The sequence below is a fragment of the Mustelus asterias genome, unplaced genomic scaffold (genome assembly GCF_964213995.1).
Source record: "Mustelus asterias unplaced genomic scaffold, sMusAst1.hap1.1 HAP1_SCAFFOLD_77, whole genome shotgun sequence".
Classification (NCBI taxonomy): Eukaryota; Metazoa; Chordata; class Chondrichthyes; order Carcharhiniformes; family Triakidae; genus Mustelus; species Mustelus asterias.
Window position 1 is genome coordinate 449709 of NW_027590136.1, and position 221556 is coordinate 671264.

General features: G+C 46.6%; 9 protein-coding genes, 1 non-coding gene and 1 pseudogene across 15 annotated transcripts; 6 read left to right on the plus strand and 5 right to left on the minus strand.

Moving 5' to 3' along the window:
• Positions 1-1786: 1786 nt before the first annotated feature.
• LOC144483747 (uncharacterized) lies at positions 1787-46816 on the minus strand. The gene is made up of 6 exons (XM_078202284.1): positions 46336-46816; positions 37281-37284; positions 34889-34982; positions 27085-27231; positions 25257-25610; positions 1787-2224 (listed from the first exon to the last, which is right to left on the minus strand). The coding sequence occupies exons 1-6, from the start codon at positions 46814-46816 to the stop codon at positions 1865-1867; spliced, it is 1440 nt and encodes a 479-aa protein (XP_078058410.1). The 3' UTR covers positions 1787-1864.
• A 3046-nt stretch (positions 46817-49862) lies between these two features.
• On the plus strand, positions 49863-55903 carry LOC144483776 (uncharacterized). Its single transcript, XM_078202325.1, has 2 exons — positions 49863-50358; positions 51218-55903. Exon 2 carries the CDS (start codon positions 51567-51569, stop codon positions 51954-51956), a length of 390 nt encoding a protein of 129 aa, XP_078058451.1. The 5' UTR covers positions 49863-50358; positions 51218-51566; the 3' UTR covers positions 51957-55903.
• A 10850-nt stretch (positions 55904-66753) lies between these two features.
• Positions 66754-116188, minus strand: LOC144483729 (uncharacterized). The gene is given in 7 exon segments (XM_078202268.1): positions 66754-66902; positions 66905-67936; positions 69957-70197; positions 80493-80810; positions 81907-81928; positions 113543-114795; positions 116091-116188. Coding segments are annotated over 6 exon segments (2553 nt in total). The 5' UTR covers positions 114382-114795; positions 116091-116188; the 3' UTR covers positions 66754-66801.
• Positions 71888-75805, plus strand: LOC144483748 (uncharacterized). Its single transcript, XM_078202285.1, has 2 exons — positions 71888-71947; positions 73481-75805. Exon 2 carries the CDS (start codon positions 73721-73723, stop codon positions 74978-74980), a length of 1260 nt encoding a protein of 419 aa, XP_078058411.1. The 5' UTR covers positions 71888-71947; positions 73481-73720; the 3' UTR covers positions 74981-75805.
• LOC144483771 (uncharacterized) lies at positions 89874-93238 on the minus strand. Of its 2 annotated transcripts, none has more exons than XM_078202322.1 (2): positions 93134-93238; positions 89874-91634 (listed from the first exon to the last, which is right to left on the minus strand). In XM_078202322.1, the coding sequence occupies exon 2, from the start codon at positions 90589-90591 to the stop codon at positions 89950-89952; it is 642 nt and encodes a 213-aa protein (XP_078058448.1). In that variant the 5' UTR covers positions 90592-91634; positions 93134-93238; the 3' UTR covers positions 89874-89949. The 2 variants fall into 2 exon arrangements, with proteins under 2 accessions (XP_078058448.1, XP_078058447.1); XM_078202321.1 differs by lacking the exon at positions 93134-93238 and adding an exon at positions 91946-92381.
• A 3846-nt stretch (positions 116189-120034) lies between the features above and the next one.
• On the minus strand, positions 120035-205515 carry LOC144483765 (uncharacterized). Of its 4 annotated transcripts, XR_013496037.1 has the most exons (3): positions 140728-141210; positions 134024-134249; positions 133463-133724 (listed from the first exon to the last, which is right to left on the minus strand). XR_013496037.1 is itself a non-coding variant. In XM_078202312.1 (2 exons), the coding sequence occupies exon 2, from the start codon at positions 121097-121099 to the stop codon at positions 120320-120322; it is 780 nt and encodes a 259-aa protein (XP_078058438.1). In that variant the 5' UTR covers positions 121100-121459; positions 205481-205515; the 3' UTR covers positions 120035-120319. The 4 variants fall into 4 exon arrangements, 3 of the variants coding, with proteins under 3 accessions (XP_078058438.1, XP_078058436.1, XP_078058437.1); XM_078202312.1 differs by lacking the exons at positions 133463-133724; positions 134024-134249; positions 140728-141210 and adding exons at positions 120035-121459; positions 205481-205515; XM_078202310.1 differs by lacking the exons at positions 133463-133724; positions 134024-134249 and adding an exon at positions 120035-121459 and having other exon boundaries at positions 140728-141129.
• Positions 122552-127935, plus strand: LOC144483746 (uncharacterized). 2 transcript variants are annotated; one of them, XM_078202282.1, is made up of 2 exons: positions 122552-122608; positions 126410-127935. In XM_078202282.1, exons 1-2 carry the CDS (start codon positions 122562-122564, stop codon positions 127812-127814), a joined length of 1452 nt encoding a protein of 483 aa, XP_078058408.1. In that variant the 5' UTR covers positions 122552-122561; the 3' UTR covers positions 127815-127935. The 2 variants fall into 2 exon arrangements, with proteins under 2 accessions (XP_078058408.1, XP_078058409.1); XM_078202283.1 differs by lacking the exon at positions 122552-122608 and adding an exon at positions 122719-122841.
• Positions 142952-211470, plus strand: LOC144483730 (uncharacterized; annotated as a pseudogene).
• Positions 162740-168999, plus strand: LOC144483717 (uncharacterized). Its single transcript, XM_078202259.1, has 3 exons — positions 162740-162875; positions 167128-167939; positions 168444-168999. Exons 2-3 carry the CDS (start codon positions 167473-167475, stop codon positions 168997-168999), a joined length of 1023 nt encoding a protein of 340 aa, XP_078058385.1. The 5' UTR covers positions 162740-162875; positions 167128-167472.
• trnar-acg (transfer RNA arginine (anticodon ACG)) lies at positions 162746-162818 on the plus strand. Its single transcript has one exon. It is a non-coding gene; the product is annotated as a tRNA-Arg (tRNA).
• On the minus strand, positions 177196-205094 carry LOC144483744 (uncharacterized). The gene is made up of 4 exons (XM_078202279.1): positions 203834-205094; positions 192358-192376; positions 191238-192180; positions 177196-178062 (listed from the first exon to the last, which is right to left on the minus strand). The coding sequence occupies exons 1-4, from the start codon at positions 204800-204802 to the stop codon at positions 177225-177227; spliced, it is 2769 nt and encodes a 922-aa protein (XP_078058405.1). The 5' UTR covers positions 204803-205094; the 3' UTR covers positions 177196-177224.
• Positions 211471-221556: the final 10086 nt, after the last annotated feature.

Consider the following 221556-nt stretch of genomic DNA (forward strand, 5'->3'; position numbering starts at 1 on the left):
CCAGATTGATATATTCCATTCAACCACACCCAAGGTGAGTTATTCCAATTCCTTTATTGTCCAGGACAATATATTCACAATATCTTTAAAACAGAAATTAAAATTCCCATTTCATTTCAGACAGTAACATATTCTGTTGGTTTGTTCTTTATTGTCGATGTCAGGCTGGGGTTGTTCTCCTTGGAGCAAAGGAGGTTGAGGGGAGATTTGATAGAGGTGGACAAGATTCTGACAGGTTTAGATAAGGCGGACAAAGAAAAGCTGTTCCCATGAGCTGAAGGGACAAGGACGAGGGGGACACAGATTTCTTGTTTTGGGCCAGAGGTGCGTGGGGGGGAGGCGGGGAGGGGGGGGGAGTGGGCGGGGAGGGGGGGCTAGTGGCAGGGAGAGGGGGGGTTGGGGGGGGGTGGGGTTGCGGGGAGGGGAGATGTGAGGAAGAATATTCTGATGCAGCGAATGGTAATGACCTGAAACTCGCTGCCTACGAGGGTGGAGGAAGTGGAGACAATAAACAATTAAAAGGGAAATTGGATGGGCATTTGGGATGTTCCAAACAGAACGAAGAACAAAGAAAATTACAGCACAGAAACAAGCCCTTTGGCCCTCCAAGCCTGTAGCAACCATGCTGCCCGTCTGAACTAAAACCCCCTACCTTTCCGGGGACCATATCTCTCTATTCCTATGCTATTCATATATTTGTCAAGACACATCTTAAAAGTCACTATCGTATCAGCTTCCACTACCTTCCCCGGCAACGAGTTCCAGGCACCCACCACCCTCTGTGTAAAAAATCTGCCTTGTACATCTCCTTTAAACCTTGCCCCTCACACCTTAAACCTATGCCCCTCATAATTGACTCTTCCACCCTGGGAAAAAGCTTCTGACTATCCACTCTGTCCATGCCCCTCATAATCTTGTAGACTTCTATCAGGTCGCCCCCCTCAACCTCTGTCGTTCCAGTGAGCACAAACCAAGTTTCCCCAACCTCTCCTCATAGCTAATGCCCTCCACACCAGGCAACATCCTGATAAATATTTTCCGTACCCTCTCCAAAGCCTCCACATCCTTCTGGTAGTGTGGTGACCAGAATTGAACACCAGATTCCAAGTGCGGTCTAACTAAGGCTCTATAAAGCTGCAACATGACTTGCCAATTTTGAAACTCAATGCCCCGGCCGATGAAGGCAAGCATGCCGTATGCCTTCTTGATTATCTTCTCCACCTGCATTGCCACTTTCAATGACCTGTGTACCTGTACACCCAGATCCCTCTGCCTATCAATACTCTTAAGGGTTCTGCCATTTACTGTATATTTCCCATCTGTATTAGACATCCCAAAATGCATTACCTCACATTTGTCCGGATTAAACTTCATCTGCCATCTCTCCTTCAAGTCTCCAACTGATCTATATCCTGCTGTATCCTCTGCCGGTCCCCATCGCTATCCGCAATTCCACCAACCTTTGTGTCAGCCACAAACTTACCAATCAAACCAGTTACATTTTCCTCCAAATCATTTATATATATTACAAACAGCAAAAGTCCCAGCACTGATCGCTGAGGAATGTCACTTGTCACAGCCCTCCATTCAGAAATGTACCTTTGCACTGCCAACCTCTGTTTTCTTCTGACTAAATATCTCTAAGCTTCCTAACACCCTGTCACTCTGTGATCCTTGTGACATTTGAAACCAGGTATTTTCAAAAAGACTCAAAGAGCATCAGCCCACTGGAGGCTGAGACTGGCCAGTTCAGCAGAAAGAAACCCTCTGACCCTTCCCATTGACCAACTGTGAGAATGAACAAAATGCAGTCCTGGATGCAACTGAGAGCAGAAACAATAACAGCAGAATCCAACCCCTGGAATCACTCGTGAACTTGCTGGTGTCTCAGCAGCTGGGATGAAACTGTGAATCCCTTCCCACACTGAGGGCAGGTGAATGGTTTCTCCCCAGTGTGAACTCGCTGGTGTGTCTGCAGATTGGATAAATATGTGAATCCCTTCCCACACTGAGAACAGGTGAACGGTCTCTCCCCAGTGTGAACTCGTTCGTGTATCCGCAGGTTGGATGACTGAGTGAATCCCTTCCCACATTGAGAGCAGGTGAATGGCCTCTCCCCAGTGTGAATGCGTTGGTGTCTCTGCAGGTGGGATAACCGAGTGAATCCCTCCCCACACTGAGAGCAGGTAAATGGCCTCTCTCCAGTGTGAACTCGCTGGTGTGTCTGCAGATTGGATAAACCAGTGAATCCCTTCCCACATTGAGAGCAGGTGAATGGCCTCTCCCCAGTGTGAACTCGTTCGTGTGTCCGCAGGTGGGATAACTGAGTGAATCCCTTCCCACATTGAGAGCAGGTGAACGGCCTCTCCCCAGTGTGGCTGCGCCGATGAGCTTCCAGCTCAGATGGGGTTCTGCATCTCTTCCCACAGTCCGCACATTTCCATGGTTTCTCCATGGTGCAGGTGTCCTTACCTCTCTCTTGGGTGGACAATTCGTTGAAACTTCGTCCACACACAGAACAAGATTACAGTCTCTCCCCGCTGTGAATGGTGTGATATTTATTCAGACTGTGTAACTGGTTAAAGCTCTTTAGTCAGTGCATTGGAACACTCTCACTCAAGTGTGGCAGTGTGTTGATGCTTTTTCACTCACACTGACATTACAAACCTTTTCAAATCGACAGACTGGGACAATCATTTCTCCTTCTGGATTCAAAGTCCGATGATATTGAGGTCCCAAGGAATATGACTCTGTCAGATCTAGACGTGACGTTTGAGATTTCGGCCTGTGATTCCTCTTTCAATATCCTGTAAAATGAGTTTCCAAAAGTCATCAGTGTCAGTACAGGATAGAAATTCAGAACAGACAATTTCTATGGAACATTCTTTCTTCTCTCATTCCCCAAAAGCTGTAAATCTCCATCCCACACACTCTCTCCCCATTCTCAGCAGGTGTGGCAGCATCTGTATGGAGAGAAAAGAACTGATGTTTCAGAGCTTTGACAAAGGGTCATCGAGACAAGAAACATCAGCTCTTTTCTCTCCTTACAGATGCTGCCAGACCTGCTCAGATTTTCCAGCAGTTTCTCTCTTGGTTTCAGATTCCAGCATCCGCAGTAATTTGCTTTCATAAGGCTGCAGATACCTCCTCCCAAGTAACATGTGTGTGCCCAAGACATCACCACTTGTTTCCCTTATTTCTTTAGCACCCATGGTGCTCTCCGCAGTAAACACAGAGGAGAAGTATTCATTAAAAATCTCACCCATCTCCTGTGGCTCCACACACAGATGGCCATACTGATTTTTAAGGGGATCTATTCTCTCTCGAGCCACCCTTTTACTCTTGATATAGCGATAGAACCTCTTGGAATTTTCTTTAATCTTACCTGCTAGATCCATATCATACCCTCTTTTTGTCCTCCTGATTTCCCTCTTCAGTATTTTCTTACACTTTTTATAGTCAGAGTGATTCACTTGTCCCCGATTGCCTAAACCCAATGTCTGCTTCCTTCTTTTACCTGACCAGAGCCTCAATGTCCCTTGTCTGCCAGATATCCCTAAATTTACCATTCTTTCCCTGCATCTGAACAGGAATATACTGCCCCTGGACTCTTGATATCACACTTTTAAAACCTCCCATTTGCCAGTCATTCCTTTCCCTTCAAACAAACTCATCTAATCGACATCTCCTCGATCCTGCCTAATGCCCACAAAAGTGGCCCTGCTCCAGTTTAGGGCCCTGACCTGTGGACCTGTCCTATCTTTTTCCAGAACTATTTTGAAACTATTGGTGCTCCCAATAGTGCTCCCTGACTGACACTTCAGACACTTGCTCAACCTCATTTCTTAACTGTCTAATAGAAAGTGAGTCCAGGAATTGATAATGAAAAATAAGGAGCTGGGAGATGAATTGAACAAGTATTTTGCTTTGGTGTTCACAATAGAGGATACAGTTAAAACTCAGAAACAGCTGGAAATCAGAATAGTAATTAATTAATAAGGAATAATAAAGTACAGTGTAGGAGGAGGCCATTCAGCCCATCGAGCCTGCACCGACAACAATCCCATCCAGGCCCTATCCACATATTTCCCTGTTAATCCCCCTGATACCAAGTGACAACTTATCATGGCCAATCCGTCTAACCAGCACATCTTTGGACTGTGGAAGGAAACCGGAGCACCCGGAGGAAACCCACACAGACACGGGGAGAATGTAGAAACTCTGCACAGACAGCGACCCGAGGCTGGAATTGAACCCGGGTCCCTGGCGCTGTTAGGCAGCTGCACTAACCACTGTGCCACCGGGCCACATGTCAGTGCCATCGCCCAACTCCAGCCCAGTGTCAGCTCATCTGGAACACTCACCCATTCCATTGTGACGTCACACTCTGACCCATTCCATTGTGACGTCACACCCTCACCCATTCCATTGTGACGTCACATTATCACCCATTCCATTGTGACGTCACACCCTCACCCATTCCATTGTGACATCAGGGCTTCACTCTCCGATTACTCTCCCTGCCGACCTCCCACATGCAGCCTCAATGGCGGCAGTCAGCCCGGGTCTAACACTACAAGCTGCCGCTCCATTTGGTACAAAGGGGGGGAACCGGGAAGTTCATTTCCGGGGTTTGGGTTTGAACAACATGTTTACAAAGCCTCTCCACCCACCCGCCACATTTATCATTCCCCGCACGCCGCCCTCTACCTCGTATTGATCTCGCTTCCAAATTAAAACCGTCCGTCCGTCGCCATTACCCACAGTGCGCATGCTTCAGGTCCCGCCCCTCATTCACTCCGATTGGCTGGAGGACCAGCCGCTCCTGCTCGGTCCTCCAGTCCCGCCCCCTCTTCCTATTGGGCCGGAGCTGCCGTCAATCAGTGCCCGGGCATTGTGATGTGGAGCATGCGCTGTGTCATTGCTGTCCTTGGCGCTTGTTTGTCCCGGAGAAGCGGAGTCAGCGTTAGGCGGTGGCTGGGAGGATTTGGAAACACTTTGTGGATCCGCAAACCCTTCAGAATCATTGTCAGCTCCCTGGTTTGCAGCTGCGGGGCTTCTCCCTCCCTCCCTCCCTCCCGGGAACAGGCCCAGGTTAACGGCCCCATCCTGGCTCAGCCACTGGAGGATGGTTCACATCAGAGGATGGGGGAGGGGGACAATAAATAAGAGGTTACACTTTGGCCTCAAATCAATGAGGACTCTGATCTCTGGGAAGGAAGGAAACCCTGGGAGGTGGGCGGGGAGGATTCACAAACACCCGCTGGAGGCCTCAACACCCCCAGTAAGAAGCTGCAGCTCCCTGCAGTGACCAGGACAGAAAATAATTGATTTTATTTTCACTCTGTACAAAATAACTGAACCCAGCCAGACTAGAGGGTGGGAGAAAAGATTTGTGAAGATATTTCACACTGGGTTTGCCAGGCTGACCAACTCTCTCTGAGAAAATGAAAAGACATCCTTCATGAGTCTGTCGGAGCAGGTGAGCAGTATTGTGTGCGGTGCTGCTGGAACTGTGGGTGGGCACGGGCTGGTTGGCAGCCAGAACAGTTGGAAGAGGGTGCTGCACACATCCATCTTATGGGTGAAACAGCGCCCATACACCATGCAGCCTGGCACACTGGACTCAAACACGGGACAATCCATTGAAATATGAAATGGTTAATTTGGGAGTTGGTTGCAGGACAGGGAGGAGGGAAAGTGTTCAGGATGAGGATTTACTGCTTTACAGGAACAAGTGAGGAAACGATGTTCCACAGAAAATAGTTTCAAATTCCAGCATCCGCAGTAATTTGCTTTGATTCCAAATAAACTTTTTGGACTTTAACCTGGTGTTCTGAGACTTCTTACTGCGCAAACTCCACAGAGACAGTCACCCACCGCTGGAATCGAACCCAGACTCAGTGAGGCAGCAGTGCTAACCACTGTGCCACAGTGAAGGTAGTTTGCCGCAAATTTCGGGTGATAACAATGGGCTGGGTGTTGCTCAGAATGTGGAGCACTGCAGCAAAGTACACAGAGACAGAGCAGCAAACTGGACTGAGAAATGGAGTCTGCAGACTGGAACTGGCAGCATGAGGAGAGGTTATTTAGTCTAACACTCACAGCAATCTACAACCCACCCCCATTACCGAGACAGTGAGACAGAGATTACAAACACTCACCAACACAGCTCCATTGAAACGTCCCAGGAAAAAGAGGGAATCTGTGGCACTTCCTGTCCTGAAATAGCCCCAGGACTGTCACTCAAACCCCCAACCCGGCCCAGCTCACAGCTCAGCCTCTCAGCTTGCAGCTTCCTGCACCTTGAGCCAACCCTGCCCAGGTGTGGGAGGTCTGTGGAACCACAGAGTGGGGGGAGGGGTGACCTCCTGCTGTGCCCCAAATAGTTTCTCCTTCCCCTCCCCCTTGGCTCTCTCAGGTCTGAATGGGGATGTGTTGATGGACATTGCAGAGCCGCACTGAGCTTATCCTGGGTCACCCCCTCCCCCTGGGTTCAGTGTGTTCGGTTCGTTGCTTGTTTCCCTGCTGAACCTTCAGTTAATCAAAAACAGAAAGTGCTGGAAAACCTCAGCAGGTCTGATCGCATCTGTGATCATCCAGACTGGAAGCATTAACTCCATTCTCTCTCCACAGATGCTGTCAGACCTGCTGAGATTTCCAGCATTTTCTGTTTCAGATTCCAGCATCCGCAGTATTTTGCTTTTATCTTCATTTAAACAAGCATTCTTTCATGGCCTTTACCCCCATTGCTCCTTTCCAGAGCTTCCCACCTTCTGCTATTGTCCCTGACTCCCACATTAACTCTGTCATTCCTTCCCTTTATCCCGCTCACATCCCGCTCGAAACTCAGGCTCAGAGTTTTAGCGCCATCTCCCCCTCCCCCAGCTCCCACATCCCAACACCCGGAATCTCTCACCCAGCGGTTCCAGTTTGTCTGGTTTGAGTTCAGATTTGCCGCAGCACCGACAGGATTTCACTTCAAACCCGCCGAAACTGACTGCTCACAAATCCCCAAATGTTTCTCCAGCAGCCCGGGCTGGTTAACGTTGTTTAAAGTCAGCGCCCAAATGCAGTTACTCTCCTCAGTTTAAAAAACTTCTCCGTTTCATCTAAAGTATTATTCGCAGCAGACATAAACACAAAATTGTGAACGTTACCCACCGCCCCCCCCCCCCCCCCCCCCCCCCCCCCCCCCCGCCAACGAGACCCGAGCTGGGGTGTCCTGAGTAAGAGACATCTGTTTCGGGTGTGACAATTCTTACACATTCTCTGGTTGACATCAAACGGAAAACGCTGGAAATTGCCCCCATTACCGAGATAGTGAGACAGAGATTACAAACACTCACCAACGCAGCTCCAGTGAAATGTCCCAGGGAAAAGGGGGAATCTGTGGCTGTTCCTGTCCTGATATCGCCCCAGGACTGTCACTCAAAACCTCAACCCGGCCCAGTTCACAGCAAATTGCTGCTTTTGTCAAAAGGGTCACTTGGACTCGAAACGTCAGCTCTTTTTGTCTCCTTACAGATGCTGCCAGACCTGCTGAGATTTTCCAGCGTTTTCTCTTTTGGCTGGAAATACTCAACAAGTCAGGCAGCCTCTGTGGAGAGAGAAACAGACTGAGTGTGACCTGTCATCAGAACTGGGAAATATAATATTATTTCTCGCAACTGAAAGAGACACTTTACAGCCTTCAGAACAAAACTGAGCTCAACAATTTTACACCACAATCTCTGCCCCCATTGTGTTCTGTGTTTCGTTGCTGCTTTTTTCACCTCATTTCCCTCTTGTTTACTTTACATTCAGACTATCGCTCACCGGCTATTCACACCTTATCCAGAACATCTTTTGTGTCTTTACTTGTCCCATTACCACTCGTTTTGGTCTTGGGCCGTGAAACATTTTATCAGTTTGCAGATCTTTCATTTTGTTCTTCTCCACCTCCCTCTCTCAATTCTTCAGAGGTCAGTCTTTGACAAAGGGTCATCTGGACTCGAAACGTCAGCATTTTTCTCTCCTGACAAATGCCCGTGACCGCTGAAGTGCATCATGGGCATTCAGCCTCTGATCTTTGGGTAAGCATTCTCCAAGGCGGCCTTCACGACACACGACAGCGCAGAGTCGCTGAGCAGAAACTGATAGCCAAGTTTCGCACACATGAGGACGGCCTAAGCCGGGATGTTGGCTTTATGTCACACTATCAGTAACCCCCACAGCTTGCCTCCTGGACTTGCTGGCTGTCCTGTCTGGAGACAATACACATCCCTTTAACCTGTGCTTAATGCTCCCTCCACTCACATTGTCTGTATCTTTAAGAACTGGTTGGCTGTAGAGATTTGCATTCTAATCAGTATTCTGTAACTTGATTTTGTGTCTCTGTGCCCTGTTTGAGAGCAGATTTCCACTCCATCTGACGAAGGAGCAGCGCTCCAAAAGCTAATGGTATTTGCTATCAAATAAACCTGTTGGAATTTAACCTGGTGTTGTTAAAACTGTTACTCTAAATATATCCCCATCGCTCCGGGTGGGAGTGGAATTGATGATTTCTTGACTGTCTGTCTGCACTGCTGCCTCACAGTGCCAGGGACCCAGGTTCAATTCCCAGCTTGGGTCACTGTCAGTGCGGAGTCTGCACGTTCTCCCCGTGTCTGTGTGGGTTCCCTCCAGGTGCTCCGGTTTCCTCCCACCATCTGAAAGATGCGCTGTTTAGGTGCATTGACCCAAACAGGTGCTGGAGTGTGGCGACGAGGGGAATTTCACAGTAACTTCATTGCAGTGTTAATGAAAGCCTTACTTGTGACTAATAAATAAATTTAACTTTTAACTTTAATTTTGTGAACTCATAGAATCGTAGAATCTTACAGTGCAGAAGGAGGCCATTCAGCCCATCGAGTCTGCACCAACCACAATCCCACCCAGGCCCTATCCCCGTAACTCCACATATTTAACCTGTTAATCCTCCTGACACTAGGGTCAATTTTGCATGGCCAGTCAGCCTAAGCAGCACATCTTTGGACTGTGGGAGGAAACCGGAGCACGCGGAGGAAACCCACGCAGACACAGGGAGAATATGCAGACTCTGCACAGACAATGACCCAAGCCAGGAATTGAACTCAGGTCCCTGGTGCTGTGAGGCAGTCGTGCTAACCACTGTGCCACCATGCCGCCCTCATCTCCTTGAACAAATAGTAAATTGTAGAGATTATAAAGTTTGAATTGTAATATCTAATGGTGTAAAATATCTTGGAGCAGAGTGGATGTGATAAAGGCTGGAATACAGACTGTGGGAATGAGGGTGAAACTGCTGTGCTCAGTGAATGGTTCTTATTGGAGGGAGGGATGTAGCGGGATCTTCCTTGTTACTCCACTTACAGGCCGATGTTTGAGGGTCTGCCGATAGCTGTGAGTGTCTCTCTCTTACAGGCCTTGAAATTTCAAAGGCCGGGGAATGCTGCACTGGGGCAACTCCACAGGAGAGAGCGCTGAACCAGGCTCACCGTTTATACCTGACCAGTAACCTGATACTTATATCACACAGCCATCCCAAAACCGCCACCAAGGCCTCAGTGGTTCTCTCCATTGTCAGTGGGACAACGGCCACCCTGCACCCACTCCACTCGTGTAGGTCTCCAAGAGAGAGAACAGAGAGACTCTGTTCTTTATCTCCTGACCAGCAGTCTCCCTTGAGTGAGTGGGTTCAAATCGCTCAGATCACCCTCGGTTCTAGACTCCGGATTTATGGTAAGGGATATTGAAACTGTGACCTCGTCAGAGTGCGCTGGTGAGAGAACAAGAGGCAAGACGGACTCCAAATGAGTTTCAAAACTTACAGTGATTTATTTAACAATAAAATCAACCTCTTCAATACCCCACCACACATGAATAAAACTTATACTTTATACTACACTATGGGAGAAATGCTAATGGGTACAATGTATTACTGAACTTTAAAATTACAATACACCACCCCTCCCCTTGCCTCAACCTCTATCCTATCCTCAGGAGCTTCGCAAGGTTGGCTGGGATACTCACAATTCTAAAAGGGGTTCCTTTGTGGTCGGCTCAAATGTCTTAGTGCAGGGTCGAAACTGAAGAGAGCTTGGTCCTGCTTGTCTGCTTCTCAGCTTGCGATTCTGGAAGAGAGCTTGGTTCTGCTTGTCTGTGTCACTGCTTGCGATTCTGGAAGAGAGCTTGGTCCTGCTTGTCTGTGTCACTGCTTGCGATTCTGGAAGAGAGCTTGGTTCTGCTTGTCTGTGTCCCTGCTTGCGATTCTGGAAGAGAGCTTGGTCCTGCTTGTCTGTGTCCCTGCTTGCGATTCTGGAAGAGAGCTTGGTTCTGCTTGTCTGTGTCCCTGCTTGTGATTCTGGAAGAGAGCTTGGTCCTGCTTGTTTGACTCTCAGCTCAATTTATCAAAAACACCTTCCCTGCCCCCGTAGGTGATTTTCAAGGACAATGGGGCTTTCGATCACCGGCAGTTTCAGTTTAATTTCGTCAAGTCCACACAAAAGGCTGGAACTGCCTTGACCCCCTGTGGGTCGTTATTTCAATGTCTTCTGTGGATGGGCCGATTTCTGTGGCCATGGACTCCCTGCTGGTCTGTTTACTGTCCTTTGTCCTTCTGATGATTCGATCACTGGTGGATCTGCCTTTTTGGCCACTTACATATTCAGGGACCTCACACCTTTTTTTCTCTTAGCACAGTCCACAGGCAGGTTATGTTTGTCCTGCCGAGCCTTCTGGGAGGTTTTTATCAGCCAGCAGCCAGAGTTGGCCACTTTTAAACTGGCAGGTTTCTCCTGAGTCCTTTTAAAATATGGAGGATTGCCCTGAAACTTACAGGGATGGGAGGAAGGAGAAAGGGATGGATGGTGAGAGGGAGGGATGAGTGAGGTGGATGGAGGGAGAGAGGGGTGAATGGGGGTGAATGTGAGAAGCTAAAGTTTACATTTGGAGAGGTTCCCAGTCTCTCTGATCAGCTGAACTGGGGAAGCTTTTGCGCAGACTGCACTGCTGCTGTTTCCCCTCCTGTCCACCAGAGGTCGCTGTAGGCCTCCCAGCTGCTGCTCCTCCCAGTGTCACCTCTTGCCCACTCCAGTGCCTCCAGTACACCTCACTGGAGCCCCAGGCCATTCTTGCCATCCTGCCAGGTCTCGGGTACTGAGGCCAGTAGTAAAGTTTATTTATGAGTCACAAGTAGGTTTACATTCGCACTGTAATGAAGTTTCTGTGAAAATCCCCTAGTCGCCACACTCCGGCACCTGTTCGGGTAACACTGAGGGAGAATTCAGCTTGGCCAATGCACCCTAACCAGCACATCTTTCAGACTGTGGGAGGAAACCGGAGCACCCAGAGGAAATCCACAGACACGGGGAAAATGTGCAAACTCCACACAGTGACCCAAGCTGGGAATCAAATCCAAATCCCTGGCGCTGTGAGGCAGCAGTGCTAACCACTGTGCCACTGTACCACCCAGAGCTCTGAGGTTAAGTTTCTTCTTCAAACCTAAGACGATACAGTGTCACATCAGGGCGGGGAAAAGGAGTCCATTGGCTTCAGATGGATAATGGTAAAAGTTAATATCCCAATTTATTCACTTTATTCCTTCAAGCTGAGGTTTACAAAGTGAAAATTCCACTGTTTATAGCAGTGACTAAATAAGCAATGACACTCATCCTATATTTAAATTAGTCTGGAATACACCTCAATTTCACACAGGTTAACATTTTTCAAGCATTTGGAACCCCAAATGTCTGCTGATGTGTCATCCAGAGCTGTTTTCCTGGCAGTTTGTGTCAGTAGCAGGCTGCTGTTACCATCCACTCTTGGGCAGGGTGAGGAGACAGCTCCGACACCGACCTCAGCTGGAATGGGAATTGAACCATACATTAGTCCGCAGGCCAGCAATGCTGCAGGAATTGCAAAGGGGCTGCACAGAGGTCCAGAATTAGAAGAGGGGGTTGTGGAGATGGAGGAAGCGTCTGCAAGACATGGGGACATTTTGGATTATCTCAAAATTACAGAATGCGGGAGACCAGTCAGGAATGTGTTGAAATTGTCAAGTCTGGCAGTAATGTGTGGATGTGGGATTCAGCAGCAGATGAAGGGCTGCACGGTGGAACAGTGGTTAGCACTGCTGCCTGACAGCAGTGGGTTTCTGTGTACGTTCTCCCTGTGTCTGAGTTTCCTCTGGGTGCTTCCGTTTCCTCCTACATTCCAAAGATGTGCAGGTTAGGTGGATTGGCCATGTTAAATTATCCGTTAGCGTCCAAAGATGTGTAGGTTAGGGGGGGTTAGCAGGGTAAATGCACAAGGGTACAGGGCCCATCGAGTCTGCACCGACTCTCCAACAGAGCATCTTACCTAGGCCCTATCCCCGTAACCCCACATATTTACCCCACTGTTCCACTGTGTTACTTATTCATAGTAAGAAGTCTCACAACACCAGGTTAAAGTCCAACAGGTTTATTTGGTCGCAAATACCATAAGCTTTCGGAGCACTGCTCCTTTGTCAGATGGAGTGGATATCTGCTCTCAAACAGTGCACAGACACAGAAATCAAGTTACAGAATACTAATTAGAATGCGAATCTCTACAGCCAGCCAGGTCTTAAAGGTACAGACAATGTGGGTGGAGGGAGCATTCAACACAGGTCAAAGAGATGTGTATTGTTTCCAGACAGAACAGCTAGTGAGATTCTACAAGCCCAGGAGGCAAGCTGTGGGGGTTACTGATAATGTGACATAAATCCAACATCCCGGTTTAGGCCGTCCTCATGTGTGCGGAACTTGGCTATCAGTTTCTGCTCAGCGACTCTGCGCTGCCGTGTGTCGTGAATGCCGCCTTGGAGAACGCTTACCTGAAGATCCAAGGCTGAATGCCCGTGACTGCTGAAGTGATCCCCCACAGGAAGAGAACAGTCTTGCCAGGTGATTGTCGAGCGGTGTTCATTCATCCGTTGTCGTAGGGTCTGCATGGTTTCCCCAATGTACCATGCCTCGGGACATCCTTTCCTGCAGCGTATCAGGTAGACAACGTTGGCCGAGTTGCAAGAGTAGGTACCGTGTACCTGGTAGATGGTGTTCTCACGTGAGATGATGGCATCCGTGTCGATGATCCGGCACGTCTTGCAGAGGTTGCTGTGGCAGGGTTGTGTGGTGTCGTGGTCTAAATCATTTATTGTATTCTATTATTCTAGCCCTCTCGACATGAATGCTAGCATTGCATTTGCCTTCCTAACTGCCGACTGAATCTGCATGTTACCCTTGAGAACAAGCACTCCCAAGCCCCTTTGTGTTTCTGATTTCCTAAGCATTTCCCCATTTCGAAAATAGTCTGTGCCTCCATTCCTCCTTCCAAAGTGCATAACCTCACACTTTTCCACATTGTATTCCATCTGCCACTTCTTTGCCCACTCTCCTAACCTGTTCAGGTACTTCTGCAGCCTGCTGCTTCCTCAATATTACCTGTCCCTCTACATATCTTTGTATCATCTGCAAACTTAGCAACAGTGCCTTCAGTTCCTTCTTCCAAAACATTAATGTATATTGTGAAAAGTTGTGGTCCCAGCACCGACGCCTGAAGCACACCTCTAGTCACTGGCTGCCATCCTGAAAAGGACCCCTTTATCCCCACACTCTGCCTCCTGCCAATCAGCCAATCCTCTATCCATGCCAGGATCTTAAGCTTAGCACCATGTGCTCTTAACAGAATGAACAGTCTCCTATGCGCTACATTGCCAAAGGCCTTCTTGGGATCAAAATAAATCACGTCCACTGGTTCTCCTTTATCTAACTTCCTTGTTATCTCCTCAAAGAATTCTAAGAGATTTGTCAGACATGATCACCCCTTGACCAAGCCATGCTGACTCAGTCCTATTTTATCACGCACTTCCAAGTATTCTGCAACCTCATCTTTCATAATTGACTCTATAATCTTGCCAATGACTGAAGTCAGGCTCACTGGCCTCTAATTTCACATTTCCTGCCTCCCTCCCTTCTTAAACAGCGGTGTTACATTCGCTACTTTCCAGTCCTCTGTCATTCCTGAAAGATCACTGCCAATGCCTCCACAATTTCCTCAGTTATCATTTTTAGAATCCTGGCGTGTAGTCCATCCAGTCCAGGTGATTTATCCACCTTTAGACCTTTCAGTTTCCCCAGAACCTTCTCCGTAGTGATGGCCACTGCAGTCACCTGTTCCCCCTGATTCTCCTGGAGCTCTGGCATCCCCCTGGTGTCTCCCACCGTGAGGACCATGCAAAGTAACGATTCAGTCCATCTGCCATTTCTTTGTTTCCTATTGTTACTTCTCCCGCCTCATTTTGTCGTGATCCAATGTCTATTTTTGCCTCTCTCTTATCATTTATGGATTGAAAAAAACTCTTCCTGTCTTCTTTTATATTACTGGCTACCTTGCAATCATATTTCATCTCCCCCCCCCCCCGCCCCCCACCCCCTCCACCCGCCCCGCCCTATTGCTTTCAGAGTTGTCCTCTGCTCGCATTTAAAAAAAATCCCAATCCTCCAGCTTCCCACTAATCCTCGCCACTTTGTATTCTTTTTCTTTTGCTTTTATCTTGTCCTTGACTTCCCTCGTCAGCCGTGGAGGCCTCGTCCTCCGCTTGGCATGTTTCCTCCTCCTTGGGATAGACTCGGTAGAGGGGACATTGAACAATGAAGGTCGGTGAATTGCCAAAGTGGGTTAGCGATCAACGCTGAAATTGAAATTATAATGAACATTTTGCTGTCTTTCTCTCTCTCTTTCTTTCTCTCCCACTCTCTCATTTACAGTATTAGATTAAGTCATAAGCGTCTAGGCTTTCGACATTGACAGTGGAGAAATTGTCAGGAGGGAATGAATAAAGGAGAAGGAGATATGAGAGCCGAGAGGCAGCTGTTCTGGGATCCTTGCTGTTTGTCATTTTCATAAATGACCTGGATGAGGAAGTGGAGGGATGGGTTGGTAAGTTTGCTGACGACACCAAGGTAGGTGGTGTTGTGGATAGTTTGGAGGGATGTCAGAAGTTGCAGCGAGACATAGATAGAATGCAAGACTGGGCGGAGAAGTGGCAGATGGACTTCAACCCGGATAAGTGTGTAGTGATCCATTTTGGCAGATCCAATGGGATGAAGCAGCAGTATAATATGAAGGGTACCATTCTTAGCAGTGTAGAGGATCAGAAGGACCTTGGGGTCCGGGTCCATAGGACTCTTAAATCGGCCTCGCAGGTGGAGGATGCGGTCAAGAAGGCGTACGGCGTACTAGCCTTCATTAATCGAGGGATTGAGTTTAGGAGTCGGGAGATAATGCTGCAGCTTTATAGGACCCTGGTTAGACCCCACTTGGAGTACTGCGCGCAGTTCTGGTCACCTCATTACAGGAAAGATGTTGAAGCCATTGAAAGGGTGCAGAGGAGATTTACAAGGATGTTGCCTGGATTGGGGGGCATGCCTTATGAGGATAGGTTGAGGGAGCTTGATCTCTTCTCCCTGGAGAGACGAAGGATGAGAGGTGACCTGATAGAGGTTTACAAGATGTTGAGAGGTCTGGATAGGGTAGACTCTCAGAGGCTATTTCCAAGGGCTGAAATGGTTGCTACGAGAGGACACAGGTTTAAGGTGCTGGGGGGTAGGTACAGAGGAGATGTCAGGGGTAAGTTTTTCACTCAGAGGGTGGTGGGTGAGTGGAATCGGCTGACGTCGGTGGTGGTGGAGGCAAACTCGTTGGGGTCTTTTAAGAGACTTCTGGATGAGTACATGGGATTTAATGGGATTGAGGGCTATAGATAGGCCTAGAGGTAGGGATATGATCAGCGCAACTTGTGGGCCGAAGGGCCTGTTTGTGCTGTGGCTTTCTATGTTCTATGTTCTATGAATGCTTGTTGGATGTGCTGGGAAGTATGTGCGCGATATGAGATGTGGGGAAGAGGTGAAGAGGTTCGCGCTCTCTTGTGGCCGTGGCTGACATGATTGTGCATGTTGAAGATTTTAAAAGTGCAGTTCCAGCCGTGAGCAGCAGGGAGCAGTAAAAGTGAGGTGGATATTGAGGAGGCAAAGAATGGGGAGAGTGAGGAAAGTGGGAATTGCAGAATGGTGCGTGTGAGCGTGTAGGGCTGGTGGAGAGTTGGTTGGTCAAAGGTGTGTGTCCATGTTTTGGTTTACTTGCGTAGTTTGCTGTGGTGATGGCATTGGATGTGAGAGTGAATGAAAGGGGCAGCAGAGGGAGTGAGTGTGGAGGCAGGCAGAGAGGCATCGGGTTTGTCTATATTGAGGGGAACGGCAAAATATTTTGTTTGCTGCGATTGAAGGTGTGGAGAAAAGGAAGCGTCTCGCTGTATTGGTCAGGCGGCACTGCTGTTTCTATTCACAGGTGCTATCCCACTACTGAAGAGCACAGGGGATTTGACCTGCTCCGTTCCCGACCTGGGCCGGTTCACCCCTCCTTAGCACACCTGGTGCTCCCAGAGTCCTCTCGGAACACCATGCGGATACTGATCTTAGTGTGGACACCCGATCCGCACGGAGAACAACAGCCCAGAACTCCCGACCTCAAGCAATCCAGCAGCCTCAGCCTCCCAGCAGCGGGATTACAGGTGCGCGCCACAGCACCCGGCAAACGCAACCTTTGATTCAGCCGCCTTCAGTTCAAACAGCAGCAAGAGCTCGAATGCAGACATCACTGCAAATATAATAGGCTGCTTCACTGACTCAACTGACCAGAATTTGAGGAAGCTTCAACTTTGTGTGCTCAAGTTAGTCTAATTGACCTCTTAAAATTTATTTGTGCGAATTTTTGTTTGTATTCATGGAACCTGTGTGAATATGTTTACTCAGTCCCGCCCTCAGCCCAGGTATCAGTGCCGTTGAAAATAAGGAGCCGTTTTCTCTGTTGGAATGGCACGCAGCAGCTCGGCTGTCTGCCCCTGAAATACACGCGTTTACTGCGCGCATCACAGCAGAGTGGAACAGAGACCTTTCCTTTTCCAGATCTCTGAATGTGACGCAGTTCTTTGCCAAGTGGAAGCTATGATACCAGAAGACCATGAGACATAGGAGCAGAATTTTGCCACTCGGCCCATCGAGTCTGCTCCGCCATTTAATCATGGCTGATATTTTTCTCATCCTCATTCTCCTGCCTTTTCCCCATAACCCCTGATCCTCTTATTAATCAAGAACATATCTATTCCTGCCTTAATGACACTCAATGATCTGGCCTCCACACCTTTCTGCGGCCAAGAGTTCCACACATTCACCACTCTCTGGCTGAAGAAATTCCTCCTCATATCTGTTTCAAATGATTGTCCCTTTAGCCTGAGGTTGTGCCCTCTGGTCCTAGTCTTTCCTACTAGTGGAAACATCAACGCTGCACTCAGCGCTGGAACACGTAGATAACAAGGACATCTATGTCAGATTCCTATTTATTGACTACAGCTCAGCCTTCAACACTATTATTCCCACGAAGTACATCCCCAAACTCCATGGCCTGGGTCTCGGCACCTCGCTCTGTGATTGGATCCTGCACTTCCTAACTCACAGACCATAATCTGTAAAGATAGGCAACAACACCTCCTCCACGATCATCCTCAACACCGGTGCCCCACAAGGCTGTGTTGTCAGCCCCTTACTATACTCCTTATGATACCTATGACTGTGTGGCCAAATTCCCCTCCAATTTGATTTTCAAGTTTGCTGACGACAGCACCGTAGTGGGTTGGATCTCAAACAATGATGAGACAGAGTACAGGAATGAGATAGAGAATCTGGTGAAATGGTGCGGCAACAATAATCTCTCCCTCCATGTCAACAAAACGAAGGAGATTGTCATCAACTTCAGGAAGTGTAAAGGAGAACATGCCCCTGCCTACATCATGATGTGGAGATGCCGGCGTTGGACTGGGGTGAACACAGTAAGAAGCCTCACAACACCAGGTTAAAGTCCAACAGGTTTATTTGGTATTTGCTTATGGTATTTGCTACCAAATAAACCTGTTGGAATTTAACCTGGCTTTGTGAGACTTTTTACTGCCTACATCAACAGGAATGAAATAGAAAAGGTCGTGAGCTTCAAGTTTTTAGGTGTCCAGACCACCAACAACCTGTCCTGGTCCCCCCCATGCCGACACTATTGTTCAGAAAGAGCACCAATGCCTCTACTTTCTCAGAAGACTAAGGAAATTTGGATGTCAGCTATGCCTCTCACCAGCTTTTACAGGTGCACCATAGCAAGCATTCTTTCTGGTTGTATCACAGCTTGGTATGGCTCCTGCTCTGCCCAAGACCGCAAGAAACTACAAAAAATCGTGAATGTAACCCAATCCATCACGCAAACCAGCCTCCCATCATTGACTCTGTCTGCACTTCCCACTGCCTCGGCAAAGCAGCCAGCATAACTAAGGACCCCATGTACCCCGGACATTCTCTCTTCCACCTTCTTCCTTCAGGAAAAAGTGTCAAACATTGAACGTCCTGTTCCAACCGACTCAAGAACAGCTTCTTCCCTGCTGCTGTCAGACTTTTGAATGGACTTACCTTGCATTAAGTTGAACTTTCTCTGCACCCTAGCTATGACTGTAACACTACATTCTGCACTCTCTTGTTTTCCTTCTCCATGAATGGTGTGTTTTGTCTGTATAGCGTGCAAAAAACAATACTTTTCACTGTACGTTAATAGATGTGAGAATAATAAATCAAATCAAATCAAAATCAAAACATCCTCTTCATGTCCACTCTATCCAGGCCTCGCAGTATCCTGCAGGTTTCCCCCTCTTCCTTCTAAACTCCAACGAGTACAGAGCCAGAGTCCTCACCCGTTCCTCATACGACAAGCTCTTCATTCTGGGGATCGTTCTTGTGAACCTCCTCTGGACCCTTTCCAAGGCCAGCACATCCTTCCTTAGATACGGGGCCCAAAACTGCTCACAATACTCCAAATGGGGTATTATGCAGCCTCAGAAATACATCCCTGCTATTGTATTCTAGCCCTCTCGACATGAATGCTAGCATTGCATTTGCCTTCCTGACTGCCGACTAAATCTGCATGTTAACCTTGAGAACAAGCACTCCCAAGCCCCTTTGTGTTTCTGATTTCCTAAGCATTTCCCCAGTTAGAACATAGTCTGTGCCTCCATTCCTCCTTCCAAAGTGCATAACCTCACACTTTTCCACATTATACACCATCTGCCACTTCTTTGCCCACTCTCCTAACCTGTTCAGGTCCTTCTGAAGCCCCCTGCTTCCTCAATACTACCTGTCCCTCTGCATATCTTTGTATCATCTGCAAACTTAGCAACAGTGCCTTCAGTTCCTTCTTCCAAAACGTTAATGTATATTGTGAAAAGTTGTGGTCCCAGCACCGACCCCTGAAGCACACCGCTAGTCAACGGCTGCCATCCTGAAAAGGACCCCTTTATCCCCACACTCTGCCTCCTGCCAATCAGCCAATCCTCTATCCATGCCAGGATCTTAAGCTTAGAACTATGTGCTCCTAACAGATTGAACAGTCTCCTATGCGGCACATTGCCAAAGGCCTTCTGGGAATCGAAATAAATCACGTCCACTGGTTCTCCTTCATCGAACGTCCTTGTCATCTCCTCACAGAATGCTAAGAGATTTGTCAGACATGGCCACCCCTTGACCAAGCCATGCTGACTCAGTCCTATTTTATCGTGCACTTCCAAGTATTCTGCAATCTCATCTTTCATAATTGACTCTATAATCTTGCCAATGACTGAAGTCAGGCTCACTGGCCTCTAATTTCACATTTCCTGCCACCCTCCCTTCTTAAACAGCGGTGTTACATTCGCTACTTTCCAGTCCTCTGTCATTCCTGAAAGATCACTGCCAATGCCTCCACAATTTCCTCAGTTATCTCTCTTAGAATCCTGGTGTGTAGTCCATCCAGTCCAGGTGATTTATCCACCTTTAGACCTTTCAGTTTCCCCAGAACCTTCTCCTTAGTGATGGCCACTGCAGCCACCTGTTCCCCTTGATTCTCCTGGAGCTCCGGCATCCCCCTGGTGTCTTCCACCGTGAGGACTGATGCAAAGTAACGATTCAGTCCATCTGCCATTTCTTTGTTTCCTATTGTTACTTCTCCAGCCTCATTGTATCGTGATCCAATGTCTATTTTTGCCTCTCTGTTATCAATTATATATTGAAAAAAACTCTTCCTGTCTTCTTTTATATTACTGCCTACCTTGCAATCATATTTCATCTTTCCACCCCTTATTGCTTCTATAGTTGTCCTCTGCTCGCATTTTTAAAAATCCCAATCCTCCAGCTTCCCACTAATCCTCGCCACTTTGTATTATTTTTCTTTTGCTTTTATCTTGTCCTTGACTTCCCTCGTCAGCCGTGGATGCCTCGGCCTCCCCTTGACATGTTTCCTCCTCCTTAGGATAGACTCAGTAGAGGGGACATTGAACAATGAAGGTCGGTGAATTGCCAAAGTGGGTTCGCGATCAACGCTGAAATTGAAATTACAATGAACATTTTGCTGTCTTTCTCTCTCTCCCTTTCTTTCTCTCCCACTCTCTCATTTACAGCATTAGATTAAGTCATGAGCGTCGAGGCTTTCGACGTTGACAGTGGAGGAATTGTCAGGAGGGAATGAATAAAGGAGAAGGAGATATGAGAGCCGAGAGGCAGCTTGAATGCTTGGTGGATGTGCTGGGAAGTATGTGCGCGATATGAGATGTGAGGAAGAGGTGAAGAGTTTCGCGCTCTCTTGTGGCCGTGGCTGACATGATTTTGCAAGTTGAACATTTTAAAAGTGTAGTTTCTGCCGTGAGCAGCAGGGAGCGGTAAATGTGAGGTGGATATTGAGGAGGCAAAGAATGGGCAGTGAGTGAGGAAAGTGGGGATTGCAGAATGGTGCGTGTGAGCGTGCAGGGCTGGTGGAGAGTTGGTTGGTCAAAAGTGTGTGTACATGTTTTGGTTTACTTGCGTAGATTGATGTGGTGATAGCATTGGATGTGAGAGTGAATGAAAGGGGCAGCAGAGGGAGTGAGTGTGGAGGCAGCCAGAGAGGCATCGGGTTTGTCTGGGAATGGCAAAGAAGTTTGTTGGCTGTGATTGAAGGTGTGGAGAAAAGGAAGCGTCTCGCTGTATTGGACAGGCTGCACTGCTGTTTCTATTCACAGGTGCTATCCCACAACTGAAAAGCACCGGGGATTTGACCTGCTCCGTTCCCGACCTGGGCCGGTTCACCCCTCCTTAGCACACCTGGTGCTCCCAGAGTCCTCTTGGAAAACAAATGCGGATACTGATCTTAGTGTGGACACCCGATCGGCACAGAGAACAACAGCCCAGAACTCCCGACCTCAAGCAATCCAGCAGCCTCAGTCTCCCAGCAGCGGAATTAAAGGGGTGCGCTACAGCACTCGACCAGCACCATCCTTGATTCCGCTGCCTTCAGTTCAAACAGCAGGAGGGCTCCACTGCAGACATCACTGCAAATATCCTAGGCTGCTTCACTGACTCAACTGGTAATCATTTGAGGACGCTTCAACTTTGAATGCTCAAGTTAGTCGAATTGACAACATAAATTCATTTGTGCGAATTATTCTTTGTATCATGGAACCTGTCTGAATATGTTGACTCAGTCCAGTCCTCAGCCCAGGTATCAGTGCCGTTGAAAATAAGGAGCCGTTTTCTCTGTTGGAATGGCACGCAGCAGCTCGGCTGTCTGCCCCTGAAATACGCACGGTTACTGCGCGCATCACAGCAGAGTGGAACAGAGACCTTTCCTTTTCCAGATCTCTGAATTTGACGCACTTTTTGCGAAGTGAAATCTATTAAGCGCAATGCTTGGTTTCTGCGCGTTCCCTCCGGTGCAGTCACCACCCCGAGTCTTATCTTTGAGAATAGACTCGGTCGAGGGGACATCGAATAATGGGGTGTCTGTGAATTGCCAATGTGGCTTGGCGATTAAACTGGAAATTACAATGAGCATTTTCCTGTCTCTCTTTCTCTCTCTCTCTTTCTTTCTCTCCCACTCTCTTATTTACAGCATTAGATCAAGTCCAAAGCCTCGAGACTTTCGATGTTGACAGTGGAGAATTTGCCAGAAGGGAATAAATAAACGAGAAGGAGTTATGAGAGCCGAGAGACAGATTGAATGTTTGGTGGTTGTGCTGGGAAGTGTGTGCGCGATATGAGTAGTGTGGAGGAGGTGAAGAGGTTCGCGCCCTCTTGTGGCCGTGGCTGACATGATTGTGCAAGTTGAAGATTTTAAAAATGCAGTTCCTGCCGGGAGCAGCAGGGGGCGGTAAATGTGAGGTGGATATTGAGGAGGCAAAGAATGGGGAGAGTGAGGAAAGTGGGAATTGCAGGATGGTGCTTGTGAGCGTGCAGGGCAGGTGGAGAGTTGGTTGGTCAAAAGTGTGTGTACTTGGTTTTGGTTTACTTGCGTAGTTTGCTGTGGTGATGGCATTGGATGTGAGAGTGAATGAAAGGGGCAGCAGAGGGAGTGAGTGTGGAGGCAGGCAGAGAGGCATCGGGTTTGTCTGCATTGATGGGAACGGCAAAACAGTTTGTTTGCTGCGATTGAAGGTGTGGAGAAAAGGATGCGTCTCGCTGTATTGGTCAGGCGGCACTGCTGTTTCTATTCACAGGTGCTATCCCACTACTGAAGAGCACAGGAGATTTGACCTGCTCCGTTCCCGACCGGGGCCGGTTCACCCCTCCTTAGCACACCTGGTGCTCCCAGAGTCCTCTCGGAACACCATGTGGATACTGATCTTAGTGTGGACACCCGATCAGCACAGAGAACAACAGCCCAGAACTCCCGACCTCAAGCAATCCAGCAGCCTCAGCCTCCCAGCAGCGGGATTACAGGTGCGCGCCACAACACCCGGCAAACGGAATCCTTGATTCAGCCGCCTTCAGTTCAAACAGCAGCAAGAGCTCGAATGCAGACATCACTGCAAATATAATAGGCTGCTTCACTGACTCAACTGACCAGAATTTGAGGAAGCTTCAACTTTGCGGGTTCAAGTTAGTCTAATTGACATCTTAAAATTCATTTGTGCAAGTTTTTGTTTGTATTCATGGAACCTGTGTGAATATGTTCACTCAGTCCAGTCCTCAGCCCAGGGATCAGTGCCGTTGAAAATAAGGAGCCGTTTTCTCTGTTGGAATGACACGCAGCAGCTCGGCTGTTTGCCCCTGAAATACACGCGTTTACTGCGCGCATCACAGCAGAGTGGAACAGAGACCTTTCCTTTTCCAGATCTCTGAATGTGACGCAGTGTTTTGCCAAGTGGAAGCTATGATACCAGAAGACCATGAGACATAGAACATAGATAAACTACAGCACAAACAAGCCCTTCGGCCCACAAGTTGCGCCGGTCATGTCCCTACCTACCTACGCATATATATTGGCTTACCTATAACCCTCTTTCCTATTAAGTTCCATGTACTCATCCAGGAGTCTCTTAAAAGACCCTATCGAATTTGCCTCCACCACCACTGACGGCAGCCGATTCCACTCACCCACCACCCTCCGAGTGAAAAACTTACCCCTGACAGCTCCTCTGTACCTACTACCCAGCACCTTAAACCTGTGTCCTCTCGTAGCAGCCATTTCAGCCCTGGGAAAAAGCCTCTGAAAATCCACCCGATCTGTACCTCTCAACATCTTGTACAGCTCTATCACGTCACCTCTCATCCTTCGTCTCTCCGAGGAGAAAAGACCGAGCTCCCTCAACCTATCCTGATAAGGCATGCCACCCAATCCAGGCAACATCCTTGTAAATCTTCTCTGCACTCTTTCAATAATTTCTACATCCTTCCTGTAATGAGGCGACCAGAACGGAGCACAATACTCTACGTGGCGTCTGACGAGCGTCTTATAAAGCTGCATCATTATCTCCCGACTCCTAAACTCAATCCCTCGATTGATGAAGGCCAGCACACCATACGCCTTCTTAACCACCTCCTCTACCTGTGAGGCCGATTTAAGAGTCCTATGCACCTGGACCCCAAGGGCCTTCTGATCCTCTGCACTGCTTACCCTTGATATTATACTCCTTCATCCCATTTGACCTGCCAAAATGTACCACTACACATTTATCCGCGTTCCAAAATGTCCCACTACACATTTATCCGCGTTCCAAAATGTCCCACTACACATTTATCCGGGTTATCTGTGTTGTTTAAGTTTTTATGTAAACTTTTATCGTGCCTGTATAATATTTCACTACTTTGTTTAGGTTCCTTCACAACTGAATTTCATAATGGACACATCACTGTGAAGAGGTCAGTCAGAATTATCAGCAAGGATTAATCAGCACTTTCTCATTGGAGATGTTAATCAGTGGAACCCCTCACACACAGATTTGCAGAAAAGATTAATTAATTTAGGACTGAAGTAAAGTTCGTAATTTTATTGTTAACTTTATGAACAGGTTCTTGTTGAGGATTCTTGAATTAAGGAGAAAGATCACAGAAGGTGCTTTTAAAAAGGAACATTGCAGCTCTGAAAATCAGTGACATCTCCAGAATATTAAACTCCAGCCAGGGGCCGCACGGTGGCATAGTGGTTAGCACTGCTACCTCTTATTACCAGCGACCCGGGTTCGATTCCGGGCTTGGGTCATTGTGTGGAGTTTGCATGTTCTCCCCGTGCTTTGTAGATTTCTTCCAGGTGCCCCTGTTCCCTCCCACAGTCTGAAAGATGTGCTAGTTAGGTGCATTAACCCGAACAGGCACCGGAGTTTGGTGATTAGGGGCATTTCTCAGTAAGTTCATTGCAGTGTTAATGAAGCCTTGCTTGTGACTAATAATTTAAAAAAAAAACTTTAAAGTTATAGGGATGATAACATCAGCAGAAACAAACCAGATATTGCCAGACTATCAATCCAGGCTGTGATTAAAAGCAGAATCCAATCCTTGCAGTCTATTATGAATTTGCTGGTGTCTCAGCAGGCTGGAGGACCTTGTGAATGCCTTTCCACACAAGGAGCAGGTGAAAGGCCTCTCCCCAGAGTGAGTGCGTTGGTGAGTCAGAAGGTTGGATGACTGCTTGAAACTCTTTCCACAGGTACTGCAGCTGAATGGATTCTCCTGAGTGTGAGTGCGGTGGTGGGACTGGAGGGTGAATAACCGAGCGAATCCCTTCCCACACACCGAGCAGGTGAACGGTCTCTCCCCGGTGTGAAGTCGCTGGTGTCTCACCAGATCAAATGACTGGGAGAATTTCTTCCCACACATGGAGCAGGTGAATGGTCTCTCCCCGGTGTGAGTGCATTGGTGAGCAGTCAGGGTGGATGACTGCCCGAAACTCTTTCCACAGGAAGTGCAGCTGAACGGTTTCTCCTCGGTGTGAATTCGCTGATGTGTCCAAAGGCCGGATGACCGAGTGAATCTCTCACCGCACACAGAGCAGGTGAACGGCTTCACCCCAGTGTGAATCCGCTGGTGTGTAGCGAGGCTGGATGTGCTGTTGAACCTCTTCCCACAGTGAGTGCAGCTGAAGGGCCTCTCCTCAGTGTGAATTCTCTGGTGTAACATCAGGTAGGTTGTCTTGGTAAATCCCTTCCCACACACAGAACAGAGGAATGGCTTCTCCCCAGTGTGAATGCGTTGATGGATTTCCAGCCGGAAAGAAGACTTGAATCCTTTACCACAGTCCCCACATTTCCAAGGTTTCTCCATGGTCTGGGTCTCTTCCTGTCTCTCCAGCCTAGAGATCAGTTGAAGCCTCGTCCACATACAGAACACGTGTTTGCTCCCCACTGTGAATGGTGTGATGTTTTTTCAGGATGTAACTGGTTAAAGCTCTTTCCACAATCAGTTCACTGGAACACTCTCACTCGGGTGTGTGTGTGTGTCTCGGTGTTTCTCTAGTTGCACTGATGTTTAAAATATTTTCCACAGATAAATATTTCTCCTTCCACATTGAAAGGTTGATGAATAATTGAGTTAAACCAAAATGTTCGTTTTGAGTTTTGCATCTACAAATCTTTCCCTTGTAAGATCTGTAAAAAGAGTTGACAAAATTAATCACGGGTCAGTCCAGGATAGAAATTCATATCAGACAATTCTAATTTCTCTAGAACATTCTTTCCTCTCTTGTTCTCCCAAATCTGTAAATCCCCGTCTCACACACTCTCCCTCCTCCCTGGGCTGAAATCCAAACCCATCTCACCATCTCCACCATTCCTGTTCTCCACTCCCTGTTTCCTCCTTCCCTCCAGTCTGTCTGGCTTCAGTTCTCTTGCCCCTCTGTGCAAAATCAAGAACATTGTTTTCTCTCCTGGTCACTGGGACCCTCAAGGCCCACCCACTCTCTGGTTCACTGTTACTGTTGGCTGCAGAGACCAATCTGTGAGAGGTGGTTCTGCTTCAAGTGCCACATATGAAGTGGTTCTCAGGTCTGGTTGTGGGTTGTTGTTTTCGATGTTGGCTCTTGTTGCTGAGCCGCTGGAGTGATCATCCTCCATCCTGTGAATGTACCCAAGCTGGCAAAGGCACCTCCACTTGATGAGAACTCACATTCTTGGGAGACAATGGATTGTAGATTTTGCATCAAAGATCAATTTAGGATTGAAGTTAAAAGTTCAGTCTTATTGCAACTAAATTTCTGTTGAGAGTTCTTGAATTCAGCTGAAAGATCACAGATGGTGCCTTTAAAAGGGACACTGTAGCCTTGAAGGTCAGTGACATCTACAGAATATTAAACTTCAGCCAGTTATAGGTTTGTTAATATCAACAGAAACAAACTTAAAATTGTCCAACTATCAATCCTGGATGTAATGAACATTAGCAGAAACAGCTGAATCCCATCTCTCAGTCACATGTGGATTTGCTCATGTGTCACGAGGTTGCGGGACCGAGTGAATCCCTTCCCACACACAGAGCAGGTGAATGGTCTCTCCCCAGTGTGAACTCGCTGGTGTACAAAGAGAGCAGATGAAGTCCTCAAACTCTTCCCACAGTCAGAGCAGCTGAATGGCTTGACCTCAGTGTGAATTTGCTGGTATGCCTTGAGGCTGGATGACACAGTGAATCCCTTCCCACACACCGAGCAGGTGAATGGTATCTCCCCAGTGCGAACTCACTGGTGTTCAATGAGGGCATATGCCTGCTTGAAACTCTTCCCACAGGAGGTGCAGCTGAATGGCCTCTCCCCAGTGTGAACTCGCTGATGACTCACTAGACTGGATGACTGAGTGAATCCCTGTCCACAGACTGAACAGGTGAAAGGCTTCTCCCCAGTGTGAATTCGAGGCTGTGTGAATACCTGAACCTCTTTCCACAGGAAGTGCAGCTGAACGGCTTCTCCTCAGAGTGAATTCGCTGGTGTGTCACCAGGTTGGAGGACTTTGTGAATCCCTTCCCACACATGGAGCAGGTGAATGGTTTCTCCCCAGTGTGAACGTGATGATGTTGACTGAGGTCTGATGAAGACCTGAACCTTTTTCCACAGTGAGTGCAGCTGAACAGCCTCTCCTCAGTGTGAATGCGCTGGTGTAACATGAGGCCGGTTGGCTGAGTAAATCCCTTTCCACACACAGAACAGGTGAATGGCCGCTCCCCAGTGTGAGTGTGCCGGTGGTTGTCCAACAGGGATGGTAATTGAATCCTTTCCCACAATCCTCACATTTCCACGGTTTCTCCAAGGCATCGGCCCCACTGTGACTGTGTCTATGGTATTCCAGCTGGGATCTATAACTGAATTCTTTCCCACAGTCCTCACAGTTCCATGGTGCCGGTGTCCTTGTGTCTCTCCAGGTTGGATGATTAGTTGAAGGCTCGTCCACACTGTGAATGGTGTGATGTTTTATCAGGCTGTGGAACTGGTTAAAGCTCTTTCTGCAATCAGTTCACTGGAACATTCTCACTCAGCTGTGCGTGTGTCTCTTGGTGCTTTTCCAGTAACACTGATGTTTAAAATATTTTCCCTCAGACAGAACAAACGAACAATTATCCTTTCAACCTCAAAGGTGATGATATTCAGGTCATGATGAACCAACTGACTGTCAAACTTAAGTTTGGTTTGAGTTTCCCATCTGCAATCATCGTTTCTAAGATCCCGTAAAAAGAGTTTACAAAAGTCATCACCGTCAGTCCAGGATAGAAATTCTGAACAGACAATTCTAGTTTCTCTGGAACATTTTTTCCTCTCTTGTTCCCCCAAATCTGTAAATCCCCATCCCACACACTCTCCCTCCTCCCTGGGCTGAAATCCAAACCCATCTCTACCATTTCTTTCCTCCACCCCCAGTTTTCTCCCTCCCTCTCCTCTGCCTGTGTTCAGTTCTGATGTGGAGATGCCGGCGTTGGACTGGGGTGAACACTGCTCCTTCGTCAGACTCCATCTGACGAAGGAGCAGCGCTCTGAAAGCTTATGGCATTTGCTACCAAATAAACCTGTTGGTCTTTAACCTGGTGTTGAGACTTCTTATTGTGAACAGTTCTCCAGCTCCTGTCTGCAGACTGACAATAAAACCAATGGGTCTTATTGGGGGTGTTGGGGCCTCCAGCGGGTGTTTGTGAATCCTTCCCGCCCACATCACAATGCCCGGGGTGATTGACAGCAGGTCCGGACCAATAGGACGAGGCGGCGAGGCTGGAGGACCGAGCGGGAGCGGCTGGTCCTCCAACCAATCGGAGTGAATGAGGGGAGGAGCCTCGCTCGAGGCTTCCTCAGTGCGCATGCGTCGAGCCGGAGAGGCTCCCGATAAAGACGGCGGCAGGGATTCTGGGCCTGTTCCGGGGAAAAGCGGGAGCTGATTTCCCCGCTTCACAACCCGCACCCGAGCTTTGTATTCGGTGCTTGGGGCCGACACGGGGTGTTTATGAAGCCTCGAACCCACCCCCCGGCTCCATCCCCCCCTCATTCCCCACCCGCCGGCTCCATCCCTCCCCCATTCCCCACCCGCCGGTGTCGGATCAGCTGAAAATTCCCACCGCCGCAATCCTGAGCTCCCAGCGGCACTGCGCATGCTCCACATCACAATGACCGGACAGTGATTGACAGCGGTTCCGGACCAAGGAAAAGGGGGCGGGGCTGGAGGACCGAGCGGGAGCGGCTGGTCCTTCAACCAATCGGAGTGAATGGGGGCGGGGCTGAGTCCGGATCTCCCTCATTGTCTGAAACTCTGCATCATTGTGAAAGTTGCTCTGTGTCAAACTCCAGGAGAAAACTGGACCTTTCCGTTTGTGGCTTCAAACAGATGGAGCCCTGTGGGTGCGGAGCAAACAGATGGAGCCCTGTGGGTGCGGAGCAAACAGATGGAGCCCTGTGGGTGCGGAGCAAACAGATGGAGCCCTGTGGGTGCGGAGCAAACAGATGGAGCCCTGTGGGTGCGGAGCAAACACATCAACATTTATCACTGAGATAAAGACAGTAAATGTTGGAAAATCTCAGCAGGGCTGACAGCATCTGTGGAGAGAGACTAGAGTAAGAAATCTCACACCACCAGATTAAAGTCCAACAGGTTTATTTGGTAGCAAAAGCCACTAGCTTTCGGAGCGCTGCTCCTTCATCAGGTGACTATAAAGGAATATCAGTTAAATATCAGTGACTACAAAGGAACAACTTGGTGGGAAGTTAAAAAGCAGGACCCCGAGGGTAGTCATCTCAGGATTGCTACCTGTGCCACGTGCCAGTGAGGGTAAGAGTAGGATGCTCAGGCGGATGAACACATGGCTGAGGAACTGGTGTAGGGGGCAGGGTTTCAGATTTCTAGATCATTGGAAACTCTTCTGGGGCAGGTGGGACCTGTACAAGAGAGATGGGTTACACCTGAACTACAAGGGGACCAATATACTTGCAGGAAGGTTTGCTAGTGTTATTGGGAAGGGTTTAAACTAGATTTGCAGGGGGATGGGAACCAGAGTGCCAGAGCAGATAGTGGAGCGGGGGTGAAAATAAATGATGTTAATAGTTCATGCAAAATCACAAATAGAAGGACTGTGTGTGGAGTTGGAATGTTATGGTGAGGTTGTATAAGACATTGGTGAGGCCGAATTTAGAGTATTTTGTGCAGTTTTGGCCACCTAATTACAGGAGGGATATTAATAAGGTTGAAAGAGTGCAGAGAAGGTTTACAAGGATGTTGCCGGGACTTGAGAAACTGAGTTACAGAGAAAGGTTAGGACTTTATTCCCTGGAGCGTAGAAGAATGAGGGGAGATTTGATAGAGGTGTGTAAAATTATGATGGGTATAGATAGAATGAATGCAAGCAGGCTTTTTCCACTGAGGCTAGGGGAGAAAATAACTAGAGGACATGGGTTAAGGGTGAGGGGGGAAAAGTTTAAAGGGAATATTAGCGGGGGGCTTCTTCACACAGAGAGTGATGGGAGTTTGGAATGAGCTGCCAGATGAGGTGATGAATGCGGGCTCACTTTTAACATTTAAGAAAAACTTGGACAGGTACATGGGTGAGAGGGGTGTGGAGGGATATGGTCCAGGTGCAGGTCAGTGGGACTAGACAGAAAAATGGCTCAGAACAGCCAAGAAAGGCCAAATGGCCTGTTCCTGTGCTGTAATGTTCTGTGGTTCTAACTGATCTTAAAGCCAATCTTTTTCATTCTGTGTGGAGGGGGTGCGCTGAATCAGTTTTAATGGGGTTTTATATTTGTTTATACAATGTGGGCATTGCTGGCTCAACCAGCATCAATTGCCCACCCCAAATTATTCTTGAGAAGGTGATTGGGGCTGCCTTCTTGAACTGCAGATTTGAAGTTACTGTCAGATCAGCCGTGATCTAATTAAATGGGTCAAGGGGCTGAATGATCTACTCTCCTATATTTATAAGTTTGCCGCAGTCGAAGATGCTGTGCGGAAGGGATTTCCAGGATTTTTGATCAGCGACAGTGAAAGGACAGCAACATGATTCCAAGTCAGGATTGTTTATGTCTTGGGTGCCATTGTTTTTCGGTAAAGGGTCTGTTCCTCTGCTGTACTGTTCTTCGTTCTTTGATAACGTCAGTTGTCCATGTTGCCAATTATCTGCTGCCCTTGTCTCTCGGTGGTAGAGTTTGTAGGATTGGAAGGTAAAGGTCGCAGTGTTGGAAGGTGCTGTTGAAAGTTAAATTATATTAATTTCTTCAGACGAAAAAGTGGAACTCAGGTGAAGATTTGGTGGGGAGATCTAGATCAGAGAGGCAGTATTTCAGAGTTTATCACTGTGATAGCAGCAATCCCATTGCTATCTGTTGGCAAGACTGATGGAAATATTTAAAATGGAGACCATTGGAGGACGAGGTACAATGGAATTTGTGAACTATCTGAGGATAATGGTGAGGGGAAAGGAAGGGATCAGGAAAGCAGCTGACACTTCATATTGTTCCAGGAGAAGTGGGGTCAGGTTGTGTAGATGTCAGGTTTTACGCAGCACACAGTCAGTCTGGATGGAAAATCTCTGAATCATTCAGTTGGAAACTCAGAGACCTATCATTGCTCGGAGGAAGGTTGTGTTGCAACTGATGAGAAGCAGCTTCACTCAGACACCCACATCCTCATGCACAAAAACTAACACACGCAGCCATCCTCCCACCCACCCACGTGATGTACCAACTGACTCAAGAGCAGCTTCTTCCCTGCTATCCGACTTTTGAATGGACCAACGTATATTAAATTGATCTTATTCTACACCCGCGCTATGACTGTAACACTATATTCTACACCCTCTTTTTTCCTTTTCCCCGATGTACTTTAGAATGTATGTTTTGTCTGTATAGTGCGCAAGAAACAATACCTTTCACTGTATCCCAATACATGTGACAATAGTAAATCAAATCAAATCAAAAACTCTCACATGAAACAGAGCCTGTCCCATTGGGTGGACAACACCAGCTAACATGACTAAAACTGAGGATAAAGTATTGGTGTCTGTAAGGGCTGAAACAATACCCTTATCTCTTGTTGATCTGTGGCACCAAGTTCCAGACTCCTTCATGAATCATCCTCTTGGCCTCTAGCCTGTCAACCCCCCATGAGAATCTTATATGTTTCAGAAAGTTCACTGCTCATTCTTCTAAACCTAATGATTAGAGGTGCAACCTTTCCCCAAAAGACAATGAGTTGGATTCTCCGGCCGCGCTCACCCCAAAACTGGAGAATCCTGCCCGAGGTCAATGGGCCTTTGTGGTCCCGCCCCTCTGCCCGCGACGATACCTGTGGTGGGCAGGATGGGAGAATTCTCACCTACACCTTACAATCTTTCCTCAAAAGACAACACCTTCATCTGAGGAATGGACCTGGTGAACCTTCTCTGAACTCATTCCAATGAAAGCATGTCATTCCATCAGTAGGGAGACCAGAACCGTACACAGTATTCCAGCTGCTCTCTCAGCAATGTCCTGTGTAGGTGCAGCAAGTTCCCTTTTTCAAACTCCACCCCCTTGCAGTAAAGTCCAACACTCCATTTGCCGCCTTCTTTACTTGCTGTACCTTCATCCTATTTTTTCACGATTCATGTACAAGGACACCCAGATTCCTCTCTACGGCAGTATTCTTCAGTTTCTGTATATTTAAACAATTTTTTGCTTCTCTATTCTTCCTGCCAAAGCGGAAAAGCTCCCACTTTCCCGCACTATACTCCATCTGCCACTTTTCTGTCCATTCAGGTAACTTATCTGTGTCCCTTACAGATTTTTTGTAATAACCTCACAGCTTGCTTTTCTACCTATCTTTGTATCATCAATTCTGGCTTCATCCAAGTCATTGATCAAGGTGGCTGTTTTTCTCTCTCTCAGTTGTGGGTGATATTTGTCCCTATTCTCCTGGAAACTGAATGAATCTTGTTCCAAACTGGGTTCAATATCAGATATTTCAGGGAGTCAGGAATCATTCGCCCCTGAACCTACACTGGTAAAATCCCAGGCAGTTCCTCAGTAAGGATTTTTCTGGTTCCTCACCGTATATTAGTCAGGATACTGAAACCTAGCTTTTTTACAGTCCACTCCTGGAGGTCCCACTCCCTGAGCCGACAACATTCAGCAGTGTCAGTGCTGAAGTTTCACAGTGGGAGTGATTCCCAGAGTAACTGTCAATCAGATCACCATTGATGTCCAGGTTTGTGTATTTTTAGTTGTCCTGATGTCTAACACACACACATCAATAAAACAGGGAATTCCTGCAAACAAACTGCAGCTTCTTCTCTATCTGGAGATCCAATGTTTGTTGAATAATTGTCCCAGCGGTTAACAGGCTCCTGTGAACTCATCCAACTCGTATTTTAATACTGACTTTAACAAATATATTTTAAATAGGTTTATTTTAAATGAGTTAAAACTAGCCTTAAAATGGTAGATATAGTATAATAACCAAAGTACTTTTCAGACTGGAAACTTTAACCTGCTGTTTCACTTTGATTTAGGAGCAGATCCCAGTTTTACACCAATCTCTGATTCATGTATCCAGCATTCACCGTCATTCTAAAAGCAGAAGTTGCTGCAAAATCTCAGTAAGTCTGACAGAATCTGTAAATGGTAGTCATGATGTGGAGATGCCGGCGTTGGACTGGGGTAAGCACAGTAAGAAGTCTCACAACACCAGGTTAAAGTCCAACAGGTTTATTTGGTAGCAAATACCTTGGAGATACCACAGATACTTATCTGTTTCAGTATCCTGACTAATATATGGTGAGGAACCAGAAAAATCCTTACTGAGGAACTGTCTGGGGTTTTACCAGTGTAGGTTCAGGGGCGAATGATTCCTGACTCCCTGAAATGTCTGATATTGAACCCAGTTTGGAACAAGATTCATTCAGTTTCCAGGAGAATAGGGACAAATATCACCCACAACTGAGAGAGAGAAAAACAGCCACCTTGATCAATGACTTGGATGAAGCCAGAATTGATGATACAAAGATAGGTAGAAAAGCAATCTGTGTACCAAGTAACAAATACCACAAATACACGTATTTGCTACCAAATAAACCTGTTGGACTTTAACCTGGTGTTGTGAGACTTCTTACAGAATCTGTAAAGACAGGAACAGTTAATGTTTCCAGTTGAATGTGACTCTTCTTCAGTGTCAAAACATTAGCTCTGTTTCTCTCTCCAGAGATGCTGTCAGACCTGCTGAGTTTTTACAGCACTTCTTGTTTTTATTTACGAGTTCAGGACTCAGACAAGACAATCCACAATACAAATCTTACAACTGGGCCAGGGTTTATTAACATCAGCAGAAACAGACACCAATGAAAATGGTTGGGACCTCGATGTGATTAACAGCAAAATTCAGTCCTTGCAGTCACTCGTGAACATGATGGTGTTTCAGCAGGTGAGGTGACTGAGTGAATCCCTTCCCACACACGGAGCAGGTGAATGGCCTGTCCCCAGTGTGAATTCGCTGGTGCTTTACCAGGTTGGATGATTGACTGAATCCCTTGCCACAATCAGTGGAGGTGAATGGTCTCTCCCCAGTGTGAACTCGCTGGTGCCTCCGCAGACTGGATGAATCAATAAATCCCTTCCCACAACTGGAGCAAGTGAATGGCCTCTCTCCAGTGTGACTTGGCTGGTGTTTTAGCAGGTTGAATGACTGAGTAAATCCCTTCCCACACTCGGAGCAGATAAATGGCCTCTCCCTATTATGAATTCTCTGGTGTTTCAGCACGTCGGATGAATCAGTGAATCCCTTCCCACAATCAGAGCATCCTCCCCATTGGCCAACTGTGAGAATGAACAAAATGCAGTCCTGGATGTAACTGAGAGCAGAAATAATAACAGCAGAATCCAACCCCTGGAATCACTCGTGAACTCGTTGGTGTCTCAGCAGGTGGGATGACCGAGTGAATCTCTTCCCACACTGAGAGCAGGTGAATGGCCTCTCCCCAGTGTGAACTCGCTGGTGTATCCGCAGGCTGGATAATCGAGTGAATCTCTTCTCACATTGAGAGCAGGTGAACAGCCTCTCCCCAGTGTGAACTCGCTGGTGGCTCAGCAGGCTCGATGACTGAGTGAATCCCTTCCCACACTGAGAGCAGGTGAACGGCCTCTCCCCAGTGTGAACTCGCTGGTGTCTCAGCAGGCTGGATGAATCACAGAATCCCTTCCCACACTGAGAGCACATGAACAGCCTCTCCCCAGTGTGAACTCGGTGGTGTGACTGCAGATGGGATGACCGAGTGAATCCCTTCCCACACTGAGAACACGTGAACGGTCTCTCCCCAGTGTGAACTCGCTGGTGTGACCGCAGGTGGGATAACTGAGTGAATCCCTCTCCACACTGAGAGCAGGTGAACGGCCTCTCCCCAGTGTGGCTGCGCCGATGAGCTTCCAGCTGTGATGGGGCTCTGTATCTCTTCCCACAGTCCCCACATTTCCATGGTTTCTCCATGGTGCAGGTGTCCTTGCCTCTCTCTTGGGTGGACAATCAGTTGAAGCCTCGTCCACACACAGAACACGGGTACCGTCTCTCCCCACTGTGAATGATGTTATAGTTATTCAGGCTGTGTAACTGGTTAAAGCTCTTTAGTCCGTGCGCTGGAACACTCTCACTCGAGTGTGGCAGTGTGTTGATGCTTTTCCAGTCACACTGATGTTTGAAATCTTTTCAAATCAACAGACTGGACAACCTTTTCTCCTTCTAGATTCAAAGGCCGATGATATTCAGGTCCCAAGGAATATGACTCTGTCAGATCTGACGTGACGTTTGAGATTTCGGCCTGTGATTCCTCTTTCAATATCCTGTAAAACAAGTTTACAAAAGTCATCAGTATCAGTACAGGATAGAAATTCAGAACAGACAATTCTAGTTTCTATGGAACATTCTTTCCTATTTCAGTCCCAAAAAGCTGTGAATCTCCATCCCACACACTCTCCCTCCATTCTCACTCTGCTGTATCTAATATTCACCCTCCCAATTCTCCTGAAGGTGCTGATTGAGGCTGATTGACAGATCCAGGCTCACTGCTTCCTGTCCTGGACACAGGGACCATAACAAATAGGAGCTGCAGTCGGCCATTTGGCCCATCGAGTCTTTTAAACTATTCAATGAGATAATTTGTTCATCTACCTCAGCATCATTCTCCCCACACTAAACCCATATCTCTTGATATCTTCAATATCTAGAAACCAATCAATCTCTCTCTTGAAAATAGTTGATGACTGAGGTTTCACTGTCCTCAGGGGTTGAGAATTCCAAAGCTTTACCACATCCTTGAGTGAAGAAATCCCCCCACATCTTAGCTTTTGCTCCATCTTCTTGTCTGTTCCCCATAACCCTTGACACCCTTGTCATCAAAGATCTGTCTAACTGGAATATATTCAATGATCCTCAGCCTCCACTGGTCCCTGTGGAAGAGAAATCCAAAAGACTAACAACCCCCTGAGGGAAGAGATTTCTGGAAATATATAACGTAGCTACAGTTCCATATTACAAGATATTCAGATCCCAAGGAATATGACTCTGTCCAGACGTGATGGTTGAGATTTTTGCCTGTGATTCCTCGTTCAAAATCCTGTGAAATGAGTTTGCAAAAGTCATCACAGTCAGTATAGGATAGAAATTCAGAGCAGACAATTCTAGTTTCTATGGAACATTCTTTCCTACTTCATTCCCAAAAAGTTGTAAATCTCCATCCATATCTATGGATTCTATTTAAAAATGAAAGTGGATGGGCACTTGAAGGAAATAAACTTTCAGGAGAATGGGGATATAGAGTGGGAATGGGACTGGAATGTAATACAGAGAGTCAGCATGGACTCGAGTTACCAAATGGATTCCTTCTGTGCTGTAATGACTTTATGACTGGAAATGTATAACATCGCTACAGTATTATATTACAATGCAAGAAATAATAAATATATTTTATTACAGAAACATAAATAATATATCTAATCTGGGTTCCATATAATAACACGAGACATATCTCTGTCCTATATTAATTTACTGTCCCCTTAAATGTCAGCCATCTCCTGCCCTTTAATTGTGAACATTAGGAAAGAGACCATCCTTTTAGACAGAAAGAAGATTAATGTTTCAGGGTGGGCAGAATGAATTACAGGGAATAAAAATGTATCAGATTTTGTTGGTCAATATAAGCTCAGAAGTGGAAGGGAAATGATCTCCAGTGGAAGAGGAACAATTCCTGAACATTGTAAGACTAAACTGGTAACTCAGCAGTGAATAGAGTTGTGAAGTGGTAAAAACCTCATGAAGACAGAGCTTGCAGAAATAATAGTTAAAATACACCCATTATTAGAGGTATAGGAAGGTAGACAATGGCAAAGAGTTGGTCAGGGAGGGCAGAGGTGAAACAGAGAAATGGATGGCCGTTTAAAAATTCATAAAAAACATGGTTAGCAAGTTTGCAGACGATACTAAATTAGGAGGTATCGCTGATAACAAAGAGGGTTATGAAAAATTACAGGGGGATCTTGATCAGTTAGGGAAGTGGGTCGATGATTGGCAAATGGATTTCAGTACAGATAATACAGAGTACAGAGGCACAACCTCAGGCTAAAGGGACAATCCTTTAAAACAGAGATAAGGATGCTGCACATTTAGACAGAGTAGCATAAGTTTCAGAGTCCAATATTTTATACTTCATTGTTTCTTTTACTGTGCAATTGTAATGCCACCCTCTTGGAAAACAAAGCCTGACAGGTGTGTCTGAATGCTGGCTGTGTGCCTCAGAAAGTTGTATATTTTAAAGTTCAGCGGGGACCCCCCCAGCAGATGATCGGTCACACCCCCTCTCCTCCCCTCCCCAGGGGATGAGACGTCACACCCCCTCTCCCCCCCCCCCCCCCCCCCAGGGGATGAGACGTCACACCCCCTCTCCTCCCCTCCCCCCAGGGGATGAGACGTCACACTCCCTCTCCTCCCCTCCCCCCAGGGGATGAGACGTCACACCCCCTCTCCTCCCCTCCCCCCAGGGGATGAGACGTCACACCTCCTCTCCTCCCCTCCCCCCAGGGGATGAGACGTCACACTCCCACTCCTCCTCCCACCCCCCTCCCGCCCCGACCAGAGGATGACCTGGGTCAGAGAGCCGTTGCAGTCTCTGACCCCTGCTCTTTGGAGGCTGCTGCGGCGAATGCAGACTTTTATTTTGCAGGTAGGTAAAAGCGTGGACGCGGGTCGGGCCAGAAGAAGGTAAAGTGGGATTTGACGGTAGAGTTGGGCGCGTGGTTCATTAAGTCGATTTAAATGCATGCAAATGCATTTAAATCGGCGGGCTGCCCGATTCAGGCGTGGGCCCGGTAAAGCCGCGATCTGCTCGGAATCGGGCGCAGATCGTGGTATAGGCCCGATGCCCAACTTTACCGCGATTTCGCACTTGAAAACAGGCACGAAGGTTTGGTAAAATCCGGCCCATAGTCTTTTTCCCAGGGTTGGGGAATTGAAAACTGGAGGGCATAGGTTTAAGGTGAGAGGGAAAAGATTAAAAGGGACCTGAGGGGCAACTTCTTCATGCAGAGGGTGGTGTGTACATGGAATGAGCTGCCAGAGAAAGTGGTTGAGGCAGGTTCAATAGCAACATTTAAAAAGCATTTGGATAAGTCCATGGATTGGAAAAGATTAGAGGGATATGAGCCAAACATGGGCAATTGGGACTAGCTGGGAGGGCACCATGGTTGGCATGGATCAGTTGGGCCCAAGGGCCTGTTTCCGTGCTGTAGTGCTCTATGACTCTATGTGCTGGCTGCGTCAGCATCTATCGCCCAGAACTCATTGCCCTTGAACTGAGTGGCTTGCATTGCTGGGGGATGTGGTAATTTCCTTCTTTAAAGGACATTATTAAATCAGATGGATTTTCATGACAATTGTCATCAATGGACTTCTAATTCTAGATTTTTACTGAATACAAATTTCAACATCTGCAGTTGTGGGATTCGATCCCAGGGTTCTCAGTGCATTGCCCTGGATCCCTGTATTACTAATCCAATGACATTATCACTGCACCATTGCCTCCCCATCCATGGCAAAGGAGTCAGCCTGAGATCCATGGAATCAGAGAATGCACTAAATTTAAATTAATGCCCAGTAACACTCACCCCAAAGTAATTTCATTGTTTTCAAATTTTAAATCTCCTGCTGGAGTCTGCAGCTGCAAAGATCTGAGAGATTGATGTCCAGGAAAAATGTTGCAGTCTTCAAATCTTCTCCCTGTAAAGAAGAAGGCCTATAGTGTGTTAGCTTTTATTTACAGGGGGTTGGAGTTTAAGAGCCGTGGGGTTATGCTGCAACTGTACAGGACCTTGGTGAGACCACATTTGGAATATTGTGTGCAGTTCTGGTCACCTCACTATAAGAAGGATGTGGAAGCGCTGGAAAGTGTGCATAGGAGATTTACCAGGATGCTGCCTGGTTTGGAGGGTAGGTCTTATGAGGAAAGGTTGAGGGAGCTAGGGCTGTTCTCTCTGGAGTGGAGGAGGCTGAGCGGAGACTTAATAGAGGTTTATAAAATGATGAAGGGGATAGATAGAGTGAACGTTCAAAGACTATTTCCTCGGGTGGATGGAGCTATTACAAGGGGGCATAACTATAGGGTTCGTGGTGGGAGATATAGAAAGGATATCAGAGGTAGGTTCTTTACGCAGCGAGTGGTTGGGGTGTGGAATGGACTGCCTGCAGTGATAGTGGAGTCAGACACTTTAGGAACATTTAAGCGGTTATTGGAAAGGCACATGGAGCACACCAGGATGATAGGGAGTGGGATAGCTTGATCTTGGTTTCAGATAAAGCTCGGCACAACATCGTGGGCCGAAGGGCCTGTTCTGTGCTGTACTGTTCTATGTTCTAAATGACAAAAGTTATAGGTGTAATTCAAGGTTAGAAATTCAGGACAGAATTTATTTTGGTCTGAGTTTGCTGTGTGTAAATCTTTCCCTTCTAACCCCCTGTAAAAGGAGTTTCCAAAATCCATCAGCATCTGTCCAGGACAGAAATTCAAAACATTCTCTCCTCTTATCTGGCACAGAATTACTTTAGCTGGGACAAAACTGCAGTGGAGGCATTTCGAGGAAGATCCAGTTGGTTGATTCCTGAAATGAGGAGTTTTGTCTTTGAAGATGAGCAGCTTGGGCCTGTACTCTTTGGAGTTTAGTAGAAACATAGAAACCCTACAGTGCAGAAGCAGGCCATTCGGCCCATCGAGTCTGCACCGACCACAATCCCACCCAGCCCCTACCCCCACATATTTACCCGCTAATCCCTCTAACCTACGCATCTCAGAATTCTAAGGGGCAATTTTTAACCTGGCCAATCAACCTAACCCGCACATCTTTGGACTGAGAAGTTATTGCTACATCTGGGAATTTAAGGGCGGCACGGTGGTTAGCACTGCTGCCTCACAGTATCAGGGTCCCAGGTTCAATTCCAGCCTTGGGTCACTGTCTGTGTGGAGTTTGCACATTTTCTCTCCATGTCTGTGTGGGTTTCGTCCAGGTGCTCCCGTTTCCTCCCACAGTCCAAAGATGTGTGGGTCAGGTGGATTGGCCATGATAAATTGACCCTAGTGTCAAATGCGTGGGGATGGGGCCTGGGTGGGATTGTGGTCAGTATGCTCAATGGGCCAAATGGACTCCTTCTGCACTGCAGGGATTCTATGATTCATATGATATAAGGTGCTTGACAAGGTAGATGCTGAGAGGATGTTTCCTCAGGTGTGGAAATCAAGTAAAAATAAAGGATCTCAAATTTAAGATGAAGAGAGATCTTTTCTCTCAGCGGGTTGTTGATCTTTGGAACTCTGACTTCACCAGAGAAGATTGGAGGCAGGTCATTGAATATATTCAAAGCTGAGGTTCTGATCCACAAGAAAGTCAAGGGTATGGACGGGGTGGGGGAGCAAAGTAGACATGATCTTATTGAATGATGCAGCAGGCTCGATGGGCCGAATGACGGGCTCCTGTTCCGAATTCTTATTCTGATGTTGTTGGATAGCTGCGCATGCGCCCTGCTACCTATTGTCCCCCTGAAGATCGAGGTTCTGAACCAGCCCCTGAAACCACGCCCATTGTGACCCGCCACCGACAGTAGCGCATGCGCTCTCCTTCCTCGCTGAAACAAGATGGCGGCAGATAACCGGGACCTGTTCCCGGGATCAACGCTTGGGAGCTGGAAGCCCGGGACCTGCAGGGTCTTATTAGGGCCGTGCGGCCTACAGCGGATGTTTGTGAAACCATAGCTCCCTCCCTCCCCCGACTCCCGGCTCCATTTCTCCCGCAGCCCCACAGACTCACCTGGGGATAAAAGCATCTCCCGCACTCGCACGGATGCGGTCAAAGTGACACTGCGCACGCGCGAGACATAGCACTGCACCTGCGTAATAGGCTCCTGTGGAATGAATAGGACACTTTCACACCCGCAAGGGCACCTGGGAACTAATGCCGTCATTGTCAAAGACAATAATACGAAATTATCTTGTTCTATGAAGATCAATTAATTTTTAAAAATGCATTCCTCGGAATTTGTGCGCTGCCATTCTCTACTTCTAAAATTGATTTAAACCAGTGCTCTCCTGTGGGAATATCCCGAGTTTTTAAAACTTTTCCCACTGGTTTCCCTCTCTCTCTGCTCCCCTGAAGGTGCTCACACAGGTTGGGTAAATCCCACAGAGATTGGTTTCTTTCACTTTCTTTCTCCTAATGCTGAATATTCTGTTTTATGGAATGATACATCACAGATGGAAACCATTTGGCTCATCCTGCCCAGTCGGCCTGTCTTTAAGATCTATCCAATTAATCCCACAGCCCTGCTGGCAGAGTGAGAACAATGTATATATACTGCAGCAATATAGGAGATGAATGGAAAATGTTTTCTAGTTGCATAACTCTCAGACACACTCACCCCTAGAATGATAAATTGGCCTGTGTACTAAGCAGATATCATGGTTCCACTTAAAATTAAAACACAAGGTGCTGGAAAAATGCAGCAGTCACCGGGGCTGAGTTTATGGTCAAAATGATGATGCTGAGCTGCCGTTAGAAAATAACCAGCAATCCGACAAGCCACTCAAAATATTGAATCAAACAAAATTGATCAAAGATTGAGTCAAAGTATTCTGTTTTCCAACATGGTGCTATGATTTTTTGTGATTGTTTTAATGTTCTCACAATTACCTGGTGTAGTCCGGGTTTATTTTATACTCATTCCAACCCATCGCTGTCCATGAAGTACAAAACCCCCACTCTGATTCTCCATCCCATCAGAGACAACTCAGTCACTGACTGGAAATTAGGGCTTTTAATGAGAGCTCTGACAACTGAGAATGCACCGTAGGCAGAATCAACCCGAGCTCACAAACCCCAGACAGTGAACATTATCCCCCAGACCCGAATATAAAACAGTGAACATTATCTCCCAGACCCGAATATAAAACAGTGAACATTATCCCCCAGACCCGAATATAAAACAGTGAACATTATCCCCCCCAGACCCGAATATAAAACAGTGAACATTATCCCCCAGACCCCAATATAAAACAGTGAACATTATCCCCCCAGACCCGAATATAAAACAGTGAACATTATCCCCCCCAGACCCGAATATAAAACAGTGAACATTATCTCCCAGACCCGAATATAAAACAGTGAACATTATCCCCCAGACCCGAATATAAAACAGTGAACATTATCCCCCCCAGACCCGAATATAAAACAGTGAACATTGTCTCCCAGGCCCGAATATAAAACAGAACATTATCCCCCAGACCCGAATATAAAACAGTGAACATTATCCCCCAGACCCAAATATAAAACAACATTATTACCCCAGAGCCAAATATAAAACAGTGAACATTATAGCCCCCAGACCCAAATATAAAACAATGAACATTACCCCCCCCCCAGACCCGAATATAAAACAGTGAACCTTATCCCCCAGAACCAAATAAAGAACAGTGAACATTATCTTCCCCCCCCACTTGAATACAAAATTGTCCTGATGGATTCAGAAAACATTATCACAATATTCCAAATGTGTTTTTTCCAGGAATAGATTCAGCGGCTGCATCACTGGAGGCCAGAGATACTCTCCTCAAACTCGGCTCATGTGAGGAATCCCTCCAATGAGGCTCAGGAATGCTGCAACCAGAGTCACGTGACCACCGAGTGTGTAACTGAGCAAACTACCGCAACGTTGAAGATGTGTTTCAGTGTGAAATGATTTGCTTAACCTGTTGCTTCAGATTAGAGAGAAAATGTCCCTTTCTGGGGTAATTTGACCTTGACCCAGGCACTTTTCAGATCTGAAAGTGATGGCCTTTCCCACAATCACAAGGCTGCACAATACAGAGGGAACACTAATCTGTTTCATTCTGCGACTATGTCGTGGTTACACGAGTGATACTTTCCACTAATTAGCTGCCAGCACCAAAAAGGCATTCAGCCTCCCACACAAATGAGCAAGGCTGGGTATGAATATCTTTAAGAGTTTTAACAACACCAGGTTAGAGTCCAACAGGTTTATTTGGTAGCAAATACCATTAGCTTTCGGAGCGCTGCTCCTTCGTCAGATGGAGTGGAAATGTGCTCTTAAACAGTGCACAGCGACATAAAATCAAGTTACAGAATACTGATTAGAATGCGAATCCCTACAACCAACCAACCACTCATAATCAATTGAAGATAATCAGTCGAGTTCATAGTTATAGTTGTGAGGAGCAACTTACATTTATACGCAGCGATCCTTTCCCTGCAAACAAAAGGAGAATTTTCAAGCCTTGCACCTTTTTTGAATTTCCCAGAAGCTTGAGAAACCTACAGTCTTCTATTGATTTCTCCATGGTGATGCTTCAAGTCAATGAGAGTCCAACAATTGTGATCTTTTGAAATTTGGCATTCTTCTGTTTGTCCTGATGAGTGCATGATGAAGAGATTCAGCAACAGGTCTCTCTTTTCAGCAATATTCAAGTTCAGTTCTAACAAGTATCTGTGCATTGTTTTATGTTCCTTGATAATTAAATGTGATCGTGGAAGTGTCACTGTGAGTAATGTGCAAGTCAGTAAGAATTGTCAGTATTTCGAATTGGAAATATTAAGCAGTGGAACCTTTCAGACACTGAATTGTACAGTTTGCACCAAACATCAATTTAAGATTTCAGGAAAAGTTCATAAACTTATTATAAACAAGTTCCTGTTGAGAGTTCCTGTATTTTAAAAAAAATCACAAATAGTGCTTTTAAAAAGGGACACAGCGGCCCTGAAAATCAGTGACATTTCAGAATATTAAACTTCAGCCAGTTGTAGCGATTGTTAATGTCAGCAGAAACAAACCAAATATTGTCAGACTATCAATCCTGGATGTGATTAACAGCTGCAGTAACTGCAAAATCCAACTCCTGCTGACAATTGTGAACTTGCAGATGTGTCAGCAAGTGGGATGACCGAGTGTATCCCTTCCCACACACAGAGCAGGTGAATGGCCTCTCCCCAGTGTGGATGAGCTCATGTAAATGCAGGCTGCCAGGCTGAGTGAATCCCTTCCAAAAAAGGAGCAAGTGAATGGTCTCTCCCCAGTGTGAGTGCGTTGATGAGCAGTGGGGTACTTTGCGTCAGTCTTCACAGTAGAAGACATGAGTAATATCCCAACAATTCAGGAAAGTCAGGGGGCAGAGTTGAATATGGTTGCCATCACAAAGGAGAAAGTGCTAGAGAAACTAAAAGGTCTGAAAATTGATAAATCTCCGGGCCCAGATGGGCTACATCCTAGAGTTCTAAAGGAGATAGCTGAAGAAATAGTGGAGGCGTTAGTTATGATCTTTCAAAAGTCACTGGAGTCAGGGAAAGTCCCAGAGGATTGGAAAATCGCTGTTGTAACCCCACTGTTCAAGAAGGGAACAAGAAAAAAGATGGAAAATTATAGGCCAATTAGCCTAACCTCAGTTGTTGGCAAAATTCTAGAATCCATCGTTAAGGATGAGATTTCTAAATTCTTGGAAGTGCAGGGTCGGATTAAGACAAGTCAGCATGGATTTAGTAAGGGGAGGTCGTGCCTGACAAACCTGTTAGAGTTCTTTGAAGAGATAACAAATAGGTTAGACCAAGGAGAGCCAATGGATGTTATCTATCTTGACTTCCAAAAGGCCTTTGACAAGGTGCCTCACGGGAGACTGCTGAGTAAAATAAGGGCCCATGGTATTCGAGGCAAGGTACTAACATGGATTGACGATTGGCTGTCAGACAGAAGGCAGAGGGTTGGGATAAAAGGTTCTTTCTCAGAATGGCAACCGGTGACAAGTGGTGTCCCGCAGGGTTCAGTGTTGGGGCCACAGCTGTTCTCTTTATATATTAACGATCTAGATGACGGGACTGGGAGCATTCTGGCCAAGTTTGCCGATGATACAAAGATAGGTGGAGGGGCAGGTAGTATTGAGGAGGTGGGGAGGCTGCAGAAAGATTTAGACAGTTTAGGAGAGTGGTCCAAGAAGTGGCTGATGAAATTCAACGTGGGCAAGTGCGAGGTCGTACACTTTGGAAAAAAGAATAGGGGCATGGACTATTTTCTAAACGGTGACAAAATTCATAATGCTAAAGTGCAAAGGGACTTGGGAGTCCTAGTCCAGGATTCTCTAAAGGTAAACTTGCAGGTTGAGTCCGTAATTAAGAAAGCAAATGTAATGTTGTCATTTATCTCAAGAGGCTTGGAATACAAAAGCAGGGATGTACTTCTGAGGCTTTATAAAGCACTGGTTAGGCCCCATTTGGAGTACTGTGAGCAATTTTGGGCCCCACACCTCAGGAAGGACATACTGGCACTGGAGCGGGTCCAGCGGAGATTCACACGGATGATCCCAGGAATGGTAGGCCTGACATACGATGAATGTCTGAGGATCGTGGGATTATATTCATTGGAGTTTAGGAGGTTGAGGGGAGATCTGATAGAAACTTACAAGATAATGAACGGCTTAGATAGGATGGACGTAGGGAAGTTGTTTCCATTAACAGGGGAGACTAGGACGCGGGGGCACAGCCTTAGAATAAAAGGGAGTCACTTTAGAACAGAGATGAGGAGAAATTTCTTCAGCCAGAGAGTGGTGGGTCTGTGGAATTCATTGCCACAGAGGGCTGTGGAGGCCGAGACGTTGAGCGTCTTCAAGACAGAAATTGATAAATTCTTGATTTCTCGAGGAATTAAGGGCTATGGGGAGAGAGCGGGTAAATGGAGTTGAAATCAACCATGATTGAATGGTGGAGTGGACTCGATGGGCCGAATGGCCTTACTTCCGCTCCTATGTCTTCTGGTCTTATGGTCTTATGGGATTGATAACTGCCTGAAACTCTTTCCACACCATGAGCAAATAAATGGCTTCTCCTCAGTGTGAATTCACTGATGTGGCAGGAGGCCAGATGAATTGGTGAATTCCCCCCCACACGTGGAACAGGTGAATGGCCTTTCCCCAGTGTGAACTTGCTTGTGTGCACTGAGGTTGGATGAAGACCTGAACCTCTTTCCACAGGAAGGGCAGCTGAACGGTCTCTCCTCTGTGTGAACTCGCTGGTGTGACAGCAGGTTAGATGACAGAGTGAATCTCTTACCACACACAGAACAGGTGAATGGCTTCTCTCCTGTGTGAATTCGCTGGTATGACCAAAGACCGGATGGCCCAGCAAACTCCTTCCCACACAAGGAGCAGGTGAACGATCTCTCCCCAGTGTGAACTCGCTGATGTGCACTGAGGTTGGATGAACATGAGAACCCCTTTCCACAGGTGGAGCAGCTGAACGGCCTTTCCTCAGTGTGAGTTCGCTGGTGTAACAGCAGGTGGGATGAGGTAGTGTATCCTTTCCCACACACAGAACAGATGAATGGCCTCTCTCCAGTGAGACTGTGTCTATGGTTTTCCAGCAAGTATGGATAATTGAATCCTTTACCACAATCATCACATTTCCATGGTTTCTCCATTTTCTCAGCCCCAATGTGACCGTATCGATGGGTTTCCAACCGGGATGGATAATTGAACCCTTTACCACAATCCTAACATTTCCACGGTTTGTCCATGGTGCTGGTGTCCTTCTGTCTCGCCAGGTTGGTTGATTAGTTGAAGCCTCATCCACATACAGACCATGTGTATGGTTTCTCCCCACTGTGAATGGTGTGGTGTTTTTCAGGCTGTGTAACTGGTTAAAGCTCTATTCACAGTCAGTTCACTGGAGCACTCTCACTTGGGTGTGTGTGTCTCAGTTCTTTTTCTGTCACATTGAATTTTGAAAATTTCTTCCACTGACAAAACAGGGAACTATTTCTCCCTCCACTGTCAAAAGCAATCATAAGCAATCACTGTCAAAAGCAAGTCATGATGAATCGAATGTCTGTGAATCCTCCTCTTCTAGTTCCCTGCAAAAAGAGTTTTAAAAAACTACTTCAGAACTGACAATTTCAGTTTCCACGAAACATTTCTCTATCTCATTTATCTTGAGCTGTAATCCCCATCCCACACACTCTCTCTTGTCCCTGAGCTGAAATCAAACTCATTGCCCCATCTCCACTTTGAGCTCAGCTCCCTCTCCCTCCAGCTGGATTCAGTCCTCCAGACCATGTACAGACTGAGAGTACAATCAAGGAGTCAATTATTTTCCTTCCAAGTCAGGGGACGTGCAGCCCCACTGACTCTGTTGTTACCACAATGGGCACATGTGCTCTGCTCACGACTGAAACACCACGGTGACCATTAACATGGGCCTGTTCCGAGGAAAGGCTCCATTTTATTTGTGCCACAACAGCAGGGGAATTACCTCCTGCACAGACACAAAGGTATCATCAGTCACAGAAAATAATTGCAGCTGGTGTCTCAAACCTCATTTTACCATTTGCTCCCAGACATTCTCAATTCAATTTTGAAATGCAAACTGAAATCTGGCAAAGTGGGGTAAATTAAAACACATTTTAATGGTCATTTTCAGAATGACTATTCCCAAGAATTAATTCCTAAGTCAGTAAATTAAAATTCTCATCAGCAATGTAGGCAGCACAGTGGTTAGCACTGCTGCCTCACAGCTCCAGGGATTCCCAACTTGGGTCACTGTCCGTGTGGAGTCTGCCCGTTCTCCCCATGCCTGCCTGGGTTTTCTCCAGATGCTCCAGTTTCCTCCCATCGTCCAAAGATATGCCAGTTAGGTGCATTGGCTATGCTAAATTGCCTCTTAGTGTCCTGGGATGAGTAGGTTCGAGGGATTCGCAGGTTACATATGTGGGGTTATGGGAATAGGGCCCAGGTGGGATTGTTGTCGGTGCAGACTCGATGGGTCGAATAACCTCCTTCAGCACTGTAGGGATTCTATGAAATACTTTGGGAGAATTGCTATTTCAATGGGCATTTTCACAAATGCTATAAAATGATTTTTCAAAACAAATTAATATTTTAATGATTAATAAATAAAAAGTATTTTCATAAAACAACCACCCAGTGTGGGGTTCAGGATTCTAACCCAGGGTTTCTGAGCTCCAGGAACCACTAACTGAACCAGCCGGGAATTGTCTCCACAAAACTTCCCCAACTCCCTCCCGGGAAAAAGCTGCAAACCCGGGAGCTGCAGCTTTTTACTGGGGGTGTTGGGGCCTCCAGCGGGTGTTTGTGAATCCTCCCCGCCCACCTCCCAGGGTTTCCTTCCTTCCCAGAGATCAGAGTCCTCATTGATTTGAGGCCAAAGTGTAACCTCTTATTTATTGTCCCCCTCCCCCATCCTCTGATGGGTGGTGGAGGCAGGCACGCTGACATCGTTTAAGACTTACCTGGATAGTCACATGAGCAGCCTGGGAATGGAGGGATACAAACGATTGGTCTAGTTGGACCAAGGAGCGGCACAGGCTTGGAGGGCCGAAGGCCTGTTTCCTGTGCTGTACTGTTCTTTGTTGTTTGTTCTTTGAAGGGGGGGAGGTTTAACACAGATATCAGAAGGACATATTTCACACAGAGGGTCGTGGGGGCCTGGAATGTGTTGCCGGGCAAGGTGGTGGAGGCGGACACACTGGGAACGTTTAAGACTTATCTAGACAGCTATATGACCGGAGTGGGAATGGAGGGATACAAAAGAGTGGTCTAGTTTGGACCAGGGAGCGGCGCGGGCTAATTGTTCCTTGTTTCTCGTTTCAAGGCTTCATTCTATGATCATCTTGCTGGTGCCAGTACAGAGCGAGACTGCGGATAGTTGGGAACCTGTCTCGGGGGCAGGGAATTCATATGGTGTTCATGGAAGTGGAAATGACTAGGGTTGGGAAGCATTTTCCGATCAGGGCCATTGTGATCTCCTGGACTCGTTTCGATCGCCTCAGGGGGTCGGAGAGGAATTTCCCAGATTTTTTTTTTTTTTCCCCATATTGGCCCTGGGGTTTTTCACTCTGGGTTTTCGCCTCTCCCTGGGGATCACATGGTCTGGAATAGGGGGGTGGGGGTGAGTTAATAGGTTGTAATGAACAAAGCATCGTAGCTGTGAGGGACAGCTCGGTGGATAGGATATTGGTATGTAGATAGGCTGGAAAATTGGGCGGGGATCCTGGATTCAGGATTCAATCCTGGACCGGGGAGCAGCGCGGGCTTGGAGGGCCGAAGGGCCTGTTCCTGTGCTGTATTGTTCTTTGTTCTTTGATGTGAATCATCCTCCAGTGGCTGAGCCAGGATGGGGCCGTTAACCTGGGCCTGTTCCCGGGAGGGAGGGAGGGAGGGAGAAGCCCCGCAGCTGCAAACCAGGGAGCTGACAATGATTCTGAAGGGTTTGCGGATCCACAAAGTGTTTCCAAATCCTCCCAGCCACCGCCTAACGCTGACTCCGCTTCTCCGGGACAAACAAGCGCCAAGGACAGCAATGACACTGCGCATGCTCCACATCACAAAGCCCGGGGGCTGATTGACGGCAACTCCGGACCAATAGGAAGAGGGGGCGGGGCTGGAGGACCGAGCTGGAGCGGCTGGTCCTCCAACCAATCGGAGTGAATGAGGGGCGGGACCTGAAGCATGCGCAGTGCGGGGAATGGCGACAGACGGTTTAGAAAATTGAACAACATCAACTATCTCCCTCTGTTCAGACCCGAGAATGAAGCCCAGCAGGACCCGAGGACCCATCAGCCCACAGCTCCAACAGTTTGCTGAGGACCACTTCCCTGGGAATTGTGCTTTTTCAGAGTTCATCCCACACTTCTGTTTTCTGATTTCCAGCTGTTTCTGAGTTTTAACTGTATCCTCTATTGTGAACACCGAGGCAAAATACTTGTTCAATTCATCTCCCAGCTCCTTATTTTTCATTATCAATTCCTGGACTCACTTTCTATTAGACAGTTAAGAAATGAGGTGGAGCAAGTGACTGAAGTGTCAGTCAGGGAGCACTATTGGGAGCACCAATAGTTTCAAAATAGTTCTGGAAAAAGATAGGACAGGTCCACAGGTCAAGGCCCTAAACTGGAGCAGCGCCACTTTTGTGGGCATTAGGCAGGATCGAGCAGATGTCGATGAGGTGAGTTTGTTTGAAGGGAAAGGAATGACTGGCAAATGGGAGGTTTTAAAAGTGTGATATCAAGAATCCAGGGGCAGTATATTCCTGTTAAGATGCAGGGAAAGAATGGTAAATTTAAGGATCTCTGGCAGACAAGGGACATTGAGGCTCTGGTCAGGTAAAAGAAGGAAGCATACATTGGGTTTAGGCAATCGGGGACAAGTGAATCACTCTGACTATAAAAAGTGGAAGAAAATACTGAGGAGGGAAATCAGGAGGACAAAAAGAGGGTCTGATATGGATCTGGCAGGTAAGATTAAAGAAAATTCCAAGAGGTTCTATAGCTATATTAAGAGTAAAAGGGTGGCTAGGGAGAGAATAGATCCCCTTAAAAATCAGTATGGCCATCTGTGTGTGGAGCCACAGGAGATGGGTGAGATTTTTAATGAATACTTCTCCTCTGTGTTTACTGCGGAGAGCACCATGGGTGCGAAAGAAATAAGGGAAACAAGTGGTGATGTCTTGGGCACACGCATGTTACTTGGGAGGAGGTATCTGCAGCCTTATAAAAGCAAATTACTGCGGAAGCTGGAATCTGAAACCAAGAGAGAAAATGCTGGAAAATCTCAGCAGGTCTGGCAGCATCTGTAAGGAGAGAAAAGAGCTGATGTTTCTTGTCTCGATGACCTTTTGTCAAAGCTCTGAAACATCAGTTCTTTTCTCTCCATACAGATGCTGCCAGACCTGCTGAGAATGGGGAGTGTGTGGGATGGAGATTTCCAGCTTTTGGGGAATGAGAGAGGAAAGAATGTTCCATAGAAATTGTTCTGAATTTCTATCCTGTACTGACACTGATGACTTTTGTAAACTCATTTTACAGGATATTGAAAGAGGAATCACAGGCTGAAATCTCAAACGTCACGTCTAGACGTGAGAGTCATATTCCTTGGGAGCTGAATATCATCGGACTTTGAATCCAGAAGGAGAAATGATTGTCCAGTCTGTCGATTTGAAAAGATTTGAAATGTCAGTGTGAGTGAAAAAGCATCAACACACTGCCACACTCGAGTGAGAGTGTTCCAATGCACTGACTAAAGAGCTTTAACCAGTTACACAGTCTGAATAAATATCACCCCATTCACAGCGGGGAGAGACTGTAATCTTGTTCTGTGTGTGGACGAAGTTTCAACTAATTGTCCACCCAAGAGAGAGGTAAGGACACCTGCACCATGGAGAAACCATGGAAATGTGTGGACTGTGGGAAACGATCCAGAGCCCCATCTCTGCTGGAAGCTCATCGGCGCGGCCACACTGGGGAGAGACCATTCACCTGCTCTCAGTGTGAGAAGGGATTCATTCAGTTATCCAGCCTGCAGAGACACCAGCGAGTTCACACTGGGGAGAGGCCATTCACCTGCTCTGTGTGGGAAGGGATTCACTCAGTCATCCCACCTGCAGACACACCAGCGAGTTCACACTGGGGAGAGGCCATTCACCTGCTCTCAGTGTGGGAAGGGATTCATTCAGTTATCCAGCCTGCAGAGACACCAGCGAGTTCACATTGGAGAGAGGCCGTTCACCTGCTCTCAGTGTGGGAAGGGATTCACTTGTTCATCTAACCTGCAGACACACCAGCGAGTTCACACTGGGGAGAGACCGTTCACCTGCTCTCAGTGTGGGAAGGGATTCACTCAGTTATCCACCCTGCAGACACACCAGCGAGTTCACACTGGGGAGAGACCATTCACCTGCTCCCAGTGTGGGAAGCGATTCAGAGTTTCATCCACCCTGCTGAGACACCAGCAAGTTCACGAGTGATTCCAGGGGTTGGATTCTGCTGTTATTGTTTCTGCTCTCAATTACATCCAGGACTGCATTTTGTTCATTCTCACAGTTGGTCAATGGGAAGGGTCAGAGGGTTTCTTTCTGCTGGACTGGCCGGTCTCAGCCTCCAGTGGGCTGATGCTCTTTGAGTCTTGTTGCGAATACCTAGTTTCAAATTTCACAAGGATCACAGAGTGACAGGGTGTTAGGAAGTTCAGAGATATTTAGTCAGCATTTCTGTTTGAAACCCCCCAATGCCCATCCAATTTCCTTTGTAATTGTTTATTGTCTCCACTTCCTCCACCCTCGTAGGCAGCGAGTTCCAGGTCATTACCATTCTTCCTCACATCCGCCCCCCCTCCCCTCCGCGCCTCTGATCCAGAACCTTAAATCTGTGTCCCCCCTCGTCCTTGTCTCATCAACTAATGGGAACAGCTTTTCTTTGTCCACCTTATCTAAACCTGTCAGAAGCTTGTCCACCTCTATCAAATCTCCCCTCAACCTCCTTTGCTCCAAGAGGAACAACCCCAGCCTGACATTGACAATAAAGAACAAACTAACAGAATATGTTAATCCCTGAAATCAAATGGGAATGTTTAATTTCTGTTTTAAAGATATTGTGAATATATTGTCCTGGACAATAAAGGAATTGGAATAACTCACCATGGGTGTGGTTGAATGGAATATATCAATCTGGTATCCACCTACAGTCTAGTGAAAGTCTGGAATGGGATGGGATGAATAAGTTGATCACTTTCTCTGGGAGATATTTACAACTTTGTCCATGAACTTTGTTTGAAAGCCCGGCCACTACATGAAATATCAGCACCATAACAGGGGGAGAAAGAAAGACAGACACTCACTTTGATCTTTTCATCAGCACATAACAAGCCTAAATTCATGGTGAGATGGAGTGAAGAGCGGGTCCCAAACACACACAGCTACTTGAGACACTGCAGGAGATGAAATGGTTAATGTGGCCACGGGATTGAGACAACATTGTGACTCCATCAAGGCATTGACACACACTCCAGAGAGAAACTGAGTTCAAAACAATCAGGATCCAATTAAACACACTGCACATGGACACAAAGTGAGGAAAATTAAAATAAAATGGATAATATTATAGATTGGGACAATTAAGGGCTTGGGGGAAATAACACAGAGTAAGAACTGTCCACAACTTAGATAGGGGTAAAGAGAGAGCTGAAGAATCTTTTACATCCATGCTTGATCTGTTGCTTGAAGCATCTGTCCTTATGTACAAGTAACCTAGAACTCACGGTGCTCCTTCAGGAGTAGGAAAGATCAAGTAGATGTTACCCCAGGCAGGGCCAGAACAGAATTGGAAAATAACGGATTGAAATTGAGTGAGGGGTCAGAGAGAGAGTTCTCCCCCCTCAAGGTGTGGACTGTAAGAATCCTGGGGGACCCCCTACTTTGGGTTTTCTTGCTAATGAGTGAATATTATATTAGATTCTATAACTGGCTGTGCATTGATTTTGAATTTGATTGTTACACTTCTCCTGTTTTTATTCCTGTTGTGATTACGCTCTGAGTAAGGATGGTTGGCAGGTGACAGGATGGGAAATTGTGGTTTGGATCTTCATTAACCAAATGTTTTATTGATCCGAAAGGTGTAAAAGGGGTCAAACTTCAGCAGAAATCCAGCAGAGCTGAGAACAGGCGACTTGCTCTGTGGGAACAGGGAGATAAACAGCTCCCAGAGGACAGAGAATACAGGAGTGCCTTGAATCCTAGATGACACCTGGGTGTCACGACCACCATGTTTTCACTGCTTGGCATGGGAATGCTGACTCCCTGTACCAGGGACGGAGTGTGGGAAGACAATTGTTTGAGAGTTTGACATGGCTTGGGCAGGTACAGATGGTTCAATGACAGGTTTTGTAATTGGTCCGTTCACGTGTTAGCTGAGCAATGATTGGGTTAAATCAGTCTCCATAGACTTTGTGATGTAAAAAAGTATAAGAAGGGATTCCCGAGCACAGAGATTTGTCGAGGTTTTACATATTGCATTGACTGGTGCCATGGCATCTGGGGCAGAGCAGGGAGCATTTCCGTGGAGATGCTGCTTCTACCCAGAGTGTAATGGTAATGCTGCTGCACTTTGATACGACTGCTCAGACATTAGCCTGTGTCGGCTCTTATTGATACTGAATAAAATCTAACCACTGTCACCAATAAGGGTTATCACTGGCAATCATTTCAGAGTTTGAGAAAAGGGGAGAAAGGGTTAATTGACTCCCTGAACTCCATTTTCTAACATCGCTGAGTCAAAAATAAAATCCCATCTCCCCCTCTGGTTCCTTTGCCAATTACCTTAGAGGGACTCACTTTCTCTTAAAGAGCCTGCCAACCCCTCTCACCCACTTTCCCTAAAGTGCATCAATCTCATCAGGAAAAGTCCAGAACAATCAAATAATTTTACTGATAAAAGTTTATTGATGAAACAGAACATGGTTAAAACAAACAGAAAATGACTTGAGGATCAAAGACAACCAGAGTAAAAGGATGTTCACAATGTTCTGGACACAAATGGTTTCTCTTCAGCTCCTCTGTCCCCTGTTCCTGTGACTCCCCGCTTTGGACACAGGGACACTGAACCCCGGGGGTCACGTCACCATCAGCCTCGGTCACCCCCCTCCCAAGCCCCGATTGGTTGGAGGCCCATTTCCCAGTCAGTCCTCCAGCGCCTTCCTGTCTCTCTATTAGTGCAACGCCCAGGGCAGTTTCCCAACTGCCATGCAGGCCTGTTATTCGCAGCTAAATTCAGCCCTCAGCTCCGTCGCCTGGCTGTCATTGACACGAGCAACAGAGACAGAAAGGTGCCCCAGGCTCAAATGGGAAGTCAAAACTTGTGGCTCTAAACCAACACTTCAACATTTGTCAGTCAAATCCATGTTATTTACACTGGGAGTTTTTATGATGAGATTAATTGATGTGTTCGGCTGGTCAGCAAGCTCGAGAAGCACTGATTCCAGATTGTTCAATACTTCTGCCTTGAATCGCAAAATCTTCTCACTTTATCCCCTTCCTGAACTGAATTCCATCATCCTGAGCAGCTGTGGGTGTCACCTCTCTGTGTAAACTCCTGCCCCTTTTTATAAGGCTCTCTCTTTCCTTATTGTGGGTCAATTCTTGAATGGTTGAGGATCGCTCTGTGATGTAGTGAGTGTTTATCCGGTCAATCAATGTTTCTGATGTCAGTCACAACGTCCATCGTTACTTTTCACCTGCTTCTTACTCTGTGTTTTATAAAAATAAAGTTTTTAAACTTTTACAGAATGGTCAGCTTTAAGGTTTCTGTAGTTGGTGATGAGGTCATCCAAAGGTCAAAGCCTCTCTTTTCTCCTTCCCGTTTAACGAAGGGGTTGTGTGAAATATTCCATTCAGGGGGAGGTGGTGGGAATGTCGCTGGCCGAGTAATGCAGAGACCAGCAAAGGATCTGGGGTCAGGCAGCTGGTGGGATTTGAATTCAGTGAATCAATCTGGAATTATATAAAGTTAGTCTCAGTAACGGTGACCATGAAATTGTCATCGATTGTTGTAAAAACCCATCCAGTTCACCCTATTAATGCTCCCTATTAGGGAAGGAAATCTGCCATCCTTACCCGGTCTGGCCTACATGTGAATCCAGACCCACACAGCGATGTGGGTGAATCTTAACTGCCCCTCTGAAATGGCTGAGCAAGTCACTCCATTCAAGGGCAATCGTTCTAGACACCCACCACCCTCTGTGAAAAAATTGCCCCTCTGGACCCTTTTGTATCTCTCCCCTCTCACTTTAAACCTATGCCCTCTGTCTGTGTGGAGTTTGCACATTCTCCCCGTGTCTGCGTAGGTTTCCTCCGGGTTCTCCAGTTTCCTCCCACAAGGCTAAATTCTCATTCAGTGTACCCGAACAGGTGCCGCGGTGCAGCGATTAGGGGATTTTCACAATAACTTCATTGCAGTATTAATGTAAGCCCACTTGTGACTAATAAATAAACGTTACTTTACTTAGACCTCTATAAGATCACCCCCAAGTCTCTTACGCTCCAGGGAAAAAACACCCAGTCTATCCAGCCTCTCCTTATACCTTAAACCATCAAGGCCTGGTAGCATGCTAGTAAATCTTTTCTGCACTCTTTCTAGTTTAATAATATCCTTTCTATAATCGGGTGACCAGAACTGTATACAGTATTTCAAGTGTGGCCTTACCAATGTCTTGTACAACTTCAACAAGACGTCCCAACTCCTGTATTCAATGTTCTGACCGATGAAACCAAGCATGCTGAATGCCTTCTTCACCACTCTGTCCACCTGTGACTCCACTTTCAAGGAACTATGAACATGTACCTCTAGATCTCTTTGTTTTATAGCTCTCTCCAACACCCTGCCATTAACTAAGTAAGTCCTGCCCTGATTCAGTCTACCAAAATGCATCACCTCGCATTTATCTAAATTAAACTGCATTTGCCATTCATCAGGCCACTAGCCCAATTGATCAAGATCCCGTTGCAATCTGAGATAACCTTCTTCACTGTCCACTGTGCCACCAATCTTGGTGTCATCTGCAAACTTACTAACCATGCCTCCTATATTCTCATCCAAATCATTATTATAAATGACAAATAAGAGTAGGCTCAGCATTGATCCCTGTGGTGCACCACTGGTCACAGGCCTCCAGTTTGAAAAACAACCCTCTATAACCACCCCCTGTCTTCTATCATCCAGCCAATTTTGTATCCATTTAGCTACTTCACCCTGGATCCCATGAGATTTAACCTTATGCAACACCTCCCTTGCTAAAGTCCTCATTAGATATCAATTCTACCCGTTACCTACATTTCACTGAACCAGTCTATATTTTCATCACCAGACTACACTGGCAGCAATGTCAACATCTTTCTAACTTGATTGATTCTATTGAGGAGCTGACAAGGGTGACCATTGAGGGTAGAGCTGATTGAAGTCTATAAAATTATGAGGGACAGAGATAGGGTTGACAGTCAGAATCTTTTTCCCCAGAGTTAAAATTTCTAATACTAGGGGGCATGCACTTCAGGAGAGAGGGGGAAAGTTCAAAAGAGATGTGAGGGGCAAGTTTTTCCTTTACACAGAGAGTGGTCGTGTCTGGAACACGCTGCAGCACAGGTGGTGGAGGCAGATACGATAGGGGCGTTTAGATAAACACATAAATATGCAAGGAATATGGACCAAGGGCAGGCAGAATGGATAAGTTTAATTTGGCATCATGTTCGACCCAATATCGTGGGCTGAAGGGTCTGTTCCTGTGCTGTACTGTTCTACGTTCTATTAGTGATCTCCATTTAGAAAAAGGAAATAAAGGCACTGGAGAAGGGTCAAGAAAGATTCACAAGAATAATCCCAGAACTGTAATCACTTGTGAACTCGCTGGTGTTTCACCAAGTTTGCTGACCGAGTGAATCCCTTCCCACACACAGAGCAGGTGACCAGCCTCTGCCCAGTGTGAACTCGCTGATGTACCCGTAGGTTGCATGACTGAGCGAATCCCTTCCCACAGTCAGAGCAGCTGAACGGTCTCTCCCCAGTGTGAATGCGCTGGTGGGTAATCAGTTCATGAGAGCTTTTGAAGCCACTCCCACAATCAGAACATTTAAAGGGTCTCTCCTGGGTGTGAGTGATGTTGTGTCTGCGGAGGCTGGATAACTGAGTGAATCCTTTCGCACACACCAAGCAGGTGAATGGTCTCTCCCTGGTGTGAACTCGCTGATGGTTCAGCAATGCTGAAGATATTCTAAATCTCTTTGAGCAGTGAGAGCAGCTGAACGGCCTCTCCTCAGTGTGAATGCGCTGGTGGACGATCAGTTTCTGAGAGCTTTTGAAGCCATTCCCACAGTCACAGCATTTAAAGGGTCTCTCATTGGTATGAATGACTTGGTGTGTCTTCAGGCTGGATGACTGAGTGAATCCCTTCCCACACACAGAGCAGGTGAACGGTCTCTCCCCAGTGTGAACTCGCTGGTGTATCTGCAGGTTGGATGAAGTTCTAAATTTCTTTGTGCAGTGAGAGCAGCTGAACGGTCTGTCCTCAGTGTGAATGCGCTGGTGGGACACCAGATCCTGAGAGCTTTTAAAACCACTCCCACAGTCATAGCATTTAAATGGTCTCTCATTGGTGTGAGTGAGATTGTGTTTCTGCAGGCTGGATAACTGAGTGAATCCCTTCCCACACACAGAGCAGGTGAATGGTCTCTCCCCAGTGTGACTGCGTTGATGAATTTCCAGCTGAGATGGGGATATGAATCCCTTCCCACAGTCCCCACATTTCCATGGTTTCTCCATGGTGCGGGTGTCCTTGTGACTCTCCAGGTTAAACAATCAGTTAAATCTCACACAGAACACGGGTACAGTCTCTCCACCGCTGTGAATGCTGCGATGTATTTTCAGGCTGTGTAACTGGTTAAAGCTCTTTCCACACTCAGTGCACTGGAACACTCTCACTCGGGTCTGTGTATCTCAGTGCATTTCTAATCACAGCGATGTTTACAATCTTTTGAAGCCAAGAGGCCAAACAAACATTTCTCCTGCTAGATTCAAAGGCCAATGATATTCAGGTCCCAAGAAATCGAGTCACTCTGTCAGATCGAGAGGTGATGTTGGAGATTTCTGTCTGATTTCTCCTTGTCTAATATCCTGTAAGTCAATTTAGAAAAAAACATCGCAATTCAGAATACGATCGAAATTCAAATCTACATTTCTAGTTTCTATGGAGCGTTCATTAAAGACACAGTCATGGAGCATTAAACTTGCCGAGCAGGGCCTCCCGTATCAGCACACAGGCAGCTGCTTTGTGAGACTGCCGGCAGTACAGACAAGTCAGAGATAAGGGTGTCTTGAGAAGAGAGATTCATTGTGAAAGCTCAGGGACGGTTGATAAGATGCAGCAATTCTATGATTCTAATGAACGTTCTTTCCTCTCCCATTCCCCAAAAGCTGTAAATCTCCATCCCACACACTCTCCCTCCATTCTCACTCTGCTGTATCTAATATTCACCCTCCCAATTCTCCTGAAGGTGCTGATTGAGGCTGATTGACAGATCCATGCTCACTGCTTCCTGTCCTGGACACAGAGACCATAACAAATAGGAGCTGCAGTCAGCATTCGGCCCATAGAGTCTGCTCAACCATTCATTGAGATTATTGGTTGATCTACCTCTGCATTATTTTCCCCACACTGTCCCCCATATCCATCGATATCTTCAATATCTAGAAACCTATCAATCCCTCTCTTGAAAATTCTTGATGACTGAGGCTCTATAGTCCTCTGGGGTAGAGAATCCAAAACATCACCACATCCTTGAGTGAAGAAATCCTTCCTCATCTGAGCTTTCTCTCCATTTTCCAGCCTGTTCCCAATAATTATTGACTCCCTTGTCATTCAAAAACTGTCTAACTCATCCTTGAATATATTCAATCCCTCCACTGGTCCCTATGGAAGAGAAATCTAGATACTAACAATTCTCTGAGGGAAGAGATTGTTGGAAATATATAATATAGCTGCAGTCCAAAATTACACAGCCAGATATAATAAGTGTATTTTATTACAGAGCTATAAATAATATATCTAATCTGTGCCATATAACAACAGGGGAGTGGATAGCCTCGTGGTATTATCGCCAGACTATTAATCCAGAAACTCAGCTAATGTTCTGGGGACCCGGGTTCGAATCCTGCCACGGCAGATGGTGGAATTTGAATTTAAAAACAAAATCTAGAATTAAGAATCTACTGATGACCATGAAACCATTGTCGATTGACCAAAGAAACCCATCTGGTTCATTAATGTGCTTTAGGGAAGGAAATCTGCCGTCCTTACCCAGCCTGGCCTACATGTGACTCCAGAGCCACAGCAATGTGGTTGACTCTCAACCAGCTTCTGAAATGGCCTAGCGAGCCATTCACTTCAAGGGCAATTAGGGATGGGTGATAAATGCTGGCCCAGCCGGCAATGCCCGTGGCCCAAGGATGAATAAAAAACAACCCAACATCAGACACGTCTCTGTCCGATATTAGTTTACCGTCCCCTTTAATATATTTCAGAAATTAGATGGGCACATGAAGGAAATGAAGTTGCAGGGGAAAGGGGATATAGAAAGGGAATGGGACTGACTGGATTGTTCTACAGAGAGTCGGCATGGATTCGAGTTACTGAATGGACTCCTTCTGCGCTGTAATGACTCGATGAGTGGAAATATATAACATAGCTTCAGTGCTACATTACAAAACGAGAAATAATAATAAACGTACTTTGTTACAGAACCATAAATAATATATCAAATCTACAATATAACAACACTAGGCATATCTCTGTCCTGTGTTAATTTATTGTCCTTTTAAATGTCAGCCATCTCCTCAGGAAACCAGCCCTTTAATTGTGAACATTAGGAAAGGGACTTTTTAGCCAGACAAATCAATGTGTCAAGCTGAGGGAGCAAAGGATGTCAATGTCTTTAAGAGAAATTGCAGTGTTAATATAAGCCTTACTTGTGACTAATAAATAAACTTTAAACTTTAGGGGCGGCACGGTAGCACAGTGGTTAGCACTGCTGCTTCACAGCTCCAGGGTCCCGGGTTCGATTCCCGGCTTGGGTCACTGTCTGTGTGGAGTTTGCACATTCTCCTCGTGTCTGCGTGGGTTTCCTCCGGGTGCTCCGGTTTCCTCCCACAGTCCAAAGATGTGCGGGTTAGGTTGATTGGCCCGGTTAAAAATTTCCCCTTAGAGTTCTGAGATGCGTGGATTAGCGGGTAAATATGTGGGGGTAGGGCCTGGGTGGGATTGTGGTCGGTGCAGACTCGATGGGCTGAATGGCCTCTTTCTGCACTGTAGGGTTTCTATGAGTTCTATAATATAAACTACCCAATTCTCCTGAAGGTGCTAATTAATGCTGATCGACACTCACCATTTCATGTTCCTGACAGATCATAAGAAATAGTTAGAAATTCAGCCCACCAAGCTGTTCAATTGAATTTTTTTTATTCATTCATGGGACATGGATGTTGCTGGCTGGCCAGCATTTATTCCCCATCCCTAGTAGCCCTTGGAGGGCAGTTGAGAGTCAACCACATTGTTGTGGCTTTGGAGTCACATGAAGGCCAGACCAATTAAGGATGGCAGATTTCATTCCCTGAAGGACATTCGTGAACCAGATAGGTTTTTCCGACAATCGAAAGGGTTACATGGTCATCAGTAATTTCTTAATTCCAGATATTTTTAATTGAATTCAAATTCCACCAGCTGCTGTGGGGTGGGATTGTTGTCAGTGCAGATGGGCTGAATGGCCTCCTTCTGTACTGTAGGGATTCTATGATTCTATGGCAGGATTCAAACCCGGGTCCCCAGAACATTAGCTGAGTTTCTGAATTAATAGTCCAGCAATAATACCACAAGGCCATCGTCTCCCCATCAAGATCATGGCTGATCTGATTGTGATCTTAACTCCACTTTTCTTCCTGTCACCCTTGACTCCCTTTTCGATCAAAAATCTCTGTGTTTTGAGTATATTTAATGATGCAGCCTCCACTGCTCTCTGGGGAAGAGAATTGCAAAGACTAACGGCCCTCTGAGGGAAGACATTTCTCCTCCTCGCCATCAGAAATGGGGGAGCCTTTATTTTGACAATCTGCCGACTAATTCTGGAATCCCCAACATTGGAAACATCCTCTCTTCATCTATACTAATCACTACCTCACAATGTGATGTCAATACTATGATCACCTCTAAACTCCAGTCAGTACAGGCCCAAACTTTCCTCCCAAAACAACACCTTCATCCCAGGTATCAGCCTGCAGATCCTTCTCTGAACTGACAATGACAGAGAGGTGATCAGGGAGGGCAGAGGTGAAACAAAGCAATGGATGGACATGGATTCAGATCTACAGTAACGGAGTCACACCAGCCCCAGAGACGTGGAACCAGAGTACAGATAACAGAGCACAGCACGAAAATTCAAAATTATAGGTAAATGTTCAACAATACTCACCTCTGAAACAATTTCACTGTTTTCTAATTTAAAACCTGCGGCTGGAAAGATGTCAGAAGCACTGGAATCAGAGAAAAATTGCAATGTTCAAATATTCTAACTTCCTGCAAAAAGAGATTACAAGAGTCATGTGTCAATTGTGGCTTGAAATTAAGAGATACACATTTTTGGGGGGTTTGTGATTGCTGTAAAAATCCTCTTCTTCTAACCATCTGTAAAAGGAGATTCCAAAATCACAGAATCTCTGCAGTGCAGAAGGAGGCCTTTTAGCCCATCGAGTCTGCACCAAGTTTCTAACAGAGCACCTTTACTCAGGCCCTATACCTGAAACCTGATGTACGTACATCACTAATCCTTTCCTTCCCCCTCATCTTGGGACACAAAGGGACAATTTAGCATGGTCGATCAACCCACTCTTTGGAGTGTGGGAGGAAACCAGAGCACCCAGAGGAAACCCACACAGACAGAGGGGGAATGTGCAAACTCATACAGACAATCACCCGAGGCTGGAATTGAACCGGGTCTCTGGCGCTATGAGACAGAAGTGCTAACCACTGTGTCACCCCCAACAGTCATTTGTCCGCCCTGAATATAAATCCATAACATTCTCCCCTCCTGTTTTCTAGCATAAGATTACTTAAGATGGAATATACTTACATTGGAAGCTATTCAGACAAGGTTCATGAGCTGATTTCGGGCATGAAGGGGTCTGTTTTATGAGGAAAGGTTAGGCCGGGTGCATCTGTGCTCATTGGATTTTAGATAAATGAGATGTGATTGTTGGAGTGAAATTAAGACTGTGACCTTTGAAAGTTAATGCGTACGTGACTACAGGACTGGCTGCACCCAGCACTTATCCTGTGGTTAACAAAGATCATTCTGTTGCTGACTAAATAACGAACTAACCTTTGAGCTACAGCTTGTTATTGTATAAAAAATACGGAACAGACAAAAAAAACCAGACCGCGAGATCCAGATGGTCAGCTTAGCTTAAGATAAAGCGGAACCGAAACTTGTGGGCTTTTGTTAACGGTTGTTTTTGAAGGAATGTGATTGGAGGTCAATTATTGCAAGGGGAGGACAATTGGCTAAATCCAGGTAAGCACCCAAAGCTAATGACGAAGTAACCGCTAATGTCTGTATGATTAAAGTGTATAAAAGACGACGGGCCGCTGCTCCAAATTGAGAAGGTGAAAGGCAGCATCCATGAACCCGGCCTGTCAGTCAATGACTCAAACATTGTCTCTCCTGGTCACCCAAATCCTGAAGCTCCGCCCACTGGCCGCGCATGCGCTCTGCTCCCCGCTAAACAAAGATGGCGGCCGCGGCACCGGGCCTGATCCCGGATAAAATCCCCGGACCTGCAAACCCGGGACCGGAAGGCTCTTATTCAGGCCTGGCGCCCTACAGCAGATGTTTATGAAGCCTCTGCTCCCTCCCCACCCCAACTCCCGGCTCCATTCCTCCCTCCGCCCCACCGATTCTCACCCCTTGAAACAAGCGTCGCGGGGCTCCGAGCAAAGTGACACTGCGCATGCCCCAGATACAGCGCTGCGCCTGCGTACTGGGCTCCTGTGGCGTGAATAGGGCACTTTCACACCCGCGACGAATGCTGGGCAATAACCGCCATTGAAACTTCATACAGTTAATTCAAAATAACATTGAGGTAAATTAATGAAATATTGAGATTTGGGGATCTGCTGTGCTCTATTTCTCAAAGTTCTGCTGCAGGACCATGCAATGGTTTCAAAGCTTTTTACCGTTTCCCCTCTCACTCCTCCCTTTATGGTGCTGATTCTGGCTGGGTTCAATCGCACAGTCACTGGTTCTTCTCTCTGTCCCTGATACTGAATATTCACTCTTTTAGAGAATGATACAGCATAAATAGAAACCATTTGGCCCATTATGTCTCTGCAGGCTCTCTGGAAGATCTATCCAATTAATTCCACAGCCCGGCTGCTCGAGTCAGAACAATGCATATCTGCTGTAGTAATCTGAGACAAAGAACAAAGAACAATACAGCACAGGAACAGGCCCTTCGGCCCTCCAAGCCCGCGCCGCTCCCTGGTCCAAACTAGACCATTCTTTTGTATCCCTCCATTCCCACTCCATTCATATGGCTATCGAGATAAGTCTTAAACGTTCCCAGTGTGTCCGCCTCCACCACCTTGCCTGGCAGCGCATTCCAGGCCCCCACCACCCTCTGTGTAAAATATGTCCTTCTGATATCTGTGTTAAACCTCCCTCCCTTCACCTTGAACCTATGACCCCTCGTGAACGTCACCACCAACCTGGGGAAAAGCTTCCCACCGTTCACCCTATTTATGCCTTTCAAAATTTTATACACCTCTATTAAGTCTCCCCTCATCCTCCGTCTTTCCAGGGAGAACAACCCCAGTTTACCCAATCTCTCCTCATAACTAAGCCCCTCCATACCAGGCAACATCCTGGTAAACCTCCTCTGTACTCTCTCCAAAGCCTCCACGTCCCTTCTGGTAGTGTGGCGACCAGAACTGGACGCAGTATTCCAAATGCGGTTCTATACATCTGCAACATCAGACCCCAACTTTTATACTCGATGCCTCGTCCTATAAAGGCAAGCATGCCATATGCCTTCTTCACCACCTTCTCCACCTGTGACGTCACCTTCAAGGATCTGTGGACTTGCACACACAGGTCCCTCTGCGTATCTACACCCTTTATGGTTCTGCCATTTATCGTATAGCTCCTCCCTACATTATTTCTACCAAAATGCATCACTTCGCATTGATCAGGATTGAACTCCATCTGCCATTTCTTTGCCCAAATTTCCAGCCTATCTATATCCTTCTGTAGCTTCTGACAATGCTCCTCACTATCTGCAAGTCCTGCCAATTTTGTGTCGTCCGCAAACTTACTGATCACCCCAGTTACACCTTCTTCCAGATCGTTTATGTGACCAAGCCAGTTCTCCACCCATCTAGCCACCTCCCCATTTATGCCATGAGATCCAACCTTTTTCACCAGCCTACCATGAGGGACTTTGTCAAACGCTTTACTAAAGTCCATATAGACGACATCCACGGCCCTTCCCTCGTCAACCATTCTGGTCACTTCTTCAAATAACTCCACCAGGTTAGTGAGGCATGACCTCCCTCTCACAAAACCATGCTGACTATCGTTAATGAGTTTATTCCTTTCTAAATGCGCATACATCCTATCTCTAAGAATCTCCTCCGACAACTTCCTCACCAGGGACGTCAAGCTCACCGGCCTATAATTACCCAGGTTATCCTTCCTACCCTTCTTAAATAACGGGACCACATTAGCTATCCTCCACTCCTCTGGGACCTCACCTGTGTCCAGTGACGAGACAAAGATTTGCGTCAGAGGCCCAGCGATTTCATCTCTCGTCTCCCTGAGCAGCCTTGGTAGATTCCATCAGGCCCTGGGGATTTGTCAGTCTTTAAATTCTCTAACAAACCTAACACTTCCTCCCTTGTAATGGAGATTTTCTCCAACGGTTCAGCACTCCCCTCCGAGACACTCCCAGTCAACACATCCCTCTCCTTTGTGAATACCGACGCAAAGTATTCATTTCGGATCTCCCCTACTTCTTTGGGCTCCAAGCATAATTCCCCACTTTTGTCCCTGAGAGGTCTGATTTTTTTCCCTGACAACCCTTTTGTTCCTAACGTATGAATAAAATGCCTTGGGATTCTCCTTAATCCTGTCTGCCAAGAACATTTCGTGACCCCTTTTTGCCCTTCTAATTCCCCGTTTGAGTTCTTTCCTACTTTCTTTGTACTCCTCCAGAGCTCCCTCCGTTTTTAGCTGCCTGGACCTAACATACGCCTCTCTTTTCTTTTTGACCAGTCCCTCAATTTCCCTGGTTATCCACGGTTCTCGAATCCTACCCTTCCTATCCTTCTTTTTTACAGGCACATGCCTGTCCTGTAGCCCTAACAACTGTTCCTTAAAAGACTCCCACATGCCAGATGTGGATTTACCCTCAAACAGCCTCTCCCAATCAAGAGCTGCCAATTTCTGCCTAATCCCACTAAAGTTAGCCTTCCCCCAATCCGACACCTTACCCTTGGGACACCACTCATCCTTTTCCACCCACACACACAACACGTGTACAGTTTCTCCCAGCTGTAAATAGTGTGATGTTTTTATAGCCTGTGTTACTGGTCCACAGAGAATCAAATGGGTTTGAGAAAACGAATGTATTCCTTCAGTGCCGTGATGACTCTGATTGAAAGATACAGCGTAGCTACATTTATTATGATCCTAATCTAGTAAATAAGAAATGCACTGCATTAGGAAATGATAAAAAGGTCAAACGGGTAACTGAAATGTCTCCTCACAGTCTCTGGATTTCCACGGTTTCTCCCGAATGTGACTGTAGTTGTGAATGGTGCTGTTTCCTTCCGTGTTCAAAGTTCCCTGCTTTTCAATTTACTATAAATTGTGCAGCTCCATCCAATGCTGATTTGATGTTTTGTGTGAGCTTCCTGACCCCAGATCCTCCCTTTATAAGACCAATTATATTAACATCAATAACAGAGCTGGAGTTTTTTTTTCAATTCAGCAGAAACAGGCCGAAATGAACATGATTCAATCTGAATATTAACAGGAAAATTCCAACCACAATAGTTCCTTGTGAATTCGCTGGTGGCTCAGCAGATTGGCTGAGGTGACAAATCCCTTTCCACACTGGGAGCAGGTGACGGCTTCTCCCAAGTGTGAATTCGCTGGTGCCTTGCTAGGTGGGATGGCGTACTGAATCCCTTCCCACACTGTGAGCAGATGAAAGGTCTCTCCTCAGTGTGAATACGCTGGTGTGTCAGCAGATGGGATGACTGAGTGAATCCCTTCCCACACTGAGAGCAGGTGAATGGTCTCTCCCCAGTGTGAATTCGCTGGTGTATCAGCAGGTAAGATTGGTTAATGAATCCGTTCCCACACCGGGAGCAAGTGAACGGTCTCTCCCCAGTGTGAAGTTGCTCGTGTCTCAGTAAATTGGCAGAGTCAGCAAACCCCTTCCCACACTGGGAGCAGGTGAACGGTTTCTCCCCAGAGTGAATTCGCTGGTGCATTGCTAGGTGGGATGGCCTATTGAATCCCTTCCCACAATGGGAGCAGGTGAATGGCTTCTCCCCAGTATGAACACGTTGGTGTATCAGCAGTTTGGCTGAGCGAGTGAATCCCTTCCCACACTCGGAGCAGGTAAACGGTCTCTCCCCAGTGTGAACCCGCTGGTGTAACAGCAGAGTGGATAACTGAGCGAATCCTTTCCCACACTGGGAACAGATGAAAGGCCTCTCCCCAGTGTGAACTCGCTGGTGTGTCAGCAGATAAGATTGGTGAGTGAATCCCTTCCCACATCTGGAGCAGGTGAACGGCCTCTCCCCACTGTGAACTCGCTCGTGTCTCAGCAGATTGGATGAGTCAGCAAATCCCTTCCCACACTGGGAGCAGGTGAACGGTTTCTCCCCAGTGTGAACTCGCTGGTGCATTGCCAGGTGGGATGGTCTATTGAATCCCTTCCCACACTCAGAGCACGTGAATGGTTTCTCCCCAGTGTGAACTCGCTGGTGCATTGCCAGGTGGGATGGCCTATTTAATCCCTTCCCACACTCGGAGCAGGTGAATGGCTTCTCTCCAGTGTGACTGCACCGATGAATCTCCAGTTGGGATGAGAAATCGAATCCTTTCCCACAGTCCCCATATGCTAAATCTCTGTTATGACTGCAATTATGTTCTGAAAGACCAGATGATAAGTTGAAGTCTTGTCCACACACAGAACACATGTATGGTTTCTCTCCACTGTGAATGGTGCATTTTTCTTCCATGTTCAAAATGCAATGATATTCAGGTTACAATAAATTGGCCGCCTCCATCAGATTCTGATATGATGTTTGGTTTCAGTTTCCAAACTCCAAATCCTTTTCTAAAACCCTGTGAAATTGATTTAAAACGGAAAAAAGGGAGTGAGAGAGAACCCACAAAAAGACAAAGGTAGCTTGTGAAATTGAGCTGAATGAATCTGGGAATTTGTGGGGCCGGCATTGTTGGCTTGTCATAAAAATCCAACCGGTTCCCCAATATTCTTCAAGGAATGAAACCTGCCACCCAGTCTGGATCTACACAAGACTGTGGACACTGTGGGAGGAGACAAAAAGAAATAGGAGAGAGCCGGGGTGAAGGAGAGGGATTTTATACATCTACAACTCAACAAGAACTTTGACAAAATCTCCCAAACCCTCAACCTCCATGACCAAGGACCAGGGTAGTAGGTTAGAAAGGAACCCCATCAACTCCAAGTTCCCCTACAACTCACACATCATGCTGACTTGTCTGAAATCCTGTACTAAAAGAACATGAACTTTTTTTTAAATGTAACTACTGGGAAGACTGAACCCATTGTGCTCAGTCCCCACTGCAAATTCCACTCCCTCGCTAGCAACTCTATCCCTCTTCCTGGCAACTGTCTGAGGCAGATCCAGGCTGTTCACAACTGTAGTGAAATATATCACCCCAGGTTGAGCTTCCAACCACATATTCAGATCATCATCAAGGCTGCCTACTTCCAAGGAGACAGAGGTTCAAGGTGAGAGAAGGAAAGTTTCAGGGAGATGTGAATGAGGAAGTTTTTCACGCAGAGAGTGGTGGGTGTCTGGAAGGCGCTACCAGAGGAGGTCATCGAGTCATAGAGATTTACAGCATGGAAACAGGCCATTCGGCCCAACTTGTCCATGCCGCCCTTTTTTTAAAACCCCTAAACCAATCCCAATTGCTCATATTTGGCCCATATCCCTCTGCACCATCTTACCCGTGTAAGTAACTGAATGCTTTTTAAAAGATAAAATTGTACCCGCCTCTACTACCTCTGGCAGCTTGTTCCAGACACTCCCAACCCTGTGTGTGAAAAAATTGCCCCTCTGGACACTTCTGTATCTCTCACCTTAAACCTATGCCCTCTAGTTTTAGACTCCCCTACCTTTGGGAAAAGATATTGACTATCTCGCTGATTTGTGCCCCTCATTATTTTATAGACCACTATAAGATCACCTCTCAGCCTCCTACACTCCAGAGAAAAAAGTCCCAGTCTATCCAGCCTCTCCTTATAACCCAAACCATCAAGCCCCGGTAGTATCCTCGTAAATCTTTTCTGCATTCTTTCTCATTTAATAATATCCTTTCTATAACAGGATGATCAGAACTGCACACAGTATTCCAAGCGTGGCCTTACCAATGTCTTGTACAACTTCAACAAGACGTCCCAGCTCCTGTATTCAATATTCTGTGGTGGGAACACACACTAGCAACATTTAAGAGGCATCTGGATGGATAATGAATAGGGAGGGAATAGAGAGATACAGACCGAGTAAGGGCGGAAGGTTTTTTTTAAGTTTAGTGAGGCCATCATGGTCAGCACAGGCTTGGAGGGCCGAAGGGCCTGTTCCTGTGCTGTTCTTTGTTCTTCCACCTCAGTGACATCGCCCGACTCCCCCAGTCTCAGCTCATCTGGGACCCTCACCCATTCCATTGTGACGTCTGGAACCTCCCAGCACTCCTTCATTGCGCATGCGCCAGACCGCACACCATCCCCAGTAAATATGGCGGCTGTTCACACGGGCCTCTCTCGGGGAAAAGCCTGAGCAGCTTCCGCCGCTACAAACTCCGCATCGGAGCTTCGGCCCACACGGGATGTTTATGAGGCCTCCAAACCTACCCGCCGGCTCCATCCCTCCCTCATGACCCATCCCACGGTATCTCACCGGCTGATAATTTCCACAACCGCCTCGATCGTGAGTTCTCATCGGCACTGCGCATGTTCTCAGTCACAACAGGAGTGTTCTGGTCTAGACCCGCCCCTCGTTCACTCCGATTGGCTGGAGGACCAGCCTCACTGCTCGGCCATCCAGTCCCGCCCTCTCTTTCTATTGGTCCAGAGCCGCCGTCAATCACTCCCAGGGCATTGTGAGCTGGAGCATGCGCAGTGCCAATGCTAGGCTCAGGCTGCAAAGCCGCAGGGAGCAAAGCCTGAGATTGAAATCAATGGGTTGCTGTAAAGCAGGAGTCAGGGTTCCAGTCAGCAACAACTTCTATTTATTTAAAATCCTTAACATCAGAAATCATCCCACTGCATTTCACAGGAACATCCAGATACATCAGGATATATTAGCACAGATCATAGAAAGAGTTTGAGTCTGTGGTGAAGTTTGAGTCTGTGTGTGAAGTTTGAGTCTGTGTGTGAAGTTCGAGTCTGTGTGTGAAGTTTGAGACTGTGTGTGAAGTTTGAGTCTGTGTGTGAAGTTTGAGTCTGTGGTGAAGTTTGAGTCTGTGTGTGAAGTTTGAGTCTGTGTGTGAAGTTCGAGTCTGTGTGTGAAGTTTGAGACTGTGGTGAAGTTTGAGTCTGTGTGTGAAGTTTGAGTCTGTGTGTGAAGTTTGAGTCTATGGTGAAGTTTGAGTCTGTGTGTGAAGTTTGAGTCTGTGGTGAAGTTTGAGTCTGTGTGAAGTTTGAGTCTGTGGTGAAGTTTGAGTCTGTGTGTGAAGTTTGAGTCTGTGTGTGAAGTTCGAGTCTGTGTGTGAAGTTTGAGACTGTGTGTGAAGTTTGAGTCTGTGTGTGAAGTTTGAGTCTGTGGTGAAGTTTGAGTCTGTGTGTGAAGTTTGAGTCTGTGGTGAAGTTTGAGTCTGTGTGTGAAGTTTGAGTCTGTGGTGAAGTTTGAGTCTGTGTGTGAAGTTTGAGTCTGTGTGTGAAGTTTGAGTCTATGGTGAAGTTTGAGTCTGTGTGTGAAGTTTGAGTCTGTGGTGAAGTTTGAGTCTGTGTGAAGTTTGAGTCTGTGGTGAAGTTTGAGTCTGTGTGTGAAGTTTGAGTCTGTGTGTGAAGTTTGAGACTGTGTGTGAAGTTTGAGACTGTGTGTGAAGTTTGAGTCTGTGGTGAAGTTTGAGTCTGTGTGTGAAGTTTGAGTCTGTGGTGAAGTTTGAGTCTGTGGTGAAGTTTGAGTCTGTGGTGAAGTTGGAGTCTGTGTGTGAAGTTTGAGTCTGTGGTGAAGTTTGAGTCTGTGTGTGAAGTTTGAGTCTGTGGTGAAGTTGGAGTCTGTGTGTGAAGTTTGAGTCTGTGTGTGAAGTTTGAGTCTGTGGTGAAGTTTGAGTCTGTGTGTGAAGTTTGAGTCTGTGTGTGAAGTTTGAGTCTGTGGTGAAGCTACAAACAGAAGCTGTTCTGTTTCAAATCAAACTGCGGGACTTGGAAGAAAATGATGGGAAGAGATTTTGGAAAGTCCCCTCCCCCACTCCCTCAGCTGGCAGCCCAGCGCGCAGGCGCAGAGAGCGCTGCTGAGCCGAGCTGTCCGGAGCAGGCGCAGAGAGCGCTGCTGAGCCGAGCTGTCCGGAGCAGGTGCAGAGAGCGCTGCTGAGCCGAGCTGTCCGGAGCAGGCGCAGTGCGGCTGCCGCCAGCGGTCGCTCTCGATCTCTTTTTGGAGCCGCAGGAGAGAGAGGGGGGAGGGGGAGATCACCGACCGGCTTCTCGCTCTGGCCGGAGCCGTCAGCCGGTTGCCTGGAAACCTTGGCTCGAGGAGGTGCAGAGGGAGGGGGAACAATGGGTGGGGGCGGGGCTCCCGTGTTCGTGCGCCCGGGTCCGCGCGCGCTTTGTCCCATTGTCTGAATGCAGAGTTCAGCTGCTCATTCCTGCCCAGCAAAGCTGCTGCTCTCTCTCTGAATGAAGATTGAGCTGCACACAGACTCAAACTTCCTCCTGTCTCCAACATCTGTGAGTAAAACACTTTCTTCTCTCCTCCTTTCCATTTCTTTTCTCATTCTGGGGGAAATTGGGGACTTGCAGCAACTGAAGGGAAAGGAAGTGAATCCAGGGAGGCTGCAGACTCTGGAAAGGTTGGCCCAGGTCTCTCTCTCTGAAAGACATTGACATCCTTTGCTCCCTCAACTTGACACATTGATTTGTCGGCCAAAAGGATGGTCTCTTTCCTAATGTTCACAATTCGAGGGCTGGTTTCCCCAGAAAATGGCAGACCTTTAAGGGGACAGTAAATAGGACAGAGATATACCTAGTGTTGTTGTGGTACATATTAGACATTATTTATGGTTCTGTAATAATTATTTACTATTAATTCTACATTTTAATATGTACTGTATATCTTTACAGTCCTCGCGATATAGAGGAGATCATTCAGCAACACGGCGGCACGGTAGCACAGTGGTTAGCACTGCTGCTTCACAGCTCCAGGGTCCCGGGTTCGATTCCCGGCTCGGGTCACTGTCTGTGGAGTTTGCACATTCTCCTCGTGTCTGCGTGGGTTTCCTCCGGATGCTCCGGTTTCCTCCCACAGTCCAAAGATGTGCGGGTTAGGTTGATTGGCCAGGTTAAAAATTGCCCCTTAGAGTCCTGAGATGCGTAGGTTAGTGGGATTAGCGGGTAAATATGCGGGGGTAGGGCCTGGGTGGGATTGTGGTCGGTGCAGACTCGATGGGCCGAATGGCCTCCTTCTGCACTGTAGGGTTTCTATGATTCTATGAACTCCAGTCCTTACCAATGCTTTGTCGAGCAATCTAGTCAGCTCTATTCCTCCCCATATAACTGTACTTCTGTAAGTTCATTTACTTCAAGTACTCATCCAATTTCATTTTGAAATAATTTGTCACTGCTTCCACGATCCTCATAGGCAGAGATGCAGATTAAGATTACTCACTGTCTGGATAATTTTCTTCCTCACATCCCCTGCCACTGTGCTGCTAATTAAGAAATAGAGTATGGCATATCACACATTTGTCATTCAGGTTTATACACGTGATATTAAATATATATTCCAGCAGACTGCATATTGAGGTTTTCAGGTTTCTTTGAAGCTGTTGAATTGCTCCTTCACTAAAATTGTTTGGCTGAATATTTAGTACAGCAGAGTGAGAATAGAGAGAATGTGTCATGCAGCACGGTGGCACAGTGGTTGGCACTGCTGCCTCTCAGCTCCAGGGACTTGGATTCGATTCTCGGCTTGGGTCATTGTGCAGAGTTTGTCTATTCTCCCCGTGTCTGCCTGGATTAGAGGGATTAGCAGGGTAAATATGTGGGGTAATTGGGATAGGGCCTGGGTGGGATGGTTGTCAGTGCAGACTCGATGGGCCAAATGGCCTCCTCCTGCACTGCAGCGATTCTGTGGTTTCTATGATCAGGGTCGATTTTTGTTTAGGAACGATAGAGGAAAGGTGGTTCCATTGGCACTAGAAGTTTTGCTTTTGAATTTCTATCCTGCCCGACAGTGATTACTTTCATGAACTCCTTTTACAGGGTATTAGAAGGGGAATATTTGCAGACAGAAATCCCAGACAGTGTAACTGGAAAAGCACCGACACACACACCCGAGTGAGAGTGTTCCCTTGAACTGACTATGGAAAGAGCTTTAACTAGTTACACAGCCTGAAAACACATCACACCATTCACAGGAAGGAGAAACTGTACATACGTTTTATGTCTGTATGAGGCTTCAAATGATCATCCAACCTGGAGAGACACAAGGACACCTGCGCCATGGAGAAACCATGGAAATGTGGGGACTGTGGGAAGAGATTCAGATCTCCATCAGAGCTGGAGATTCATCGACGCAGCCACACTGGAGAGAGGCCGTTCACCTGCTTAGAGTGTGGGAAGGGGTTCAGTAATTCATCCAACTTATTCAAACACAAACGAGTTCACACTGGGGAGAGACCATTCACTTGTTCTGACTGTAGGAAGGGATTCAGATCCCTATCAGAGCTCGACATTCATCGACGCATTCACACTGGAGAGAGGCCGTTCACCTGCATCGAGTGTGGGAAGAGATTCACTCATTCATCCAACCTCCTGACACACAAGCGGGTTCACACCGGAGAGAGACCGTTCTCCTGCTCTGTGTGTGGGGAGGGATTCAGTGATTCATCCACCCTGCGGAAACACCAGAGAGTTCACACTGGAGAGAGGCCGTTCACCTGCTCTGACTGTGGGAAGGGATTCACTCGGTTGTCCAACCTGCAGACACACCAGCAAGTTCACACTGGGGAGAGTCTGTTCACCTGCTCAGAGTGTGGGAAGGGATTCAGCAATTCATTCAACTTGTTGATACACCAGCGAGTTCACACTGGGGAGAGGCCATTCACTTGCACCGTCTGTGGAAAGCGATTTACTCATCCATCCTCCCTGCGGACACATCAGCGAGTTCACACTGGGGAGAGGCCATTTACTTGCACAGTGTGTGGGAAGCGATTCACTCAGTCAGCCAGCCTGCGGGCACACCATGTCACTCACACCGATGAGAGACCCTTCAAATGCTCAGCCTGCGAGAGCAGCTTCAAAATAGCTGCTGATCTGAGGGTCCATCAGCGAATTCACACTGAGGAGAGACCCTTCAGCTGCTCTCACTGTGGAAAGAAATTTCGAACATCATCCAGCCTTCGGACACACCAAAGAATTCACACTGGGGAGAGGCCATTCACCTGCTCTCAGTGTGGGAAGAGATTTAATGATTCATCCACCTTGCTCACCCACCAGCGAGGCCACACCGGGGAGAGGCCATTCACCTCTCAGTGTGGGAAGGGATTCACTCGGTCATCCCACCTGCTGACACACCAGCAGACTCACACTGGAGAGAGTCTGTTCACCTGCTCTCAGTGTGGGAAGGGATTCAGTAATTCATTCAACTTGCAAACACACCAGCGAGTTCATACGGGGGAGAGACCATTCACCTGCTCTGAGTGTGGGAAGAGATTCATTCAGTCTTCCCACCTGCAGACACACCAGCGAGTTCACAAGTGATTATGGGGGTTGGATTCTGCTGTTTCTGCTGTTAATCACATCCAGGACTGAACCATGTTCATTCTGACAGTTGGTAAAGTGGGAGGGTTTCTCCGGCCAGTCTCAGAACTTTGCTTCCAGGGGGCTGATGCTCTTTGAGCCTGGGAGTGAACATTTCTACTGAATTTATCCGCAATAGCTTATGAAGTACATTTATTTTATCCTGGATAGCAAATACTGTTCTTCCCACCACAACAGGTAGATCTGAAATAAATACATTAGTCTCTGTTTCATTGAGCCGACAGCACAGGGCCAGGTCAGTCGGCCCAATTGGTCTGTGTCAGTATTTATGCTCCACATGATCCTCCACCCACCCCTCTTCATCTCCCCCCATCAGCATATCCTTCTATTCCTCTCTCCCTCATGTATGTATCTAGCTTCCCCTTCAATGTATTCATGCTGTTCACCTCAACCACTCGCTGTGGTAGTGAGTCCCACATTCTCACCACTCGCTGTGGTAGTGAGTCCCACATTCTCACCACTCGCTGGGTAAAGAGGTTTCTCATTAAATCCCTATTGGATTATTGAACTGCTTTATAATCTTTAAGACCTTTCATCAGGTCACCCATCATTTTCTTTTGAATGAAAAGCAGCCCTGGCCTTTCCTGAAGGTTAAAGGTTCTCAGTTCTTCAATATCACAGAACAGTATTGACGGGCTGGTCAGATCTGTGGCAAATGTCCAAAGATGTGTGGGTTAGGTTGATGGGCTATGCTAAATTAACCCTAGTGTCAGGGGGATTAGCAGGGTAAATATGTTGAGTTATGGGAATAGGGCCTGGGTGGGATTGTGGTTGGTGTAGATTCCTGCGCTGTAGGGATTCTATGAAATGGAATTTAACCCTGAAAACTGTGAAGTGATGCATCTATTCATTAAATGTTACTTTATTAACTACCTACTAGTCAGTAACAGATGACTGAATAAGTGGTGAGCCTTAATTGAACTGCAATGAATGAATCAATAAATCTGTTATATTACAGACTGAGTTTTATTTGCTGTAAAAGTGTAATACTTTAATGACTGTGGATGTAAATGTGCAATGAAGATAAAGATGGAGTTGTATCCAACACAAAGAAAGATAGTTGTTGTTGGAGATCAGTCATCTCAGCTCCAGGATATCACTGCAGGAGATCCTCAGGTTACTATCCCAGGCCCAACCATCTTTAACTGCTTCATTAATGACCTTCCCTCCATCATAAGGTCAGAAGTGGGGATGTTTGCTGATGATTGCACAATGTTCAGCACCATTCGTAACTCCTCAGATACTGAGGCAGTGCATCCTCAAATGCAGCAAGACCTGGACAATATCCAGCCTTGGGCTGACAAATGCCAAATAACATTCATGCCACACAAGTGCCAGACAATGACCATCTCCAACAAAAAAAGTTAAAGTAAAGTTTATTTAATAGTCACAAGTAGGCTTACATTAACACTGCAATGAAGTTACTGTGAAAATCTCCCAGTCGCCACACTCTGGCACCTGGTCGGGTTACACTGAGGGAGAATTTAACCTGGCCAATGCACCTACTAAGCATGTCTTTGGACTATGGAAGGAAACCGGAGCACCTGAAGGAAACCCATGCAGACATGGGGCAAATGTGCAAACTCCACACAGTGACCCAAGCTGGGAATTGAACCTGGGTCCCTGGTGCTGTGAGGCCGCAGTGCTAACCACTGTGCCACCGTGCCGCCCTCAAGAAAGAATGTAAGCATTCTCCCTGCCATTCAATGGCTTTCCATTGCTGAAACCCCCACTATCAACATCCTAGAGGTTAAGGTTGATCAGAAACTGAATTGGACTAGCCACCTAAATACAGTGGCTGCAAGAGCAGGTCAGAGGCTGGGAATTCTGTGGCTAGTAATTCAACTCCTGACCGCCTCCCCCCCCCCCCCCCCCCCCCAACCAACAAAAGCCTGTCCACCACCTACAGGGCACAAGATAGGGCCTGGGTGGGATTGTGGTCTGTGCAGTCAATGGGCCGAATGGCCTCATTCTGCACCGTCGGGATTCTATGATTCCTAACGCCCGGTCACTCTGTGATCCTTGTGAAATTTAAAACCAGGTATTCACAACAAGACTCAGAGGGTATCAGCCCACTGGAGGCAAAGTCATGAGACCGGCCAATCAAGCAAAAAGAAACCCTCTGACCCTCCCCATTGACCAACTGTGAGAATGAACAAAATGCAGTCCTGGATGTAATTGAGAGCAGAAACAATAACAGCAAAATCCAACCCCGAATATCATTCATGAATGTGTTGGTGTCTCAGCAGGGCAAATGAAGCTCTGAATCCCTTCCCACACTGAGAGCAGGTGAATGGTCTCTCCCCAGTGTGAACTCGCTGGTGTGTCTGCAGGTTGGATAACTGACTGAATCCCTCCCCACACTGCGAGCAGGTTGTGAATACCTGGTTTTAAATTTCACAAGGATCACAGAGTGACCGGGCGTTAGGAATCATAGAATCCCGACGGTGCAGAAGGAGGCCATTCGGCCCATTGACTGCACAGACCACAATCCCACCCAGGCCCTATCCCCATAACCCTGCGCATTTACCTTAGCTGGTCCCCCTGACACTAAGGTGCAATTTATCATGGCCAATCCACCTAACCTGGTTTCTCCCCCGTGTGAACTCGCTGGTGTCTCTGCAGGTCGGATGAGTGACTGAATCCCTTCTCACACACATAGCAGGTGAACAGTCTCTCCCCAGTGTGACTTCGTCGATGAGTTTCCAGATCAGATGGGACTTTGAATCCTTTCCCACAGTCCCCACAGTTTCTCCATGGTGCGGGTGTCCTTGTGACTCTACAAGTTAAACAATCAGTTAAATCTCACACAGAACACAGGTACAGTCTCTCCCGCTGTGAATGCTGTTATATTTTTTCAGGCTGTGTAACTGGTGAAAGCTCTTTCCACACTCAGTGCACTGGAACACTCTCACTCGAGGGTGTGTGTGTGTCTTGGTGTTTTTCCAGTCACACTGATGTTTAAAATCTTTTGAAGCAGAAAGAACATGGAAACATTTCTCCTTCTAGAGTCAAAGGTCGATAATATTCAGGTCTCGATTATATGATATATTATATTATGATTATATTATTCAGATTCTATGATTCCGATTTAAAAACAAATGAACTGTCTGCTGAAAGGGTTAACTTTTCTACAGAACCTAAAGGGGTGGGGAGTGAGCAGCAAAAACTTGGCACACAATTACATCACTTTACACAAGTTTAAAACAAAACAAATGATTTTAAACTTCATCTATTAATTTTTTTTGTTATATTTCTGAATCTATTTACTTTAATTTGATCAGTTTTTGTTAGGGATGGGTAACTTCTGTTCTTTATAAACTGATTCACCCATTTTGTTAATTCTACATGGGCTCGGAGAATCAGAACCCAGACTTTATCATCCTTATCCTTTTTCTCCTTTTGCCACCACTCCCTCTGTTTTGCGGGAGGGTCGTGGGGATTCCAATCAGAACTAATCATTTTATCATAAAATACTGCAGATACTGGAATCTTAAAAATAACAGAAAATGCTGGAAAATCTCAGCAGGTCTGACAGTATCTGTGGAGAGAGAATAGAGCCAATGTTTCCAGTCTGGATGTCCCTTTATAAGAGCTCTTATGAAGTGTCATCCAGACTCGAAAGATTGGCTCTATTCTCTAATCATTTTAATTGATAAGTTTCTTGTTCTTAGTTTCCAAATGGCAGGTAAGAGACCTGTCCAGTCCCCACTTGAGCTCTGGTTTTTCACTGGCCATGCTTGGGTAAGATTATAACCATTAGAATCTACTCTCAGATATCTGCTTTTCAGTCCAGTGCTACTTGGAGTATACCGTCACTTCACCGACTATCAGGTCACAAGTCTCTCACAGTTCTTATCACAAATTTATGATAAAATAATTTAAACATGCCTGAAAATGCTTCTTAACTTCTTAACCTCCCCCCGTTTGTTGATTCGTCAGACCCCATTTTTACAGATTCCAGGTTTCTCAGCCGCTGAACACCAGCCGGTCCTGCAATAATCTCATTGAATCTCTATAGTGCAGAAGGAGGCCATTCGGCCCATCAACTCTGCACCAACCACAATCCCACTGACCCTATCCCCATAATCCCATGCATTTACCCCAGCTAGTCCCCCTGACACTAAGAGGCAACTTAGCATGGCCAATGCACCTAATCTGCACTTCTTTGGACTGTGGGAGGAAACCGGAGCACCCTGAGGAAACCTACACAGACATGGGGAGAATGTGCAAACTCCACACAGTGATCTAAGCTGGAAATCGAACCCCGGTCCCTGGCGCTGTGATGCAGCAGTGGTAACCACTGTGCCACCCCAGTTAATTCTAACTCATTTTGAGTAAATATTCTCACCAGGTCCTCTGTCAGGGCCCTGCTAAGCAGCTTTAATGGTCCATGATTGCAGAAACTGAGCAGTCACAGGAATGTGGTCAAGATAGTCCAGTCCCACAATGCCTCACATTCAATCTGCTGTCCTTCAATTATAACAGAATATGTGGCTGTATGTAGCTGCCTCGGCCATGGTCAACCCCAACACTGCCTTCCTGAACTGTTACAATGCCTGAGGTGTACGTACACCCACAGTGCTGTTAGGGAGGGATTTCCAGCTACACATTCCAGACTTTCACTAACTGATGGTGGGTTCCAGATTGATATATTCCATTCTACCACACCCAAGGTGAGTTATTCCAATTCCTTTATTGTTCAGGACAATATATTCACAATATCTTTAAAACAGAAATTAAACATTCCCATTTGATTTCAGGTATTAACATGTTCTGTGAGTTTGTCCTTCATTGTCGATGTCAGGCTGGGGTTGTTCTCCTTGGAGCAAAGCATGTTGAAGGGAGATTTGATGGAGGTGGACAAGATTCTGACTGGTTTAGATAAGGTGGACAAAGAAAAGCTGTTCCCATTAGCTGATGGGACAAGGATGAGGGGGGCACAGATTTATGGTTTTGGGTCAGAGATGCAAGGGGGGGATGTGAGGAAGAATATTTTGATGCAGCGAATGGTAATGACCTGGAACTTGCTGCCTACGAGGGTGGAGGAAGTGGAGACATAAACAATTACAAAGGAAATTGGATGGGCGTTTGGGGGTTTCAAACAGAAATAGTGACTCTTAACTTCCTCACACCCTGTCACTCTGATCCGTGTGAAATTTGAAACCAGGTATTCGCAACAAGACTCAAAGAGCATCAGCCCACTGGAGGCTGAGACCAGCCTGTCCAGCACAAAGAAACCCTCTGACCCTCCCCATTGACCAACTGTGAGAATGAACAAAATGCAGTCCTGGATGTAACTGAGAGCAGAAACAATAACAGCAGAATCCAACCCCTGGAATCACTCGTGAACTCGTTGGTGTCTCAGCAGCTGGGATAAAAGACTGAATCTCTTCTCACACACAGAGCAGGAGAACGGTCTCTCCCCAATGTGAATTCGCTGGTGTGTCAGCAGGCTGGATGAATCACAGAATCCCTTCCCACACTGAGAGCAGGTGAATGGCCTCTCCCCAGTGTGAAATCGCTGGTGTCTCTGCAGGTGGGATGACTGAGTGAATCCCTCCCCACACTGAGAGCAGGTGAATGGCCTCTCCCCGGTGTGAACTCGTTGGTGTTTCCGCAGGGTGGATGAACAAGCGAATCCCTCCCCACACTGAGAGCAGGTGAACGGTCTCTCCCCAGTGTGGCTGCGCCGATGAGCTTCCAGCAGAGATGGGGCTCTGTATATCTTGCCACAGTCCGCACATTTCCATGGTTTCTCCATGGTGCAGGTGTCCTTGCCTCTGTCTTGGGTGGACAATCAGTTGAAGCCTCGTCCACACACAAAACACGGGTACAGTCTCTCCCCGTTGTGAATGGTGTGATATTTATTCAGGCTCTGTGACTGGTTAAAGCTCTTTAGTCCGAGCACGAGAACACTCTCACTCGAGTGTGGCCGTGTGTTGGTGCTTTTCCAGTCACACTGATGTTCAAAATCTTTTCAAATCAACAGACTGGACAATCATTTCTCCTTCTAGATTCAAAGTCCGATGATATTCAGCTCCCAAGGAATATGACTCTGTCAGATCTGACATGACGTTTGAGATTTCGGCCTGTGATTCCTCTTTCAATATCCTGTAAAACAAGTTTACAAAAGTCATCAGTGTCAGTACAGGATAGAAATTCAGAACAGACAATTCTAGTTTCTATGGAACCTTCTTTCCTATTTCAGTCCCAAAAAGCTGTAAATCTCCATCCCACACACTCTCCCTCCATTCTCACTCTGCTGTATCTAATATTCACCCTCCCAATTCTCCTGAAGGTGCTGATTGAGGCTGATTGACAGATCCATGCTCACTGCTTCCTGTCCTGGACACAGAGACCATAACAAATAGGAGCTGCAGTCGGCCATTTGGCCCATCGAGCCTTTTAAACTATTCAATGAGATAATTCGTTCATCTACCTCAGCATCATTCTCCCCACACTAAACCCATATCCCTTGATATCCTCAATATCTAGAAACCAATCAATCTCTCTCTTGAAAATAGTTGATGACTGAGGCTTCACCGTCCTCATGGGTTGAGAATCCCAAAGCTTCACCACATCCTTGAGTGAAGAAATCCCCCCACATCTTAGCTTTTGCTCCATCTTCTTGTCTGTTCCCCATAACTCTTGACACCCTTGTCAGTCAAAGATCTGTCTAACTGGAATATATTCAATGATCCTCATCCTCCACTGGTCCCTGTGGAAGAGAAATCCAAAAGACTAACAACCCTCTGAGGGAAGAGTTGTCTGGAAATATATAACGGAGCTACAGTTCCATATTACAAGATATTCAGATCCCAAGGAATATGACTCTGTCGAGATGTGACAGTTGAGATTTTTGCCTGTGATTCCTCGTTCAATATCCTGCGAAATGAGTTTGCAAAAGTCATCACAGTCAGTATAGGATAGAAATTCAGAGCAGACAATTCTAGTTTCTATGGAACATTCTTTCCTATTTCATTCCCAAAAAGTTGTAAATCTCCATCCATATCTATGGATTCTATTTAAAAATGAAAGTGGATGGGCACTTGAAGGAAATAAACTTTCAGGAGAATGGGGATATAGAGTGGGAATGGGACTGGAAGGTTATACAGAGAGTCAGCATGGACTCGAGTTTCCGAATGGATTCCTTCTGTGCTGTAATGACTTTATGACTGGAAATATATAACATCGCTACAGCATTATATTACAATGCAAGAAATAATAATAAATGTATTTTTTTACAGAAACATAAATAATATATCTAATCTGGGTACCTTATAATAACACGAGACATATCTCCGTCCTATATTAATGTACTGTCCCCTTAAATTTCAGCCATCTCCTGGTGAAAGCTGCCCTTTAATGTGAACATGAGGAAAAAGACCATCCTTTTAGACAGACAAATAAATGTGTCAAGCTGAGGGAGCAAAGGATGTTCACCAGGCTGATTCAGGGAATCGCGGGACTGATGTAGAGGAGAGATTGACGAGGTTAGGATTGTTTTCGTTGGAGTTCAGATGAATGAGGGGGGAATCTCATAGAGACTGATAAAATTCTAACAGGTCGAGACAGGATAGATGCAGGGAGGATGTTCCCGATGGAGTCCAGAACCGGGGGTCACAGTCTGAGGGTTCAGGGGAGACTATTTAGGACGGAGGTGAGGAGACATTTCTTCACCCAAAGAGTAGTGAGTCTGTGGAATTTATTATCACAGGAAGTAGTTGATGCCAAAACATTGAATGTATTCAAGAGGAGGCTGGATAAAGCACTTGGGGCGAATGGGATCACAGGTTATGGGGAAAAAGCAGGATTAGGCTATTGAGTTGGATGAATAGCCATGATTGTAATGAATGGCGGAGCAGGCTCAAAGGGCCAAATGGCCTCCTCCTGCTCCTATCTTCTATGTTTCTATATCAATGTCTTTAAGAGAGAGAAAGAGAGAGACCTGGGCCAACCTTTTCAGAGTCTGCAGCCTCCCTGGATTCACTTCCTTTCCCTTCAGTTGCTGCAAGTCCCCAATTTCCCCCAGAATGAGAAAAGAAATGGAAAGGGGAGAAAAGAAAGTGTTTTACCCACAGATGTTGGCCTCTTTTAGGTCAAAACAAATAAACAAACTCAAGTTAAATCAGGACAAAGTAAAAGGGGCAGCTCCCCAAAAGGAGGGGGAACAGCCCGAACAGAAATCAAAGTACAAAGGAAACTTAAAAACATCAAATTAAAATGTGATTATTAGGGTCGATAATTCACCCCAACCCCTGCGGTGCCCAGCGGGCGCGGAAAGCGTCAACTGCGCCCGTGGACACCGCATGCTCCCTCTCCAGGGACACCCGGCCGCGAACGTAGCCGCGGTAGAGGGGCAGACAGTCAGGATGGGCGGCCCCCTCGATCGCCCGCTGCCTGGACCAGTAAATGGCGCGTTTCGCCAGGCCCAGGAGCAGGTTCACGAGGAGGTCGCCATCCCGACCCCAACAAAAAGAGAGTGCAACCTAAGACACAAAACATAGACATGGTCCACGGACTTCACAAGGCCACAGAAGGGGCAAGCTTCATAGCCCGTGAACCAGTGAATCCTACGGTTGTGCGGAACTGCTGCATGCATCACCCTTCACCCCACGTCCCCGATGTAATTGGGGCAATCCCTCCATAGAGGGACCTCTACGGAAACAAGGCCCGCCAAGGTGTATCTGCGCGACAGGCGAGGAGGCGGCAGTGGAAGGTGTGCAGCAGCAGCCCGCACAGGAAACGCCTCCGCGCGGTAGAAAAAGACACAGAGGTGGAGAGAATGTTTATCCTCCTACCCTGACCTTGACCCGGGAGCCGTAAAGGTTGGTGAGAGTCGTAGCGGACATGCCAAATTTCCTTAGTCTTCTGGGAAAGTTGGTGGGGCTTACTTATCTACAGTGTAATTTTTCGTTAGAGAGAAGAAGGTTAAGAGGTGACTTAATAGAGGCGTACAAGATGATCAGAGGATTAGATAGGGTGGACAGTGAGAGCCTTTTTCCTCGGATGGTGATAGCTAGCACGAGGGGACATAGCTTTAAATTGAGGGGTGATAGATATAGGACAGATGTCAGAGGTAGGTTCTTCACTCAGAGAGTAGTAAGGGCGTGGAATGCCCTGCCTACAGCAGTAGTGGACTCACCAACATTAAGGGCATTTAAATGGTCATTGGGGATAAACATATGGATGGTATTGGAATAGTGTAGATGAGAGGGGCTTTGGATTGGTTTCACAGGTCGGCGCAACATTGAGGGCTGAAGGGCCTGTACTGCGCTGTAATGTTCTATGTTCTATGCTGTCAGATCTGCAGAGATTTTCCAGCATTTTCTGTTTTTATTTCCCTTTCTTTTTCCTTCTCTGTCACCGCTCTGTCTCATCAATAAGACATTGGGACTCAGAGGGTTGATGCAGTTTGATGGACAAGTTGTCTCCATTCTGAACACTGGGGAACAAGCGCCTCCCACTCATTGACAACATTGCCCTCTACAAACATGGCGGCCGCACGTGCGCACTGCTGCATATTGCCCCCAATAAAGATGGCGAACGTTAACCCGGGACGAACACGAGGAGCTGCAGCCCCGCTCGGTACAAACTGGGTCCGGGAAGCTCTCTTCCGCGGTTTGCGGCTTACACAACATGCTTACGTAGCGTTTCCACCCAGCTGGGCGATCCATTGCTCTCTCCGTACCGCCAATCACCTCGAACAGATTTCCGAGCCCAAAACAAAAAGCCGTTTTCCATCGCCATTACTCACACTGCGCATGCTCGAGTTAAAGTTGGCCCCGCCCCTCGTTCGCTCCTATTGGTTGCACTGCCCCCTCTTCCCATTGGCCCGCGTTGCCGTCAATCAGCCGGGCATTGTGACGGTGACTTGCTGCTTGTCCAATAATCACAGTGACAGAATCTCAGTGTAACAATGACACACACAGGCTCCAATACAATCAGAGTGGGGATGGAGCACAGAGACAACACAGCAAAGCACTGACTTACTCTGAGTGTAACATTGACACACACAGGCTCCAATACAATCAGAGTGGGGATGGAGCACAGAGACAACACAGCAAAGCACTGACTTACTCTGAGTGTAACAATGACACACACAGGCTCCAATACAATCAGAGTGGGGATGGAGCACGGAGACAACACAGCAAAGCACTGACTTACTCTGAGTGTAACAATGACACACACAGGCTCCAATACAATCAGAGTGGGGATGGAGCACAGAGACAACACAGCAAAGCACTGACTTACTCTGAGTGCAACAAATACAATGTTTGTTCAAATAATAAGAGTCACGTTGCAGTATGTTAGCGAACACAGCATTAGATCCAATGTAATGGTAATACAGTCAGTATCTAGTGCACCATAACCAAAGTTTAGGTTTCATTTGATAGTGTGAGTGAGTCATGGTCTATTGATATAATGTATTTAGATTCCGGTGTGTGTTACTCTGCCACTGTCAGTATCAAACAATAACCTGTCTGTTATTCCAATTCTGCTGTATTTTACAACGTCGATGGTTGTCATGATGTGGAGATGCTGGCGTTGGACTGGGGTGAACACAATAAGAGTTTTAACAACACCAGGTTAAAGTCCAACAGGTTTATTTGGTAGCAAATACCATTAGCTTTCGGAGCGCTGACGAAGGAGCAGCACTCCGAAAGATAATGGTATTTGCTACCAAATAAACCTGTTGGACTTTAACCTGGTGTTGTTAAAACTCTTACTGTATTTTACAACTGCAGCTCCTGGGGCTGATTGGAGTCTGGTATAATAATCACAAAGGTCGGTTTCAGTGTCTCTGAGGTCATTTTAACTGCAGGTAATCTGACATTAAGGGAGACAAGAGGCCCAACAAACATTTGATTATAATAGGAGGACAAAGTGTAAGGGAACAATGATATTTTAAGGTGTCTGTGTTATGGTGAGTGTTACTGGGAGGTGAGTGATAAAATACAAGTGGAAACATCACGACCATAAGACCATAAGACATAGGAGCGGAAGTAAGGCCATTCGGCCCATCGAGTCCACTCCACCATTCAATCATGGTTGATTTCAACTCCATTTACCCGCTCTCTCCCCATAGCCCTTTATTCCTCGAGAAATCAAGAATTTATCAATTTCTGTCTTGAAGACGCTCAACGTCTCGGCCTCCACAGCCCTCTGTGGCAATGAATTCCACAGACCCACCACTCTCTGGCTGAAGAAATTTCTCCTCATCTCTGTTCTAAAGTGACTCCCTTTTATTCTAAGGCTGTGCCCCCGCGTCCTAGTCTCCCCTGTTAATGGAAACAACTTCCCTACGTCCATCCTATCTAAGCCGTTCATTATCTTGTAAGTTTCTATCAGATCTCCCCTCAACCTCCTAAACTCCAATGAATATAATCCCACGATCCTCAGACGTTCATCGTATGTCAGGCCTACCATTCCTGGGATCATCCGTGTGAATCTCCGCTGGACCCGCTCCAGTGCCAGTATGTCCTTCCTGAGGTGTGGGGCCCAAAATTGCTCACAGTACTCCAAATGGGGCCTAACCAGTGCTTTATAAAGCCTCAGAAGTACATCCCTGCTTTTGTATTCCAAGCCTCTTGAGATAAATGACAACAGATACATGTGACGACAGATACATGTGACTGATTCGGCCTGACTGAGAGCTGTTATACTCGAGGCGAGAATAATGAGGACATGGGGAACTCCAGGGATTTCTGATATCTGAGGTGTATCTGTTCGAGGAACTGAAAATAATCAGTTCCTCCTCATGGTTATCTCCAGTTCTCAAGTTACACAGACACACAGGAAAGAGATCTGACAGCTCATCAAACACAATATTTTAATCTTCTGTTTGAGACACATTATAATCGAAAAGATCAAATATTAAAACCTGAGGAGAGAAACATTCAGAATGTCACAAAGATGAGTGAACTGTCCAATTAATCCCATTCTCCATAACTCTGCCAATTTACCTTCTGCAAGTATTTATCCAATTCCCTTTGAAAGTTACTAGTAAACCTGTTTCTAGCACCTGTCAGTTTGTGCATTCCAGATCATATGAAGTTATTGTGTAAAACATTCTCCTTATCACCCCCTCCAATTCTGTTGTCAATTAAATTAAATCTCTGTATCCTCTGCTTACAGACCTTCCTGCACCAAGGAAATCGATTCTCTCCATCGACAGACCCTCCTGCTCCTGGGAGATAATTTCTCTCCATTGATACTATCATTAATCATTTGTCATTTTAAACACCTCTATTAAATCTCCCCATCACATTCCCTGATCTAAGATGGATAACCCATGTTTTTCCTGCCCTGAAGAATTATATGGACTCAAAATGTTAACTCTCTGAACAGATGCCGCCGGACCTGCCGGGTTTTTCTGCTTTTCTCCCTGTTTATCCCTCTATAATCAATCAGAAACTCTTCATGATTTTGAACATCTTGATCAAATAGGAACACACAGAGCCTGAGAGAGGTACAGAGGGAGAGACAGAAAGACTGAGAGAAAAATTGAGAAAGATTTTAAAAAGCAGGAAGATGAGGCGGTCAAAGATAAAAGCTGAGAAACAGAGGAAACAAGCAATACAGAGAGAATGATATAGAATATAAGGGAGCAGGCTATCAGTTCCCAGCTATGGGGAGCAGAGTCGGCATCTCCACGTCAGAGCAGAGGGAACTCAGTGGGCGGCACAGTAGCACAGTGGTTAGCACTGCTGCTTCACAGCTCCAGGGACCTGGGTTCAATTCCGGCTCGGGTCACTGTCTGTGTGGAGTTTGCACATTCTCCTCGTGTCTGCGTGGGTTTCCTCCGGGTGCTCCAGTTTCCTCCCACAGTCCAAAGATGTGTGGGTTAGGCTGATTGGCCATGCTAAATTTGCCCCTTAGTTTTCTGAGATGTGTAGGTTAGAGGGATTAGCGGGTAAAAATATGGAGGGATATGGGGGTAGGGCCTGGGTGGGATTGTGGTCGGTACAGACTCGATGGGCCAAATGGCCTCTTTCTGCACTGTAGGGTTTCTATGATTCAGTAACTGATCCACAGACACAGCTGGTTATATCTGCAAATGGAAACTCTGAACAGAAATAACAGGCTCATTTGTAAATGTCACCACAATGTGACCTGTGTGACTCTGCCCTGACTCTGTGGACAGATATCGGCCGCATTGACAGATGTTCTCACCAGATTGTTGTCCCTGGATTTATTTTCTGCTTAGAACTGAGATGTGAGGTTTGGAACCGGCAGCAGAGAAACAGGAAGTTGTGTTACCTGAGAGTGAAACAGCCGGTGTCAGTTTGATGTTATCACCATGAACAGTCTTCCTGTCTGTGAGGGTGAACTCACTCTGACAGCATCAAGAACAACCACACAGATTGCTGCCGGTCTCAGCATTACATTCAGCTCCATTCCCATTTTAAACAATAAAGAAAGGAGATTATTATGGATTTTTAACACATTCACTGAATTGGGAGATGGACTGAGGGTCATCAGTGGGAGAAATGAGGAGGAATTAGAGAACAAATGAGTTTTCCCAAAGAGGGTTATTAGAAAAGAGGAGATTTAAAGTGAGTCAGGGCCTGTCAGAGGCAGTGGGAGAGAGAAACAGAGAGGATTGAATCTCCATCAATTAGATGTTTTCTCAGGCAGCGAAGAGAGATGAAGTGTGTTTGTGCTTTTTCAGAGAGAGGTAATGAGAGAGAGAAAACAATGAACAAGTATAAGCAGATCTGAAATAGGAAGGTTAAATGAGTGAGTGTTTGAAAGAAAGATAGAGAGACATTAAGTGACGAAGACAGTTTCTGAGAGGAGAGAGGTTAAGTGAAAATGAGAGAGGAGCGAGGTTAGAGTGTAAGAGAGGTGGAAGGTGAGGTAAGTGTGAGTGAATGCCTGGAGAGAGAGAGAGACGTTCAGTGAGTGTGAGAGAGATGAGAGATGTTGAGTGATTGAGTTTCTGAGAGAGAGGAGATGTTAAGTGAGTGAATGTCTGAAAGAGAGGAGAGCAGGTTCACACCCAGGGGTCACTGAGGATGATCAAAATAAGGAGATCACCCAGAAAACTACCAACAGGAAACTTCAGCTGAACACATCACTCATTCTTAAATGGTCAGTCAGGGCTCTGATGCTGCTCAGCTTCTCTCTGTTCTGTTTATAATGGTTAAAGGCTGATAGGAGTGAGGTTTATTTAGAAGGATAGTGTATGGGAAGCACACAACAAAACTGAGAATTCTTGGACACACACTGCAGCTCCTTCTCTATCTGGGAATCAAATTGTTGTCTCATTGTCCCAGCAGTTAACAGGCTCCTTTGAACTTCTCCAGCTGCTACTTTAATGCAGACTTCAACCAATTTATTTGAAGCCAGTTTCTGTTCAATAAACCAGGACTGACACACACACACATTAAAATGTTTTACACTTTTTTTCATTTTTAGTCTGGAAACCTAAACCTGCCGTTTCACTCTCAGTCAGGAATAGATCCCAGTTTTACACCAATCTTTGACAGCATGTTTCCAGCATTCACCGTTGTTCTTCCTGACTCTAAACACAGTTGTAAAGGAGCTTCTTTTCCGTGTCTAGGAGCTCGGAACCATGGAAAAGAGCGACTGGGACACATTTTTTTCACACCTCAGGATTCACCCACACGGGGACTTTGCTGTCAGTGGAAAGTGATGAAAAAGACCAAAGTGCTGTTTGTCCCTCTCGGCGAGACCCTGAAGGACTGGGTCAAGAATGAAGTTCTGTTGCTACTGTATGATCCTCCCTCAGATTGCCCTTTCTGAGCTCCAGCCTGGTGACGTTAAACACTCAAATGGAAAAGACAAAAATCTACAACAATGATTCAATCAAATGTCTATTTCACATTTATTCAGAATATCAAACCTCAACAGAAGAAAAAAGTCAGAGTGAACATGATTCAGACCTGGATATGATTAACAGCATCGATAAGTGTAGAATCCAAACCTTGCAGTCCCTTGTGAACTCGCCGGTGTGTTAGCAGGTGGGATGACTGAATAAATCCCTTTCCACAGACATTACAGGTGAACGGCCTCTCCCCAGTGTGAACTCGCTGGTGTTTCAGAAGATAAGATAAATGAGAAAATCCCTTCCCACAAACAGAGCAGGTAAATGGCCTCTCCCCACTGTGAACTCTCTGATGTGTCAGCACGTTGGATGACTGACTGAATCCCTTCCCACACGTGGAGCAGGTGAACGGCCTTTCCCCAGTGTGAACTCGCTGGTGATTCAATAAGTTGGATGAACGAGTGAATCCCTTCCCACAAACGGAGCAAGTGAATGGCCTTTCCTCACTGTGAACCTGCTGGTGTGTCAGAAGGTTGTATGAACGGGTGAATCCCTTCCCACACACGGAGCAAGTGAATGGCCTCTCCTCACTGTGAACCTGCTGGTGTGTCAGAAGGTTGTATGAATGGGTGAATCCCTTCCCACATTCAGAGCAGGTGAACGGTCGATCCCCTGTATGGAACTGCTGGTGTATCAGAAGGTTGGATGAATTAATAAATCCCTTCCCACAGTCTGAGCAGGTCATAGAAATCATAGAAACCCTACAGTGCAGAAGGAGGCCATTCGGCCCATCGAGTCTGCACCGACCACAATCCCACCCAGGCCCTACCCCCACAAGGGCCTCTCCCCAGTGTGAATTCTCTGGTGGTTCAGTAGGGCAGATGGGCAGCTGAATCCCTTCCCACACACACAGCAGGTGAATGGCCTCTCCCCAGTGTGAGTATATTGGTGCGTCAGCAGATCCTTTTTGTTTTTAAAGCTCTTCGCACAGTCAGAACAATTAAAAAGTTTGTTATCAGAGTGAACAAGTTGATGTGTCTGCAAGTGGGATGACTGAATGAATCCTTTCCCACACACAGAGCAGGTGAACGGTCTCTCCCCAGTGTGAATTCGTTGGTGTGTCAGCAGATCTTTTTTGCATTTAAAACTCTTCTCACAGTCAGAACATGTAAACAGTTTCTCATCAGTGTGAACAAGTTGGTGTGTCACAATGTGGGATGAGCGAGTGAATCCCTTCCCACACACAGGGCAGGTGAACGGCCTCTCCCCAGTGTGAACCCGTTGGTGAGTCAGAAGATTGTATGAATGGGTGAATCCCTTCCCACAGACGGAGCAGGTGAACGGTCTCTCCCCAGTGTGACTGCGCCGATGAACTTCCAATTGTGATGGGAAACCGAATCCCTTCCCACAATCCACACATTCCCACGGTTTCTCCATGGTGCTGGTGTCCTTGTGCTTCTCCAAGTTGGATGATCAGTTAAAGCCTGGTCCACACACACAACATACAGATAGTTTCACCCTGCTGTGAAAAGTGTTATGTTTCTTCAGGCTGTGTAACTGTTTAAAGATCTTTCCACAGTCAGTTCGCTGGAACACTCTCACTCGGGTGTGGGTTTGTCCCGATACTTTTCCGGTCACACTGATGTTAAATTTCTTTGCCCACAGGCAGAACAGACAAATATTTCTCCTTCCACATTCAAAGGCCGATGATATTCAGCTCCTAAGGAACTGAATAACTTTGTCAGATGTGATGTCCGGTTTGAGTTTTCCGACTGCCGTTCCTTCACTTCGAATATCCTGTAAAAAAGTTTAGAAAAGTCATCACTGTCAGAACTGGATAAAAATTCTGAACAATTCCAGTTTCTCTGGAACATTTTTTCCTCTCTTGTTCCCCCAAATCTGTAAATCCCCGTCCCACACACTCTCCCTCCTCCCTGGGCTGAAATCCAAACCCATCTCCACCATTTCTTTCCTCTCCTCTGTCTGGGTTCAGTTCATGATGTGGTTTTAAGACTTGATGAGCTGTAAGTATTCGCATTCCAACCATTATTCTGTAAATTGAGTTTGTGTCTTTATATGCCCTGTTTGTGAACAGAATTCCCACTCACCTGATGAAGGAGCAGCGCTCCGAAAGCTTGTGGCTTTTGCGACCAAATAAACCTGTTGTACTTTAACCTGGTGTTGTTAAACTTCTTACTGGGTTCAGTTCTCCAGCTCCTGTCTGCAGACTGACAATAAAACCAATGGGTCTTATTGGGGGTGTTGGGGCCTCCAGCGGGTGTTTGAGAATCCTCCCCGCCCACCTCCCAGGGTTTCCTTCCTTCCCAGAGATCAGAGTCCTCATTGATTTGAGGCCAAAGTGTAACCTCTTATTTATTGTCCCCCTCCCCCATCCTCTGATGTGAACCATCCTCCAGTGGCTGAGCCAGGATGGGGCCGTTAACCTGGGCCTGTTCCCGGGAGGGAGGGAGGGAGAAGCCCCGCAGCTGCAAACCAGGGAGCTGACAATGATTCTGAAGGGTTTGCGGATCCACAAAGTGTTTCCAAATCCTCCCAGCCACCGCCTAACGCTGACTCCGCTTCTCCGGGACAAACAAGCGCCAAGGACAGCAATGACACTGCGCATGCTCCACATCACAATGCCCGGGCACTGATTGACGGCAGCTCCGGACCAATAGGAAGAGGGGGCGGGGCTGGAGGACCGAGCGGGAGCGGCTGGTCCTCCAACCAATCAGAGTGAATGAGAGGCGGGGCTGAGCCCGGATCTCCCTCATTGGCTGAAACTCTGCATCATTGTGAAAGCTGCTTTGTGTCAAACTCCAGGAGAAAACTGGACCTTTCTGTTTGTGGCTTCAAACAGATGAGCGGAAAGGAAGGGATCTGGAAAGCAGCAGACACCAGGTTATTCTGGGAGAAATAGGACCTCTGCAATGTCAAGTTTTACACAGCACACGGGCAGCCTGTGGTTTCACCCTGGATGGAGAATCTCCGAATTGCATCATTCAAATCACTCCATGGAATTCTCAGGAACCACATTGTTTGTTTGGAGAGGAAGGCTTGTAGTACAGTTAATGAAAAGCAGCACACAGCTAAACACAGAGGCCCACACACTCTCTCCCGCAGTCACACACAAACGGACATCTTCTCAACGCACAGAAACCCACGTATATCAACAGGTACATGCACAGAGGATATACGCAGATTTACTCCATGATACACACATGGATACACTTACTCACACACAAATATACACACGGGACACTTACTGTCCTTTGGGGCGGACAACGCTCACCCACCTGTCTAATATTCGGGATAAAGCCACAAAGTTCAAGAAATTTCGGGAAAAATGACCCTCCAAGGACAACGAGCAGTCTTGACCATCCAATATTCGACCTTCTTCTCTGAAACAGAATCTTACATTCAGCACAGAAACAACAACAAACACTAACATTAAACATTCCGTTCCCACCCTATGTTATCAGGCCCATTTGGAGATAGTAGACAATGCAGAATATCTCAGGATAATTGCAGCCACTAATTTTCCTTTTGTAATTACAGAAATGCTCATCCTCTCATATTGATCATCTAGTTGTTGAAGGAAATATTGATCGTCTCGTTATTGAAGGAAATTCTAAGACAGGTTAGAAGGAGAAAAAAAATCTAATGTTATTGTAACTCTGCAGTCCAATATTCCCTTGGCCCTAATCCTTGCTGCTCTAATCTGATAGGATTAGATGTATTGCACAATACCTAGCAGGTGCCATTGACATTGTACATCTTCGTTATCAATAATACTCCTAACTTAGTATCATCCACAAACTTACTAACCATGCATTGTACATTCACATCCAAATTTGTTTTGATTTGATTGGATTTATTATTGTCAAATATATACAGTGAAAAGTATTGTTTCTTGCGTGCTATACAGACAAAGCATAACATTCATGGAGAAGGAAAGGAGAGAGTGCAGAATGTAGTGTTACAGTCATAGCTAGGGTGTAGAGAAAGATCAACTTAGTGCGACGTAAGTCCATTCAAAAATCTGATGGCAGCAGAGAAGAAGATGTTCTTGAGTTGGTTGGTATGTGACTTCAAGATTTTATATCTTTTTCCCGACAGAAGAAGGTGGAAGGTGGACATTGACCTACACAAGAAAGCCAGATACAATCGAAAGATGCCAAAAGACAATACCAGACCAAGCTAGAGTCCCAGGCAAGCCACACCGACCCCAATTATGGCAAGGTCTGCAAGACATAACAGGCTACAAGATGAAGGCATATAAAATTGCCAGCTCCAACGCACCCCTCCCTGATGAGCTCAATGCATTCTACGCCCGTTTTGAGAAAGTGGTCAGCAAGAGCATGCCCTCCACCCTGGAAGCCCTGGATGAACCTGTATCTGGGGTCACCACTTCAGATGTCAGAGCAGCTTTGTTGAAGGTCAACCCACGGAAAGCAACTGACCCAGATGGGGTACCTGGAAATGCACTCAGATCCTGCGCGGATTAGCTGGCAGAGGTATTCACAGACATCTTCAACCTCTCTTTACAAGAATCTGAGGTCCCTATCTGCTTCAAGAAGATGACCATCATCCCGGTACCTAAGAAAAATCAAGCAGCATGCCTTAATGACTATCGGCGGTGGCTCTGACATCCATCATTATGAAGTGCTTCGAAAGGTTAGTCATGGCACAAGTCAATTCCAGCCTCCCGGACTACCTGGATCCACTACAGTTTGCCTACCACTGCAACAGGTCCACAGCAGACGCCATTTCCCTGGCCCTGCACTCAACCCTGGAACACCTAGATAACAAGGACACCTATGTCAGGCTCCTATTTATTGACTACAGCTCAGCTTTCAACACTATTATTCCCAAGAAACTCCTCTCCAAACTCCATGGCCTGGGCCTTGGCACCTCCTTCTCTGACTGGATCCTGAACTTCCTAATTCATAGACCACAATCAGCAAGGATAGGCAACAACACCTACTCCATGATCATCCTCAACATTAGTGCCCCACAAGGCTGTGTTCTCAGCCCCCTACTATACTCCTGATACACCTATGACTGTGCGGAAAAATTTGACACATGACAGGTAGACATCAACACGCATGCTATAATTGACCTCAGAATCCTCGGGTGGCACAGTGGTTAGCACGGCTGCCTCAGCGCCAGGGACCTGGATTCAATTCCCAGCTTGGGTAACTGTCTATGTGTCATTTGCACATTCTCTCCGTGTGGGTTTCCTCTGGGCGCTCCGGTTTCCTCCCACACTACAAAGATGTGCGGGTTAGGTGGATTGGCCATGCTAAATTGCCCCTTAGTATCAGGGGACTACTAGGGTAAATGCATGGGGTTATGGGGATAGGACCTAGGTGGGAATGTGGTCAGTGAAGACTCGATGGGCCGAATGGCCTCCTTCTGTACGTAGGATTCTATGATTAAGACAAAAAGAAATAAGAACAGGAGAAGGCAGATCGGCCCCTCAGGCCTGCTCCAGCATTCAATAGGATCATGGCTGACCCAACATTCCTCACATCCACTTTCCTGCCCTTTCCCCATAACCCCTGATTCCCTTATTGATCAAAAATCTAACTCAGCCTTAAATATACCACAAGGATTTTGCTCCCATAGCTCTCTCTGGCAAGGAATTCCAAAGACTCACAACGCCCTGAGAGAAGAAATTCCTCTTCATCTCAGACTTGAATTGGCTTCAGGAGGTTAAAATCCTGTTTTGTTTCCCCTGCTGATTTATCTCCAGTGACCAGACAATCGGAGTGAATGAGGGGCGGGGCTGGAGGACTGAGCGGGACAGCCTGGTCCTCCAGCCAATCGGAGTGAATAAGGGACGGGGCGGGAGGACCAAGCGGGACAGCCTGGTCCTCCAGCCAATAGGAGTGAATGAAGGGCGGGACTGGAGGACCGAGGGGGACAGTCTGGTCCTCCAGCCAATGGGAGTGAATGAGGGGCGGGGCTGGTGGACGGGGAGGACAGCCTGGTCCTCCAGCCAATGGGAGTGAATGAGGGGCGGGGCTGAGTGCGGACCCCCATTGTGATCTGGAGCATGCGCATTGCCGCTCACAGTTGAGGATTGAGGCGGTTGTGGGAATTATCAGCCCGGGAGATACCGCCGGATAAATCAGGAACGAGAGACGGAGCCGGTGGGTGGGTTGGTTTGGAGGCTTCATAAGACATGCTGTATAGGCCCCAAGTCCTCATACGAAGCTCGGATTCGGTATTTAAACGGATGACAGCTGCTCGGGCTTTACCCTCAGACAGGCCCGGGTGAACGGCCGCCATCTTGAGACGGGCACAGCTTGCGGCGGAGCGCGTGCGCAGACAGAGGGAGTTCCAGGCTCATTCCAGATCCCGATTGAATCTGATTGGTTGGAGGACCAGCGTCTCCCGCTCGGTCATCCGGCCCCGCCTCCTCTTCCTATTGGTCCGAGCTGCCGTCAATCAACCCCTGGGCATTGTGAGCTGAAACAAACCCTTCAGAATCATTGTCAGCTCCCTGGTTTGCAGCTGCGGGGCTTCTCCCTCCCTCCCGGGAACAGGCCCAGGTTAACGGCCCCATCCTGGCTCAGCCACTGGAGGATGGTTCACATCAGAGGATGGGGGAGGGGGACAATAAATCATCGAATCCCTACAGTGTAGAAGGAGACCATTCGGCCCAGTGAGTCTGCACCGACCACAACCCCATCCCTCACTGTTTGTATGTTCCCACAACTCTGGGAGAAGACAGCCTCACACAGCCTGACCTCAGTTCTGGCAAGACCCATTCACCATTCTTTGATTTGATTTATTATTGTCACGTGTATTATCATACAGTGAAAAGTATTGTTTCTTGCGCACTATACAGACAAAACATACCGTTCATAGAGAAGGAAATGAGAGGGTGCAGAATGTAGTGTTACAGTTACAGCTAGGGTGTAGAGAAAAATCAACTTAATGCAAGGTAAGTCCATTCAAAAGTCCGACAACAGCAGGGAAGAAGTTGTTCTTGAGTCGGTTGGTACGTGACCTCAGACTTTTGTATCTTTTTCCCGACCGATAAAGATGGAAGAGAGAATGTCCGGGATGCATGAGGTCCTTAATTATGCTGGCTGCTTTGCCGAGGCAGCAGGAAGTGTAGCAGAGTCAATGGATTGGAGGCACATCTTTGGACTGTGGGAGGAAACTGGAGCACCCGGAGGAAACCCACGCAGACATGGGGAGAATGTGCAGACTCCATACAGAGAGTGACCCAAGCCAGGAATCAAACCTGGGTCCCTGGCGCTGTGAGGCAGCAGTGCTAAACACTGTGCCACCCCAGAGGGAGGGGGTGGAATCTGCAAGTAAGGAAAGGAATTGTGAAGATGGTGTGATGGATTTAGCAGGCTGATCAACTCTCATGGTGAAAATTATGGTACAGCCTGCCCTGGAGACCAAATGAATGGTGGATGGGTCTTGCCAGAACTGAGGTCAGGCTGTGTGGAAGTGGCGTCGGCCAGAGTTGTGGGAACATGCAAACAGTGAGGGATGGGGTTGTATGCAATGAGAAAGCCTGGGACAGTGGACTCAAATACAGATCAATCCTGTTAAATATGGGACAGATAGTTAGCCTGGGAAGAGTGTGTGGGATGAGGAGTCACTGTTTTCAAGGCACAAGTAAAGACAGATGTATCATGAAAAATGTAATTCTGTTCAGAATTTCTCCATTTATAAATTTTGTAAACTCCTTTTTCCAGGAAATTAGAGTGTGTGGATTATTGGACAGTAAGCTCAAACTGAACATCACAGAATGATCTGACAGAATCACTCAGTTCACCACAGCCAATATCATCAGTGTTTGAATTTGGAAGGAGCAATGTTTGTCTGTGAGACCATTTCAAACATCAGTGTGACGGGAAAAGCATCAAAACACATCCTGGAATGAGAGTGCTGCAGAGCACTAACCGTGAAAGATCTTTAACTAGTTAAACAGCCTGTAAAAACATCAGACCGCTCGCAGCGGGGAGTAACTACACGTACTCTGTGTGTGTTCAACTGATTCTGCAACCTGGAGAGGGACAAGGAAACTGGCACCATGGAGAAATCATGGAAATGTGAGGACTGTGGTAAAGGATACAATTCTTCATCCCGGCTGGAAATCCATCGACGCGTTCACACTGGGGAGAAGCCATTCAGCTGTTCCGTGTGTGAGAGGAGATTCACTCAGTCAGCTGCCCTTCGGTTACACCAGCGGGTTCACGCTGTGAAGAAGCCATTCAGCTGCACAACCTGTGGAGAGAAATTCCAGACTTCATCCCTTCTCACTGAACACCAGCGGATTCACACGGGTGCCAAACCATTCATTTGCTTTGTGTGTGGGATGGGATTCACTCAGATATTCGCTATCCAGTCACACCACCGAATGCACACGAAGGAGGATCCATTCAGGTGCACCACCTGTGGAGAAAGTTTCAGGCAGTCAACCGACCTCAATAAACACCAACACACTCACACTGGGGAGAAGCCGTTCACCTGCTCCGTGTGTGGGAAGGGATTCCCTTGGTCATCCCAACTGCTGTCACATCGGTGAGTTCACACCGGGGGGAGACCGTTCACCTGCTCCGTGTGTGGGGAGGGGTTCACTCAGTCACAACGTCTGTTGAGACACCAGCAAATTCACAAGTGACTGTTTGCTGCTGTTAAAAACATTCAGGATCGATAGTCTGACAATATCTGGTTTGATTCTGCTGATGTTAACAATCCGATAACTCGCTAGAATCTGGAGATGTCACGATTTTTGGGCTGTTTTGTCCCTTTTTAAAATCGCCATCTGTGATCTTTCTCCTCAATTCAAGAACCCTCAGCAGAAGTTTAGTTGCAAGAAAAGTTATGAAGTTTTCAGAATCCTAGAAGAATCTTAGAAATCCTACAGCACAGAAAGAGGCCATTCGGCCCATCGAGTCTGCACCGACCACAATCCCACCCAGGCCCTACCCCCATATCCCTACATATTTACCCACTAATCTCTCTAACCTACGCATCCCAGGACACTAAGGGCAATTTTTAGCATAGCCAATCAACCTAACCCGCACATCTTTGGACTGTGGGAGGAAACCGGAGCACCCGGAGGAAACCCACGCAGACACAAGGAGAATGTGCAAACTCCACACAGACAGTGACCCGAGCCGGGAATCGAACCCAGGTCCCTGGAGCTGTGAAGCAGCAGTGCTAACCACTGTGCTACCGTGCCGCCCAAATTCAGTCCTAAATTGATCTTTGATACAAAATGTACAATTCAGTGTCTGAAATGTTCCACTGATTAACATCTCCAATTAAAAAGTGCTGATTAATCCTTGCTGACAATTCTTACTGACTTCTTCACAGTGCCGTGTCCATTATGAAATTAAATGATGAAAGGAAGCGAAACAAAGAAGTGAAATATTGCACAGTCACATCAGTCTTCTGTGGCAAAGAGTTCCAACAGATTCACCACTCTCTGGCTGAAGAAATTCCTCCTAATCTCTGTTTTAAAGGATCGTCCCTTTAGCCTGAGGTTGTGCCCTGGAGTATTCCGGTTAACACACTGGAATACTCCCTTGGCCCTTTAGGATAATGTCACTGCAGTATATGGGATCTGCAGAAACATTTAATTACATTCTACCAGCCACCTGGTATGCTTAACTGTGGAAACCCTTTTCCATTAAGGTCTCAGATTACTACAGCAGATATGCATTGTTCTGACTCGACGAGCTGAGCTGTGGAATTAATTGGATAGATCTTCCAGAGAGCCAGCAGAGACATAATGGGCCAAATGGTTTCTATTTATGCTGTATCATTCTCTAAAACAGTGAATATTCAGTATCAGGGAGAGAGAGAAGAACCAGTGACTGTGCGATTGAACCCAGCCAGAATCAGCACCATAAAAGGAGGAGTGAGAGGGGAAACGGTATAAAAGCTTTGAAACCATTGCATGGTCCTGCAGCAGAACTTTGAGAAATGGAGCACAGCAATGTACCAATTCTCAATATTTCATTAATTTACCTCAAATGCTTACAACGTTATTATGAATTAATTGCATGAGGTTTCAATGGCGGTTATTACCCAGCATTCGTTGCGGCTGTGACAGTGCCCTATTCACTGCACAGGAGCCCGGTGCGCAAGCGCAGTGCTGTATCTGGCGCATGCGCAGTGTCACTTTGCTCGGAGCCCTGCGAGTGCTGGAGACGCTTATTTCAAGGGGTGGGAATCGGTGGGGCGGAGGGAGGAATGGAGCCGGGAGTCGGGGTGGGGAGGAAACAGAGGCTTCACAAACATCTGCTGCAGGCCGCAAGGTCTGAATAAGAGCCTTCCGGTCCCGGGTTTGCAGCTCCGTGGATTTTATCCAGGATCAGGCCCATCTTTGTTTAGCGGGGACCAGAGCGCATGCGCGGTCAGTGGGCAGAGCTTCAGGATTTGGGTGACCAGGAGAGACAATGTTTGAGTCATTGACTGACAGGCCGGGTTAATGGATGCTGCCTTTCACCTTCTCAATTTGCAGCGGCGGCTCGCCGTCTTTTATACACTTTGATCATACAGACATTAGCGGTTACTTCGTCATTAGCTTTGGGTGGTTACCTGTACTTAGCCAATTGGGCTCCCCTCGCAATAATTGACCTCCAATCACATTCCTTCAAAAACAACTGTTAACAAAAACCCACAACTTTTTGTTTCGGTTCCCCTTTATCTTAAGCTAAGCTGACCATCAGGACCTCGCGGTCTGGTTTTTTTTGTCTGTTCCGTATTTTTTATACAATAACAGGATGTAGCTCAAAGGTTAGTTCGTTATTTAGTCAGCAACAGAATGATCTTTGTTAACCACAGGATAACTGCTGGGCACAGCCCTGTAGTCATGTACGCATTAACTTTCAAAGGTCACAGTCTTAATTTCACTCCAAAAATCACATCTCATTTATCTAAAATCCAATGAGCACAGATGCACCCCTCCTAAACTTTCCTCATAAAACAGACCCCTTCATGCCCGAAATCAGCGAGTGAACCTTGTCTGAATTGCTTCCAATGCAAGTATTTTCCATCTTAAGTAATCTTATGCCAGAAAACAGGAGGGGAGAATGTTATGTGGATTCAGGATTGACAAAGGATTGTTGGAGGTGACACAGTGGTTAGCACTTCTGTCTCATAGCGCCAGAGACCCGGTTCAATTCCAGCCTCGGGTAATTGTCTGTATGGAGTTTGCACATTCTCCCTCTGTCTGTGTGGGTTTCCTCTGGGTGCTCTCGTTTCCTCCCACACTCCAAAGAGTGGGTTGGTCGACCATGCTAAATTGTCCCTTTGTGTCCCAAGATGAGCGGGAAGGAAAAGATTAGTGATGTATGTACATCAGGTTACAGGGATAGGGCCTGAGTAAAGGAGCTCTGTTAGAAACTTGGTGCAGACTCGATGGGCTAAAAGGTCTCCTTCTGCACTGCAGAGATTCTGTGATTTTGGAATCTCCTTTTACAGATGGTTAGAAGAAGAGGATTTTTACAGCAATCTCAAACCCCCCAAAAAATGTGTGTTTCTTAATTTCAAGCCACAATTGACACATGACTCTTGTAATCTCCTTTTGCAGGGAGTTGGAACATTTGAAGATTGCAATTTTTCTCTGATTCCAGTGCTTCTGACATCTTTCCAGCCGCAGGTTTTAAATGAGAAAATAGTGAAATTGTTTCAGAGGTGAGTATTATTGAACATTTACCTATAATTTTGAATTTTCGTCCTGTGCTCTGTTATCTGTACTCTCGTTCCACGTCTCTGGGGCTGGTGTGACTCCGTTACTGTGGATCTGAATCCATGTCCATCCATTGCTTTGTTTCACCTCTGCCCTCCCTGATCACCTCTCTGTCATTGTCAGTTCAGAGAAGGATCTGCAGGCTGATAGCTGGGATGAAGGGATTGTTTTGTGAGGAAAGTTTGGGCCTGTATTGACTGGAGTTTAGAGGTGATCATAGTATTGACATCAGATTGTGAGGTAGTGATTAGTATAGATGAAGAGAGGATGTTTCCAATGTTGGGGATTCCAGAATTAGTCGGCAGATTGTCAAAATAAAGGGTCCCCCATTTCTGATGGCGAGGAGGAGAAATGTCTTCCCTCAGAGGGCCGTTAGTCTTTGCAATTCTCTTCCCCAGAGAGCAGTGGAGGCTGCATCATTAAATATACTCAAAATACAGAGAATTCTGATCGAAAAGGGAGTCAAGGGTGACAGGAAGAAAAGTGGAGTTAAGATCACAATCAGATCAGATCAGCCATGATGGGGAGACGATGGCCTTGATGGGGAGACGATGGCCTTGTGGTATTATTGCTGGACTATTAATTCAGAAACTCAGCTAATGTTCTGGGGACCCGGGTTTGAATCCTGCCATAGAATCATAGAAATCCTACAGTACAGAAGGAGGCCATTCAGCCCATCGAGTCTGCACCGACAACAATCCCACCCCACAGCAGCTGGTGGAATTTGAATTCAATTAAAAATATCTGGAATTAAGAAATTCCTGATGACCATGAAACCCTTTCGATTGTCGGAAAAACCTATCTGGTTCACGAATGTCCTTCAGGGAATGAAATCTGCCATCCTTAACTGGTCTGGCCTTCATGTGACTCCAAAGCCACAACAATGTGGTTGACTCTCAACTGCCCTCCAAGGGCTACTGGGGATGGGTAATAAATGCTGGCCAGCCAGCAACATCCATGTCCCATGAATGAATAAAAAAAATTCAATTGAACAGCTTGGTGGGCTGAATTTCTAACTATTTCTTATGATCTGTCAGGAACATGAAATGGTGAGTGTCGATCAGCATTAATTAGCACCTTCAGGAGAATTGGGTAGTTTATATTATAGAACTCATAGAAACCCTACAGTGCAGAAGGAGGCCATTCGGCCCATCGAGTCTGCACCGACCACAATCCCACCCAGGCCCTACCCCCACATATTTACCCGCTAATCCACGCATCTCAGAACTCTAAGGGGCAATTTTTAACCTGGCCAATCAACCTAACCCGCACTGTGGGAGGAAACCGGAGCACCCGGAGGAAACCCACGCAGACACGAGGAGAATGTGCAAACTCCACACAGACAGTGACCCGAGCCGGGAATCGAACCCGGGACCCTGGAGCTGTGAAGCAGCAGTGCTAACCACTGTGCTACCGTGCCGCCCCTAAAGTTTAAAGTTTATTTATTAGTCTCAAGTAAGGCTTATATTAACACTGCAATTTCTCTTAAAGACATTGAGATCCTTTGCTCCCTCAGCTTGACACATTGATTTGTCTGGCTAAAAAGTCCCTTTCCTAATGTTCACAATTAAAGGGCTGGTTTCCTGAGGAGATGGCTGACATTTAAAAGAACAATAAATTAATATAGGACAGAGATATGCTTAGTGTTGTTATATTGTAGATTTGATATATTATTTATGGTTCTGTAACAAAGTACATTTATTATTATTTCTCATCTTGTAATGTAACACTGAAGCAATGTTATATATTTCCACTCATTGAGTCACTACAGCGCAGAAGGAGTCCATTCAGTAACTCGAATCCATGCCGACTCTCTGTAGAACAATCCAGTCAGTCCCATTCCCTTTCTATATTCCCTTTCCCCTGCAACTTTATTTCCTTCATGTGCCCATCTAATTTCTGATATATATTAAAGGGGACAGTAAACTAATATCGGACAGAGACACGTCTGATGTTGTTTTTAATTCATCCTTGGGACACGGGCATTGCCGGCTGGGCCAGCATTTATTGCCCATCCCCAATTGCCCCTTGAACTGAATGGCTCGCTGGGCCATTTCGGAGGATGGTTGAGAGTCAACCACATTACTGTGGCTCTGGAGTCACATGTAGGCCAGACTGGGTAAGGACGGCAGATTTCCTTCCCTAAAGCACATTAATGAACCAAATGGGTTTTTCTGGTCAATCAACAATGATTTCATGGTCATCAGTAGATTCTTAGTTCTAGATTTTGTTTTTAAATTCAAATTCCACCATCTGCCGTGGCAGGATTCAAACCTGGGTCCCCAGAACATCAGCTAAATTTCTGGATTAATAGTCTAGCGATAATACCACGAGGCTATCCGCTTCCCTGTTATATGGTACAGATTAGATATATTATTTATAGCTCTGTAATAAAATACACTTATTATATCTGGCTGTGTAATTTTGGACGACAGCTATATTATATATTTCCAACAATCTCTTCCCTCAGAGAATTGTTAGTATCAAGATTTCTCTTCCATAGGGACCAGTGGAGGGATTGAATGTATTCAAGGATGAGTTAGACAGTTTTTGAATGACAAGGGAGTCAATAATTATTGGGAACAGGCTGGAAAATGGAGAGAAAGCTCAGATGAGGAAGGATTTCTTCACTCAAGGATGTGGTGATGTTTTGGATTCTCTACCCCAGAGGACTATAGAGCCTCAGTCATCAAGAATTTTCAAGAGAGGGATTGATAGGTTTCTAGATATTGAAGATATCGATGGATATGGGGGACAGTGTGGGGAAAATAATGCAGAGGTAGATCAACCAATAATCTGAATGAATGGTTGAGCAGACTCGATGGGCCGAATGCTGACTGCAGCTCCTATTTGTTCTGATTTCTGTGCTGGACAGGAAGCAGTGAGCATGGATCTGTCAATCAGCCTCAATCAGCACCTTCAGGAGAATTGGGAGGGTGAATATTAGATACAGCAGAGTGAGAATGGAGGGAGAGTGTGTGGGATGGAGGCTCACGTCTTTTGGGGAATGGGAGAGGAAAGAACGTTCATTAGAATCACAGAATTGCTGCATCTTATCAACCGTCCCTGAGCTTTCACAATGAATCCCACTTCTGAGGACACCCTTATCTCTGACTTGTCCGTACTGCTGGCAGTCTCACAAAGCAGCTGCCTGTGTGCTGATACGGGAGGCCCTGCTGGGCAAGTTTAATGCTCCATGACTGTGTCTTTAATGAATGCTCCATAAACTAGAAATGTAGATTTGAATTTCGATCATATTCTGAATTGCGATTTCTTTTTTTCTAAATTGACTTACAGGATATTAGACAAGGAGAAATCAGACAGAAATCTCCAACATCACATCGAGATCTGACAGAGTGACTTGATTTCTTGGGACCTGAATATCATCGGCTTTTGAAACTAGCAGGAGAAATGTTTGTTTGGCCTCTTGGCTTCAAAAGATTGTAAACATCGCTGTGACTAGGAATGCACTGAGATACACACACCCGAGTGAGAGTGTTCCAGTGCACTGAGTGTGGAAAGAGCTTTAACCAGTTACACAGCCTGAAAATACATCGCAGCATTCACAGCGGGAGAGACTGTACCTGTGTTCTGTGTGAGATTTAACTGATTGTTTAACCTGGAGAGTCACAAGGACACCCGAACCATGGAGAAACCGTGGAAATGTGGGAAATGTGGGAAGGGATTCAGGTTCCCATCTCTACTGGAAATTCATCAACGCAGTCACACTGGGGAGAGGCCGTTCACCTGCTCTGTGTGTGGGAAGGGATTCACTGACTTACCTAATCTGCAGAGACACCAACGAGTTCACACTGGGGAGAGGCCATTCACCTGCTGTGTGTGTGGGAAGGGATTCAGTCAGTTATCCAGCCTGCAGAAACACAATCTCACTCACACCAATTGGAGACCATTTAAATGCTCTGACTGTGGGAGCGGTTTCAAAAGCTCTGGGGAACTGCTGTCCCACCAGCGCGCTCACATTGAGGAGAGACCGTTCAGCTGCTCTCACTGCACAAAGAGATTTAGAACTTCATCCAACCTGAAGATACACCAGCGAGTTCACACTGGGGAGAGACCATTCACCTGCTCTGTGTGCGGGAAGGGATTCACTCAGTCATCCCATTTACAAACACACCAGGGAGTTCACACTGGGGAGAGGCCGTTCACCTGCTCTGTGTGTGGGAAGGGATTCGCTCAGTTATCCAGCCTGCAGAAACACAATCTCTCTCACACCAATGAGAGACCATTTAAATGCTCTGACTGTGGGAGTGGTTTCAAAAGTTCTCGGGAACTGATGATTCACCAGCGCATTCACACTGAGGAGAGACCGTTCAGCTGCTCTCACTGCACAAAGAAGTTTAGAACTTCATCCGACCTGCGGAGACACCAACGAGTTCACACCGGGGAGAGACCATTCACCTGCTCGGTGTGTGGGAAGGGATTCACTCATTCATCAAACCTGTGCAGACACAATCTCACTCACACCAATGAGAGACCGTTTAAATGCTCTGACTGTGGGAGCGGATTCAAAAGCTCTCAGGATCTGGTGTCCCACCAGCGCATTCACACTGAGGAGAGACCGTTCAGCTGCTCTCACTGCTCAATGAGATTTAGAACTTCATCCAATCTGCAGATTCACCAGCGAGTTCACACCGGGGAGAGGCCATTCACCTGCTCTGTGTGTGAGAAGGGATTCACTCAGTCATGCAGCTTGCAGAAACACAAAGCCACTCACACCAGTGAGCGACCATTTAAATGCTCTGACTGTGGGAATGGCTTCAAAAGCTCTCAGGATCTGATGTCCCACCAGCGCATTCACACTGAGGAGAGACCGTTCAGCTGCTCTCTCTGCACAAAGAGATTTAGAACATCATACAACCTGCTGAAACACCATCGAGTTCACACCGGGGAGAGACCATTCACCTGCTCGGTGTGTGGGAAGGGATTCACTACTTCATCCCACCTGCGCAGACACAAAGTCACTCACACTAATGAGAGACCGTTTAAATGCTCTGACTGTGGGAGCGGATTCAAAAGCTCTCAGGACCTGGTGTCCCACCAGCGCATTCACACTGAGGAGAGACCGTTCAGCTGCTCTCACTGCACAAAGAGGTTTAAAAGGTCATCCAGCCTGTGGGAACATCAGCGAGTTCACACTGGGGAGAGACCATTCCCCTGCTCTGTGTGTGGGAAGGGATTCACTCAGTCATCCAGCCTGCAGAAACACAAAGCCACTCACCCCAAGGAGAGCCCCTTTAAATGCTCTGCCTGAGAGGCCGGCTTCAAAAGCTCTCAGGAACTGATGATCCCCGAGCACATTCACACCGGGGAGAGGCCGTTCAGCTGCTCTCACTGTTCAGGGAGGTTTAGAATATCATCAACACTGCTGAAACACCAGTGAGTTCACACCGGGGAGAAACCATTCACCTGCTCGGTGTGTGCGAAAGGATTTACTCGGTTATCCAGCCTGCCCAAACACAACATCATCACACCCAGGAGAGACCCTTTAAATGTCGGCGTGGCTTCAAAAGCTCTCGGGAACTAATGTCCCACCAGTGAGTTCACACCAGGCAGAGGCTGGTCACCTGCTCTGACTGGGAAGGGATTCACTCAGTCAGCAAACTTGGTGAAACACCAGTGAGTTCACAAGTGATGACAGTTCTGGGATTATTCTTGTGAATCTTTCTTGCCCCTTCCCCAGTGCCTCTATTTCCTTTTTCTAAATGGAGATCACAAATGGAACGTAGAACAGTACAGCACAGGAACAGACGCTTCAGCCCACCATGTTGTGTCGAACATGATGCCAAATTAAACTATTCCTTTCTGCCTGCCCTTGGTCCATACTCCTCTATTCCTTGCATATTCATGTGCTTATTTAAAACCCCCTTAAACGCCCCTATCGTATCTGCCTCCACCACCACTCCTAGCAGCGCATTCCAGACACCTACCACTCTCTGTGTAAAAAAACTTACCTCTCACATCTCCTTTGAACTTTCCCCGTCTCACCTTAAGTGCATGCTCCCTGGTATTAGACATATCAATTCTGAGGGAAAAGATTCTATGTCTCTCATTTTATAGACTGCTATCAGGTCTCCCCTCACCCTCCACCGCTATCGAGAAAACAACCCTCGTTTGTCAGTCGCTCACACCCTCCAATCCAGGCAGCATCCTGGGAAACCTCTTCTGCACCCTCATCAAAGCCTCTGCATCCTTTCTGTAATGTGGCGACCAGAATTGAACGCAACATTCTAAGTGCAGCCCAAACAACTTTTATAAAGCTGCAACATGGCATGCTGACTCTTGTACTCAATAAAGGCAAGCATGCCATATGAACAAAGAACAAAGAACAATACAGCACAGGAACAGGCCCTTCGGCCCTCCAAGCCCGCGCCGCTCCCCGGTCCAGGATTGAATCCTGAATCCAGGATCCCCGCCCAATTTTCCAGCCTATCTACATACCAATATCCTATCCACCGAGCTGTCCCTCACAGCTACGATGCTTTGTTCATTACAACCTATTAACTCACCCCCACCCCCCCATTCCAGACCATGTGATCTCCAGGGAGAGGCAAAAACCCAGAGTGAAAAACCCCAGGGCCAATATGGGGAAAAAAAATCTGGGAAATTCCTCTCCGACCCCCTGAGGCGATCGAAACGAGTCCAGGAGATCACAATGGCCCCGATCGGAAAATGCTTCCCAACCCTAGTCATTTCCACTTCCACGAACACCATATGAATTCCCTGCCCCCGAGACAGGTTCCCAACTATCCGCAGTCTCACTCTGTACTGGCACCAGCAAGATGATCATAGAATGAAGCCTTGAAACGAGAAACCAGGAACAATTAGCCCGCGCCGCTCCCTGGTCCAAACTAGACCATAAAGAAATGCCTTCTTTACCGACTAAATATTTGTGTGGCTAATTTCAGGAAGCTATGGACTTGAACCCCAAGATCCCCCTGTACATTAACTGTATACTTATCCTTAATATTTGATCTCCCAAAGTGCAGCACCTCACACTTGCCCGGATTAAAATCCATCTGCCATTTCTCCGCTCATATCTGCAGCTGATCTACATCCCACTGTAACCTTTCACAACCTTCTACATTATCTACAACTCCATCTAGTTTTGTGACATCTGCCAGCTTACTAACCCACCCATCCACATTTTCATCAAAGTCATTTATATATATCACAAATAGCGCAGGTCCCAGTACGGATCCCTGCAGAACACCACTAGTCATGGACTTCCAGCCAGAAAAACACCCTCCACCACTACTCTCTGACTTCTATGGGCAAGTCAATTCTGAATCCAAGCGGCCAAGTCACCGTGAATCCCATGCATCTTAATCTTCTGGATGAGCCGACCATGAGGGACCTTGTCGAAAGCCTCACTAAAATCCATGTTCACAACATCCACTGCCCTACCCTCATCGATCACCTTCATCACCTCCTCGATAAAATCGATCCAGTCAGTAAGATGTTGACGGTGCTCCCACTGCAGTCCTGTGATGAAAATATAGACTGGTTGGTGAAATGTAGATAACAGGTAGAATTGATATCTAATGAGGACTTTATACTTTAGAATTGAATACAGGGCTCATTGTTACTAACGGGGAAAGAAGGGTTAAAACCCTTACCCAGAACCCTTTTCACACACACGTGGACATCTCTGAATCTGACACACACCAAATGGAACGTTACACAAGGGGCTGGAATTCACTGGAATTTCTTAACAACCTTTCAATAGAAATGTCCTGGTACCGACTGTGACAAAGGACACAACAGACAGCAAGAACCAGGAGGAACCTTTAACCCAGAGAATGTTAATCACCTTGTTCAGGACACCGGTGCCAGGCACAGGAGGATCCCAGGAAAAACGGAACATTTAATTTCTGTCTGTTTCACAATTCTAAATGACTGATTCGTTAACAAAGGAATGTTTAAAAACAGCATTGTGATATTCCAAGGTCAACTGTGTCTGGGAAAGGGACACACTGATGTGTTTTTATTTTAAACAGGAGGATCCATTGAAAAGCAGCTCTGGACGATACGAGCACCTCCTGACCTTTCAATTCATTTCAAATCACCCATCACTTTCCGTGGAATATTCTTTATTCTTTCCTGGGATGTGGACACTGCTGGCAAAGCCCCAGCACACGTTGCTCAGCTCCTAATTGCCCTTGAACGGAGTGAGTTGCTCGGCCATTTCAGAGGGGCAGTTAAGAGTCACCCACATCGCTGTGTGGGTCTGGATTCACATGTAGGCCAGACCGGGTAAGGATGGCAGATTTCCTTCCCTAATAGGGGGTATTAATAGGGTGAACCGGACGGGTTTTTACAACAGTCGATAGTTTCATGGTCACCGTTTCTGACACTAACTTTATATAATTCCAGATTGATTCACTGAATTCAAATCCCACCAGCTGCCTGTCCCCAGATCCTTTGCTGGGTCTCTGCATTACTCGGCCAGCGACATTCCCACCACCTCCCCCTGAGTGGAATATTCCACACAACCCTCAGTTAAACAGGAAGGAGAAAAGAGAAAGGCTTTGACCTTTGGATGACCTCATCACGAACTACAGAAACCTTAAAGCTGACCATTCTGTAAAAGTTTATAAACTTTATTTTTATAAAACACAGAGTAAGAAACAGGTGAAAAGTAACGATGGACGTTCCGACTGACATCAGAAACATTGATTGACCGGATAAACACTCACTGCATCACAGAGCGATCCTCAACCATTAAAGAATTGACCCACAATAAGGAATGAGAGAGCCTTATAAAAAGGGGCAGGAGTTTACACAGAGAGGTGACACCCACAGCTGCTCAGGATGATGGAATTCAGTTCAGGAAGGGGATAAAGTGAGAAGCTTTTGTGATTCAAGGTAGAAGTATTGAACAATCTGGAATCAGTGCTTCTCGAGCTTGCTGACTAGCCGAACACTTCAATTAATCTCATCATAAAAGCTCCCATGGATTTGACTGGCAAATGTTGAAGTGTTGGCTTAGAGACACAAGTTTTGATTTCCCATTTGAGCCTGGGGCACCTTTCTGTCTCTCTATTGCTCGTGTCAATGAGAGCCAGGCGACGGAGCTGAGGGCTGAATTTAGCAGAGAATAATGGGGCCTGCGCCCCAGTTGGGAAACTGCCCTGGGCGTCGCACTAATAGAGAGACAGGAAGGTGCTGGAGGACTGACTGGGAAATGGGCCTCCAACCAATCGGGGCTCGGGAGGGGATCGCCGAGGCTGATGGTGACGTGACCCTGGGTTCAGTGTCCCTGTGTTCAAAGCGGGGAGTCACAGGAACAGGGTACGGAGGAGCTGAAGAAACACGATTTGTGTCCAGAACATTGTGAATATCCTTTTACTCTGGTTGTCTTTGATCCTCAAGTCATTTTCTGTTTGTTTTAACCATGTTCTGTTTCATTAATAAACTTTTATCAGTAAAAATATTTGATTGTTCTGGACTTTTCCTGATGAGATTGATGCACTTTAGGGAAAGTGGGTGAGAGGGGTTGGCAGGCTCTTTAACAGAAAGTGAGTCAGAGGGGGAGATGGGATTTTATTTTTGGAATGTGTAGCTGGAAATCCCTCCCTAACAGCACTGTGGGTGTACTTACACCTCAGGCATTGTAGCAGTTCAAGAAGGCAGTGTTGGGGTTGACCATGGCCGAGGTAGCTACATACAGCCACATATTATGTTATAATTGAAGGACAGCAGATTGAATGTGAGGCATTATGGGACTGGACTATCTTGACCACATTCCTGTGACTGCTCAGTTTCTGCAATCACGGACCATTAAAGCTGCTTAGCAGGGTCCTGACAGAGAACCTGGTGAGAATATTTACTCAGAATGAGTTAGAATTAAACTAGGGCGGCACGGTGGCACAGTGGTTAGCACTGCTGCCTCACAGCACCAGGGATCCAGGTTTGATTCCTGGCTTGGGTCACTGTCTGTGCGGAGTTTGCACGTTCTCCCCGTGTCTGCATGAGTTTCCTCCAGGTGCTCCGGTTTCCTCCCACAGTCCAAAGATGTGTGGGTTGGGTTGATTGGCCATGCTAAATTGACCCTAGTTTCGGGGGATTAGCAGGGTAAACAGGTGGGGTTACGGAGAAAGGCTGGGATTATTGTCAGTGCAGGCTCGATAGGCTGAATGGCCTCCTTCTGTACTGTTGGGATTCTATTCTATGAATATAATAAAGCAATATAATGGGCATCTTGTTTATTTTGAGCCTCGGCTAATACAGTGACCTGGCGTTTTATGATCCTTTTGGAATTGTTGGGTGGAACCTGAATGAAAGGTCAGTGCTGTCTTTGGACAGTTTTTCTTAACAGGAGAAAGTTTTAGTTTCATTTTGTCACAAGCTGTCTGGACTGCAAACTGAAAGCAGTGTTTGTCGTCTCTCTCTCCAGAGTGAAAATTCTGCTGCCTCTGAGTTGGTAGCTGGAAGATAGAAGCAAGCAGTCTCTCTCTCTCTCGATGCTGGAAGTTCCAGGACTGGGAAGGCAGAGTTTGAATTCAACATTTTAAGGGCGAATTCACAGCAGGTGTTAAAAAGCTGCCAAATCCAGCATCACGTGAGCATACCTGCTTTCTGTGCAAAGCCTAGAATGGGGTGTATATTTGTAGGGATTATTTGATTTGGAACACTAAGCTGCACTGGTTGATATAAGAAAGATCATGGTTGCTTTTTATTGCAATTGGTAAAAGTTATGCTATATTTTCTAATTATATTTTAACTGTGTTCTTAAATTAACTTTGTTTGATAAAAGCTTCCTAGTGGGTCACTTAAATCGTACCTGGAGTGAAACATCTTACACTCACTCGAGTGCAAATCTTATGGCTCGGCTGACTTTGTAAAACACCTTGGATTTCTGACCTGGATCATAACACATTTCACCCACTCCCAAGGTGAGTTATTCCAATTCCTTTATTGTCCAGGACAATATATTCACAATATCTTTAAAACAGAAATTAAACATTCCCATTTGATTTCAGGTATTAACATATTCTGTTAGTTTGTTCTTTATTGTCGATGTCAGGCTGGGGTTGTTCCTCTTGGAGGAAAGGAGGTTGAGGGGAGATTTGATAGAGGTGGATAGAGGGCGGCACGGTAGCACAGTGGTTAGCACTGCTGCTTCACAGCTCCAGGGTCCCGGGTTCGATTCCCGGCTCGGGTCACTGTCTGTGTGGAGTTTGCACATTCTCCTCGTGTCTGCGTGGGTTTCCTCCGGGTGCTCTGGTTTCCTCCCACAGTCCAAAGATGTGCGGGTTAGGTTGATTGGCCAGGTTAAAAATTGCCCCTTAGAGTCCTGGGATGCATAGGTTAGAGGGATTAATGGGTAAATATGTGGGGGTAGGGCCTGGGTGGGATTGTGGTCGGTGCAGACTCGATGGGCTGAATGGCCTCCTTCTGCACTGTAGGGTTTCTATGATCTATGGAAATTTCTATGACAAGATTCTGACAGGTTTAGATAAGGTGGACAAAGAAAAGCTGTTCCCATTAGCTGATGGGACAAGGACAAGGGGGACATAGATTGAAGGTTTTGGGTCAGAGATGCAGGGGGGGCGGGGGGGGGATGTGAGGAAGAATATTTTGATGCAGTGAATGGTAATGACCTGGAACTCGCTGCCTCCGAGGGTGGAGGAAGTGGAGACAATAAACAATTACAAAGGAAATTGGATGGGCATTTGGGGGGTTTCAAACAGAAATGCTGATGAAATATCTCTGAACTTCCTAACACCCTGTCACTCTGTGATCCTTGTGAAATTTAAAACCAGGTATTCGCAACAAGACTCAAAGAGCATCAGCCCACTGGAGGCAAAGTCATGAGACCGGCCAGTCCAGCAGAAAGAAACCCTCTGACCCTCCCCATTGGCCAACTGTGAGAATGAACAAAATGCAGCCCTGGATGTAATTGAGAGCAGAAACAATAACAGCAGAATCTAATCCCCATATTCACTTGTGAATTTGTTGGTGTGTCAGCAGGGTGGATGAATCACAGAATCCCTTCCCACACTGAGAGCAGATGAACAGTCTCTCCCCGGTGTGAACTCGCTGGTGTGATTGCAGGGTGGATAACCGAGTGAATCCCTTCCCGCACACGGGACAGGTGAATGGCCTCTCTCCAGAGTGAACTCGCTGGTGTCTCCGCAAATTAGATAACTGAGTGAATCCCTTTCCACACTGAGAGCAGGTGAATGGCCTCTCCCCAGTGTGAACTCGCTGGTGTGTCTGCAGGTTTGATAAATGAATGAATCCCTTCCCACACTGAAAGCAGCTGTATGGTCTCTCCCCAGTGTGATCTCGCTGGTGTGTCTGCAGGCTGTACAATTGAGTGAATCCCTTCCCACACTGAGAGCAAGTGAATGGTCTCTCCCCAGTGTGAACTCGCTGGTGTGCCCGCAGATGAGATAACTGAGTGAATCTTTTGCCACATGCAGAGCAGCTGAATGGCCTCTCTCCTGTGTGAACACGCTGGTGTTTCTGTAGGTTGGATGACTTACTGAACCCCTTCCCACACTGAGAGCAGGTGAATGGCCTCTCCCCAGTGTGAACTCGCTGGTGCGTCTGCAGGCTTGATATCTGAGTAAATCCCTTCCCACACTGACAGCAGGTGAATGCACTCTCACCAGTGTGAACTTGCTGGTGTCTCTGCAGAGTGGATGAATCAGTGAATCCCTTCCCACACACCCAGCAGGTGAACGGCCTCTCCCCAGTGTGGCTGCGCCGATGAGCTTCCAGTAGAGAGGGCGCTTTGTATCTCTTCCCACAGTCCTCACATTTCCACGGTTTTTCCATATTGTCGGTCTCCTTGTATCATTTGAAGCCTTGTCCACACAGAGAACACGGTACAGTCTCTCCCTGCTGTGAATGCTGCAATGTATTTTCAGGCTGTGTAACTGGTTAAAGCTCTTTCCACTGTCAGTGCACTGGAACACTCTCACTCGGGTGTGTGTTTGTGTCCCGGTGTTTTTCCAGTCACACTGCTTAGGCCGGTCCGATGGTAGTGGGTTATCGTTGATATTTGCTTACAAAGTCAGTTACAGATTTCCAGTCACACTGCTGCTTAAAATCTTGCAGTGGACAGACCGGTCAAACATTTCTCCTTCCCATTCAGAGGCTGAGGATATTTAGTTTCCAAGGAATCGAGTGACTCTGTCAGATCGAGATGTGATAGTTAAGATTTATCAGTGTGATTCCTCTTCTAATATCCTGTAAAAACAATTTACAAAATTCATCACAGTCAGTACAGGATAGAAATTCAGAACAGACAATTCTAGTTTCTATGGAACATTCTTTCCTCTCTCAGTCCCCAAAAGCTGTAAATCTCCATCCCACACACTCTCCCTCCATTCTCACTCTGCTGTATCTAATATTCACCCTCCCAATTCTCCTGAAGGTGCTGATTGAGGCTGATTGACAGATCCATGCTCACTGCTTCCTGTCCTGGACACAGAGAGCTGAAAATCTCCATGCAGACTGCCAGTCTAACAGAAGTATGGCTACATTCTTGACTAAGAATGTTTTTAAATGGATTGTTTCAGTTAGTGAAGATACAGGGGGGGTTGTGATTGATGATGATATTGAACTTGCTGCCAATGTGGGTGATCATAGAGTTTTACAGCATGGAAAGAGGCCCTTCGGCCCATCATGTTTGTGCCGGCCATCAAGCACCGTTCTATTCTAATCCCATTTTCCACACTTGATGTGTAACCTTCCGTACTGTGGCATTTCAAGAGCTTATCTAAATTCTTCTTAAATGTGATGATGATTCCCACCTCTACCACCCTTTCAGGCAGTGAGTTCCAGATTCCCATCACCGTCTGAGTGAAAAAGCTTTCCCTCACATCTTCTATAATCCTCCTGCCCCTGAACTTAAATCCAGGCCCCTGGTTATTGACCTCTCGACTAAAGAGAAAAGTTCCTTCCTATCCCCCCTATCTGTGCCCCTCAGAATTTTATACACCTCAATGTTAGGCTGGATAACTTGGGGTTGTTCTCCTTGGAGCAAAGTAGATTGATAGAGGTGTACAAGGGTACATGGAGGTGTCAAGGTTTACATGCTCTGTTTACACGTGTACAAGCTCTGACTATGGGTCATCCACTCTCGAAACGTTGGTTCTATTCTCTCTCCACAGATGCTGTCAGATCTGCTGAGATTTTCCAGCATTTACTGTTTTACTTTCCCTTTCTTTTTCCTTCTCTGTCACCGCTCTGCCTCATCAATAAGACATTGGGACTCAGAGGGTTGATGCAGTTTGATGGACAAGTTGTCTCCATTCTGAACAATGGGGAACAAGCTCCTCCCACTGATTGACAACATTGCCCTCTACAAACATGGCGGCCACACGTGCGCACTGCTGCATATTGCCCCCAATAAAGATGGCGAACGTTAACCCGAAACGAACATGAGGAGCTGCAGCCCTGCTCGGTGCAAACTGGGTCCGGGAAGCTCTCTTCCGCATTTTGCGACTCTCACAACATGCTTACGCAGCGTTTCCACCCACCTGGACGATCCATTGCTCTCTCCGTACCGCCAATCACCTCGAACAGATTTCCGAGCCCAAAATAACCGTTTTCCATCGCCTTTACTCACACTGCGCATGCTCGGGTCAAAGTTGACCCCGCCCCTCGTTTGCTCCTAATGGTTGGAGGACCAACCGCTCCAGATCGGGCCTCCAGCTCTGCCCCCTCTTCCCATTGGTCCACGCTGCCGTCAATCAGCCGGGCGTTGTGACGGTGACTTGCTGCTTGTCCAATAATCACAGTGACAGAGTCTCAGTGTAACAGTGACACACACAGGCTCCAATACAATCAGAGTGGGGATGGAGCACAGAGACAACACAGCAAAGCACTGACTTACTCTGAGTGTAACAGTGACACACACAGGCTCCAATACAATCAGAGTGGGGATGGAGCACAGAGACAACACAGCAAAGCACTGACTTACTCTGAGTGTAACAATGACACACACAGGCTCCAATACAATCAGAGTGGGGATGGAGCACTGAGACAACACAGCAAAGCACTGACTTACTCTGAGTGTAACAATGACACACACAGGCTCCAATACAATCAGAGTGGGGATGGAGCACAGAGACAACACAGCAAAGCACTGACTTACTCTGAGTGTAACAATGACACACACAGGCTCCAATACAATCAGAGTGGGGATGGAGCACAGAGACAACACAGCAAAGCACTGACTTACTCGGAGTGTAACAAATACAATGCTTGTTCAAATAATAAGAGTCACGTTGCAGTATGTTAGTGAACACAGCATTTGATCCAATGTAATGGTAATACAGTCAGTATCTAGTGCACCATAACCAAAGTTTAAGTTTCATTTGATAGTGTGTGTGAGTCATGGTCCATTGATATAATGTGTTTAGATTCCGGTGTGTGTTACTCTGCCACTGTCATTATCAGACAATAACCTGTCTGTTATTCCAATTCTGCTGTATTTTACAACTGCAGCTCCTGGGGCTGATTGGAGTCTGGTATAATAATCACTGAGGTCGGTTTCAGTGTCTCTGAGGTCATTTTAACTGCAGGTAATCTGACATTAAGGGAGACAAGAGGCCCAACAAACATTTGATTATAATAGGAGGACAAAGTGTAAGGGAACAATGATATTTTGCGGTGTCTGTGTTATGGCGAGTGTCACTGGGAGGTGAGTGATAAAATACAAGTGGAAACATCATGACAGAGACACATGTGACTGACTCGGCCTGACTGAGAGCTGTTATACTCGAGGCGAGAATAATGAGGATATGGGGAACTCCAGGGATTTCTGATATCTGAGGTGTATCTGTTAGAGGAACTGAAAATAATCAGTTCCTTCTCATGGTTATCTGCAGTTCGCAAGTTACACAGACACACAGGAAAGAGATCTGACAGCTCATCAAACCCAGTGTTTAAATCTTCTGTTTGAGACACATTATGACCGAAAAGATCAAATATTAAAACCTTAGGAGAGAAACATTCAGAATGTCACAAAGATGAGTGAACTGTCCAATTAATCCCATTCACCATAACTCTGCCAATTTACCTTCTGCAAGTATTTATCCAATTCCCTTTGAAAGTTACTATTAACCCTGCTTCTAGCACCTGTCAGTTTGTGCATTCCAGATCATATCAAGTTATTGTGTAAAACATTCTCCTTATCACCCCCTCCAGTTCCGTTGTCAATTATATTAAATCTCTGTATCCTCTGCTTACAGACCCTCCTGCACCGAGCAAATCGATTCTCTCCATCGACAGACCCTCGTGCTCCTGGGAGATAATTTCTCTCCATTGACACGATCATAAATCATTTGTCATTTTAAACACCTCTGTTAAATCTCCCCATCACATTCCCTCATCTAAGATGGATAACGCATGTTTTTCCTGCCCTGAAGAATTATATGGACTCAAAATGTTAACTGTTTCTCTCTGAACAGATGCCGCCGGATCTGCTGGGTTTTTCTGCTTTTCTCCGTTTTTCCCTCTGTAATCAATCAGAAATTCTTCATGATTTTGAACATCTCGATTAAATAGGAACACACAGAGACTGAGAGAGATACAGAGGAAAGGAGAGACAGAAAGACTGAGAGAAAAATTGAGAAAGATTTTAAAAAGCAGAAAGTTGAGGTGGTCAAAGATAAAAGCTGAGAATCAGAGGAAACAAGCAATACAGAGAGAATGATATACAATATAAGGGAGCAGGCTGTCAGTTCCCAGCTATGGGGAGCAGAGGGAACTCAGTAACTGATCCACAGACACAGCTGGTTATATCTGCGAATGGAAACTCTGAATAGAAATAACTGGCTCATTTGTAAATGTCACCACAATGTGATCTGTGTGACTCTGCCCTGACTCTGTGGACAGATATAGGCCGCATTGACAGATGTTCTCACCAGATTGTTGTGCCTGGATTTATTTTCTGCTCAGAAGTGAGGTGTGCGTTTTTGAACCGGCAGCAGAGAAGTTGTGTTACCTGAGAATGAAACAGCCGATGTCAGTTTGATGTTATCACCGTGAACAGTCTTCCTGCCTGTGAGGGTGAACTCACTCTGACAGCATCAAGAACAACCACACAGATTGCTGCCGCTCTCAGCATTACATTCACCTCCATTCCCATTTTAAACAATGAAGAAAGGAGATTATTTGGATTTTTAACACATTCACTGAATTGGGAGATGGACTGAGGGTCATCACTGGGAGAAATGAGGAGGAATTAGAGAACAAATGAGTTTTCCCAAAGAGGGTTATTAGAAAAGAGGAGATTTAAAGTGAGTCAGGGCCTGTCAGAGGAAGTGGGAGAGAGAAGCAGGGAGGATTGAATCTCCATCAATTAGATGTTTTCTCAGACAGTGAAGAGAGATGAAGTGTGTTTGTGCTTTTTCAGAAAGAGGTAATGAGAGAGAGAAAACAATGAATAAGTTTAAGCAGATCTGAAATAGGAAGGTTAAATGAGTGAGTGTTTGAAAGAAAGATAGAGAGACATTAAGTGACAAAGACAGTTTCTGAGAGGAGAGCGGTTAAGTGAATGTGAGAGAGGAGCGAGGTTAGAGTGTAAGAGAGGTGGAAGGTAAGGTGTGAGTGAATGCCTGGAGAGAGAGAGAGAGAGACGTTCAGTGAGTGTTAGAGAGATGAGAGATGTTGAGTGATTGAGTTTCTGAGAGAGAGGAGATGTTGAGTGAGTGAATGTCTGAAAGAGAGGAGAGCAGGTTCACACCCAGGGGTCACTGAGAATGATCAAAATAAGGAGATCACCCAGAAAACTGCCAACAGGAAACTTCAGCTAAACACATCACTCATTCTTAAATGATCAGTCAGGGCTCTGGTGCTGCTCAGCTTCTCTCTGTTCTGTTTATAATAGTTAAAGGCTGATAGGAGTGAGGTTTATTTAAAAGGATAGTGTATGGGAAGCACACAACAAAACTGAGAATTCTTGGACACACACTGCAGCTCCTTCTCTATCTGGGAATCAAATTGTTGTCTCATTGTCCCAGCAGTTAACAGGCTCCTTTGAACGTCTCCAGCTCCTCCTTTAATGCAGACTTCAACCAATTTATTTTAAGCCAGTTTCTGGTCAATAAACCAGGACTGACACACACACATTAAAATGTTTTAGACTTTTTTTCATTTTTAGCTTGGAAACCTAAACCTGCCGTTTCACTCTCAGTCAGGAATAGATCCCAGTTTTACACCAATCTTTGACAGCACGTTTCCAGCATTCACCGTTGTTCTTCCTGACTCTAAACACAGTTGTAAAGGAGCTTCTGTTCCGTGTCTAGGAGCTCTGAACCATGGAAAAGAACGACTGGGACACATTTCCTACACACTTCAGGATTCACCCACACGGGGACTTTGCTGTCAGTGAAAAGTGACGAAAAAGACCAAAGTGCTGTTTGTCCCTCTCAGCGAGACCCTGAAGGACTGGGTCAAGAATGAAGTTCTGTTCCTACTGTATGATCCTCCCTCAGATTGCCCTTTCTGAGCTCCAGCCTGGTGACGTTAAACACTCAAATGGAAAAGACAAAAATCTACAACAATGATTCAATCAAATGTCTATTTCACATTTATTCAGAATATCAAACCTCAACAGAAGAAAAAAGTCAGAGTGAACATGATTCAGACCTGGATATGATTAACAACATCAATAAGTGTAGAATCCAAACTTTGCAGTCGTTTGTGAACTCGCTGGTGTGTTAGCAGGTGGGATGACTGAATAAATCCCTTTCCACAGACATTACAGGTGAACGGCCTCTCCCCAGTGTGAACTCGCTGGTGTTTCAGAAGATAAGATAAATGAGAAAATCCCTTCCCACAGACAGAGCAGGTAAAATGGCCTCTCCCCACTGTGAACTCTCTGATGTGTCAGCAGGTTGGATGACTGACTGAATCCCTTCCCACACGTGGAGCAGGTGAACGGCCTCTCCCCAGTGTGAACTCGCTGGTGATTCAATAGGTTGGATGAACGAGTGAATCCCTTCCCACACACACAGCAGGTGAATGGCCTCTCCCCAGTGTGAGCATATTGGTGCGTCAGCAGATCTTTTTTACTTTTAAAGCTCTTCTCACAGTGGGAACAATTAAAAAGTTTGTTGTCAGAGTGAACAAGTTGATGTGTCTGCAAGTGGGATGACTGAATGAATTCTTTCCCACACACAGAGAAGGTGAACGGTCTCTCCCCAGTGTGAATTCGTTGGTGTGTCAGCAGATCCTTTTTGCATTTAAAACTCTTCTCACAGTCAGAACATGTAAACAGTTTCTCATCAGTGTGAACAAGTTGGTGTGTCACAATGTGGGATGAGCGAGTGAATCCCTTCCCACACACAGGGCAGGTGAACGGCCTCTCCCCAGTGTGAACCCGTTGGTGAGTCAGAAGATTGTATGAATGGGTGAATCCCTTCCCACAGACGGAGCAGGTGAACGGTCTCTCCCCAGTGTGACTGCGCCGATGAACCTCCAGTTGTGATGGGAAACCGAATCCCTTCCCACAATCCACACATTCCCACGGTTTCTCCATGGTGCTGGTGTCCTTGTGCTTCTCCAGGTTGGATGATCAGTTAAAGCCTGGTCCACACACACAACATGCATATCATTTCACCCTGCTGCGAAAAGTGTGATGTTTTTTCAGGCTGTGTAACTGGTTAAAGATCTTTCCACAGTCAGTTCACTGGAACACTCTCACTCGGGTGTGTGTTTGTCCCGATGCTTTTGCGGTCACACTGATGTTAAATTTCTTTGCCCACGGGCAGAACAGACAAATATTTCTCCTTCCACATTCAAAGACCGATGATATTCAGCTCCTAAGGAACTGAATGACTTTGTCAGATGTGATGTCCGGTTTGAGTTTTCTGTCTGCCGTACCTTCACTTCGAATATCCTGTAAAAAACGTTTAGAAAAGTCATCACACTCAGAACAGGATAGAAATTCTGAACAATTCCAGTTTCTCTGGAACATTTTTTCCTTTCTTGTTCCCCCAAATCTGTAAATCCCCGTCCCACACACTCTCCCTCCTCCCTGGGCTGAAATCCAAACCCATCTCCACCATTTCTTTCCTCCACTCCCAGTTTTCTCCCTCCCTTTCCTCTGTCTGGGTTCAGTTCATGATGTGGTTTTAAGACTTGATTAGCTGTAAGTATTCGCATTCCAACCATTATTCTGTAAATTGAGTTTGTGTCTTTATATACCCTGTTTGTGAACAGAATTCCCACTCACCTGAAGGTGCTTAAGGCTCCGAAAGCTTGTGGCTTTTGCGACCAAATAAACCTGTTGGACTTTAACCCGGTGTTGTTAAACTTCTTACTGGGTTCAGTTCTCCAGCTGCTGTCTGCAGACTGACAATAAAACCAATGGGTCAATGATATTTCATTCAAGAAACAGGCTCACAGCCAATGGGTCTTATTGGGGGTGTTGGGGCCTCCAGCGGGTGTTTGTGAATCCTCCCCGCCCACCTCCCAGGGTTTCCTTCCTTCCCAGAGATCAGAGTCCTCATTGATTTGAGGCCAAAGTGTAACCTCTTATTTATTGTCCCCCTCCCCCATCCTCTGATGTGAACCATCCTCCAGTGGCTGAGCCAGGATGGGGCCGTTAACCTGGGTCTGTTCCCGGGAGGGAGGGAGAAGCCCCGAAGCTGCAAACCAGGGAGCTGACAATGATTCTGAAGGGTTTGCGGATCCACAAAGTGTTTCCAAATCCTCCCAGCCACCGCCTAACGCTGACTCCGCTTCTCCGGGACAAACAAGCGCCAAGGACAGCAATGACACTGCGCATGCTCCACATCACAATGCCCGGGGGCTGATTGACGGCAGGTCTGGACCAATAGGAAGAGGGGGCGGGGCTGGAGGACCGAGCGGGAGCGGCTGGTCCTCCAACCAATCGGAGTGAATGAGGGGCGGGGCTGGAGGACCGAGCGGGAGCGGCTGGTCCTCCAACCAATCGGAGTGAATGAGGGGCGGGACCTGAAGCATGCGCAGTGCGGGTAATGGCGACGGACGGACGGTTTCAACTTGGAAGCGAGATCAATACGAGGTAGAGGGTGGCGCGCGGGGAATGATAAATGTGGCGGGTGGGTGGAGAGGTTTCGTAAACATGTTGTTCAAACCCAAACCCCGGAAATGAACTTCCCGGCCCCCCCCTTTGTACCAAATGGAGCGGCAGCTTGTAGTGTTAGACCCGGGCTGACTGCCGCCATTGAGGCTGCATGTGGGAGGCCGGCAGGGATTGTGATCGGAGAGTGAAGCCCTGACGTCACAATGGAATGGGTGAGAGTGTGAGGTCACAATGGAATGGGTGAGGGTGTGACGTCACAATGGAATGGGTGAGGGTGTGATGTCACATTGGAATGGGTGAAGCTGTGACGTCACAATGGAATGGGTGAGAGTGACGTCACAATGGAATGGGTGAGAGTGTGACATCACAATGGAATGGGTGAGAGTGTGATGTCACAATGGAATAGGTGAGAGTGTGACGTCACAATGGAATGGGTGAGAGTGTGACGTCACAATGGAATGGGTGAGAGTGTGACGTCACAATGGAATGGGTGAGAGTGCGACATCACAATGGAATGGGTGAGGGTTCCAGATGAGCTGAGACTGGGCTGGAGTCGGGCGATGACACTGACATGTGGCCCGGTGGCACAGTGGTTAGTGCAGCTGCCTAACAGCGCCAGGGACCCGGGTTCAATTCCAGCCTCGGGTCGCTGTCTGTGCAGAGTTTCTACATTCTCCCCGTGTCTGTGTGGGTTTTCTCCGGGTGTTCCGGTTTCCTTCCACAGTCCAAAGATGTGCCGGTTAGACGGATTGGCCACGATAAATTGCCACTTGGTATCAGGGGGATTAACAGGTAAATATGTGGATAGGGCCTGGATGGGATTGTTGTTGGTGCAGGCTCGATGGGCTGAATGGCCTCCTTCTACACTGTATTTTATTATTCATTATTGTTAATTAATTACTATTAATGCTTCTATGAATGAAGGTGGTCTTGATGATGATGTGGACATGTGGCTGGAAGCTCATCTTGGGATGAACTATTTCACCCTGGTTGTGAACAGCCTGGTTCAGCCTCAGACAGTTGCCAGGAGGAGAGATAAAGTTGTTGGCGAGGGAGTGGAGTTTGTAGTGGGGACTGAACACAATGGGTTCAGTCTTCCCAGTATTTATATGAAATAAATTTCTGATCTTTCAGTACTGGATGTCAGACAAGTCAGGATGGTGTGTGAGTTGGGGAGAAACTTGGAGCTGATGGTGTTCACAGGGTTTGGAAATTCTGTCAAAGTTCCTGTTGAGTTGTAGATGTATAAAATCTCTCCTCACCTCCGGCCTCTCCTACTTCTCTCTGTTTCCACTCAGAGTGTGGAGATGCCGGCGTTGGACTGGGGTAAGCACAGTAGGAAGTCTCACAACACCAGGTTAAAGTCCAGATACCAAATAAACCACAGCAGGAGGTTTATTTGGTAGCACAAGCCACAAGCTTTTGGAGCGCAGCCCCTTCATCAGGTGAGTGGGAGTCGTGATCCCAAACAGGGCATATAAAGACACAAACTCAATTTACAAGATAATGGTTGGAATGTGAGTCTTTACAGGTAATCAAGTCTTAAAGGGACAGACAATGTGAGTGGAGAGAGGATTAAGCACAGATTAAAGAGGTGTGTATTGTCTGCATGTGGAGATGCAGGCGTTGGACTGGGGTAAACACAGTAAGGAGTCTAACAACACCAGGTTAAAGTCCAACAGGTTTATTTGGTAGCAAACACCACTAGCTTTTGGAGCGCTGCTCCTTCGTCAGATGAAGGACAGTTAGTGAGATTTTGCAAGCCCAGGCAAGTTGTGGGGGGTTACAGATAGTGTGACATGAACCCAAGATCCCGGTTGAAGCCGTCCTCATGTGTGATTGACAGATCCATGCTCACTGCTTCCTGCCCTGGACGCAGAGAGCTGAAAATACTGCGGGTGCTGGAATCTGAAACAGAAACAGAAAATGCTGGAAATCTCAGCATCTGTGGAGAGAAAATAGAGTTAATACTTCCAGTCTGGATGATCATAGATGCTGCCAGACCTGCTGAGGTTTTCCAGCACTTCCTGTTTTTGATTAACTGAAGGTTCAGCAGGGAACGAAGCAGCGAACTGAACACACTGAACCCAGGAGGAAGGGGTGACGCAGGATAAGGGACAAGCGCAGCTCAGTGAGGCTCTGCAAAGTCCAGCAACCCATCCACATTGAGAGCTGAGAGCGCCAAGGGGGAGGGGAAGGAGAAACTATTTGGGGCACAGTAGGAGGTCACCCCTCCCCCCCCACTCTGTGGTTCCACAGACCCTCCCACACCTGGACAGGGTTGGCTCAAGGTGCAGGAAGCCGCAAGCTGAGAGGCTGAGCTGTGAACTGGGCCGGGTTGGGGGTTTGAGTGACAGTCCTGGGGCTATATCAGGACAGGAACAGCCACAGATTCCCCCTTTTTCCTGGGACGTTTCAGTGGAGCTGTGTTGGTGAGTGTTTGTAATCTCTGTCTCACTGTCTCGGTAATGGGGGTGGGTTGTAGATTGCTGTGAGTGTTAGACTAAATAACCTCTCCTCATGCTGCCAGTTCCAGTCTGCAGACTCCATTTCTCAGTCCAGTCTGCTGCTCTGGCTCTGTCTCTCTGTACTTTGCTGCAGTGCTCCACATTCTGAGCAACATCCAACGCATTGTTATCACCCAAAATTTGCGGCAAACTTCCTTCACTGTGGCACAGTTGTTAGCACTGCTGCCTCACAGCGCCAGGGTTCGACTCCAGCCATGGGTGTGTGACTGTCTGTGTGGAGTTTGCACAGTAAGAAGTCTCACAATATCAGGTTAAAGTCCAATAAGTTATTTGGAATCAATGCAAATTACTGCGGATTCTGGAATCTGAAACCAAAAGAGAAAATGCTGGAAAACCTCAGCAGGTCTGGCAGCATCTGTAAGGAGAGAAAAGAACTGACATTTTGAGTCCAGATGACCGTTTGTCAAAGCTGCTCCTTCATCAGCACTCCAAAAGCTCGTAGTTCCAAATAACCTGGTGTTGTGAGACTTCTTACTGTGCCCACCCCAGTCCAACATCTCCACCTCAGGTGTGGAGTTTGCACAATCTCCCCCAGTCTGTGTGCATTTCCTCTGGGTGCTCTGGTTTCCTCTCACTGCCCAAAGATGTGCAGGTTCGGTGAATTGACCATGTTAAATTTGTCCCTTAATGTCCCAAGATGTGTAGGGTCTAATTTGATTTATTATTGTTGCTTGTTCTGGGATACAGTGAAAATTATTTCTTGCGTGTTATACAGAAAAAAAAATCATAACTTGATAAAGTACAGAGGGGGAAAGGAAAAGAGTCGGGTACAGAATATATTGTTGCGGTTGCAGGCAGGGTGAAGAAAAAGGTCAGGATGGGGATTCGCAGAGTAAGTGCGTGGGGTTACTGGGATAGGAGGTGAGCCTGGGAAAGATGCTCTCAGAGTCAGTATAGACTCGATGGGTAAAATGGCCTCTTTCTGCACTGTAAGGATTCTATGATTTGTGAATTACGGTGAGCAACTTTTGAATAGAGGGGTTTCTGGGCCGCAGAGCATTGTGGGAAATGTGACCGCCATTAGTCAGTGCCTGACTCCAGATGTTTCATTATAGACTGAGGGCAAGTCAGCAATCTGAGCCCTCAATAATGTTTGTAACTCTCACAGGCTGCCCAGTCTGCTGAATATCTCGATGATCCTCAGTTCCTGGCCTCCTGCGTGTTTTTTTTAATTGTTGCTTCGGTCTGAACTCTATTCATCACCTGTCTCTATGGGTTTCCTCTCAATCCCCTTTTTTCTGTTTTAAATCAGTTTCACAGGGACTAGAAGGGGACGATTTGCAGTCAGGAAACTGAAAGTAAATATCATATCAGGAACTGCCAGAGTTGTCCAATTTATCATAACTGAATATCAGTGGATTTTGAACATGGAAGGAAAAAGCACTATTCCCAGTGGGGAGAAACCGTACACAGGTTCTGTGTGTGGACGAGGCTTCAGCCGATCCTCTGGCCTGTCAAAACGTAAGTGCAGTCACTCCATGGAAAAACTGTGGAAATGTGTGGACTGTGGGAAGGAATTTAATTCCCCATCCCAGCTGGAAACTCATCGGCGCAGTCACACTGGGGAGAGGCCGTTCACCTGCTCTGAGTGTGGGAAGGGATTCACTCAGTCATCCCACCTACTTACTCATCAGCGGGTTCACACGTCTGAGAGACCTTTTAAATGCTCAGACTGTGGGAAGTGCTTCAAAAGTTCTTGGGAACTGATGTCCCATCAACGTGTTCACACTGATGAGAGACCATTCAGGTGCTCCCACTGTGGGACTGGGTTCCAGCATTCACATAACCTCACTGTACACCAGCGAATTCACACTGGGGAGAGACCATTCACCTGCTCCGAGTGTGGAAAGGGATTCACTCGGTCATCCCAGCTATTGACGCACCAGCGAATTCACACTGGGGAGAGACCTTTTAAATGCTCTGACTGTGGGAAGTGCTATAAAAGTGCTGATGAACTGATGTCCCATCAACGTATTCACACTGATGAGAGACCGTTCAGGTGCTCTCACTGCGGGGCTGGGTTCAGGCGATCATATGACCTCATTCCACACCAGCGCATCCACACTGGGGAAAGGCCATTCACCTGCTCCGAGTGTGGAAAGGGATTCACTCGGTCATCCCGCCTGCTGCAACACCAGCGAGTTCACACTGGGGAGAGGCCATTCACCTGCTCTGAGTGTGGGAAGGGATTCACTCGGTCATCCCACCTATTGACACACCAGCGAGTTCACACTGGGGAGAGACCTTTTAAATGCTCAGACTGTGAGAAGTGCTATAAAAGTTCTGGTGAACTGACTTCCCATCAACGTGTTCACACTGATGAGAGACCATTCAGGTGTTCTCACTGTGAGGCTGGGTTCAGGCGATCATATGACCTCATTCTACACCAGCGCACCCACACTGGGGAAAGGCCATTCACCTGCTCTGAATGTGGGAAGGGATTCATTCAGTCCTCCAGCCTGCTGAGACACAAGCGAGCTCACACTGGGGAAAGGCCATTCACCTGCTCTGAATATGGGAAGGGATTCATTCAGTCCTCCAGCCTGCTGAGACACAAGCGAGCTCACACTGGGGAAAGGCCATTCACCTGCTCTGAAAGTGGGAAGAGATTCACTCGGTCATCCTCCCTGCTTAGACACCAAAGAATTCACGAGTAACCACAGTGATTGGAATCTGCTGTTAATCCTATCCAGGACTGTAATATGTTCATTTCGTTTGTTTTTGTTGATGTTAATGAACTCCAGCCAGTTATACGGTTTAATATTCTGAATAAAAGTCAAACAAATTATCTTTGTGTTCAGTACTGTGAATCTTTTTAATATCATCAGCACAACTGAATTCCTTTTGAGTTGCTGTCCCTTTGTCCCTCTCCCATCTTCACCGCCCCACAAGTGCTCATTGGGAATAAAACTCACAATCTTCTTTGTCACTAAGTTTGAGACAATCCAATCAGCTGTCTCTACTGCTTCCCTCCTTCCCCTAACCCACTGGAACAAACCTCCTCTAACGCTCCCCTTTGTCTGAGCTCTGAACTCTCATCTTTCTGCAGTTTCTCTCCTGCCTCCCCTCATGTCCTCTTAGAGCTCATCTTGCCCATGAGACCCATCTCTTGATCCCTCAATCCTATTCCCACTGTCCTACTGACAGCACAACTTCTCCATATCAGCTGATATTGTCAATATCTCCCTCTCCTTCAAATCCGATATCATCACCCACTTCTCAATAAAATATCTTTGACCCATGCCCTTGTGAACTACCATCCCATCTCCCTTTCCTCTCTAAAGTCCTTGAATGTTTTACCTTCCACAGATTGTAACTTGTTTCCCCTTTCTCACTGTGTGTAGTAAAGTTTAATTTGTTTGTGCAGAATCTGTGGAATCTTTTGCCTTTATTCACTTGTTAAGTGTTTGAATCGCCACCTTTGTCAATTTTATACAAACTCACCCAAATCTAAAAACTATTTTGTGGGAATTGGGGGAATAGAACAGAAGATGGGTTTCTGCTGCTAAGTTACAATCTCAGCTGATGTTACTTCTGGGCAGGAAGGTCCCAGAATAAAACCCTGGCTCAATTGACCGTAACTTTCCCCACGATCCCCACCTTGGTGCGCTTGGCCATCTTCCCGGATGGAGCAGAGAGGGCGGACATGAAAATACTGACAGTAACACAAGATTCCTTCATTCCACACAATCACAGTGAGGGAGCTCCCTCTAGTGGCGAACTGAGGTAAATGGCCTCTGCCTGGGAGATCACTGAACCCTCAGGCTACTGAAGGGTCATTTTCAAACATAGAAACGTTGGAGGATTGTGCTGCTGTATTTTTCTTGTTCCTATTTTTTTTATATTAACGCAGACGAATCTATTTAGAGAGTTGAAACTAACCTCAGAAATAGCAACAGGCGAGTTCGAAGACAAACACATTCACAGACATACACTCTCAGACAGACACAGGCAAACTCGCACACACAGACATGCAGACAAAAAAACACTCTGACTTCACAAATACACACACACTCACAACACAGAGACAGACTGAGACCAATTTCAGTCCAGATAATCTGCTGGACACTAAAATAATGTGAGAAGTCTCAAAACACCAGGTTAAAGTCCAACAGGTTTATTTAGTAGCACAAGCTACTAGCTTTCGGAGCGCTGCCCCTTCATCAGGTAAGTGGGAGTTCTGTTCACAAACAGGGCATATAAAGACACAAACTCAATTTACAAAATAATTTACATAATCCTGTTCATAAGAGCAGGATATGGTGCTCGACTCAACGATCGACAGTTCTGACGCGCCACAGTGAAAAACCGCACCGACCTCCTCAGAAGACAAACACGGGACACTGCGGAAAGAGTACCCTTCATCGTCCAGTACTTCCCCGGAGCAGAGAAGCTATGACATCGTCTCCGGAGCCTTCAACATGTCATTGATGAAGGCGAACGTCTCGCCAAGGCTATCCGCACACCCTCACATCTTGCCTTCAAACAACCGCACAGTCTCAAACAGACCATTGTCCGCAGCAAACTACCCAGCCTTCAGGAGAACACTGAGCACGACACCACACAACCCTGCCACAGCAACCTCTGCACAACATGCCGGATCATTGACACGGATGCCATCATCTCATGTGAGAACACCACTTGCAACTCGGCCAACGTTGTCTACCTGATACGTTGCAGGAAAGGATGTCCCAAGGCATGGTACATTGGGGAGACAATGCAGACGCTACAACAACGGATGAATGAACACCGCTTGACAATCACCAGGCAAGAGTGTTCTCTTCCTGTTGGGGAACACTTCAGCGGTCACGGGCATTCTGCCTCTGATCTTTGGGTAAGAGTTCTCCAAGGTGGCGTTCAAGACACACGATAGCGCTGAGTCGCTGAGCAGAGACTGATAGCCAAGTTCCACACACATGAGGACGGCCTCAACCGGGATCTTGGATTCATGTCACACTATCTGTAACCCCCACGACTTGCCTGGGCTTGTAAAATCTCACTCACTGTCCCAGCTGGAGACAATACACATCTCTTTAACCTGTGCTTAACCCTCTCTCCACTCATATTGCCTGTACCTTTAAGACTTGATTACCTGTAAAGACTCGCATTCCAACCATTATTTTGTAAATTGAGTTTGTGGCTTTGTGCCCTGTTTGTGAACAGAACTCCCACTTACCTGACAAAGGAGCAGCGCTCCGAAAGCTGATGGGTTTTGCTACCAAATAAACCTGTTGGACTTTAACCTGGTGTTGTGAGACTTCTTACTGTGTTCACCCCAGTCCAATGCCGGCATCTCCACATCATCACTAAAATAATGACAGAAGCAAATTTGAAACTCAGTGTGTGGGTTTTATTGTGAAATGAGAAAATGTATAAATATATCCTCGAACTCGGGTTGGTTTGGAATTGATGATTTCTCTGCTGTCGATAAGGTTACTGAACAAATATTAAATTGTAGAGATTGTGAAGTTTGAATTGTAATATCTATTGGTCTAAAATATCTGGGAGCAGAGTGGATGTGATGAAGGCTGGAATACAGACTGGAGGAATGAGGGTGAAACTGCTGTGCAGAGTGAATGGTTCTTGTTGTCGGGAAGGATGGATGGAGAGAGGGAGGGATGGTGAGATGGATGGAAGGAGGGGTGGACGGAGGGAGAGGGATGGATGGAGAGAGGGAGGGAGGGCGAGATGGATGGAGTAAGGGATGGATAGGTGAATGTGAGAAGCTGAAATTTACATTTGAAGAGGTTCTCAGAGTCTTTGAGCAGCTGAACAGCGGAAGCCTTTGGGCAGAGACTGTGCTGCTGCTGTTTCCCCTCCAGTCCATCAGGGTTCGCTGTAACCCTCTCGGCTGCTGCTCCCCTTGGTGTCACCTCTCGCCCGCTCCGGCCCGGCCGCTGTTCCTTGGCGGATGGGAGATCGGAGATGAATTGGAAAAAGCGGTGGAACAGCAGGACGCATGCGTAGCCGCCATGTTTATTAGGGGCAATGTTTTGAAATTCTTCCCAGTGACAGAATTTGAACAACTTGTCCATCAAACTGCTTCACTCTTTCACTTCCAATTTCTTACTGATGAGCAGAACAACAAAATCAGGGCAGCGAAGATAATTTGTATTCATACTGTGTCTTTAACAAAATAAAATAGTCCCAGACATTTCACAAAATTGTTACAGTTCTTTGAAAAAGGGTAGCACAGTGGTTAGCACTACTGCCTCACAGCTCCAGTGACCCAGGTTCAACTCCAGCCTCGGGTGACTGTGTCTCCCCGTGTCTGCGTGGGTTTTCATCTGGGTGCTCCTGTTTCCTCTCAGTGACGTGCAGGCTAGGTGGATTGGCCATGCTAAATTGCCCCTTAGTGTCCCAAGATGTGTAGGTTTGGGGAAGTAATAGGATATGTGGGGCTACGGGGATAGGACCTGTCCAGACAAGTTGACAGGTTTCTTTCCCTGAATAACATGAGTGAATCAATTGAATCCAGCAGTTTTCATGGTCACTTTTTCCTGGTGCCGGCCCCACAAATGACCAGATTCATTCAGCTCAATTTCACAACCTGTCTTTGTGCTTTTGTGGGTCTCTCTCACTCCCTTTTTTCTGTTTTAAATCAATTTCACAGGGTTTTAGAAGGGGACGATTTTCAGTTGGGAAACTGAAACCAAACATCACATCAGGGAATGATACCATCGGCCAATTTATCGTAACCTGAATATTGTCAGATTTTAAACATGGAAGAAAAAAGCACCGTTCACAGCGGAGAGAAACCATACTCGTGTTCTGTGTGTGGACAAGGATTCAATCGATCATCTGACCTGTCAAAACATAAATGCAGTCATGATGGGGACAAGCTGTGGAAATGTGGGGTCTGTGGGAAGGGATTCAATCCCAGCTGGAAACTCATCAGCGTGGTCACACCGGGGAGAGGCCGTTCACCTGCTCGGACTGCGGGAAAGGATTCACTAAGTCATCCACCCTGCTGACACACCAGCGCACACACACTGGGCAGAGGCCATTCACCTGCTCTGTGTGTGGGATGGGATTCACTCAGTCAGCCATGCTGTTAACACACCAGCATATTCACACTGCGGAGAGGCCATTCACCTGCTCTGACTGTGGGCAGGGATTCACTCACCAATCCACCCTGCTGACACACCAGCGAGTTCACACGAGGCAGAGACCGTTCACCTGCTCTGAGTGTGGGAAAGGATTCATTAATTCATCCAACCTGGCGACACCCCAAAGAAGTCACACTGACGAGAGACCATTTAAATGTCTGGACTGTGGGAAGTGTTATAAAACCTCTCAGGAACTGATATACCATCAACAAGTTCACACTGACGAGAGACCGTTCAGGTGCTCTCACTGCAGAACTGGGTTCAGGCGATCATCTCATCTCACAGTTCACCAGCGCACTCACACAGGAGATAGACCGTTCACATGCTCTGAGTGTGGGGAGGGATTCACTCAGTTATACACTATGCTGAGACACCAGCGAGTTCACACAGGAGAGAGACCATTCACTTGCTCTAGGTGTGGGAAGAGATTCACTCAATCATCAGCACAGCCCAGACACCAGCGAATTCACACTGGGAAGAGACCATTCACGTATTCTGAGTGTGGGATGGGATTTACTCAGACATCCAACCTGCTGAGACACCAGCGAGTTCACAATTAACTACAGAGATTGGATTGTGTTTGTCAATCAGATTGAGAACTGAGCTATGTCCATTCGGGTCTGTTTCTGCTGATGTTAATAAACTTCAGGTCAGTTACGGAGGCTCATATTGTGGACAAAAATCAAATATGTTGTCTTTGATTTAAACATGCTTTTTCAAAACATCTTAATATCTCTAACACAAATTAGTTCCTTTTGAAGGACTCTCCCTTTCTCTTGTCTCCTCCATCTTCACCTCTAACAACAAAGTGTGAGGAGCTCATGGAGTTTTTTTGTCACTAAGATTGAGACAATCTGACCAGCTGCCTCTGCTGCTTCCCTCCCTTCCACTAGCCTCTGGGCCAGACTGTCTGTAAAGCTCCTCTGTATCCAAGCTCTGAGCTCACATCTTTTTGCAGTTTCTCTCCTATCTCCTGTCAAACCCTCTCATTGCCCATCTTGTCCATGAGACCTGCTTTCAACTCCCTTTACCCTTTTCCCACTAAACCACTGATAACCCAACTTCCCCGCATTACCTGGTACTGTTAATGGACCTGTCTTTGCTGATACTCCATCTCACCTGTAATTCACCCTCATCATCCATCCTAAGGAAAAAAACCCTTAACCGCACTGTCGTTACAAACTACTGTCCCAACTCCAACCTCCCTTTCCTCTCCAAAGTCCTTGAACTTTGTGTCTCCCAAGGATCTTTCCTTGGCCCCTCCCATTTCCCATGCTGCCACTGGGTGACATCATCCATTGTTTTGGAAGAAGATTGTAAAGTACCTTTTTGAGAGCGGAGTTTGGAAACACTCGTGTGACAATAATTTCAGGGGAAATGTGAGGTGAAATCCACAGAGGATCGATTGAGTTGCATCTGCCACTTAACTTCAGAGGGGGTTGTCTGATTATAGTCAACCTGTGGGTTTAAAGGGACTGTGTGTTTACTGAGAACATTATAGCATAAGAAATTTTCTACCTGTGTTATCCTTGAAATCTGTGTACATTTGTGAAGGTAAGTGGGAGTGAAGAAGTCTTGTCTTATGGTCAAACTCTTCGTATTTAATAAATATTTTATTGTTAAAATCTAATTGGCAGTCCTGTGACTCTGTTCCTCTATGTTTTCTAAAAAAATAAAAGTTATGGTCTTTTGAGTCAGGGTTCCATTCTGGGATCTTCCTGTCCAGTTATAACATCAACTGGGATTGTAACACTCACCATCTTGACTTTGAAATATATCGCTGTTCCTTCGCTGTCACTGGGTCAGAATCCTGGAACTCCCTCCCTGACAGCACTATGGTGTACCTACACCACAGGGATTGCAGCAGTTCTAGAAGGCAGCTCACCAACAGCTTCCCTAGGCCAATTAGAGATGGGCAATAAATGCTGGCCTAGCCGGTGACGCCACGTTTTATTATTCAGGAAAGGCTGTGGGCTTTGGCCTCTGTAAATGAATAAAAAATAAGGTAATATCTGTTTTTAGCCTATTGAATTTCAATGACAGCATTGCCTTCTCCTTTGTTCTTATGTCCTGGGCCTATTACACGGTTATACTTGAAGGAATAGAGCCAGCCTGACTCCACTGTGTTACCTCTGACACTGTTTCAATCCCCAAGCTGCTACAGACATCTTTATTAGCTCAAACAAACACATTCTCACAGTTTGAGGCCAGTTCTCCTGCACAATTTAACTCATTTTGCAGACATTGCTAATTCCGGCAAGGCTGCGACTTGACTACAATGACCAGCATGCACTCCATTTTGAACCCACAATGCAGTTCAGTGCAGTTCTTCAGATATCCTCGGTCTGGGTTCTTCTATCACCCTCGATGTTCCATGTTACCGCCATGAGACAGTCTCCACACACAGGGTCCCACCGCAACCCATCTACACTTAATATAAAAGAAATAAAGCAAGTTACAACTGATTGGGCCAGCACGGTGGCACAGTTGTTACCACTGCTGCCTCACAGCACCAGGGACCCGGGTTCAATTCCCAGCTTGGGTTACTGTCTGTGTGGAGTTTGCACATTCTCCCCGTGTCTGCGTGCATTTCCTCCGGGTGCTCTGGTTTCCTCCCACAGTCCAAAGGTGTGTGGATTGCATGGATTGGCCATGCTAAATTACCCCTTAGTGTCAGGGGGACTAACTATTGTAAATGCATGGGGTTATGGGGATAGGGCCTGAGTGGGATTGTGGTCAGATTGTGGGAGACTTGATGGCCTCCTTCTGCACTGTAGGATTCTATGATTGCACATTTAGATAATACATTGGTTTTCAATAGGGCCATTCTGTTAAAAGCAGGTTGTTACGCTGAAGCTTTATAAAGTAGTGTTTAAACCACTAGAAGACCAAGGAAATTTGGGATGTCAGCTACGACTCTCACCAACTTTTACAGATGCACCACAGAAAGCATTTTTTCTGGTTGTATCACAGCTTGGTATGGCTCTTGCTCCTTCAGGAAGGATGGGATGGTCCTTGAGAAGGTGCAGAGGAGACTTATCAGAATGGTTCCAGCAATGAAGAATTTTAACTCCAAGCTCAGGTTCGAGAAGCTGGAGTTGTTCTACTTGGAACGGAGGAGGTGGAGGGGAGATCTGATAGAGGTGAACACCATTATGGCAGGTTTGATTTGATTTGATTTATTATCGTCCCATGTATTACCATAGTGAAAAGTATTGTTTCTTGCGCGCTATACAGACAAAGCATACTGTTCATAGGGAAGGAAACGAGAGAGTGCAGAATGTAGTGTTACAGTCATAGCTAAGGTGTGGTGAAAGATCAACTTAATGCAAGGTAGGTCCATTCAAAAGACTGACAGCAGCAGGAAAGAAGCTGTTCTTGAGTCGGTTGGTACGTGATCTCAGACTTTTGTATCTTTTTCCCAAGGGAAGAAGGTGAAAGAGAGAATGATCGGGGTACGTGGGGTCCTTAATTATGCTGGCTGCTTTGCCGAGGCAGCGGGAAGTGTAGTCAGAGTCAATGGATGGGAGACTGGTTTGCGTGATGGATTTCATGACCTTTTGCAGTTCCTTGCGGTCTTGGTTAGAGCAGGAGCCATACCAAGCTGTGATACAACCAGAAAAAATGCTTTCTGTGGTGCATCTGTAAAAGTTGGTGAGAGTCGTAGCTGACATCCCAAATTTCCTTAGTCTTCTAAGAAAGTAGAGGAATTGGTGGGCTTCCTTAACTAAGTCAATTACTCGGGGCCATAGGTTTAATGTGCGAGGGGCAAGGCTTAAAGGAGATGTACAAGGCAGATTTTTTACACAGAGAGTAGTGGGTGCCTGGAACTCGTTGCCGGGGGAGGGAGTGGAAGCAGATACGGTAGTGACTTCTAAGGGGCATCTTGACAAGTACATGAATAGGATGGGAATAGAGTGATATGGTCCCCGGAAGGGTAGAGGGTTTAGTTAAGTCGGGCAGCATGGTCGGTGCAGGCTTGAAGGGCCAAAGGGCCTGTTCGTGCACTATAATTTTCTTTGTTCTTTGTTCTATAGTGTCAGCATGGGGGTACCAGGCCAGGTTGTTGGTGAACTGGACACTTGAAGCTCTCGACCCTTTCTACTTCATCTCCATTGATGTAGACAGGGGCATGTTCTCCTCTATGCTTCCTGAAATTTATGACAATCTCCTTCATTTTGTTGACATTGAGGGAGAGATTATCGTTGCCGCACCAGTTCACCAGATTCTCTATCTCATTCCTGTACTCTGTCTCGTCATTGTTTGAGACCCGACCCACTACGGTGTCATCAGCAAACTTGAAAATCAAGTTGGAGGGGAATTTGGCCACACAGTCATAGGTGTATAAGGAGTATAGAAGGGGGCTGAGAACACAGCCTTGTGGGTTTAGATCAAGTGAAGAAGGAAATTGGTCAGAATCTACAGAGACTGCTGGAGGCAAGGCTGCTGATAAACGTAACCTTTAATTGCACATTCTTCGAACTATGTACAATACAAGATCAGCACGAGGCTTCACAGAGAACCATCTCTCAGCACGCTCTTGTCATCTGATCATACATCACTGTGTAGAATATTTACAAATTTAACATGAACCCTTTACACTGCACCAAGTCTCTAGTCAGCCCTCCTAACATCCCCTTCTTTGACTCAGTGTCAGTTAATGTTTCTGAGATTCACTTTGGGACACTCTCCTACATTAACGGTCTGATGGAAATGAAAGTTATTTTTAAATCACATTGTAACAGACTGGGGAAGTCAAGATTAAAACAATATCTGGGTAAATGGAGTTAGGTCTCAAGATCAGCCCTGACCTCAGTGAATGACAGAACAGGCTCGAGGGATAAATGACCTCCTCCTGTTCCTGGTAAACTTGGACTCAGACACCAGCTGATGAATGGAAAGTGATGGGAGACCTGGGGAGAAGAGACTTCATCAGAAACCAGCACTGGAGCAGAGTTAGAGAGTGGGAGAATCCTGGGGAGAAACTACACAGGAACTGGAGGAGGTTGTTCAGCCCTTCCAGTCTGCTCTGTCATTCAGTTAGACTCTGGCTGATCAATCAGTTTATCATCAAGATTTATTTGATTCTATTCTGTAGATTAAGCTGCAGCTCAGATTTATGGGAAATGAAAGTCAGTAGAAACAAACTCCAACTCTCACAATGTGAACATGTGAATTAGGAGCAGGAGAAGGCCACTCGGCCCCTCGAGCCTGCTCCACTATTCAATAGGATCCTGGCTGATCTGATTGTGGTCTGAACTCCACTTTCCTTCTTACCCCTCGTACCCTTTGACTCTCTTGTCAATCAAGAATCTATTAAATTCAGACTTCAGAATATTCAGTGAGCCAGCCTCCACCACTCTCTGTGGAAGAGAATTCCACACTGTAACAACCCTCTGAGAGAAAAGGTTTCTCCTCATCCCAGTCTTAAATGGGAGACCCCTTATTTTTAAACTGTGCCTCTAGTTCTCCTCGCTCTACAATCAACATCTGTCAAGTCCCCTCTGAATTTTATATGTTTCAATCAGATCCTCTCTCATTCTTCTAAACCCCAATAGATACAGGCCGAACATGTCCAACTTTTCCTTGTATGATAACTCCCTCATCCCACGAATCAGTCAAGTAAACCTTCTCTGAACTACTTCTCACACAAGTCCTCTCTTACGTAAGGAGACCAAAACTATACACAGTACTCTTGATGTGGTCTCACCAATACCCTGAACAAATGCAGCAAAACATCCCTGCAATAAACAATAATTCATTTACCTTTCTAATCATTTGCTGTGTCCACACACTAACGTTTCCTGATTACAGTACCAGGACACCCAGATCCCTCTGTACCTGCAATCGCTCTCTTTAAATAATCAACTGCTTTTCCATCCTTCCTGTCCAAATGGACAAGTTCACATTATCCAAAAATCTTGTTCCAGCTGCCAACTTCTAACCCACTCATTCACTATGTCGCTTTGCAGGCTTGTTATGGTCATTCACATCTCATTTTTCTACCTACCTTTGTGTTATCAGCAAATTTTGATCCTGTCATCCACGTCATGAAAATAGTTTGTCAATAGTTGAGGCCCCAGCACTGATCCCTGTGGCACTCCACAAGCTACATCTTGCCATCCCAAAAATTACACCTTTCTCCCTCCTCTCTGTTTCCCATTAGCTAATCAATCCTCTATCCATGCTAATACAAAGAACCGATGTGGATGGGATGCTAATATGCCTTATGCTACGAATTCTTATTTAGTGTGGTAAACTTTGATGTGTCAAATGCCTGCTGGAAATCTAAATACACCACATCCACAGGTTCCACTTTATCCACATTGCTTGTAACTTCCTCAAAGAAATCCAATAAATCAATTAAAGGTGATTTCCCTTGCACAAAACCATGTTGACTCTGCCTGATTGTACAGAGATTATCTATGTGTTCCACCCTCCCAGCCTCCTTAATAACAGAATGAACATGATTCAGTCCTGCATGGGGTTAGCAGCAACAGCAGAATCCAATCCCTGCAGTGACTTGTGAACTTGCTGGTGTCTCAGCAGATTGGCTGACCGAGCAAATCTCTTCCCACATACGGAGCAGGTGAACGATCTCTCTCCTGTGTGAACCTGCTGGTGTCTCAGCAGGTGGGATGACTGAGTGAACCTTTTCCCACACATGGAGCAGGTGAATGATCTCTCCCCAGTGTGAATTTGCTGGTGTCTCAGCAGGTCCTTCGTGCTTTTAAAACTTTTCTCACAGTCAGAACACTTAAAAGGTCTCTGATCAGTGTGGACCAGTTGATGTGCAATGAGCTGGGGTGGCTGAGTGAATCGTTTCCCACATGTGGAGCAAGCGAAGGGTTTCTCCCCAGTGTGAATTCGCTCGTGTATCAGAAGGTGAGGCGAATCAGTGAATCCCTTCCCACACACAGAGCAAATAAATGTCTTCTCCCCGGTGTGAACTCGCTGGTGTCTCAGACAGTGGGATGAATGGGTGAATCCCATCCCACACACCGAGCAGGCGAACGGTTTCTCCCCAGTGTGAACTCGCTGGTGTGTCACCAAATCCTGTTTACTTTTAAAGCTCTTCTCACAGTCAGAACACTGAAATGGTCTCTTATCAGAGTGAACTCGCTGGTGTGTTTGCAGCTGGGATAAACGTCCGAATCTCCTCTCACACACGGAGCAGGTGAATGGCTTCTCCCCAGTGTGAGTGCGCTGATGGACTTGTAAATCATTTTTACTTTTAAACCTCTTCTCACAGTCAGAACATTGAAATGGTCTCTGATCAGTGTGAACAAGTTGGTGTGTCAGAAGGTGGGATGACTGAGTGAATCCCTTCCCACACACTGAGCAGGTGAACGGTCTCACTGCCATGTGAGTGCGCTGGTGTCTCAGGAGGTCCTTTGTGCTTTTAAAGCTTTTCTCACAATCAGAACACTGAAACAGTCTCTGATCGGAGTGAACCTGCCGGTGAATCAGGAGGCTTGATAAAGCATGACATCCCCTCCCACATTCGAGGCAGGTGAATGGCCTCTCACCAGTGTGAACACGCCGGTGTGTATACAGGCTGGATGAGTAAGCAAATCCTTTCCCACACTCAGAGCAAGTGAACGGCCTCGCTCCAGTGTGAATGCGACGATGAATATCCAATTCGGATGGGTAATTGAATCCCCTCCCACAGTCCCCACATTTCAATGGTTTCTCTGTGGAGCGGGTGTCCTCATGTGACTCCAGGTTGGATGATGAGTTGAAGCCTCGTTTACACAGAATATGTGTCGGGTCACTACTCACTGAGAATGATGTGATTATTTTTCAGACTTGTTAAACCACTTTCCACATTCAGCACATTGGAAACTCACAGGTGTGTGTGTGTAGGTGCTTTTTCAGTCACACTGATGTTTGAAATCTTTGCCCGCAGACAGAATAAACATTTCTCCTTCTGGAGACAAAGGCTGATGATATTCAGTTTCTGATTAATCAAATCACTGAAACAGATCTTGATGTGAAGTTTGGTTTGAGTTTCATATCTGTAAATCTTGCTTCATAATATCCTGCAAAAACAGTTTATAAATACCATCACTGTCAGTGCAGGATAGAAATTCTGAAATTTCTCTGCAACATATTTTCCTCTCTTGTTCCCCAAATCTATAAATCCCCGTCCCACACACTCTACCTCCTCCCTGGGCTGAAATCCAAACCCATCTCAACATCTCCACCATTTATTTCCTCCACTCCATTTTCTCCCTCCCTCTCCTCTGTCTGGGTTCAGTTATTGATGTGGAAATCTCACTAACTGTCCTGCCTGGAGACAATTCACATCTCTTTAACCTGTGCTTAACTCTCCCTCCACTCACATTGTCTGTACCTTTAACAATTGATTACCTGTAAAGACTCGCATTCCAACCATTATCTTGTAAATTGAGTTTGTGTCAATATATATGCCCCGTTTATGAACACAAGTCCTACTCACCTGACGAAGGAGCAGTGATCCGAAAGCGAGTGGCTTTTGCTACCAAATAAACCTGTTGGACTTTAACCTGGTGTTGTGAGACTTCTTACTGGGTTCAGTTCTCCAGCTCCTGTCTGCAGACTGACAATAAAACCAATGAATCTTATTGGGGGTGTTGGGGCCTCCAGCGGGTGTTTGTGAATCCTCCCCGCCCACCTCCCAGGGTTTCCTTCCTTCCCAGAGATCAGAGTCCTCATTGATTTGAGGCCAAAGTGTAACCTCTTATTTATTGTCCCCCTCCCCCATCCTCTGATGTGAACCATCCTCCAGTGGCTGAGCCAGGATGGGGCCGTTAACCTGGGCCTGTTCCCGGGAGGGAGGGAGGGAGAAGCCCCGCAGCTGCAAACCAGGGAGCTGACAATGATTCTGAAGGGTTTGCGGATCCACAAAGTGTTTCCAAATCCTCCCAGCCACCGCCTAACGCTGACTCCGCTTCTCCGGGACAAACAAGCGCCAAGGCCAGCAATGACACTGCGCATGCTCCACATCACAATGCCCGGGGGCTGATTGACGGCAGCTCCGGACCAATAGGAAGAGGGGGCGGGGCTGGAGGACCGAGCGGGAGCGGCTGGTCCTCCAACCAATCGGAGTGAATGAGGGGCGGGACCTGAAGCATGCGCAGTGCGGGTAATGGCGACGGACGGACGCGTTTAACCTGGAAGCGAGATCAATACGAGGTAGAGGGCGGCGCGCGGGGAATGATAAATGTGGCGGGTGGGTGGAGAGGCTTTGTAAACATGTTGTTCAAACCCAAACCCCGGAAATGAACTTCCCGGTCCCCCCCTTTGTACCAAATGGAGCGGCAGCTTGTAGTGTTAGACCCGGGCTGACTGCCGCCATTGAGGCTGCATGTGGGAGGCCGGCAGGGATTGTGATTGGAGGGTGAAGCCCTGACGTCACAATGGAATGGGTGAGGGTGTGACATCACAATGGAATGGGTGAGAGTGTGACGTCACAATGGAATGGGTGAGAGTGTGACGTCACAATGGAATGGGTGAGGGTGTGACGTCACAATGGAATGGGTGAGGGTGTGACGTCACAATGGAATGGGTGAGACTGTGACGTCGCAATGGAATGGGTGAGGGTGTGAGGTCACAATGGAATGGGTGAGAGTGACGTTACAATGGAATGGGTGAGAGTGTGACATCACAATGGAATTGGTCGGAGTGTGACATCACAATGGAATGGGTGAGAGTGTGACGTCACAATGGAATGGGTGACGGTTCCAGATGAGCTGACACAGGGCTGGAGTCGGGCGATGACACTGACATGTGGCCCGGTGGCACAGTGGTTAGCGCAGCTGCCTAACAGCGCCAGGGATCCGGGTTCAATTCCAGCCTCGGGTCGCTGTCTGTGCAGAGTTTCTACATTCTCCCCGTGTCTGTGTGGGTTTCCTCCGGGTGTTCCGGTTTCCTTCCACAGTCCAAAGATGTGCCGGTTAGACGGATTGGCCACGATAAATTGTCACTTGGTATCAGGGGGATTAACAGGTAAATATGTGGCTAGGGCCTGGATGGGATTGTTGTCGGTGCAGGCTCGATGGGCTTAATGGCCTCCTTCTACATTGTATTTTATTATTCATTATTATTAATTCATTACTATTCTGATTTACAGCTGTTTCTGAATTTTAACTGTATCCTCTATTGTGAACACCAAAGCAAAATACTTGTTCAATTCATCTCCCAGCTCCTTATTTTTCATTATCAATTCCTGGACTCACTTTCTATTAGACAGTTAAGAAATGAGGTGGAGCAAGTGACTGAAGTGTCAGTCAGGGAGCACTATTGGGAGCACCAATAGTTTCAAAATAGTTCTGGAAAAAGATAGGACAGGTCCACAGGTCAAGGCCCTAAACTGGAGCAGGGCCACTTTTGTGGGCAATGGGCAGGATCTAGCAGATGTCGATTAGGTGAATTTGTTTGAAGGGAAAGGAATGACTGGCAAAGGGGAGGTTTTAAAAGTGTGATATCAAGAGTCCAGGGGCAGTATATTCCTGTTAAGATGCAGGGAAAGAATGGTAAATTTAGGGATCTCTGGCAGACAAGGGACATTGAGGCTCTGGTCAGGTAAAAGAAGGAAGCATACATTGGGTTTAGGCAATCGGGGACAAGTGAATCACTCTGATTATAAAAAGTGTAAGAAAATACTGAAGAGGGAAATCAGGGGGACAAAAAGAGGTTATGATATGGAGCTGGCAGGTAAGATTAAAGAAAATTCCAAGAGGTTCTATCGCTATATTAAGAGTAAAAGGGTGGCTAGAGAGCGAATAGATCCCCTTAAAAATCAGTATGGCCATCTGTGTGTGGAGCCACAGGAGATGGGTGAGATTTTTAATGAATACTTCTCCTCTGTGTTTACTGCGGAGAGCACCATGGGTGCTAAAGAAATAAGGGAAACAAGTGGTGATGTCTTGGGCACACGCATGTTACTTGGGAGGAGGTATCTGCAGCCTTATAAAAGCAAATTACTGCGGATGCTGGAATCTGAAACCAAGAGAGAAAATGCTGGAAAATCTCAGCAGGTCTGGCAGCATCTGTAAGGAGAGAAAAGAGCTGATGTTTCTTGTCTCGATGACCCTTTGTCAAAGCTCTGAAACATCAGTTATTTTCTCTCCATACTGATGCTGCCACACCTGCTGAGAATGGGGAGAGAGTGTGTGGGATGGAGATTTACAGCTTTTGGGGAATGAGAGAGGAAAGAATGTTCCATAGAAATTGTCTGTTCTGAATTTCTATCCTGTACTGACACTGATGACTTTTGGAAACTCATTTTACAGGATATTGAAAGAGGAATCACAGGCCGAAATCTCAAACGTCACGTCTCGATCAGACAGAGTCATATTCCTTGGGACCTCAAGATCATCGGACTTTGAATCCAGAAGGAGAAATGATTGTCCAGTCTGTCAATTTGAAAAGATTTGAAATGTCAGTGTGAATGAAAAAGCACCAACACACTGCCACACTCGGGTGAGTGTGTTCCAATGCACTGACTAAAGAGCTTTAACTAGTTACACAGTCTGAATAAATATCACACCATTCACAGCGGGGAGAGACTGTAATCTTGTTCTGTGTGTGGACGAAGTTTCAACTAATTGTCCACCCAAGAGAGAGGTAAGGACACCTGCACCATGGAGAAACCATGGAAATGTGTGGACTGTAGGAAGAGATACAGATACCCGGTTGTGAACGTGCCCTAGTCATTCTACAGGAGCCTATTGCGCAGGCGCAGTGCTGTATCTGGAGCATGCACAGTGTCACTTTGCTCGGAGTCCTGTGAATGGGGGAGACGCTTTTTTCAGCGGGTGAGTTGGTGGGGCTGCGGGAGAAATGTAGCCGGGAGTCGGGGTAGGGAGGGAGCTCTGGCTTCACAAACACCCGCTGTCGGCCGCACGGCCCGAATAGACCCTGCAGGTCTATTCTCTCAGAGGATTTCTCTTCCACAGGGACCAGTGGAAGCTGAGGATCATTGAATATATTCCAGTTCGACAGATCTTTGACTGACAAAGGTGTCAAGAGTTATGGGGAACAGACAAGAAGATGGAGCAAAAGCTAAGATGTGGGGGGATTTCTTCACTCAAGATGTGGTAAAGCTTTGGAATTCTCAACCCCTGAGGACAGTGAAGCCTCAGTCATCAACTATTTTCAAGAGAGAGATTGATTGGTTTCTAGATATTGAGGATATCAAGGGACATGGGTTTAGTGTGGGGAGAATGATGCTGAGGTAGATGAACAAATTATCTCATTGAATAGTTTAAAAGGCTCGATGGGCCAAATGGCCGACTGCAGCTCCTATTTGTTATGGTCTCTGTGTCCAGGACAGGAAGCAGTGAGCATGGATCTGTCAATCAGCCTCAATCAGCACCTTCAGGAGAATTGGGATGGTGAATATTAGATACAGCAGAGTGAGAATGGAGGGAGAGTGTGTGGGATGGAGATTTACAGCTTTTTGGGACTGAAATAGGAAAGAATGTTCCATAGAAACTAGAACCATAGAACCATAGAAAATTACAGCTCAGAAACAGGCCTTTTGGCCCTTCTTGTCTGTGCCGAACCATTTTATGCCTAGTCCCACTGACCTGCACTTGGACCATGTCCCTCCACTCCCCTCTCATCCATGAACCCATCCAAGTTTTTCTTAAATGTTAAAAGCATTTACCACTTTATCTGGCAGCTCATTCCACACTCCCACCACTCTCTGCGTGAAGAAGCCCCCCCTAATATTCCTTTTAAACTTTTCTCCTTTCACCCTTAACCCATGCCCTCTGGTTTTTTTCTCCCCGAGCCTCAGCGGAAAAAGCCTGCTTGCATTCACTCTATCTATACCCATCAAAATCTTATACACCTCTATCAAATCTCCCCTCAATCTTCTACGCTCCAGGGAATAAAGTCCCAACCTATTCAATCTCTCTCTCTAACTCAGCTTCTCAAGTCCCAGCAACATCCTTGTGAACCTTCTCTGCACTCTTTCAACCTTATTAACATCCTTCCTGTAACTAGGTGAGCAAAACTGTACACAATACTCCAGATTCGGCCTCACCAATGCCTTATCTAACCTTACCATAACGCTCCAACTTTTATACTCGATACTCCGATTTATGAAGGCCAATGTACCAAAGACACTCTTTACGACCCTATCCACCTGTGACATCACTTTTAGGGAATTCTGTACCTGTATTCCCAGATCCCTCTGTTCAACTGCACTCTTCAGAGTCCTACCATTTACCCTGTACGTTCTTCTTTGGTTTGTCCTTCCAAAGTGCAATATCTCACACTTGTCTGCGTTAAATTCCATTTGCCATTTTTCAGCCCATTTTTCTAGTTGGTCCAAATCCCTCTGCAAGCTTTGAAAACCTTCCTCACTGTCCACTACACCTCCAATCTTTGTATCATTAGCAAACTTGCTGATCCAATTTACCACATTATCATCCAGATCATTGATATAGATGACAAACAACAATGGACCCAACACCAATCCCTGCGGCACACCACTAGTCACAGGCCTCCACTCAGAGAAGCAATCCTAGAACTGTCTGTTCTGAATTTCTATCCTGTACTGACACTGATGACTTTTGTAAACCCATTTTACAGGATATTGAAAGAGGAATCACAGGCCGAAATCTCAAACGTCACGTCTAGATCTGACAGAGTCATATTCCTTGGGAGCTGAATATCATCGGACTTTGAATCCAGAAGCAGAAATGATTTGAAAAGATTTCAGACATCAGTTTGACTGGAAAAGGACCAACACACTGCCACACTCGAGTGAGAGTCTTCCAGTGCACGGACTAAAGAGTTTCAACCAGTTCCACAGCCTGAATAAATATCACATCATTCACAGCAGGGAGAGACTGTACCCGTGTTCTGTGTGTGGACGAGGCTTCAACTGATTGTCCACCCAAGAGAGAGGCAAGGACACCTGCACCATGGAGAAACCATGGAAATGTGCGGACTGTGGGAAGAGATACAGTTACCCATCAGAGCTGGAAGCTCATCGGCGCAGCCACACTGGGGAGAGGCCATTCACCTGCTCGCAGTGTGAGAAGGGATTCATTCAGTCATCCAGCCTGCAGAGACACCAGCAAGTTCACACTGGAGAGAGACCGTTCATCTGCTCTCAGTGTGGGAAGGGATTCACTCGGTCATCCCACCTGCAGACACACCAGCGAGTTCACACTGGAGAGAGACCGTTCACCTGCTCTCAGTGTGGGAAGGGATTCACTCAGTTATCCAGCCTGCTGACACACCAGCGAGTTCACACTGGGGAGAAGCCATTCACCTGCTCTCAGTGTGGGGAGAGATTCACTTGTTCATCTAACCTGCAGGTGCACCAGCGAGTTCACACTGGGGAGAGGCCATTCACCTGCTCTCAGTGTGAGAAGGGATTCATTTGTTTATCCCGCCTGCGGAGGCACCAGCGAGTTTACACTGGGGAGAAACCATTCACCTGCTCTCAGTGTGGGAAGGGATTCACTGACTCATCCAGCCTGCGGATACACCAGCGAGTTCACACTGGGGAGAGGCCGTTCACCTGCTCTCAGTGTGGGAAGGGATTCAGAGTTTCATCCCAGCTGCTGAGACACCAACAATTTCACGAGTGATTCCAGGGGTTGGATTCTGCTGTTATTGTTTCTGCTCTCAATTACATCCAGGACTGCATTTTGTTCATTCTCACAGTTGGTCAATGGGGAGGGTCGGGGGGTTTCTTTCTGCTGGACTGGCCGGTCTCATGACTTTGCCTCCAGTGGGCTGATTCTCTTTGAGTCTTGTTGCGAATACTTGGTTTCAGATTTCACAAGGATCACAGAGTGACAGGATGTTAGGAGGTTATAGAGGTTTAGAACATGGAAACAGGCCTTTTGGCCCAACTTGTCCATGCAGCTCAGTTTTTACCACTAAGCTAGTCCCAAAAGGGGCGGCACGGTAGCACAGTGGTTAGCACTGCTGCTTCACAGCTCCAGGGACCTGGGTTCAATCCCCGGCTTGGGTCACTGTCTATGTGGAGTTTGCACAGTCTCCTCGTGTCTGCGTGGGTTTCCTCCGGGTGCTCCGGTTTCCTCCCACAGTCCAAAGATGTGTGGGTTAGGTTGATTGGCCATGCTAAAAATTGCCCTTAGTGTCCTGAGATGCGTAGGTTAGAGGGATTAGTGGGTAAATATGTAGGGATATGGGGGTAGGGCCTGGGTGGGATTGTGGTCGGTGCAGACTCGATGTGCCGAATGGCCTCTTTCTGTACTGTAGGGTTTCTATGTTTTTAGGTTAAATGCCCGTATTTTGCCCATATCCCTCTTTACCCATCTTACCCATGTAACTGTCTAAATGCTTTTGAAAAGACAGCATTGTACCCGCCTCTACTACTGCCTCTGGCAACTCGTTCCAGACACTCACCACGACCTGAGTGAAAAACTGCCCCTCTGGACCCTTTTGTATCTCTCCCCTCTCACTTTAAACCTAAAACTAAGAACAAGAAATGTATCGATAAAATGATTGGAGAACAGAGCCAACGTTTCGAGTCTGGATGACACTTCATATGAGCTGTTATGAAGGGTCATCCAGTATCAAAACATTGGCTCTATTCTCTCTCCACAGATGCTGTCAGACCCGCTGAGATTTTCCAGCATTTTCTGTTTTTGTTTCAGATTCCAGCATCCGCAGTATTTTACTCTTCTGATAAAATGATTAGTTCTGATTGGAATCCCCACGACCCTCCCGCAAAACAGAGGGAGTGGTGGCAAAGGGAGAAAAAGGATAAGGATGATAAAGTCTGGGTTCTGATTCTCCGAGCCCATGTAGTTTTAACAAAACGAGTGAACCAGTTTATAAAGAACAGAAGTTACCCATCGCTAACAAAAACTGATCAAATTAAAATAATTAGGTTGAGCAAGAGAACAAAAGAATGAACAGATGAAGTTTAAAATCAACTTTGTTTTGCTGTTAGAGAAGTTTTTTAAAATTATGTGAAGTGATGTAACTGTGTACCAAGTGTTTTCTGTTCACTCCCCGCTTTAGTTCCTGTAGAAAAGTTAACCCTTTTAGCAGACAGTTGATTTTGTCATAGAGTCATAGAGGTTTACAGCATGGAAACGGGCCCTTTGGCCCAACTTGTCCATGCCGCCCCTTTTTTAACCCCTAAGTTAGTCCCAATTGCCCGCGTTTGGCCCATATCCCTCTATACCCATCTTACCCATGTAATGGTCCAAACACTTTTTAAGATTGAACCCACCTCTACTATTATTGCTAGCACAAGGGGACATAGCTTTAAATTGAGGGGTGGGAGTTCTTTACTAGAGAGTAGTAAGGGCGTGGAATGCCCTGCCTGCAGCAGTCGTGGACTCGTCAACATTAAGAGCATTCAAATGGTTATTGGATAAACATATGGATGATATTGGAATAGTGTAGATTAGAGGGGCTTTAGATTGGTTCCACTGGTCGGCGCAACATCGAGGGCCAAAGGGCCTGTACTGCGCTGTAATGTTTTATGTTCTATTACCTCTGGCAGCTTTTTCCAGACACTCATCACCCTCTGTTAGAAAGAAATGCCCCTCTGGACCCTTTTGTATCTCTCCCCTCTCTTAAACCTATGCTCTCTAGTTTTAGACTCCCCTACCTTTGGGAAAAGATGTTGACTATGTAGCTGATCTATGCTTCTCATTATTTTATAAACCTCTATAAGGTCATCCCTAAGCCTCCTACACTCCAGGGAAAAACGTCTCAGTCTATCCAGCCTCTCCTTATAACTCAAACCATCAAGTCCTGGTAGCATCCTTGTAAATCATTTCTGCACTCTTTCTAGTTTAATAATATCCTTTCCATAATAGGGTGACCAGAACTGTACACAGTATTCCACATGTGGTCTTCCCAATGTCTTGTACAACTTCAACAAGACATTCCAACTCCTGTATTCAATGTTCTGACCGATGAAACCAAGCATGCCGAATGCCTTCTTCACCACTCTGTCCACCTGTGACTCCACTTTCAAGGTGTTATGAACCTGTACCCCTCGATCTCTTTGTTCTTTAACTCTCCCCAACGTCCAACCATTAACCTGCCCAGGTTCGATCGACCAAAATGCATCACCTCGCATTTATCTAAATTAAACTCCATCTGCCATTCGTCAGCCCATTGGCCCAATTGATCAAGATCCTGTTGCAATCCTAGATAACCTTCTTCACTGTCCACTATGCCACCAATCTTGGTGCCATCTGAAATCTTACGATCCATGCCTCCTACATTCTCATCCAAATCATTCTTATAAATGTCAAATAACAGTGGACCCAGCACCGATCCCTGAGGCTATCCGCTGGTCACAGGCCTCCAGTTTGAAAAAAACCTTCGACAACCACCCTCTGTCTTCCGTCATCAAGCCAATTTTGTATCCATTTGGCTACCTCACCTGGATCCCATGAGATTTAACCTTATGCAACAACCTACCATGTGGTACCTTGTCAAAGGTCTTGCTAAAGTCCATGTAGACAACACCAACTGCACTGCCCTCATCTACCTTCTTGGTTACCCCTTCAAAAAACTCAACCAAATTTGTGAGACATGATTTTCCACTCACAAAGCCATGCTGACTGTCCCTAATCAGTCCTTGTGTCTCTAAATGCCTGTAGATCCTGTCTCTCAAAGTACCTTCTGACAACTTACCCACTACAGATGTGAGGCTCACCGGCCTGTAGTTCCCAGGCTTTTCCCTGCAGCCCTTTTTAAACAAAGGCACAACATTTGCCACCGTCCAATCTTCAGGCACCTCACCTGTGACTATCGATGATTCAAATATCTCTGCTAGGGGACTCGCAATTTCCCCCCCTAGCCTCCCACAGTGTCCTGGGATACACTTCATCAGGTCCCAGGGATTTATCTACCTTGATGTGCTTTAAGACTTCCAGCACCTCCTTCTCTGTGATAAGTACATTCCTCAAGACATCACTATTTTTTTCCCCAAGTTCCTTAACATCCATCCCTTTCTGACCAGTGAATACTGATGAGAAATATTCATTTAGGATCTCACCCATCTCTTGTGGATCCGCACATAGATGACCTTGTTGATCCTTAAGAGGTCCTACTCTCTCCCTAGTTACTCTTTTGCCCTTTATGTATTTGTAGAACCTCTTTGGATTCTCCTTTGCCTTATCTGCCAAAACAATCTCGTGTCTTCTTTTTGCTCTCCTGATTTCTCTCTTAACTCTACTCCTACACCCCCTATACTCTTCAAGGGATACACTTGATCCCAGCTGCCTATGCATGTCATGTGCCTCCTTCTTCTTCTTGACCAGAGCCTCAATATCCCAAGTCATTCAAGGTTCCCTACTTCTCCCAGCCTTGCTCTTCACTCTAAGAGGAATGTGCTTACCCTGAACCCTGGTTAAAACACTTTTGAAAGCCTCCCACTTACCAGACGTCCCTTTGCCTTCCCACAGTTAACTGTCGAAAGTTCCTGCCTGATACCATCAACATTGGCCTTGCCCTAATTTAGAATTTTTACTTTTGGGCCAGACCAATCATTTTCCATCGCTATCTTAAAACTAATGGAATTATGGTCACTGGTCCCAAAGTGATCCCTCACTAACACTTCTATCACCTGCCCTTCCTTATTTCCCAAGAGGAGATCAAGTTTTGCCCCTCTCTAGTTGGGCCATCCACATACTGAATGAGAAATTCCTACTGAATACACTCAACAAATTTCTCTCCATCCAACCCTCTCATACTATGGCTGTCCCAGTCAATGTTGGAAAGTTAAAATCTCCGACTATTACCACCCAATTTTTCTTGGAACTATCTGCAATCTCCTTACATATTTGCTCCTCAATTTCCCGCCGACTATTTGGGGGCCTATAGTACAACCCTATCAAAGTGATTTCCCCCTTCTTATATCGACTCAGTGGGCGAACCCTTGGATATATCCCCTCTCAGTACTGCTGTGATGTTTTCCTGAATCAAAAGTGCAACTCCCCCTCTTTTCTTTTCTCCTGTTCTGTCTTTCCTCTGGCATCTTGTTTTTAAATTGTTTTTAAATCGCCCGGAAACTCGTGTCTATTTTAGTTTCTAATTGTGGATTTATTGGAGCCAATTAAATGTGGAAATTTTAAGCGTAGCCTGGAGGAATTTGGAATAACTGAGAATTTTATTGTGTTGTCACCTCAACCCAAGATAAAGAACAAAGAGTTTGCAAATGGTAACGTTTGGGATTTTAAATCAACAAAGACTAGATGTTGCCTGTAAAGTCAGGCTTTGGAAGTTGGCTTAAAAAAGGTTAAGTTATAATGAAGGATCTTGTATCTTATTTTAATCAAGGAGTTGTGAGCTTGTAGTGCTCTGTCACTTTAAGAAGCTATAGCTGCGAGAGAGAATGCTGAGGATTCATTGTTTGAAATTTACGAGCTGTGAGAATCTGTGTGTTTTGTTTGTTTTATGTGGATGTTTGTCGATGTGTTTTATCATTGTTTTGGGCTACATTTGTTAAGGTTTATCTTTCTGGGGAATTAACCTTACCATGAGTCTTTAATTAAAGGCATTTTTGGAAGTTTAAAAACAGAATTACAAGAATGCTTAAGTAATTAATTTTGGTTATTGTTGTTGTAAAGCACATGCTAAGTTTCTCTGTTTGTGTGTGGATGATATTTGTGGATTGAACGCTTCAGGCTTTGAGTTTTTCTGTCTGTGATTTAAATCAAACATTTAAAAAAGGAAGTGTAATTCATAAAATGTTTTTTTTCAAAAGTTATGAACTTGGAGCCATATTTACTGGACAGAGACACCTTTCCAGGATATTTTACTAAACATGCAGGAATTTTAATCCGGATAAAACTCACATGTGAGAATGAGAGTTTTAATTTATAATGGTTATTTAAAATATGGTACTTATGAAACGACTCTGACCAATCCTGTGTTGGATTGATTTTGGGTTAAACTTCCTGTCAGGTCCAAAGATTTATTCCTGACACAACACAATGAAAAGGAAAATTCTGGAATTGGATACTGAAGAAAAGAGTTTAAAAGGAGAGATTATTAAATAGAAATGATTCCCAGACCGTGTGGTCATTAGATTGAAACAAAGGAAGGGTGCTGACATCCATTTGAAAACTTTTAATCCACCCCTTTCAAACTCAGTCTATGTACAAAGAAAACCCCAAGGATGGTAGATAAGGGGGTCTGGAAAACATCATGATGGGGGCACCTATCTGTTCACGAGATGCTCACAAAGCCCCATGATGCCCAGATACTAATTTGATTGCACCTCTATGTAATGTATGTAATCTATCACCATTCTGATTGGATTGTGTCCAGCCGGGATGGGCTGAGTAACTGGATAAGAATTGATGATATTCTTTGTTGGATGGAGTTGCACATGGTCAGCCTCTGTGGCTTCTCCCCGCTGGCGTAACTCAATAAACTGTTTGTCAATTGAATCAGGTTTGAGTGTTGAATGATTCTTCTGAGTTCATTCCCCCCCAACACACTGGGTACATTACCACTTCATCCTCGGGAGTGGCCTGATAGGCCGTGGTCCAGACTACATGTGGCCCTTGGGGGGCCTTTCATGAATCACATGTTTTTGCTTGTTGTAGATGCACATTCAAAATGCTTGGAAGCACAGATCATGAGTAATATTACAGGACAATTAGGACTAGTTTAGTGGTAAAAACTGGGCGGCATGGACAAGTTGGGCCGAAGGGCCTGTTTCCATGCTGTAAACCTCTACGACTCTAACTACCTTTTTTGTGCCCTGAAGTTCCCACAATTGGAAAGCAGCCAGATTAGTTAAATAGACAGCCTTAATTGTGAGACAATTAAATAATAAATGATTCATTAATACATATGTTATAAAGGCTGGAAATGTAAATTTGAACACAAGTTTATAACTTAGAATTATAAACACATTAAGAATGGTTAAAATGCTGTGGGAATTATCAGATGTTCCCTTCCCATGCTGACAGAATAAAGAAAGATGAAAGGACTTGTTAACCTTGACTGGAGGGAATGAATCGGCTCCTGTTCAAGATGTCTCAACATTGAATGACTGATGTGAACCAATTATCGGTCGACCCAATTATCAGGCTACCCCAAGCTAAGAGATATCGTTTGAGAGAAAGATATGTCTTAAAATTAAGACAATGTGTGTAATTAGCTAAAAACCAAATCAATTTCATTATTGACAAGTTAAAGACCAATTCACTAATTCCTAACAATTAGCTGAGGATGGCTTTCTACATTCTTAAAGTATAAAAAAGGGGATTCGAGAAACCAATTCAGTAAAAGTGTTTAAAAGTTAACTTTTTTTATAGTTTGTTTATTAGTGTCACACATAGACTTACATTAACATTGCAATGAAGTTACTCTGAAAATCCCCCAGTCGCCACAGTCTGGCGCCTGTTTGGGTAAACTGAGGGAGAATTTAGCATAGCCAATGTACCCAACCAGCACGTCTTTCGGACTTTGGGAGGAAACTGGAGCACCCGGAGGAAACCTGCACAGACACGGGGAGAATGGGCAAACTCCGCACAGCCAGTGACCCAAGCCGGGACTCGAACCCTCTGCTGTGAGGCAGCAGTGCCTCACACTGTGCCCTGCAGAGAGACGTTGAGAGCTGTTAGTTTTACAAGTTATCCACGTTTTCAGAGCCATCACTTCATGTCCTGGTTTGAGAAGGATGGAGAAGTTAAAGTTCAGCTTTCCTCCTTTTGCTGTTGATCCATACTTTGCTTTTTTATCTTTCTGTCTTGTTACATTTTTAATGGTTAATAAACTTTCTGAATTCACCGTTTAAAATACCCTTTCTTACCACATGGTTAAGACACTGGAACCTGGTGTGATTTACGATTGGGGAGGTTATTGTAAACAAGAGAACCCCCATAAATCTTAGTTCAAATAAATCAAAGTTCTTATAAATGGAATGTTATCCTTTATTCTGAGAGAAATTGAACATAGAAGTAAAGATGTTCTGCTTCAGTTGTGCAGGGCGTTGCTGAGATTGCACCTTGAACACAGGGTACAATTTTGTCTCCTATTAAACAAAGGATATAAATGCATTGGAAGCAGTTCAGAGGAGGTTCACAAGATTGATTCCCAATCCAGTCGTGTGAAACATTAACACTGTTTCTCTCTCCACAGATGCTGCAAGACGTGTTGTGTTTTTCCAGTTCTTTCTGTATTTATTTTAGATCTACCTGTAGTGGGAGGAAAAACACTATTTACTATCCAGGATAAAATAAATGTCCTTTCAGTGGAAATGTGCTCTCCCAGGCTCAAAGAGCATCAACCCACTGGAAGCAAAGTCGTGTGACCGGCCAGTCCAACAGAAAGAAACCCTCCGACCCTCCCACTTCACCTACTGTCAGAATGAACATGGTTCAGTCCTGGATGTGATCAACAGCAGCAATAACAGCAGAATCCAACCCCTGTCATCACTTGTGAACTCGCTGGTGTCTCCGCAGGCTGGATGACTGAGTGAATCCCTTCCCACACACGGAGCAGGTGAACGGTCTCTCCCTGGTGTGAACTCGCTGGTGTTCCTGCAGGTGTTCACGCAGAGAGTGATGGGAGTGTGGAATGAGCTGCCGGATAAAGTGGTAAATGCGGGGTCACTTTTAACATTTAAGAAAAACTTGGACGGGTTTATGGATGAGAGGGGTGTGGAGGGACATGGTCCAAGTGCAGGTCAGTGGGACGAGGCAAAAAATGGTTCGGCACAGACAAGAAGGGCCAAAAGGCCCGTTTCTGAGCTGTGATTTTCTATGGTTCTAAGGTGGGATGACGTTCTAAATCTCTCTGTGCAGTGCTAGCAGCTGAACGGTCTCTCCTCAGTGTGAATGTGCTGGTGGATCATCACATCCCGAGAACTTTTGAAACCACTTCCACAATCCGAGCATTTAAAGGGGATCTCATTGGCGTGAGTGAGATTGTGGCTCAGCAGGCGAGATGAATGAGTGAATTCCTTCCCACACACAGAGCAGGTGAACTGTCTCTCCCTGGTGTGAACTCACGGTGTGATCACATGGGTTGGATTCTGCTGTTATTGTTTCTGCTCTCAATTACATCCAGGACTGCATTTTGTTCATTCTCACAGTTGGTCAATGGGGAGGGTCGGAGGGTTTCTTTCTGCTGGACTGGCTGGTCTCACAAAGTTTGCCTCCAGTGGGCTGATGCTCTTTGAGACTTGTTGCGAATACCTGGTTTCAGATTTCACAAGGATCACAGAGTGACAGGGTGTTAGGAAGTTCAGAGATATTTAGTCAGCATTTCTGTCTAATACCCCTCAAACGCCCATCCAATTTCCTTTGTAATTGTTTATTGTCTCCACTTCCTCCACCCTCGTAGGCAGCGAGTTCCAGGTCATTACCATTCGCTGCATCAAAATATTCTTCCTCACATCCCCCCCCCGCCCCCCCCTGCATCTCTGACCTGAAACTTGAAATCTGTGTCCCCCCTCGTCCTTGTCCAATCAGCTAATGGGAACAGCTTTTCTTTGTCCACCTTATCTAAACCTGTCAGAATCTTGTCCACCTCGATCAAATCTCCCCTCAACCTCCTTTACTCCAAGGAGAACAACCCCAGCCTGACATTGACAATAAAGAACAAACTAACAGAATATGTTAATACCTGAAATCAAATGGGAATGTTTAATTTCTGTTTGAAAGATATTGTAAATATATTGTCCTGGACAATAAAGAAATTGGAATAATTCACCTTGGGTGTGGTTGAATGAAATATATCAATCTGGTATCCATCTACAGTCTAGTGAAAGGCTGGAATGTGTAGCTGGGATGAATAAGTTGATCACTTTCTCTGGGAGATATTTGCATCTTTGTCCATGAACTTTGTTTTTTAAAAATCCACATTTGAAAGCCCGGCCACTACATGAAATATCAGCACCATAACAGGGGGAGATAAGAAAGACAGACACTCACTTTGATCTTTTCATCCGTGCATCTGAGAGTTAAGAATGTGTGACATGATTTTGGGATACCGGAGTGAGTGTGCAGATGTGATTTGTTACATGTGAAAAATAGCAAGCCTAAATTCATGGTGAGATGGAGTGAAGAGCGGGTCCCAAACACACACAGCTACTTGAGACACAGCAGGAGATGAAATGGTGAATGTGGCCAGGGGATTGAGACAACATTGTGACATCATCAAGGCACTGACACACACTCCAGAGAGAAACTGAGTTCAAAACAATCAGGATCCAATTAAACACACTGCACATGGACACACAGTGAGGGAAATTACAGTAAAATGGATAATCTATTCATCGAGAAGGAAAGAAGCTGGTGCAGAATGTAGTGTTACAGTCAGAGCGAGGGTGCAGAAAAAGATCAACTGAATGCGAGGTAGGTCCATTCAAAGGTCTGATGGCAGCAGGGAGGAAGCTGCTCTTGAGTCAGTTGGTACGTGACCTCAGACTTTTGTGTCTTTTTCCCAACGGAAGAAGGTGGAAGAGAGAATGTCCGGGGTGGGCAGGGTCCTTAATTATTCTGCCTGCTTTGCCGAGGCAGCGGGAAGTGGATGGGAGGAGGGAGTGCCGAATGTAGTATTACAGTCATAGCAAGGGTGCAAAGAAAGATCAACTGAATGTGAGGTAGGTCCATTCAAAGGTCTGATGGCAGCAGTGAAGAAGCTGCTCTTGAGTCCATTAATATGTGTCCTGACCCTTTGTAGTTTATTGTGGTCTTGGGCAGAGCAGAATCATAGAAATCATAGAAACCCTACAGCACAGAAAGAGGCCATTCGGCCCATCGAGTCTGCACCGACCACAATCCCACCCAGGCCCTACCCCCATACCCCTACATATTTTACCCACTAATCCCTCTAACCTACGCATCTCAGGACACTAAGGGCAATTTTAGCATAGCAATCAACCTCACCCGCACATCTTTTGGACTGTGGGAGGAAACCGGAGCACCCGGAGGAAACCCACGCAGACACGAGGAGAATGTGCAAACTCCACACAGACAGTGACCCAAGCCGGGAATCAAACCCAGGTCGCTGGAGCTGTGAAGCCATACCAAGCTGTGATACAACCAGAGAGAATGCTTTCTATGGTGCATCTGTAAACGTTGGTGAGAGTTGTAGCTGATGTGCCAAATTTCCTTAGTCTTCTGAGAAAGTAGAGGCGTTGGTGGGCTTTCTTAACTATAGTGTCAGCATGGAGGAACCAGGACAGGTTGTTGGTGATCTGGACACCTAAAAACATGAAGTTCTCGACCATTTCTGTATCGTCCCTGTTGACGTAGACAGGGGCATGTTCTCCACTATGCTTCTTGAAATCGATGACAATCTCCTTCATTTTGTTGACATTGAGGGAGAGATTATTGTTGTCGCACCAATTCAGCAGGTTCTTTATCTCTTTCCTGCACTCCATCTTGTCATTGTCTGAGATCCGACCCACTACAGTGGTGCCATCAGCAAATTTGAAAATTGAGTTGGAGGAGAATTTGGCCACACTGTCATAGGTGTATAAGGAATATAGGAGGGGCTGAGGACACGGCCTTGTGGGGCACCGGTGTTGAGGATGATCATGGTAGGAGGTGTTGCCTATCCTTACTGACTGTGGTCTGTGGTTAGGAAGACTCGGATTCACGGTGACTTGGCCACTTGGATTCAGAATTGACTTGCCCATAGAAGTCAGAGAATAGTGATGCAAGGATGTTTTCTGGCTGGAGGTCCGTGGCCAGTCGTGTTCCACAGGGATCTGTTCTGGGACTTCTGCTATTTGTGGTATATATATCAATGACTTGGCTGAAAATGTGGGTGTGTGGGTTACTAAGTTTGCAGACGACACAAAGCTAGATGAAGTTGTAGATAGTGTAGAAGGTTGTCAAAGGATACAGCGGGATATAGATCAGCTGCAGATATGGGCAGAGAAATGGCAGATGGAGTTTAATCCGGACAAGTGTGAGGTGTTGCACTTTGGGAGATCAAATGTTCAGGGTAAGTATCCAGTTAATGGCAGACCCCTGAACAGCATTGATGTACAGTGGGATCTTGCGGTTCAAGTCCATAGCTCCCAAAGGCATGCTTGCCTTTATTGAGTACAAGAGTCAGGATGTCATATTGCAGCTTTATAAAAGTTAGGTTAGGCCACACTTAGAATATTACATTCAGTTCTGTTCGCTGCATTACAGGAAGGATGTGGAGAATTTGGAGAGGATGCAGAAGAGGTTTACCAGGACGCTGCCTGAATTAGAGGGTGTGAGCTATAAGGACAGGCTGGACAAACTAGGGTTATTTACTCTGACGCGGTGGAGGCTGAGGGGAAACCTGATAGAAGTCTATAAAATGATAAGAGACATAGATTGGGTTGACAGTCAGAATCTTTTTCACAGAGTTGAAATGTCTATTACTAGGGGGCATGCACTTCAGGAGAGACGGGGAAAGTTCAAAGGAGATGTGAGGGGTAAGTTTTTTACACACAGAGTGGTAGGTGTCTGGAACACGCTGTCGGGCGGTGGTGGAGGCAGATGTGGTAGGGGTGTTTAATGGGCTTTTAGATAAGCACATGAATTTGTAAGGAATAGAGGAATATGGACCAAGGGCAGGCTGAAGGGATTAGTTTAATTTGGCATCATGTTCGACACAACATCGTGGGCTGAAGGGTCTGTTCCTGTGCTGTACTGTTCTATTTGTGATCTCCATTTAGAAAAAGGAGTGAGGCAGCAGTGCTAACCACTGGCACTGTGGCACGGTGGTCAGCACTGCTGCCTCACAGCGCCAGGGACCCAGGTTCAATTCCGCCCTCGGTTCTCTGTCTGCGCGGAGTCTGCACGTTCTCTCTGTGTCTGCGTGGGTTTCCTCCGGGTGCTCCGGTTTTCTCCCGCAGTCCAAAGATGTGTGAGTTAGGTTGATTGGCCATGCTAAATTAACACTAATGTTTGTGGGGATTAACAGGGTAAATATGTGGGGTTGTGGGAATAGGGCCTGGGTGGGATTGTGGTCGATGTAGACTCGATGGGCCGAATGGCCTTCTATGATTCTATGAAACAGAGGCACTGGAGAAAGGGCAAGAAAGATTCACAAGAATAATCCCAGAACTGTAATCACTTGTGAAAGCGCTGGTGTTTCACCAAGTTTGCTGACTGAGTGAATCCCTTCCCACAGTCAGAGCAGGTGAACAGCCTCTGCCCAGTGTGAACTCGCTGTGTACCTGCAGGTTGGATGACTGAGTGAATCCCTTCCCACGTACAAAGCAGCTGAATGGCCTCTCTCCAGTGTGAATGCGCTGGTGGATCATCATTTCCCGAGAGCTTTTAAAGCCGCTCCCACAGTTGGAGAATTTAAAGGCTCTCTCCAGGGTGTGAGTGATGATCTGTCTGTGCAGTCTGGATAACCGAGTAAATCCTTTCACACTCACCGAGCAGGTAAATGGTCTCTCCCCGGTGTGAACTCACTGGTGTTCCTGCAGGTTGGATGACCATTTAAATCTCTTTGTGCAGTGAGAGTGTGCTGGTGGGACACCAATTAGCCAGAGCTTTTGAAGCCACGCCCACACACACAGCAGCTGAACTGTCTCTCCCCTGTGTAAATGCACTGGTTGATCATCAGTTCCTGAGAGGTTTTGAGTCCGGCCTCTCAGTCAGAGCATTTAAAGGGTCTCTCCTTGGTGTGAGTAACATTGTGTCTCAGCAAGCTGGATGACTGAGTGAATCCCTTCCCACACACAGAGCAGGGGAATGGTTTCTCCCCAGTGTGAACTCGCTGGTGTATCCGCAGTGTGGATAACCTTTTAAATCTCTTTGTGCAGTGAGAGCAGCTGAACGGTCTCTCCCCAGTGTGAACTCGCTGGTGAATCAACAGTTCATGAGAGCTTTCAAAACCAGTCCCACAGTCAGTGCATTGAAAGGCTCTCTCCTGGGTGTGAGTGCTTTTGTGCTTCAGCAGGCTGGACAACTGAGTGAATCCTTTCCCACACACAGAGCAGGGGAATGGTTTCTCCCTAGTGTGAACTCGCTGGTGTTTCCGCAGATTGGATGAACTTTTAAATCTCTGTGCAGTGAGAGCAGCTGAAGGGTCTCTCCTCAGTGTGAGTGCGCTGGTGAATCATCAGATCCGCAGCACTTTTGAAGCCACGCCCACAGTCAGAGCATTTAAAAGGTCTCTCATTGCTGGGAGTGACTTTGTGTGTTGTCAGACCAGATGACTGAGTGAATCCCTTCCCACACACAGAGCAAGTGAATGGCCTCTTCCCAGTGTGAACTCGCTGGTGTACCTGCAGATTGGATGAGATTTTGAACCTCTTTGTGCAGTGAGAGCAGCTGAACGGTCTCTCCTCACTGTGAATGCGCTGGTGGATATTCAGATCCGCAGCACTTTTGAAGCCGCTCCCACAGTCAGAGCATTTAAAGGGTCTCTCATTGCTGTGAGTGACTTTGTGATTCTGTAGGTGGGATGGCTGAGTGAATCCCTTTCCACACACAGAGCAGGTGAATGGTCTCTCCCCAGTATGAACTCGCTGGTGTGTCTGCAGGTGGGATGACCGATTGAATCCCTTCCCACACACAGAGCAGGTGAACAGTCCCTCTGCAGTGTGAAAGCGTTTGTGGGACATCAGTTCACCAGAGCTTTTGAAGCCTCTCCCACAGTCAGAGCATTTAAAGGGTCTCTCCTGGGTGTGAGTGACTTTGTGTTTCAGCAGGCTGGATAACTGAGTGAATCCCTTCCCACACACAGAGCAGGTGAACGGTCTCTCCCCAGTGTGAACTCGCTGGTGTTGCCGCAGGTTGGATGATGTTCTGAATGTCTTTGTGCAGTGAGAGCAGCTGAACGGTCTCTCCTCAGTGTGAATGCGCTCGTGCTCTCTCAGATCCGCAGCACGTTTGAAATCGCTTCCACAGTCAGAGCATTTAAAGGGTCTCTCATTGCTGTGAGTGACTTTGTGTCTGAGCAGGTGGGATAACTGAATGTATCCCTTCCCACACACAGAGCAGGTGAATGGCCTCTCCCCGGTGTGACTGCGTCGATGGATTTCCAGGTCACAGGGGGCTCTGTATCTCTTCCCACAGTCCCCACATTTCCACCGTTTCTCCATGGTTCGGGTGTCCTTGTGACTCTCCAGGTTAAACAGTCAGTTAAATCTCACACAGAACACGGGTACAGTCTCTCCCCGCTGTGAATGCTGCGATGTATTTTCAGGCTGTGTAACTGGTTAAAGCTCTTTCCACACTCAGTGCACTGGAACACTCTCACTCGGGTGTGTCTGTGCCTTGGTGCTTTTCCAGTCACATTGATATTAAAGACCTGTTTTCGCAGACGGAACAGAGAAACATTTCTCCTTCCAGATTCAAAGGCCGATAATATTCAGGTCCGATGAATTGAGTGAGGGTGTCAGATGCTGGTGTGATGTTTGTTTCAAGATTTTGGTCTGTTAATCCTCACCTTCTCATATCCTGTAAACGAGTTTGAAAAATTCATCAATGTCAGTGCAGGATAGAAATTCAGAACAGACAATTCTAGTTTCTATGGAGCATTCTTTCCTCTCTCATTCCCCAAAAGCTGTAAATCTCCATTCCACACACTCTCCCTCCATTCTCACTCTGCTGTATCTAATATTCACCCTCCCAATTCTCCTGAAGGTGCTGATTGAGGCTGATTGACAGATCCATGCTCACTGCTTCCTGTCCTGGGTAGTTTAACAAAACCAGGTTAAAGTCCAACAGGTTTATTTGGTAGCAAAAGCCACAAGCTTTCGGAGCCTTAAGGGAATTCCCACTCACCTGAAGAAGGAGCTTAAGGCTCCGAAAGCTTGTGGCTTTTGCTACCAAATAAACCTGTTGGACTTCAACCTGGTTTTGTTAAACCTCTTACTGTGTTTACCCCAGTCCAACTCCGGCATCTCCACATCCTGTCCTGGGCACAGAGAGCTGGAAATCTCCATGCAGGCTGCCAGACAGATATATGTCTGTCTGACTGGACTAACAATGTGTGGAATGTACAGACTGGATTCACTTCCTTTCCCTTCAGCTGCTGCAAGTCCCCAATTTCCCCAGAATGAGAAAAGAAATGGAAATGGGGAGAAAAGAAAGTGTTTTACTCACAGATGTTGGCCTCTTTTAAGGACTGTTTAACTGTGTCCATTGCAGTACTGAACCCTTTAAAATCACAGAAAGAGTTTAACAAAAGCAGTCCAACAGTTACTAACCCACAGGAGGAATGCTGAGGACAGGAGGAAGATTGAATCTGTCCACTCCCCCAAGGCCCGGGGCTGTGCATGTCCAAGGGAGAGGGGAAGCTGCGCATGTGCGGTGGAGAGCTCCGCCCCCGCCCACATTCTGTGGTGTTGACCAATGGGAACTCTGGAGGACCGGAAGTTCTCTGATCCTCCAGCCAATCAGAGCTTCCCCATTGTCTGAATGCGGAAGTTGTACAATGAGCTTGTTCAGCTGCTCATTCCTGCCCAGCAAAGCTGCTGCTGCTTCTCTCTCTGAATGAAGATTGAGCTTCAGACAGACTCAACCTTCCTCCTGTCTCTCCAACAGCTGTGAGAGTGTGGGCCAGTGGCGCAATGGATAACGCGTCTGACTACGGATCAGAAGATTCCAGGTTCGACTCCTGGCTGGCTCGATGTCAATTTGAAAAATAGTTTGTGAGCTCCTTTTGACCTAAAAGAGGCCAACATCTGTGAGTAAAACACTTTCTTTGCTCCCCTTTTGCGTTTCTTTGGCATTCTGGGGGAAATTGAGGACTTGTTGAATTTTTAACTTCCAGGTCACCACTCGCTGTCTAAATAGAATTCCTCCTCACATTCTTCATGTATCTGTAACCAGGTAATACAGTGCATTACACACAGCATCAGTCAGCTCATTTATGTCCAAATGTAAAACTTTAACGTGGCTGTCAGCTTGAAGATTAATCATGGATCATTTGCACTTCCACAACCCTCTGAGGCAGCGGGTTCCAGGTAATGACCTTTCTGCACCAAAATAAAATTCTTCCCCACATCCTTCCCTTTCTCCCAATCCAGTTATCCAGTCCCACATATGGCACAGATTTTAGTTTCTGGTGTGTAGGCCGGCCGTTACACGTAGATTTTCAGATCTCTGTGTCCAATATAGAAAGTGGTCAGCATGGATCTGTTAATCAGTCTGAATCAGCACCTTCAATAGACTTGGGAGGTCTACCTCTGTGGAGGTAGGCGGGAGTCTCGCATGGTGGTCTGCCTCCCTGGGGCCGGGATCCAGGATGTCGCTAGTCGCGTCCCGGAAATCCTGAGGTGGGAGGGAGAGGAGCCTGAGGTAGCGGTACATATTGGTACCGCTGATGTGGGTAGGAAGGGAGAAGGGGTCATGAAAAGGGAGTACAGGGAATTAGGGAGACAGCTGAGAAAGAGGAAAGCAAAGGTAGTAATCTCAGGATTACTGCCTGTGCCACGGGAAGGTGAGGGCAGGAATGGAGTGAGGTGGAAGATGAATGTGTGGCTGAGGGACTGGTGCAGGGGGCAGGGATTCAGGTTCCTGGACCATTGGGACCTCTTTAGGGGCAGGGGTGATCTGTATACAAAAAACGGGTGGAACTTGAATCACAGGGGGACCAATATCCTGGCCGGTAGGTTGGCTAAGGCTACTGGGGAGAATTTAAACTAGATAGGTTGGGGGGAGGGGAGCTAGAAGAGTTGACTAGGATCAAGGAACTAATTGATGGGGGGGAGGATGCAGGGGTAAGGGGAATTACAAAATTAATGGTAGAGGAGAGGGTGCAAGTGAATGAAGGCGGTAATTTAGATAAGGGAGTAGAGGGAGAGGGTGTTTGCGACTCATCAAAGCGGCTCCAGATAAAAGCTGGAATAAGGACACTTTGCCTGAATGCACGAAGCATTCGGAACAAGGTAAATGAGTTGATGGTGCAAATCAGCACAAGTGGGTACGATCTAGTGGCCATTACAGAAACGTGGCTGAAAGGTGACCAGGACTGGGAGATGAATATCCAGGGGTATCAGGCGTTTAGGAAGAATAGACAGGAAGGAAAAGGTGGTGGGGTCGCGCTATTAATAAGAGATAATATCAGGGTAGTACTGAGGGATGACATAGGCTCTGAGGAACAAAACGTGGAATCATTATGGGTAGAGATGAGGAATAGTAGAGGGAGAAAGACACTAGTAGGTGTGGTATATAGGCCCCGAAATAATAATGTTGAGGTAGGGAGGGCTATAAACAAGCAGATAAGGGATGCGTGTAAAAACGGAACGGCAATAATCATGGGGGACTTCAACATGCACATTGACTGGCAGACTCAAGTCGGTAAGGGTGGAATGGAGGAAGAGTTCTTAGAATGCTGTCGGGATAGTTTCCTTGAACAGCATGTTACGGAACCGACGAGGGAACGAGCTATTTTGGATCTGGTATTGTGTAACGAGGTAGGTAGAATTAAGGATCTTATTGTGAAGGACCCTCTTAGGTCTAGTGACCACAATATGGTCGAATTTCTGATTCAGATGGAAGAGGAGAAAGTTTGGTCCCAAACCAGTGTCCTCTGTTTGAACAGAGGGAAATATGATAGGATGAGGGATGAATTGGCTAAGGTAGCCTGGGAGAGCAGGCTGGCAGGTAGGATAGCTGAGGAACAGTGGAGGATTTTTAAGGAGATCCTTTTCAGTTCTCAGCAAAAATATATTCCAGCAAAAAACAAGGATTGTAAGAAAAGGGAGAACCAGCCGTGGATAACGAAGGAAATAAAGGAGAGTATTAAAATAAAAACAGCTGCGTACAGAGTGGCCAAAAATAGTGGAGAAACAAGTGATTGGGAAAAATTTAAGAAACAACAAAGAGAGACTAAGAAAGCGATAAAGAAAGGAAGGATAGACTATGAAGCTAGGCTAGCAATTAATATAAAAAATGATAGTAAAAGTTTTTATAAATATATAAAAAGGAATAGAGTGGCTAGAGTGAATGTTGGACCCTTGGAGGACGAGAGGGGGGAGTTAATAGTGGGAAATGAGGATATGGCTGAGTCTTTAAATAAGTTTTTTGTGTCGGTCTTCACGGTGGAGGACACAAATAGTTTGCCAAATATTAACGATAGAGGGTTGGCAGCAGGAGAAATACTTAATACAATTAATGTTACCAGAGAGGCAGTGCTGGGTAGACTAATGGGACTGAAGGTGGACAAGTCCCCGGGTCCGGATGGAATGCATCCCAGGGTATTGAAAGAAATGTCAGAGGTAATAGTGGATGCGTTAGTGATTATTTATCAAAACTCGTTGCATTCTGGGGTAGTGCCGGTTGATTGGAAAACGGCTAATGTTACGCCGCTGTTTAAAAAAGGAAGGAGACAAAAGGCGGGTAACTATAGGCCGGTCAGCTTAACGTCTGTAGTAGGGAAAATGCTGGAATCCATTATTAAAGAGGAGATAGCAGGGCATCTGGATAGAAATGGTTCGATCAATCAGACGCAGCATGGATTCATGAGGGGAAAGTCGTGCTTGACGAACATGTTGGATTTTTATGAAGATGTGACTAGGGCGGTTGATGGAGGAGAACCGGTGGATGCGGTGTTTTTGGATTTCCAAAAGGCGTTTGATAAGGTGCCCCATAAAAGGCTGCTGAAGAAGATTAGGGCACACGGAGTTGGGGGTAGTGTGTTAAAGTGGATTGGGGACTGGCTATCCGACAGGAAGCAAAGAGTCGGAATAAATGGGTGTTTTTCCGGTTGGAGGAAGGTAACTAGTGGCGTGCCGCAGGGATCGGTACTCGGGCTGCAACTGTTTACCATTTCTATAGATGATCTGGAGGAGGGGACGGAGTGTAGGGTAACGAAGTTTGCAGACGACACAAAGATAAGTGGAAAAGTGAATCGTGTGGAGGACGGAGAAGATCTGCAGAGAGATTTGGACAGGCTGAGTGAGTGGGCGAGGATATGGCAAATGGAGTATAACGTTGATAAATGCGAGGTTATACACTTTGGAGGAAATAATAACAAATGGGATTACTATCTCAATGGAAACAAATTAAAACATGCTACCGTGCAAAGGGACCTGGGGGTCCTTGTGCATGAGACGCAAAAGCCCAGTCTGCAGGTACAACAGGTGATCAAGAAGGCAAATGGGATGTTGGCCTATATCGCGAGGGGGATAGAATATAAAAGCAGGGATGTCTTGATGCACCTGTACAGGGCATTGGTGAGGCCGCAGCTGGAATACTGTGTGCAGTATTGGTCCCCTTATATGAGGAAGGATATATTGGCATTGGAGGGAGTGCAGAGAAGGTTCACCAGGTTGATACCGGAGATGAGGGGTTTGGATTATGAGGAGAGGCTGAGGAGATTGGGTTTGTACTCGTTGGAGTTTAGAAGGATGAGGGGGGATCTTATGGAGACTTATAAGATAATGCGGGGGGGGGGGGGGGGGTGGGGGGGGCTGGATAGGGTGGAGGCGGAGAGATTCTTTCCACTTAGTAAGGAAGTTAAAACTAGAGGACACAGCCTCAAAATAAAGGGGGGTCGGTTTAAGACAGAGTTGAGGAGGAACTTCTTCTCCCAGAGGGTGGTGAATCTCTGGAATTCTCTGCCCACTGAGGTGGTGGAGGCTATCTCGCTGAATATGTTTAAAGCGCGGATGGATGGATTCCTGATCGGTAAGGGAATTAAGGGTTATGGGGATCAGGCGGGTAAGTGGTACTGATCCACGTCAGATCAGCCATGATCTTATTGAATGGCGGGGCAGGCTCGAGGGGCTAGATGGCCTACTCCTGCTCCTATTTCTTATGTTCTTATGTATACTCAGGAGAGCACAGTGAGAATTGAGGGAGAGTGTGTGGGATGGAGATTGACAGCTTTTGGAGAATGAGAGAGGAAAGAATGTTCCATAGAAACTAGAATTGTCTGTTCTGAATTTCTATCCTGTACTGACAATGATGTCTATTGTAAATTCCTTTCATAGATATCAGGAGATGAGGATTTATAGACAGAAATTTCAAACTAAACATCACATCAAGATTTGACAGAGCCATTCGATTTATTGGGACCTGAATATCATCGACCTTTGAATCTAGAAAAGCAATGTTTGTCTGATCTGTTTGCTTCAGGAGATTTTAAACATCAGTGTGACTGGAACACACCTGAGTGAGAGTGTTCCAGTCCACTGATAGTGGAAAGAGCTTTAACCAGTTACACAGGCTGAAACAACATTGCACCGTTTACAGTGAAGAGAGATCGTACACGTGTTCTGTGTGGACAAGGATTCAACTGATCATCAAACCTGGAGAGTCACAAGGACACCCGCATCATGGAGAAACTGTGGAAATGTGACGATTGTGGACAAGGATTCATGTTGCCCTGTGATTTGGAAATTCATCAACGCAGTCACACTCGGGAGAGACCCTTCACTTGCTCAGTGTGTGGGAAGGGATACATTAAGTTCTCCCACCTGCTGAGTCACAATCTCACTCACACCAATGAGAGACCCTTTAAATGCTCTGACTGTGGGAGTGGATTCAAAAGCTCTGGAGAACTGGTGTCCCACCAGCGCATTCACAGTGAGGAGAGACTGTTCAGCTGCTCTCACTGCACAATGAAATTTAAATGGTCATCCACACTGCGGAGACATCAGCGAGTTCACACCGGGGAGAGACCGTTCAGCTGCTCCATGTGTGGGAAGGGATTCTCTCGGTCCTCCGAACTGCGGGCACACCAACGAATTCACACTGGGGAGAGACCGTTCACCTGCAGTGTGTGTGGGAAGGGATTCTTTCGGTCATCCACCCTGCTGACGCACAAAGCCACTCACACCAATGAGAGACCCTTTAAATGCTCTGACTGTGAGAGTTGCTTCAAAAGTTCTCGGGATCTGATGTCCCACCAGCGCATTCACACTGAGGACAGACCGTTCAGCTGCTCTCTCAGCACAATGAGATTTAGATCATCATCAAACCTGCGGAACCACCAGCGAGTTCACTCCGGGGAGAGACCATTCACTTGCTCTGACTGTGGGAAGGGATTCACGCAGTTATCCGCCCTGCTGACACACCAGCGAGTTCACACCGGAGAGAGGCCATTCACCTGCTCTGTGTGTGGGAAGGGATTCACTAATTTACCCAACCTGCTGAGTCATAAAGTCACTCACACCAGTGAGAGGCCCTTTAAATGCTCGGACTGTGGGAGTGAATTCAAAATTTCTGGGGAACTGGTGTCCCACCAGCGCATTCACACTGAGGACAGACCGTTCAGCTGCTCTCTCTGCACAAAGAGATTTAAGAGGTCATCCACACTGCAGAGACACCAGCGAGTTCACACCAGGGAGAGACCGTTCATCTGCTCTGTGTGTGGGAAGGGATTCAGTCAATCATTCACCCTGCTGACACACCAGCGTCTTCACACCGAGGAGAGACCATTTACCTGCACCGAGTGTGGGAAGGGATTCACTCAGTCATCCACCCTGCTGACTCACCAGCAAGTTCACAGCGGGGAGAGACCGTTCACCTGCTCCGAGTGTGGGAACAGATTCACTCGGTTATCCAGCCTGCAGAGACACAAAGTCACTCACTCCCAGGAAAGACCCTTTAAATGCTCTGACTGTGGGAGTGGCTTCAAAATTTCTGAGCATCTGATAGATCACCAGCGCATTCACACTGGGGAGAGACCGTTCAGCTGCTCTCACTGCACAAAGAGGTTTGGAAGGACATGCACACTGAGGAGACACCAGCGAGTTCACACTGGGAGAGACCATTCACCTGCTCTGTGTGTGCGGAAGGATTCACTCGATACCCCAGCTGCTGACGCACAATGTCCCTCACACCCAGGAGAGACCCTTTAAATGCTCTGACTGTGGGAATGGTTTCAAAAGCTCTCAGGAACTGATGATCCACCAGTCCAATCACAGCTGCTGTGTGTGCGAAGAAATTCACCAGTTCATCCCTCCTGCTGAGACACCAGCGAGTTCACAAGTGATGACAGGGGTTGGATTCTGCTGTTATTGCTGCTGTTAATCACATCCAGGACTGAACCATGTCCATTCTGACAGTAGGTGAAGTGGAGGGTCGGAGGGTTTCTTTCTGCTGGACTGGCCGGTCTCACAATTCTGCTTCCAGTGGGCTGATGCTCTTTGAGCCTGGGAGAGCACATTTCCACTGAAATGACCCACACAAACTGACGAAGAACATTTATTTTATCCTGGACAGTAAATAATTTTTTTCCTAACGCTGCAGGTAGATCTACAGTAAGTACATTTGTCTCTGTTCCATTGAGTCTACAGCACAGGGCCAGGCCAGTCGGCCCAATTGGTCTGTGTCAGTATTTATGCTCCACATGAGCCTCCACCCACCCCCCTCTTCATCTCCCCCCATCAGCATATCCTTCTATTCCTCTCTCCCTCATGTATGTATCCAGCTTCCCCTTCAATGTATCCATGCTGTTCACCTCAACCACTCACTCGCTGGGCAAAGAGGTTTCTCACTGAAATTCCTGTTGGATTATTGAACCCCTTCATAACCTTAAAGACTTCCATCAGGTCACCCTTCAGTCTTCTCTTTTCTAGAGAAAAGCAGCCCCAGCCTTTCCTGAGGGTTAAATGCTCTCAGTTCTGGGATTATTCTTGTGAATCTTTGTTGCCGCTTCTCCAGTGCCTCTATTTCCTTTTTCTAAATGGAGATCACAAATGTTGACAGTGCTCCCAGTGTAGCCGAACCCTGGTTCTAAACAAGTTGAACTGAACCTCCCTGCTGTTCAATTCTATTCCTCGAGAATGGAACCCTGTATATGGGCCCCACACTTTAGGAAAGATGTGAAGTTCTTAGAGAGGGTGCAGAGGAGATTTACGAGAATGACTCCAGGGATGAGGGACTTCAGTGAGTTGGAGGGAGTGGAACAGCTGAAATTTCTCTCTTTAGATCAGACAGGCATTAGGATTGGGAATGGGGCCATTCAGCCCATTGAGTCCATGCTGGCTCTCTGTAGATCAAACTGTTGCCCTGTTCTCTCTCCGTGTCCCTGCGGATTTATTTCCCTGAAGTTCCCATCCAATTTCCTTTTGGAAACATTCCATTATCTCTGCTTCAGCCGCTCGTAAGAAGTGAGTCCCAGATATTTACCACTTCAAATGCAAACGAGGAGCAGAGAGCACAAAAGGAGGCGGTGTGACCCATTGTGCCCCTGCTGCCTCTTCAAACATTCTCAGCAACAAGGTCAAGGAAGACATGTTAAATTCTAACATGTGACTGGAGCTTTATTTTAAAAATTAATGTTGGATTCACCTGCATGCTTGTGGAAGATGCATTGCTGGCAGGAATTGTCTGAACTAAGAATTTCTTCTATTAATTTGATCAGTTGGAGGACATTATATTCTGTCAAATCTGGCTCAAGAGTAAGGTTGATTGCTCAGTTCAAGTAAGAAGGAAAGCTATTGGCTTGCAGCAAGTGTCTTTTCAAACCAGTTTATCTTGTATTAACCTTATTCAGTTGTGGGACATGGACGTCGCTGGCTGGCCAACATTTATTGCCCATCCCTAGATGCCCTTGTTCAGAGGGCAGTTGAGAGTCAACCACGTTGTATGAACCAAATGTGTTCATTAAATATTACTGTATTTAGAACAAAGAACAAAGAAAATTACAGCACAGGAACAGGCCCTTCGGCCCTCCAAGCCTGCACCGACCATGCTGCCTGACTTAACGAAAACCCCCTACCCTTCCGGGGACCATATCCCTCTATTCCCATCCTATTCATGTATTTGTCACGATGCCCCTTAAAAGTCACTACCGTATCGCTTCCACTACCTCCCCCAGCAACGCGTTCCAGGCACCCACTACTCTGTGTAAAAAATCTGCCTTGTACATCTCCTTTAAACCTTGCGCCTCGCACCTTAAACCTGTGCCCCCCAGTAATTGACTCTTCCACCCTGGGAAAAGGCTTCTGACTATCCACTCTGTCCATGCCTCTCATAATCTTGTAGACTTCTATCAGGCCGCCCCTCAATCTCCGTCGCTCCAGTGAGAACAAACCAAGTTTCTCCAACCTCTCCTCATAGCTAATGCCCTCCATACCAGGCAACATCCTGGGGGCGGCACGGTAGCACAAGGGGCGGCACGGTAGCACAGTGGTTAGCACTGCTGCTTCACAGCTCCAGGGTCCCGGGTTCGATTCCCGGCTCGGGTCACTGTCTGTGTGGAGTTTGCACATTCTCCTCGTGTCTGCGTGGGTTTCCTCCGGGTGCTCCGGTTTCCTCCCACAGTCCAAAGATGTGCGGGTTAGGTTGATTGGCCAGGTTAAAAATTGCCCCTTAGAGTCCTGAGATGCATAGGTTAGAGGGATTAGCGGGTAAAATATGTGGGGGTAGGGCCTGGGTGGGATTGTGGTCGGTGCAGACTCAATGGGCCGAATGGCCTCCTTCTGCACTGTAGGGTTTCTATGATTTCTATGATTAAATCTTTTCTGTACCCTCCTCAAAGCCTCCACCTCTTTCTGGTAGCGTGGCGACCAGAATTGAACACTATGTTTCAAGTGCGGCCTAACTAAGGTTCTATAAAGCTGCAACATGACTTGCCAATTTTTAAACTCAGTGCACTGGCCGATAAAGGCAAGCATGCTGTATGCCTTCTTGACTACCTTCTCCACCTGCATTGCCACCTTCAGTGACCTGTGTACCTGTACACCCAGATCCCTTTGCCTATCAATACTCATAAGGGTTCTGCCATTTACTGTATATTTCCTATCTGTATGAGACCTTCCAAAATGCATTACCTCACATTTGTCTGGATTAAACTCCATCTGCCATCTCTCCGCCCAAGTCTCCAACCGATCTATATCCTGCTGTATCCTCTGCTGGTCCTCATCGCTATCCGCAAATCCTCCAACCTTTGTGTCGCCCGCAAACTTACTGATCAAACCAGTTACATTTTCCTCCAAATCATTTGTGCATATTACAAACAGCAAAGATCCCAGCACTGATCCCTGGGGAATGCCACTTGTCACAGCCCTCCATTCAGAAATGCATTCTTCCACTGATACCCTCTGTCTTCTTTGACCACGCCAGTTTTGTATCCACCTTGCCAGCTCACCTCTGATCCCATACGACTTCACCTTCTGCACCAGTCTGCCACGAGGTACCTTGTCAAAGGCCTTACTGAAGTCCATGTAGACAACATCCACTGCCCTACCCTCATCAATCATCTTCGTCACTTCCTCGAAAAACTCGACCAAGTTCGTGAGACACGACCTCCCCTTCACAAAACCATGTTGCCTCTCACTAATACGTCCACTTATTTCCAAGTGGGAATAAATCCTGTCTCGAAGAATCCTCTCCAATAATTTCCCGACCACTGATGTAAGGCTCACCGGCCGGTAATTACCTGGATTATTCTTGCTACCCTTCTTAAACAAAGGAACAACATTGGCTATTCTCCAATCCTCTGGGACCTCCCCTGTCGCCAGTAAGGATACAAATATTTCTCTCAAGGCCCCAGCAATTTCCTCCCTTGCCTCCCTCAGTATTCTGGGGTATATCCCATCAGGCCCTCGGGACTTGTCTACCTTAATGTTTCTCACGAACCCCAATACCTCCTCCTTTTTGATCTCAACATGACTCAAACTATCTACACATCCTTTCCCAGACTCATCATCCACCAAGTCCTTCTCTTTGGTGAATACTGACGCAAAGTACTCATTTAATATCTCGCCCATTTCCTCTGGCTCCGCGCATAGATTCCCTCCCTTGTCCTTGAGTGGGCCAACCCTCTCCCTGGCTACCCTCTTGCTCTTTATATATGTATAAAAAGCCTTGGGATTTTCCTTAATCCTGCTGGCCAATGCTTTTTCGTGACCCCTTTTAGCCCGCCTTACTCCTTGCTTAAGTTTCTTTCTACTTTCCTTGTATTCCACACTTGCTTCATGTGTTCCCAGCCTCCTAGCTTTGACAAATGTTTCGTTTTTCTCTTTGACGAGGCTCACAATATCTCTCATTATCCAAGGTTCCCAAAACTTGCCATACTTATCCTTCACCCTTACAGGAATGTGCTGGTCCTGAATCCCTATCAACTTACACTTGAAAGCCTCCCACACGCCAGATGTTGATTTGCCCTCAAACATCTGCCCCATCTGGTAGCTATTTATTAGCTACCAGTCATGAACAGATGAGAAATTAATGAGCCTTAATTGAGTTATAGTTAATCAATGAATCAGTCGTTATAGTAAAAGATTGAGTTTAATTGCTGTGTATGTAAAGAATGTGCAATGAGGATAAATGTACTGGCGAGAGAGACCTTCAAGCTCTGATTCGCCTCAACATTTGAAACTGTGAGAATAAGGGATTGTATAGAATCAGCTAAAGGGATAGTATGAACCAGTTCTCTTGTATTCCTGTCTAAGATAATAAGAGGTGGTGGTGTTAGTAATTGAGGATCCAGTTAAATTAATCTAGTGGTCAAATTGACCAATTGTCATGATACAACAGGCCCAACTCTGACGTGAAGTAATCGTCACTTTGTGGATAAAAGTAGAGGTTCTGAACGTCTTCCTTGTGAGCCAAATACTGAAAACTCCCGAGGCTGAGTTCCAAGGAAATTACTGTCAGAGAAGGAACCAGAGAGGGTTACTCTTCTACAGACTGATCACCCGCATGAAGCTGTAAAAGTCAATGTCTTAAAGTTTATTTATTAGTCTCTCTATTTGTGCGATGCCCATGGCAGTTTCCCAACTGGGGCGCAGGCCCTGTTATTCTCAGCTAATATTAGCCTCAACTCCATCGCCTGGCTGTCATTGACACGAGCAATAGAGACAGAAAGGTGCCCAGGCTCAAATGGGAAGTCGAAATGTGTGCCTTTAAATGAACTGTTAGGATCTCTGATGATCAACAATTTTTAAAAAAATTCTAAACCCAGTGAGTAAATTAAAGAATGACATGACAAAACTTCAAGTTTATGGCGTTTACTCCAACAAACTGGAAGCAACAATGATTAAACACTTTTTTATAGGGAACATCGCCCTTAAACTGTAAAATTAAACTTTGCCCTTTTACTCTTAACACCATTAAATATCCACTCAATGGATATATTTTACCCTGCCTTGGAATGTTGACACTCTTTCTCCAAAAACCAGCCCAAAGTGATTCTTTCCTCCTCAACAGTTTATTTCCATTGTTTTCCTTTTCCAGTCTGGCAACCTTTAATCCCAGAACTGTCCTTCACAGTGATGGTTCTCCTGGACATTTTCCCACGAACACAAGCAAGGCGAATCTTCCAGCCTTGGTTCAGAATTCTCAGGAATTTGTGACCAACATTCGACATCGGAGCAGAAGTCGGCCATTTGGCCCTTTGAGTCGGCTCCACCGTTTATTTACATCATGGCTGATCTTTTTGTGTTGCGTTCTCGTGCTATACCCGATACTTTTGATGCCCTTATCCAACAAGAATTAGTATAAAGGCAAAATTCTGCTGTTGTTGGAATCTGAAACAAAAACAGAAAATGCTGGACAATCTCAGCAAGTCTGACAGCATCTGTAGAGAGAGAATGGAGGCAACATTTTGAGTCAGGATTACTCTTTGTCAGAGGTGAAGACAAGGAAAATCGGACAAAATTGGGAAGCAATCTATTAAACCTCCTCTGAACCACTTTCAATGCATTTGTATCATTTCTTAAATAGGAGACAAAGCTGCACCGAGTGTTCAAGATGCAGTCTCAGCAACGCCCTGCATAACTGAAGCAGAACATTTTTACTCCTGTGTTCACTTTCTCTCGTAATAAAGGATAACATTCCATTTGTAGGAACTTTGATTTATTTGAACTAAGATTTATGGGGGTTCTCTTGTTTACAATAATCTCCCTAATCGTAAATCACACCAGGTTCCAGTGTCTTAACCATGTGGTAAGAAAGAACACATTAAATGGTGAATTCAGAAAGTTTATTTATCATTAAAAATGTAACAAGTCAGAAAGATAAAAACGGAGTGTCGATTAACAGTTAATAGAGAAAGTTTAACATTAACAATTGAACAGACTTCTCTCCATCCCTCTCAGACCAGGACATGAAGTGACCGCTCCAAAAACATGGATAACTTGTAAAACCAACAGCTCTCAACACCTCTCTGTAAACATCTCTCCCTCCACCTCTCTCTACCAAATTGCCTTCTCAAGACCACTTTTTTATACTTTAAAAATGCCGAAAGCCCATCTTAGCCAATTCCCATAAATCTTCAATTATAAACTAAAATAGACATGAGTTTTCAGATGATTTGAAAAGAAATGAACTGTCTGCTGAAAGGGTTAACTTTTCTACAGAACCTAAAGGGATGGGGAGTGAGCAGCAAACACTTGGCCCTCAATAATACCACTTTACACAAGAATAAAAATCAAAACAAACTCGATTGTAAACTTCATCTCTTAATTTTTTTGTTATATTCCAGAACCTAATTATTTTCATTTGATCAGTTTTTGTTAGGGATGGACAACTTCTGTTCTTTATAAACTGATTCACCCATTTTGTTTATTCTACATGGGCTCGGAGAATCAGAACCCAGACTTTATCATCCTTATCCTTTTTCTCCCTTTGCCACCACTCCCTCTGTTTTGCGGGAGGGTCGTGGGGATTCCAATCAGAACTAATCATTTTATCAGAAAAGTTAAATACTGCGGATGCTGGAATCTGAAACAACAACAGAAAATGCTGGAAAAGCTCAGCAGGTCTGGCAGCATCTGTGGAGACAGAGTGGAGCCAATGTTTCAAGTATGGATGACCCTTCATAAGAGCTGTTATGAAATGTCTTCCAGACTTGAAACGTTGGCTGTATTCTCTAATAATTTTATCGATAAGTTTCTTGTTCTTAGTTTCCAAACAGCAGGTAAGAGACCTGTCCAGTCCTCACTCGAGCTCTGATTTTTCACTGGCCATGCTTGGGTCAGTTTATAACCATTAGAATCTACTCTGAGGTCTGCTTTTCAGTCCAGTGCTACTTGGAGTATACCGTCACTTCACTGACTATCGGGTCACATGTCCCTCACAGTTCTTATCACAAATTTGGGATAAAATAATTTAAACAATGCCTGAGAACGCTTTTTAACTTCTTAACCAACTACCTACCACTGTTTGTTGATTGGTCAGACCCCCTTTTTACAGATTCGGGTATCTCAGCCGCTGAACACCAGCCGGTCCTGGAATAAGTTTAATTCTAACCCATTCTGAGTAAATATTCTCACCAGGTCCTCTGTCGGGGCCCTGCTAAGCAGCTTTAATGGTCCGTGATTGCAGAAACTGAGCAGTCACAGGAATGTGGTCAAGATAGTCCAGTCCCACAATGCCTCACATTCAATCTGCAGTCCTTCAATTATAACAGAATATGTGGCTGTATGTAGCTGCCTCGGCCACAATCAGCGCCAACACTGCCTTCCTGAACTGCTACAATGCCTGAGGTATAAGTACACCCACAGTGCTGTTAGGGAGGGATTTCCAGCTACACATTCCATACTTCCTCTAGACTGTAGGTGGATATCAGATTGATATATTCCATTCACCCACACCCAAGGTGAGTTATTCCAATTTCTTTATTGTCCAGGACAATATATTCACAATATCTTTCAAACAGAAATTAAAGAATATTTTGATGCAGTGCATGGTACTGACCTGGAACTTGCTGCCTACGAGGGTGGAGGAAGTGGAGACAGTAAACAATTACAAAGGAAATTGGATGGGCTTCTGGGGGAGTTTCAAACAGAAATGCTGACTAAATATCTCTGAACTTCCTCACACCCGGTCACTCTGTGATCCTTGTGAAATTTGAAACCAGGTATTCGCAACAAGACTCAAAGAGCATCAGCCCACTGGAGGCAAAGTTGTGAGACCGGCCAGTCCAGCAGAAGGAAACCCTCCGACCCTCCCCATTGACCAACTGTGAGAATGAACAGAATGCAGTCCTGGTGTAATTGAGAGCAGAAACAATAACAGCAGAATCCAACCCCTGTGAACTTGTTGGTGCCTCAGCAGCTGGGATGAAATTCTGAACCCTTTTTATACACTGAGCAGGTGGACGGTTTCTCCCCAGTGTAACCTCACTGATGTCTCAGCAGGTGGGACAACTGAGTGAATTCCTTCCCACACTGAGAGCAGGTGAATGGCCTCTCCCCATGTGAACTCGCTGGTGTCTCTGCAGGTTTGATGAACGAGCGAAACCCTTCCCACACTGAGAGCAGGTAAACGGCCTCTCCCCAGTGTGAATGCGCTGATGTGTCTGCAGGACGGATGACTGAGCGAAACCCTTCCCACACTGAGAGCAGGTAAACGGCCTCTCCCCGGCGTGAATGCGCTGATGTGTCTGCAGGTGGGATAACTGAGTGAATCCCTTTCCACACTGAGAGCAGGTGAACGGCCTCTCCCCAGTGTGAATTCGCTGGTGTCTCTGCAAAGTGGATGACATGGTGAATCCCTTTCCACACTGAGAGCAGGTGTACGGCCTCTCCCCAGTATGAACGCGCTGATGTGTCTGCAGGTCGGATAACCGAGTGAATCCCTTTCCACACTGAGAGCAGGTGAATGGCCTCTCCCCAGTGTGAATTCGCTGGTGTGTCCACAGGTTGGATAACTGGTTGAACCCCTTCCCACATTGAGAGCAGGTGAATGGCCTCTCCCCAGTGTGAATTCGCTGGTGTCTCTGCAAAGTGGATGACACAGTGAATCCCTTTCCACACTGAGAGCAGGTGAACGGTCTCTCTCCAGTGTGAACTCGCTTGTGTGTCTGCAGGTGGGGGAACCGAATGAATCCCTCCCCACACTCAAAGCAGATGAATGGCCTCTCCCCAGTGTGGTTGCGCCGATGAGCATCCAGCAGAGAGGGGTATCTGTATCTCTTTCCACAGTCTGCACATTTCCATGGTTTCTCCATGGTGCAGGTGTCCTTGCCTCTCCCTTGGGTGGCCAATCAGTTGAAGCCTTGTCCACACACAGAACACGGGTACAGTCTCTCCCCGCTGTGAATGGTGTGATATTTATTCAGGCTGTGTAACTTGTTAAAGCTCTTCAGTCAGTGCACTGGAACACTCTCACTTGAATGTGGAAGTGTGTTGATGCTTTTCCAGTCACACTAATGTTTGAAATCTTTTCAAATCTTCCAGATTCAATGGCCGATGATATTCAGGTCCCAAGGAATATGACTCTGCCAGATCTAGATGTGACGTTTGAGATTTTAGCCTGTGATTCCTCTTTCAATATCCTGCAAAACAAGTTGACACAAGTCATCAGTGTCAGTACAGGATCGAAATTCAGAACAGACAATTCCAGTTTCTATGGAACATTCTTTCTCTCTCAATCCCCAAAAGCTGTGAATCTCCATCCCACACACTCTCCCTCCATTCTCACTCTGCTGTATCTAATATTTACCCTTCCAATTCTCCTGAAGGTGCTGATTGAGGCTGATTGACAGATCCATGCTCACTGCTTCCTGTCCTTAACACAGAGAGCTGAAAATCTCCATGCAGGCTGCCAAACAGGTACATGTCTATCTGACCGGCCGAACAATGTGTGGAATATACCGACTGGATTCACTTCCTTACCATTCAGTTGCTGCAAGTCCCCAATTTCCTCCAGAATGAGAAAAGAAATGGAAAGGGCGAAACATTGATTTCCTCCCAGATGTTGTCCAGAGGCGGAAGTTTCAATCATTGGCCAACTTCCGCATTGTGACGGCACAATATAACCGAGCCTGAATTAGCCAATAGGAATAAGTCTGTTCCCATGTGACGTCCTGTGGTTCCAGTGCGCAGGCCCGGGCGCGCGTCCACGGGAGCCCCGCCCCCACCCATTGTTCCCCTACCCCTGCACCTCCTCGAGCCAAGGTTTCCAGGCAACCGGCTGGCGGCTCCGGCCAGAGCGAGAAGCCGCTCGGTGATCTCCCCCTCCCCCCTTTCTCTACGGCGGCTGCTCCAAAAAGAGATCGAGAGCGACCGCTGGCGGCAGCCGCACTGCGCCTGCTCCGGACAGCTCGGCTCAGCAGCACTCTCTGCGCCTGCTCCGGACAGCTCGGCTCAGCAGCGCTCTCTGCGGCTGCTCCGGACAGCTCGGCTCAGCAGCGCTCTCTGCGGCTGCTCCGGACAGCTCGGCTCAGCAGCACTCTCTGCGCCTGCTCCGGACAGCTCGGCTCAGCAGCGCTCTCTGCGCCTGCTCCGGACAGCTCGGCTCAGCAGCGCTCTCTGCGCCTGCGTGCTGGGCTGCCAGCTGAGGGAGTGGGGGAGGGGACTTTGCAAAATCTCTTCCCATCATTTTCTTCCAAGTCCCGCAGTTTGATTTGAAACAGAACAGCTTCTGTTTGTAGCTTCACCACAGACTCCAACTTCACACACAGACTCCAACTTCACACACAGACTCCAACTTCACACACAGACTCAAACTTCACACAGACTCAAACTTCACACACAGACTCAAACTTCACCACAGACTCAAACTTCACACACAGACTCAAACTTCACCACAGACTCAAACTTCACCACAGACTCAAACTTCACCACAGACTCCAACTTCACACACAGACTCAAACTTCACCACAGACTCCAACTTCACCACAGACTCAAACTTCACACACAGACTCAAACTTCACACACAGACTCAAACTTCACCACAGACTCAAACTTCACACACAGACTCAAACTTCACACACAGACTCAAACTTCACACACAGACTCAAACTTCACACAGACTCAAACTTCACACAGACTCAAACTTCACCACAGACTCAAACTTCACACACAGACTCCAACTTCACCACAGACTCAAACTTCACACACAGACTCAAACTTCACACACAGACTCAAACTTCACACACAGACTCAAACTTCACCACAGACTCAAACTTCACCAGACTCAAACTTCACCACAGACTCAAACTTCACACACAGACTCAAACTTCACCACAGACTCAAACTTCACACACTGACTCAAACTTCACACACTGACTCAAACTTCACACACTGACTCAAACTTCACACACTGACTCAAACTTCACACACAGACTCAAACTTCACACACAGACTCAAACTTCACCACAGACTCAAACTTCACACACAGACTCAAACTTCACACACAGACTCAAACTTCACACACAGACTCAAACTTCACACAGACTCAAACTTCACACAGACTCAAACTTCACCACAGACTCAAACTTCACACACAGACTCCAACTTCACCACAGACTCAAACTTCACACACAGACTCAAACTTCACACACAGACTCAAACTTCACACACAGACTCAAACTTCACCACAGACTCAAACTTCACCACAGACTCAAACTTCACCACAGACTCAAACTTCACACACAGACTCAAACTTCACCACAGACTCAAACTTCACCACAGACTCAAACTTCACCACAGACTCAAACTTCACCACAGACTCAAACTTCACCACAGACTCAAACTTCACACACAGACTCAAACTTCACCACAGACTCAAACTTCACACACAGACTCAAACTTCACACACAGACTCAAACTTCACACACAGACTCCAACTTCCTCCTCTGGACAACATCTGTGAGGAAAACACTTTCTTTCTCCCCCTGGGAAATACAGAGACAGAGAAATTCTCTGGAACTGGAATTAGAGCCAAATACACTGAGGGGGAAATGTTTGTGATTTTGTGGAACCTGTTTTTATTGTCCGAGTTTTTTAAAGTGTAATTTATCCTGTCTATTCAAACACTGTTTCTTAATGCATGATTCAGTGATGTTAGTTTTAGATTAATTTTTAAAGTAAATTTTTTTTAAAATGAAACATTGTCTTTCAGTTTATTCCATTGGGATTTGTGGGAATTTGTTTATTATAAGGTGACCATGAGGATCGTAACAACATTGATATGTCTGGTGTTGTTATATGGTGCATATGATGTGGAGATGCCGGTGTTGGACTGGGGTGGGCACAGTAAGAAGTCTCACAACACCTGGTTAAAGTCCAACGGGTTTATTTGGAATCATGAGCTTTCAGCGCGCTGCTCCTTCTCACCTGATGAAGGGGCAGCGCTCTGAAAGCTTGTGATTCCAAATAAACCTGTTGGACTTTAACCTGGTGTTGTGAGACTTCTTACTATATGGTGCATATTAGGTATATTATTTATGGATTTGTATTACAGTTGATGTTGTTTAATTCCAGAATAGTATTGTAACTACTCTGTATATTTTCCAGTCAAAGAGTCAGCAGAGCACAAGATAAATCAATTCAGCAGCTTGAGTCCGTGCCAAGTCTCTGTCGGGGAATCCACTCAGTGCCATTTTTCCTCCATATCCCTGTTCCCCAGTACGTTTAATTCCTTCAAGTGCCCGACAAATTTTATTTTGAAATCACTGGTCGTCTCCACTTCCACCACTCTCATCGTCAGTGAGTTCCAGAACATGATTGCTTGCTCCCTAAGTCAAGTTCTTCCGCATCCATCTGTCATAGAATCATAGAAACCCTACAGTACAGAAAGAGGCCATTCGGCCCATCGAGTCTGCACCGACCACAATCCCACCCAGGCTCTACCCCCATATCCCTACATATTTTACCCACTAATCCCTCTAATCTATGCATCCCAGGACACTAAGGGGCAATTTTAACATGGCCAATCAACCTAACCCGCACATCTTTGGACTTTAATCTCTAATCTCTAATCATGTATCTCTAATCATGTAATAGAGTTCTGAATATTGCTTACATTTTTAGTCCACTAAATATGCAAATTTTTTATATGCTTAGACTCAAGCCTGTGTGAAGATTTCGGGAATATGTGTCCTGTACATGAAACAGTCAGCACGGATCTGTCGATTAGGATGAATCAGCACCCTCAGGACAATGTCTATTTCAGGTCCAGCAAAGTGAGAATGGAGGGATGAAGGTTTACAAATTTTCAAGAATGAGAGGAAAGAATGTTCCACAGAAACTAGAATTGTCTGTTCTGAGTTTTTATCCTGTACTGACAGCAATGATTCTTGTGAATTTCTTTCACAGGCTATTAGAAGGGGAGAATTTACAGACACAAATCTCAACAAACATGACGTTAGGATCTGACAGAGTCACCCAATTATTCAGGATCTGAATACCATCGGCATTTGAAACTAGAATGGGAAATGTTTGTCTGTCCCTTCAAACTGTTTAAACATCAGTGTGACTGGAAAATCACTGAGACACATTCACTCGAGTGAGAGTATTCCAGTGAACTGTCTGTGGAAAGAGCTTTAACCAGTTACACAGCCTGGAAAAGATTGAAGGATTCACAGTGAGGAGAGACCATGTATGTGTTATCTGTGGGGTCAAACCTTCATCTGAACCTGGAGATGTACAAAGACACTCAGACCATGGAAATGTAGGGACTGTGGGAAGGGATTCAATTGTCCCTCGAAGCTGGAAACCCTTCGATGCAGCCACACTGTGGAGACACCGTTCACCTGCTCTGAGTTTGGAAGGGGATTTCGTGATTCATCCACCCTGAGGAATCACCAGCGACTTCACATCAGGGAGAGGCCATTCACCTGCTCTGAGTGTGGGAAGAAATTCAGCGATTCGTCTGCCCTGCTGACACACCAGCGGGTTCACAATGGGGAGAGACCATTCACCTGTTGTGTGTGTGGAAAGGGATTCACTCAGTCATCTACCCTGCAGAACCACCAGCGATTTCACATGGGTGAGGGACTGTCCCCCTGCTCAGAGCGTGGGAAGGGATTCACTCACTCATCCCTCCCGCTGACAAACCAACCCATTCACACTGGGCCGAGGCCATTCATCTGCTCCGAGTGTGGGAAGGGATTCACTCAATTATCTAGTCTGCTGAGACACAAACGATTACACACTGGGGAAAGGCCATTCATCTGATGTGTGTGTGGGAAGTGACTCAGTCAATCATCCAGTCTGCTGGAATACTGAGGCACCTCCCCCAATAAGGAACCTGTGAAATGCTCTGACTGTGGGAGCTGCTTTAAAACCTGAGCCTGCCTGAGGGTCGACCAGCGCATTCACACTGAGGAGACCCCGTTCAGGCACTCTCACTGTGCAAAGAGGTTTAGAACATCATCTGACCTCCTGAAACATCAGGGAATTCACACTGGGGAGAGACCCTGATCATTCCCACTCACTTTCAGCGATTTCTCATAAAACCTACCAGATTGGAAGCTTCTGCCTGAAATTTTATTTTCCCTTAGTTTCCAAACTGAGACCATTCACCTGCTCAGTGTGTGGGAAAGGATTCACTTGTTCACCCAAGCGGCTGAGACACCGTGGCAGTCACACCGAGTAGTGATCTTTTGGATGCTCTGACTGTGGCTGTTAATTATATCAATAGAGGTTAAGTTTATTCAGATGGAGGGCACTGATTAGATAGTTATAATGAGCGGGTAAAAAGTGGGACTCACTAATATAGCTTGGAGTCAGAGTTGAACCTGTAATGTTTGATTCTGTGAACAAATCTAGACCAAATAAAGATTGACTCCACCCCAAGGCTGTCAGGATTATAACATGGTAACAGAAAATGCTTGTCTAATGGTGAAGGTTGGAAACTAAAAGAAAGTATATTTCAGACGGAAGCTTCCAATCCCAGCAGCTTTTGTGAGAAATGACTGAAAGGCAGTGGGAATTGTCAGGGTCTGATTACCTGCTGATGCTCTCGGAGTCTGAACCATACAACCAGTGGAAGAATGAAGTGGCGATGTGGACACGGGTTACATCCCGATCAAGGAGGAAACAAGATCTGGCCTTGGCATTGTCACTTCCTAACACAAGGAAAATCAGCAACAAAGCATTTTCTGATCAGCCAAACTGCAAGTTGATACCTGCACTGGCACGGATGATTCATGTAAAGAATTCACTTCAGGTGGTTGGAAGGTAGAATCCCTGTCAATTGGTCTATGGGAGAAATCCCAGATTCCCCTCTGTGCCGGGCGATCGCCCTCCTGCTTTAAAGGGATACAATTAGTTCAATTTTCAGTCATCAATTACCTGATTGTTCCATGAAAAGAATTGCTCGAAGCAACAAATTATTGGAGATACCAGAAGAGGGTTTCTTCATGTGTAACGTTTGGACTGAAGGAGAAAAAACATCTTTTTCTTCGATTTGTTTTGAAACACTGTTTGTGTGAATTTTTGCGATCCCGGTCAGGACTGTTAACGTTTGCAGAGAAATTCGAACACCCAGTGATTAACTGAAAGAATTACATCACAAGATTCCACATTTTTAAACAAAAACAAACTTTACTGTATGTTTAAATAAAATTTAAAAAGACAACACTACAAATTGAATACTACACTCAATAAAGATTTATGATATAAACCTAGTTCTATTTTTTTACCTCACCCCAAGAGTTTCTTTATACTTAATGATATCTTCAAGGTTCATTCACTTTTGTTCCCAGGACCATCCCAGAGGTATGTCAAAGCTCTCTACAATTCACTTTAATTCTCCCCAGTACTCCAGATATTCTCCAAGCTCCAAGAGTTAATGGGAATCCATCCATTATCTTTTCACTAAACAAGCCTCCAATTTTCCTTTAAGCTCTCAAACTGTGGACTCCTCAGTCCAAACATGGGCTTCACTGCATTCTTGCTGAGGGATTTAAATGTTGGAAACACCCCTGGTTTCTAATGGTCCTCTAGGCTTCTAGTCCCACAGCTGGTTCACAGCTCCTGGTCCCACAACTGGTGGCTTCCAAGCTAACTGCAGACTGTCCGCTGGAACCAGGTCATTGATTGGAAAGGACTCAAAAGGTTACGGGGAAAAGGCAGGACAATGGGATTGAGATTTATCAGCCATGATCGAATGGCACAGCAGATTCGATGGGCCGAATAACCTAATTCTGCTCCTCTATCTTATGGTCTAATTCTAACCAAGGGTCCACCCTGAATCACATATCCCCATGGTAACAGAGACGATTGAATATCTAACAGATATTCAGCTTCAAAATTAGACCTTTTTTCCTGAGCTCTGCATGAAGAATTCACCTAACAAAAACAGTACAATAATTGTCAGACCCAATGTCTCCAGCTAAAAGATCCAGCTGACCTTTTACAGTTCTTACCTCTCGAGTTTTGACTTCTTAAACCAACATGGGCCATGCTTTGTGACTGCGAATTCCCTGAGGGTGTTTTCATCAGATTCTCAATCCAGGTTTTCCATTTTTTAAAAGCAATTCTTGCAACTAATTCTTATTTCTAAAACATAGGAATTATGAAATTAGATTTTTGGAACAAAAACAGGAAAAAATGGAAATGTATCACCTTCATAATATCCCATTTAGAATATTACAATATACAATACGCTGTACATCTTAACAACAGTCATGATCTTATTGAATGGTGGAACAGGCTCGAAGGGCCAAATGGCCTCCTCCTGTTCCTAAATCCACTGTTTTCCTCTGTTGATCTATCTTATAACCTGCAATAGACATAATAATCCCTCCATTGTCCACTTCACATTCACAAGTCCAGCTTGGTAACAGCACACTGCTGGGTTCCATGTCCAGGAATTCAGTCCACTGAAGATGGAAATTACTGCTTGCAGTCTTTTCTGACGGTTTTCTTCTTACAATAATTATAGTCCAAAGTTCCTCCTGCAAAAGGAGAGTCTTCATTGCTGTTCATTTGTGAATTTTCAAGTTCTATTTTGAAAACAGTCTGTTCAGAGTTCACATTTTGAAATTTATTTTCTTCCATGTTTGTAGTTCCTCCATTGTTTAAATCCAGAGAGAATATTCCAGTCAATTCCACCTTGAAACCGACTTCTTCTTGCTCAGTTATAGCTGATTCCTTTATTGTCCAGGACAATATATTCACAATATCTTTAAAACAGAAATTAAACATTCCCATTTGATTTCAGACAGTAACATATTATGTTAGTTTGTTCTTTATTGTCGATGTCAGGCTGGGGTTGTTCCCCTTGGAGCAAAGGAGGTTGAGGGGAGATTTGATAGAGGTGGACAAGATTCTGACAGGTTTAGATAAGGTGGACAAAGAAAAGCTGTTCCCATTAGCTGAAGGGACAAGGACGAGGGGGGACACAGATTTCTTGTTTTGGGTCAGAGATGCAAGGCGGGGGAGATGTGAGGAAGAATATTCTAATGCAGCGAATGGTAATGACCTGAAACCCGCTGCCTACGAGGGTGGAGGAAGTGGAGACAATAAACAATTAAAAAGGAAATTGGATGGGCATTTGGGATGTTCCAGACAGAACGAAGAACAAAGAAAATTTTGTTTTCTTTTAAACAAAAAAAAACAAAGAAAATCCATCAAGACATCATTTGACTGAGTGTGGCAGAAAGGGACCTACACAGGGTTGGAATCGGTGGGATTCGGGGGGGGGGGGGGGGGGGGGGGGCAGGGGGAACTCTCTGCCGGTTGGGGATATACCAGGTACAGACGAGGATGGCTGTGGTTGTTGTTGGTCAGTCATCACTGCAAAGGTCACTGCAGGGTTCATCTAAAACTCTGCTGGCCATGTTTAAACTCACATTAAGTGTTATTCCACTATCACCCTTGTGCACGATGATCCACCCAGTAAAGCAACAACTTAATATTAAAATTCTCATCCTTGGTTTCAAATCACTCCATGACCTTGCCTGTCCCAATATCTATAATCTCCTATAAGCCCCACAACCCTCAATATATTACACTGCTCTAATTCTGGTCTTTAGTTTGTCCCTGACCTTGCTTCACCATTGCAAGCTCTACCTTCAGTTGCTTAGGCTCCAACCTCTGGAGTACCATCCCGACACGTCTCCAGCTCTCCATCTCGCTTTACTCCTTTAACACACCCCTTAAAATCTACCACTTTGACCAAACTTTTGGTCATCTAACCTAATATCTTCTTTGTGGCTCAATATCATGCTTTACTTTACAATGCTCCTTGGATGTTTTATTACTTTAAGGCGCTATATAAATATATTTTGTTGTTCCTCATGTCTCCTGGGCCTAATCATTTTCAGCGGCTTCATTAATTACCGTCTCCCCACCGTAGGGTGGGAAACGGGGATGTTCACTGATGATTGCAGTGTATATGACCATTCACAACTCTGAATACTGAAGCTGCCCGCATGCAGCGCAGGACCAGGACAACATTCAGGTTGGAGCTAATACTGTCAATTCATACTGACACCACATAATTATCAGGAAATATCTATTTCCAGCAAGAAAATCTAACCATCTTCCCTTGATATTCAATGGCATTACCATTAGTGAATGCCCCACCAGCAATAACTTTGGGGTTACCATTGACCAGTCATTTAAATACTGTGGTTACAAGAGCAGATCAGAGGTTGGGAGTTTTGTGGCAGGTTACTCACTTAATGACTCCCCAAAGGCTTGCCATGATTCACAAGGTATAAATCAGGAGTAAGGTGGAATATTCCCTACCTGGATGAGTGTATCTGCAACAATTTTGTAGATCCTATCCAGGACAAAGTAGCTCGCCTGATCAGCATCTCAAATACCACCTTAAACATTCACTCTCCACCATTAGCCCACAATGGTGGCAGTGTATCCCACATATTAGATACACTGCAAGAAATCACCAAGGCTGTTTTCGCAGCATGTTCCAAACCCTAACTCCTACCACTTGAAAAACAAGTGCAGCCAGCGTATGGGAATGCCACCATCTGCAAATTGTACTCCACATCACACACCATTCTGACTTGAAACTCAATCACCATTCCTTCTCTGTCACTGCATCAAATTCCTGGAACTCCCTAACAGCGTTGTGGGTATACCTACACCAGATGGATTGCAGCGATTCAAGAAAGTGGCTCACTTTCTTCACAAGGGCAATTAGTGATGCGCAATGAATGTTGGCCTTGCAGCCACATTCACATCCCCTGAAAGAATAAAAAAAATCCTCATCCCTGGTATCATTCCCAGTCATGAGGACTGCAATTATCAATGAACAGCTCCGCTTTCGACTTTATGATGGGGGGGGAAGGTCATTGGTGGAGCAACTGAGGATGGATGGGCCTCGGACACTACCCTGGGGCTGAGATGATTGGCCTCCAACAACCGCGATCATCCTCCTCTGTGCGGGATGTGGCTCTCGCCGGTGGAGAGTTTCCCCCTGATTCCCATTGACTTCAATGTTAATCGGGTTGCTTGATGCCACGCAGGGTCAAATGCTGCCTTGATGTCAATGGCAATCACTCCAACATCACCCAGTTCAACTCTTTTGTCCATGTTTGGACAAAGGCTGTAAATGAGGCAGGAGGTGAGTGGTCCAAGGTGGAACCCAAAATGAGCATCAGTGAGCAGGTTATTGCTCTATAAATGCTGCTTGATCGCACCGTTGGCAACAACATCTTCCATCATTTTGCTGATGATCGAGACGAGAGACATTGGAGGGCAGTTGGCCAGTTTGGATTTTTCCTTATCCATTGCCTTCAGCTGTTTATTGATATCCCTTGAAGTGAATCGAATTGGCTGAAGATGGGCATCTGTGATACGAGGGACCTCAGAATGGATAATCCATATGGAGAGATTAGAGAAGCTGGAATTGCACTCTATAGAGCAGGAAAGGTTAAGGAAAGATTTAATAGAGATATTCAAACTTTTGAGAGGTTTTGATAAAATGCATGTCTGTTTCCACTGGTTTTTAACCAAAAGACATCGGGTGGAATTTCATGAAAAAAATTCGAAGTGCTGAATGAGTGAGAAAAGTTTCAAACTCGTTTCTTGGGCAAATTAAAAAAAAAATCTTGTGGCACTGAGTCAAAAACAGTCACAATATAATCCTCACTGCAGGAGGAAGGGGAGGAACCTAAACTTGCTGGGGAAGCCAGCTGCTGATCTGGAGGGGTGTCATTGTTCATGCGCTCCATCCTCCCAGTTTCCAGCTTCAGTGGACATCCCCCCCTCCCCACAGAAATCGCCCCACCAATCTCCTCATCTGTAGCGTTTCCCCCAAATCACCAACCCCTCCCCGCAATCAGCATCCCTGCAGAGTTCCCCCTCTCGCCCCCTCCCCGATCGCCACCACTGCAGAGTTTCCCCAATCACCAGCTCCCTCCCCCATCAGGACTCCTGCAGAGCTCCCCCCGCTAACCCCCTCCTCAATCACCACCCCTGCAGAGTTTCCCAATCACCACTCCCTCCCCCTAGTCAGCTTCACCGTCCCACGGAGTGACCCAGGGGTCCATTGGCGCCTCGAGGGAGGAGGGGGGCCTGGGGACGGTGCTGGGTCCTTCCACCCGGGGGATTCCGGCCGATGGGATGCAGGGCTTTCCGACTCCCCCATTCCTGACACCGGTGCATCTCAAGAGCAGCAGGGTGAACAGCAAGGCAAGGATACATCTATATCACCAGGAAGACGGCTGGACCCCTCTCGGTCCCAGCTCTCCAGCAGACGCCTGCCAGGGGCATCACAGGCAAATGGGTGCGGAGTGCAGCTGGCTGCCTCCAGTTCTGATGTGCATCCTGGGGGGACGTGTTGATGTGGCGCTGGACCACGGGAGATGGAGATGTTGTGGGGTCGCCAGGAGGGCACGGGTGAAAGTCTATATGAGAAAGGTTTAGGGAATTGGGCTCTGTTGACGATTACATCCACCTGTTTTATAGCACTGTTAACTATCGGCCCTTCGTGTTATTGCATTGTTAGTTTCACCAATAAATGTCCAAAGATGTGCAGGTTAGGTTGATTGGCCATACTAAATTGATCCGAGTGTCAGGGGGATTAGCAGGGTAAATGTGTGAGGTTGCGGGAGTAGGGCCTGGGTGGGATTGTGGTCGGAACAGGCTCGATGGGCTGAATGGCCTCCTTCTGTACTGTATTGATTCTATTCTATTCTCTATAAAATTACAGCACAGAAACAAGCCCTTTGGCCCTCCAAGCCTGTGGCAACCATGCTGCCCGTCTGAACTAAAACCCCCTACCTTTCCGGGGACCATATCCCACTATTCCTATGCTATTCATATATTTGTCAAGACACATCTTAAAAGTCACTATCGTATCTGCTTCCCCTACCTTCCCCGGCAACGAGTTCCAGGCACCCACCACCCTCTGTGTAAAAAACCTGCCTTGTACATCTCCTTTAAACCTTGCCCCTCACACCTTAAACCTATGCTCCTGGGAATTGACTCTTCCACCCTGGGAAAAAGCTTCTGATTATCCACTCTGTCCGTGCCCCTCATAATATTGTAGACTTCTATCAGGTTGCCCTCCTCAACCTCCGTTGTTCCAGTGAGAACAAACCAAGTTTCTCCAACTTCTCCTCATAGCTAATGCCCTCCACACCAGGCAACATCCTGATAAATATTTTCCGTACCCTCTCCAAAGCCTCCACATCCTTCTGGTAGTGTGGTGACCAGAATTGAACACTAGATTCCAAGTGCGGTCGAACTAAGGTTCTATAAAGCTGCAACATGACTTGCCAATTTTTAAACTCAATGCCCCGGCCGATGAAGGCAAGCATGCCGTATGCCTTCTTGACTATCTTCCCCACCCGCATTGCCACTTTCAATGACCTGTGTACCTGTACACCCAGATCCCTCTGCCTATCAATACTCTTAAGGGTTCTGCCATTTACTGTACATATCTCATCTGTATTAGACCTTCCAAAATGCATTACCTCACATTTGTCCAGATTAAACTTCATCTGCCATCTCTTCGCCCAAGTCTCCAACTGATCTATGTCTTGCTGTATCCTCTGCCGGTCCCCATCGTTATCCGCAATTCCACCAACCTTTGTGTCGTCCACAAACTTACCAATAAAACCAGTTACATTTTCCTCCAAATCATTTACATATATTACAAACAGCAAAAGTCCCAGCACTGATCCCTGAGGAATGTCACTTGTCACAGCCCTCCATTCAGAAATGTACCTTTGCACTGCCAACCTCTGTTTTCTTCTGACTAAATATCTCTAAACCTCCTAACACACTGTCACTCTGTGATCCTTGTGACATTTGAAACCAGGTATTCACAAAAAGACTCAAAGAGCATCAGCCCACTGGAGGCTGAGACCAGCCAGTCCAGCACAAAGAAACCCTCTGACCCTTCCCATTGACCAACTGTGAGAATGAACAAAATGCAGTCCTGGATGTAATTGAGAGCAGAAACAATGACAGCAGAATCCAACCCCTGGAATCACTCATGAACTTGTTGATGTCTCAGCAGCTGGGATGAAACTGTGAATCCCTTCCCACACTGAGAGCAGATGAATGGCCTCTCCCCAATGTGAACTCGCTGGTGTGTCCGCAGGCTGGATAACTGAGTGAATCCCTTCCCACACTGAGAGCAGGTGAACGGCCTCTCCCCAGTGTGAACTCGCTGGTGTGTCCGCAGACTGGATGACTGAGTGAATCCCTTCCCACACTGAGAGCAGGTGAATGGCCTCTCCCCAGTGTGAACTCGCTGGTGTTTCTGCAGGCTGGATAACTCAATGAATCCCTTCCCACATTGAGAGCAAGTGAATGGCTTCTCCCCAGTGTGAACTCGCTGGTGTGTCTGCAAGTGGGATGACTGCGTGAATCCCTTCCCACACTGCGAGCAGATTAATGGCCTCTCCCCAGTGTGAACTCGCTGGTGTGTCTGCAGGCTGGATAACTGAGTGAATCCCTTCCCACACTGAGAGCAGGTGAACGGCCTCTCCCCAGTGTGAACTTGCTGGTGTTTCTGCAGGCTGGATAACTCAATGAATCCCTTCCCACATTGAGAGCAGGTGAACGGCCTCTCCCCAGTGTGAACTCGCTGGTGTATCTGCAGCTGGGATGACTGAGTGAATCCCTCCCCACACTGAGAGCAGGTGAACGGCCTCTCCCCAGTGTGAACTCGCTGGTGTCTCTGAAGGTGGGATGACTGAGTGAATCCCTTCCCACACTGAGAGCAGGTGAATGGCCTCTCTCCAGTGTGAACTCGCTGGTGTGACTGCAGATGGGATGACCGAGTGAATCCCTTCCCACACTGAGAGCAGGTGAACGGTCTCTCCCCAGTGTGAACTCGCTGGTGTGACTGCAGGCTGGATGACAGAGTGAATCCCTCCCCACACTGAGAGCAGATGAATGGCCTCTCCCCAGTGTGGCTGCGCCGATGAGCTTCCAGCAGAGATGGGGCTCTGTATCTCTTCCCACAGTCCCCACATTTCCATGGTTTCTCCATGGTGCAGGTGTCCTTGCCTCTCTCTTGGGTGGACAATCAGTTGAAGCCTCGTCCACACACAGAACACGGGTACAGTCTCTCCCCGCTGTGAATGGTGTGATAGTTATTCAGGCTGTGTAACTGGTTAAAGCTCTTTAGTCAGTGCACTGGAACACACTCACTCGAGTGTGGCAGTGTGTTGGTGCTTTTGCAGTCACACTGATGTTTGAAATCTTTTCAAATCAACAGACTGGACAATCATTTCTCCTTCTGGATTCAAAGGCCGATGATATTCAGCTCCCATGGAATATGACTCTGTCAGATCGAGACGTGACGTTTGAGATTTTGGCCTGTGATTCCTCTTTCAATATCCTGTAAAACGAGTTCACAAAAGTCATCAGTGTCAGTACAGGATAGAAATTCAGAACAGACAATTCTAGTTTCTATAGAACCTTTTTTCCTCTCTCATTCCCCAAAAAGCTGTGAATCTCCATCCCACACACTCTCCCTCCATTCTCACTCTGCTGTATCTAATATTCACCCTCCCAATTTTCCTGAAGGTGCTGATTGAGGCTGATTGACAGATCCATGCTCACTGTTCCCTGTCCTGGACACAGAGACCATAACAAATAGGAGTTGCAGTCGGCCATTTGGCCCATCGAGCCTTTTAAACTATTCAATGAGATAATTTGTTCATCTCCCTCAGCATTATTGTCCCCACACTAAACCCATATCCCTTGATATCTTCAATATCTAGAAACCAATCAATCTCTCTCTTGAAAATAGTTGATGACTGAGGTTTCACTGTCCTCAGGGGTTGAGAATTCCAAAGCTTTACCACATCCTTGAGTGAAGAAATCCCCCCACATATTAGCTTTTGCTCCATCCTCTTGTCTGTTCCCCATAACCCTTGACACCCTTGTCAGTCAAAAATCTGCCTAACTGGAATATATTCAATGATCCTCATCCTCAACTGGTTCCTGTGGAAGAGATATCCAAAAGACTCACAACCCTCTGAGGGAAGAGATGTCTGGAAATATATAACGTAGCTACAGTTCCATATTACAAGATATTCAGATCCCAAGGAATATGACTCTTTCTAGATTTGACGGTTGAAATTTTTGCCTGTGATTCCTCGTTCAATATCCTGTGAAATTAGTTTACAAAAGTCATCACAGTCAGTATAGGATAGAAATTCAGAGCAGACAATTCTAGTTTCTATGGAACATTCTTTCCTATTTCATTCCCAAAAAGTTGTAAATCTCCATCCATATCTATGGATTCTAGTTAAAAATGAAAGTGGATGGGCACTTGAAGGAAATAAACTTTCAGGAGAATGGGGATAGAGAGTGGGAATGGGACTGGAATGTTATACAGAGAGTCAGCATGGACTCGAGTTACCAAATGGATTCCTTCTGTGGTGTAATGGGCTTTATGACTGGAAATGTATAACATCGCTACAGCATTATATTACAATGCAAGAAATAATAATAAAAGTATTTTATTACAGAAACATAAATAATATATCTAATCTGGGTACCATATAACAACACCAGACAGATCTCTGTCCTATATAAACGTAAATGTCAGCCATCTCCTGGGGAAAGCTGCCCTTTAATTGTGAACATTAGAAAAAAGACCATCCTTTTAGACAGACAAATAAATGTGTCAAGCTGAGGGAGCAAAGGATATTTACCAGGCTGATTCAGGGAATGGCGGGACTGATGTATGAGGAGAGACTGACGAGGTTAGGATGGTTTTCGTTGGAGTTCAGATGAATGAGGGGGGATCTCACAGAGACTTATAAAATTCTAACAGGTCGAGACAGGATAGATGCAGGGAGGATGTTTCTGATGGTGGGGGAGTCCAGAACCAAGGGTCACAGTCTGAGGATTCAGGGTAGACCATTTAGGACGGAGGTGAGGAGACATTTCTTCACCCAAAGAGTGGTGAGCCTGTGGAATTCATGACCACAGGAAGTAATTGATGCCAAAACATTGAATGTATTCAAAAGCAGCTCGATATAGCACTTGGGGCAAATGGGATCACAGGTTATGGGGAGAAAGCAGGATTAGACTATTGAGTTGGATGATCATCCATGATCTTAATGAATGGCAGAGCAGGCTCGAAGGGCCAAATGGCTTCCTCCTGTTCCTATCTTCTATGTTTCTCTTAAATTTCTTTAAGAGAGAGAGAGAGACCTGGGTCAACCTTTCCTGAGTCTGCACTCTCCGTGGATTCACTTCCTTTCCCTTCAGTTGTTGCAATTCTCCAATTACCCCCAGAATGAGAAAAGAAAGTGTTTTACTCACAGATGTTGGCCTCTTTTAGGTTGAGACTGAAGGAAGTTTGAGTCTGTCTGAAGCTCAATCTTCATTCACACAAAGCCCGCGCTCTGATTGCTGGAGGACCACGGTCTTTCCGGTCCTCCAAGTCTTCCCATTGGCCAGAGCTGGTGAGCGGAAGTGAATCAGAAGTGCGCATGTGCGGGTTTTGGGGGAATGCGCATGTGCGGGTGTGGGGCGGGGCCCGGGACACATCCGGCGCACTGACCATTGTCTGTCCGGGTCTTCCAGCCTTTCCCATTGGACAACAGCTCAGCGCGGCTGGAGGACAAAGTCCCGCCCACCCCCACGTGGGGCTCCGCCCCTCATTGTCTGTCTGCGTGGGATTGACCAATGGGAACTCTGGAGGACCGGCAGTACTCAGGTCCTCCAGCCAATCAGAGCTCCCCTATTGTCTGAATGCGGAAGTTGCACAATGAGCTTGTTCAGCTGCTCATTCCTGCCCAGCAAAGCTGCTGCTGCTGCTTCTCTCTGAATGAAGATTGAGCTTCAGACGGCCTGAAACGTGCCTCCTCCGGGGCAGCGCCTGCACTTTGTTTCGGGGGTGGGGTGAGTTCACGTTCGCCCGAATAGCGGGGGGCCCCGGGTCGGAGCCGGGCGGAAATTTTGGGTTTGTTTTCTTTTCTTTTTGTGAGTACCTTTATTTTTTTTCGTTTTTGCTCACGGAGACGCCCGGTTTTTGTTTTTGTTTTGTTGGGTTTGTTTGTTTTTCGCTCCCTGCGGGGAGGAAGGAGAGAGGTGAGCTGCTGCCTGCCTTGCCCGGCCTGCCTGTTGCCTGCCTGCCTGCCGTCTGGCCTGCTTACCTGCCTGCCTGCCGTCTGGCCTGCTTACCTGCCTGCCTGCCGTCTGGCCTGCTTACCTGCCTGCCTGCCGTCTGGCCTGCTTACCTGCCTGCCTGCCGTCTGGCCTGCTTACCTGCCTGCCGTCTGGCCTGCTTACCTGCCTGCCTGCCGTCTGGCCTGCTTACCTGCCTGCCTGCCGTCTGGCCTGCTTACCTGCCTGCCTGCCGTCTGGCCTGCTTACCTGCCTGCCTGCCGTCTGGCCTGCTTACCTGCCTGCCTGCCGTCTGGCCTGCTTACCTGCCTGCCTGCCGTCTGGCCTGCTTACCTGCCTGCCTGCCGTCTGGCCTGCTTACCTGCCTGCCTGCCGTCTGGCCTGCTTACCGGCCTGCCTGCCGTCTGGCCTGCTTACCTGCCTGCCTGCCGTCTGGCCTGCTTACCTGCCTGCCTGCCGTCTGGCCTGCTTACCTGCCTGCCTGCCGTCTGGCCTGCTTACCTGCCTGCCTGCCGTCTGGCCTGCTTACCTGCCTGCCTGCCGTCTGGCCTGCTTACCTACCTGCCTGCCTGCCGTCTGGACTGCCTGCCTGCTTGCCGTCTAGCCTGCCTGCCGTCTGGACTGCCTGACTGCCTGCTTGCCTGCCATCCGGCCTCTGGAGGGTGCGCTCTCCCCGGGGGGGGGGGGAGGAAGAGAGGACAGGGAGTGACTGGAGGAGAGGGGGGGGGCGAAGGCGTTTGGACTGTCTCTTTTCCATCTGCAGTGGGGGGGGGTGAAGACCTTTCCTATTTCCCCTACCCACTACTGCTGCCCCCGGGACCGGCACCCCCTCCCCTTTTCCCTCCTGACTGGGGCACCGGCCTTGTGCCTCATCTCCCTCCTGCGCCTCCAACCTCCTCTCTCCCTCTCTCGCTCCGGGGAGAGAGCACCTACACCCTTCCCCGCCTACCCCACCCTGCCTTATCTTCCCCATCCCACATACGCCCTGCCGTGCATCTGGGCAGTCTCGGGGTGGGTGTAGCACTTCCCCTGATACAATGGCGACATCACCAGCGTCGCCGGTGGCAGGGCCTTCTCGGCCCACCTATGCAGGCGTGGCGGCTGCCAGAGCCCCCGCCGCTCCCAAGGCCCTGCCGCCATTCTCTTTAATCACGCGGCAGCTCGGGGTGAAGTGCTACGCCCACCCCGACATGTCTATCGAGGCCTGCGTTAAGGCAATGGCTGGGGTTGTCGGCCCCTCAGCCATTGTCGCGGCCTCAAAGATGTACGGCCGGGCCGTATTCTTCCTGAAGGCCGAGCGGGCGGTTCGCCTCGCCCTGGAAAAGGGGCTCACGGTGGGCGGGACGTTCCTGGCGGTGGACCCATTGGAGGCCACCGCCCACAAGATAGTAATATCAAACGTCCCGCCCTTCCTACCGAGTGAGCTCCTCCTCCCCCACCTCCATCTACTGGGGGAGGTCAGGTCCGGGGTGCAGCCGATCCCGCTCGGCCTTCGGGACCCCTCCCTCCGCCATATTTACTCCTTCCGGCGCCAGGTTTTTGTCCGCCTGGCCCGGGAGGAGGAACTGGAGGGAGGTTTCAATGTCCCCCACGAGGGGACCACGTACCGGGTCTTTTGGTCCGCGGACGGTGTGCGGTGCCATGCCTGTAAGGAGGCGGGGCACGTGCGGAAAAACTGCCCCGTCTCCAAGGCCGCCGACCACCAACCCAAGGTGGCCGCAGCTGGCACCGCAGCCCCCTCTCCCCCCAAGCGAGTACCATCTGCCCCCCCGCGAGGGGAGGCCACGCCGGCAGCAGCTGCCACCTCAGCTGCCGGCGGGGGGGGAGCGGAGCCCCCGCGCGGCCAAAAGGCCCAGAAGGGACCTACAAAAAAGAAGGGGGGTACCGGAACCCCGGCCCCCAGGGAAAACACCCCAACCACCCCGGCAGCCGGCTCGGGGACCGCCTCAGTCTCCACCTGCGCCCCCCCCCCACCACCACCACCATCTGCCGGGCCCGTGGGCTCTCCGGGGCCTAGTGCTGGGTCCGGCACCCGGGATCATGGGCCCGAGCATGGGGGGGTAAGCGACCCCGAGCCGGCAAAACTGGCGACGCCGCCACCTCGGGGGGAAGTGACGGGAGAGCAGGGGGGGCGCGGCAAGGCGAAGAGGGGCGGAGGGCGAGGGGCCTCGCCTGCCCGAGGGCAGGTTAACAAAAAGAGGCGGGGCCCCTCGGGCACCGTAGAGTTCGAGGTCTGCGTGCCCCTCCCCCCTTGTGAGTCATCTCCTGCCGTGCCCCCACCTGTCTTTGTGCCTTGTCCCCAGAAAAAAGGGGGCAAGGCACCCTGTAAATCCAAGCATGTGTTGCCTCAGTCCCCCGGCGAGGAGTCTCCGGGGCCGGGTGGCAGCGGGGCCCCCACGGTTCCGTTCCACCCGGCCGGTTACAACCCGGAGTTCTTCTTCAGTCTGTCGGGGGACTGGGGCGACACTCCAATGTTCATGTCCTCGTGCGGCGGCGGCGAAGAGACGATCCACTCGTCCTCTCCGTCCCGACCTTGGACGCTGGACATCCCCAACCTCAGTCCGAAGGATACACCGGACCTGGGGGGTGTCCAAGCGTCTGGGGCGGGGGGGGGCGGCTGGGCCGCCGTCGCACGGGGGCCCGCAATCCGGGAAAGGTGAGCCCGGGGGGAACCCCTCCTCCACCGATCCTGGGGGTGGGATCGGGGAGGGGCTAGGGCTAGTTGGTGGCTCCGTGCCGCCCGCCGTACGTCCTACGGCGGGGGACTCGGAGTCGAGGGGCGACCGCCCTGAGGGGGTCAGCGGCTCGGTGGAGGGCACGGGGACACTTTCAGAGTCTGCCCAGAGCGAGGCGGGGGACTCCCTCGTGCCCCCCACCGAGTCGTCCCTCATCCCCTCCAAGGACCTCAGGGTCTTTATCCGTAACCATTCCGGTCGCTCCGACATAATCCGGCTAGCCCTCGGCCACTGGCCGGACCTGGCGCAGCTCGTCCGGTCCGTGAAGGCACGCTCGCATGCCTCCGCGGGCCTGGAGAAAATAGAGCGGCGCTGGGTACTGCGGTTCCTCCACAGGCTCGAAAAGGTGGGGGGTGGACTGGTGAGAATTGCGCCAGCGCCCCCCCACACACCTAGTTAAGTGGTGACGGTGGCACAAAGCTGCTGACATGAAGGTGACCATAGCCAGCCTCAACATCAACGGCAGCAGTGGGCCACACCGCAGGTTCCAGAACTTCTCGGTCCTCCGTGACGGGAAGTATGCGGTGTGTTTCCTGCAGGAATCCCACACCGTTCCGGGAGACGAAGCCCAATGGCTCCTGGAGTGGCGAGGGGGGGTCTACATGAGCCACCTCACGCTCGCTTCCAGCGGGGTGGCTATCTTGTTGGCCCCACATTATCAGCCGGAGATCTTGGGGGTCAAGGAGCCGGTGCCAGGCCGGTTGCTGCACTTGACGGTCCGTGAGGGGGGCGTGGTCATTCACTTGAACGGCCTCAACCGGGATCTTGGGTTCATGTCACACTGTCTGTAACTCCCACAACTTGCCTGGGCTTGCAAAGTCTCACTGGCTGTCCTGTCTGGAGACAATACACATCTCTTTAACCTGGGCTCATGCTCCCTCCACTCAGTGTCTGTACCTTTAAGACTTGATGAGCTGTAAAGACTCGCATTCCAATCATTATTCATTGTTCTGTAAATTGAATTTGTGTCTTTATATGCCCTGTTTGCTGTGTATGAACAGATCTCCCACTCACCTGATGAAGGAGCAGCGCTCCGAAAGCTAGTTGCGTTTGCTACCAAATAAACCTGTTGGACTTTAACCTGGTGTTGTTAGACTCCTTACAATAAATGTTAGCCAGCCAGTGACACCATGTCCCACAAATGAATGAAAAAGATGTCTGTCTGATCTACAAACTATCGTCGACATATTCACTGAGGCAGATGAGAGAATGGGCCTCTGACTAAACATCCGGGAAACAAAGGTTCTCTAGCAGCTCACTACAGCTCCCCTCCTGACCATCAAGATCCACGGTGAGCCCTACACCTCGGGAGCCTCCTGTCGGCATAGGCAGACATCAACGATGAAATCCAGCATCGACTCCAATGGGCCAGTTCAGGCTTCGGACGCCTGAGGAACAGAGTTCAAAGCTCGAGACCCCAAATCCAGCACCAAGCATGGTTTGTAGAGCAGCCGTGGTCCCTGCCCTCCTGTATCCATCAGAAACATGGACAATGTACAGCACACACCTCAAATCCCTGGAGACATGTCACCAACGTTGCCTCCACAAAATCCTGCAAATCCACTGGCAGGATAGGCTTACCACCGTGAGTGTCCTCTCCCAGGCCAATATCCCCAGTATCGAGGCACTGGTCACACTTGACCAGCTGCGATGGGCGGGCCACATTGTACACAAGCCCCACACAAGACTCCTGAAACAAGTGCTGTACTCCGAGCTCCGCAATGACAAGCTGTTGGAGAAAATTCCTAATAGATTCGAGAAATTTTAAACCATTCGGCATTTCGGACACTAACAGAACTACCAGCATTGAGTTAAATGACTAAATCAGACACAGAAGCTAACAAGGGACCAGTCTACACACATGAACGTAGTAAAAGATTTAAACAATTAATTCTGATTTAAACATGAATTTTCTGATTTTAAAATGTATGTGAGCTGTATTTTTAAAAGCAATTGTAAACTTTAGCCAAAGGCAGGCTGCTGCAAGGCATGATGGTACAGGGACACTTACAGACAGGCTACATTCTTCGGAACAATGAAGCCACAGAATGTGACAACCTTTATCAGCGAAGTTTATAATAGAAAGGTTCTCAAGGCAGCTTCATGAATAGGATTGATTCACACTGTTCAGATAAGACAGTGTCTTCTCAGACATGAGAACGTGCATTTGTCTGGTTTGGCCAGTGGCGGAGTAAGAGCCGGTGGGAACATTAACTTTGACCTTTGCAGCTAAGCGTCTGGGGTTGCTAAGCAATACGGGGACGAAGTGTCTGGATTCTACTGACCATTAAATCCCATTGTGTCAGAGGATAAAATGCAATTGGCTAAAGTATATGACATGTAATTAAGGATTTATTTGTATAGAAAATGATTTGTTCACACCTAATGAAAGGCAGGAGAATTTCTGTTGAAGAATGTATAATTGATCCAGCCGAAGCATTGTACGTCAGAGTTATTGGAGAGATAAGGATGCTTCTCTTCTAGAGAGGCATTACACTGTCCAATAATTTCTCCCTTTGATTGTTGGTCAGATAAAAGATGTGTCTTTAAACTGGGACACTGGCTTTCTTGAGTCTTTGTATTGTCTGAAGTTTTTGGCGATACCTGGTCTCCAGCGGTAATGTACCCAGTGTGTTTTGGGGAATGAACTCAGAAGAATCATTCAACACTCAAACCTGATTCTATCGACAAACAGTTTATTGAGCTAGGCCAGCGGGGAGAAGCCACAGGGACTGACCATGTGTAACTCCACCCAACAAAGAAAATCATCAATTCTTATCCAGTTACTCAACGCATCCCAGCTGGACACAATCCAATCAGAATGGTGATAGATTACATACATTATATATAGGTCCAATGAAATTAGTATCTGGGCATCATGGGGCTTTGTGATCAGCTCATGAACAGATTGGTGCCCCCATCATGATGTTTTCCAGACCCCCTTAGCTTGGGCTTTCTTTGTACATAGAATCCCTTAGTTTGAAAAGGGGTGGACTAAAAGTTCTCAAATGGACGTCAGCACCCTTCCTTTGTTCTAATCGAATGACCACACGGTCTGGGAAACATTTCTATTGAATAAGCTCTCCTTTTAAACTCTCTTGTTCAGTATCCAATTCCGGAATTTCCCTTTTCATTGCGTCAGGAATAAATCTTTCGACCTCACATAAGAACTAGGAGCAGGAGTGGGCCATCTGGCCCCTCACGTTCTCTGCGCCATTCAATAAGATCATGGCTGATCATTTCGTGGACTCAGCTTCATTTACCCGCCCGCTCACCATAACCCTTAATTCCTTTACTGTTGAAGAATTTATCTATCCTTGCCTTAAAAACATTCAACAAGCACTGGCAGGGAATGTCACAGAAGGCGCCGGAGTGTGGCAACTAGGGGAATTTCACAGTAACTTCACTGTAGTGTTAATGTAAGCCTTATTTTTGTGATTAGTAAATAATAAATAAACAAACTTTGGATGAAGAAGTTCCTCCTCAATTCAGTCCTAAATCTGCTCCCCCTTATTCTGAGGCAATGCCCCCCCAGTTTGAGTTTCACCTGCCAGTGGAAACAACCTCCCTGTTTCAAATCTATTCCCATAATTTCATATGTACTATATTTCATAATTTTATATGTTTCTACAAGAGCTCCTCTCATTCTTCTGAATTCTAGTGAGTATAGTCCCAGTCCACTCAGTCTCTCCTCATAAGCCAACCCTCTCAACTCTGACAGGAAGTTTAACCAAAGATCAATCCAGTACAGGATTGGTCAGAATCATTTCACATGTCTCAAATTGTAACTAAGCATGACAAATTAAAACTCTCATTCTTAAATGTGTGAATTGTATCCGGATTAAAATTCCTGCATGTTTAGCAAAATATCCTGGAATCAGGCCTCTGGCCAGTAAATATGGCTCCATGGTCATAGAGTTTGAAAAAAAATCTTTATTAATTACACTTCGTTTTTAAAATCTGTTTGATTTAAATCACAGACAGAAATCCTCAAGGCTTGAAGCATTCAACCCACAAATATCATCCACACACAAGCAGAGAAACATAGCATGTGCTTTACAACAATGACCAAATGAATTCCCAAAGCGTTCTTGTGGTTCTGTTTTTAAACTTCCAGAAATACCTTTAATTAAAGACTCAAAATAAGATTAAATCCCCAGAAAGATAAACCTTAACAAATGTAGCCCAAAACAATGATAAAACACATCTACAAACATCCACATAAAACAAACAAAACACACAGATTCTCACAACTTGTAAATTTCAAACAATGAATCCTCAGCATTCTCTCTCGCAGCGATAGCTTCTTAAAGCAACAGAGCACTACAAACTCACAACTCCTTGATTAAAATAAGATACAAGATGCTTAATTCTCCTCTATTATCACTCAAACTTTTTTTTGTTCCATTGAATGGTAGGATTAGAACCATTAGAATCTACTCTCAGAGATCCGCTTTTCAGTCCAGTGCTACTTAGAGTATACCGTCACTTCACCAACTATCAGGTTACAAGTCCCTCACAAATTTATGATAAAATAATTGATACGATGCCTGAGAACGCTTCTTAACTTCTGAACCAACTACCTACTGCCGTTTGATGATTGGTCAGACCCCCTTTTTACAGATTCAGGAATCTCAGCCACTGAACACCAGCCGGTCCTGGAATAAGTTTAATTCTAACTCATTCTGAGTAAATATTCTCGCCAGGTCCTCTGTTGGGGCCCTGCTGAGCAGCTTTAATGGTCCGTGATTGCAGAAACTGAGCAGTCACAGGAATGTGGTCAAGATAGTCCAGTCCCATAATGCCTCACATTCCATCTGCAGTCCTTCAATTATAACAGAATATGTGGCTGTGTGTAGCTGCCTCGGCCATGGTCAACCCCAACACTGCCTTCCTGAACTGTTACAATGCCTGAGGTGTAGGTACACCCACAGTGCTGTCAGAGAGGTATTTCCAGCTACACATTCCACACTTCCTCTAGACTGTGGGTGGATACCAGATTGATAATTTCATTCAACTGCACCCAAGCTGAGTTATTCAAATCCCTTTTTTATACGGAACAATATATTCACAATATCTTTAAAACAGAATTTAAACATTCCTATTTAATTTCAGGTATTAACATATTCTGTTAGTTTGTTCTTTATTGTCAATGTCAGACTGGGGTTGTTCTCCTTGGAGCAAAGGAGGTTGAGGAGAGATTTGATAGAGGTGGACAAGATTCTGACAGGTTTAGATAAGGTGGACAAAGAAAAGCTGTTCCCATTAGCAAATGGGACAAGGACGAGGGGGGTCACAGATTTGACGTTTTGGATCAGAGATGCAGGGGGGGGGAATGTGAGGAAGAATATTTTGATGCAGCGAATGGTAATGACCTGGAACTCGCTGCCTAGGAGGGTTGAGGAAGTGGAGACAATAAATAATTTCAAAGGAAATTGGATGGGCATTTGAGGAGTTTCAAACAGAAATGCTGACTAAATATCTCTTAACTTCATATCACCTGTCACTCTGTGATCCGTGTGAAATCTGAAACCAGGTATTCACAACAAGGCTCAAAGAGCATCAGCCCACTGGACGCAAAGTTGTGAGACTGGTCAGTCCAGCAGAAAGAAACCCCCCGACCCTCCCCATTGACTAACTGTGAGAATGAACAAAATGTAGTCCTGGATGTAATTGAGAGCAGAAACAATAACAGCAGAATCCAACCTCTGGAATCACTCGTGAACTTGCTGGTGTCTGTGCAGGGTGGATAAAACACTGAATCCCTTCCCACACTGAGAGCAGGTGAACGGCCTCTCGCCAGTGTGAACTCGCTGGTGTGACTGCAGGGCAGATAACTGAGTGAATCCCTTCTCACATACAGAGCAGGTGAATGGTCTCTCCCAAGTGTGAACTCGTTGGTGTGACTGCAGGGTGGATAACTGAGTGAATCCCTTCCCACACACAGAGCAAGTGAACGGCCTCTCTCCAGTGTGAACTCGCTGGTGTGTCCGCAGGTTCGAAGACAGAGTGAATCCTTTCCCACAATGAAAGCAGATGAACGGTTTCTCCCCAGTGTGAACTTGCTTGTGTCTCTGCAGGTTGGATGACTGACTGAATCCCTTCCCACAAACAAAGCAGGTGAATGGCCTCTCCCTGGTGTGAACTCGCTGGTGGGTCTGTAGGGTGGATAACTGAGTAAATCCCTTGCCACACTGAGAGCAGGTGAATGGCCTCTCCCCAGTATGAATGTGCTGGTGTTTCAGCAGAGTAGATGAAACACGAAATCCCTTCCCACATACTGAGCAGGTAAATGGCCTCTCCCCAGTGTGAACTCGCTGGTGTCTCCGCAGAGTGCTGGAATCACTGAATCCTGTTCCACACACAGAGCAGGTGAACGGTCTCTCCCCAGTGTGAACTTGCTGGTGTGTCTGCAGGCTGGATAACTGAGTGAATCTCTGTCCACACACAGAGCAGGTGAATGGTCTCTCCCCAGTGTGAACTCGCTGGTGCCTCTGCAGACTGGATGAATGAGTGAATCCCTTCCCACACTGAGAGCAGGTGAATGGTCTTTCCCTGGTGTGAACTCGCTGGTGGGTCTGCAGGTTCGATAACTGAGTAAATCCCTTCCCACACTGAACGCAGGTGAACGGCCTCTCCCCCGTGTGGCTGCGCCGATGGGCTTCCAGCTCTGATGGTGACCTCCATCCCTTTCCACAGTCCCCACATTTCCATGGTTTTTCCATCTTTTGGGTCTCCTTGAATCTCTGCAGGTCAGACAACCAGTTGAAGCCTTTTCAACACACACAACACAGTCGCTCCTCACTGTGAATGCTGCAATGTATTTTCAGGCTGTGTAACTGGTTAAAGCTCTTTCCAGTCAGTGCACTGGAACACTCTCACTTGGGGGTCAGTGTGTCAGTGCTTTTCCAGTCGCACTGATGTTCAAAATCTTCAGAAGCTGATAAATATTTCTCCCCTTAGTTTCAAAGGCTGACGATATTCAGGTCCCAAGGAATCAAGTGATTCTGTCAGATCTAGACGTGACACAGTCGAGAGTTCTCTCTGATATCCTGTGAAACATTTTTGTAAAAACATCACAGTCAGTACAGGATAGAAATTCAGAAGTGACAATTCTAGTTTCTATGGAACATTCTTTCCTCTCTCATTCCTCAAAAGCTGTGAATCTCCATCCCATTCATTCTGCCCTTATTCTCACTCTGCTGTATCTAATATTTACCCTCCCATTTCTCCTGAAGGTGCTGATTCAGACTGATGGACAGATCCATGCTCACTGCTTCCTGTCCTGGACAGTAATAAGTCTCACAACACCAGGTTAAAGTCCAACAGGTTTATCTAGTAGCACAAGCCACAAGCTTCCAGAGCGCTGCCCCTTCATCAGTTGAGTGCACTGGAACACTCACCTGATGAAGGGGCAGCGCTCCGAAAGCTTGTGGCTCGTGCTACCAAATAAACCCGCTGGACTTTAACCTGGTGTTGTGAGACTTCTTACTGTGTTCACCCCAGTCCAACGCCGGCATCTCCACATCCTGTCCTGGACACAGAGAGCTGAAAATTTCCATGCAGGCTCCCAGACTAAAAATGCTGAAATAAACAGACTGGATTCAAGACCTTACCCTTCAGTTGCTGCGAGTCCCCAATTTCCCCCAGAATGAGAAAAGAAATGGAAAGGGGGAACCATTGATTTCCTCCCAGAGGAGGGAGTTTCACTGTGAAGCTCATTGGACCACTTCCGTGTTGTGACGTCACAACGGAGCGCTCCCTGAATCAGCCAATAGGAATCGCTGCGCTCCGCGGTGACGTCTCCGGGTTCCAGTGCGCAGGCCCGGGCGCGCGGACCCGGGAGCCCCGCCCCCACCCATTGTTCCCCTCCTCCGGCACCTCCTCCAGCCAAGGTTTCCAGGCAACCGGCTGAGAGCGAGAAGCAGCTCGGTGATCTCCCCCTTCCCCCCGGCCTGGGACTGCGCATGTCCAAGGACGAAGGGAAGCTGCGCATGTGCGAAGGAGAGCCCACCCCCTGAACTGCATGCTGAAGTCTTGACCAATGGGGAGACTTGGAGGACCGGAAGGACTCTGGTCCTCCAGCCAATCAGAGCGCCGGCTTTGTGTGAATGAAGATTGAGCTTCAGACTCAAACTTCCTCCTGTCTCTGTGAGTAAAACACCTTTTGTCCCCTTTCCATTTCTTATTATTTCTAGTTTTGTAATATATTACTGTGGGTATATTATATATTTCCAGTCATAAAGTCATTGCAGCACAGAAGGAGTCTGTTGGGTAACTCGAGTCCAGTGCAGAAGGAGGCCTTTTGTTCCATCAAGTCTTTGATCAATTTCCAGAAGGCGTTCGATAAGATGCCTCACAAAAGGTTGCTGCAGAAGATTGGGGTACACGGAGTTAGGGGTAAGGTGTTGCCGTGGATTGGGGATTGGCTATCTAACAGGAAGCAGAGAGTTGGGATAAATGGGTGCTTTTCTGGTTGGCAGTTGGTGACCAGTGGCGTGCCGCAGGGATCGGTGCTGGGGCCTCAATTGTTGACCATTTACATAGATGATCTGGAGGAGGGGACTGAATGTAGGGTATTCAAGTTTGCTGATGACACCAAGGTGAGTGGGAAAGCGAATTGTGTGGAGGACGCAGAAAGTCTGCAGAGAGATTTGGATCGGCTGAGCGAGTGGGCAAGGATCTGGCAGATGGAATATAACGTCAGCAAATGTGAGGTTATCCACTGTGGAAGAAATAATAGTAAATTGGAATATTATTTAAATGGAGAAAAATTACATCATGCGACTGTGCAGAGGGACCTGGGGGTCCTTGTGCACGAATCGCAAAAACTCAGTCTGCAGGTGCAGCAGGTGATCAAGAAGGCGAATGGAATGTTGGCCTTTATCGCGAGGGGGATAGAATATAAGAACATAAGAAATAGGAGCAGGAGTAGGCCATCCAGCCCCTCGAGCCTGCCCCGCCATTCAATAAGATCATGGCTGATCTGACGTGGATCAGTACCACTTACCCGCCTGATCCCCATAACCCTTAATACCCTTACCGATCAGGAATCCATCCATCCGCACTTTAAACATATTCAGCGAGGTAGCCTCCACCACCTCAGTGGGCAGAGAATTCCAGAGATTCAACACCCTCTGGGAGAAGAAGTTCCTCCTCAACTCTGTCTTAAACCGACCCCCCTTTATTTTGAGGCTGTGTCCTCTAGTTTTAACTTCCTTACTAAGTGGAAAGAATCTCTCCGCCTCCACCCTATCCAGCCCCCGCATTATCTTATAAGTCTCCATAAGATCCCCCCTCATCCTTCTAAACTCCAACGAGTACAAACCCAATCTCCTCAGCCTCTCCTCATAATCCAAACCCCTCATCTCCGGTATCAACCTGGTGAACCTTCTCTGCACTCCCTCCAATGCCAATATATCCGTCCTCATATAAGGGGACCAATACTGCACATAGTATTCCAGCTGCGGCCTCACCAATGCCCTGTACAGGTGCATCAAGACATCCCTGCTTTTATATTCTATCCCCCTCGCAATATAGGCCAACATCCCATTTGCCTTCTTGATCACCTGTTGTACCTGCAGACTGGGCTTTTGCGTCTCATGCACAAGGACCCCCAGGTCCCTTTGCATGGTAGCATGTTTTAATTTGTTTCCATTGAGATAGTAATCCCATTTGTTATTATTTCCTCCAAAGTGTATAACCTCGCATTTATCAACGTTATACTCCATTTGCCATATCCTCGCCCACTCACTCAGCCTGTCCAAATCTCTCTGCAGATCTTCTCCGTCCTCCACACGATTCACTTTTCCACTTATCTTTGTGTCGTCTGCAAACTTCGTTACCCTATACTCCGTCCCCTCCTCCAGATCATCTATATAAATGGTAAACAGTTGCGGCCCGAGTACCGATCACTGCGGCACGCCACTAGTTACCTTCCTCCAACCGGAAAAACACCCATTTATTCCGACTCTTTGCTTCCTGTCGGATAGCCAGTCCCCAATCCACTTTAACACACTACCCCCAACTCCGTGTGCCCTAATCTTCTTCAGCAGCCTTTTATGGGGCACCTTATCAAACGCCTTTTGGAAATCCAAAAACACCGCATCCACCGGTTTTCCCCATCAACCGCCCTAGTCACATCTTCATAAAAATCCAACATGTTCGTCAAGCATGACTTTCCCCTCATGAATCCATGCTGCGTCTGATTGATCGAACCATTTCTATCCAGATGCCCTGCTATCTCCTCTTTAATAATGGATTCCAGCATTTTCCCTACTACAGACGTTAAGCTGACCGGCCTATAGTTACCCGCCTTTTGTCTCCTTCCTTTTTTAAACAGCGGCGTAACATTAGCCGTTTTCCAATCAACCGGCACTACCCCAGAATGCAACGAGTTTTGATAAATAATCACTAACGCATCCACTATTACCTCTGACATTTCTTTCAATACCCTGGGATGCATTCCATCCGGACCCGGGGACTTGTCCACCTTCAGTCCCATTAGTCTACCCAGCACTGCCTCTCTGGTAACATTAATTGTATTAAGTATTTCTCCTGCTGCCAACCCTCTATCGTTAATATTTGGCAAACTATTTGTGTCCTCCACCGTGAAGACCGACACAAAAAACTTATTTAAAGACTCAGCCATATCCTCATTTCCCACTATTAACTCCCCCCTCTCAGGGAGGGACGTGGATCAGTACCACTTACTTAAGCAGGGAGGTCTTGCTGCAACTGTACAAGGCACTGGTGAGGCCGCAACTGGAGTACTGTGTGCAGTTTTGGTCCCCTTATTTGCGAAAGGATATATTGGCCTTAGAGGGAGTGCAGAGAAGGTTCACCAGGTTGATACCGGAGATGAGGGGTGTAGCTTATGAGGAGAGATTAAACAGATTGGGTCTGTACTTGTTGGAGTTTAGAAGGATGAGGGGTGATCTTATAGAGATATATAAGATAATGAAGGGGCTGGATAGGGTAGAGGTGGAGAGATTCTTTCCACTTAGAAGGGAAACCAGAACTAGAGGGCACAGCCTCAAAATAAGGGGGGGGGGGCCGGTTCAGAACAGAGTTGAGGGGGAACTTCTTCTCTCAGAGAGTAGTGAATCTCTGGAATTCTCTGCCCATTGAAGTGGTGGAGGCTACCTCGTTGAATATGTTTAAATCACGGGTAGATAGATTTCTGATCGATAAGGGAATTAAGGGATATGGGGAGCAGGCGGGTAAGTGGAACTGATTCGCTTCAGATCAGCCATGATCTTGTTGAATGGCGGGGCAGGCTCGAAGGGCCAGATGGCCTACTCCTGCTCCTATTTCTTATGTTCTTATGTTCTTAAGTCTGCACCGACTCTCCAACAGAGCATTCTTCCCAGGCCCTTATCCCTGTTACCCCACGGATTTACCCCACAACTCCCCCGCAACCCACACATCCTGGGACACCAAGTGGCAATTTAGCATAGCTAATCAACCTAACCTGCACATCTTGTCGAACTATCCGATCAGTCCCATTCAATCTCTATATCAACATTTCCTGCAAGTTTTATTTCCTTCAAATGCCCGCCCAATTTCATTTTGGAATTATTGATCATCTGCTGTTCCACCATCCTCATAGGCACAAGTTCCAGATCATGCTCTCCCTGCCTAAGTATGAATCTTCCTCAAATCCTTGCTCTACCTACTCAAGTGATAATGTCCTGGACATAACACTTAGTGCAGGAATTCTGACATGGTATATGCCTGGCAACCTATGTGGAGATTTTCAGCTCTCTGTGTCCAGGGCTGAAAGCAGTGAGCATGGATCTGTCAATCAGCCTCAATCAGCACCTTCAGGAGAATTGGGAGGGTGAATATTAGACACAGCACAGTGAGAATGCAGGGAGTGTGTGTGGGATGGAGATTTACAGCTTTTGGGAATGAGAGAGGAAAGAATGTTGCATAGCAACTAGAATTGTCTGTTTTGAATTTCTATCCTGTACTGACAGTGATGGCTTTTGTAACTTGTTTGCACAGGATATTAGAAGAGGAGGAATCTCGGACAGAAATCTCAATCGTCACATTTAGATCTGACAGAGTTATTCGATTCCTTGGGACTTGAATATCATCAGCTTAGATTCCAGAAGGAGAAATGTTTCTCTGTTCTGTCAGCTTCAAAAGACTTTAAACATCAGTATGACTGGAAAAGCACCGAGACACACACACACACACACACACACACACCCTAATGAATGTTCCAGTGAACTGACTGCAGAAAAAAGTTGAATCAGTTGCATAGCCAGAAAAAAACATCACATTGTTCACAGCAGGGAGATTGTACATGTGTTTTGGTTGTGAACAAATGATTAACTGATTGTCTGACCTGGAGAGATAGAAGGAGACCTAAAACATGAAGAAACCATGGAACTGTGAGGATTGTGGGAAGAGATACAGATCCCCATCAGACCTGGAAGCTCATCGGCGCAGCCACACTGGGGAGAGGCCATTCACCTGCTCTGTGTGTGGGAAGGGATTCGGTCGTTCATCTACCTTAAAGACACACCAGCGAGTTCACACTGGGGAGAAACAGTTCATATGTTCTCAGTGTGGGAAGGGATTCATTCTGTCATCCCACCTTCAGACACACCAGCGAGTTCACACCGGGGAGAGACCATTCACCTGCTCTCAGTGTGGGAAGGGATTCACTCAGTTAGCCCACTTGCAGTCTCACCAGCGAATTCACACTGGGGAGAGGCCATTCACCTGCTCTTGGTGTGGGATGGGATTCAGTGATTCATCCACCCTGCAGAGACACCAGCGAGTTCACACTGGGGAGAAGCCATTCACCTGCTTGCAGTGTGGAAAGGGATTCACTCTTTTGTGCAACTTGTTGAGACACAGGCGAGTTCACACTGGAGAGAGGCCATTCATCTGCTCTCAGTGTGGAAAAGGATTCAATGATTCATCCACCCTGCAGACACACCAGCGAGTTCACACCGGGGAGAGACCATTCACCTGCTCTCAGTGTGGGAAGGGATTCACTTTGTCATACCAGCTGTTGAGACACCAGCAGTTTCACACTGGGGATAGGCCCTTCACCTGCTCAGAGTGCGGGAAGCGATTCACTTTGTTAACCCCCCTGTTGCGACACCAGTGAGTTCACACTGGGGAGAGACCATTCACCTGCTCTGAGTGTGGGAAGGGATTCACTCTTTCATGCAACCTGTTGAGACACCAGCGAGTTCACACTGGGGAAAAGCCATTCATCTGCTCTCAGTGTGGGAAGGGATTCAGTGATTCATCTAACCTACAGACTCACCAGCGAGTTCATGCTGGGGAGAGGCCATTCACTTGCTCTCAATGTAGGAAGGGATTCAGTGATGCCTCTCGTCTGCGAAGGCACCAAAAAATTCACAAGTGATTCCAGGGGTTAGATTATGCTATTATTGTTCATGCTCTGAGTTACATCTAGAGCTGTATTTTGTTCATTCTCACAGTTGGTCAATGGGGAGGGTCGGAGGGTTTTTTTCTGCTGGACTGGCCGGTCTCACAACTTTGCCTCCAGTGGGCTGATGCTCTTTGAGCCTTGTTGCGAACACCTGGTTTCAACTTTCACAAGGATCACAGAGTGACAGGATGTTCAGAACTTAGAAAATATTTAGTTCCCATTTCTGTTTGGAATCCCCCAAAACATGCCACATTGCCATGGAGATGGGCTGTGCTGGTTGCATGGTTCTTTTGTTTAATCCATCTGGGTGTTTCTCACAGAAGAAAACCATCAAACTAGGAGGGGTACATTGGCTGTGACAGCAGGGAAATAACATTAAAATGTATTTATTTATTAGTGTCACAAGTCGGCTTAAATTCACACTGCAATGATGTTACTGTGAAAATCTCCGAGTCAACGCATTCCAGCACCTGTTCAGGTACACTGAGGGAGAATTTAGCATGGCCAATGCACCTAACAGAACGTCCTATGGGAAGAAACCGGAGCACCCGGAGGAAACCCATGCAGACACGGGAAGAATGTGCAGAATCTGCACAGACAGTGACCCAAGCCGGGAATTGAACCCGGGTGCCTGGCGCTGTGAGGCAGCAGTGCTAATCACTGTGCCACCGTGATGGTAGACAGTTAATCTCTCAAATATAAATAATTATTACATATTGGCATCAAATATAGATTCCTTAATTGAACAAAAATCCAACAGAAAAGTGCAGCAACCGTGGCTAACAAGAAAAGATAAAGATTCAATTAGATCAAAGGAAGAGACTCATAAAGTGGCCAAAATAGTTGTCAGCCTGAGGATTGGGAACGTTTTTTAGAATTCAGCAAAGGAGAACTAAGAAACTGACAAAGAGAAAATAGAATATGAGAACAAACTGGTGAGAAAGATATAACCAACTGGAAATGCTCCTAACGGTGTGTGAAAAGGAAAAGCTTAACAAAGATAAATGTGGGTCCATTCCAGGCAGAGACAGGAGAGTTTATAATGGGGAATGGGGAAATGGCAGAGAAACTAAACAATGTGTGTCTGTCTTCTCGGAAGAAGATACAGAAATCATCCCAAAACACGAGAGAACCAAGGGGGTAGTGAGCATGAGGAACTGGAAGAGATTAGTATTAGTGAGAGAGTGGTACTGGAGAAATTAATGGGATTGAAATTGAATAAATCCCCAAAAGTTGATGATCTACATCTCAGAGTGTTGAAAGAGGTGGCTGTAGAGATAGTGGATACATTGGTGGTCATCTTTCCAAATTCTATAGATTCTGGAATGGTTGCTGCAGATTGGTAAATATAACCCCACTATTTAAGGAGGGAGATAGCTATGATGTGGAGATGCCGGCGTTGGACTGGAGTGGGCACAGTAAGAAGTCAACACCATGTTAAAGTCCAACAGGTTTATTTGGTAGCACGAGCTGTCGGAGCGCTACTCCTTCATCAGGTGATTCCTGAAATCTCGTACAACCAAATAAACCTTTTGGACTTTAACCTGGTGTTCTGAGACTTCTTACTGTAAGGAGGGAGAGAGAAAATGGGGAACCACAGACCCATTAGCCTGACATCAGTAGGATGGAAAATGCTACGATCTATTATAAAGGATGTGATCACATATTAGGAGCAGGAGTAGCTACTCGGCCCCTCGAGCCTGCTCCACCATTCAGTACAATCGTGTCTGATCTGATTGTAACCTCAACTCCACATTTCCATTATCTCTCATCTCCAGATGTCTGATTTCATGAATTCTCTCAGGCTAAGAGGCTTTGTTAGATAAACCTATATTCTGGGGTTGTCTCTCTTGTAACCAGGCCTTGCCGCTTATCTGGGTTCTGCTTCAATAAAGATCTGTGGTTTATCCCATTGCCGCTTATGTGATTTTGAAACTTGTGTGATTATTAACCCTTTCAGACCCCCCTTTACCTATTAGGTGACCACTCAAAAAAGCCAATATAATGTTGAGAACACCTCTCCAAATCCTTCAGCTGGCCAGTCTTCCAGATGTCAGGAGAGAGCCTAAACTATCCTGCTGTAAAGTTCAGTTTCTAACTTCCCCCTTCTTTTAACAGGGTGCTGCTGGAGCTTGGTGAGGGACTGCCAGAACTGGCAATTTAATAGATCCTCCATGATAACAGCACCTCATGGTGTCCCATAATAACATCCCCCCCGTCCCGATGGTCATCCCTATCCTGATTATTTCCCACCACTTAGTTTCCTGCTGTTCCCGGAACAAATCCGTCCCACCCATGGTGTCCGCTGATAGTTTCAGTCTGGTGGCAGTCTGGGTAGTGAGGTTCACCTGTGTTCCTCCCTTATGGGTCTTGTTCTTTGGAGTACCTGACCTACTCATGGGCAATTTCCATAGGCTCCTGCATGGCCTGTCAGACCACTCTCCCCAGTGTTTCGTCAACGTACGCTTCATCCCACCAGGCACCAAACAAGTATCCCGATGTTTTTCCAGACGTGTGGAACTCTCCCACAGTCAGTGAGTCTGTCACTTACAGACAAAACACTGTGATAGCTTTCACAGAGTAAAGCTGCTGAGATTATCTCTGTCTCTGGGGTGATTATGTACAGTAAGAAGTCTCACAACACCATGTTAAAGTCCAACAGGTTTATTTGGTAGCAAATACCATAAGCTTTCGGAGCTTGCTGCTCCTTCGTCAGATGGAGTGGTCTCTGTTCTCCAACAGTGCACAGACACAGAAATCAAGTTGCAGAATACTAATTAGAATGCAAATCTCTACAGCCAGCCAGGTCTTAAAAGGTACAGATAATGTGGTTGGACGGAACATTAAGCACAGGTTAAAGAGATGTGTATTGTCTCCAGACAGAACAGCTGGTGAGATTATGCAAGCTGTTCTGTCTGGAGACAATACACATCTCTTTAACCTGTGTTTAATGTTCCCTCCAACCACATTATCTGTACCTTTTAAGACCTGGCTGGCTGTAGAGATTTGCATTCTAATTAGTATTCTGTAACTTGATTTCTGTGTCTGTGCACTGTTGGAGAACAGAGACCACTCCATCTGACGAAGGAGCAGCAAGCTCCGAAAGCTAATGGTATTTGCTACCAAATAAACCTGTTGGACTTTAACCTGGTGTTGTGAGACTTCTTACTGTGTTCACCCCAGTCCAACGCCGGCATCTCCACATCGTGATTATGTATCACAGAGTGGGGCCCACCTGTACTGCTTTAAATGCCTCCTTCAATGGTAAAATAGCAATGATTATCTTGCTTGTGTTCCTAAGAAGCTTGCAGGTCCGACAGGCACACACAATGTAATGCTCTGATTCTGACAGCATTCTGCCCTGCTCACATATTCCAGGCCCTCCCCATGGGTCATGTATCCTTTAGACCTGGCTCGGTGAACCCAGCCCCTTTCCTCTGTCCCCAATGATTCAAATCTGTAACTGTCCTTAAAGATCCCGTTGGATGTGTTTTCCTGTGGAAATGCCAGAATAAATGTTGTAGCCCTCACCGGACCACCTCCCAGTCGAGTGATCACTAATTAGAAAAATTAATCATTAATCACTAATCAGATCTCTACTCCTGTTTTCCTGTCCTGCAGTGAAAAGGAAAACTTTCAGGCATGCTGGTAACCTAAACATCTACATCGAAACATAGGCAGGCAGATTGGATGTGAGGTGAAACTTTAGTTACACGATAAGTACCCCGGCCTGGAACTCGCTCGCGGAAGCAGAAAATATCACTGATTTACAGACAAGTTTGGGTGAGCAGTTGGAGGAAATAAAAGTGCAGGGGAACAGGGAGAAGGGGGGGAATGAGACTGACTGGATTGTTCTACAGAGAGTTGGCACGGACTCCAATTACCCAATGTACTCCTTCTGTGAATCATACAATCCCTACAGTGCAGAAGGAGGCCATTCAACCCATCGAGTCTGCAACGACCACAATCCAACCCAGGCCCAATCCCCACAAACCCATAACCCCATGCATTTACCCTAGCTGGTCCCCCAACACTAAGGGGCAATTTAGCATGGCCAATCCACCTAACCCGCACATCTTTTGGAATGTGGGAGGAAACCAGTGCACCCGGAGGAAACGCACGCAGACACACGGAGAATGTGCAAACTCCACACAGACAGTGACCCAAGCCGGGAATCGAACCCGGGTCCCTGGCGCTGTGAAGCAGCAGTGCTAACCACTGTGCCACCCCATTCATGTCTGTCCCGGTGAATATTAAGAAAGTTTAAGCAAGGTAAATAAATGTCAGGAAATGGTTCCAAATCTCAAATCTTCAAAGTCAGACCGAACCTCATCTATCGAGAATATCACACACCCGAACTTTGACTTGGGCCTCAGTGGTTTGAATTATCCCTTCAGTTACAACGGTTAAATGTTTTTAAGGGTCCTTCACCCTGTAGATCTACAGTGGTCAGTGCATATTCGGTTCCATAAGCTCCACACTGCAGTCCCTTTCCAACTTCGGTGCCAGCTCTGGAGGAGTAGCTATTCAGTTCAGACAGTTGTATTGAATTGACTCCCGAGTTTGCACTTCCAAATAATCCCCCGATATCTCCCAGCATACTTCTTTTATTTTGTATCCGATATTCAGGAGCAATTGTGTAAGTATAATTGTCAATGATTCCTTGCAATTGGATTTTAGCCCATTTAATGGCATTGAGATGATCATGGCATGTTGAATGTAATATCATTAAATACCTGACATATTCTAGCTTACTCTGGGGATACCATTGTCACATTGTATCATAAAGTTTTAAGAGTTCCCAATCCTAACTAGCCCATCCGGGGGGGCCTCTAACATGTTTGGACAGTAGGTAAGTTTTTGATATCTGTAAGTACTAAGATTATAACATCTAACATCGAAACAATCAAGTCTATTGGTTCGATGAGTACTTAATTCTTGGCAATAACGACCTTCTAGTCCGGCTTCCCACACAAAGGAGGGGAGATGAGTCTACCCAGTAATCAAATTAATATTGGATCTCAAGATCACAGGCTCTTGGTAACAAATGAATAATTATAAACACATAGGGTGGCACAGTGATTAGCACTGCTGCCTCACAGTGCCAAGGACCCAGGTTCAATTCTGGCCTCGGGTCACTGTCTATGTGGAGTTTGCATGTTCTCCCTGTGTCTGCGTGGGTTTCCTCCGGGTGCTCCGGTTTCCTCCCACAGTCCAAAGATGTGCAGGTTAGGTTGATTGGCCGTGCTAAATTGCCCCTTTAGTTTTAGGGGGATGAGCAGGGTAAGTATGTGGGGTTACGGGAATAAGGCCTGAGTGGGTTAGTGGGTGGTGCAGACATGATGGGCCGAATGGCCTCCTTCTGCGCTGTAGGGATTCTATTCTGTGAATCATAGGACCATCGTCCTAGCCCTGGGAAATAGTTATATATATTCTTAATGTCCAGATTATTGTCTGTATGTAGGCGACGTTAAAACCTTCAAGTGGCCGATACTCACACCGCCATCCCATTTCATAGAGTGCTCCCCATCCTCTAATACCGGCCAGTCCCTCTCCCAACTTCAGCCCGGATGCACGAGTCAGACCAGGGTCCCGGCTCTGGTTAGGATGATGTCTTTAACCGCAAGGGTAGTTGTGGACCCTTCATGTCAGACCCCTGGCAGAGTTACAGCTCTGGTTCTGTAACTAGTCAATGTTACCCTGTCCAATATCCAAGTGTTGGGTTTCTTTATCCACCCCCCTGTTCCTCCTGTGGGTTGCTGTCTGGGGTGCGAGCAAGTGTCGCCTTCCATATACATTGTTGGTGCTTCCCACAATTCCACGATAGTCATCCGAGTGAACAGGAACCTGTGAAAACATTGATGTTGGTCCCCACCAGTCGAGCAGTTGCCAGGTTTGTTAGGGTCCTCATATGTTTTTAACTGAATATAATGTTTCCACAGACTTCCCATTTTTGTGTCACCGAGTGTGCAGGTATCACCTGCCTTCACATTCCATGCCTTCACGGTTGGAGACCACTACGCTCCGGTCGCATCTTCACCATTACCTTATCACCAGATTATGGTACTTTTAAACTTTCACATTGCTGATTTCTCTTTGAATCCTGCGCTGCCTGTCAGTCTCCGAATCCTTTTTGCACTATACTGTCTTACTCCTTCGCACCTTGTCTCATTATTATTCTTGATCATTTCTTTGTCTTCTTTCGCCCGAGTGGGGGTGATCTGAGCAACACGAAAATCCACTTCTCTTTTTCCTTTTGACTCCAGCTTCCTCTTCACCTGATTTGTGTCAAATTCCATTCATATGAAATTGAATGTGATCTGGGAATGATGAGATTGATGCTCCCTGATACTTCCCAGCTGCAGATCACCTCACTCAATATCATTCCAAATAATATCACGCATGGACTTCAAATATTCTCCAGCTCTCCATTTATCTGGATCCATCTCATGGATATTCCTCACCAGCTTTACTCGCTACTCAACCCTGAATAGTTCCCATTCCAAATTATTGACCTTTTTACTCTAATTTGCTCATTTTGGACAGATTCCCTTTTGTTTCGTTCTATTCCAATTGTTTTGAAATTGATTTCTTGATGGAAAATGTATCAGTCCCTTGATCACTTTGGTCCCATTAACCATTTTCATGCCGTGTTGTTTGTCAGGTAGTGTGCATGGCTGAGACCTGCACAATGTATAATTGCAAGTACTTCCAAACCCATGAATGGGTCTATTTTGGACTGGTTTCCTTTCTGTTAATTACTTCAGACGTAACTCATCTGCATACTTATGCAGTATGTATAGGGCGGCACCGTGGTTGGCACTGCTGCCTTACAGTGCCAGGGACCCGGATTCAATCCCCAGCTTGGGTCACTGTCTGTGCGGAGTCTGCATGTTTTCCCTGCGTGGATTTCCTTTGGGTGCTCTGGTTTCCTCCCACAGTCTGGAAGATGTGTTGGTTAGATGCATGGGCTATGCTAAATACTCCCTCAGTGTACCCGAACAGGCGCTGGAGTGTGGGGCGGCTAGGGGATTTCCATAGTAACTCCATTGCAGTGTTAATGTAAGCCTATTTGTGACACTAATAAATAAACTTTAAAACTAAAAACTTTCAATATCATGCCAATACCATTTTGATTCTCAGGCGATCTTATCCAAAGATCTTGAAGTCTTTGCTTATCTCTCCATAGATGGCCCCAATGCCTAGAGCGGCAGTTAGAGTACTAAATTTTGTTCTCTTAAAAAACAGAACAAATAATACAGCACAGGAACAGGCCCTTCGGCCCTCCAAGCCTGCACCAATCATGCTGCCGACTGAACTAAAACTCCCGACCCTTCCGAGGACCATACCCCTCTATTCCCATCCTATTCACGTTTTTGTCAAGATGCCCCTTAAAGTCACTATCATATCTGCTTCCTCTACCTCCCCCGGCAGCGAGTTCCAGGCACACACCACCCTCTGTGTAAAAAACTTGCCTTGTACCTTTCCTTTAAACCTTGTCCCTCACACCTTAAACCTATGCCCCCTGGTAATTGACTCTTCCATCCTGGGAAAAAGCTTCTGATTATCCACTCTGTCCATGCGCCTCACGATCTTGTAGACTTCTATCACGTCACCCCTCAATCTTCGTCGTCCCAGTGAGAACAACCAAGTTTTTCCAACCTCTCCTCATAGCTAATGCCTTCCATACCAGGTAAATTTTCCTGGTAAATCTTCTCTGTACGCTCTCCAAAGCCTCCACATCCTTCTGGTAGTGTTGTGACCAGAATTGAACACTATATCCCAAGTGTGGCCTAATTAAGGGTCTATAAAGCTGCAATTTGACTTGCCAAAACATAGAAAAGGACACAAATATCACCAATTTACTAGACCCGTCTATACTATACATCAATGCCAGATTGAAATATTCCATTGAATTAAATTGTGTCCAATATCCCAGTTCCTATTTGCTGTTTAATTTCAGGTCTCTATCTTCTACCCTCAATTACATAATCCTATCTGGTTGGCTTTAGAAAATCTTTAAAACAGGAATCAATCATTTCTATTTGATTCCAGACAGGAACGTATTTTGATTGCTTGTTCCTTATCTGAAATAGCATCATTTTTTTCAAGGTAACTTGCTCACAGCACCTTTTCCTATGTCAGAATTGTCCCATACTTGAACAACAGATTTGTTGGCTTTCAAATGTTCATTAATGCCTGTTAGGGAGAATGAACTCAGAAGAATCATTCCACACTCGAGCCTGATTCAATCAACAATAATTTATTGAGTTACGCCAGCGGGGAGAAGCCACAGTGCCTGACCATGTGCAACTCCACCCAACAAAGAAAATCACTGAGAGAGAAATTTCAAATAATCAGGGATTTAAGACTAATAATAAAAAACTAAAATAAAACTACGAGCACTGAGAGAATTAACTTAAGATCAGACTTACAGATTAACAGAGGTGCTGTCTGAATAAAGACGTACATACCCACAGTAAGAGATTTAAACAAGTAAGAGATTTGAACAAGTATTCCTGATTCAAACATGTATTTTGGATTTTGAAATGTATTTCAGATGTATTTTTAAAATGATCTGTACACTTTAGCCAAAAGCAGGCTGCTGCAGAGCATGATGGGATGAAGGCTGAGTGAGATCAACCACATTCTTTGGAACAATGAAACCACAGAATGTGTATATTTTTATCAGCAGAAGTTACGGATAGTGTGGGTTCCCAAAGCCACAGTATGAACAGAGCTGTTCAATTCGTACTGATAGGAAACTGCTTCTCAAACATGGGAATATCAACTGTCTAACTCGACCATTGATGTCATTGGGAGTTGGTGGGAACAGCACCTTTGAACCCTGTAGCTTAGCGTCAGGGGGAAGAAGCATCCAGATTCTATGGACTAATGAAATCCCATGACGTCAGAGGGGAGAATGCAATTGGCTAAGGTATATGACAGCTGTTAACAGTTATTGATTTGTAACAATAATGACTGGTTTGTAACTAATGGAAGGCGGGAAAAGCAAACTCAGAAATGTACAATTGTCCTGAAGGATGTATTGCAACTTCAGAGAGGTATTGGAATGCTCAGGGCCTTCTCATCAGAGAGACTGCCCAATGCCATCTCTCCCAGCATGCATTGGTCAAATAAACATACGTCTTTAGCCAGGATACTGACTTTGCGAGTCTTTGCATTAGCTGAAGTTTTGGCAATACTTAGTCTCTGAAAAAACCCCGCAGCAATCATCAGTATTGAATGGTGGAATAGGCTCGAGGGCCGAGTGGCTACTCCCGTTCCTAATTCGGGTGTGTTCACATCCTTTATCATAAATTGTAGCATTTTCCCTCCTACTGATGTCAGGCTAATGGGTCTGCGGTTCCCCGTTTTCTCTCTCTCTGCTTACAGTAAGTCTCAGAAAACCAGGTTATAGTTCAACAGCTTTATTTGGTAGCACGAGCTTTTGGAGCGCTGCCCCTTCATCAGCTGAGGGGCGCTGCCCCTTCATCGGGACTCACCTGATGAAGGGGCAGCGCTCCAAAAGCTCGTGCTACCAAATGAACCTGTTGGACTTTAACCTGGTGTTCTGAGACTTCTTACTGTGTCTACCCCAGTCCAACGCCGGCATCTCCACATCATGGCTATCCTCCTCCTTAAACAGTGGGGTTACATTTACCACCTTTCAATCTGCAGCAACCATTCCAGAATCTATAGAATTTGGAAAGATGATCACCAATGTATCCACTATCTCTACAGCCACCTTTTGCAATACTCTAGGATGTAGATCATCAACTTTTGGGGATTTATTCACTTTCAACCTCCATTAATTTCTCCAATACCACTTTCTCACTAATACTAATCTCTTCCAGTTCCTCATGCTCACTACTCCCTTGGTTCTCCAGTGTTTTTGGATGATTTCTGTATCTTCCTCCATGAAGACAGACACACATTGTTTAGTTTCTCTGCCATTTCCTCATTCCCCATTATAAACTCTCCTGTCTCTGCCTGGAATGGACCCACATTTATCTTTGCTCATCTTTTCTTTTTCACAGACCGATAGGAGCTTTTCCA

Excerpts from the sequence above, each read along its gene's own strand:
- LOC144483744 (XM_078202279.1), bottom strand. The coding sequence starts at position 204,802 with ATGGAAAAACCATGGAAATGTGGGGACTGTGGAAAGGGATGGAGGTCA. Across the intron at positions 178,063-191,237 it reads AGACATCAACAAGTTCATGA|AGGCAAGGACACCTGCACCA; the intron begins GTGATTCCAGGG and ends CACCCAAGGGAG.
- LOC144483776 (XM_078202325.1), top strand. The coding sequence starts at position 51,567 with ATGGAGAAACCATGGAAATGTGTGGACTGTGGGAAACGATCCAGAGCC.
- LOC144483717 (XM_078202259.1), top strand. The coding sequence starts at position 167,473 with ATGGAGAAACTGTGGAAATGTGACGATTGTGGACAAGGATTCATGTTG. Across the intron at positions 167,940-168,443 it reads TGTGGGAAGGGATTCTTTCG|GTCATCCACACTGCAGAGAC; the intron begins GTCATCCACCCT and ends GAGATTTAAGAG.
- LOC144483765 (XM_078202312.1), bottom strand. The coding sequence starts at position 121,099 with ATGGAGAAACCGTGGGAATGTGTGGATTGTGGGAAGGGATTCGGTTTC.
- LOC144483746 (XM_078202282.1), top strand. The coding sequence starts at position 122,562 with ATGGCGACGGACGGACGGTTTCAACTTGGAAGCGAGATCAATACGAG. Across the intron at positions 122,609-126,409 it reads GGAAGCGAGATCAATACGAG|TTTCACAGGGACTAGAAGGG; the intron begins GTAGAGGGTGGC and ends GTTTTAAATCAG.
- LOC144483771 (XM_078202322.1), bottom strand. The coding sequence starts at position 90,591 with ATGATTTCTATGACCTGCTCAGACTGTGGGAAGGGATTTATTAATTCA.
- LOC144483748 (XM_078202285.1), top strand. The coding sequence starts at position 73,721 with ATGGAGAAACCATGGAAATGTGGGGACTGTGGGAAGAGATTCAGATCT.
- LOC144483747 (XM_078202284.1), bottom strand. The coding sequence starts at position 46,816 with ATGGAGAAACCATGGAAATGTGATGATTGTGGTAAAGGATTCAATTAT. Across the intron at positions 27,232-34,888 it reads GCCTGCTGAGCCACCAGCGA|CCTCGAATTCACACTGGGGA; the intron begins GTTCACACTGGG and ends GTATTCACACAG. Across the intron at positions 2,225-25,256 it reads GGCAGTCATCCACCCTGACT|ACACACCAGCGAGTTCACAC; the intron begins GCTCACCAATGC and ends TCCAATCTGCAG.